Raw genomic sequence first — 277604 nt, 5'->3', positions numbered from 1 at the left:
GTTGCTTCTCCATTTAAATAGGGGTATTAATTCTGATTTATTTACATTATTAGGGTATTGTAATCAGTTTATATTTATCAGCTGTACTGCTGAGACAGTAAAGCAGTAAAAAGAATTGTTATTAAATGTTGCTTATGAAGCCCTGAAGATATTTCCCAGTTGTGTATGAAAGGGTTAAAGGCAAAACTCTATACTCAAACTGTTTTTCTTTCTGTTCTCCTATTTGTCCATAAAGATAGCTTTAATTAGTACTTGCCTGGAAACAATTTTTGTATATATTAACTAAAAAGTGTAATCAGTATGAAGAGAAGCTGATGAATAGTTATAAAAATAGCATCCAAACATCAAAGTCCCTTTCATAAGAAAAATATTTTTAATCTTTATATGAGATAGTACAGAAGTGTTGCCATGTTGCTGGGAAGTGGTTTTTCTGCGTGTCACATTAACATGGCAACAGGAGCTCTGGTCACTTCAGATTCAAGACGTATTTTTAAGATGCACACAGGGCAATCAGAGCTAAGCTTTATGTCTTGGTAAGAAGTTTCCCTTCATCTTAAATTTGTGAACTATTTCAATTGTACGCGCCCCGTTTCCCTAGCAAAGGAAAAAAAAAAATAAAAGAGCAATAATGTTTATTTGTTCAATACGTTAGCTATGTTGGTAGATTTCAAAATCTTATCACGATTTTTATGATAGTGGGCATCGTCTTAAAGTCCTGCTCCTACAATTAAATGATCAAACAAGAATCTACTGTTTTGGATTTTTTTTTATTAACAAGTTTCTTGCCTTTGGTTGGGAAAATATCTGAGTACATGAAACTGTATTCCAGAAAGAAAAAGAAAAGGTAAAAAGTAAGAGTGTGTCTATGTAAAAAGAATCTTAAATATATAGGAATATATACATATACACATGTGTGCTTAGTAATCTTATCTCCTGTCTTTAAGCAGAATGAGGTGCTAATTTGGAAAACTGAATATATCAACTAACACTAGTCTCAAAGTATTAAAGCAACACCTAAGGCACCACCTAAACCTACAGCCCTTTCGTCTTCCCCACAAAAATGTTTTTTTTAGCAAGTTGGAAGGTGTAGCAGACAGCACACAGTGACAGGGAACAGGGAAGAGAACTAAGATGACCATGGGAGGTGAGCAGAGGTGCTGAGCAGGAGGGAAATGGAAAGAAATGACAGCACAGAAAGTAGGGGCAGTGTGATGGGCTGGAAGGAGACAAGGAAAACTGTGTGGTGAAACAAAGGAGAAAGGCGAAGTGGGAGCAATAGATGGGGTATGGACCATTACAAGACTCTTTGATAAGCACCAGTGCTTGAAAAGGTCTGTGCCAAAAGGTTTGGACTAAAAATCTGACCCTTGATGCAGATAATCATAAGCAGCTGACAAGTGCTAGAATGCCAAAGCAAGTCCCTGGACCCTCTCCACAAGATAAAGAGCTAAAATCCGAAGAGCTAATACCTTTCATCTCAAGTCATCAAATATTAAATATACAATACCCATCAGAAATAGTATATGAATTATTAGCACCTTCTTTGGGAGATATGGAGAGGAAGTTGCAGGAAAATGAAACGGGGCCTAGAAAATCAAACCACCATTGAATTATATCCTGCCTGTCTTCTGCTCAATGGGAATTCAATACAAACATGCATGGCCTTGAAGATTAAGTGAAGAAAGGCACTGATAAAGAGCTATAAAACAATCAGTTTAGGTTTCTTACTAGAAGCCTGGCACTGATGAAGGGAAGAAGTGTACAGAACTCTTATGGGGCAGAGACATCTGTCTCTTTCCACAGAAGGTCTGGATTCATTAGTGGTTCAAACTGTGCCCTGAGAAAATGGGAGGGGACCAAAATGAGCTACATCCAACGACCTACTGCTTTTCCCAAAGGTAAGTCTTTAAAGGAGGTGGAGTGTCATGTGGTACCGATTCTGGTCCAATAGTTGCATTGCTGTGTTAATGCAGTTCTGCACTTGAGCTAGCAGCCTGCAGAGAGGGCATATGGTTAAATCTTAACTCAGGTCCAAAGTTAAGCAGTGTATTTATATTCACAAGATGCTCAAACCAAGCCTGGTAAGTAAAAGTTGTTTCTGCGTAGAGTCAACTTGGGTTCTTACGCATCATGTTCCGCACTTCCTGCTGGAGTGCCTGTATTATCCAACAGTTACATAGCTCTAAGGAGAGTTATCTTAGAATAGATGCCTCAAATGATATCCTGAAGAATGTCCATTCCTTTACCCAGCATGCAAATGTGAGATGAAGCCCACTTTTCTCTACGTTTAAAAATAAACAAGCTGCTAATCTGCTCTGAAGGAAATATAGTCCCAACAAAGCCCCCGTATGTTAGATGTTACTTGTAATGCTTCAGACTTTGCTAAAATTCAGTGTAAATATAATGAAAAATCACAGTATTCTCAGCGTTTGCCTGAACCATCTCTATCATGTAGCTCTTGCCTTAACAAATCTTAGAGGTGACATTTTGAACACCCATATGAGAAGTCCCATATGAAGGCAGACTTTTTCTGATGAGTCTCTTAAAATAATCACACTGAAATATTTTGTGTTCGTAGGAGAATGAGTAAACTTTTCTTTCCTGGAGATCAGACGCAGCTCAGGCCCAGGCACCAGTCACTCTCTCATTTACTCTTAACTGTTTCTCCCTTTTTAAATTGTTGCTGATTACTAAGGAAGATTAAGGACAGAAAGACTGTTGTAACATCAATACCAAAACCAGTTTTTATCTCCTTATAGATCACCTTATGCTGGCAGTATTTGACCCCTGTGACTGACGCTGTCTATGGGTGGACAGTGTCCACCATTTGGCACAGATGGTGTGATCTTTCTGAGTTCAAACAAATGCTAACATATCTTTCGCTATATCTGCAAAACTTTCTACAGTTCCATTTTGTCTAAGGAACTGAGTTCCTCATAAAAATAAGTGTTTTCAATGGGATTTCCTCTTGATGACCAGTAGGCATATCTGGCAGGGAGAAGCCATGCTCAGCCGTGTTAGACTTAAAACCTACTGACATGCACAATTTGTGCTGTAACCGGACTGTGAAATTATTTTTAGTTATTTGGTTTGGTTTGTTTTTAGTGTGCACTCCCAACGTTAACCCTTTCAGTCATCTCAAAATGCCTTTCTACTCTTGCAGCACTGAACAGCTGTCCAGCCTTTCACCTCAAACATACAAGATTCACGTTGTTTAATATCCCACACTTTTAATTTTGGGGGGTGAATTTCTTTCTACCAGGTGCATTATGGACTTTGAAATCCTAGGGAACTTCAGGAAGCCTACAGAGATTGATTCCTTCTCTTCTTCCTCAGCCTTGGCCCTTCCCTGACAAGGTCTGTGACTATGGCTTCATTAGTGAGCAGTGCAGTGCAGCAGGAGAGGACCTGTAGAGAGACAGTTGGTACCAAGTACTTGACAGTACCGCTATATGCATTTCAGAAGGGGCTCCTTCAGACTAGCTTAAACTGGTCCTCTGAGCTGAAGGCACATTAACACTTAGCAGTTGAGCATCTTTTACTTTAGTTTCACTTGCAAGGATTCCACTTTGCACACTTGCGTTGTTCCAGGATATGAACTCAATCCAGGTAAATGAGGACAATCTAGAGATTTTCTTGAAAAGCACATTCTGATCCAAACAAAATAATTAAGGTAAAACCTTCTGTCAGCTTCTGCCCAGTACATAAATACAATAGGCAAACCCTATTGAGTCTTGTGCCCTTCTGAGCAAGTTAGGAGTAAAGATAACATTATCCCATTTTCGTCCCCAGTCCTTTCTCTTTGCAGGTATTCACTGTGTAGGTATAACAGCACTACTGAAATTTTAAACTGAGCATCTAGCTCTTAGTAGAGCATATTTCAATAGCTTTCCCATCACAAGCTCTTAACATTAAAATAATAAAGTCATGATACATGTCCTTCTCATTTCATATCGTCTCCTTTGGACAAATCATTTTGGTTTGAATATGAATACTGGAGAGAAGCAGAATCACAGACACAATTTCCTCTGAACACAGTGCTGTATACTCAAACACAGGAAAAGTATAGTTTGCTTTTGAAACAGCTGATAAAAGGTACTGCAATGCGGGGTACATTAAGCATGATGAACAAACTGGATGACACAACATGCTGATGATTTGTGTGCCATCTGCTCTTCTGGAATAGCAATTTTGAATTGATCTTATACTTTTATTTTAGCATAGCCATTGAGAAATAGTAAAAATTGGAAAAGAATTATAAGAAAGTATGTGAATGTGGTGATTCTTCTAAGTCCCACACTAATCAAATTATACAGTTCCTTAAGCTGCTCCATAGATTCTCACGAGTGTAATTGGAACTCATTTTACAGCCATGTTTCAGGGGTGACAGAAAATTATTAAAATGAAACTGTTGCTTGTTTCAAAAATTTAAACAAGCTGGAACCTTAATCTAAAATGCAGAGCACCTCTGGGTTTGGAAGTAACTTGGTTTTCCTTGCACAGGTCCATTTCTACTTAGCTCTTGAGATCACACAAAAGTATAAAACCATTTTAAGTTTTCTTAGCAGGTGGACAGTGAGCAGCTAAAAACACTTCCTAATTACAGTTCATTTGATTTGGTGGGGAAGCAAGAAATACAAATCAATGCATGCTACAGACTGTAATTTGTGACGTCCTAAGCAGACTCTGTCAAAACCAGCACATTGCTTGCATCAACAGCTTTTAACACTGTCAGCACTGAACAGATCCTATGGCTTTTGGGAATGTTTCCCACCCTTGCCTTAATGTGAACTATTCACAAACTGCTTGTGCTTTTATCCCAGATGAAGAATATATTGTGCTTCATTAAGGTGCTCATTATCCGTTTCATAAACATGAGAACAGTCTTTGCTACCTTCTGAGCTGAGGAACTGCCTCAACCACCTCGCACAGGGCCATCTTAGATGGCCTCTTCATTGGCATTCAAATAAAAGTGAGGCTGAAATTTGAATTCTTCTATTTTTTTTGTTTGTGGGCACCGGAGCATGCCTGCAGATACATTTTAGAGGGGCGAGATTTCCAGTAATTTTGTAGAACATCTTCTGTTGTCTTGTGATTCACCATTGTCCTGAGGTTGAGTGACACTTCACTGGGATCCCAAGAGATGCATTGCCATAATCAGATCCTAGTAAGCAACTGCAGCATTTTCAGCCACACTACTTAGCTTTTCCCCAAAACACTGTCATATTTTCCAGTCTTTCTAAGATCTGTGTCACTGGTTCCCAGTTCTTTCCCCACAAACCAAACTTTTAGATACACCAAAGGCTCTTGTTGTTTTGAAGTCTCAAATAGTTACTCTTAGTAGCCAAAATCCTTCTTTGGTTTGCTGAACACTCTGCTGCCCTGAGGAGTTATCTGTACACAAGGTAATCTTTTTGGAATGTTACTAGGGGAGCACCCAGATTTTTTCATTTAAGGGGAACTTCCTCCGCAGAGTTTTTCCTCTTCTTTTGAAGTAAGAAAGCTGTTAAAACATACTTTCCTGGCAGCTTCTTCATCCCAGCTCTGTGAGATGCAGCTTATCATATAAGAAACCATTCAAATTAGATGCAATTTAATTACCCAGGCTTTTCAACTCTTGAGCATAATCATTACGTTCATTCCAGAGGCAAAAGAAAGCTGTTTGCTTTTCTAAAGAGAAATGCTGCAAAATGCTACAAAACATACATGTAAATCAATCTGCTTACTATCTGCTTACTGTTAGTCTGCTTATGAGTCTGATCTATTCCAGACATTTCTGCTTACTCTCCATGAACTGATGGATTTTGCTAATACAGAAAACTTAGGGAGTTCTGCGTTCTTGTTTTCCCTTTTCATTAGTGGATATTGCAAGAGAACACCAAAGCTTGCAATAGGATGCAAACAGGCCACCCACTTAACAGGCAGAATGGAAAGTAACTGTTTAATAAAATAATAATATTTAAAAAACTGGCATCAGCTAACTTTGAAGATCAATAAAAGATAAAAGTGCTCTTAGGGGGGCCAGTTTATAGATCAGAGTCAGGAGCCTAAAATACAGATTTTGCATTCTTTCCCTGAATTTACCATTTGGTCGGAGTATAGTCGCGGTTATTTGTTATTTCCCAAAATTTTCTTTGCATCACAACAGTAGGGTGCTGGTCTTTTTCAAAGACAGAACATTTGACATAATTAACATGTTATAACAATAATTACTTTTTTTTTTTTATTTTAGCAAACTTCCTTTCTGTATTTAGCCAGAGCCATCTTAATAAAACCTATCCCCATTTCCACCAACATATATTCTCATGAAGTACCATTTTTTCAAGATATAGGGGGAAAATTCCAACATTTTTTTGAGCTGTGAAGACTTTGAGGTCAATGTCATTGAACTTGCTTTTTCCAAGATTCAGTCCAACCTGGGAAGTTGAACGGTATGGTGAAATTTTGTGCAGATAACAGGTTATCATTAATAAAATATCAAAAGTAGGGTCTGTGTCTTCTTCCTATTGCTTCTTTGTTCTTCATTATCTAGCTCTGATATATTCTCAAAAAGGGTGTTAGATTGAACAGAAACATAGCTGTCAACAGGAAACTATGCTAAAAGAACACGAGTAGATCTTCTAAAACAGGCACTTAGGTGTTAGGAAATGCCCATCGCTACCTCCAATCTTTTCAAATCCTCCTCTGTTTTGTTTTTCAGGCATAAAAGCATATGATCTGTTGGGAACACAAGAATTCTGAGTTATAATCCTGTTCCCCCAGCCAACGTCCTCTGCTGCTGTCCTGGGTTACTGAATCCACAGAAGCGCCTGAGAATGGTCACGTAGGAATTAGGACTTCTCCCCCAAAAAAGATGGAGGGATCAATAGCCCAACTGAAGTGCATCCACAGCAACGCATGCAGCATGGGCAACAAACAGGAGGAGCTGGAAGCCATCAGGCAGCAGAAAAATTATGATATATTTGCCATCACGGAAACATGGTGGGATGACTCACATAACTGGACTGCTGCAATGGATGGCTATAAACTCTTCAGAAGAAAGAAGCAAGGAAGGAGAAGCAGAGTCCTGTATGTTCAGGGGTGTTTTGATTGTCTAGAGTTTAATCATGGTGATGATAGGGTTGAGTGTTTATGGGTAAGAATCAGGGGGAAGGCTGACAATGCAGATATCATGGTGGGACTCTGCAATAGACAACCCAACGAGGATGGGAGGAGACAGAATATTCTATAAGCAGCTGGGATAAGTCTCTCAATCACTAGCCCTTGTTCTCGTGGGGGACTTCAACTTACCAGATGTCTGCTGGAAATACAGTACTGCAGAAAGGAAACAGTCTAGGAGGTTCCTGGGGTGTGTGGGACATAACTTCTGGACACAGCTGGTGAGGAAGCCAAGTAGGGAAGTTGCCCTGTTAGACCTGTTGTTCATGAGCAGATAAGGACTTGTGGGTGATGTGCCGGTTGGAGGCTGTCTTGGGCATAGTGACCACAAAACAACAGAGTTTTTGATTCTTGGAGAAGTAAGTAGGGGGGTCAACAGAACTACTAGTTTGGAGTTCCAGAGGACAGACTTTAGCCGACTAGTTGACAGAGTCCCTTGGGAAGCAGTCCTGAAGGGCAAAGGAGTCCAGGAAGGCTGGACATTCTTCAAGAAGGAAATCCTAAAGGTGCAAGAGCAGGCAGTCCCCATGTTCTGAAAGATGAGCTGGCAGGGAAGAAGACTGGCCTGGATGAACAGAGAGCTTTGGCTGGAACTGGGGAAAAAAAAGGATAGTTTATGACATTTGGAAGAAGGAGCAGGCAACTCAGGAGGACTACAAGGATGTCATGAGGTTATGCACAGAGGAAATTAGAAGGGCCAAAACCCAATTAGAACGTAATCTGGCTACTGCCATAAAAAACAATAAAAAATGTTTCTATAAAATCATTAGCGACAAAAGGATGGCTAAGGAGAATCTCCACCTTTATTGGATGTGGGGAGAAACATAGTCACAAAGGGTGAGGAAAAGGCTGAAGTACTTAATGCCTTCTTTGCCTCAGTCTTTAATAGTAAGACCAGTTTTTCTCTGGGTACCCAACCCCCCGAGCTGGAAAACAGGGATGGGGAGCAGAATGAAGCCCCCATAATCCTATGGGAAATGGTTAGCAACTTGGTACCTCGCTTAGACACACACAGGTCTATGGGGCTGGATGGGATCCACCCAAGGATACAGAGAGAGCTTGCAGAAGTGCTCACCAAGCCACTTTCCATCATTTATCAGCAGTCCTGGCTAAACAAAGAGGTCCCAGTTAACCAGAGGTTAGCAAATGTGACACCCATCCACAAAAAGGGCCAGAACAAGGATCTGGGGAACTATATGCCTGTCAGTCTAATCTCAGTGCCAGGGAAGGTTTTGGAGCAGATCATCTTGAGCACCATCACGCGGCACATAAGGACAACCATGTGATCGGGCCTGGTCAGCATGGGTTTATGAAAGGCAGGTCCTGCTTGACTAATCTGATCTCCTTCTATGACAAGGTGACCCGCTTAGTGGATGAGGGAAAGGCTGTACATGTTGTCTACCTGGACTTTGGTAAAATCTTTGACAGCATTTCCCACAGCATTCTCCTGGAGAAACTGACTGCCCATGGCTTGGACAGGTATACACTTCGCAAGGTAAAATCTGTCTGGATTGCCGGGCCCAAAGAGTTGTGGTGAATGGAGTTAAATCCCATGGGTGGCCAGTCACAAGTGGTGCTCCCCGGGGTTCAGTGTTGGGGCCAGTTCTCTTTAATATCTTTATCAATGATCTGGATGAGGGGATCGAGTGCACCCTCAGTAAGTTTGCAGACGACACCGAGTTGGGTGGGAGTGTTGATCTGCTTGAGGGTAGGAAGGCTCTACAGAGGGATCTGGACAGGCTGGATCAATTGGCTGAGGATAGTGGTATGAGATTTAACAAGGCAAAGTGCCTAGTCCTGCACTTGGGTCACAACAACCCCATGCAACACTACGGGCTTGGGGAAGAGTGGCTGGAACCCTGCTTGGTGAAAAAGGACCTGGGGGTGTTGGTCAACAGCTGGCTGAAATGAGCCAGCAGTGTGCCCAGGTGGCCAAGAAGGCCCATGGCATCCTGGCTTGTAATAGAAATAGCGTGGGCAGCAGGACTAGGGATGTGATCGTCCCCCCTGCACTTGACATTGCTGATGCCACACCTGGAATACTGTGTCCATGTTTGGGCTCACTACAAGAAAGACATCGAGGTTCCAGAGCATGTCCAAGGAAGAGCAACGAAGCTGGTGAGGGGTCTAGAGCACAAGTGTTATGAGAAGCGGCTGAGGGAACTGAGATTGTTTAGCCTGAAGAAAAGGAGGCTGAGGGGAGACCTTACCTCTCTCTACAACTACCTGAAAGGAGGTTGTAACAAGGTGGGTGTTGGTGTTTTGTCCCAAGTAACAAGTGATAGGACGAGAGCAAATGGTCTCAAGTTGTGCCAGGAGAGGTTTAGCTTGGATATCAGGAAAAATTTCTTCACCAAAAGGGTTAGCAAGCATTGGAACAGGCTGCCCATGGAATTGGTTGCGTCACCATCCCTGGAGGTATGTAAAAGATGTGTAGATATGGTGCTGAGGGACACAGTTTAGTGGTGGACTTGGCAGTGTTAGGTTTATGGATGGACTCAATGTTCTTAAAGGTCTTCTCCCATCTAAATGATTCTATGATCCCTGTGCTCCTTTTCTGTGTGAATTATGGATAATGATAGTTACCTTTTGGATGTCAGGGGTTTGATAAGAATAGCATTCTTACAATAGCATGAAGGGGAACGGTATCTGAGATCATCCCTGTTTTTATTGGTACTTTAGTTATGCATTATTTCTCGAAGTTTAATTGCTTTCTTTCCAACATTAGTTCTGTGTCTTATGATTTTTACTACTGCCTCGTGCTGAATGACAGGTTTCTGCATGTTCCTTCATGCTTGTTGCTCTCCAGTGTTTCATTCACATTTATTTCCCCACCACCTGGCAGACATTCCTGAATGTTAAACTGCAAAAGCTATGCTACATCTCACATCTGTCTTCCAGCAAGTTCACACGGACAGCAACAGTATATCGATCAGAAGGAAGCCATGGAAATTCCTTTTCCCTCATCACTCCAACAGTTCCTCTTGCCTTTCTAGGTATTCAGCAGCAACTGCCCTGTAAAATTTGGGATTTGCAGTATTGTCTATTAAAAATACTAGAACATAGTGTTTATCCTGATCAGCAGCTTTGTTTTCTCCATCTGTAGTGTTTCACTCTAGGAAGTTAGAATCACATTTGCAGTCCAAGGAATGGCATTAATGCACCCAGAGAAAATGTATCTCTTTCTTACAGCTGGCAGAAGTGACTGTCCTGTTTACACCTACTCCTGAATAGCCCAGGCTGGAGAAGATAAATCTTGCTCTGGCGCTGTCAGAGAGATACAAGAAAAAATAAGGAAAAGTAGATTTAGGAACAGAAGAAAACTGCAATTTTCTTCTTAATGAAAATAAACAAAAACTTAACTGCCAAAAAGATCTCTGTATTTAAAATTAAGATTTATGAAAGCCAAGTGAAAAAAACCTACAGTACTTGGGAGAAGTAATTGGAGAAGACAGGTGAACTTTAAATGTATGTTTCTGTAAGATTAATCAACAGGAATTATGGTGAAGAAGGGGATTGTCTAGCTAGGTACACTCTATTGTCTGACAGTCAGCACAACAGTGTATCCACTGTTCATAGGTTATAACTGTCCATAAGCTGTAACTGGAAAGAAACAGTTGCTTTTCATTCTTCTAATGTTCAGTCAAGCCAATGATAATACACAGGGTCTCTGGAGATGTTTATTAAACTGGCATTTGCAAATGTCATACATTTTATTATCTCTACGGGCACCCAAGTGTTTCATTAAAGCCATGAAGATGAGATAGGACAATGAGAAAAAACAGGAATATATAAATAAATTATAAGGGAACCGTCCTCCCCAGGATGTTTCTAAGGAAGATACAGTGGCATTAATTAAGATTCGGGTCCCATTCCAACTCAAAGAATGTGGTGCATTTTATAAATCAAACTGAGAAGATATTTTAAGTAAGTTGTAAAAGAATCAATCCTATGCATCAGTCTTCTTTTCATGGCAAAAAAAAAAAATTCAAGAGATTTTTCTGTTGTTACTGGATGGAAACTTTCTTGGAAATATTAATTTCACTGTCTCCTATATTAGCTGCATTGTTATGGTACCTTGGTACATTAACACTCTTTTCCCACCATTTTTCCCTTTTAGGACCCTGTTTCCAATTGGGATGTATCTGGAGTTTCCCTCTCACTTATCTGTATGGGAAACGAAATGTGGTAATGATCTGCAGTTTATAACCAGAGAAGGTCATGAGAGTCCCCCGTACGCTTTAACTGTTTCTGGCAGGGTAGAAAAGTTCTGCTTAGCTTCACACATGAAAAGGGGTTAACCTCAGATTATTTTCTATAGGGTTCTGAAGAAAACTGACAGAACTGAAAAATTATTGTGGAAAGACACCTCTGCTCATATAGTTATGGCTCTTTTGTCTGTATCTAAGGAAAAATTAGGGTATTTGGTCCCTGGAACAGGCTCCCCAGGGCAGTCATCATGGCACCAAGTCTGTCAGAGCTCAAGGAGTGTCTGGACGATGATCTTAGCCATATGGTTTAGTTTCAGATAGTCGTGCAAGGAGGAGAGAGGTGGATTCAATGATCTTTATGGGATCCTTCCCACTTGAGTTATTCTATGATTCTCTGACATTCAGGCAATATAATCCTTTCACACCTGAAACTCCCGCCATCTACTGTGGAAAAACACACTGCTTTACAGTTATTCACACCTCATGCCTTACTAATGAGGCTTACTTAAACATCATCACAGAAACAAACTTTAGATGAATGGGATCAGGAATAATTTTCACCTTTACCAACAGTGCAGGCAACACAGTGGATCAGAGAGCATGACATAACATCAGCATAAGAAATGTCATTCTATCTTAGACTATTAAGTTTCATTAGCTCCCTGCTTTGGAGGTTATTGACCTCTCCAGTTCATATGTGGCACAACTGCAATATTTATATAGTCATGAAAAAAGTAGGTGACTCTTATGTTATCACCTCTTCAGACATCTTTATTCCTCTTTACCAAAGTAAATAGACCTAGAGCTGCATTCAAAAATATCCTGTGCAGGTTCTTAGTCTATGCTTTGCGTGAACCAAAACCTTCATGTGGAAATAGTTTGAACAAGCTAAAGGTACTGAGATTGTTAAAAGAATAAACTCTGTATGTTTATTTTTCTTAAGCAGTATTTCCTCAGAAAACAAGATGCAGATGCAACCTCAGTTTCTAGTGGCATCCTTGCCACTATACCATATAAGCCAGCCTTGGAGGATGAGATGGATAACTCACTAGAGTACATGTCCTGTACTGGCTCCATCCTGGGAGCTGAGGCGTCTGTCTCACATATGGACACCTACCATACCTGCAATTCAGTGTCTCAATCCAGAGCTGAATCCAATCCCCTACTTTTGGGGGTCTCTTTCTAGTTTCACGCCTCTAGAAATGAATAAGAAATCAACTTTCTACCTCTTAACTTTACTGTTAGTTCTCCCAAATCCCTCTCAAGTTTCTTGTACAACCCGTGTTCCTCTAAAGCCAAGAAAATGTCTCTCCAAGATCTAGTGGAGTAAATGTGTCATGTAGCCTTTTCTGGGAGATCTGCAAACCAGTACCTCTCACCCACAGAAAGGCACTACGGAAAGGCAGCAGAAGAATTTAGTGTAGTCTTCCTTTCTGGGAATCCCTAAGAGATATTCTGTTGCACCTCCCAGCTCCACATCTGAGCTTTCACCCTGCAGAGGTCTACATTTTCCTTCCTCAAGCAGCAGTGGGAAAGTCTTCTCCTTACACTCCTATTTTCCAGGGTATTAAGTGACTTCTCCCTAGTTTATGAATTGACAGTCCTCATCCAGGAACTTCATTAGTTGATTTATTTGGGTAAAACTGTGGAGGAGCACATCCTCTGGACTGCAGCTGGTGTCTTATGATGCTGATAAGAGGTGATCAGCTGTTCTTCTCTTTGCTTTGTTAGCCACCTTTTATCATCACTTTGAATCTCCATCCAGCATGACGTATATGATTGATAGAAAGATAACTGTGCTAGCACAGAACAATTTGTCGACTGCAAAATAACAGAATTTGTAATTTGGTATTGACAAATCTATACAGAAATACTGGTGTGCCACATCTGATATGCACACCTGCTCACACATTACAGTGATGGCCACAATAAGTTAATCTTTGTGCTACGGAACAGGAATGCTCTTATATTATTTAATTACACAGAGAATAAGTAACTCTGCAAAGTTCCAGCTCCTTTGTTCACTTAAAGGGCTTGTGCGTCCCCTCCATTTCAACTCCATTGCTCTGCAAAATTAAAGAGGAGTCATTTTAATTTTAAGAATGCAAGGTAGTGTTGCTTGGCAACACCACGGGTAGTAGCTGGTCCCTGACTGGCCCGGAGCATGCTTCTTCAGAAACACTTTACGTAGAGACATCCCTTTATTACCAAGGACGGTTATTGAGAATTTTTTCTCCCTGGCCATTTAATTGCATAAGTGTTCTTTCAAAAGCAACACAATTAGAGGAATCTTTTTGCTTAATTTTAGGAAGTAAAGTGTTCGTACTTCACGTAGAACTGATCAGGGGAAAAATTCATAATAACTCCCCATTGCACAGTTATTAGCACAACCACCGCAGCATTCAAAACTTCCCCAGTTAGGAACCTTTGCACTGTTGTGTGTTCTGACTTCTAAAACCAATATGTATTTTTTCATGCATTACCACTAATTATTAATGCTATAATTTCTGTACAAAGCAGAGAACCCACCGCGTCTTTTGTCTTCACAGGACCACTCTTCCATTCTTCAACAAATTGTTAAAAAAAGAAAGTGATCTGGGTGATTTCTGTGAAAAAGCCAGCACATTTATTTCAGTTTTTAATGAAACACTACTAAGAGTACACGATTTCCAGACAGATATTTTGTGGGATCATTTTTAAAATTATTAACCTTGCAGAATGGCTGAAGATGAAAATGACAATAGAGAGCTCTAGAGAAAAGGCTCTTGAGAAAAGTGTTAAGAAGAAGATGCTGTCTTCCACGAATGCCAAAGACATTTTAGATTTACCCTCAGTTAGGGAAGGTGAGCCCTCAGAGAGTGGACTCTGGCTAATGTGGCATGTGCGCACATGTTAAGAAGCTGATCTGGGAATCTGAGCCTCCTCTGTTAAGGCAGGAGTAGGCTAAACTAAACAAGTAGGTCTGCAGAGACTACAGCAAATACCTTGAGAGGGAGAGACTGGTATGTCTAAAAACTGCTATCAAAAAACTCACGAACAGTAACAATCAATCAGTCTATACCACTGTATTCAAGAAGCAGTTACTTTGCAGCCCGAGTCCTTAACTCATGAAGCATCTCCTCAATGTTAATCAGATAACAATTTTTCCTTACTGAGTCTCTCCTTAGTCTATTGAGAAGCCCTCACAGCAAGTCCTGTCTGAGTGAGGAAGTTAGACGAGCAGAGCACTTAGCCAAAGGGTGGAGATATACTACCATAGGGTTTATAGTCTGAAACCTCTTTCTCCTTCTTGAGTATCACCTCACTAATTCCATGTTTCAGTTCATCATTTCCACTACAGGATCAGGTCTGGGTTTCCATCCTTCTTGCAGAAGATAAACTGGGCCTAGAAAAACTTTGCAGTGTGCACTTTATTCTCATTAAAATTTTACTAGACTTCTCAATTCACAGAATCAAAAAGAAACAGCTCCACTCCTACTGCAAAGTTCTATGTGCATATTGTTTCACTGTTCAAAAGGAATTATTTTTAGTGGACTACAGTCATTTTTTTAAAGTCTGTCATGGAATACCTTTTGCTGAATGTAGTTGCAATAATGCATTTTCCAGCTTACAAACTACACACAGCTGGAAACTGTGGACTTTGAGTAAATTAGAATATCATTCCAAAGATGAGGTTAGATTTAAATATCAGATTTGCACCAGTGTCTGTTGAAACATCCTTAATGTTCTATAGGGCATAATAAACAGTTATTCTACACAGTTTTGACTATCAAAGCAAAATAATCTCATTGAAAGACAGCTATACTTTTTTCACCATCTGTCTTTTTCACTCAGAACATCAGATAATCTTCACATGGAAATCAAACATTACTTACAAGTGTAAGTCATGATATAACCAGTTAAGGTATCATTATTTTCCTTGTGCTACACACAATTAACAATTAACCAGGCAAGAAAAAAAAATATGTAAAACTCCTCTGACAGAAAGATATTTTGCTGGTTATCAAAGAATTCAAACATTACCCAGTAAAGCCTACTAAAAATAGCAATATAAGAAAATGCTGGTCTTCTCAGCTATTATGACATACAATGCATGGTGATTAACACAGAGGAATATGCACAGGGTCAATTAGCCTGTGGGATGAGTAACCAAAATTAGCAAGTGATCATTATACCATTTTTACTGCATCCTCTTTTCCCCATTTTCCCCTGCAATTATTATTCAAGTTTCTTTAAAGTGTTTGTGAGATTTAGGAAGCTATTAGGATGCATTTTTTTCAATAGAATTTTTACTACTTTTATCACCGCAACTTTATAAGTATGCTTGCCAGGAAAATTATAAGCTACAGTTCTCCTTAATCATTTATTCCTTTCTATTTGACAAGACAAACACTGCAAGACATAGGACAGTTTCACCTCTCCACCTCTCACAAAAAGATGGACTCTGTAGTAGGAAGGGAGCCAGGGACAAAGCTCTGAAAAGTCTAGTCACTGACACCATAATTATGTGCAATCAATGCAAGGCTACATATAATAAAGAGAAACGGTATCTTAAGATGATTGAGGAGATGGAGAAATATAAGTGCTATTGCAGTACAGTTTACAAAATGCATAAAATACATATGTTTATTGACAGCTATTATTAGAAAAGACATACTAAATTTGGAAAAGGTGCAGAAGGAGATGCTAAGATAGTAGGAGGGTGAAGATTATATTATCTGGGTGGGAAGGGCATCCTTAGGACTTGCTTCCCCTTTTCACGGTGCGCCACTCACAGCCGGCACCAGGGCATCTAGCTAGCTCTGCAGGGGGAGCGCAGTATGGGGCGGCACTTCTGAGGTTCACAGGAAGGAGTGAAATAAAATGTGAGGGATTTATGGGGTGGGGGTATCCCCCTGCAGCAGCAAATTGCGAGGGATAGTGTTTCGTGGTCAAATTTACAATTACTTTCAGTCCAACATTATATTAATTCATAATTCTCTGCAAATAAAAAATGTGATCCAGTAATATATTTTCATTGGCATTACTGGGATGGGCGAAGTGAGTTTACACAAACCAGTGAGTATGTTATTGTCACCTTAAAAAGGAAAAAGACTACTCCTCTTCAGCTGACCTCACTCAAGTGGCAAGTTCAGCCATCCAGAATCAGTTATTGAAATACAAAAAAGCTTTTTAACGACTGTAAATATGAAAATAATAGATGTATACCAAAAATGAACCAGAGATGATAATGTAGACTGCTATCAGTGCAGCTGTTTTCAGTGTCTTGGCCACATTCAAACCTGCTCAAAATGCTGACGTCATTAGAAAAACTCACAGTGTGAGTGGCAAACTCCCATTTGCCTTAAAAACCATGAATACAGCTGCACACTGCACTCTAAACTGTACGTTACATATTTCATCTAAATCCATTTTGGAGTATAGTGTTCCTCTGGATACAATGCTTGGATAATAATTGCCCTAATGTACTTGTACAGTCCAAACAAATTTGAGCTGTTAATTCATAGTTCACAGCATTAGATCTGATGTGGATGGATGCGTTTTGGCTGTCTCCCTTTGATTAACCTCTTCGGTCAAAATTCAAGCTGAACATCTATGAATATGGAGGACTTTTTTAATGAGAGGGTGCTAGGAGGGAGGAAGAGTCCATCGCAGAAGAACACCCACAGGGAAGAAGATTAGAACCTTGAATAAGGTGTCATATATGTTTTACTGGATAGTTAAATGAAAATATCCATTTATCCTAGCTGCTAATACTATTCTTCCCCTAAGACACAATTACCTATTTAGTTTTATAATCAGAGAAATCTAATTTAGTTGGAATCAAGTTGCTGAATTTTATTGTTCAAAATTTATTTTTCAGATGTTTTGTACAAAACTATAGCTGTCCTCAGAGAAAATCCTCCTTTTGGGGGCCAAAGGCCAGAACAAGGCCTGCACACTAGTTCAGGTCTCCAAAGAAGGCTCACATTTCAGTTTAAAAGTGTTACATCACCGTTTTGGGAGCTTTGGCACAGTAATAAAGCATGTCATCTCCTTGAGAAATTAAAATAAAGAATGTAGCTATTTCCATATTTGTAATTAATTCATCACAGCCTTTTATCGATTATTAACCTCCACACAAAACTGCCTAAGAGCACTTAAGAGCTTCTTCTTGAAATTGTCTGAAGTATGCGATCATTTTTCTGCATGACTTCTCCTCACGCGCCTTGCAGATGCGCTATGTGGTCTGTCAGAATCTGCCTGAATCTTTCCGTAAAGAAAAATGTATCAAGTTGAAATCAGTTTGCCATCACTATAAGGATTTTGAGAGGAATACATTTTTACGCACTTCTTTATGATCAAAAATGTGGGGTTTGGTTCTTTTTGTTTATCCTTCTAGTTTAGCTCTTCTTTAGCCGTGATGTCCTAATGTTACCACTTCGCAAGTCACCAAAGAGTGATTCAGTGTCGACTTCTCAAATAACCTCCACACTGAAGTCCTGACTTTTTCAGGCATTTTCTGAAAGGCTTGATTTATGATTTTAGAAAATCCTGTATTCCTAGTATAACTAATTGATAAATCTGTGTTAGAACTAATTTTATGGTTCTTATTACCACCTCCCACCATTACAAATCAGACACAACCAGGTTGTCCAAGCATGGAGCGGGATGCACAGAAGTGTCAACATTCACGATGTACACCACATATTCTCAAACCTATGCAAGCACGTCCAGGATAAAATTGAGCATAAGCTCCTTACCTTTAACACACCTATCAACAGTTTCTGTAACAGGTTTTGCACAATGTATGCTAAGAAAATATGTTTTTCTCATACAGTTTCTGAACTATGAGTCCATAAGTAGTATGTGTTTCCACAGACCTATTTGAAAATCCTGATATATCACAGAATTTGTCAATGCAATAATAACCCAAAGAGAAGGTATCAGCATGACTCATAATAGCTTCCAGAAATACATTAATAAAAATAGATCATCAGTCCAGTTACATCACTCTGTCCTCTATGTAACTGTCCATAACGACCTAAGAGTAAATAAAGAAATAAATCATTGCTTTATTGGTCCAGCATACTGGTTCACTGGAAGTTTATAATTCCTTAGGTGAGTTCTTCAGAGACTTCACCTCTTTCCACTTTCTGTAAACAAGATTGAATGATTTGTTCATCTCTAACTGAGAAAATATCAGGAGTCAGGTTCTCTGCTGCCTTGTATCTCCCGTTGCAAAAAAATACAAACAACCTCATTTTTATTTAATAGCATTTTTTCCTTCTTCAAAGGGCATAAGCATCTTAAAAAGGCCTCAGGGAATCTAGTGCTATATATTATTTATCTAGTGAGAGTTTTCAATTCTCTGAGTTCTTATGTCACAAACCAGAAATCAAGAGGCAAAGGTGTTAATTACACTCCTGTTTCAAGACCAGACTTTCTCTCCAAAGCTGAGCCAGAACTCATTTAAGCAGTCCATGGGAACATCTGACCTTCTAGAAATGTCATTGTGTCACTGCCCATGCTATAGATTTCCCTTGATGGGCCATAAAGCCTGAATTATTGACAATCTTCCAAACTTCCACTGAGCGTAACTTTGCCAGAAATAACTTTCCACAGTTATTCCTATTTTTAAATGTTTGTAAGGTCATCACTATTATAGTCATGGGGACAATATATTTAGATGACATTATAGTATATACTATGCTATAAAGCTGAAATATACAGGGAAATTTAATTAACACGTAATTCACTGTTGCTTTGTAGGTTATAGTTTCACAGATTTCTTTTATTCAGCTGTGACCTGTTTTCCCTCTCTCTCTTCTATATTTTTTTTTCTTTTTTCCCCCTGGCCCAGATGTCCACCAAAACACAGCACAAACAATGACAACAAGCAGAGGGAACAAGCAGCGCTCACTCGAGCGTGCAGAGAAAGGGTTCGAAGCAGAAGCAGTGAGCGCTGGCAACATTTCTCTGAGCTTGCTGCCCTGATTTCCAGCAATTTAATGAAGTAAAGCAAGTAAATCTTAGTCATTAAACAATTCTGGAAATAGCTGAAGCAAGCATAATGGATGCAAGGATATGCCTTTGACAAGCTGTGGAGAGCCTTGCACTATGCCTTTGAAAAAAATGGAAAATGACCCTTTTCTGTGAGATGCCAAATCCATTGTCCTTACGTGGATACTTCACTGTCAATGTTGTAGCAAGCTACATTGGTCTTGCAAGATGGAAGGAGACTTAAAAATCTGTCTTGTACATTGTGATTTATATCTCTTTTTAATGTCAAAACTCCAATATTTGAAGAAAAAGAAGTAGGAAATTTTCTCTGTAGGGAAGCTGACAAATCTAAGAAATCTGACATGGTCCCTGAGCATCCTCAAGCCACTGCAAACAGACCCATTAGGAAAGAAGTAACCAGATCTACAATGTCATATTTTTTAATATCTATGCAGTCTTCCAAGGGCAGTATTTGATTTTGGCAACTTTCTCAAAGCTTATTTTGAGCACTTAAAACTTGTAGGATAACCAATGTCCTTTTCCAGGTTTGCACTCTACAGACTTTCAAACCAAAGAGAAAAAAAAATGGGTTTAGTCCTTAAGGATTTGGTGTGGGTTGGGGCTTTTTTGTTTGTTTTTACTCATACAAAACTCATATAAGACAGACTTACAAAGGACCTCAAGAGGTGATTCAGTCTAACTGTTTCTCCCCACAGTTGGGCTTGCTAAACCTATGACATTCCTAGCAGAGGTTCTTAAAGATTTCCAATAAAGGAGATTTTGATATCCCCTTAAGCAATCTCCTCCAGTGCTTACCTGCAAAAAGTACTCAACAGTGGATTTAGTCTGTTAGAAGTGGTAGACTGATATCCTGAAAAAATAAGCTTTCTAGTTTTATCACAAGAAAGTTTTAAAAATCTAGGTAATAAAGAATGTATTAAAACAACACAAGCAGCTGGAATACAAAGGTTTCCTAACCTGCTGTTATCCTGTATCTATGCTCCTACTTTTTGTCCTTCAACACAGCACAAGAAACACAGGAAAAACAGGCCCCATGTCCAAATTGCGTCCTCTGTAAGGATAAAACACAAACACGGTGAGCACAGGGGGCAAAGGACCTTGTTACACACATAAGACCTCACAGCCTGGATGAAACTCTTGGGTTTCCTCGTTGGCACTAGAGCTGGCCAAGGTCTGTCAACTCCAGCTCAACTCAAATAACCTGAATACCACAGAAGGTGTCATCTTCGGCACCGCAGCAGGCACTCTGAATGCAGCTGTAGGTGCTACAGACACCCAGGAATTAAAATGTCACTTGCAATAGATAGATTGACAAATGTAATTTATTGGAGTGCAATGAGTATGCCCCAAAGGAATGCAATCTGAATGAAAAATGTGAAGGGACTAAAGTGCAGTCAGTTGGACCCTGGTTGCGCAGATAACTAAAAGGAGCTCCCAGCATACCCCAGGGATGCAACTCATTCCATTATCAAGATATGGCTTTCATAAACCTGCCCCCCGTAGTTTTTTTAAAAAACTTGGTATCAAATCCTTTGAAACGTGTAGCAAAAAAAACCAATTATGCTCCGAAGTGCTGGAAGACAATGATAAATGAACGATGTAACTGCAGAATTACTTGTGCCTTTTAAAAGCCAGCAGGGACATACTCGGAGAATCTCAGAAATGTGATTCTCGACACGCTGTAGGCTTGCAAAAAAAGGAAAGGCCTGTGTGAGTTTTTCATGGGTTTTAGGGGATTGTACTTCATTCCACTGTCTAATGAGTCTGGCTCAAAGTTTACCAAAAGAAATATGGCAGCCATTAAAATAAATATGGTAACTGCTACCACCTCTCTTAGCTTTTAAATTGGGGCTTTAAAATTACATGTATATGATCTCCACTTTTTGCAAAATTCAAGGGTTTATCAGGAAGGGAGAAGGAGAAAGACTGGAACCTTTGGCTGATGTTCAGCTTAAGACATGTGGAGATGAATTTCGTGCAAAAATACAACAAAACTTTCTATTATTAAATAATTTTTGCCTATTAAAAAATTTATGCTTGCTGTGCAACAGACTACTTATTTAAATGAAGTAGAATTGTCTGTAGCCAGGGTAATCATATTTAAAATGCTTCTGGATGGTATGAATCATTCAGCTGACAGGACTCTTCCTTTTGACTCAAGCTCAAGCTTACTGTACCGTGGAAAACTGTTGCTAAGCTGGGGCTCTACACAGCAAGAACCTGCCCCGAAGAAGGATGGGTCCAGGCGTGGTCCTCTGGGGCTGAGGTGCAGCACCGCTCCCCTGGCTGCCAGCTGCCTGTGAAAGGCGCTGAGCAGCATTTGCAGAAGAGTTTGCTGGGCGTTTTGTGACCTCAACTCTGCTGACTTTCAGGAAGTTTAAGGCGGCTGAACACCCAAATGATTTCTCAAATGGAAATTGAATTCTAAGGAACATATGGTCTGTCTACACCATAAAATGAATGTGGCGGATTTAATCGAGATAGCAGGGGCAGCAACGAGGATGGGATAGTTTCAGCGTTAACATGCGCTGCTAGAAGGCCACATGCAGAGTCAGCGCCTGGAGTCAAAAGTTTGCAACTTTGCAGCTACCTCAGATAAAGCCTGAGATGACCTATCTTCACTACTTTTCTTATGCCAGCTATCTAAAATAGCGAATGTGGATGTGCTAACAGTACGGATACATTTGTATTAGTGAATTAAGCAGTGCAACCCTCTATGTGGTTAAATGGGTGGGCTCTGGGACTGTTCTGACCCAGATCAGTCAGCGTGATACAAATGATTCCCAGGCACGGTTCAGGAGTGGGCACATGGCAGGGACCATCCCCGACACGCACGCAGTTTGTGTGCCTCACTAGGGAGAGGGAGGCAGTGCCTTTGCAGAGATGCACACCACTCAGTACTGATTGACATCAATGCCCAGGATTGTTCCTGGGCACATTTTATTTACTACTATAAACACGGCCTTTGAATACAGCAATTTCATTTTTGCTCTATGGACATGACAGACATTTCGGTCATTTCTTAAAGCATTTGCTCCTTAATGTTTGCAGAGCTTTCTCACTTCATCTCTTCCTACAACTTTTCTCCACCCTGAAGAGACAGTTGTGATCAGCTTTCATCTGCCCAAATAACTCCCTATTTCATTGCTATTATGTACCTCCAGCTGCAAAGACAAGTCAGTGACACACCTTATACACACAGAGAGCAATGCTCGTCCACAGAAGGACTACTTGTACACTATGATGTGGAGGAATTCCTGAAAAGAAAAGGCCACGATTTAATCGATGTGAGCAATCCCGGGTTTGCTCTGGGCAAAGAGGCCTATGGGACGGCCTCAGAGCACAACTATGAACATTGTCTTTAACCGGACTTGACTCGTAGAAGGAGAAAGACGAAAGTCCTGAATCAACAAGAAGACGGAATTCAGTCCTGAGTCAAAGCCAAGAAACAGTGTATGCTATGCGCGTGGACAAGAGACTTTAACAAATCATATTGCAGAGCGCTGCGCGTGAACACAAGGCTTGAACCAATTGTGTGTTGTTTATTATGCATGCTTGCTCTGTAGTCTATATATACTCTGCTAAAATAGCTAATAAACGAGAACGACCATACTCACATTGAGAGCGTGTCGTTACTCCGGATCCGATCCCACTCCAACACTATGAAATTTGGGAGTGCAGCCCAGGGGTTAAAATACCTTTGCGTTCCCAACAATACATTAAAACGGGACCTGTGTGCATCGCCTGTGCAGGAAACTACAATGCAAAATGTCAGTCCATATAAGCTGCATACTGAGATTTCAGGTCTTGAAGAAACAGGCATAGAAGCAATTCACAATAAAATGAAAGAAATGTAAGGGGCTGTACTTTATTCCTTTTTTTTTTTTGGGGGGGGGGGCAGAAGGACTGTTTCTTGGTGTGACCAAATTTAGAGGAAAATTGAAACTACAACATATTAATCATCTTAAAGCTCCTAGAGACTCATGAAAGACAAGTTATACTGCCTGGAAATATTAAAATCATTTCCTTCTATTTTACATGAAAGCATGGGCATAAAAATGGAAATAATCCCCTCAGGACACAATCCAGGGAGAAACAACAACATGACCCTGACTTATAAACAGGAAGAGATTTTCAATGTACTGAAGGGGATTTAGTGAAGGGATCCCCATTAATATTAATAGGAGGCAGAGGGATGAATCCCACGCACTGAAGTGGAAATTTAGCCCTTCACGTCAAAGGTTCTGAAAACCAGGCAGCTTGGTCCTGCCTGTGCGTCCGGCCAGAAGCAGGGATGAAAACAGTTAATTGCTTTCTGACGTTTGAGTTGAGCTGAGGACACAATGTAAGCATAAGGCATCTGGAAATAATGCTCCTTTTAAGAAATCTGGGAGATAAGTGCCTACTTCACCACACAGACATGGGTTCCCTTGCTCTGCAGCTCTCCGGAAAAATATAACATGAGCGTCATTTAGGTTGGATGAGATTAACCCTGAATTTCATTGCCCATGCAAACAAGACAATCTAAGTGCACTAACATATATGCTAACCATTTTTATCAAAACATAAATGTTTCTCTCTGCAGGGCTTTTAAGCAAATTAGAAGCCAAAATGAACATAAAGTGCAAAATGAGCTACTCTATTGTAAAGGTCTTGCGTTTTGTATATCATTTCTGAAGCTTTTTATGCTTTGTTATGTTTAGTAATGTAAACTATAAAACATTCTGGTGTATTCTTCATCCACTGCATTTTTTCAGTTGAAGTTTGTCTTTTTATAACAGAAGAGATGAAATAATGAAGGGAATGATGGTCTACTGAAGTAAACGATGGATTTCTCACTGTTTTGGAACAAGTTTGGATTTCATTCACTTCCTTCTTGTGCCTCCAAAAGTGAGAGGAGACAAACAATGGAAAAGAAAAACTAAAGCCAGTGGAGGGAATAGTGGCAGTGCATAACAACTGGGGATCTGACCCTATACATATCTGTGTGAATGCACAGTTGTAAAATTTGCCACAAGCTCCAAGATTGCTTTTTCTCTCTCGTCATTAGGGAGTACCACCTACTCCCTGAGGAAAGAGGACAGATTAAGTGCAATGTATATGCAAAGTATTATGATTTGCAAACCGGCTGGGTGGGGGAATGGCTGATAAACTGGAGGGCAGGGCTGCCATCCAGAGCAGCCTTGACCGGCTGGAGAAATGGGCTGACAGGAACCTCCTGAAGTTTGGCAAAGACAAGTGCAAAGTCCTGCACCTGGTCTTGCATAATACCATGCAGCAAGACAAGCTGGGGGTCTAGTAGCTAGAAAGTAGCTTTTCAGAGAAGGCCCAGTGGTCCTTGTGGACACCAAGCTGAACATGGGTCAGCGATGTGCCCAGAGATGTAGACCAACTGCATCCTGGGCTGTATTAGCAATATCACAGTCAGCAGGTCAAGGCAAATTATTCTGCTTGTTAATCATCTAAGGGGCCACTTCTGTAGCAGTGTGTCTGGTTTGGGCTCCCCAGTACAAGAGAGATGTTGACAAACTTGAGAGTCCGGAGGAGGGTAAGTGACAGGAGCTCAGTTTGAGAAAGAGCGGTGAAAAAGTCGGTAGAGCAGAGATAAGGAAGATAAAATTGAAGACAGGTAAGATTTCTGAGACAGAATAATTAGTAGCTCAAAGACCGAAGAAGGAAAACACTGTCGTGGAAGGGTATAAAATCATAAAGATAAAAACCGAGGAGATGCTGGAGTATAACAACTCAGCAACAGCATCTATGCCATGCAGCAAAGCCGTTCAAGCCTCTCTTCCTCTCTGATGCCTGCCTGGTCTACACTCATTCTTTTAGTGTCTTATTGGGGCGGGGAGCAAAACAAGCCATGTGTCTGGTTAAATGCAGGCAGCCTTTTGTGTGTGTTGGCTATGATATTATTGCCTTATCCTTTAAAGATGTGTATACACTGCTTGCACAGTCTCTGCACAGGGCTAAACGTGCTGGAACGAGTCACCCAAGGAGGCACCATCACAGAAGTACAGTTTTGAGATTTGCAGCAATATTTGAGTTTGAATTTGGGGGCTGGAAAAAAAAAAAAACTTCTAATTTTTCATCTTATTAGTCATCTTGAATTGATGCAAAAGCATGCAGGTTATGTGGACAAAGCCCTTAGGAGTATTCATGGTATTGTCACTGACAGCCTTCTGTGTGGTTATTATGCCTGAGTATTTTGTAATTAATGTCATTCCCAAATAAGCAATTGAAGACTAGCATTTCTCAAGGGTTTTCAATGCAAAGCCACTCTTCTTTCTACAAACTTTGTGCAGTGAGCCATGAAACCAAGAGTAGCAGCACAGTTTCATGCAATTTATGCATAGTTGATTGCAATTTTAAAATTATTACTTTAAGCAGAACTGCCCGCATTCAGTATATAGTAGTGGAGTTCTTAGACCTTGAAAATATGTACAAGAAAGAAGTAGTAGCAGTGTCATTTCAATTACCAGAGACTGCAAAACCCACCAGTATCTGCTGCGTGCTACCAGAGACCACCACAGTCTGTGCCAAGGGCAGCACATCATCCTCCAGAGAAAGGACTCTCCATACCTTCTGCCAAATTTCTTTTATGCTAGACATCTCTGCCAGGGGCTTGTTCTTTGTCAAGTAACCAGCATCGCAAACAGACTCGACTGTTAGCTCTTTTACTCTACCTTATTTAACTTTCATATTTTTGGCTTCCATACCCATTAGAGCTGTTGCTCTCAAGCAACTAGACAAGGAGTTCTCTTGAGAAATTTGTTTCACAAAACTTGGACAGGTTGCTCTGACTTGTTAAGAAATTCCCCTGGCAATATTTCCCTTCAGTGTGTCCCTCAGATGGTCAAAATGATGGAGGCTTCAAAAGAGCTGGCCTGACGTTAATTACATTTAAAGTCTTGGCTGACCAAGCAGCTGGGACCCTCACTTAGTGGAGGGAGACACGTTTGCATGACAGCAGATGGTGGTCATGAAAGCGTCACAGGTTCAGCAAGCCCTAAAAAGCACAGAATTATTGTGGTCCTAAGTCTCCTCAGGAAGAATACACTTTCACATCCATCAACCACAGCTGTTGGCATATTTGCCATACACCTAATATTTCCACCCTTCTCTGCATCAGTGTGTTGCCCATGGAGGGGATCTAAGCTCAAACCTCAATTCCTCAGTTGAAGTTGTCAAGCTGGCTTCTTACCACTGACTTATAGAGCCAGGTATCATTATTGCTCTATCAGTTTCTGAGCAATTAAGGGAGTTGGTAAAACCCTGTCCAGCTGCCAAGTGATCTATTTATTTCCCTATTGATCTTGCTTTTCTTTCTTTGAGGAATAATGACAGTCTCATCAAATTCCTCAAGTTTTCTACGTTGCACTGTGCCTTAATCTTTGTAATGCTAAGGATCTCAGATTTGCAGTTCTGAAGTCTGTCTTTCACTCTGTAATCTTTCACCTAAACTGCTGTGGCAGTATTTTCCCTGCATCGTTCTCCTGCTGTTATCCTTGTGCTGTTATTCTCATGCCCTTGCACCTCTAAACTCAGATATTAGATTTCTCATAGATGATTGCTCTGGCATGGCAATTGCCCTTTCTTCCCTGCTTTTCCCTACACCCTGTTGTTTAAAATTTGGTTTACACTACAGGAAAAACAAGACTTAGGGAATAACATAGTATGTAATAGTAATTTATTAGAGCCCCTGGCAGGGGGGTTGGAACTAGATGATCTTTAAGGTCCCTTCCAACCCAAACCATTCTATGGTTCTATGATTCTGTGTATTTTATAAGTATTACCCACTAAAGTACATGGATAGTGCTTAGCCAATGACTTCCCCTTCTGTGAAGACATCCCAAAAACTAGCCTGAAGTCAGAGTTCACAATACAGGCTGCTAAATGAAAGCCTGCTTTAAATTTATTTGACATATGTTGCTGGCACTTTTAATTTTTAAGGAAGCTACAGGATATTGTGAAGCACTTGAGACGGGAATAGTGTTTTCCCATGACCTAGTTCATCACCAAATGTCATGGGCACTGAATGTGACCATAATCATCTAACTGCCACCATAGAGCTAGGCTACTAATCTGAGTGTTATTGACTATCTATTTATCTGGTCATCTTAAGTTAAAAGTATTATTTTACTTTTATATCTTTGAGTTTACAAATGCTGAAAAAGTCAGAGCATTTGAAATCTGAAATCCTTTCTGCAGACTTAATTTTTAGCATAAATAATACCTTACTGTTACCACATGGGCTGGCTGTGAGGACTTAGGCAGCTGAGATGTTGCAACTCACTCAGACATCTTTCTGTCTCTGCTGTGAGAAACCACGGTGCACATGAACCTCTGTTCTCCCAGGACAGTCCCAATCACTCAGCTACGTGGGGGACTTACTCCTACTATATACTTGGTATATAGATATCATTGGGATAAAAAATGAAGCCTACTGAGGACATTTTCTTCACAGCAGATAAACCAAAAGCAGGTCGAATGAGAGAGCTAACCTAGTTACTTATAGTCCTTAAAAAGGGAGGCGATTCTTCCCCTCTACTCTCCTCTGGTGAGATCCCACCTGGAGTACTCTATCCAGCTCTGGAGCCCCCAACATAGGAAAGGCATGGACCCATTGGAGCGGGTCCAGAGGAGGGCCACGAAGATGATCAGAGGGCTGGAGTGCCTGCCCTATAAGGACAGGCTGAGAGAGTTGGGGTTGTTCAGCCTGGAGAAGAGAAGGCTCCGGGAAGACCTTATGGTGGCCTTCCAGTACCTAAAGGGGGCCTACAGGACAGCTGGGGAAGGACTTTTTACAAGGGCATGAAGTGATAGGACGATGGGGAATGGCTTCAAACTGGAAGAGGGTAGATTTAGATGAGATATTAGGAAGAAATTTTTCACTCTGAGGGTGGTGAGGCACTGGAACAGGTTGCCCAGAGAAGTTGTGGAAGCTCCATCCCTGGAGTTGTTTAAAGCCAGGCTGGATGGGGCTTTGAGCAACCTGGTCTACTGGGAGGTGTCCCTGCCTATGGCAAAGGCGTTAGAACTTGATGATCTTTAAGGTCCCTTCCAGTCTAAACCATTCTATGATTCTATGAAATGTTCCAAGCCAGGTGTCGACAAGAACAATATCAGAGTGACCAACTCAGCACTGCAGCATACAAAGCTACTGAGGCTTGAGCCAAATGGATTTGCAGGAAGACTGTGGCTTGCAGACTTGAAGTTGCAGAGAAGAGCTTCACAGAAACAGAAATGAGTCTCACTGAGAGTCAGAGCGTCACGGAGGAAAATGGATGGAGATCAGGATGCCCGTCTGGCCTTTCCCTGGGTCAGATCAGCCAAGATGGTGTCATTCCTGTCAAATATGTATCTAACATCACAGATCACATTTTGATACATTATTATTTTCTAGATATTTTTTATATATATCATTTGGAAAAGAATTACTTAATTTCACCTCAGTAGATCCAATGCAACAAGGAGAAAGGAAAATCTGAGTATCTGTAGATTATTTGGGTTTGCATTTGAAAAGTGAGGTCTCGTAGTTGGGTTAAATATGCTTGGCTGGCAGCATTTTAGATGATGTCAAACCATGGTCTGATGCCAGACAAGAGGACATTTAAAAAACTAAATAAAAAAGGATTTAAATCTAGATATAAAGGCAGCAAATAATTCTCCCCCTGCAAATACAATAATAATAATAATGATAAAAAAAATTCAAATGCAAATCCTTTGTTTTATATTGAAGTGAATGGTTCTGATTGACCTGCAAATATTTTTTCTGTGTAACTTGAGGGGGGAAGGCATATATCTAAATATAGTTTAAAAAACTAACTAACTAAATAAATATTTTTTGGTCTTCTTTCAGTCTTAGACTTTTCTTAATTTGTTACTCAGTCACCAGAATGAAACCTCTATTATTTGTCCAGTTAAATTCCTGAGTAGAAAACTTATATTCTGGGAAAAGAAATTTAGCCTAGAGTGGTTAACTATTCCTCTAAAATTATACCTATGAAGAAGAGAGTTTGTACCAGAAATCTTGTTTGCCTTCCTGAATTTTTTTCATGAATTGAAGCCTTATTTTTCTTACAGCCATCCCTGGGTCAAGACAGCTACACTAGCATAGCCAAGCTTTTTTTGCAATTCTACATAATGAGCCAGAATAAATCCAAAAAACATTCTTTCTTTTCTGTATGCACACATATATTAAATGACAGATGCCTTGTTGCTGTATGCAGATTTATCTCTCACCACACAAAATGGGCCAGATCTGGTATCATCGGTTTGCACTATATTGCAAACATAATCCAGACCTAAATCCTTGTTAGCTGAGATGGTAAGGATAATCCCATTGCAAAGATAATCCTTTTGGACACAGGCAAAGCCTTAGAGTTCTCCTGGGACTTCTTAGTTTGTCATGAGTATAGCAAGAAAATAAGGGTTTTGCTAAATGACAGGAAAAAAATAATTAGTGCCTTACCACATCATAGCAGGCAAACCCTTACAACGGCTTGTATCCTGCCTGTAGTAGGATTGACAGAAGGACTTCCCCCAAATCTAGCAATGTACATGCAAGGAGGTGGAGAGGATTGAGCTAGACAGAATAAGCCTTCTCAACTGACTAATTATTTTCACTGTCCGGAGGTACCATGTTTAACCTGAATCTGAGTATCTCCTGGGTCCCCAAAGCCAGACTACAAGGTAACAGTATGGTAGTAGTTACACTAAAAATGCAGTCTACAGTAAGGACTTCAGATTTCAGATGTTCTGAACTTTTTCAGTACTTGTAAACTCAGAGCAATAAGTATGTATCATGGGATACTCATAGATGAAATGAATAGAGATCTATCGAAAAGTCTGTATTCAATAATCTCTAAAAGATTTTGCCAGCACGTGTTCAGGACACTGTAACAGAGACCAAGAAATGGCAACCAAAAAATATTAGGTACAATCTATTGAATTAAGGAGGAAAAGAAAGGGTAATGAGATAATCCCCAAAACCCAAGGCAGTGTTCTCATACCCAGTCAGAAGACAGACAAGCCTGGAATGAAAGAAGGGGCAGTCCAGGCTGGGCTGGCACCACCTCAGGTCCTGCTCCCTGTCAGTGGGGCTGGGCTGAGCTTATCACAAAAGTCCCCCGAAAACAGCTCCCTCTCTTCCCAAAATGCAGGGAGTGTGCCACCCCTGAGCTGCTAGCTGACATTAGTAGCAGGAAAATTAGAGGTCAATCCTGTCTTTAGCTCTCTTACTATGCAAGATGACGCCAGGGACTTGGAGAGCAGAGGATCATTAGCAGAGAAATAACAAGTCTGGGTTGCAAATTCCTCTGAATTTTCTCTTTTGGAGATGGATGAACTTGTGGGTAGGAGACCAGACTGGTGTTGGAAGAGTCCAGTTCTCGCTGGACTCCGTGTGAGCTCAAGCAAGTCACCCAGTCTGTCTGTGTGCCAGTTCTTTTATCTGTAACACAACAAGAGTAATCATTTGTTTCCCACATCCTGTGAGCATGTATTGTTCCATTTTCAGAAACAAAGACCATCCCAACTGTGAGCCTCACTACACAAACACATTTTGTTTTCATTTATTGAGATCCAAATAAGTGCTATAACAACAAATGACTGGCCAGTCTGGGATGAGTTTTAAAGCAGATAAGGAGAGACCACTTAAGCCGTTTTTCAGTTTAGGTTGGAATATGATCCCATTCTAAACTCACACATCAGTTCTCCCTAGCATGGGAGAAGAAATATATAATCCAAAAGATATTCAGGATTAAGTGTAGTATAGACAAAATGATTAGTAGAGTTGAAACCTTAAACTTCAGGAGGGCTAACTTTGATCGTTTCAAGGAGTTGCTTGGAGAAATCCCATGGGAGAGGGCTCTAGAGGGTAAGGGGGCTCAAGAGAGCTGGCTGCTATTTAAGCGTCACTTCCTCCAAGCTCAGGATCAGTGCATCCCAAAGAGAAAGAAATCAGGCAAGGGAAGAAGGAGACCTGCATGGCTGAGCAGGGACCTTCTGAAAAAGCTCAGGTGGAAGAAGGGAGTTTACAACAGGTGGAAGAAGGGGCTGACTGCTTGGGAGGAATACAAGAATGCTGTCAGGGTATGCAGGGAGGAAACAAGGAAAGCCAAGGCAGCCTTGGAATTGAACCTGGTAAGGGATGTCAAGGCCAACAGGAAGGGTTTCTTTAAGTATATAGGAGACAAAAGGAAAACTAGGGAAAATGTGGGCCCGCTATTGAACAAGACAGGTGCCGTGGTGACAGATGATGCAGAGAAGGCGGAGTTGCTAAATGCATTCTTCGCTTCTGTCTTCACTGTTTGGGCCAGTCCTCGGGAAACCCAGACTTTGCAGGTAACAGAGAAAGTCTGGAGGGAGCAAGACTTTCCTTTGGTTGACGAGGAGCAAGTTAGAGATCAGTTAGTTAAACTGGATATCCACAAATCCATGGGGCCTGATGGGATGCACCCTCGAGTGCTGAGGGAGCTGGGGGAAGTCATTGCTGGGCCACTCTCCATCATCTTTGAAAGGTCCTGGAGGACAGGTGAGGTGCCTGAGGACTGGAGGATAGCTAATGTCACTCCAGTCTTCAAAAAGGGCAAGAAGGATGACCCAGGAAACTACAGGCTGGTCAGCCTCACCTCCATCCCTGGAAAGATGATGGAACAGCTTGTGCTGGGTATCATCTCAAAGCACCTGGATGAAAAGAAGGTTATCAGAAGTAGTCAACATGGATTCACTAAGGGGAAGTCGTGTCTGACTAATCTGACAGCATTCTATGATGAAGTGACTAGATGGGTGGATGAGGGGAGGGCAGTGGATGTTGTCTACCTTGACTTTGGCAAGGCTTTCGACACTGTCTCCCACATCATCCTCACATGCAAGCTTAGGAAGTGCAGGCTAGATGAATGGACAGTGGGGTGGATTGAGAACTGGCTGACAGATAGAGCTCAGAGGGTTGTGGTTAGTGGTGCAGAGTCTAATTGGAGGTCAGTAACAAGTGGTGTCCCTCAAGGGTCAGTACTGGGTCCAGTCCTGTTCAATATATTCATCGATGACCTGGATGAAGGGATAGAGTGTACCATCAGCAAGTTTGCTGATGACACTAAACTGGGAGGAGTGGCTGACACCCCACAAGGCTGTGTTGCTTTACAACGTGACCTGGACAGGCTGGAGAGTTGGGCAGAGAGAAACCTTATGAAATTCAACAAGGGTAAATGTAGGGTACTGCACCTGGGGAGGAATAACCCCACGCATCAGTACAGGTTGGGGGCTGACCTCCTGGAGAGCAGCTCTGTGGTAAGGGACCTGGGAGTCCTGGTGGACAACAGGATGACCATGAGCCAGCAATGTGCCCTGGCAGCCAAGAGGGCCAATGGCATCTCGGGGTGCATCAAAAAGAGTGTGGCCAGCAGGTCAAGGGAGGTCATCCTCCCCCTCTACTCTGCCCTGGTGAGGCCGCATCTGGACTACTGCGTCCAGTTCTGGGTTCCCCAGTTCAAGAAAGACAGGGATCTGGCTGGAGAGGGTCCAGCAAAGGGCTACAAAGATGATTAGGGGATTAGAACATCTTTCATATGAGGAAAGGCTGAGGAACTTGGGTCTCTTTAGTCTAGAGAAAAGAAGACTGAGGGGGGATCTTATTAATGCTTTCAAATACTTAAAGGGAGGATGCCAGCGGGATGGGAGGAGTCTTTTTTCAGCGGTGCCCATTGATAGGACGAGGGGTAATGGGCACAAGCTTGAACATAGGAAGTTCCATCTTAACATGAGGAGGAACTTCTTCACTTTGAGGGTAGTGGAGCACTGGAACAGGCTGCCCAGAGAGGTTGTGGAGTCTCCCACTCTGGAGACATTCCAAACCCGCCTGGACGCCGTCCTGTGCAACCTGCTGTAGGTGACCCTGCTCTGGCAGGGGGGTTGGACTAGATGATCTCCAGAGGTCCCTTCCAACCCTGACTATTCTGTGATTCTGTGATATGCATCATCCAGGAGATCCTCCTAGGCCAAGGACTTCATTAGTATGGAGAATTCTTTAGGTGTTCATAGTAACTTCAGTTTACCGAGAGCCGCTGACAGGTATGCCTGTGGGCTCCTTGACTATATGGAAAATCTTATCAACCTGTCTAACGCATGAGATTTCTTCACACCTGTATAAAACATGTGAGGTTGTTCTCTTAAAATACAACTGAATAACGCTCATGGCTTTCACTAACGTTAAGCAAAGCTTTGCATTCAGTGACCCACATACCCACTGTCTGAACATACACAGACAGCAGCATATGCTCTGGGCATATACCATTTCTAAGCTCATTCTCCTGTTTGGGTAGATATGAAGGGCAGTGCGCGTGGGTGTTGCTGCTCAGACAGCCCATGTAAAGACAGCAGCAGCGCTCCTGGGCGTGCGGCATCTGAGCACTGCTGTCAGTGGGCACTTCACCGGTGGGACCTGTGCAGGGTACTGCAAAAAAACCCTGTAAACAACCTGCCTGTTGTGTGGGAACCAGAATGCTCCCTGTTGTAAGGGTAATTTAATTAATTAACTGAATTTTTAAGCATTAAAACTACGGACTGTCCCCCATTTTCTCATGTAACTACAGTTGAAAGTAGTTGAACTAAAAACTAGTTTTAACTAAAGTTGAAAGTATCTCAGCCAATATTTTCAGGAAGGTGTGGCAATATGTCTGACCTGCCCTATGCATTACAGCAAATGGCTGAGCTGAAAAAATACCTGAGGAATTGTTATATGACACCCATATACTACATGATCCACGCTGACAGGCAAAATCCAGCTACATTTTGTGCCAACTTTAGGAAGTGACCAGCGTAGTACACACTGCAAAACCTTTACTGGTGCTGGATCTCTCTGGTTACCACAGAGATGGTTTTTTTTCCACTTATATGAGGAATTTGCTGCCCTGTGCTACCACCTCGTTTTCTTTAGACACTTATAGAGCTTCATAAGGTCAGCACGCCTGTGACATTTGAAGAATTTCTGCTCATGTGTTTATTTCCTAGAGAGATATCTGCAACTGAAACAGTGGACTGAACTACCTCTTTTGCTCTTTACCTCTACAGCAATGCGTAGGAGTGATCTCGGTAATTTGTTCTTCATTTTCACATGAGTGAGTACGTGTTATCAGCTCAAACAGGGAGATTACTGGGGAATGTAGTTTGTTTGATAAACATTCAGCTTTGGCCAAATAAGAAAAGAAATAAAAATCAATATCTTGGGTTCGCATTTCTGAAACTAAGACTGAGGTTCTGTTGCCTTAGTGTAGGTACCTAGAGTCACCTGTGTAAATAGCTCAGCTACCCTAAGACAGAATGAATGGCATGAGACACTTATGTTTACACATCTGCATCCCATCCTCAATGATTTGCTTTTAAGGACCAGGACTTTGATGCCATGCACAAAAATGAGGGAAATGAGGCATCGTTATCTCTTGTCCCTCCATGACAGCCCCCCGAATTCAGCTCAGTGAGTCAAGGCACTGGTCAGAGACATGAGAGAACCGGATTCAAAACCCCATTCTGCCTGATTTGGAGCAGGGATTGCAACCCTTCCCAATGATGCCTAAACTGTCAGGTAAGTGCAGAGTATCTCCTGTTACACTTTATGTAAAATTAATATTCGCACCAACAGGGATTCAAACTTACATTTTACAGCAAGGTCCTTAATTAAATTACCACCGAGATTTTCTTCCTCTGTCTAGCTTAAAAAATATTTAGCAATGTGAAGTGTAATAGCTATAAGTGAAGAGCCTGATCCTGGAAGAATTTATTAATGTTTGCAAATGTTTCATTTTAGTGGCCAAATCAGAAATTCAAATAGTTGCATGGCTCAGATGTTAGTTTTCTCTCAGCCTTATTGTGGTTAGCTAAGGAAAGGCAATAGCAATGGCTGATTATGGAAAAGCCCAGCACATATGCAGAACATTCAGTGTGGAGCTCTTCTGTGAGGAAGTGCACTCAGCACCCCATAAAATTATGAGGAGTGTATTAGGAAGGAAAACAATTTTCTGTGTCTAAATATTTATTCAGTTTTCAGTATTCTGTAGCAAAAGAAAAGTCAACAAACCCTTCTGTTCTTTTCTATGTCCTTTCCGGAATGAGACTTTTTGATTACAACTTTTTGGCACAGTTGGTCTTACTATCCACAGCCAATGGAAGATGTCACCCTGAGGAAATATCTTACTATATTCAACGGGATTAGCATAGTCTGCATTCATCTTTCAAAAAAACTAAACAGATGGTCTGGGCTAGCTAGAGAACGGATGTTCAAGGGCTTGTGGACTACATTCAACACCCAGGTCACAGGTATCGACTTCTCGAGTCTATGGTCTTCCAGGTTTCTCTGAGCGATTCTGTGTTGGTGTTTCACCAGAAATGCACTGTTGTGCTTCAGTTCACATTGCTGAAGTGTCATCAGAGTGCACAAACTATATTACTCTTGGATTAAAGTAAACTAGAAGATACATGCCAGGAGCACACCTAAAGCACTCCAGCAGCTCCTAACTGGTATGTAGTCCACCAGAGCAAGCAAGACCTAGTACAAAATAAACTCCCCTGACAGGCATCGCTCAGGTCTTCACAAACATCTGCTTTGGTCTGCAGACCTGCTCTTATTCATTTGTTGTATGTACAGTGCAAACAGCCTCTGCATCTTACCTGTGAAACAGCACATCCTTACTCTGGAGGGAGCAGTCGTAGTGGCGAGGACAGGGAAGATGAATGTTTGGGCAAAGCACACTTGGTGTCACAGGGTGGGAAGAGGTAATAACTCCCCAGTGCCCCTAGAAGGAATGGTGGTACCCCTTGTCCACTGGGTGAGTGCTTCCTTACCTGCCAAAATTTGCTGTGCATTCAAGAGACCTCCAGACACAGCTGGGTCAGGAGCTAGCTGCTCCTCGCAGGATTCAAGAAAGCCCAAGAGACTGGGGAGGCGCTGCCTGTCTCACTGGGAGGGATGCAGACAGTTTTGAGGGCAGTAGGAAATGCTGCTAGATGTGTGGTCTGGGTCAGGGTGCAGCTCCCTGTGCCATCTCTGCACGTTACAAGAGCTGGGTATGCCAGACGGGGCATCCTGAGGTGACGTGGGTTGGGGGTGGATGGGATGAATGATCGCAGTATTTGGTCAAAGGGTCTGCAACGGCCCCTCAGAGCAGCATCAGCCCTGAAAGTTCTGGAACACATAACCTGATGGCTTGGAAGGGCCCTGCTGATGTCTTGCCTGCATGACATGTGTTTCTTTCCCAGCCTTCCCACCGGCCTTCAGACCACCCAGGCCAGCAGGTCAGTGGCAGCCCTGTGCCTGTCAGCAGGCACCGCTCTTCTGAGCTCTCGCCCAGCCACTCATCCCCGTGTCTCAGCACAACACTACTCGTGAAATCTGCAGCTCAGGCCTGTTGCTTACAGACAATGTAAGAGATGCGGGTATCCTATTTTGGGGCAAGTCTCAATATGCTTTTCTGTTTCAAACCACATTTCAGCTTTGCAAAATATCGTTTTCTCTCTCAAGTTCCCACTACTGCCGCCAAAGGCAAGCCAAAGACCTTCATGCTCTTACAAACCTAGTTTACCATCTTCTGCAGTCCTACTTTCTAAATAACTGCAAATTCCTTAATTTGGGCCCTGATTGAAAGACTAGTTCTGCTTGCTTTTTCGTACACAAACGTATGGCAGCAGGTACGGGTGGACTGCCAGCCACATCAGCCGAGAACAGCCCCCCCCCTCCGTCTGTCCTGCACCGTCCCTTCCGTCACCACTGCCCATCACGGTGCTGTCACCCCTGCAGGGTGCACCTCCGAGTGTGGTCAGGTGCAGGCGCAACCAGCTGACACTGACTTCAAGTCTGACTTTTGGAGACATAGATGTACACAGCAGTAAAACTAGGTTTTGAAATCAATCTGTTCTGCATCCAGTCTCTTGCATGGATTTCACGCTGAAGTAGAAGACAAACTCCCTTTAGAACATGTCCCCTATTTGCTGCCTTCATTTGAGGGCAAAGGAACAAAGCAGGAGAGCGCTAATGTATGGCAGAATTAAACTACTTTTCTGGTTTTCGTCTTTATTCCTCCATAAGTGGGTATGGTGCCTGCACTTTCTCAGATAAGGGAAATCGTGTATTTATTTTATTGTGTAGTGTACATTAACTTTGAGGAAATGTATTCATCTTTACTGGCAATAGAGAAAATCAGATATCTTTATTGCTTCTGTTTATAAAGACTCTTTTTGTCAGCAGAAAGAAACGTATCCATCTACTATGCATTTTTCTCTCCCGATGTTAGTCGTCTGCCAGATAGCAACTGTTCATTGATGGGCAGATTTAGGTGTAGGAGAAATCTTTATTTAGACATAGGGAAGCCTCAAAGTAGGAGGACTGTAGATAACTATCCAAATACTTTAGTTAAATAGAAGACTTCTGAAATAGCAGACATCCAATATTTTTAGCTGTCAGTGGGAATTCAGTAGGTTGAAAAATGTGTCCGGTAATAAATTTCTTCTATAAACTAAAGAGCTATCTTGCAGGGACCTATTCTGGAATGGAAAAATGTTATGTCTAATCATATTTTTCTACTCTTCTGGGAAATTACAGCAGACACCTACAGAAAAACCTGCAAGAAGATATGTATCCTAATTACAGATTATTTCAACCCAAACCTGGAAAGTTCCATGCAGTTTTTAATTTAATGTATACATTAATTAATTAACAAACAAAAGGAAAGGACTAAGCATGAAAATCACTTGGCTCTTCCTAATCAGTCTCGGGCTGCATGGTGCCAATTGCGTGGTGTTAGCTGCAATCTGCCACTGACAGATGTATTCAGGTTTGGAGGCTGTTACTTAACCTAGAGGCAGTGACAGTGTTTGGATAATTCTGATGTTATCCTGAGAGGATTAGGATACAAACACAAATTTAAACTCTCTTCTCCAATGCGTATTTGAAGATGATGTACATTTGCAGGGGACCGGCTGTCACAAAACTAATTTGGCCTATGTTTTTATTTGAACATATGTGGTTTCTCAAAGGAAGTGGATTGTAGGCAGAGATGAAAGCAATTCAGTGCCTCTGATCTCTGGGATGTCACTTCCAAATGGGATCACCTTCATGCACATTTTCCTTTTCTGGCACCAATCTGAAGAAATTTAGAGAACTACAAACACACTCTTTTATTTTCAGAGTTTTAAAAAATTAGACTAGATACTCATTCATTTCTTTTTCTTCAACATATAATGCATGTCACAGAAACAATTTGGAGCTTTGTTGTTTCCAGGGTAATGTAATTTCCCGAGAACTGAAGTAAATGGTGCTTTCTGAAGGCAGACGCAATGATACCACCAAAAAGCTTCTGTTTCCTCCTCAAATCCACCACAACACAAAATGTATCTAGAAGCCTTTTGAACTCCTTTTATTGTCCCTGAAGAAAAATAGCAATGCGAGGAAGCTATACTTTAAGTAGTAAGAGCATCACCACTTTTCAAATGTCAAATGTAAAAGCTAGACTTGTATTTTTATACACAGTTCATCATGAAATCCTTATACACTGAAAAGAGTGAATCTGAGATCAAGTTTTTCCACTGCTGCTCTTATTAGAGATATGGCAAAATTGTCAGTTTCTATTTCATCTTCTGTTTGTTGGTACATTTTAATAAGAAACATCACAGTAAGATCCACCTTTCAAATGACAAATTGTGATGGAAAATATCACCTCTGTTGCTATGTTGGCATTTCCGTCGATATACTAATTGTTAAGTGATTTCTTATACCTAGTAAATGTATCGTGATAGCTTCATGCATCTAATCTTCCCAGATCATTAAAGGGGAGGGGGAAATGTTCTTTTAAAAAGAAGAGAAGGAAAAAATATATCGTATTAAACCTCTCTGATGGAGGTGCTTACCCCTTCATGATTTGGCTTGTAAAAATTATTATCTGTTATTATAGACATAAAGCATAATAAAAATGTTAAATAACACCAAGAATTTCCACACTTCCCAATTGTGGATGAAAGTTTTAGAAAACAGGGAGCTTACTAGAATGGTACTTTTACCCTGGTGTGGTGTTTACAGACCTATGTGGTTTTCAGTTTTATTTTAATAAGGTATTCATTTTCTGAATAAAACGAAGAGACAGCATTTGTCAGAAGCATTTGCTATAAAGCACAGATTTGCTAAAAAGAAAGGTATTAGCAAACAGCATCTAAACTACATGCTATGCCTCCAAGTCAAGTCATCATTAGGCACCATTTGCCATTAGGAAAAAAAAAAATGTTCTTAAGGGTTTGTGGAAAGACGAACAACAGCTTGAGTGTAAAGAGCTATTTAGTATTTACTGAGCTTTGAAAATGCTCTGATTTTACTACTCCATGTTCTGCCTTGAAATGTTATTTCTGTATGTTAGGCATAAATATTGATTATATAGTTCCACAGAGGACCGTAACTACAGAATGCCAAGCTGGAAGTGAGAGAGGATTTGGGGCTTAGGCTTATGTGTGTTTAAATGAATTATGAAAACAGCTACTTTTTTTCCTTCCTCAGCACTCTCTACTTCCAGCTGAAATAAACTGTTATTTTTGCATCTTAGTAAGGTTGTTTTCATAGCTTTTGAATTGCTTGTCCTTGGAGTCTGCTGCATTTTTTTAATAACAATTCACATTAAAAACTTGTTATATTGTCTCTTTACAACACTTTTGCGGCTATCGAGACTTCATGCATTATACCACAGAAAAACAATGGAAGATATGAGTGTGAAAATAACAACATTTTTAAAAATAATCTCTTTTTTTTGTTGTTCCTTTTGTTCTTATTCAAGTTGCCACATTTCTAGGTTCAACAGTTCCAAGTTTCTCTCTGCAATGATGAAAATTAAAAAACGAGAACCAAGATTCTGGGGCTTTGAGACAAAGCCCAAATGCCAGGAAAGTAAGCAACATTGCTTACAAGGGCACAAGAAAAGATCCACATGGAGGATCTTTTTCTTTGTGAAGATGGCCTATGAGATTCTAGGGAATTTTTTAAGCCTGTATAGAGCCCACTGAAGTTGATAGGCTCCTGCTCAGACAGAAACCTTCAGCTTTATATGTCGTTTCCAGACTCAGATTTTTGCTGTCAGTTTGAGTCTGTAGAAAACTGCAGGAAGATTATTTCCCCCGGTATATTGAGATTAAATCATGAACCAGAAAACACTTAATTAAACTTTATTTTTGTAAAGCTGACTTTTAGAAGGCTTACCTTTAAACTATTTAGCTAGTCTGTTGTTTGGCTCATTTCGGCTTATGAAAAATCTACACTTTCAAAGAAGTCCGGTTGGCAGAGGAAGGGTTACAAAGTTAAAGGTGGTGTCATAGTAGGAATATATTTATTTTTAGGTTCTGTGATAAAAGGTTGTCTCTAAACACACAAAAGAGCACAGTGGGGAAGCCCAAATAACAGCATGCTCCAGCTGCCCCCAGACCCATCACAGGAGCCCCCAGACCCATCAAAGGCCCATCTCCACAAGCCCAGAGGAGCACAGTGGTGCAAAAACAGGTGGAAACACAAATTAAGGACTCAGAGGAAGGAACACTCTGTCCAGACCCTTCTCGGGGCTGTCTTGAGAGCACCTCAGCCCCACAGCCAGGAGTGAAACCCATCAGGGGCATCAACTCCAAAGAATCATTCAGACTGAGGGAGGTTGCTGTCTAGGGGTGTGGGACACATGATGGGATGCAAAGGAAGAGCATTTTGGGATTGCACAGGACTAAAGGGGTGTTTAGAGAAGGAACCAAAAGTGGAGCAAGAGATGGATTCAGGTGATTTGGGAAGGAACAAATGTGGAAAAATAGAGGGGTAAAAGAGATAAAAGAGGATGGTCTCCTGTAAGTAGTTGGCTGGCTGGTACCCTTGTCTGGACATGCCCTCTGTGTGTATGGGGGTCTGAGCTGAACACTGGAGTGAGTGTAGGTGTGTATGTGATGGCCAGTGAGGATCAAGCCCAGCTAGCCAGTGAGTAGATTGCCTGGGAGCCAGGGCAAGATCAAAGGTTTGTTGAACCGTGGGGATCCAGGGAGCCTCAGTGAGGTGGCAGAGGGATGGCAGGGTCTGGGGTATCTAGGGTTGAGTCTCATGTCTCTGTGGGTTTGTGCTGTGTTGGTCTGTACCAGCAACCAGAGGGTGGCTGTGGCCTTGGGGACTTATATGTCCAGGAGCCAGGAACTGGGGAGACTGGGATTCAGAGGCAGCTACTGGCCAGACTGAGTGTCTGAACCCAGTTGTTGGAGGGATGTACTTTGTACATGTGTGTGTAGATATATACATATATTCCTACTAGTGGATCTCCATCCTGCTCAGCCAGAGGGGGGACAGGATGAGGCTGTTGGTGCTGTCTGTGCTCATGTGAGTGTTCTGTGTGTCTGTGATCTATGTGGCCGGCCACGTATATACATGTATGCATGGTGGTGTGTACATGTGCTCTGTGTGCACGTGCCTATCGGGAATGCACCTTCAGCCTCACTACTGGTTGGACCTGGGGCACAGAGCTGCTGCAGTCTTACCTCTCTCAGGCTGTCAGATCCAGAGCATTATGTTTTTCTCCTAAATTTATGTACCACTGCATACAGGCACAAAAATCAAGCCCATGCTCCCCTCATTATTAAACAGCCAAAAATTAGACTACTTCAAAAACCAACACTAAAACTTAGTTTTCAATCATGCTTTAAGTTGCCTAATGAAACTGATGCCTGACTAGCTCTCGATGAAGTGTTTAAAGTTCATATGTGAAAATTAAATGCAATACCATTAAAAGGAAATTAATTGCAAGGTTTCAGAAGGACACAATCAGTCTTTATGCAAAACATACCCAGAACTTCAGTGGCACATGCCAAGGCTACCTTCAGCCTCAACGCAGCTCTCCCCGGCTCATGTGTGTCTGTTGCAAGGTGACTGGGTGGTATCGCAAAGGTCCCCTGCTCACCAGCTGGGGCTCAGGAGTGCAAAATTCCCTGTGTAGCCAGCATGACTTCTCAAGTCTTTTTCAGTTCAAACCCTGCAAGTCTGCTGTGTCTTCTGTTAGCTCAGATCACAGCAGCAATGAATCTTAAAGAATACTCCTCTACTGCCATACAGTGTCTTGCCAACAAGTAGCCAAAGGAAAGATTTTCCTAGGTTTGCCTCAGCATCACGGAATCACAGAATCACGGAGTTTCAGAGTTGGAAGGGACCTCTAGAGATCATCTAGTCCAACTCCCCTGCTAAAGCAGGATTGCCTAGAGCACATTACTCAGGACTGCATCCAAGCAGGTCTTGAAAATCTCCAGAGAAGGGGATTCCACAACCTCCCTGGGCAGCCTGTGCCAGTGCTCTGTCACCCTCACCATAAAGAAGTTCCTCCATGTATTTGAACGGAACTTCCTATATTCTAACTTGTGCCCATTGCCCCTCATCCTGTCACTGGGAACCATTGAAAAGAGCCTGGCTCCATCCTCCTTCAACCCACCCTTTAGATACTTGTAAGCATTAATAAAGTCTCCCCTCAGCCTTCTCTTCTCCAGGCTAAAGAGTCCCAGCTCTTTCAGCCTTTCCTCATAAGGGAGATGCTCCAAGCCCTTCATCATCTTAGTTGCCCTTTGCTGGACTCGCTCCAGCAGTTCCCTGTCCCTCTTGAACTGGGGAGCCCAAAACTGGACACAGTATTCCAGTTGTGGCCTCACCAGTGCAGAGTAGAGGGGGAGAATGACCTCCTTCGACCTTCTGGCCACACTCTTCCCTTCATCATCTGCTGGTTGCACTCTGGGTGCCCAGGGAGTCTTTGTTTGCCAAAAAGAAAAGAGAATAAAAGGAGAGACAGCAACTTGTTCAGCTGCTGGTAGGTGAGGGAGTTCTGTGTTAAAGCAGAAGTTTCTGCCAGTATTAAATCCTCTCTTAAGAAACCAAGAATCATAGAATATTTTGGGTTGGAATTGACCTTTAAAGGTCATCTAGTCCAACCCCCTGCAATGAACAGGGACACCTTCAACTAGATCAGGTTGCTCAGCGTCCCGTCCAACCTGATCTTCAATGTTTCCAGGGATGGGGCATCTACCACCTCTCTGGGCAACCTGTGCCAGTGTCTCACCACTCTCACTGTAAAAAAATTCTTCCTGCTATCTATTCTGTATCTGCCTTCTTTTAGTTTAAAGCTGTTATCCCTTGTCCTGTCACAACAGGCCCTGCTAAAATGTCTGTCCCCATCTTTCTTATAAGCCTTCTTCAGATACTGGAAGGCCTCTATAAGGTGTCCCCAGAGTCTTCTTCTCCAGGCTGAACAACCTCAACTGTCTCAGGCTGTCCTCACAGGAGAGGTGCTCCATCCCTCTGATCATTTTTGTGGCCCTCCTCCGGACCATCTCCAACAGGTCCATGTCTTTCCTGTGCTCCAGAGCTGGACACAAGTACTTCAGGTGGGGTCTCAACAGAGTGGAGTAGAGCATAGTAACATACACCCTATTTTACAGATGCAGAAAGTGAGGCAGTGCTTATGTAGTTCCCCCATAACTGCAAATTGCTGTGATCCAAACAAAGAAAAGAGAAATAAAAGGAAAATCTACATGTAGAATTAATCACAGATAATTGCCCAAAGGCCTAAAACTCATTACAGTGCAAAACATTTTTTTACTAATTTGATTCTGGCCAAATGCAGACCCTACCTGGTTACATGTAATGTTTCACTGTTTCACATTCTTAACCACTGTTAGTTATTTTATGTTTTGGATGGAAACGAAGACAATTAATACTAATGGGATTTCACAACAATGCCTTCAAAACATTTTAATTAACATAGGATCCTTTTGTTTTGAAATACCATACAACGTGATGTAATATGGTAGGCAATGGGCCGAGATATAGAAAAGACTGGTGGCAAAGCAACAGTCCCAATATATAATAACATTAATCATGTTAATAAAGGCAATAAATCGCATTTCTGTACATTTGAGAGAAACTACAAATGTCTGTGTGCAGCTTATAAAAAACTGAATCAGGAGAAGTATGCAAAAGGCAAGTCCATCACACATTTCTTCCTGTTGTAAACATTCAGTCCAAACTTTATATAAACTCAAGTGAAGTTCTCACTTAGATTCTGTCTGCTCTTCTTTTTCTGTTGAGTCACCGAGCCAGCAAGCTGAAAAACCTCTCTGCATTTGCAGAATGCCCATCCTTGAAATGTGGGATACGAGGAGTCCTGTTTGTCCGTGGAGCTGAACAGCAGCTGGAAAAATATCACTTTCAAACAATTTTAGACTCACAGTGATAACATGCTAGTGGCCCGGGGGGATGATAGCCCAGTGGAGTATGAGAATGTGTGTACTTCGGATCTTAATGTACGCGTTACCATTTGAATAATTCTTCAACTGATTCAGTGATTTTTTTAACACTTTCAAAATTTTCACTGAGTTTGGCTCTGCTTTTAACCACCTGCTAGTGTGACAGAATCTGTTGTTTCATCTGCAATACTTGCATGCAATCTCCCAGAAGTCTGAGAAATACCACTTGTCATTTCAAAAGCTATGATTTCCAGCATGAGTTTGTCTCCACTCTTTTTCAGCAAGTTTGAAATATCAAGATCATAATCGGCTCAGAAATAAAAGCAGCTGAATAAATTTGCAACTAATCTTTCTAGTTATTTTGGGGTTTTCTTGTACTGGTCTTGCATGGAAACCCTTTTCAGTAAGATATCATAGGTTAGCTTTTACAATAGGATCAAGCTTCTTTCTTCAGGAGGTTATTGGAAATTTAGGATGGTATTTGTATTCTTTCGATGAAGTGCAACTTCTTCAGATTTTGAGAGTGTTAGTTCCCATCTCAAGCGTTTTTTTTCAGCTAGGGAATCCAGACTCTATGAAAACTTCCATGTATCCCCAGTCAGATGCAGCTTGCCACTAAATGCTATGCAACACTAAAACAGCTGTTATCAGCTGACATCACTGGTATCATCGTGATGAGCACATCACCTTTCCAAAGTGATTTACATGGAAAGGCATGACACACTTGGTGAAACAGAAAAGTTAACTTACTTGCTGGGAACAAAGCTTTTTAAATATTTTTTTTTTGTCTTCTTTCCAGTCAGGCATGATTTAAACTATTTTGTTTTAACACCTTGGAATCCTTCATCTTCTTTGCACCCCACTCAATCACTACTCTGTCAGCAGAACTTGTGCAGGCTTGAAAGACAGAAACACAGCCAACGCTGTCTGAAAAATGGAAATTTTTACCTGGCCTCTGGGTTTTGCAGCATCCTTTTTTTTTCCCCCTTTTTCTTCTTATTTTCCCTGAAGAACACAAAATTAAGGAACAGTCTAGACTGCATCACTGAGAGGACTTGGGGCAGCATAAACATAATGCAGTGATAATTTGGGATAACTGCTGTTTTCATGATTCTGCTAAGTAAAAATACTCTGTCAAAAGATGCACTAACAAAGAAATGATTGAAGTTTGACTAACAGGCATGACAGACAAGTTAGAGACATCTCAAGCTTCAGGTCTTCAACAGTGTCTGGCTTTTCAAGGTGAAAGAACAGCCTGGAGTCAGACGGGGATGGGAGGAAGGAAGAGGGGATAAAAGTCAGTGGGGAGACTTGGAGACAGTCTCAGACAAATGGCAAGGCAATCTCATATGTTCTCTGATATGAGAGCACTGCCACACAGAGTGATGAAAACAAGTAGCAAAATTTATGACAGAAGGAAAGAAAGAGTTTGCTATCCTTCAGAAAGTCGGGGGCGGGGGGGAGGGGGCAAGGAGAAGCGAACAGGCAGAGATAGAGAAAGAAAATCCAAAACACAGATAAATGGGCCTCTTGGGAGTGATTTTGCAGCCAGGGAAAGAAGGAAACAGGTTCCCCAGCAGACCGGTCTTTAGCCCTGGCAGCAGCAGCCGGCTGGGCATCTGTTCCTCCAGGCGCCCCGTAGGATGTCATTTCTTCCCCCAGAGTCAGAAAGTTTAAAAAACTATTCCTTTTCACACCTGTCCTCCTGTTGCCCTAAATTAATGAAAATAAAGAAAGGGAGGCTATGTTTCTTCTGGTACAGAGAGTCCTTCCCTTGCAGCTATTTCTTCTATGCTAAAGAAACCTCTATTGTGCTCACGACTTCTGTTTTTAACTGCCTCTTGTTCCCTGCTTTCCTCTAAGTTTCCTCTAAGTTTTTTGGTAAAGCTTCTGAAAGGCCCAAATATTGATGCTCCCCATGTGAATAAGAGATTTTTCCAGTTAATGGGAGTGGAGTAAGGGGAGCTGTCTGCTAACTATGCCTTTGGATAGCATTACTGTTTCAGGTACCTGAATATCTAATCTTTCAGCACTGAGCAGTAATGATCTAAAGTGTAAAATGTTAAAGAAAAAAAAAAAGGAAAAAGAAGAAATCCACTGGTCTTTGAAAGATCTTGCACACCATAGAAAGGAAAAGGCAAAAAGCCAGTTTTCTGCTTTCCAGTCCACCTTTAAAGTATTTCAGCTACAGATTGTGCTTGATCTCCAGCTGCTCTCTTGACGTGTCATGGAACAATTACTTGTAATCCAACTGTCCTTAGAGGCAATCATGATTTTTTCCTGAAAATCGCAGGCCTCCCTTGCGCACTGAATGCCTCTATAGCACTCCCCATTGTATGACAGGTCTGCAATTATCATTCTTGTAAACTATTATTTAAAAAGTTCCAGCTTGCTCCTGAAGCTGTTAAAGGGTATGAATTATAGGACCTGCAGCAAGAGTGCGCCAGAGAACATTTCTGTCAGTGTGCGGACAATTGTGAATCATGTTTCAGCTCAATGGAAGTGCTCATACATTGCACTGCAGTCAAATGATGTTCTTGCTTCTAGATTTATAATTTACTAGTTAAGATTTTTATTTTCCAATCAGTTTTGCCATTTACAGTTATGACCTGGCAGTTCAAGAATTCATATCAGCAGAATAGGGAGAAATACATTTGACTTTCTTTTTCTCTCATGAGGGATACAGGAAGATACAAAGGAGAATGGCTCCCACTTGTGAAAACTTAGTTCAAGGGAGATGTTGCAAAAAAAGAAGAGATTGTTCTTTGAGATGAAAAAGGCAAAAGTAATTTTCAGGTATGGAATAAATCTATATGATCCACTCTAGGACACAACTCTGCTGCTAACATAAAGAATTCTCTCAGGACAACTCATGTTCTGCAGAAAAGAAAAACAGACGAGGCAAAGGTACAAAAGCAATTACTTGGCATGAAGGAATATAGAAAGCAAGGAGAATACTGAAGAAGGGTAATGTCAACAATAACTTGGTGCAATAAAAAGTGAGTGAAGTCTTGAAGACTTGAAGAGGAGGGAGAAGTTATCAGAAAGCAAGCAACACTTGAAGATACCATTCAGTTTCAAAAGTCTGGGTTCCTCACCACCTCTGGTTTTATTTTGTTCCCTCTACTAGACTTATGAGCCACATTGTTGACCCAAAGGCCAAAGAATCTCCCCTTAGGAAATACTCATGCTCCCTGTTGCCAATAAGTAGCTGCACCCACGAAGCTCAAGGACTGAGATGCTTAAAGCTCTTGCTTGATCCTTTACGACACATCCGGGATAGCTCCAGAAAGGCAGCGGAAAGTTCTATAAGTAGGTTTGCAGATGACCCCATAAAATTTCCTGCTCTTATGCCAAAATTATTCCCTAAAACTTAGCTGGAAATAAGGTTGGAACAGTGTATGACTAAACATGCAGAAGGAAAATGACTTTTCCTCTTGTAATGCCCAGTTACACAAAGCGTATGAATAACTAAAGAGCACTCGGGCAGATACGTGGCTGTAAAGTAGGAGCTGAAAAGATCTGTTGACCCCATCTGACATGCTTTGCAAAGCACAGCTCCAGCTGAGCCTAGTGGTGCCATTCAAAGGCGGCTGATAAGAGGTAGCACAGTGTCCTGAGGGGACCACACTTTGTGAACGTAGACAGTGATTATGCTGAAATAATTAACACCTCTAATCAAGCAGAGAAGATGCAAGGTTCAAAACACTGATTTCGTTCCTTTTATTTAAGAGAAAGAAGCTGTTCTTTTATCCTAAACACTGTATCAGCCCTGTGTTCACACAGCTACAAGTCGCAAAGCTCTTTTTTTTCACAATCCACTCTGAACCACCAAACTGTGCACAGCGTGAAATGATAAAGCTTGACTTGAACACTTTTTTTTCTGAATGTAAATTGCTGTAGGCTTTAAAGGATTCCAGATCTCCCTGGGGTAGGTACAAACTATTTTTAAAAGGGATTTGATATGACGTCTGTTTTAAAAGTCAATTTGAAGCAGAGTATGTTTGTGTGCTAATGGGAGTAAATGGGATTGTGAAACATACGCTGCAGGCCTTTCTTTTTTTAAAGAATGCAAGAATGTGAGCACACAAATAATAAAAATAATAACAATACTAATTTACTGTGTATTCCAGTCACTCTCCATACAGATCCAAGTATATTGACATCCTGACAGAGACATACCAGGCAGCTGTCTTTAAGTCATGCAAACTGCAGCTGAATTCCATGCTAACAGCAGCCAGTGCAGATCCCCGGAAAACATGGGGGCAGGGAGGGTTCCCTCATGGAAAAGGTTATAAATTTTATTTTATATGCAGATATACATATGCATATATATATATATATATATGTACATAGCTTTATGTATCTGTATGCACATACACATATATATACACACATATATCTATGTGCACATACTTTTTTGGACAAGATTTCTGCAGAAAATTTCAATTTACCAACAAAATGTCAAAATACCAGCTGTTGCCCAACCACTGATATATTCCCATCTTGAAACATCTCTTTCTCATCTGAGCTCCTAGAGGGCATTAAGCAGCCCCTGAGGCACACAGATGCCTGGAACAGTAAGGTGAGGCAGTGCACTAGGGAAGGGAGGCAGCAACTGTCTGAGGGAACCCACTACATACAGAGGACAGGAGTGCAAGACTCCAAGACTGTCAGTCCTATAAGATTCTGTAGCAATATCTATTTGCAAGAGAAATCTTTGGAAAAAAAAAAGAAAAAAAAAAAAAAAAAAACATGAAAATGAGAATGGCAAATCTTCCATTATTTTTAATGGAGCCAAGGATTTACCACTTTTAAAAAAGAAGCGTGTCTAAAGTATTCCCCCACTGACTGTGTCAGCACAGCGGTGGATGAAAGAGCAAGCAGCAATCTCCCACCTGTATGACTTCTTTGCCCTTGTACAGGAACTGGGATGTGTGGAAATTGTAATTTTGGTTGGTGACTGCTTCTGGCTCCAGTACCATCCATGCATCCTTTCTCTGCCAGCATCTGCAATCACAGTCTGCCAAATTCAATTCTCTCAAAAAAAAAGAATAGCATTACCTTTTCCAAAGAAAAAAAATAAATCCCAAAGTAAAGAACAAGAAAAAAGAGAAAGGAAAAGGGCACTTTGGAATATCTTAGAGAATTAAATTGTCACATTTACTCTGAATCATTTATCTCATAGAAAATATCTACCTGTACTCATCGGTTTGTTCTTTATCCTTTATGCCACTTCTACAAAACTATGCTTCGAAACAATGCACTTAAAATGACTGTTTCAATCATGTTTTATGAAACTGAGTCAAGGAGATCACCTGGGTAAAAACCTGTGACAAAAAAAAAAAAAAAAAAAAAAGACCCCATGCTACTTTCTTAAGCCTTAAAGAAAAACAAAGCTATGTTTTGGATTTTTTTTTTTCCCACTTAAATGCAATAAATGTCATCAGTAGGGATAGGATTAACATGTTGAAAATGTTATTTCTGTCCTTAGTGCTGGGTTCTTGGTAGGTCTGTATGTCCTTAGGCACTTCCCAGCTTGGCTAGACTTGTTTATAATTTCTCAGAAGTGCCCATTGTGCATAGATGGACATTTGTCCCCTAGTCTAAACCTTTATTATAGTGTAGGCTGAGATGAATAGGGACCTGAATGCCATCTAGGTTCCTCACCAAAGCATTAAGTGATCAGCTCTTGTAGTAGCAATCTCAGTATTCAAATGGTAACAGGAGCATTTAAGCGAGCAGCCAAAGTCTTCCTTTCTTCCCCGATAGCGAATTTAAACCAAAACTGTGGTGCTAAAACTTCAGTGTCACAGTGCCTAAACAAGTCTGGGCTCCACCTCAGAGCATCAATGGCATAACAGTAAAAATTCCTCCACTTCTGAAGCGTAAGGGACTTAAGACTAACGGCACCCCAAAATGCAGGCTAGTACAAAGAGTTACCTCTTACTGTCAATATAGGAGAATTATTAAATAACCTGATCTCAACAGAACAGACGGGTGGTTATGAAAGCGCATGGTAAAACAGGAAAACATCCCTGTAGGCAAAGCTGTCAAGGCTACAAAAATCTGAAAGTAAAATTAGTATAAATAATTATCTGGAACCAATGAGGCAAGAAAGAAAGACAAATACTGTCAAGAGAGAATTAGATAGAAATTTAAAACCCAAGCTGCAGCAAGTGAGACACACAAAAGCCAACCATGGATATAAAGTACAAGAGGAACAGTGCTGAGGTGATCCCTTTCCAGCAGAAAAAATGTTACCCTAACAGTTAATCAAACCCAGAATATTCATACATTGTTAGTTAATCTAACTTTACTTCTCAAGTGTTCTTGTTTTCCACAACTGAAGAAGATGAATATGTAGATTAATCTAATCCTGGAATTAATTTTCATCATAACTACTGAATATTTGTACACAAATACCATATTGCTGAAACACACCCTACACTGTTAATTTCACACCATGAATCCGTGAGTTTGGACTGAATCAGTGGAAACTTTTAAAAGATTTATACTCCAACATCAAGAGCTACACATAAACGTTTCCAAAGGGAATGCAGGAACCACCAAAGTGAGGTTATCTGTGTTTCACATTCTTATTTTTGCTGGCTTACAAAACCCGTGCCACAGCACAAGCTTTTGAGACTGTGGTTAACCTTTAACTTACAGGGCCCAACTTTTCCAACCTTTGTCATTCCTGCCCTGGCAGGCTGAAGAACCATCCTGTCCCTTCCCCACAGACACGCTAGTCACTTGGAACAAATTCCCACACTCACCTTTTTCCTCCCCTCTCCTTCCTTCCTTCTCCTCCATCTGAGATGAAGCCTTTTTGCTTAACCCTGAATCCTTGAACAGGTCCCAGCTGGTTACTTCTGATGAGCCTCTTGGCCATCACGAGGCTCCTTCCTACCCCAGTCCCAGGCTGCCTTTCCCTGGGTCCGAACCACAGACCGAGTACAGTGACCACCACCTCCTCACAGCTGCTGACATCACCAGGGGCCACCTCTCCCCTGTCTCCTCTAAACATTTGCTGTTCCTGGGCTGGAAAGATTGTAAGTCCTGTGATCAGCTGGATGGCAAATGGTAACAAGCCCTCGGATTCATTGTTATATTCAAAATTGACCATACCAGCAACTACCGAAAGGAAATACTCATGGGGCTGAGGGCCAGGGCCTTTAGCATCTGTTGACATAAAATTCAGGAGTTACAGCTAATGGAACAGAAAAAATCTCTTCTTCCTTGCCAAGACCTCCCAGGCAGGGAAGGCAAGCAATTAATACTTTCTCCTCCCTGTATCTCAGCAAGATGTTGCTGGAAACTTTTGGCTTCTGAGAACAACCAAGAAGAGCGAGAAGACGTTGGAGGTCACAGGTATTTCTCATATCCCTGAGGAGAGCAGCTCTGCCGAGGGACAACAAGTCTCAGCTCTCTCAGCTGGCAGAGCCAATGCAACTTCGACACTGTACCTCCACGGTGCTTGTTTTGGCTTCAGCTTGGAGGCAGAGAAGCCATTGAGATCCCTCTCTACATTGCATTGCAACTAAATATGCATCCCTACACAATTAATTAGATTGCTGTGCTCAGAATGTTTAGGAGATTGATAAACAGGGCCACAGTTAAACTGTAAAGCAAGCCACTACCAAGGTTATCCATTAACAACTTCTGCTACTGCTATTTTGCTTACAATTTGGTTACAAGGATTTCTGCTTACACGTTTTCCCATGCCTCCTGTCTGTAACTATGTTTTTCTTTGTCCCTTAGCGGTCAGGTTGCTCACACACCTTAGTAAAATGCTTAAACATTGTGTCTTGCCATCCCGTTGTCATGCAATACTTATATGCTGTTGTAGATCACGCTGTTCTAGAGTGCTTTTATTTGGGTTGAAAGCAAGCTAATATTAATTACATCCTAATTAGTGTATTTATAATTTATAAACGTCACAGACCTCTGCTGGGACTGCAGTTGCATTGTTTGTGTATTCTCAAGATTGTGTTTTTGCTGGCACTTCTTTGATTTTGAACTATTGTGAGGCTCAAAGACTTTTTTTATTTTAAGTACTGTTGGGATCATTTCCAGCTTATAGGGTACTGCTGCATGTGTTATTTACACCTTATATGTCCTGCCAAAAAGAAATTTTCTCTATTTTAAGCCTGTCTTCGGGGGAAGGTGGCAGTCATATGAAAATAATGGTGTGAGAAACCCACTTTTATAGACCACAAGAGGATTGCGATTAATGGTGTTACAAACATACCCACCACCACTCAACAGTCAAAATGCAGCGCACTGGTTTATGAGATGTAGCATCCTCATTTTTCTGTCTGGGATTTCTTGGACAGAAATATGTGCCATGCCTGTACCTTGTGTACAACATAGAGTTGAACAGACCATACCAGACAAGTGGTAAAAATCTTCTTTTGCCTCAAAGTTAGGAAAGAAATAGAAAAAACGTCAGAGTGACAGATGACTTGTAAAAGTAGTAGCCTCCTTTCCCTTCCCTCCCCCAAAAGAAAGCAGAAGCATCAAATATGCGTATCTTTTTATATAATTAACCATGAGTAGACACCTGAAACTTAAAAAAATAAGACAAGGAATAAGCAAATAACAAAATGGGCCGATTTCCACTCTCTAGAAGCCTGTAAATACATGGGAGAAGAGAAGAAGGGAAATAACTGCCAGAAAAAGAGTAGAAAGAAGTCAAGGAAAAGACGGAAAAAGAATGGCAAGGACCTAGATGAAGCTAAGCAAAAACAGAAGACTAGGAGATTAATCAAGAGGGAAAAAAATGGAAGGCAGAAATGGGAAATGCACACGTCTTTGAAGGGAAAACTAAAAAAAAAATTAAAAAGGAGGAAAAGTAGGAGAATTCTAGTGAGGCTGAATGATCGTGTATCTGAGGCAAAACAGCCACAGGGAAAGAATAAGGACACAAAAGTCGTATTGCTTTAATCATGCTATGTAGTTACACTAGTAAAACCTCCTGAGCGTAGACTGAGCAGTGTAGTTCTAAGTGTGTTTCTATCAGTAGAGAATATTCGTAAAAGAAATGGAAAATATGCAGGGTAGGAATACAGCTAATAGAAGCAAAGGCAAAGCTATGGTCAGGTTGGAAAAAAGAGATAAGCAATTGCACATTCTACTCATCAGTAACAACAGAGCAGCATTTTAATGGTGCCCCTTAAGTTTTATTGCAGAAAGGTTTCACTTCTGCAGTCAAACAGTAAATTCAGCTTTCAAATGAAAGGTTCCAAACCTTGCATGGTTCCACCTCATGCCAAGATACTTCAGCCACAGACGTGGACTGCACACTTTCTGGTGTACTTACTTTGCAGAGAATATTCGTATCAGATTAGGCAATTGCATTTGCCCCTCACACACACGGTTGAGGTTCTGGGGGAAGATTTAAAGTTTTGGGCTTCTAACTTCAGTCAGTCAAGTAAACTCAAGGTGGAAGGTAGATGGCAGGAGTACCTGTACACCACACAGGGATCCACTGTGGTCAATACTGGACTCTGGGGAGCTAACCTGATAATATATATAGTTTGAACACATTTTCAAATGCAGTTATGAATCCCATCAAAGAGAACAAGATTGCTGTACAAACTAATCCTCTTTTCTCTTGAGTTTCAGAGCAATTATATTGCATTTGAGGCACCGTGGAATTCAGCTGACTGAACCAGCGCCGGGGCGCCAAGGGCATCTCGGTAGATCTGATAAGGCAGGTAATTCACGCGCAGATGAACAGCAGTTACTGCTATGCTCGTCCCTTTCTACCATTAATATTTTTGCAGTCGGTTTGCTTTCTTAGACAGAGGATAACAAAAATTCACATGATACAGACCAGAATCTCTATGATTAGTATGCAAAAGCAACCTCCGTTAATGTCTACTGACAGCATGACTACTTAAGTGATTCAGTCTGGTGTCCTTTAGTCACAGCCTCTTGAGGGTTAAGGCTTTCTATATAGCAGCAGGGACCGCTTCTGCACTAAACACTGATGTTCAGTTAATCCACATTCTAATTAATTGGTTTTCTTTTACTGTGTATTCATGTCTAAAAGGGATTTTTATATCAATTTATCACATTTAACAAACCAGTACAAAGCAGAGTTAAAGCTGTTGTAATTACTGTATTCTTTTTCACACTAAGTGAATACAGAACATCCATTTTAATTCTGATGTGAGCGGGCGCATCTTCACAGAAGCCTGTCTTGATGCAGGGAACTGGAGCAAGATCCTGGATAGGTCAGTCTTAAAGGTGACAGGGCTTCACTTCATGACATTATGTATTAATAAACCCAGTCCAGCAGAGCTAGAGGCATTCCAGTATTACAGAAATTTCCATAATAAAGTATAATCAATGGAGTTAAACTCATTAATAACAGAGCTAAGTGTATGCTAACACAGTAACGGGTAAACTAATCACTATTAGAGAAAAGATACTGTTGGAGAGGCAGATTTGTGCCTCCATCAGGCTACTTACCAGCCATTGTCCCAGAGATACGGATAGAGGGAGGGTTATGTCTCATTCCCCTTCACTCAAAAAGACAGGTTCTTCATAACGCAGGTTTTGCCATCCAGGGTTTCTCTGGGCGGAAAATATAGGCTGATCTTCTATATTTTGAGTCACAAAAGTGTTGCCATCAAGTGTGACAAAAGTAACCTCTAAGCAGACCTTTATGCGTCAGCTTTCTCTGACCCCTCTTGTGAGTTGCCTATAGGTGTATGTGCGGTCACTTTATGTTTGTATATTGGCTTGATAGCTCATCAGAAGAGCTCCTAAGTTTCCAGAAAAGAAGCTAAATTTCAGTTCCAGTTGATGGCTTAGGTTTCTAAGTATAATTTCATTTAATACTAGCACAAATCTACAATATTTCCAAAGCCACTAGCTTACAGGATGGGATCATTTGTTTAGGAGACATTAAAGGGGTACCCATTTATACTGTGCAGGTGAGAAATCTGTTGGAAGACTTGGGAGAGTTCCTCCTCCTCGGAAATAAGCAAGAGGAATCAAAAAGCTCTTGCTACATGCGAGGAAATGAGCATTTAGCAAAAATTTTCAACAGGACCACTTCGGGGCTTCAGATACTTAGCTGAGCCGGGTTCGAAAGGTCAGGACAAGTTTTTTTGAAAAAAAAAAAAACAAAACCAACCAAACCACCTCTAGTTTCATCAAAAGAGTTAGAATTAGAATTAATAAGGACCAAAACATCTCCTAAACAGAGAGTGCCACTGCAGTATGGATTGCACTAAGCTCTGTGCACGTTAAAGTACAGCCTCAAAGCTATTCGCCCAACTCATAGCCATTTGTGCATATCATACTTGCTAGATTTATTTCCAGACTTGAGATGTGCCTAGGCTATGAGCCATCTTTGTGCCACAGGAACCTCTTTTTCCTTCAGAGTTCCTGGGTTTTATTTACCATTTACACTGGCCCGTCCCTAGAGGCCTGCACAGAAAGAGGGCAAATTCTGCATAAAATTTTATGGGTAACAAGGGAATTAATTGGCTTCTCTCTCCTTTGTACAACCATATACTCCTGCACAAAATCAGCATTTAAACCCACTTAACAGCATTTGCAATGACATACAACTATATAACTGCTAGGCTACCCTGCAGGCTTTTTGATCGTGGCTTGGTTACCCTTTTCCTTCCATATCGGTTGCTGCATGAGAGAAACTGCCTCTAGAGACGCTGTTGCTGGCAGTTGCTTACAGCCATGAAGCCTCGTCCCACCCCACCCCGGCCTCTGCAACAGAGAGCAGATCCTTTCAGCAGGCCAAATGATTCAAATTTCTTTCTAGGAAGCAGAGTTGTGTAGGGAGAACTTTATTGGTGCTTCTCTTGCGTCTGTCTTCTCCGGCAATCTTTTTTTTGTGTTTGCTGCTTTTTGCTTTTGGTCCTACGATGGCCCTCTTGGCTGACCTGAGCAGATATTTTGAGCTGTAATTGGAGACAATGACTAATTATAAAGTTCCAGCAAAACAGAAAATGAAACGAAGCTGCTATCAGGAGCCACTGGGGTCTGTTACCCTCAGGATGGTTTGGGGGATGGGGGGTTTCATGCTACCAGTCAGAACTGGCTCCTGAGCAGCCCACTGATGGCAAAGTCCTACTTCTTGCTCCATTGCAGCCCGGGAGAAGCCATTGCAGAGTCCTAAATCAGGTCTCCTGTGAGTGGAAGCCACAAAGCCGACCAAAATGCAGGTGCAAACTTGTCTCATGTCAGAATCGATGGCTCCATCCTGAGGGGTTACTTTGGCTCATGAGAGGGGCTGAAGAAATCCTCTCTCCTTTCATTGCTTCCCTCGAGCTTTGTCATCCTTCAGTTACCAAAGCAAATGTCACTGCTGTGCTGTTTGAAGCAGCTCTGATTAATTCGTCTCCCTGATATATAATGATGATAAAGCCAATAGAGGCAAAAAGCTCACAAGCAGCTGCTGCGTACTGACTAACCAGGAATGTAGAAAAAAGAGCAGGTCTGACTCCAACTGCCCTGTTAAATGGCATGGGCTTTGCCAGCTGAGCACACATTTCTCGTCTGCTGCATAAAATCTTTTGCCATACCTTTCCTCTATCATCCTCTATTGTAATGAGACGCACTGTCTTCACTGTTGCTTACCTCCTGTGATTATGAGACATTTTCCTTTTAAGCACACCGAAGAGCTAAATGTGTATTTATGGTATGCAAGATACTTTGCTTAGCGTTATAGAGGAGAAAACCGTGCGAATCCCCCTATGTTCCATCATTGGGATGTGTTTATCATTCCACAATCAAATGTAATGCAAGTTGGCATCAATTTTGCTAAGAATAATAAGCCAAAACGTAATGTGAATACATAAAAAGTGTTGTTGACAGCTTGTTTACAAAATCCTAGACTTTAATGCAGATTTTGTTTTAGCACAAAACCTATCAACATAATAAGAATACTGTCTGCTTCAGACAACCTGTTATCCTCAGCTGCACTTTTTTTTGCAGAAGTCGTACTTTCTCAGGCGCCTTGAAACTTTGCTTACACGCAGTCCTCACTGCCGCTAGTCCCATGCATTTCTGAAGATTTTGTGAAGGCTTCTAAACCAATAGATATGGCTGTTCTTCCCACTGCTCAGGACAGATAGGTTTATTTTAGTAAATTCTTGCCCTTTGAGGACGCATTATTTTGTAATCCTCAAACTCAGATTTGCATGTACTAATAGGGTAATTAGATACATATTTCAGTAGTTCAGCACCTTTTCAGGGACAAACTCATTGCCTTTCTCCAGCTGCTGAGGGTCAAATTAATAGTACCAAGATAAATAATCTGAAATATTCAATCTAAGCCCCCGTTCAGGAAAGCAGTTGAGCAGGTGTTTCACTCTTCAAGAAGAGCACAGGTGCCTTTTTAGAGACAAAATATAAATTAAATATTTCATAAATAAAAATGTTTTCCTGAATTAAGGACTTTCTGTGAAGAACATCTGCTTAACAAATCAGGTTGGGAGAAGCCACTTCGCAAGGATCTACTTAAGCTTTGTGTGAGGTCCAATTTTATCTGGTATCTTTATTAATCATTATATCAGAAAACATGAACCACACATTTGAAATCCAAGGAGGACTGCTGCAGGCAACACTACACAGAGAGAATAAATGCAGCCATCTATCAATCACACAGCTGGTGCACAGGGCTCTGTTCTAACTAAAACAGAAAGGAACAAACCTAAACTTGAGTGTATAACTTTTACTTTGGTGTTTTCCAGCTCCTGAGTGCTTGCCTTGCAAACTCCTTTAATGTTTGTGCATACAACAAGTATACACATTGTATGCATAGATCTGTCCCATGAATAAAAGAATGCATTGACGGGTTGGTTCTTAAATTTGTTCCAGCGCAGAGATGCCAAGTTTGAGAAATGTTTTACAAAGGCAACCAAAAAAATCATTCTTAACGTGGCCTGTAGAAAAGTCATGTAACATTTATTTATGTTAAGGGAAACTTATAGTAAAGGTTTAAAAATCTCTTACAACAAACACTAAATCTAAAATATAAATATTTACAAATTTAAATGCTTAAATATTTCCTGTCTGTTCATATGCAGAATGTATAACATATGTTCTCTGGATTTTGTTGTTATCTAAAGTTGTTTACGCTAGTTGATACATAAAAAATATTTCCAGTTTCTGTTGGTACTGTAGAATATTCATATTGATTTTGAGTCCTTATTTTGAAACAAATTGCCAAAACTAACCTGCGTTTGAGAAACTCTGACCAGTTATTTTTCCAGTCTGAGAGCATAAATAAGATTACAACAAGTATTTTATTGCACACGGGAACGAGAAAGAATTTGCAAAGACTGTAGAGTCAAGAAATACCAAATTAAAAGTTTTACATTTGAGTTGAAGGCAACTTATTTATTAATCTACTTCATCAATAAATTTTCACTTTCATGATTACATAATTTTTCATGAAAAACACGCAGGCATCTTTAGTCAACAAATGTTATGAATACCTCTTTGGTATGTTGCTTTACATTAATTCATGATGCAGCCACACATTATTCATTAAATGTCGTTGAAGCTTTTTCTCAAATCAGAATTGCAGATTACCTCACGGACATCCTTGGAGTGTTTCACAAACCTCACTTAACTTATTTTCACGAGAACCCTTCAGCAGTGAGGCATAAAGTGAGGCAAAGAAAGTTTGAGAGTAAAACTGCTAATTTGGAGTCTGGCACTGTGACTGTGACAATCGGCATGTCAGAACAATCAGGTAGCAAGTTGACACCCTTGCTCATACTCCAGAGGTTGCCAGATGCAACATATGCACTGCAGATACCATCTTAAAGGTTATAACTGCCAGTCATAGCAGCAGGTAAGATTGTTCAAAGGTTCATGACAAGGTCAGCTTGGAGGATTTTTCTTACAGGACACCTAAAACCATGTCTATAACAGGACCTCAGTCTCTGACAAATTTCAAACTCTGAAGTCTGTCTCTGAGACAGGAGAGCATTAGAACTCCTCAACAGAAAGGACTGTGTGATAATGTGTTTAATAGTCATCTTCCCTTAATCTTGTTCTTGACAAACATCTTGAACTGTCAAGTGGCCTTATTTACTGGCAAGGCTGAAAACTGTGCCTGTAATGACAATATTTATTATCTGGAATGTACCTTGTCAAGATTTTGCTGGCACTCACTGTGCATGTTGTCCATGCGCACACCTTACATCTCATGTAGTAGTTTAACAGAGGTGTTTGAGCTCAAGCAAATTACATTTGGACTTTTCACTGACTTCAGCTGGTATCGTACAAAACCTCAGCATGTTATTCATACTATCCTTCAGTCTCACATTAATATGTCTTCCCATTTACAGACAGTCAAGACAGAAAAATATCTTTTTCACGTACATTTTGACCAGTCAAGTCATACTGCTTGGGCCTAGAGCTGGTGGATCTACAAGCAAACATTTTGCTCAGAGGTCAGAGTATATGTCCACATGAACACTCAAATTGTTTTTTCAACCAGCTCATAAAAATAAATATTCAGTCATGTGTTTCCTGAGATCCTGGACTGATCTTTGCCTATGGAAATGCATGTACCTTTAAGACAGAGAATGTATGAAATAGATTACATTACCCATAGCTTTAACCACCACTAAAAATCTGGATCAAAATGAAATAACCTACATGCTATAATCAAACTGGTAGCACAAAGTTTGATATATTTGCATATAGCAGGTAAGTTACTCCTTATCCATAAAACTGTGAAAAAAAAAAAAGTCCCAAAGAATTATACTTCACAGGTTTCCTTTTCTCGGACATTCTGGGAGCTTAACAAATGAATTCACAGGCTATAATCTGTGGCCATCTGAGCTCAAAAGCGAATGCAGCAAAGACAACGAGAAACAAAATATCCTGAAGCATTAACACACCTGAGTCAATTTGAGGACAACCTTCAGTTTTCAATTTATGCTCATGAGCCCCAGCGCTGTCAGACTTGCTGTGATTTTTTACTTCAAATCAGTGTCTGTAACTCTTCTCATGACCGATGCATAGAATGCACACAAGGTTGAAAAGAATAGATGAATACATTAAATAGAAGGATCAAATAAGAAAAGGAGGCTGCACTGCTAACTCTGCACATCACTGACATTAGGAAATTTAGAAAAAAAAAAACCTTTTTCGCTACTCTCCTTAACACAGTGTTTTAAGTAAGAGGGGGTTTTCCCCCCTCTTCAGCTTTATTAAGGAAAAGTAGGCACAGACCATCTGGAGAAAGGGGCTGGAGACAAAACAACCAAGTTGGTTTCATTTTGCAACTGGTGGACTAGAGGAACAAAATGTGAATGACCAAGGAATGAAGAGAAGACCACAGGTTCAAAATAGCAGATAACTACAAAGGGAAAATATCTGGTAGACAATAAATTTGAGAGGAAAGGGGGAGACATGCGAGGATGCAGGAAAAAGAGAAAAATCTGTAACACCCCACTGATTGTGCCTCTTGTTTATAGCACTATGCAGTCTCCCTTCCTCCTATTATCTTGCACATTTAGGGCAGCTCATACATCATGAACAAAGCAATGTGTGTTGATTTTCTTCAAAATAACAGCAGGTCTTTTACTGCAGCTAGGATAATAGTAATGATGGCCAAGACCACATCGTGAGAGGGCTTTCTTTCTATTACTGATTCATTAGGCAAAGCACTAATTGAAACTATCGCTAATAAATCACTGCTGTCTATCAAAGTTGCAACAGCAACCTGAAAACAGAAAAACAGTGTGATCAACTTTAAACATAGTGGAAAAAACCCTTCGGCTTCTTATTAGTTTGAGCAGCACTAGGATATTGCTAATCCTATAATATTCTCCCTAATAAGAAATGTGGGAGAAAAGGTTTCTTCTCTCATCCTCTCCCTCTAGAGCATCTGTGGAGGAAGATTTTAATCCTTTTCTCAATAAATCTCCGACACTTGTTGATTTCCTGTTGTCCCTAATAAATCACTCAGATTTTCATATGCTGACTTCATCTGAGGTGGTTAGCACTTATTCTGAATTGCTAGGATTTCCTATTGCAAATTCACTTCAGAAATATTAATTTAATGCTTCAGCTATTTCATTATTTTTTCTGGCTTGGTTCCCAATCATTTTCTTAGCATCCAATTACAACAAACACAGAGGCTCATGCTTAGCATATTTATTTTCTGTCTATTTCAGGTGACACTGATTTTCTGCCATTTGGAACCTATGAATTCTTTAATCGTGGCTAATGTAGGCAGTAATGATCTGATAGCTGTTATGCTGATGATTCCACATTTTTTATTAGTATCTATAAAATCATAGAAGGTGCTTGCATATAACTTTAACTCCTTGGTATTTGATAAACAGTATTTATTTCTTTTACAAAGCCCAAAGCATCCATATAGAAAATGTACCTTTTTAAAGCACTAGCACTTTAGAAAGTTGGGTAAAATCAGGAAACAAATGAGTAACCAAACCCATTGACCATAAAAGTTAAACAGAAAGCTAGCAACACAGCAGGAAATAGTCGCCTTTTCTTTCTGAACACATTCCCATATATTAAATATAAAATCATTCTGAGTCACTAGAGGAAGTCTTCAGGGCAAGTTGTCCGAAGACAGTTTTTGCAAATACTTTGCAAATAACATTTGACTTCTTAGATAAGACCTTCCTCTTTCTGAGTGGTCAAACAATTTTCATTTCTAATTGTACCTTTAAAATTTGTTTTCTTCAAAACAATACCCTTTATTTTTTGTTAAGAAAACCAGAATTACTTTCTAGGAATAGACTTGGTGTTTACCAAGACATGGTAGAAGAAACTTTAGTATGGCCTAAAATAAGCTTTTGTGAATAGCTGTGGAAAAATCCATTCAATTAGACAAGTTTCCTTTTATAAATATTAACTGGATTGGCTCATTCACCAAAGAATAAATCATTATATCTTTTTCAAGACAGTTGGGTGTTTCTAAATCCTACAGTCTAATTCAAATATTCTCATAGAAATTAGAAAGATTTTTTTCAGTCATATCTCAGTAATGTCTGCTAGCAAGGTGTTCATAAAGCTCACTGTGTAGTACAGGAAAACATTTCTAGTTTTTAGATTCATTTTGGTTTGATTTGTGATTAGGATAGAGAGTAAACATATCCAGTCCAACAGCTCTCAAAGAAATTTAAATCTCTCATGCAAGAAGTCTCTGGGTCACGGAAAACTCTGAAAATTGGGACAATATTCTGGGAAAACATCATTCTATGTTTGGTCTACTCTTGTGTTCTTCACAGGCACCCACTATGCTCCATTGTCAGAGACAGATGCTGGACTGGGCAGACCCTTGGCCACTCTCAGTGTTATTCTTTGCTATATAGCTCAGTATTTGGTGAAGTTCTAGTATGTCCCGGTTTCTTTCCTTGCTTTCAGTAATTGCCCTGCTTATCTACTGGAGATGGCTTCTTTTAATGGGCTTTGCTTATATTGCTCTGTAGTGCTATAATTCATATATCACTGTCTTACCGCATTTTACACCATTCAGAAAGGGTAAATGGATCTCGGAGTAGTCATATATTTGTATTTACTCTACGGCTTAAACCAATCACCAAATAGCCTAAAGGGGTGTCAATGAAAATGAGAATCCAGCCCTCTGACATCAGCCATGAGCGTACTAAAGATGATAGACTTTTACATAATTTATTACTTAACTAATGTTTTGTTCAGCCTTTCAGAGAGAATTTCACTGCAAAAATAAATTCCACCCACTCTTCAAATTCATTCCATTTTTATGGGATCCTATACATTAGTTTTGTCAAGGATGTAGTCACTCTAACTTGTGCCCTTCTGATGTGCAGATTACATTGATAACTATAATGGAAGTCAATGAAAAATATACTTCATTACCTTGAAATGATCTGAAGTACCTGGGTAATTTTCATTTTAGCAATTGCCTGCTAATGTGCGAAACAACAGCAAGAGGCCAAAAAAACATGTTTATCACTGTTATTTCTCTGCTTATTGAACATTAGATTATACTCACGTAAAGCCCTGTGCAAACAAACAGCTTTATCTTTTTTTACAATTTGCATTGTCATATGAGCTCTCACTGAGCTCTTCTTCGTTGTGCAAAAGAAGCAACAAGGCTGTTTAAGGAAGAAAAGCCAGTTTATTTGAAGGAAATCCTCAGGAAAACAGCATATCATAAAAAAATTTCCTAGAAACAGAATGAATTCAGCCTTAAATTTGGTTGCCTAAAAGCATGATCAGTATGATTTTGTACTCCCTGTGCACTGCTTGCCTTCTTTTGACAGGACAAGTAACATAAGAGAAAAAAAATCTCATCTGAGTCCTGTTGATGTATCATTTCTGAAGCCAGCGAGATCTCTCTTGCACCAAAGTGTTCCAGAGTATTTGCTAAAACGTGTGAGTGGAAGTGAATTGCTGCACTTCTATCTTCCTCCTTCCAGCAAACTGTAAATGCAGACATGTATTTTCATGTCAGCTAATGCGATCAGGTTATTGGAATGAGTTTGCTTAGGGATGGCAGGAGGCTTCCAAGGTCCCAGGAGCAGGACTAGGCTTTGTTTAGGTTTTTTACCCCTTAAAAAGAACAATAAAAAGGAATCAGTAAGTTGTGTTGTGGGACCACAGTCTCATTTTTGTACTCCTATGTGCCAACAGTGTTTTAATGGAATAGAAAAGAAAATAGAACCTTAAATCGTGTGAGTGGAAAAGAAAAAGAAAAAGAAAAAAAAAAAACAATTCCCCAAAAACCGATTTAAAAAAATGTGTTTTAGCAGAGCCTGATTTTGCGTTCTCTAGGGCTTAATACAAGTTATTGCACAACCAGTGACTGCACCAAGATTGTTTCAGTGTGAGAAATGTTGAGGGCTATAAAATATTTTGTGAATATTTTTAACCAGGGATCGATGTTAAGCTGATTAGCATAAAAGTTTCTTTAATTGAAACAGAATTCCAGTCATTACAGAGTAAACAGCTCTTACAAAGAAAAAGTCTCCACATTGCGAGTGAGACATGCCAAATGCAATTTCGGGCAAATGTCTGAACCTGACAACCTTTCAGGCTCATCTGTTTATTATTTGTTTTGTTTTGATCCAGACTTTTTGCAGGCTTGGTGGTGTGTTTGTTTTTTTTTTTTTTAATATGAAAAGAAGTGGAGGTTATGCTGGTTCTACAAGATGATTTTGTGATCTACAGCTGGTCACTGTTAGGGCAGCTTGAGATTTCTCAAAAGTACTGCAAAACTCAGCCCCACCAGAGGAGAATTCACCGATCTGGGGGCCCTAGGCATGGATGGGGCTGGAAGTCTTGGTGGGAGGTTTTGGGGCAATGGAGAGAGCTCTTCCTCTCCTGCTCTACACAATTCCTCTGCTACGACTGAATCTACTAGGAGGGGTGGCAGCCAGCCTTGCGTTGAGTCAGTGCTGTGACTCATTTCCATTAGCCTCTTAATATCATATTTCAGACTTAAAAAGCATTTAGGTGAGGCATGCGACCTGCATATGAGTAAAATGGGATGTATGATTAACCTCACATCCTCTGTGGGAGAGATACTGCTTCTCTCTCACTCACCAGGTTATCTCAAGGATTAAGCACAAGGAAAAGCCATGTTTGATCATCTCTACTGGCTCCCTGTAATTCAGCCTTGTTCACTTGGGTTGTATTCCCCAGGTTGCCAATTTCTCTGGCTCAAGGTGAAACAGACCCACTAGTAATTCAGACCAATCCTACAAAGGTATTGGAAGATGGGGACTGAGACCTTGAATGCCTCACAGGACTTAATATTCATAATGAGAAGTTTGACCTGTTCTGGCAGCCAATTATACAAAACAATATATGTGGTTTAATACATTATTATGAGAGAGAAAGAAATCAAAGCCAAAGTATGATCTCATTCTTCCATATAGTGTATTAACCTATTAAAAGATTTAGAGTACTCCATCACAGAAGTGAATTAATAATTAAATGGAAGATGTCCGGTGCTTTATCACATTTTACATCCATACTTTGGTAAGAAAAGGGGCATTAGTTTATTTTAAGAAAAAAAGGTCTTAATGCTGATTAGGAGCTTTAAAACAAAACAAAAAAAAATGATGCCATAGAATGCAATCCCAGTTCCAAAATAATAATTCCTTCCATAGCGCACTTTCAGGAGATGTGTTTATTTTTAAACATAGGTAATGATACATCCTTCATAGTGTACAGACTTTCTGCTTAACTGTCTATTATTAAAACTTGAATATTAGTTGCTTTAATACAAATAGCTGAATACATTGACAAAGACAAATGAAGCCCTAAAAAGAAATTACTCAGCATCTGCTATTGTGAATGAGTTTTTCATCTGTGACTATTCTCAGATTGTGTCAATACAAACTTTCAGGCACAACATATTCCCTTCTGGTGGTGACTTTTCATCTGTAGAATAATTGTATTCATAATTACATATATGGATTTTTTAAATTTTGATTGTCTAGTTCTGCAAATTGTTCACAAAACAGAAGGTTAAGAATGACCAAACCTGATGCTGATGGTGAAAATCATTTTGATTGATACCGTACATTAGGGCTTTACACATCTTTTTCCTTTTATACGTGTTCTTAGTGTTCTGATATATAAATTAAATGAAAGAGAAAGCTTCTTTGAGTCTTGAAAGTATAAATTACTATGAGTTCCAACCTAGTACAACATGAGCAACAAGAAGATAGCACATCCCAATGGTACAGGATACAATCATCATGGGGAAACCTAACCTGAAACAATAAAATAAAGGAAAGATCAATAAAGGTACAATACTTTGTTCTCCAAGCAATTTATGAAAAGACCTTGAATATGTTTATAGCAGGGCCAAAAGTATGGACGTACTGAGAGTATGACAATGTCTAGGAGTCTAATATTCAAGCTTACATTTCTACTTCCAGCCTATTTAAGACATAAATGGTCAAAATTAGCATAATTTCATTGGTTTCAGGGTGCCTCTTCCAATTTGCTCTGTCTCAGAATCTGGCAAATCTTATTGTTTTGTTGGTTTTTTCCCTCTAGACCATGTACAATTAAACGGGTAAAATAACCATTCTTACAAACTGTGCTGCATTAGAATGTATCATCTAGTGTGTATCACTTCCGATGAGGTGTGTAACCCTGGTACGGCACTTTATAACTTAGTCTATGCCTGAAACTCATTGAGTCATTTCCTTGTTGGTCTGTAGTCACATACAGCTAGAATTCCTTTCCTGTACCTCTCACCAGGTTTAATCATGGAATCATAGAATGGTTTAGGGTGGAAGGGACCTGGAAGATAATCAAGTTCCAACCCCCCTGCCATAGGCAGGGACACCTCCCACTAGACCAGATTGCCCAAGGCCACATCCAGCCTGACCTTAAACAACTCCAGGGATGGAGCTTCCACAACTTCTCTGGGCAACCTGTTCCAGTGCCTCAACACCCTCAGAGTGAAAAATTTCTTCCTAATATCTCATCTAAATCTACCCTCTTCCAGTTTGAAGCCATTCCCCCTCGTCCTATCACTACATGCCCTAGTAAAAGTTCTTCCCCAGTTCTTCTGTAGGTCCTCGTTAGGAACTGGAAGGCTGCAATAAGATCTCCCCAGAGCCTTCTCTTCTCCAGGCTGAACAACCCCAACTCTCTCAGCCTCTTCTTATAGGAGAGGTGCTCCAGCCCTTGGAAATAAATTAATACACTTGAATATCAATGGACCTTTGAAAATAAACACCAAATGACTGTAAAAGTGCTAAAACTTTGCTGTTCTGTCAAAACAGCTATTTGCTTTTCACCACAGATTAAGCTTTTCAGACAACACCCAGATTTTATATCTTTAGACTGACAAACACAGGCAGAAGAGAGAGACAACTGGAAAAGATGTTGTGGAGTTGGCCGAGTCCTACTCTGCTAGATTTGTAGGTCTTCCATATGTGTGAAAAGAAAGGAGTTTTCTGAAACTTAAAAGCATTATTGTATGATACTGAAGGACTGTGAAGAACCACTGCTGTGATCACACTCATTTCTTTTACGTTGCTAAAATCACAAGAACTGTGAAGAGAAATGATCATGTCACAAACGACCCTCCTTACATATTTTCTTTTGTCAACTTCAGCCAAGAATTTCCGCAAACCTCATCAAAGCATGGCAATGTTCTCTAAGTACAGCATTCATTTATTCTTTTCCTTGAAGTTAGACCTGCTTATTGCATGTGGGTATATTAGTTGTGCCTTTTTGCCTCGCCTGTTAGGAGCCCTCAGGAAGGTTGCTCAAGCCTGTTCCCCTCTGCTACTGCTGATCAGAGCACTAATGAAGAGTCCATTTAGTAGATGACAGGAGGACACCATTCTCTGAGCTTGGGTGGATGAAGAGCTCCTTTCTTTAAGAAGCTACAGCTAGAAGGGACCTCTTGGGTCTGCCTCTCACCTCCTCAGGATATGAAACCACTTGCATAAAATTAAAATTAAGCTTCTTAATGGCTCACTGCTGTCTGCTCTTTCAACCTGCAGCTGCGACATTGCTCTAAACCTTGAAATCCTCATGAGTCATGTTTCTTTCATTGCTGTTTTGCTGAAAAGCTGGCTGAAGGAGGCATAGATGTGACCAGCAGATCAGAGGTGCTTTCACCTTTAACAGCCACTGGTTCAAGTTACAGACAAGAGAATTTTACCATGAATGAGGGTCACTGCCAACACAAAAATAATCAGCCCTGACCTATAAAATTTGCAGAGTAATTAGGAAAAAAGATAAAACCCAAACACTCAAAAGAAAATGTTGGAATTATTTAGTGAACAAGCTTGTCCATAACGCCTGTTTCGTAGCTGCTTTTGACCCATTATTGAAGTGAGCCCATCTCACATACTGGTAGAAATAGAGGCAAACCAAGAACAAAAGGAAACCCTTGCAAGGCTGGAAATGTACAAAGGGCAAGACTGTCAGGATGATAGATCATCTTCTTTCTATCTCCTTGATATCCCCCTGAAAAAGCTGGCGTGTCCCTGTGCCCATGACCAAATGTTGCCTGCGAGATCTGCCCCAGCAGGACAGTTCCCATTCCTGGCTCCAGAGGCTTTCTCCACCATCTCCCTGGGATTTAGGACCTAGTGCGCTGGTCTCTTCTGCTGTTCTGGTAAAAAAGCATTATTATTGCTATTCTGGCTTCAAAGGCTTTAATGTCAGGCTGATATTTGGAATTGAGAAAAGAGAAAGGGAGAGGAGGAGAGAGAGAGAAGGGCTGAGTGTGTCCAAGTGGTGAAAAGTATAATAAAGAATTGTTAGGAAGGGTCATAAGATTTTCACAGCTTTCAAATATTTCCTGACAAGTCTGAAATGCATTTGGAAGATTTATTTTTCTTTTTTTGTTCATATGAACATGCATAAATATACTGCATATAAGTGTTATTTCTTTTCCAGACTTACTGGTCACATCCTTGTTTTTGAATTACTCATTATTTATTCACTAAACTATGATCAAGCTGATAATACTGTAAAACAGCAGAACTAAGGCATCTCTTGGAATTATTTTAGCAAAGAGCAAAAAAAATTAAATCATTTGATGGCTAGTCAATTGTTTCTCAGACCCTTTCTTTCCTCCTCTTAGCAAATCTGATCTCTGACCCTCCCTAATCTCACTTAGATAAAAGTGTCCAGATAGGACAAAAAAGCAAAACCAGCAATGGCTGTAGGAATAAAATAGCAGGATTACTAGAACTCTCATAAGAAAATCAGGTGTTGTTTGACAGAAAACAGAATTTTATTGACCTCGCAGTTAGCAAACAATGACCTGGTACTGGGAGGAGCGGGGGCAGCACAGGTCTTAATCTGTATTAATGCAACCTAACAAACTGGCCCAGAGAACACGCAGCAGCTCAGCGGTGAATGGCAGTACAACGCCTTTGTGAAGACTGGCAAGGGGAGGGAAGGATCCCCAAAGATTCAGTGGCTGCTCGACGATTCAAAAGAGAAGAGAAAAGATAGTTCCAGCTTAGAGGAGGTCCGTGCAAGAAAATGGATGAATTATACACGGCCGCATACAAACATGCAGGAACTGTAATCATATCCCCCACTCCCACAGTGCCAGTCTAATGTGTAGCTGGAGCCAGACACAGCCTATCTGGGGAGGAACCTCATTTCGTTTAGCGTGGATGCCTGCATAGGGCACTACTGCAAAGCCGTTATTCTTATTGCATGGACAATTACCCCTCAACTTGAGGCCTGAATTTCAGGCCCACTGGCCTGAGCACTAATGTAATTGGATCAAATTCAATGTCGAGTTTGTGTACCAGAGAGAGAGAAGAGATAAAGCTCAGTCAGTAAGTATTAGTTACTGCAGTGTTAATCGATTACCTGAGTTGGTTCAGTGCCCTATTGTTGCTATTACACCACACACGCACTCCTCCAAAGGAAAATACAGCTTCTGTCCCAGGACACATACAGCATAATATGTTTAGGTATCTACATTTTCTTCAGCTGTATTAAATCTAAGAATGCATTTTAAATAACATAAAAATTACTTTCAGCAACTCTCATTTTTAGCATACTCCTTGGGGTGAAAAAGCAGCTTGCCATTCAGTTCATAGAATCATAGAATCATAGGGTTGGAAGGGACCTCTGGAGATCACCTAGTCCAACCCCCCTGCCAGAGCAGGGCCACCTTAGAGCGGGTTGCACAGGAACGCATCCAGGCAGGTTTTGAATGTCTCCAGGGATGGAGACTCCACCACCTCCCTGGGCAGCCTGTTCCAGTGCTCTGCCACCCTCACCGTAAAGAAGTTCCTCCTCATGTTTAGGTGGAACTTCCTATACTCAAGTTTGTGCCCGTTACCTCTTGTCCTATCATTGGACACCACTGAAAAGAGCCTGGCCCCATCCTCCTGGCACCCACCCTTTAAGTATTTATAAGCATGGATGAGGTCCCCCCCCCCCGTCTTTTTTCCAAACTAAAGAGACCCAATTGCCTCAGTCTTTCTTCACAAGAGAGGTGTTCCAGTCCCCTAATCATCTTGGTAGCCCAAGTTGTTCCTGCCCGGGAAAAAGGATCAGCAGAGTTTGGAAGTTATAAAAACCTGTCTTGCACTAAAACTTCAGATTAGTAAGAAACACTAATTAGCATCTTAGGCATAAAAATACATTTTTAGCCAATCTTGTAACAGCATCTGATGTGACACTTTTGTACACAAGCTAAAGGAACAGGGCAGATGTATCCTGTGGCGGGCAGCCTTTTCTTCCCCCTCACACTCTGCAGATGGGCAGATACACACGCCCTGCATGGCACAAGAGGTTCATCCCAACTGTCCACAGCCGGCTCAGGGAGTTTTCACCACTGCAGAGAGGGGGTCAGATGCAAGGAACGGATGGATGACAGGATCTAGCATTCACCCCACTCTTCCTTCCTTCTCTTCTTGCTAGAAGCTTACATCTAAATGAAATTGCCCAGTTTAAATATACACAACAAGCAGATGTTAGCTCAGTGTGAGATAGTGAGAGCACTTCAAGTGAGAGCCCCGGGGATTTGTCTTGGACAAAGTTTTACTTATTAATAACTTCAGCGATCCAGTAGTGAAAAGCTTGCAAATCACTCTGGCACCAGAGAGATGACACACTCTATGGAGAACAGATTTCAGCATGTTCTTAACAAATTAAAATGAGAATTTGAAATGAACAAGATGAAACTCTGTGAAGGTAAGTGTGAAGTGTGTATTAGAAGTCAAACAGGGGCACAAAACCGGCAAGGAAAATGAAGCTTTTCACTGGTAATGACCTAGTTATTTCTGTCCCTACCTTGCTGCAAGATTTCTGGCTCTGTATTTACTTAGAAGAAAAGGAAACTGGTGTATGATTATGTTGGGAATAAATCCTGGTTTTAATGAGTATCTATGGATGTGAATATTATAGTTTTTTTAGGTTATACACTTAACCAATATCATTTGCTAAACAATAATAGCAAAGCCTTTGGCATCTGAATTACATTTTCCTGGGCAAACTGATCTCCTACAGTACCTTGCAGCTCGATTTTGTGATGCTTCAAGAGCCAGCAGGACACAGCATGTACACAACCTAGGTCCAGTGCCCTGTTCTGACTGATTTGGGACAGGACATACAAATCGTTCTCACCCATAAAAGTCACACCTACAGCCACTGTCTTCATTGACAGCTCATAACTTACACAGCCTGTGCATCCTTGAGGGGATCTGTGGAAGAACCATGCTTCCAAGGAAATGGGGAACCTTCAGTGGTTTCTCAGTGGAAAAGGAACAGCAGAAATATTCCAAGACCAAACCACTGGCAGCGAAAGAAGCCTGGTGGTAGCCAGGAGTAACAGTTAAAAAAAGACTTAAAGCTAACTTCTACTCCCACTCGTATTTGCATTTTAATGTACAATTTAAACTTGACCAGTGGGGCTTGCATCAGACTTAAGATTTTGCTTTTGTCTCTTTGTATCTGTTTCATGCTGCAAGTTCTTCAGAAGATAGAACCTCAGCTTTCCAGAAAAGGGCCTGAGGGTCCTAGTGGATACCAAGTTGAACATAAGCCCCCAATGTGCTCTTGCAGCAAAGGCGGCTAATGGTATCCGGAGCTGCATTAGGTAAAGTATTGCCAGCTGGTCAAGGGAGGTGATCCTTCCCCTCTACTCAGCTCTGGTGAGGAGTACTGGATTCCAGTGTTGGGCTCCCCAGTACAAGATAGATATGGACATACCGGAGAGAGTCCAATGAAGGGCCACAAAGAAGATCTCTCACTTGAGGAACAGCAGAGAGAGCCAGAACTGTTCAGCCTTGAGAAAAGAAGGCTCAAGGGAAACTCATCAATGTGTATAAATGCCTGAAAGTACGGTGTAAAGACAGAGCCAGGCCCTTCTCAGTGGAGTCCAGTAACAAGACCAGAGGCCACAGGCACAAACTGAAACACAGGAGGTTCCCTCTGAGCATCTGGAAAAACTTTTTCACTGTGGGGGTGACCAAATACTGCAACAGGTTGCCCAGGGAGATTGTGGAGACTCCATCCTTGAAAATATTCAAAAGCCATTCAGATGCAGTTCTGGGCAACAGGCTCTAGGTGGTCCCTTCCAGCCTCAACAATTCTGTGATTCTCACCCACATACTTGTTCCTCTGTTATTCAACACTTGTTCCTCTGTTATTCAATAAGAAAGCATTATCTGTACACCTGAAGTTTGGCGAGTCATTGGAAAATATTTAACAACTGACAGATAACAGGTAATCCTTCTCATTCTTGGACAGTCTATCATCGTATGCAATGCTTTGCTCTGAAAGTTTGATAATCACAAGCTTAATTTTAAAAGAACACCTCAATGCCTATGAAAGCAGCCTCAAAAAAAGACTCAGGTGTAGGTATAATTAGAAGATACATAAGGTTGTTTATGAATGAAAGGAAAGCTGCATCTTTTAATGAAGTTTCATAATTTGATTTGCAAAGTAACTGATTTATATTTCTTTTCAACGAAAGGGTATAACCACAATATTCATGGATCTTAATGAAAAGAATATATCATAACCCTCATGAACTGAACTCTAGAAGGATGTCTTTTTTAATGGAAAATAGGACAATTTCACGTTGGTGAAGAACAGAACTCAACTAGTTAACAAAAGCTATATAGGTCTACATAAGTTATAGTCTCATGCAGCACAGCTTTGTGAGCAAGTTCTTTTTCCTTAGCTCAGCCAGGATTACATAGCAGAGTGAAATCCTTTTTGTGAGGAAAAAGTGCAGAGGAAAAAATTACCTTTACAAATGTAAAACTTGCTTGTGAATGTTGTCATTTCTGAAGTTCTCCATATTTTTTTAGATTTATCCAAAACAATAGATAAATTATTTGTACTAACATGCTCACATATATATAGCGCAATTTCATTATGATTATTTGCTGCCAAATTGTCCTATGGAGAGAATTTCTCAAAAGTTTATTTTGAATTTTCATCCTAATTGTTATAAAAAGAAAACCTCAGAATTCCTTGGAGAAAAAAAATCTCCATTTTTATTAGCTCTATTGATTAATTCTCTACCTTTTTTCTTTGGCTTTGGGAAGGAATGGAAACCAAAAGGAAAAGGAAAGTTTTTTAATTTGTTGCTTGCCTTATTCTCAAAGCCACTAGGATTTTCCTTTTGGTCACTTTCCTGTCATCGTATTTCTTCTCTCCCTTTCTTTCTATGCAGATTGCCCTACAAGTCTCCTGTCATTTTGGCTCTGTCAACCTTTACATCATACCAAGTCTTTGACATACTGATCCAGTTTACCTGAAAGGAAAGTATGGACTTTACTAACAGCTTAAAGAAAACAGATTCAAAATGTTTATCACATGTCCATGATCCCTTCAAATCCAGACACCTGTTGTAGCTTGGAAAGCAGGTGGCTAAAACTGCAAGTGATCATTAATTCAACATTAAATTGCTGTGAATTTTATATCGTCTGGAATTACATAAAAATTACAGTGTGGTTACCTACTAGTTACCATACACAGGAGTTACTGTGTAATTTAAATCACAGAACAAAACCTATAATCCTATTTCCTTCTGATTGCTAAAATTATAATAATTTCCCATTATATTCTATCTGTTTTGAGTCTATGCCAAGATTTCCCATAGAGTCGCTGCCAGGAGGGAACCTGAGGTAGGGAAAATCGGATTCTGAGTGAGAAAATGTAAAGGTGTTAGTTTTGCCTCCCACAGTCTAGAACATCATTCTAAAGGCGTTTGCTGTAACCTCGACATTTTTATGTGTGGAATGAGGAATGGGCCTTTCCTTTGCCTTCCAAAATTCTGATTATCTAAAGAAAATTGTGCAAACTTTCATTGCCAGAGAATAGTTGTTCTGCCAGCTCTGCCTGGCAGACTCAAATGCCTATTGATGGAATATATGTTGCAGTATCTGTCTAGGTCTCTGTGGTACAACTAAGATGAAGTACAGGACTATCAGAACAAGTGGCTCTGATAACTATGTAAAACCTATTCATACATGGTAAGCTAGTAACTTGTATGAAACACCATGAAAAAAAAAATTGAAAACCAGATTGATTTTAGTAAAAAAATACTGTAACTCATTATTTAAAAGATCAGCAAGACGCTAGTTATTAGATAACAGCACCTAACCATTTTTTTTAGAACTAAACATACACCTCCAACAGGAAATGGTGAAATCCTGCAGACAGCCAGGAAAGAACAGAGCTCAAGTGCAGAAACAAACCTGAAAACATAGAACTAACGGTGACGCTTTACTGGGGAAGAACAATAAACCACTGATAAATTTGTGGAAGTTATTTTTCCAACTATCCTTTTAATTCTAATATCTCTTTGAATGAACAAATTGGTATTAATAATTAGGCAATGTGCACAAGGTGTTCAAAACCTTGTATCTAGGTGAAAAGGGGGGAAAATAACAGTAACTTTCCACATTTAGCCTTAAGGGCCCTATGGCCAACATAAATACCCCACATTTAAACGAGAAAGGGAATTACTTTATTCAAGCTCGTTGCTGTCACTGGATGTAAAAGAAGCTAGATTCAGACCTTTGCGCATGTTGGGATGCGTTTTACTAAGTTTATTCAGCACACTCAAATCCACATTACCTTGCTCTATATCCCTCAGTGGGATATCACTATAGAGAGAGACATGCACAAGCCAATGGCCTGAAAAATATCTTGAACTTAAATCACTATTTTAAGCATGGGAATAACTGTATCCTAACTTAGAAAACACATTTAAGTGTTTTACTGGATCACGACTCAAACACACAAATCAAGTGACCCCAGATATCTCATCTGTAATCTCTTCTGGAAGATATCCAAAGGCAGGAAAGCCAATACGATGATAAGACAGTGTAATTCCCCTGTGTACCCACCTTTGCTTTAACCATAGAAGTTTTGGGTTTTCTCCATCTATCTGCCCTACGGCCATGAAACACCTATCAGAGTCTCCAACAGGTAAGTTGCAGCTTCCAGTAAAAATGTAGTTGCTCTTGACATGAATGATACAATTACCCAAAGCAACTCACAAGATTGCCCCAAGTTAACATCACTTGCTTTCTACCTGACCACCAGTGTCTAGAGCAAACCAACCATGTTTGAACGTGTGGGGGAACATCCTTTTCCCGAGGACGCTTGCACCAGCCAACCTTCAGCCAAGGTGAGAGCCAGGAAAATGGAGAGCAGAGGAAGCTCTGCTCTGTATAGCCCATTTACAAGAATATATTATGTCTCTTCTCCATCAACAGATACTCCCAAGAAGTATACAGTATACAATGTTAAAGCTTCAAAGTGAGCTGTCAAAACTATAGAAGTTTATCATCAAAGCAATAACTCCATTCTTTTCCATGCAGTGTTGTTATGACTATTTGAAAACAAGTCATCTTATATGCTCTATGTTGCCAAAAAAGAATATGTGACAGGCTGAATTTTAGCTCTGTCTTTAGTCAGGTGACTTTTCTTGGTTTTGCAATGTAAATCATTTGATTTTGTTTCTAACATTTGTGCTCCAGAGAGACCAAAGCATTGCAAACAGGGTGTTTATTGTTAGTACCAATGTGCAGATAGACAAATTGTTTACCACTACATTTACCAGAGCTCAGATAAACTTGCAGACCTTCTAGCAAATTCTACTGGTAAATTTAGTTTAAATAGTTTCAACTCACATGAGTTTCTGGACCATTAATGACAAAATTAATTTTTCTTTATTGCCAAGACTATTTGAGTCCCCAAATAGTCCCTAATAATCCATTATTTGTTGCTCTAATATGAAAATCCTAGAAGCAGGGTAGACTTTCCATTCATTATTAGGGGAATATGTTCTATATAGACAGGCAAGTTCCCTTCCTGCCTACTGAAGTAGGACATGCCATGATAAAGTGTGGCATAAAGATTCGAGATGATTTGCTAGTGATTTTTGAGTTTATCACTACCTCATGGCACTCTTGGATCTATTGTTGTATATTATCAATATATTTGCGCTCCACATCCTCCAGGCAGAACCCAAAACAAGTTTAGTCCTCAATGTTTTGCTTCTGGTTTTGTTATGAAAGCTTCACGACATTCTAAAATCTACGAAATGAAAATATATGAAATTGATTCAGGTCCTCAGGAAAGCCATACTTATGCCTCTCCCACATGTCTGTGTAATGAGGTGTAGTTGTGAGTCTGAGCTTAAGAAGATTAAAATCATCATGGATTAGAAGAGAAAATCAATGAAGTATGTCTTTGACACTACTTAAAGATACTCACATACTGATTGTGAGTACAAACCTCAGTATTCCTGGTAGTGAATTGTTCTCATGAATTGTTTGAACAGTTCTGATAAAAATATTCTGCTAACGAGATAGAATTATACAAAACTAGTGAGATTTACTGTGAAAAAATGAATGTTTTAGGACTGCTGAAGTAGGTTTTGCAATGTTTATAGTTTCTGTATTTTACAAAATATTTAACATTGTAAGCTCATTTTTGATAATTATATACTTTTTGCTTTGCTAAAAGCAAAGTTGAGGTTGAGCCACATTTTTGTTAAAATACCTTTTTATAGCTCAAACCTCTCTGCTATAGAAATTTCTCATAAAATGAAGTGTTTTGTCTATTTTTGAAACAAACTGTATCTACAAAAAAATTTTAGACTACATTATTTTTCTACATTATCTAAACAAACCGAAGATAATGGATATGGCAGAAATTAACTGTGACTCATTTTAGTTCCAAAACGTTTCAAATTAAATAACTTTTACTTCCTCTGTATTATCTTGCTTTTACTCGGTGAGGATTCAGGATTGGAAGTTGCCTGAATGTTATTTCCGTGAATGTCCTTAATCCCAACCCTCACAAATGGGGCACTTCTCTTACTTTCTTTTTTTTTTCCCCCAGTGTGCTCTTTTATTTCGATTAAAGCACAAGATAAAAGGAAAATGACATTTTATGGTAGAGATTAATCAGTCAATTCTTTAATAGTTTCAACAGAGCACTCTCAACTATTCTAAAAGCCCTGGACCTTGCTAAAAAGCCAGATGCTACATTAGAAAGAATATGTCCCAGCCTGTTCCCCTCTCCTCATTCTCCCTGCTTTAAGACTCCCATTCATGTGCTGTATAACGTTTCTTATTATATGAAACAGGAGATCTAACAAATGGAAAAGATAGAAAAAGTTTAGTATAGAGAGGCAGTTAGGTACCACTAGCAGGATGTTTGAACAAGGGCTAGCTACACGACCAGTTCACAGGTGTTGCAAGTCAACCAGAAGCATCAATTGGAGTTCACTGTCTAATTGTTACAGATGGCAGATAACCCTTAAGGTGCTTCAAATTGAAAGGTCAGAGCTCGAGAAAGACCAGATCTCAACTCCTAAAAACGCACTAAATTTTCAGGAGTTTTTTTGAGAAAGACCGTATTAGTCCCAATGTTGTCATTTTACCCCCACCATCATGATTGTCACTCAGGCCTGCATTGGGAATAAAGATTACAGAGTAAATGAAATGAGGCAAAAATAGGAATAAAATTATTAGGGTTTTTTTAAATTATAAAGGCATTTTACTATCTTCATCTTTTCAACAAGTGGGTGAAAACTAAGCTGGTTGCTTCACTAACTTCTTCCTCCCGTCTCCATCTCTGTAGTGTTAAGAGCCGGATTGCTGCTCCAGGAATGCAATTGTGCAGCAGCGACCCACCTGGGCATTGCTTCACGGGCCTACACTTGGCTCATAACATGACACAGGATTGCCATGGAATTTCCCCAGCAAGTGAGTTAGGTAGGAGACCAGATGTTCTGGGCTAACCATTTACACCAAGGCTACCTGCACCTCGGTCTTCCTCCTTTATTGTTTTGGTTGTTTTATTTTCTTTTGGACAGCTTGGACAATCAAATAGTTGGTTTAAGTGTCATCAAGTGATTCTGAACCATCCCTAAGTCCCACTACAAAAGGACAGTATTATCTTTCTAAAATATCAGGATCGTTGTTTCAAGTATGTTTAAGACATTTTCCATTTTAGTTTATTTCTCTGAATTTGGCCCTTTCAGCTAAGGTAAACAGAATTTATATTTCCTGCCTCAGAAACAGAAGGTACAGCCGTGCATTCTGATGCATTTCAACTGTAGCATTATGAAACAAATTCTTAAGCAATAGCTTGGCATTAAAATCCTTACAGAGGTAGAGATGGACTACGTGTATTTATTGACTGTTTGGAATAATTTAGGGGCGTTTTAGAAATGTTTGCATTTAGAAAGTCTGTTCTTTAGATGATTTCCATAGTACTAGGAAAACAAATTACATGTATGGATGCCACTTAATTTTAAGCCTCTAGCAATTTTTGTTCAGCCTTCATTATCAGCAAGTAGTGAAAAAAAAGGCTTAATAACAAATGAACTCAGGAGAAAAAAAAAACCACAAATATTTATAAAATTATTTAACAATATTTAGTAATATGTGTTACACAGTACTACAAAGGCAAAAATGGAAAACGCAAAACAAAACAGAATTCTTTTCAAACTTTCCTAGGATAAATTCTTTCCTTTTTCTTATTAGATTTTTTCAAGGCAAGAAGAATAAAATTGATCCCAAACCCAAAAAAAAAAAAAACCACCCAAACCAAAAATCTGCAAATCCTTATCTGTTTTTCAGGACTAGGTATCACACCTTTCCCCAAGAAAGCAGCTCTTAGTCACTATCAGTTTAAAACTAATATCATTACCTAACCATTACCATTTTAGCCTATTGACTTGCTAAATATAAACGTAAGAATTTAGAGTACCCCAATTTAAGTAACCCTCACTGAAGCTGAACAACTGCAAGTGTTGACCAGGAAGTTATTATTCAAGTGGTTTCTTAGTGCTGTTTAAATTAATGCAATGTTGCGTTAATTATAATGTGTAAATAAAACCAGGAAGATAATTTCTAAAAGTTATCCAAACTCATTGCTAAGTTCAAGCAATAAAAAAGCAAAGAATACAGTAAATACTACCCCATCTTTTGTGCGAGAAATATCTAGTTTACACAAGACAATAAAAACTTATTTACTATTCCATGAAAACTAAACTATCAAACTTCCTTTGAGCAGTTCTAATTTCAAATGCATTATAGTGAAAATAACATAAACATGAAATCCTTCTTTCTTCTTATCATGTTGGGAGACACTAGGATAGTCTGTTTGACACGTTATTTAATAACAGAGGGAAAATCACCTTGATACTTTTATTAAAAATATCAAATTATTTGACAAAATGAAACGCCATGTAAAACTATGACTCTGGTATAATTCCAAATGTCTGTATGATGCTTTGGCAAGCAAACATGAAGCATGGGAGAAAGCAAGCTCAAGCTGAGGAAAATTGATGTACTTTCTTAAGAAGACTTATTAGTCAGGGTTCATATGGCAAATGTGTATAAGCTTCATAGTGACGCCATTCTTTGAGTTTCCCAGACTTCATGCCTCCTCCTGCCATTTAAGTTACCTTTGTGTTTGGATCTCTTGCACATTGTTTTTCAAAACAATGTTTAGAGATACAGAATTTCTCCAAGCAAATATTCTCAATCCAGCACTTTCTGACTAATTCTGGTAATTGCTAAAGTAGTGTATTCAATTAGAAAACCACTTTCTAATTTCAATAGTCTTTGAATAAGACTCTTGTTCAGCAACTATAGTGACTGTCTAATCAAGTTGAGCATGTTATAATTAACTGGAAACTTGGCACTTGATGTATGAACTATACGAAGTTGCAAAAAGTAGGATTTTTTTGGATAACAAACACTATTTATACCAGCATACATGACATTACACATGTGAGAGTTCAAATAAGTCTTGCTCAGAACAAACGACTGTATGTGAATTTTATATCAACTCCCAGGTGGAAAAAAACCCAAAAACTGAGTTACAGGAGTTTGGGTTTTTATGTCTCCAAGTCAAATTACAAAAAGCATGGAAACGAGCAAGCACTTCACTGATTCTTCTCTACTTAAAATCCTCTCTACTTGGTTGAACTTGTTCCCTTCTCAAACTCCCCTTCCTCCCTTCTGCCACCACCTCACTTATCCCCAGTGCAAGACACACAGTCTGTCAGAACAGGTCTATCTTCCACCCAAACTCAAACCCTGTTGTTCCTGGGCATACACCTCATACTCTCTGCCCCTTACTGTGAGGCATTGGTGGCCTCACACCTTCCCTTAAAATACTTGATCTTCCAGTAGTCAGAAAGGCCCGTGGTGGCACTAACCAGCCAGGACCCTCAAGAGGATTTACAGATTTGGTTCTTCAGCTAGGGAGTGTCATCCAGACTGAAGTAAGAAAGGAGATTTTCAGTCCAGTCTCAAAATCATGAGTCACACCTGGACTCATAGCACTGTGCTCTCATTTCAGGGAGCAGTAAGGGTGACTGACCAGCTACTTGTTTCTTCAAAATCCAAAGGCACAAATGATCAATGTATGTTTAACTCTAAATAACAATAAGCAGATGGATAAAAAAACTCTAGCCAAATCATCATTGCTATGGCATCAGTTTCTTTATATAGAAGCTCTTGGCCATAGTCCTTCCATGTTAATCATCCCTCCCTGCATCTCCCTAAAGCTGAGTGCCACCTCTGCTTTGCTGCCTGCCATTCCTCAATTATTTTTGTTTTGCCTTTTGGTGCTATCTCTAGTAAAGACCACTCCACACCCTCTCCTGTCTGTTTCACAGCAGCGATCCTTACAAAGTCAATTCGTGTATATGTGAGAAAAGAATATATGCTGTGGGACACACCTGTACAAGTCTACATCTGAGCTACTGGCCTTTCTAAGACAGAATTTGTTCGACTTCTATCAGTTGTTTGCGTTAGAATGAAATGAATTACCTTCTAAAAGTTACTTTTATCCATTGACTACAAGAGCTGAGGTGTGGAACTAAAGATGCCAAAACTGTAGAACAGAAAAGCGAGGTGAGGTGAATCTTTCCTTTACTGACAAAAAGCTCTACGAACACTGGAAAATAATGAAGCCTTATTTCCTGCCAACTTGTGTCTTAAGTTTGATTGGCTTTCTGTCTAAGTAGAAAGCTCCAGCTGAAGCTTTATTCCGTAACTTATAATGACACTTGCCTGCATGGATTTTTTTCAATGTGTAAAGAAGTGTGGGCTCAGATTGCACTTTCCCTCAGTGGGAATACTAATAGAGTTTCTTTTCTTCTTCCCAACCACCAACGTTGATGAAATTTCAGGGATTTTAATTATATTTGAGAAATCAAGCCCCCTTTCCCCACCATCCTCTCCCCTGTCAAAAGTATTTGAAGTCAACAAGCACATTCAGAAGTTATTAGGAGGGAAACACAGAGACACATTCACAGTAGTATGATTGCACAGGAAACCAGATGAAAAGTTAGGCTTTGATGGAAAGAGAGGAACAAAAAGCTTTTCAAAAGCATTCTTTTTTCTGAAATGTACTTGTTACAAGCAAATAACTGATCTTGAGATGTGCCAAAATCTTACTTTGATGTAACTCAGGAATGATTAGAGAAAGGGATCTAGCTTTGCATGGGCTTATATTATATAGTTATAGTCTCCATCTTATTATCAGAATGCTTGTAGGCATGGGAAGGTAACAGGGAACAGAAAGAAATATGAAGTTAAAAGTCAGCATGAATTAGCATAAATTTTTATTTGAATTTCCATGTAATCCCTAAGGAATTTTTAAGTTAAACATAAAAACTAAAATTCAGTTATTAAGTTAAAAAAGAAAAGTTATTATCACAATTCAGTTGTAAATTTCAAGGCAATCTTAACTGGTATGCTGCTGTGGACACTCCCACAGTATGTATCTGGAACTTAATAAGAAATAGAAAAGTGAAGTTCCATTCACCCATATATTTTAAAACAGCTATATGACCTAATAAATTACCTCTGAAAAAGTCCAAATAAAAGGAGCATTTTAACCAGTTTACTACTCAGACTTATACCTACCGAACACAAAAACATTGCTGAAGGAGGGAATAATTTATCATTATTGCTCAAAGTGATAATACTGCTGCATGTGGTCTGTATTCTGAACAGTTACATAGTCTGAATACTGTTCAGAAATCTCACAAAGCCAAAAATTAATATTCTAGCAGTGTACCACGTAACTGAAAAGTCAAATTATTCTTCTGATGAAGAATAATATCTGCCAAAATACAAAGAACAAGAGAACTGCTTGTATGCCTTGGCTGAAATTACTAAACATGAAAAATGTATTTGAGGTTTTTTTCCAAATGTAACTACATCATTAGTTTGCACCAAATATACCATGCTCTGGTAGCTACAATGGAAATAAACAACTTGCACAAGTGTCACTGAAGTAATTTATTTAATAATACGCTACAGCACATATTTAGTATTTCAAATTCTTCTATGCATTGACAACCTAATTGCTAGCACTTCAGAATATACACTGACTAAATATACGTTCTGTCAGAAGAATATACTCACTAGATTTTCTGTACAATATTCAAAACATGGGATAATCTTAGTAACCATTTAAGTGAGGAGATACTTATTCTGCAGTCTGACTGGTACAATGACAGAACATCAAAGTCCATGTAAACGTATGAAACGATGGCAGATTTAACCAATGGCTTTTTGAATGTCAGTGTAGCAGACATAAAGCTTCTTTTCCTTGGCATGCAGGTACATGCATTTATGGCACAGAAATGAAATTAGTTTACCCTGTAAGACAAAAAGCCCTTCAGTGGCAACAAAAAAGTTATACACTACCTGCTGCCTATTTCTCCTTGTAAAGAGCAAAAATCTTGTGCAATATACACAGCATCTGGTGGGGTCAGCTCTACACCGTAGCACAGGTCATGTAGTTCTCCTCCATGTTAGTGTATAAATATGTATCAAAAAATAGGATTTTCCTTGACTAAGCTGTAACGTAAACTGCTAGAGTCAAGTGCAGATTTCATTTCAGGCCTCAGCTTGGCCCTCAACCTATTTCTTTTTTTTTTCTTCAGGCAGGGACAGAAACTTTAAAAATACTTTATCATACCAGAGCATCTAATTTTATTGCCAACAAAGTCATTCTCACTAAAGTGCACTCCATGACTTCTTAAGTAAAACTAGAAGCAATGTTTCTTCCTCATCCTCCCAGCAAAGTCACTGGTTTTGACACAGCTGCCTGTACTATTCTTGACTTTGGAGGCTGCTTCATCTTCCAGCTCTTCGCTGACCTCTCTTCATATGTGTGTCACTGTGCTCTCTTGCTGAAGAGATGCTGTCCTTAATCCTCTTCTCCCTCTTCCCCTGCCTCCCACCTACGGGTAGTTTCACCATAGATTCCATGCAATCCAGCAATGTTCCCTGTGCTGACAATTCACCAATTTCCTCCCCTCCAATTAAGCTAACCTCACTCTCTTCAAATCAAAGCTCAGTGCACTACTGTGCCAGGTCTTTACGGATGTCCAGCTATCAGTTTAGTCTCCATGCCAGCCAGCACAGTTCTCTTTTTTACCCCTGCAAATCATTCCCTTTATTTCCTTTCTTCATCACATTTTACTCCTTACCCTCACACATCGTTTTAGACAGTTTGGATTCACATCCCTGTTAAGATCTTCATATCCAACCTACATGTAAACCTCTTGCAGATTAGCTCTGCGTAATTGTTCGTTCCTGCCTATTCACGTAAGTAAAATGCTAACCTAGGGCTCTCTCACCTCAGTTTCTCAATGTCCTTTTCTCTGGCCTCGAGAAATATCAAGGTTTATTCTCCAGCTCCAAAAGTTGGATCATTGCAGGACTCTCTTTGCATCCCTCTAGTATCTCTTTTGAAGAAAGCAAAAGCTTTGTCAACTTTCATAGAGTAGCACCTCATTAATTATCCACTTATTCACAGTGCAATGTTTCCACCTGCATCCTGGTGTCAGCCCTCATCACCATTTGTCACATTTCATATTAGTACCTTAGTCCCATAATGCTTCCCAGGTAGGGGTCCCCTACAACTGCCTGTAAGGTCACCTTCTCAGCATTCCTCCATTCCATTTTGCCCTGGCACAACTGGCACTGCGCCGTCATCTTCACTGCAGTCTCAGTACTACATTTCTTTGTGTTTCACTGTCAGTTGGACTAACGTCACCTACCACGGGACGTCGGAAACTGAGGCACTCAGATTTAGGCATCGATGTGTGCAGCTATCAGAAAGAGACAGGCACTTACTTATATGAGCACTGAGGTGCCTATATCTTCAGACTTGCAGATTTTTTCCAGTCATACCTAGTATGTCTAAGAGATTACTTCTTTCTACAAATCTTGTCCTTGTCATCCCCCCAAAACACATAGCAAGGTGCCCCAAGATTGCAAGTGCAGGATAACAACGAAGGTCCCACACACGTAAATACAAATCACAAAAGGTCAATTATTCCTGTCTGAAGGGAAGCCACCTTCAGGGCCAGGCAGAACTGGTTTTAGGGCGTAATAAAGAGAGCAAAGAAAATGTATTCAGTGTATGTAAAGCACCGTATGTATGGTTAAAGTGCAAAGGAGGTAAGAAGCAAGCATAAGAAGAGCTACAGCTCCAATATGAATGACAGTAAATGAAACGCAGAAAGAAAATTACTCCAAATGGGATCCCCCACATCTGATCAATGCCACTACTTATTTGCAGCAGGTCCTTCCTCACCTTTGGTAGAGAAAGACATCTGTTTTTCTGTTTGCAGTTCATGAAGTTTTGCTGCCACATCTCTATAATCATTTGTAGTGTATTATCTTTTACTATATAACTGGGCTAAATAAATTACAATTCTAAGGAGCTGTGTTTTCTTCTCCAACCTTCCCAGCTGATACCATTACTGATATTTTAGTGCTAAGCTAACATACATGCAGATACAATATGACATCTATGACAATCCTCTGTTCATATTGACGGCGCAGGAAGTAGAGGGCGGGTTGAACACCTCACTTCAGTAGCCTAAATTAGGTGAGGTGAACCCTACTCTTTGTATTCATTACTATTAAACAATCTTATACTCAGATTACAGGTTGGCTGGACAGGTACCATGTTGTCGAACAGCCCTTTCTGCAGCTCTTCACCTTTTCACTGTGCTGGGCCTTGGCAAGAATGCGGCTCTGTGGTAAGAGCAGCTGCAGGAACCGGCACAACAAGCCCGGGTGGAGTAGGCAGCTCTGGGCTGAGGACACGCACATGAAACTGCCTGCACAATAACCCTACTTTGTACTGGCACAGCATAAATCAGAAGCACAATGTGTTTCTAAAGGAAGCCAAAAGAAACACTTCCCAGGAGAAATGCAGCGGTCTCCACTGGGTCGATATCAAAAGAACAATGAAATATTCTGCTCTGCAGAAAGATTTTGCTTTGACTGTCTCAGTTCATAATCCTGGCAATCAAGAGCAATTTAGTTCCCATACATTACGCTAGCCTCAGGAGCTCATAGATAACTCCTACAGTCTGGGGAACTGAACTTCTGTTACAAGAATTTATGTACCTGCATCTTATTTGGTAATGTATGTTTCGGTGAATTACATTTAAATTAAACAAGCACTGAAAGAAAAAAAGGTGGTATCAGCAACCAACAGATGCAGATACTGCTAGATTAAGCAGGTCATTTTGGTCCCAAAGCTATACAAATGGCCCGAGAGCCATTTGCTGTTTTATAAGCAGCCTTGTAATCACCTATCAGCAAGGTACAGCTCCATCTGCCAGAAGACAATTTCTTGCATTAGATTTCTTGTGTCACCTCCTGGCTTACACCACATTACTGAACCATCTCATAAACTCTGTCTATAATCCGACAGTACCTACAGTGACAGCACACAGTCTAAATGTTTGCATTAAGAAAAAATGTATTCTTTCACAGCAAGAGATAAAACAAATTTACAAGAGATTCTGGAAATATTAAACCACAAGGAAAATATTTTTTTCTTGTTCCACACTATTATTAGCAGGACTCCATAAATACCTGACCCTTAAAGAGGCGTGAGCAACAGCTAAGTTTTTTGAAAGGGCATGGTCTGTCCTAGTTCTGCCCTCCTCCAGACTCACTGAAGAATGTCCATTAGCTTCAACTGAGACATATTAGACCACCAACGTATACTTTCAGCAATCACAGCCCTCACTGTTTTTTTTTAAAAATGAGACAGGATCAGCCTTGTCAATAACAACACCAAAACAAAACCAGTTCAGCCTCTGATATTTCCAACTATCTAAGAAACACATTTAAGACCAACGGTACATAACATGGACCTCAGCACAATGAATGAAATGGAAATCCCTCATCCAGAGCCCATGTTCCATCTCCTCTGCGCCTCAGCCAATGCAGCTCATGGGCCCTGCTGCCCGTCATTCATCAGCACACTTAGAGCCTGAGGCTTACTGGACAGTGATAACAGGCATTGCCTTAAAATACTAAACTCAGCCATCTCCGGCACTGAAGGCTCCTGAAAAAACAGGTAGCCTGCCAGTCTGAGGATTTGTTCCACTGCCTCTGAAGGTGCTTGCAGCGTGTGGACATGCTGCCAGTTTGGGTTTCCCAGTGTTTGGCTCCAGGATGCTCATCCCTGGATATACACAAATTCACACACATGCCCTAATCTAAAATGAGTCAAATCATTCCTTTGGCAAGAAAACACAAGCTTGCTGGTTTTCCACATTCTGCCATGGCTGCCATTAAAGGAAGGATTATTTTTTTTTACAGCAAAATAGTTTTCTTGGGGTGTATGTCACCACAGTTACACCAAAGATCATAGAGCAATGTAGACAGTGTGGACAGGGCTGAGCAAGTAGAGATACCAGCTCTACTACATCAGCAAGTAGAGGTACCAGCAGCAGCCTAGTCCAAGCATCATGGAGCTCAGTGCATTCTGCTTAATTAGCCATGTAATTGTGATTACACTACTACAGCTGATCAAGGTCAGGAACATCTTCATTACACTGAAGTCACCTCACATATTCCTGGACTGTGGGATTCAGCTCCAGATTCAGCCACCTAAACTCAGGTGCCTACTATGCAGACATCTACATGGGAGGTGGCTAAGTTCTCACTGCAGTCAGGGAAGGCCCAGCCAATACAACAAACAGAAACTGCAGAGGTGTCCATCTTATCCTGCTCTGCTATCTGTATTTGGTAAGGTTAGGAGCTTTTTAGACATAGCCAAAAGACTCCCGAGGAGAAAGAGATTTTGTGTTCTTTTTGCATTCTTTAAATAGACTGATAAACTTAAACTCGGAGGTATTTATGTCAACTTTTGCTATTTTTTTGTAGTTAAATCATACCCCCCTTCCACTATGAGTTTGCATAAAGATGCATAAAGCACAGGCTGTCTCTTTGTAAAAACCCACATTTTATGGCAGTGAAATTAAAAGATAAGCCAGACCGAGACCGGTGTATTCTCTCCCACTGTCACCACATCCGAGTGCCCCCCACTATTACTTAAGACTTACTTGCAAAGCAATCCCATTCATCACTCTAGAGTAATAAACAACCCTTTTAGTCCTTCTAAACTTGGATATTTGGGGTCCTTTAAAATCAAGGATGTCTTCATTTTATAACTCTACATATCAGGGATTTTCTTGTGTTTACTGTGAACTACATACTTCCTGATCTTCTGCGATATACATATGTGGCACTTGAATTGCATGAAGACCAAAGATTTTCTGGCAAATTTTCCCTGGGCTGCTAAATTTATTGTATGTTCACATAAAGTAGCATGTTCTAGGCCAATTCAAGTAAGCATACATATGTTAACAAAGTTAGAATTTAGCTATTAAATGGAAAGCTAGTTCCAATCTTAACCACTTTGACTTTACACTTCCTGCATCAAATCTTCATGGAAAATAACAAATAAATATTTTTCTGGATAAATCCTGATCCATACTGTTAAAAATATTTTATAAATATGTATTAATTGCTTGTTAGAAAAAATAGTCCTGTTTTATTTTTAGCTAATGAACTCCAAATATGTCCAACAGACTTTGCTTTTAATTAGATAAAATGTTTTAAGAAACAAGATGCCAAATTGAAATATTAAAAAAAGTTGATATATTAATGTCTCCATTACATTCTCCTTCAAAGCTGGTCAAGTAAATAGAGGTTGTTGTCAGAGATTCTAGAAAGAACAGGTGTTTTCATTTCATATTACCATTTTTATAACCCAAAATAGCACAGCACCTAGAGAGCAAAACATACTTTGTAGACACTAGTATGTGGAAACCTTCCCATCTGAAGCAAATTTAAAAACCAAACTGGCTGAACAGGCAAACATCATAAATTATACATGCTAAATTGAAATTCAAGATTTACTATATTAAGGGTCAGCACAAGAAGCTGCAACAATTATATGGAAGGAGACTAATACATGAGAACAAAAAATTCTCATCTAATTGACTAACGATTTCCCTGTTCTTTTAGGAGGCTATTTGAGGAGGCCACAAAGCTAAAATATTACTTAAGGAATCATTAGACAATTTTTATGCAAAACCAACCAAACAAAATATTTCATCGATGTGGCTAGCACACCATGTAGGGAAAACCATTTTTAAAATCCCATGTATTTCCCAACTTATATTTTTGGCCCCAGTCTAGCAAAGTACTTAAACCACCTGTATCTTTTTCATTTTAATGGACTATTCCCGTGCTTAAAATTAGGAACATTAGGGGGCAAGCATGGGATCTGGAACTTTTCTTATTTTTGTGCATCAGTATGAATGCAAGTTATGAAGACAAATGATGTCATACAATCTATATGACTAAGCTCATGAGAACAGAATAAAAGATTAATTTCAGATTTATCTTTGACTTTCAGCAGAGCTTGTGCTGAGTGGACTTGTTCTTAATTTCATATTCTTCCAATTTGTGCTTCAGTCATTGTTTTCATCAATTTTGAAAATCTTATAGAAATATTTCTAGTTATCCTGGGTTTAAGAAAAGTAATCTTAATTGTAGTCACAGCCTAGAATGACTCTTGTGATCTTGAAATATCTGTAAAAAGTCTTGGCAATGGTAAAAGTAAAGAAAGATCAAAGTTTACATCCTGAAGAGCCTGGGAAATAACCATACAGTATTTGATTTACTGTTCTTGCACTAGAAGTTTTGATAATTCCAATGTTAAATGTCAATTAAATCCCTAATAGCTTTGCCATTGGAATACTTATCTGTATTGACAAAATATGTTCCCTTCTAACAACCATCATACTTCTATGAATTCTGTGATTTACGACAAGCATCAGCACATATGTAGCAATGTGAATACGTTCATTTCAAAATACTGTATAATTTTCAATAGGAATTTATTTCTGGTAACAGAAAAATTTGATAAAATTTGAAATAATATACCACTTCTTTAGAGATTTAACAAGGGACTTGGAAAGCCCAGCAAAGAGCCATTAAAAAGGAAAGTAACAGTAAAAGGTGTAAGATTATTACAAGTTTCATGCAGAAGAATTCTTCTGGGACCACAGGTGTCTCCATGTGCTACAAACATAAACAGCTAATCTTGCATTTCTTGTGCAGCAAAAATTACTCCTAGCCAATAAAAATTTATGGTTCTTATTTTATGCATAATCAGACTTGAGGATTATACAGATTGTGTCTATCAACAATGAATAATTCTTACAGAAGTTATCCTTGAGTTTGAAACTTGCAGTAGGTATGCATCATGAGCTCTTTATTTTAATATCTTCTGGTCTAAATTTGATAAATGCAGAATTAAAATAAAAACATGTTGCATGACAACAGAAAAATTAAAATATATACAAAATTTTCCCAGGGATGAGAATATTAAGGTGAAGCAAACATAGCAAAAGGGTAATTTCCTACATGCAAAACAGCTGACTGATAAAGAACTCTAGGTTGTTAACTAAATATACTTTACATTTGGGAATGCAAAATCAAGTTAGTGTCCTTCCATTTTTACTTCCTAAATATACTGGACAAATGATGCCTGCTTGCTGCACATATATTTTTAATGTAAAGTGAAATACAACAACTGTGACTCGCCACCTAAGCATCCATGCACAATCTTCACCAAAACTGCACCAATAAGGCACAGTAGGAGAATTCCTTTCAAGTCCCTGTATTCCCAAGGAATCAGATGTTGGTCAGCATACAGAATCATAGAATCATTTTGGTTGGAAGGGACCTTTAAGATCACCAAGTCCAACCATTAACCTTACACTGCCAAGTTACGACTAAACCATGCCCCTCAGTACTACATCTACACGTCTTTTAAATACTTCCAAGGATGGCAACTCAACCCCTTCCCTGGGCAGCCTGTTCCAATGCTTGACAACCCTTTCAGTGAAGAAATTTTTCCTAATATACAATTTAAACCACCCCTGGCGCAACCTCACGCCATTTCCTCTCATCTTGTCACCTGTTACTTGGGAAAAGAGACCAACCCCCACCTCACTACAACCTCCTTTCAGGTAGCTGTAGAAAGTGATAAGGTCTCCCCTTAGCCTCCTTTTCTCCAGGCTAAACAACCTCAATTCCCTCAGCCGCTCCTCATAAGACTTGTGCTTTAGACCCCTCACCAGCTTTGCTGCCCTTGTCTGAACATGCTCCAGCACCTCAATGTCTTTCTTGTAGTGAACACAGTACTCGAGGTGCAACCTCACCAAAGCCGAGTACAGGGGGACGATCACTTCCCTAGTCCTGCTGGCCACACTACTTCTAATACAAGTCAGGATGCTATATGGCTGCACTGGTTTATGAAATGCCCTTTTACGGTCATTCCAGTTTTTGGAGGGAAAGTGTACATAGAGAGAAAGTAATACAGGGGAATGGGAGCTGCCCAGTCCTGATGAAGCCGAGGTCCCAGCCCGGACTCACCCTGCAGCACCAAGGACAGCGCCGTCAGCAGTGTCCTCTGCTCACCACCAACCCGGGCACAGCGACCCTGCGCCTTCCGTGCAAAAACCATCACAAGACCATCATCAGCCCCAAAACAGCAGGTAGTTGCAGTTGCAGCTGCTTTAGTTTTGGCTAAAGAACGAGGTTACCATTTAAAGTGCCTTTCATTTATTTAGACAGATGAAATACAGATTTGAACCCAGCTCAGAGAGATCCTGCTTGAATAGTCAGTTGACTAATAAAAATGTGTTGACTCAGTAGCCACTCAGGAGCTTAGGAAGCACTAGGTCTTTATCTCTGCCTTCTCATTATTCTTACACATCTCTATGGAAGAGGAAAACACTACCTGCCACTGGGCAGGAAATAACAAGGGAAGAGATATGAGTAGAAAAATGGTAAGGGACAAGAAGAAAGAGTAGAGAGTAAAATGAACATAGATGAATGTGCTGCGGTATCTCAAATTGAGTTTCAGTGCATATATTTTTTTCAGTGTATGTAGTTTCTACATTAATATGTTTCTGTCTTGGTTATTGTCTATCTTTCTCTTTTGCATTTTCATTTGAAGAATTTTTGCACAATGTCAGTATATGCATGATGAAAAATTTATGCTGGCATTGAGCTCCAGATTCAGGCACATGCAGATGGGAACTATATGTGAAAGAGGTTTTTTTGTCTAAGTTCCTACAGTAGACAGTGGAAAATCTAGTCAACACAGTAATCACTGTGTAGAATAGATATGTATTCTGCAGGATGAGACAAATCATATGTCAGATACCATCGAGTCTACCGTGACAGGATCAAATTAGTTGCCTAACTGAAGGCACGCAGTGCCATTGGAGATGTGAAGACTGTCCCACTCAGCTTCCAGCTGTCACTTTAAGATGGCATGGGTCCGTGTATCTTAGGTCATAGCTATCAGACCCATGAGGAATGTCCTGGATACAGGACTAGATAAATATGTGTGTTTCGGCAAATGAATAAAGCCTTACATCCCCACTGGAAGCTCCAATAGTAGCTTAGACAACTATCTCATATCACACCACGTATTTTGATTGAAGTTGAATCCCATCTTCAGGTAAACTGTTGTACTGAGAATCAAGATACTTTCAATACATCAAGGTTAGCCAGAATAAAAAAAAAAAAATTAAAATAATGCATTCATTCACTTTTTTTGTTCTACACTTTTCTGGAAAAAAATAACCCAGAAAATGTAGTGCTTGGTTGGTCAATAATATTTAAACATCGTATTAGAATGGTTTGAAGACTAAATTATTTCAAAATTGGTGTGGGTTTGATCTACTTGTTTTTCAATTGAAGTGTTAACTAAAAATCTGAAATATTAACTCTTAATTAAGTACACTACATTAATGTAGAATTACTCTCAGATACTGTGCCTTTCATAGACATCCCCACATTCATGCATAAACTCCACTAAAAATTGTCAAGATAAATTAATAGTTTTACCCTTTAGTTCTCATGAATCGGGAAGTAGTAAACGTGTCATGTATCGGTATGTATTTGTATACGTGCTATGGTTCGGCCTTTACCTGAGAGGTCCTAAAAATAAGTGAATAAAATAAATAAAGTAAGAAAAGAAAATAAATAAAACTATACACATGGTTTTCTGTACTACATTAGTTCAGAAACTAGCTGTTTTTCTGAAAAGTATTTTTGAAATTTCTGCACAATCAGAAAATTTAAACATTTCAAAACCTGTAATTCTACTCCATCTCCAACAGTAATTACAACAAGCACTGCCTTATTGCGCCTTTCTTAATTATTTCAGTAATGATTGTTGATTGTATTTATTAATGGAGTCATCTTCGCTGTCTCAAAACTTATGAAAAAGTTGACCACTCATTTTGCATTTGGTTCTATCTCTTCCCATCTGAATAGTCATAGAAATTAATAATTTTATGACAGTTTATTCTGTGCATACAAAAGTGTCAATTATTTTTAACCTCTAAATTAAGAGAAGGCACATTGCCTGTCAGTGAACTTTTGAGTTTGACATGAATTAAAGTTCTCCCATTAAAAAGGAGTTATTAGAGCAACATGAAGACTTACACAATCAATCTGTCAAAAAGATAATCCTGTAAAACCTTCAAAAAGAAAACCTTTCTTGTCAAACAGGCACAATTTTTAGGTGGCAGGCTTTAACTTAAAAAATAAAGCCCAGAGATCCCAAAGACCCTGCTCTGCTCCCATGTCCGTGACAGATAAGAGCAATTATTATTTTTTTTTTATATTATATCTAAATAATAAAATGTGACAGACTATGTACTATACAGGAATACTGTCATGATTCTCATTGTATTAGCCACTAGGCCAAATAATCCTTACAGTAACAGGTCTAAAAATGAGACATAATCTAACATGCCTTTATTCTTATATGGTTTGTTTAATTGTAAAATATAGAAATTATTATATTATATTGATATACTAATGACCACCTGTTGGTTGCAACAGTCAATGGAAACAGTGCATAGAATTACCACTATCAACAACAATCCAAAGTCTTCTGAATTTAAATAAAATGGATCACTGATTACAATGAGTTCTCACTGTAGCAGCAAAAGCAGAGGAATCCATAAGCAATAAACCTTTATTTGGCTGTTGTCCCAGTCACTGCAAACAGCCTTCACTATAAACAGCCTTCATCGATGTGTTATTTTTAGGAAATACAACAGAATTTTTGTTATTATTATTAATTTTGCTGGGGTTTGGCTCTGATGCTTTGGAATGGCCTCCATTTTGTTCTCTCTCTGTCCCTGGTTTGATTAAGCACAGCTATATCGCTCACCTTTCTTTTAACATTTCATTTGTCACTATCACTATAGTCAGACCTCCTGCTCTTGCTGAGAAGAGCAGACTTTTCAGACTTGAAAAGGTCCCCATTACATTGGGAGACGTAAAAATATAATTCAGTCTATTTCAAAGTGAATTCCCTTCAAGACACATGAAGTCTTAGTCACAATGAAGCAAATCAGTAGACAAGGATCCCGTGAATAGTGGGGACAGCATCTGAGCAGCAATCAAATTATTTTTTTCAAACAGTCCAGCCAGCACCTGGGCAAAACAATCACTCTCAGTTATTTAACAAACTTAATAACAGTGTTTCAATACAGCTTCTGAATTTGCTTTTCAAAAGGCAATAATTTGGGCAAAAGGCAGCAATTTAGAATCTCCCCAGAAGATATCCTGTAGGAATAAAACAAAAAAAAGTAAGATCAAGAGAAGCATAAGCAGTAGCAGTAGCCACTGTCTTTCTAACAGAGAAACAGAGAAATAGATGAAAAAAAACCTTAAACATATAAAAGTCATGAAATACAAGTGGCTGTGAAACCAGTGTAAAAGAAGACAAAAAAGCTTCCAGCAAGTCCTGATCCATATGTAAGTCTATACACAGAGAATATTTAGCAGGATTATTATTAGCTCTTTTTTTCTTCTTTACGGGTGGGCTACACACTGGCCTGAATGGCCATGAGACACAACTGCCCAAAGGCAGGATCTGATCTGAGCACTTGAATGACAAAACACAGATCTGGCACCTTGCATAAGAGAAAGAGCCTTGGGTTTGGCCATGCCAACCCCAAAGCCAACCTCAACATGATTACTTTTGGACCAGGTGTTGCTCTAGAGCAAGTAACAAGCCACAAACAGGCAAATTGTTTAGATGTCTGTGAACACGCATTTCGAGGTACAGGCTAGTGTCAACTATAAGATCCTGACAAAGAAGGATTCCCTTCCAGAAAGCCAAAGGGAGAGGAAAGGGCTTTGTACCTCACTGAAGCACTTATTTAGTGTTGCATCAAGCACAGGAGATGGATGACTCCTAAAATAAAAAGCACCATGGAAGGAAAAAAACTTTCACCCTAATTAAGGGCATAACAAGGGTATCTCCTGCCTAAAGAGAGAATAGGAGTTTCCAGTGAAAAATAAAGCCAGTCTGGACTAGTTGAACCCTGATGGTCAGAGGGAGAGGGGGCACAATAGCTGATGTGATTTCAGAACTAATCTGCACATTTCAGAAAACTATTCTTGTAACAGCATGGATTTGCTCTTTTTTTAAGGTTTCTGCTCCATTTCTTCCCATACTTTACCACTGTAGTTTAAAATACACCAAAGGCTTCCCACACTTGTGGCAAACATCTCCTTCCTAGAAATATTTTCTAAACCAAATTAACTAAGATTAAGATTTTGCCTTATTAGTTTGTTGGGTTTTTTTCCCCCTTATGACATTCAGCTCTTTTACCACCACACAGGACACAAGCCAATTGGGAACCACACCTATCAAAAGCAGACCCTTTCCTTTCCCATGCATGACATGAACTGAGATTAGTAACAAGAAGAAATTCAATCCAGTTGCTAGCTCCAAGACATGGTGGGGGAAAGCAGCAAAGACTATTTCAGTCCTGCTTCTCTTCTTGCCAGAATATTCCTCTAATCTTAGCTAGCAAAACAAGCTGGCAATATGAGGTGGGCGTGATCATCAGCGAGTGGAGTCGCTCGAAAGAGACTGTAGACGTTCTCTTCTCTCTTCTCCCATGGACCTACTCACAGCTTGTAAGGGACCAGCAAACCTTTCATTTAATGATCTGCAATGAAACACCAGTGCTAGACCACAATGGCAGCAGAGACATGGACACACTAATTCTTGACACATGGCCTGAATTCTTATTAGCCCTGCTGACATTGATGAATTATCTAGGAAAATAATGCACTGACCTCTTTTAACTACAGAAAATCTCTGTGTTTTTATAGGTTCCAGTTGTTGGGTTTTTTTAACTTTTAAATTGCAATCATGACAAGCCTATCAGCATATGACCTTCATTTTGTGCCTTTTAGCATTTAACAAAAGCATATTTATCTCAGTGCAAAACCAGAAAGGCTCTAAATTAATTCCTGCCTTGATGCTGTAGAAGTTTATTCAACTAAAGAGCCTTCCCGGGTTCACACACGGTGCCCCTAGAACTGGATACACCTATTTTAATTATATCTTACAACTAACCATGAAATTCTGCACATTCAGATACAGTACTGCTCAAACTAGTTTTAGTGGATCAGCTGGAAATCAAACTCGATGAAATCAAAAATGAGGTAATTTACTTGCCTGTTAAAAGCTTGCTAGAAAGGTGAATATTCTCAGCTTGTTTCAGCCCATATTAAGAGTGTTAAATATGAGTCCTCATGGCCAGACATGTCAGCAAAGAAAGAGTTTTTATTTAAACTCCATCACTTACCAGTGAAAAACTGTTCCCTACAGATTTTTCTAGTAATTAATTTTTTAAGTTTTTACATGACTACTATTTAAAGTCATTCAAGAAGCACTACACCATTTTTTGGAGCAGACATTCTGACTTTCAAATCTACTTTTCAGCACAAATCATAATCTGCTACTAAAATCCTGGGCTTTGGAGATACTTCAATAATCTTTTTATAATAATACAATTCTGTTCATCTAGAAAAAAGTATGGTGTGAAATTTTCACAAAGTACTTCCCAAAATCTATCTCACCCACCTAAATGTAGAAAGACTTTTTCTTCTTTTCAGCTTCCTTTACAGATTATTAGAAAAATAAGTGCAAAACCATTTGAGTAGTCTAAAGAAAAAAGTCTATAAACAAATAATATCTTTCTTACTGCAATATTCATTTGTGTAACAACCATCATAGCTCTGTAACTTGAAAGAAGAATTCAGAAAATTTGTACAGCCTTGTCACATGCAAAAAGTCAGCTATGGAAAAAACAGCATTAAACCAGAGCCTAAAGAAAGACAAGATCCTTCATGAATACCAAGCCAAGGCAAGAATGAACTTCTTCACAGGTATTGTTTAAATCCCCATTTTACAAGAAAACATTTTTTATTCAGGACTGCTCTAAAAAAAAAAAAGACAACAAATGTGATTTCTTAGGTATAAATTAAATACAAACCCATAGAGCAAGATAACTGTGGGTTAGCTACAGGAATCATACCATGCTGATGCACAGCTGATTTAGTTCATGTGTTTCAACATCCATCTGTATGTGAAAACTCATTTAACAATTCAACACAATGGCAATAGAGAAGATGGCCAAGACACATACAGGTGAAGACTGAAAAGCTAGGTATCAACAGCAGTACAAGAAGCCTTTCTCCATAACACAAGCAGTAGAAGTGTCTAAACGGGCTATGTTCTAGCCATGCGCTAGCTCCAACCTGAAATTAGACCTGGGTGCACAACGACCTCTCTCATTCTTCCTTCTCTCTCTTTGCCTTTTCTTCCCCTACTCCCCTCTCCCTGGTTTCTATAGTAAGGAAATATAAATAGGAATGCTAGATTGGAAATGCGGCACATTCCAACCCATTTCTCAAACTGGAAGACTGAAGAACAAGGACCCAGAGGTGAAGGACCATGATACCACACATCTGCACCAAGCACCTTTAAGCCACTTCAAGTACAGTCAAGTTTTTCTCTGGAACTCAAAAAAGGACAATTTTGTTCCTTCTCCTAGTTATGCAGCTTCCCTATCATTTCAAAATACGAATGACAGGTATGAAGTTTTCTATGAACCCAATTTAATACTTTTGTTTTCTATAAGCAGACCCAAACCAAAGGTCACGATAGAAATACATCTTTTTTTCTATTTGCACGGATCCTGGTGATGGGATATGGTAACAGGAGTACCACAAAGCAGTGAAGAAGAATAGTTATTAACTGTGTTGGAAGTTAAAGAAAGCCTATATGTGTTTAAAAGTTGGTGCTATCAGCCAGATGCTAGCTAAGCAGATGAATATATTGCTCTTTTATTAAAAATGTGTTATCTTTTCTTAAAATACTTTAACAAAATATCTGTTACGAGAAGCAAAAATATATTGCTGTTATGTTCTAACCTTTTCCACTCTAAAGAAAAAAGGACTGGAATTTTCATGCTGGAATGAATGAAAGCTGTCCCTTCATGTTTGCAGAACGCCTCAGCATAGCTCCCAGTTTCTTTAATCTAACATTTCCCTTCCTAGTCTCTATCTTCCCCTTGCCATCTCTTGTGAACATGAAGTAAAATTAGGAAATGATGGTTAGAGTAGACAAGAAAAGGGTTCATCCTGCCAGACTTTCCCTGTGTAGGAGTGCCAGACTCCCTCTGTACTCAATATAGCTATAAGTACGTACACAGAGAAAAATCCATTCCATGTATTTTAAATACAAAGCTTGGAATGTAATGCTCTCCAGGTGTACATAGGCATTTTTTTTAATGTAGATCAACACTGTAGAATACTATAGGTTAATACAAGTATTGAAAGATGACTGTATCCCAACAGGCTGTATCAGCCTAATGATATAACTAGTACAGATGCACTGGGGAAGAATTTTATGTCTTTTCTCCAATGAAGGAAGACACAATCCAAGATATCTTCTAAACCTTTGCATAAAAAAGTTTTCATAGGAGTAGAACTGTACAAACCCAGCAGGATATCTGTTTTCTGACACTGCCAAAAATATCTAGAAAACATTACTGTTAAAATTGTTTTCATTCCAAGTGCTGTTGGGGTGTTATTAGGTATTGATTCAGCTGGTAGCCTGTATTTAGAAAAGGTGACCAAGAATGGGTTATGGTCAATGTTACAAAAATATAGATATATATTACATTTACCACTCTCCTCACTGTTGTATTGATTTGTTTTAAAGTGTTAAATTACTTTATACTGCTTGTGACTTACAACATCCATTGCATGCAATTTCTAACAGAATACTCTATAAACATGATCACTTCTATAACCTGTACATCTAGTAGGAACACAAGTGTCATCATAAATTCTCTAGTAACAAACATAATTCTTCCCCTGACAATTTAAAATCTTGCAATGATTGTTCTTGGATAGCTGAAAGAAAACTGGCATTCTTATTAACAAACCCAGCCTAGAACCTAATGTTGAAAGATGAATACGTGCTGAAGTACCTTTCTACTTTGTTGAGTGTTCAGTTGAAAATTAAGAGTCTATAGCTTTACTGTTTCTAGCATAACAGTGAATAGCATGTTAAAATCTAAATTACATTTTTTAAACTCAGTTCCCTAAGTCTGATAATAAATAGAGATTTTCATATGTAATTGGATTTGAAATATATGATTTAAAAAAAAAACAACCACACAAAACCCCTTCTAATATTTTCCTTACACACGGAAAGAAATCAAGATAAAGATGAAAACAAGCCGATGTAGTAAACCTACAAGATCCGGATTTTTAAAGATAGAAATTTTATGAAGCAAAATTTGTGAAAAGTTAAAACTTGTCCAAATTGGAATAGTACACGAACATGTTTGTTGCGACGGCTTTGCGCAAGTGTTGCATTTGCACTTATTTGAACAGAAGAAATGTGTTATCATGTCAAATATCAACATTTAACCCATGAACAACCACCTTTCCTTACCCATCAGAAGAGTAGTGGGAAATGACTTTGAGCTAACTTGTATATCACAATCATTAAACCTTTACTCAACAGTTCACTGAATCTTTGTTAGATACTTTGAACATCCCAAGAGTCTATTTTCTGGAGCTGCAGAGTTGATGAGAAAGCCCACAGGCTTGTGTTCAGGTGTTTGGATACCACATTGCTCAACTGAAGCCTCCATCACCAAAATTCACACCCAAAATAGCAGGGCTGGTTTTATTCTGATCAGAATCAGCCTTAAAACAGCAACAGTGTTTGGCATAGAGAGTTGTTAATAGGAAGAAACAGGGAAAGATTGCACTAAATTAGCAGGAATGAATGGGACTACAGTTGTCTTAACACATAATCAAGTAGAGAGATTTATATGGCTTTACAGAACCCAATGTTTTGTTTTGTTTTGTTTTTTTAAAAACAGTTGTTTTCAATAAGTTGTGTAAATAGGATATACAGGGGGTAGCAAAGAATATCACATTTGTCCTCCCACATGCATGAATGACAGTTCTCACGGGAAGCACTGTTTCACAGTCTTTATGGGTGAGTGCTCTCAAGCAGGGATAAATGGGATATCCTACTGTAAATATTTTTGCTGTGAATATCCCCCAAGACAAATCCTATGAAGAAAAAAAATTCTTTCCTAAGCTATTATCAGAAAGTAATTTTTTTGACACTTCCAAATTATTGTTACTCCCAGAGAAGACAGAGAATATTAATTCAGATCTTGAGATGACATATAAAGAGAGAGCAATGATAGAAAAATGCAAAACCTGAAAAAATGCACAATGTTTTCAGGATCATGCCCAGCTAACCTTACTACGGTAATCTGAATTATGTCCTTAGGCTATGGTCCTTAGGTCCATACCTCCTCTGGGCAGACTAATTTCCTCATGTATCAAATAATCTCTCCAATATTCTTATCCCATTACATAGAGTTATCCAATCCATTCTTCTCTTACCTACATATTGTGCACCATGATATATTCACAGTCAGCCAAAATCTGCTTGAAATAAAATTAGAGTATTTCCCATAATAACCACTTTCTTTTTGTGTCAAATAGGTTCAGCATTTATCTGTGATTTTTTTTTCTTCACATCATGCATCACAGACCCACCGGAGTGAGAGGTACTGAATTACAACAGGTTGAAGGAACATGACTTATGTTATGTTTGAAATACTATGTATCTTTGTGAAGTTATAAATGCCTCTCAAAGAGAATATTAAAATCAAGCTGGTAATTTTATTAGCAAGTGGAAACACATAATTAAAGACAGCAATGAGAACTTCTTATGCTATAAAGCCAGAACCAAATATTTCGTTGGTAACAAAAAGATTTCTGTGGGTCATTTTCATATTCCATTGGGTGGACTGGCCTAGTGGAACACCATATTGCAACAAATAAACTCAGATATATATTAGTAAAAATCAAAAAACTAACATGAAATGAAGTATCTAGATTAGCAGAGATATCCGCAATGCTATTTCTTTTTATTCCTTGAGAAAAAACAAAGCTGTCTTGATTATTCTACAGTCTTAATTGATATAAAATCACCGTGTTAACCTCTGGAAATCATTCAGGCAACAAGACTACACTGTCCATATCTGGCATTTGCCAAGAGAAATAGTACTGTCCTACATTTGGGGTTTTCCTCTATGTTAAGCTCTTATTTATGATTTAATGTTTCTCTGATAACTAGACTAAAAATCATAATACGCATGTTATCTTTCCCCGCCTTCTGCTTACTTATATATGCTGTCCCTGAGCAATTACCTTCATATTATTAACACATCTAATGTTTTCTACAGGGTCAAGACCACCAAAAAAACTGCTTTTCTCTCCAGAGGCATAATGCTCATTTGTTTGCTCTGATGTTTACCCTCGACCACTTACAGCAAATATCCTACTGCTTTCTATCTCCTTTTCCAAACCCCACTGACTCACAATTATTTCTATTTTTACTACTTAAATACTTGTCTTTGTGTCCATCCTCCAATTCACTCACTAAATCACATAGCATACCAGTTCCCTTTTACCTCTGTCCATTGATGATATGTTAATTAGAAACACAATGTAAAAAAAGTATAAGAATTGTGGGTTGGAGAGGGGAACAGATATACTCACACTCAAGTAAAGAAATAAACTTGGATGTAATGGTGAGTAGTAAATTAAACAGGAATTTGAAATGGCCTAGATAAACAACACAAAGACAAATAGCTCTGTGTTTTGTATTTAATCTTGTCTCTGTAAAATGGGAAAAAAATAAGAGGACTGTGCCTGGAATATTGTGTTCAGCTTTGCCTTCCGAGTTACTAGATGGATAATGAAAAATTAGGGTACCTATAAGACTTTTTTCAGGAGAAAAGATTAAAACACATGATGAGGAAGTTTCCAATGTGGAAAAGAAGTGTACTTTGGCTGGACTGACTCCAAAACCCTAAGAATTGCATTTGCATTTAAGCAAATTGCTACTTCTGAGGTTGAGCTTCCTAGGACTTTAAGTTTTCTTTTTGTCTTAATATTGTTTCCTTTCCTTTAAATTTGACATAGTCCAAATGAGTCATCCAGTGGCAGTTATTCATTATTTGCCTTCACATTTCTGGGGCTGGTTAAAAGCTGAATCCCAGAATAGCTGAGCTGGGAAGGCACCACTGGGAATCACAAATACCCTGGGGAGCACCACTACTGACTGGTCTCCAGCTGGACTTTGTGCTGCTGCTCACAGCACTGAGAACCTCTGCCTTCTCCTTGCCAGGTCTTTTTTCCACTCAGTGGCAGGCTCTCATGTCCCCTAATCCTCCTTTTGCTGCTGATGTGCAGCAGACGCCCTTTTTTGTTGCCCTACCACCATGTAAAACAGATTCAAAGGTAAAAATATTTTCACGTTTTCAAGTTTATTACAGTATTTGTATATTTTCAGGACATGGGATTTTTTTTTGTTTCAGTGGAACATAATGAAATACCAAGAAAAGCTCACAAGGGCCAGAAACTGCAAGTTGAATTCGTAGCAACCAAGGGATCTTTTCTCACAGGCAATCTTGCTCTTCCCCTTGCAAGCACTGTTCAGACAGAACTGGTTTCTGCATGAGTTGATGGGTAATGTGGGAGAAGGAAACAAGACCTGAATGGATTCTGGGTAAGGTACTTGGTGACATTGGCCAGCAAACTTGCAGCCAGGCAAGTGTGGTTGGGACCTGATATCTTCTCAACCAGCAATGTACTCTGGACACCAGGCTGCTCTAAGGTGCTTCAACACAGGGAGAAAGGATCTATGCCTTTCTCCTTCCTTTCTCAGTATAATCTTTCCCACCTGGATGCCATCCTCCTAGGACCTTCTCACAGGCACAGCACTTACAGCACATGGGCCTGAGTTGCTCGGACGGTGAGGATGGGACACCAGAGCTGGCTGTCTTCCCCTCACATCCAGCCACGTCCAGCGGTCTGGAAGGTGATGAGTGCCCCCAGACCCACGAGGAGGTAGGACTCTTGAACCAGGGAAGGGAGTAATTAGATGCGGCTCCAAAGGGGGACCTTCCCCAGGATGCTAGATTTCTGGCAGACTATAGCATTCATGGTCATTCAGGCATGCACCCCCTGGCACAGGATTTCTTCTGCTGAAGTCACTCCAGACAGAAGCACATCAAGCTGGTCAGACCACAGCATTCGAGGCAAGTTATCACACCTGGCCGCCTCTGGCTCTGGCTGGGCAGCTGAATGCTATTGTACAACACACCAGCTGGGCTGCCATTGCTCCCCGCTTAAAAAAGAACAGAGGAACCTCAAACCGCATGAAGTGCCACTGCACAAAGACACACACGGGAAAGGTCATGAGCCCATCAGCCCCCTTACAGGACACAGAACCTGGTTCTTGCCTTTTCTTTTCTCTCCCTACACAGAGATGCCTCTCACCACTAGGCATCCACAGCCTCCAGAGCCTCTCCACCCCTGTTGTGTCAAGGTGCACTCACCAGACATCCTTCACAACACTGCCCAGAGTTCCTTCTCAGACCACCATGTCAAAACACAGTTTGCAAAAATCATAGAATCATAGAATTAGTGAGGTTGGAAGGGACCTTGAAGATCATCAAGTCCAACCATTAACCTACCCTGATAAAAACACCACCACTTCTAAACCATGTCCCTAAGCACCTCATCTACCCTTTTCTTAAACACCTCCAGGGATGGTGAATCCACCACCTCTCTGGGCAGCCTATTCCAATGTTTAATAACCCTTTCAGTGAAAAAATGCTTCCTAATATCCAATCTAAACCTACCCTGACATAACTTGAACCCGTTTCCTCTTGTCCTATCACTTGTCGCCAGGGAGAAGAGGTCAGCTCCCATCTCTCTAAAACCTCCTTTCAGGTAGTTGTAGAGGGTGATAAGGTCTCCCCTCAGCCTCCTCTTCTCCAGGCTAAACAACCCCAGATCCCTCATAAGGTTTGTCCTCCAGACCCTTCACCAGCTTTGTAGCCCTTCTGTGGACACGCTCCAACACCTCAATGTCCTTCTTGTAGTGAGGGGCCCAAAACTGAACACAGTACTTGAGGTGAGGCCTCACCAGTGCCGAGTACAGGGGGATGATTACTTCCCTAGTCCGGCTCACCACAGTATTCCTGATGCAGGCCAGGATGGTGTTGGCCTTCTTGGCTGCCTGGGCACACTGCTGGCTCATGCTCAGCCGGCTGTCCACCAGCAGCCCCAGGTCCTTTTCTGCCAGGCAGCTTTCGAGCCACTCCGCCCCCAGTCTGTAGCGCTGCATGGGGTTGTTGTGACCCAAGTGCAGGACCCGACACTTGGCCTTGTTGAACCTCATACCATTGGCCTCAGCCCATCTGTCCAGCCTGTCCAAAAAGCTGCTTCTAGCAAAGTTCCCCCTTAAACATAGTTGCATAATTTTGGCTTAGCATGCAGGTAAGGGAGGAAGGGTATGGGAAGTAGCAGACTGCTGTATGACCCCAGAAGCCACCCAGAACAGACATGTCATGGGTTTCCCACACAGAGACACTTGAGAAGGACAAAACAATACCAGCCCAGGTTGCACTGAAGACACCTTAGCAAAAGTCAGGCAGCTGAGGGCCATCATGTTCCCACACATGGTATTCATGATTTTTCCTTGGTGACTCACAGGGGTTTGCAAGATAAGAGTGTAACAATCTGTGTCTGTACTGGTAGAAGCACCACAGAGGACCCTGAATAAGGATGTGAAATCTAATGAGGGATCTTGGGCAAACAGGGAAGAAATGCAGAAAAATCACTTCATGCTTTGAGACAACATTCATAGACAAAAGTAAGCAAAATCAAAATCCTCAAGGGATATATATAATACCTCTTAATGCCAGGGGAAGCCTCCGAAAATACTGAATTGTGGCACATTCAACTGAAATAAATATTTTCTGAAGACAAAGTATAAAGGAGCTCATGATCTGCCTGCTTGGTGATTGAGAAGCCAGCAAAAGTGGGCTTTTATGTTCTTTCTGCTAATATCTATTGCTGTCTTCCAGTGACCACTCTGAATTCAGTTCTCACATCTTTGTTCACAATGGCAACAGCCTTCCCCAGTAATCGTTACCACTGAAAGCATACACACAGAAGGTAATTTTAGAACATCTGTGCATCGTCTTCAATCTTCGAAAAAAATACATTCCAGTCAACACTGCTGAAGAGATTAGCCAGGCTTTATATGCTTGTTTCTGCTTAGGTACTCAGTCAGTGTCATGGTAGTTTTAAGAACTTCTCATAAAATCTACATAGAAGATATATTTTTAATGCTAAATACAAGTTAAATCCCCAAACGACAAGCTGAATATCTGCGAAACATGAACAGAACAATCCATAAGCCCATTCTTGCTGTATCGCCCTCTTTTTTGTATAAGGGCTTGACTTTCAAATCCATTATCTATCACTGTATACTTTGTAAAGCTGTAGTGTGTCTCAAAGGTCCTGACAACCATGACTTTGATTTGATAGGCATTCTGTCTCTCTAAAACATACAATCAGAAGATCCTGGGTGAAGAAATCGTGCTTTGAGCAGCACGTGTTCCTAGCAAGAATTTTAGCAAGAACAGTTCAGACCATCTCTATTTTTAGGGTTATCATTGGCTCTGCTCCAGACACTCCCATATGATTAATCATATGAACTATGCAGGTTTGAAGGCATTAAGGTAAACAATATAAAGGAAAGCTGATAGAGCTGAGAAACTAAAATAAACAATGTAAAGAAAAAAGAGAAAAAAATACTGGTGTGGATTTAACAGTCTCCTTTGCCCTAAATATGCAGAAAAACAAGCAAGTAATTATGTTTTAGTTAAATCAACTACACTTTATACTTTAACTTCATGTCTAGTCGTCTATTTGCCAGTTTCCATTTTTCAACCATAGTCTCAAAAACTGGAGGTGTTTGGAAAAATATTAAACTGTTGTATGCATTAAGTCCACCTTGTCCCTTAAAAACCTGCTGATGAATGATGTGGAGAGGAGCTTCCATTATTAAACAACAATTATTAATTATTAATTAAACAATTATTAAACAACAACTTGAGCTGTTGCTAGCTGCTTATCACACTTTCACTCATAGCTGCTAAGCAGGTGGTCAAAAGAAGTAATTCCTTTTACATTTATAAGTTTACTCATGGGATCATGGAGTAAAGTTCTACTTAGTCTAAACTGGGACATCCCACCTTCTCCTGGCAATGGAACATCTGTGGCAATGAGCAGATGAGAAACCATGTTTAAACTGCATTTAATAACAAAGCAAAAATTTAGTATCACTACAGAGCTGAAGATAAGACTGCGGGTGATCAAAGCAGGAATTTCTGAGGCTTTGTTTCTCCTGGTGTTGCACAGTGCTCTCACCACCTTTATGCATTCTGTCCACAATATGAAAAAATAAAATTATCTGCTCTCCATTAGGATTTCAATTGCCAAAAAAAAATTAGGAACACAGGTCTATTTTATAGACCCTTCGCCCAGATTTTCTCCTTGGATGATCCATTGTTTGCCTAGAGAAAAAAAATTACATATTTAAGGTGAGAAGTTTAAATTGTACCTGAAGAATTCCATGAAAGAGAAGCCATAACCATGCTGTTCAGCAATTCCTGCACAAACAACGTTCGCAGATGCTCCAATCAATGTTCCGTTACCTGCAGTTCAGAAAACAAATACCAGTTTGTAGTTGTGCTCTGTTTCTTACCCTTCTTCCTCTGTTTATTCTGTGCTATAGTCCTAAGATGTACTAGTTAGAAAAGAAAAATCAGTCTCTGTTGCATGGGCTTGAAAAGAAACATACAGACAGTATCTCCGCATCCCATAAATAGCTTCATGCTTTGAAAGATAAGCATGGTATCATTCTCTGATTCTACATAAGCCAGAAAAATAGAGAAGGAACATAACACCAATCTAGCAGTTTTGAAAATGACACCAGAGACTTGCATTCAGATAAACCTGCTGATTTTTGGTTTTACATACAAGAAGGTGCCATCAGATGATCTGAAAACGAAGGATGAAATAGATTGAGGATGCTAAGAAAGATAGGTGTCTTTTTTCCTTACACAAACTTAACATTGACAAATTAGTGTCTTTTTTACAGAGAGGTGAGTAATTGCTAATTATATTTTTTTTTAACAGAAATTTAAAACACAATAAGTGGGACAATGGAGGGGAATGGATCTGTTTCACATCTCTCTGTTGAGGCAAAAGGATCACCACAGATAGAAAGTTTGCTTACCAAACCACAATGGTTCTTCAATACATAAAAAAACATAACTTTATTCAGTGAACTTCACCAAATTACATTACACAGGTCCTCTTAAGAGAGGGGGACACCAAAGGAAAATAATACGCCATGCTTATAATGCGCACCTATCCTCTTGGAAGAACTACGTACTTCTCTTTTCTCCTAAGCCTTTTCCAGCAAGAAATTTATTCCTGTATATTCTCTAAACTTTCAACAATCTGGCAATGTAGAGAAGTCATGTATTCAGAGCTCAGAAAGACCAACCCATTTTCTATAGCTTTCCCATGACTCATACCTCAGACTTAAGAAATGCTGTATACTTGACTTCCACAAAGCAGATGTCTTCAGCAAATGTTTCTGATCTATGGCACAACTCAGGAAGTGACAGTGACTCCTACGTTCTATTCCTTAACTGAAATTTTGAACAAAAGAAGCAACAATCTAGGAAAATTATTTTTTTTTAATACTATGGCAACTCATCTCTTTTGCCATACATCATTATATTAACAATCCATTATTCTAAGCACATGTCTTCCTTTGCTCCCATTGGCATATAATTACTCTTCTCATTTCGGCCCTGTTAAACAGTACTGCTCAGTGGAGGTTTTTCTGGTCTGACTTTAAGAGAAACAGATCAGAAGGCAATTAATGCCCCAGTTAATTTTTTTATCTTAGTGAATATTTCAGGTCACCCAGAGATCAGTTTACTAAGGAACAGGTCAGAATAAAGGCAGAAGGATTATTCCCCTAAGTATTCACACATGGTACGCATATGGCCTCCTGCACCTGAAAGTGCACACAAAACGAGCAGACTTCTAAAAATACTCATAAAAATAATAGAACACTTAAAATGAAGTGATACAGTTCGGAAGTAAGGAAAAGGAGAGAAAAGATGTGATGCGGAAGGAACATTGGAGGAAGGAAGATCTTATTGACACAAAATAGGCAACAAACTGAGATTTTCATCCTGGAATAGAGATTTGATATGATCATGGTTATCTGTTGTCTCAAGCGAGTGGCCTAAACAACACCTAATAAGAATAGGAGTCTGTTGTTTTTTTTTTTCTCATCAGCAGCCTCAAACAGCTCTTAAGCTGATCCCACCATGGAACAAGAAAGAAGCTGAAATCTCGCAGACAATGTGAGATGAGAAAAGCATTCCCCCCTACTCCCCGCAATCCCAAATAGACATTTTATTTCATATATTTAATCATGCCTTTGTTTTTTTTAATTCCTTTTTTTTTTTTTTTTTTTTTTTCTGCTCTCCCAGGAGCTATGCTGGGTGAGCTGCTTCCTATTTGCTCTGGTTTTAAGGCTTTGATGTTGCAAAGGAGCTGGATGCAGAGGTCCTCTATGTCTATGAGGAGCTCTGCCGATGTTAGTAGAACTGCATATCAACAGAAGAGTATATCCCTACAGATCATAAAAGCATCGTGGAGTGTTCTCGTGAGACACCAAGGGCTTTTTCTGACCTTGGCTTCTTATCAGACATAGACAATCACACGCTTCTCTACACGTACTTCAGGTGTGGGGAGAAAAGATGACTAACCTTACCAAAGGACCAGAAGCATTTAATAAAATAGTGTCTAGGGTCGCACTGGTCATTAGGCACTACACGGCTCATTTCCCTTGCCCTCTCTTTGCCTCAAAGCATATTATAGTTACTTTAATGCACGTTTAAAGATATAAGATTGAACTTGGAACATCAGTGTTCCTGGTAGGCTCTGGCATGAGAAAACCAAGACACAAAGCATGTGGCTTAATGCAAAAACAGAACAAATGAATACAGCTGATGTTATTAGAGGAATCAGGCAGGAACACTTAAGGAATTTTCAATTCCAAAACTAATAAGTAGTCTACAGCCCCCAAACATTTCATAAGAGGTTTCTGCTCGACACGTAGCACAATCAGACATCACCATCAGAATAATATTACTGTAGACAAGGAATATAGCTCTGGCTTCAAATTAAAGAAGCAGGACTGAAACTGCACTTGTCCCATGGCTGTGACTAGACACAGTCGAGATCTCCAAAACAGCACGTGCTCCCCTATACTGAACACGGGCTACAGCAATGCCTTCACATAATGAAGCATTATAGAAAGAGTTTCTGTTTCAGCAGTGAATTGATTTCCCCAAGTAGATTTCACTCGAGGAGAAATTGTCACCTTAAATGTTATCTGAAAGGAGCAGCATTTCTTTTCCGTTTGTTTGGAGCCTGTGTGCCGTTTAATTAGGTATTGGCTCAGCGGGCTTCAAAGAACTACACTGAAATTAACAACAAAGGCAAACTTTTGTTTCTCCTCCCAGGAACATCTGTCTCCACGGCAGACATTCAACTCCATAGTGAAACAGCAACACTGTGACTTCTGAATCACAGAAAATCCAAAACTAGGTTAATGTACATGGAAACCTACACACGTTAAATTCATTCCAATTGATGCAAATGAAAGATAAGTGTTTTCTAGGACTTCAACCACTTGACATCGGCTTCAATCTTAAGAATATAAGGCTTAAAAAGTATAGCAAAGACTTACTTGCTTGTTTGTATGCTCAAAATTTAATAACACATGGGTGAACTGTATCAAAGAATAACACTGTAATAACCAATCTGTTTTGATGACTCCTACTGTAACTCATCCTTTATCACAAGGCAGATGGTTATTAAGAAACTGGATTCATTACAACGAATTAAGTATTATATTTCTAATATCAATAGTATGATATGTATGAGGTAAGCCATACATTTTATCCTGCATATCTATTCTGCCTTTTATTCTTTGTAGACTACATGCATTATTGTCAATTCTAATAATAGTAACTCAAAGCATGAAATCAAGAAAGAAATTTTCTTAATGCGAAAAAAAATACTCACTTTGAAACGTGATCATAGAAAGATAGAGAGATCTTTCTTAAAGAGCTGTTGCTGCCTAGGCTACAGAGAAGAAAATGACAGAGGAATCCTCATGGATAATACTCATTTTTCCAGGGACCGGCCCTAGCTTTGCACAACCATTACAGAAGCACAATAGAAGGTCTTCTACTGTTTCTGTCCAGAAAAGGTGACATAGAAGTATCTTTCTGATATTTCTCAAGGCAAATTACTTTGACTATCTTTAGGGAATTTGAAATCAACTCCAAGTAAGAGAAAGTATTCAACAGTTTTAGTGTAGAATAAATCTATCAAGAAAGATCCTTAACCAAACCCCACATATTAAAACATGCCTTTGCATGTCCAGGTAACTTAAAGGTACAAGCAGGAAGTTGTTGACAAGGTTTGATAAGCCTGATTTGATACCTGCAGTAGCCACCAGCCCTGCACCTGCCAGCCTTCTGCTTCCATTCATGGCTATTTCTTCTCAACCCAGTGTTCAATTATCACCCTCTGCTACCTCACGCCTTCAGACACTGCCAAATTCAAACCCAGAACCTGCACACCACACGAAACGCATCTCCCTTAGACCCAGGCAGCCTCTCCCTCAGTAAACAGAGTTTGCCCAGGTGACTAGAATCTGCAAAGCACTGAAAATCAATGCTGGGAGAACTGATTAAGCTTACCGCAGGAAGGGGCTGGGAAATCGGGATAGAATCATAACAAGAAAAGGGAGTGAGTTTGCATCAATGCCATCTTTCCTCTCACTTTAATCTTCATTCTCAGCTGTTGATTTTGACTTGTCAGCAGCACATCTATTTTAGCTAAATACCGTTAGTTCTCAGGAGTCCCTTTGGTATTGCCCCCTCAAGAGCAAGCCTAACCCTTGGGTTTGCTGCATTAATATGTCTGCCTGGAGAATCACCTCAAAGTGCTCGGCAGGATTAGTGTTTATTACTCAAAGCACTGTGAAATCAAAGGGAAGGGATTATCACTAATAAAGCTCTTTGGCCTCTCGTGAGCAGCCTTCATAAACAGTAACTTTCTCACATATAAAGGAGAGAGTACCTTGTGCAACAGCAAGCCTGAAAGTGGGGTGCTTACAGAAAAGTCTTGCTTTGTTGTGAGCATTACAGACCACTTCCCCTCCACATGGTCTGACAGTAGATAACAAGCTACAACTGAGTTTAACCAATAGCCCTTCTGCATTTTCTTCTCCCTGTATCTCTGGCTAGCTAATGCAGAGGCAAATAGAGTACCCTGTTTTCCTGTCTACACAAGCCCTGAAAACAGCTTTTCCCTGGCCTTGGACAAACATCTGTGCAAGGCCCAGATTGACATTGGCACAGCTGTTTGCACTGCTTTGTCCCAGACAAAGGGTTCTCACTCTGAAACCAAGAGTTTGCTACAGAATCATGAATAATTTTAGGGCGAGGGTTTTCAGCCCTGCTTTTTGCTGTAATCAAACCATCGCAATGATAGTGTCGAAGCAAAACTTATTGAAGGAAACAAGCTCCTTGCTTCCCATCCATTTTCAAAAGAAAACTCTGTGCAGTCTCCCATATGGTTTACATCATTAAATATAGGTAAACCGGTGTGTGTGTCTTCTTTTCCATAGCATATTCCATTTCTCTACTTAAAGCACAAACTAAGCAAATGTAATATATCTGGCTGCAGAAGTGAACACTGAATGGTTATGGTTTTGATCAGCCTTACGGGAGACGGCCTTCCTTTGGGAGGTGTCCCTGCCCATGTCAGGGGGGTTGGAACTAGATGATCTCTAAGGTCCCTTCCAATCTAAACTGTTCTATGATTCTATGATTCATAGCTTTCAGGAATTTTATGTTTCACACAAAATTAATCCATATTTGCCTCATTAAACAAAGTCATTTATATTCATCTGTTAAATGTCTACAAGTCTTGAATATCTTTTAATAATTTACAAGTCTTGAATATCTTTTAATATTTTTATGTGTAAAAATTAACAAGCTGTTGATAATCAAACTTTGCAGTCAATAAAGAGCTACAGAATCAAGGCCAATTAAACTAGTAACAGTCCCTAAAATAACAAGAAACTTCAAATCATAGGCAGTAAGAAGGAAAAGGCATGCATAAACTCATTGAACATAGTTATAAGTTATAGATTGAAGTCATATGATAGCATCATTTTTCAATTTTACTTATTTGGAAAAATTTTGAATGGGATGTTTGTGCACAAATGCATACACATGGAGTTTATTGGAAAGAGAAAAGGAAAAAAAAAAAAAGATTTTGAATCAAAATTTTGAGTTAACTTATCCAAAAAGTTGATTGAACTGCATTCAGTACAACACTTTTAATCAGGTGAACTTTACCGTTTTTTATCACCACTGCTATACCACCAGCAGGACAGTTACTGTAAGTATTGCAATATTAAATGCTCATTGCTTTCTTTTTGTTATGAGAGGAAAAGGTGAAATATAAACTTGTCACTTTTCTACCAGAAGCATGAAATAAATAAGGCAGGTTGCTGAACATCCTCCACTTGTTACTGTAACAACGTAAAGAAATCTATAAGCTTCTTTCAAATCCACACATCTGTAAAAGAGACATAAAACCTGTGGTGATCACTAATGTCACCTCTCTCCTTGAAGTCTACTTAGCCAGTACAAGAGTGAAATAAAATATTATAACAAGGGATAGTGTCAGCAGTGTACTCTGACATGCCATTCCCTCATGCCCTGAAGCACGTATTGAAGTAGGTATTTTAGAATGTCCAGCTGCTTTAAATTCAGATTCTGACTTTAATCAAACTGACTTTCGATTGGAGCCTACCTGTTATGTTTTGCTATGGTTCAAGTGCCTTTTTTAAAACAGTTTCACAACTGCTCTTTGGTTTAAGTGTGCTAACTGCAACTGTGCTAGAGATATTTATTAATATATGTATAAATAATAGCTATAAATTTCTTTAGTGTCATACAGAGTGTCTGATTCATCAGTATAAATCAGTATAAATATTGTAGACCGTGACATTTTTTCCTCCTCTCTGCTGCACTGCTCAAGGTGCAGAAAAAGGCAGTATTGTCTGGAAAGTGTCGGCAGAGGAAGGAAAATAAATAGTCCAGTATTATCTTCTGCGCTTAAGCACTTTGAAGCTTGCTATAGCTTCCCTTTCTTGTTCTGTCTGATCGTCCAAGTGCCACCTTCTAACTGAATATACCTCTTCTGCTGACAGCTATGCAGAGTCCATATTCTCGTATTGTAGTGACTCCTCAGTACAACATAATGAGTTCTGAAAACAGAAGTGGCCAAGGCTTCTAGAAAGTACCTTCTGTAATTTATGATAAACAAATGCACAAAGCAAGTAAATAAAATTAACCAAAACTCCACATATGCTTTGTCGCAGTCCCCAATGTCATCTCTGATCATTACCCTGTCTCAAATGTGCAGAACTTTATAGCATGCAGTTATTTTACACAGATTGAAAACCATTAATACAAGCATTTCAAATTCGTCAGTAATGCAAGCATTATAATTAAGTGATCTTGATGTTTGGTATAAATTCTTTTTCTAAATCAACATAAAATGGAATAGAATTCTACATATTACACATAGCTCTCTTCCTTTCCATTTTAAGATCTAAGATTTACCATCCGGACTATAAATCCTCATCAGTACAGCTGAAACAGCATCCTTTACCCAAATATACTTCATATTTCACCCTTAATAACATTCATACATCTATATATGCATGTCTGCCAAAGTAGCTCTTTTCAAGCTTAGAAAAATGTCCTTCTGAGAAAAATCGAGTACGTTCAGTATGGGGCTTTTTTCCCACATTAACTCAGCGTCTTAAAGACAAGCAGGCCTCTGATATTGCCTTAATACAGGCAAAGGTGTGTCTGTCAAATGAACACACTCGGCCTTAGCTGTTTTTACATTTTACAATTACAACTTTCTTCTGTCTCTCTTCCATGCCACAGAGGACTATCTTTGGTAGTCTTAGATTAGAGAATCTCCTTTAGCTGCAGGGACTCTGGTAATGGCTCTCAAACCAAGGACTTCGCAGCGCTGCTGCGCTTTAAGAACTTCATACTGAAAAAAGTATGACGATGGCCCAGAGTTTGAATGCCATGAAAGAGCTAGGGAAAACAGCGGCTGGATTTCTATAGAAGGTTACGGATTCTGGCTGTTCCAGAACACAGCAAGAGGACAGTTTGGGCACTCAAATATCAATAGAGAGAAAAGATTCCTTGTGCCTTTATTCAGTGATGCTGTTCTTCATGCTACAACAAAACCTGAAACTTCCAGTTAACACCTGAATGAGTTCTTCATTAAGAACAAGCAAGTAGTACTGCCATTTAATGGACAGCAATCACAGTTTAAGTCCATGTTACTCATTTCCATCACTGCAAACATCATAGAAACAATGCAAAGTATACTCAGGAAGAAAAGCAGATATTAGCGTAAGAAATACGAAATACCTGCTGTATTTTGCTTCTAGATCTGTACAATTTAGAGGCATAATATTGCTAAATACTGCACCGAAGTCTTTAAAGAACTGAGATATTTCCTAAATTTCCTTATTTGTTTTGCCTGCTTTTCAAAGTCAAGAGCAGCAACATCCTTTTTCTTTTGAAAGATTTCAAGTCATTCACATTCCCTACGTCACCCTTTGATTTGGATGATGATTTTTGTATCCATAGACAAAATACTTATCTAAATCAGATCTGTCTCACAAGACATAAAACTGAGCCCCAGGATTTCATCATTAGAAGACTCCTTTAGAAACAACAGGAACTTTCAATATCAGTGTCCTGGTTAAAATCAAGCTCAGGTATGTATATTCCCTTCACTAAAAAAAAAAAATTCCTGCAGCTTCAATTAAACATTATATATAACAATTGAATTCAAAACCAAAGCTGAATAGTGCTCTTCCTCTTAACTAACTTATATTTTTACACCATACATTTGGGTTTTGGTAGACTTTTTTTAACCTTTCAAGTTGAAAAGTTTTATACAAATTCAAAATATTGTAACTATAAAAGAACTTCAAAGGATCTGCAGTTGTACTTTTTTCATAATATTAATTATTATATGTTTTAATACATTTTATGTTTTATTGAAAGCTATCACTTTTCCTTCATACGGCAAAAAAAGGAGGGTTGGTTTAGGAATATAAAGAGTATTTCTAGGTTTATACCTTCGGTGTGTCTGAAGCTTTAAAACTAGTTTGGGAATTTATTGAGCAGAATCAGCAGGAATAATAAATCAGTGGCACTCCACTGTGCAAGGCCCCATCTGCATCAGGGACCTAAGGAGGGGTGCCAAGAGACAGAATAGCTACAGCATTGGACCACTGAGAGACAGCCCACTGTTTAGCTACTCTGTGGGTGGCACTCCTTTAATAGCTGTAATTAGCACAATGTCCTGTGGATAATGGATTTTATTCACACCTGGGTTTTGACCCTGGAAGGTTGTAGAAAAGTGCCAGCAGCCCCCTCCTCCTACTTCCTTTCTTGAAATAGAGGCTACAACCGAGATTGTGTGGCCAGAATAGCACAGCTGTATGCATCCTAGGGATTGCTTCTTTCTGCAGGATTGTGACAGTTATGACTTTCAGGTGTTGTCCTCCAGGAAAATATACAGAGAAGAAAAATAGTGCAAAACTATACACTGTATAAAATATCCCCTTTGGACCACAGCAATAGTCACTCCTAGCAACTGGGAACTCAGAAGGTTGGGCCTTTCAAATATGAATTCACTCTCTTTTTTTCTCTTCTTTTTTTTTTTTTATTCTTTTTTTAAAAGCATATTTTTTATAAATAATGAAAAAAAAAAAAACCACAAAGAGATAAAAAGACAAATAAATGCCAGCTCTGTAAATGTCAAACGTACAAAACCCCTTCAAATAATATCTTACCTATAACCTCTTCAGCTCAGTAAAGAATCTAGTTCTACACAATCGAACAGTCTTAACAGGTGGATTTCTGACCATGCACTTATTCAAATTGAGTTGAATCCATATTTCATGTTATTTTAAAACTTATGAGCCAACAGAAGCAGTGCAATTAACGCTCCTTTTGTTCTGAAATTGCTGGAGCTAGCAATCTTCACTTTCCCTCCAAAATTTCAGGGCAGCATTCTCTAGACACTATTGGAAGGTCCACGTACAAGTCAGTTTCAAGAGGTACCGTAATTCTATCGTGTACTAGAATAGGAAGCATTAATGAATAAAGCTTTATCCAATGTCCTCTTGTGCAAAAGAAATGCGGATGAAGATTTGTCAGAACACCACAGAAAACAAGTGAACTTACTTCCTTGTTTGTTTCCTTTCGTTCCTTTTAAATTTCACTGTTTTCTTTCCCTTCATGGTCAAAACATAATTGGAATACTGGCAGACAGTACATAAAAAAGCCCATGAGCAATATAATTTTTCCTACTACTTATTCAGCTTGATCATTAATGCCCAGACAGGCATGAACTAATATGGTCGTTCAGCACTCAGAAGAATTGACAAACCAAAAGGCCCCGAGGTCTGAATTCATTTGACCAGCCGTTGGGCACCCCTCTCAGCTACTGAAGTTCTGCACGAGGGGTTCTGATGTGCTCTGCAGAGAGCGTCTGGCATTTTCAGTGGATGAATAAACAACTGCCTCCTGGATGTGCCAGTATCCCCATCACCAAACAGGGAGCCTGAGGCAGCCAGACTTCTAGGTTACAACTTAGTTTAAGTTCTTAAAGGTATCTAGGACAAGCATAAACCTAAATTTCCGGAACCAGAGATCCTGAAAAACTACTATGTTTCTTTCTTAATCGTGTAAGCTTGACCTGAACTGAGCAAGAAAACTGCCAGAAAAGAACCGGCGAACTCCAAGACCCGAAGATTTCAAAATTGTGACCATCTTACCAGGAACTGCCCATGGCCATCTCTGTCCTTGGCTTCCTTGGGTGAGAAACAGGATTTTTCACCCCTTCTCACCTTCAGAGACACATTTTACAGAGCAAGGAGCATTCATGCGATATTCAGTTATCCTTATGTCTGAGCCCAATGCCATGAAAGACAGAAATTTAATAGCAGCAGCTCTCTTTAGGGAGACACTGCTGAAGATGACAACAATGTGGCAGTTATGCTGGCAAAGGTCTCTTCATCTTGCTTGAGACTGACTCAATCCTTCTTTCATTTCCAGGACAACAGCTAACGCAATGAAGGAAAATTACTGTCTTTTTTTATTCTATCATCTTCCAAACCCAGAGCTGCCTGTGCACTTTGTGACAGTAGAAAAAAGTAATTGTACCCAGTGGAAATTTTTCAGGACAAAATATTGCACAGCATTTTCCAAGACAGGAACAAATGCTGATGCTCCCTTCACAGACACATAAGCACACAGCAATGTTTAACCTGAACCCCAGAAATGCTATCAAATTACCAGAATTGAAGCTCTGCATTATGTAGTAAACAGCTGACCCTGAAACATGCAGTTATAATGTATTATTTCTTCGGACTCTTCTACAAAATGTCTTGTTTGCCAAGTTCCTTTGTTGCACGAGCAGTGATAAGATCCAATTTTTTGCCTTAAGCAGCATACAGTGATGATATAATTGTCATCTACCCCTTCTACAATGGGACTAGCCTACCTTCAGGATTCCTTCACAGCACTTCAGAGTTGATAAGACTTTTCTTTTGGAAATAATTTTTAAAGGCCATCAACACTTTCTTTTTTTTTACAAGAAAAAAGAAAATCCCTTTTCCCTCACTTTTCAGGACTATGAAATCTTTTAAAGCAAAAGCTTTTTCACACTTTTCATTCCCTAACAATAAGCTGCTGTCCATTAGCTTTTAGTTTTGACATGGGAAAGTTAGAAGCATATTTATTTTCAGGCTGAGCTTTATCCTAACAGAGCAGAGTCTGGAGAGTTTAGGTTTTTGCTAATAATTATAATAGTCTAACTTTCTATCCAAATATTTGTATAGAGCCTATCTGAATACCTGGGCACTTCCTATGGCTCTCTAGTTCCTTTTAATTCAAATAATCCCCATGGTACTGTTTATATTTTTACTTTTGTGTCATACTACATACACACAGAACTCTCTATTAAAATCCCAGCACCCCTTCAGCAAATCAAATTAAAAGAATTTCATTTAAGATAGTAACTGATACTTTAGGAAAATCAGCTGAGATTTCTAAAGCCTCTAAGGCTGATGAAGTGCCTCCCACTCAGAATATGTCAGCGTAATCTGGTCAGTTTTATATTCCTTATGCTTTTTTTTTTATTATTCTGAAAGTTTAATGAAATCACTGTCTGTTCCATGATTATCAAATTTGGAAGAAAGATGATATTTTTATGGCAAAAATCTATATAAAGATATGCTGATTATTCAAATCACTGGTTTTAGAGAGGAACCAGTTAAAGTCACAATATAGTGATGAGTACAAAAAGATACTCCTCAAACGAATAACTGTTGTTTGGTATAAATTGTCATGCCTTTGCAACATGCTCTTAAAATTTAATCAGTAAATTATATCATTATAATCTTTGTTAGGTATTAAGGTCACTTGTACTACCAATCACTTAGCTAAACAAACAAACCAGAACTTGTGTTACACATAAAACTGGTTTTAGTTTTAATCTCTGTAAAGTCAAGGAAACCATTGGAGGGGCATGGAGGGACCGAAGTGGTGGATTCCTTGCAGAACACGATTTTATTCATTTTAACGTTATTTAAATTAACTACTTAAATATTTAGGGATCAAAACACAGCCCAATACAGTGTAATTAGCATTAAAATTCTCAGTAGTAAAAAAATAATACTAACTTTATTTCTCATTAAAAACTTACACATTTTAATTGCACTTAGTACACTTGCTATTTGGAAATGTTGTAACACCTTATGTAACACCTCATAAGCCATTTGCAGAATGTAAAATAAGAAAGTGAGCAAGTATAAACATTAATTTAAAAACTAGTGAATGGCTATTCTCCTTTATTGTTATAACAAACAGGGAGGAAATCCTGGGCCTGCAATACATACATGGTACATTTTCAGTTAAAAAAAAAAAAAAAAAAGTAATGAAATCATTTGCTTATTTTGCGCTAATACACCGACAATGCAAGAAATCCCGGTTAACACCAAGATGGGTACTAGGAGAATGGCTATTAGCTTTCATTATTAGAGGTACATTTCCCAAAGACTTCAAATATACTTTCCTTAGAGTAAGGAATGCTAAACAGGTCAGCAAATGGATACTTAAACTATTTCTGTGAACCAGCCAGAAAACCTCCCTGTGACTTTGAATCAAGCCTTCAGATCTCAGCTACTATCCATTTCCTGCATCTTTTCAACAAGCAATGATGGGTCTCTGTTCTGAAAGCTAAATGTATCTTTGTATTTTCTCTCACAAGAGATCGGGATCCTATAAGCACCATCTGGACTGCTTCTTTGTGTGTCTGTACTTTATGCAGATATGGTCTTCAAACACAGACTGCAAAAGACCTATTGTAGCAGCAGACAGTGGTTGGGATCCGTATCCAGGAGTCCTTTGAAGTCAGCAGAGGCTGGATCCGGCCCTCTCTATGCTTTGCATAATAAAGTCATTGAACCTATTGTGCCAGTTTATACATGCCATAATTGCATAGCTATTACCTTATGTAAGCTTTCTCACATAAACACTTACCTCCAAGGCACGCACCCATGGCCAATGAAAAGATTAATGGTTTCATAGGCAAGTTAACATCAGGATCTTTACTCAGGTTGAGAAGCACAGGAATCTGTGGTTTAAGAAGAAAAGGGAGAGATAGTCAGGAGACATCCAACCATCAGCATAATATAAATGAAACTCATTCAAGTAAACAACTTAAAACACCAGTAAGTCCATATACCGAGGATCTCGTAAGGTTATGAGTGCCTTCTGTTGAATCCTTCTGGTTCAACGGGGACCTGACAGTGACTACAAATCAATTCCCCCTCTATTTCTTGAAACCTAAAGGACAGAGCTATATCCCCTTCTTGCTGGAGACAGCTGTAAGAGATGCCCAGACCTTCACAATCAAGATGGCTGTAGATCACGTGTCAGGAACTAAAAAATTCCTGAATCTTTGTTATAATCAACAATGTCTGATCTGCTAGGGAAAAACTGAGAAATATCAATGTATCAGGCTTCTGAATTCAAAAGCAGAGCTGAGTTATTTTACTTTCTATTCTAACATTGCATTTACCAGAGAATGTAGCTTTAGTTCACTGGGAAATGTTTGCAAGTTTTATGAATTTCATTTAATCCTTTTAGCAAATAAAATAAAATAAAATAAAATAAAATAAAATAAAATAAAACCCCATAAAAGTCAAACAAGGCTTGTAGGGAGACATAATAGACTTCTTTAGGCAATAGATATAGACCCCAAAAATACAGCAGGCAGGCTTCTGAACAGCACCAGATCTCAATCAGTAACACCCTTCAAAGCCGAACTTTTAGCTTAGTTGGGAAAAACTAGTTTGAGTTCAACTTAATTGTGCAACCACTTGGTTTGAAAGGAAGGTATAATCAGTACCAGTCATTAGAAAGGAAATAGGTGATAGTGTTATCAACCTGTTTTTAACACGTACAGAGGTTTATGGGACCAAAAGAGAGAGAGAAAGAATAAGCAAACATGGAACAGCGAGATATCAAGCAGGAAGGGATTTGTGGAAATAACTGTGATATGCCTTAAAATGAGTGCTTTCTCAGAGTCCAGGATTTTCTGTAGTGAACAGTTATGACTTTTAATCCTCCAATTTGTCATTTGAATGTATTTCACAGGTGCCCCTCAAGGCGTATGATCTTGGAGATGGAGCAGCTGCTTCCTGAAAAATGTTTTCACTTTGATGGCTGAGTGATGCTCACCTTTACTGACTGTGTGTGTTCTTTCAGCATGGAGCAATCTGTAGGCTTTATGAAGAATTACAACCCTTTCCCCCTCCCTTCTGCCAATGGTGCTAATCATCCCTCTTAAATCCTCTCATTGATTAATCTAGATAAGTTAATGTCTAAACGATCATTCTTGAATTGTACATTGCCTGAAGATGTCTATTTCTATTTCAAAACCTAAAGAAGAGTCAGTGTGCCCAACATCTTGTCTGTTCTTTTCCATGAAACAGTCGTGAAAGACTTAATTTCTCCCCACAAACTTTGTTTCTCTGAAACCATCACAGAAGATGACATGCAATTCAAATTGGAGAAAAGGAGGCTGAGGAGTGTTGGTCTCTTCTTTGAAGTAACTAGTGATAGGATGAGAGGAAATGGCCTCAAGTTGTGCCAGGGGAAGTTTAGATTGGACATTAGGAAAAATTTCTTCACCAAAAAGGTTGTCAAGCATTGGAACAGATTGCCTGGGGAAGTGGCTGAGTCACCATCCCTGGAGGTATTTAAAAGATGTGTAGATGTGGCACTTAGGGACACAGTTTAGTGGTGGGATCAATAATCTTAAAGGTCTTTTCCAAGCTAAATGATCCTATGAGTCTGTGATTTTATCATTCTATGATCTGCAATTAGCCCATTCCCGATGTCAAAAATACAGCAAGTGCTAACACACGCAGGAAAAGAAACAACTCGTGCATTTAAAAGTATGTTTGGGAAGTAGAATCTCTCAAAATGAAGTAGCAAAGATCCACTGATCATGGTGATTGCAATAGTTATTTTTATGGGCTTCGATCTTCCCAGGCACTTTAAGTGTAATGTAGTGCCTTGGAACATGGTTTAGCAGTGGACTTGGCAGTGTTAGGTTTGTGATTGGACTCCATGATCTTAAAGGTCTTTTTTAACTTAAATGATTCTATGATTCTATTTCATATTTATTTCAAAACAATACTGTGTTTCAACATAAAATAAAATCTAAACACAAATACTGAAATCACAGGATAAACCATCATGCTTAACCTAAATAAAGCATTTTTCCTACTATATAATTTTGACCAGAGAACCAAAAATTATTGTTTAGTTTCTCAGAATTATTTGCAAGTATCCTGATGTATTACAGTAACTCATTTGTTGCAGGACACAATCCTGAACTATGCAGACTAGAAACACTTTTTTAAATTAGACTCCTCCTTGTGTGTCCCCTGCCCAGCACAGAGAAGGTGGGTATGTAGAGCAGATTTAAAATTATTATCTTATTTTCTTGCTGTTGAGGTCAGTCCTAAAGCTGTTGCCAGCCAGATCCCAAGTGCAGAACAAATAATGCTGTTTTCGCACCCCACTAGTGGGAACCATGCAGACAGCAGAGCCCTATGGCCCTCCAGGAGGACCCTCCATAATTACGGCACTGTGAAGGACAGGGGAAGTGAGAAGCAAAACAGAGATCCCAGACAGAAAGCCCACAAGATAACTCTCTGCTAGGTATTTGCTGCCACATAGACACAATACCTCCATGAGAAAATTTGGTTTTCTATTTAGTGAAGGAGGGCAGTGTCAGGAGCTCTCCGTGTCCTGTAAATCTCTATTGATTAAAGACACAGAAACCCCCTAGAAGAAAGTCACTCAACAAAGTTTGCAACTCACTCTGGCTTCTTTTAGACACAAATATAGATTGCAATGCATCAAGAGAAGGTCTGCATGAATGTCCATTGCTTAATTTTTTAAACCTTACAAAGTATTGTAGGAGCCCAAACACGCACTTGACTGGTGTTATTGTTTTCGTCTTGACATAACATTGCTTTCCTTCCACTCAGAAATAGTGTGAATTCTTTTTGAAAGGATTCATAATAATTAATTCTCTACATTAAAATTATCATCAGTGATGTCATGCTCCTAAGTGCATTAACAGGCAATAGGGCTGGATCAGGAATCTCTGCTCCCATAAACGCTTGGTTTTGCAACAAGGGACCAACGTTGAAATATGCCTCAGCAATACATATTTGTGTACACTTTAATTTGGTTGTTTTCCCTATTTAAAGGCATTCATTTCTGCCAAAGAAGATAAGTCAGAATGGGAATGGAAGTCCTACGGACCTCTGAGACATGCTTGAAGTTAAATTTTACATGCTTATATCCCCTGTAAAGAAGATGTATTTCTAACAAGGAATGCTCCACTGTAAGTTTCAGTTTTGAATAACCACATGAAAGATGAATGCAAAACATTCAGTTAAATTTCCAGTGTTTCAGACAGAAATATTTATTTGATCTATAAAGTAAACCAATTTTTTGCAAACATAATGGGCTATCCTGTGTGCCAACTGTGTGCCACAGAGTCTCCAAAAGTCCCTAGCATCTAATTCTTTTGATCTAAAAGTATGCATAAGACAAACAGATTGTTCTAATTTCCATCCTTAAGAACTTTCCTGCTCCAAAAGCAAGGAAGAATTAAGAAACTTGATCATCAGCAAGAACTCTTGAAGAGATGTTGCAAATCAGTTAAAGCCAATGGACATTTCTCATTGTTTAAACGTTTGCATTTTAAATACATAGCAATAATGCACAGGGTCAGTTACAAAGGAACCTGCTTCTGTTTTCCCCCAAAATCACCTTTAACACTTTTTGACACATTGATTCCTGCAATTATGCATGAGGCAACATTTTTTTCACCATCAATACCTCAAACCTCAGCTTTATCTACTGTTTTAGTTAACCTGAGCACTAAAAACAGAAATGCAAAATATTTAGGTTAGAAGGAAACTTTTCACTGTAGTTTTCAATGTTTTTGAAAAACTGAATTAGTTCTACAACTCTTTCTGATTCAACCCGTAGGCTTTTACAATAGCATCGAAAGCACTCCAAGTTAGGATACTTTGCAAACTGAGATATAGTTGCCTGCAATGCATATTGTACAAATACCTTTGTCATATTGATTTAACATATTTGGAATGAAGATTCTTTCATAGTTTTATGAAATGCTGCCCCTCAACAGAGAAAAACACAAAAGTTAAAGATTATGAAGCCCCATGTTTCCTTCATTATTCCCTCTTCAGATTATGTAAACAGCACCTTTATCGATATTAGAAGGAGCATAGTAATGTCTTATCAGGAAGATAGCTTTCATTTCTTATACTTTTTATCTCAATAATCTTACCAGGATAAATCTCTCTTCGACTAGCTTCTAGAAAACTTGCTAATTTTGTTGGAAAGTTCAATATTGAACCACCCCACATTGCTGCTTGATTGGCAGAATTCAGATAGAATGAGCGGTGTAGCTCAACAGAGCAAAGCCAAACCTATCTCACCTACCACCACTGTAAGACTATTTGCCTCCAGTAAAACAGAAAAACACAAGTGTAGGAAATAATGACTGTACCTGGAAAAAGGAGAATGTCCTCAAAAGCTCGATACAGAAAGGAGCTAGTCATTAATCTTGATTCTATATAGGGCGCTTTATGGATTTTATATATATATAGGATGTAAACTGATGCACAAAGAACAACAAAAGTATCTACAGATGTTGGCACATTTGTCTATATAACTAACTTAATCAAAATCAATCCTTGTGAAGAAAATGTTTGTTTATACCATACACTGTGGAAGTACATAGGATGTGTTACAAATATAAAAAGAACAAAAATGGAAATATATGTATTTTCATCTTTTACACTGTTTTTAATCTTGAATCAGTGTTTCAGGATTTTAAAATGGAATAGGATTTTATTGCTGTTATAAATTATCCACCTTCCCAACAAGATACCATCTATTAACAATTAATATTGTACGAAGCTAATTCAGACTCAAAAAATATGATTCTGCAGGACAGAATCATCTGGATTCTGGACAGGACTCTCATCTCACTAACATCCTCAAAGTTTAAGCCAGATGAAACAATCAGAAAGAAAGGAAGGTCAATTTCTACTTTAAATGAAGCCTTTGAAAAAGAGAAAATAGAACAATTTCAGAACTACACACACCAATTACTACAAAGCAAAATTTCATAAAATATTGTTAGTTTTCTCATAAAAATCCTTGCATTTATACTGCGGTATATAGTCCCTTTTTGTTAAAAGACACTGGTGGTGATGTTTGCACATCTCAATTCCGTTGTCTACTTGACAGAGGGGGTCTACTTGACACCTCCCGAGCCTTATTCCTACCAGTCCTGTTTGTACAAAAGTGGAATGGAGAGCCTTGAAGATTTTGCTTTCACATTTATTTTATTTTATATACGTAGACTGCATTCTTTGTAAGCAAAGCTATGACCAAGGAATTAATATTTTCAAACCTTGCTGTTACAGCCTCTTTTCAAAGACTCCAATTTACCCAAGAACAGGTTGAACCAAGACCTTTTTGCTATTCACCTATTTTTACAACAAAACATTCTCATAAGCATGGCATTCCACTGGTCAAGGAGATGAAGAAAGAAGACCTCTTTTGCAACTATGAAGACCTGCTTCTGAAATACAAGCAGAAATAATGATTCAGCTTTACTAGCTGGACCCTAGATATGTAGCGAGGAGACCAAAAAGAAGAGGCACTGGTCCTGCTCTATCAGCGAGCATCTCCTCCTGGGATGGTGTTCATAAGAAACAGCAGGGTGAAGCACTCTCAGCTACTTCTGCGTCCCAAAGCTAACACTTGTACAAGTAATCACACAGCCCCATTGTGCAAGAAGGGTGACTTAGACAAGTTTATCCTATACCTATGCAGCACAGTAGAAGACATCAGGTCGCATTGCCCATTTCGTCTATTTGTGCAAAGTGACAGTGAAAGAGCAATTCACATCTTTATTTTAGGGATTCGTTGCTGCTCTACACCATGCGATTTCACGGCACACACTTTGCTAAGAACTGCATGTGGTAAAGATGTCTTTTGTGAAAAGTGCAGAGAATGTGCATTAATAGAAGGAAAACCTGTTTGCAGTTTCCCAAATTGTTGGTGATCGCTCTGTCTCTGCAGGCAGCTACAGGCCAGTCTTACACATTCACTAAGCACTGAAATGCAGGGCACGGAAAACTCTGGTAGCGCAGAAGGCAAAGAAGACCCAAAAATAAAACTGACGCTAAGAACATGAGATCCGTACAAAAATATTCAGTACTGCAAATGAAAAGCCTCTGATAGTTTTAAAGGCAATAAATAGTGGGCCAAAAATTATCCGGTTTCTAACAAAGACCTGTCAGAGACTAAGTCACCTTGCCAGCCAGGTGGTTAATGGAAGTTGTTTGTTACTCTGTATTGAGGAAATAGTGTTTAAACTCAGCTAAAACGAGGATTTACTATGGCTATATTTTTAGCTCTTGTAATAAAAGAAAAATATAAACAGATGGCTCTAGCATATGTGGCTGATAAAACACGTCAGTTAAACTAAAGAGCATACTGGTAATAAAATCATGCCACCTAACATTCTTAGGGCAGAAATCCGTGGCTATTTAAATAAAAATATTAGGAAAACGCAGGCCTTAAAAACTAGTAAGTCTGCCTGTCAAGGAGTGTCATTGTGAGTTCAGCCTCTTGAAAAAGGAGGGAAAATATCAGAGGACTAACAGAATGACACATGGAGTATCACTACGTGATTCACCACATTTATTTGTCAAAGAAAGCTGGATATCCAACATAAAAAAAAACCTCTTGCCATTCAGGAATTGAAATGTGTGAGACTTAATAACTAAGCTCCTGGTGTGTTAACTGTTTATGCACAGGACATTTTGTGGGGTTTTTTTAAGCAACTCCCAGATATATCTATATATATTAATTTTGCTGCTGGCGACATAGTCTTTTGCATACAGTCAGAATTCATGGAGTTTCCTACAAAGTATATCTCAAACTCAGAATATTTTGCTATAGTTCATTTTTTACATATTGGCAAAAATTTATTGATTTTCCTGTCACAGTTGCCAGGCATGCTTATGCGATGAAGTGTAATAAACTGTCACTCATATGAACATCTACTTAATTAGGGAGCTGGATCTTCACTCTCCAATGCTTAAAGAGAAGGGAAAAAGGATTAGTGTTCAGCAAGCAAGTTTCAATCTCATCTTGTTTTGGGGCAGTTCATGATCTTTGCATTCAGGACCAATTACCTGAGACAAACAATTGGAAGATACTCTGAAGACTGTTTTGTCTTTGTGTGGCTCCAATGCTTTATTTTAGTTTAACACAAACAGAATTTGACCAAGACAGAAACAGTAAAAGTAATCAACCTATGATGAACTAAGTGCCCTCAGAAACTCTTTCCACTGTTTCATGTACACAATTATCTTTCTGCAACATCCACTGTAGCATAAAATACTTGCTGTGTTCTGAGCTCTCTGCAGAGATTTCAGTTTAGTGACCTCTGTAAATGAATTCCATATGGTACTGACATTTTTGATGGTGGGGTTACAGCAGATTTACTCTTGTCTAGGACAAAGAAGAATTTGACTAACAACAGTGTTGCACTGAAAAGGTATTTCCAGGGTAAGATGCTTCAAATACTAAACTAATCTGAATTTTTTAATCTCAGAATTTTTTAGTAAGGGAAAATTCTTCACGATGCTGGTGCTCAAGACTGCTGAAAAGCACTAATGCATTCAAAATATCTGAACACATGAATATTTTGCACCATAAAACATTTTAATCTTAAAATAACTGAAAATATTTACATTTTGTTCTTAAGACTGCAGATAATGTGTTGTGTTTATGTTTTAGGACAAGCAAGAATCCTAACTTGTCTATGTAGATACTTAGCAATTCTTGAAAATGCTTAGATTTTCCTCTAGGAAACCGTTTTCCTTATCTGTTTTCATTACTTCAATTCATTTAAAAGTGTATTTCCTAGAATTCATTGTAATGCTGGCTCAGATATATTCATATTCTAATTACCTTTTTAAAATATTGATCTACAGCTTCCACTTTCACATCCTGTTAAGGTAAGAATCCGCCAGCTATAAATTTTAATGCTGTCAAATCTGAAACTGAAAATGGACCAGCCAACTTTATCCAAGTACAGATAAAGTGAAATTTTTAGTCTCAAGATTCATTAATTAGACATTTACATTTTTTATTTTTATTTTTTCTATACACAAAGGAAGTCATTATGAATCTGATTATCCCACTAGTACAAACAAAGAAGCTGAAATGAAAATTTGGACAACCATCCTACAGCTTGATTTTTTTTAAAGCAAACACAGTGTCACAATTACAGAGCTATCTGCAGGTTTTTCTCTTTTTCTTCCTTTCAGCTATAGAATCATAGAATGGTTTGGGTTGCAAGGGACCTTAAAGATCATCTAGTTCCAACCCCCTTGCCATGGGCGGAACATCTTCCACTAGACCAGGTTGCTCAAAGCCCCATCCAGGCTGACCTCGAACACCTTCAGGGACAGAGCATCCACAACTTCTCTGGGCAACCTGTTCCAGTGCCTCACCACCCTCACAGTAAAGAATTTCTTCCTAATACCTATGCAATCTCGTAAGTCAAGCCTCAGGTCTTCTTACATGCTATAGTGGAATTCCATATTTCTTCCATTTGTCAGGCAGGTCCTGGGTCAAAATAATCTACATATCAATTGTATGGGCTAGTTCTACATTACATGGTGTAACAGGAGACCGAAAGAGTTGGAGATGAGTCTCTTCTTATCTACGGTGTCTTCAGTCCAGGGGAGTCAGTCACCTCACATTGGAAACCCTTACTTCTGTTCACTCCCACACCATTTCTGAGCTAACTACACAGAGTGCGTGTAGCTCCTATCTACCTACCTCCTTGCTCCAAGTCTGGACAACACGCACTGCACAGTGTTGTAGGGAATTAATGGAAGACCTTATCCAGCAACACAGAGGCAGCACTGGGGACATTCCACGAATGAACTGATCCCTGTCTTCTTGCACCTTCCCACCCCTGAAGGAATGGAACAATGTGACTTTCTAGGCACCCTTGCCATCACAGTAGTTTTGCCTGCAGTCAGCTCGAGACTTAAAACCAGAAAAGTTGAGACTGGCAGCACTGCCTTACCCCTAGAATACGGGACAAAAAGCACTGGATACTCACCTTTCTAATGCAGAAGAGACTCCTTTTGTGACCTTGACTGTGAGTTGCCACCAAGCTTTTCACCATCTTTGCATGCTATTTCAGGAATTCCTATCCATGTACAAGTCAAATAGACTGTCACCCTGTGAGCCTGGTTTCCCCTAACTCCTACTGGTCAGTGGTTCACTGCCTTGGGGTGAGCAAATCCGCTATTGGCAGATGTCTCTGACGCCATCCTCCAAACACTCTTTGCTCAGTCGAAGCATACAGCTGATATCTACAAAACCACCTACTGTATCAGTAGGTTCAAAAAATGGGAGGGACTTGATGGGTATCATATCCCTACCCAGTACTTGGTCCATCAAGACTATGACTGCAAAAATCACAAGAGCTTTTGCCCCATTGTCATACAGATATTTGTTCACTACTGAAGAAGAATTATGAACTTCTTGGAGGGTTTCACTGGAGGGAGTCAGCACACCTGCATATTCCATAATTATAAGCACAGGCTCAGCTGTGAAGCTGTCACCTTTTGCCAAGAACGGACAGGATCATTCATGGCTACACCATAGCTGGTGTCCTATACTCCAGCATCACTGAAGCATATGAAAACAAATTCATCTATAGAAGCATGTCAGCTGTGTGAATGTATGACTGAACTATATGGCTGAATAAGTGACTTTGCTGCATGGATGGGTTTCTGATATTAGTAATTACAGCTTGATTCTGTGAATAGCAAGCCGATAAATAAACAGAGATCTAAGAAATACCTGTTGCATTCTGTGTTTATTAGACAAACACACACTCAATTAACGAGTCCCCAATTAGCAAAAAGGTATTCTACAAAAGAGCTGGGTTTTATATATGTAATACTCCTCATCAGGAGTTCATAGCTTTGACATACATAGCGATAAATGGCCTTCCAGAACCAAACGTTGCTTGTTTTGACTGCAGGAACCCAGTGCCAAAGAAACAAAAAGATTTTTCAATTCAAGTTTATGCAATCTTACAGAAGAACTTGGGACTTAGTTACTTAGGAATTTTCTGAAAGTATTTTCTAATGTAGAATGACAATGTCCCAGCCCGTTCATTGAGTTAGATGGTGCTGGGTCTCGACTTCAGTCTGCTGCATAACACATTAGTGTCTTAACATCTCAGCTAAAGACTACTCTTGCACAGGTGAGAGTATGCCTGCATTTTTCTTTCTTTCTCCCTCCTCTCTCCACCTATTTTTAAAGAAAAAAAAAAAAAAAAGTAGATGGTTCAGCCCAGAACAGGATGAAAAAGATATGCATTTGAAATGTAAAACCTTGGCAGGAATTTTTTCCTGTCCATCTGTATTTCACTCCCTCGAAGACACAAAAGAAGCGGTCTTCAGGCATCCCAAAAGATTCATGTTTCAGTCCTATTTCCCAAAACATACTCCTTTGAAAGAGGGTTCCTTTCAAAATCTGCGCAAGACCCTTTGGTCAGTGTGCGTGCAGGTGTCATTTGGTATTGCTCCAAACCACTTTCCACAGACTAGCTGGATGTGAGGCAAAAGCTTTGAAGCTAAGATTTCTGCATTATTGCTTAATAGTCCTCAAGTGTTTGCTGAGGGGTGACTCATCCTGAACCAATCTTTCCCTTCATGCCTATTGCTTGCAGTCTCTTGTTGTTAAATCAATATAATTCCACAGGAAACACCACGGTAATCAAACCAAAATACCATATTAACATATAATTACAAAGCAGCTGCAAATCTGTCCAACCTATCATATGCCCTATAAGAACTGTCTTAAACCTTGACACAGGTTAAAGGCGGACATAACCACCCAATAACAATGGGAGAAAGAATTATACTTGGCTGACAACAAGCTATAACAATGAATCATTCCTACGGCATAATGAAGGGATTATTGTACTTTGTTTAAACGGAGAACTTGATTGAATAAACCTATTTTATCATGCCTTGATTTGTTATAATTTGACACTTTTCTGATATTAAACTTAACAGCTGATAAGCATTTGTTATGGTTAAAGTTATTTGCTGTTTTTAAACTAATTACATAAGCAAGGCAGCAATAAAAGGCTCAGGTGTTAAAGCATTAGCGTAACTATGCAGTGCAGAGAGGGAAAATATTGATAGCAGCAGGTGGCTAGTGACAATTTCAATCAAAAAGACAACTTTACTTATCAGCTACAGATGCGAATATAACAGCGAATATATGCAAGAATACAGCTAAAACAGTGGGTCTCGTTCCACAGCGAACTGCGAGTGCTGGCAGCAATGGCCAGCAAGATGCCTAAATGCTACGACTAAGCTTGCAATAATGATTCAACCTGAGGGGATAAAGTAAACTGCAACACAGCAGAGGGGGGAAAAAAAAAAAAGGCAAATTGTAATCAGCGAGCTCAGCTCCCTTGCCAGCACCAGGAGGAGGGTGTGTGAGTGTTGCCCAGACCCCTACCATCGTAGCTGTGAAGGGGATGTTGTCGATGACGGAGGAGGCCAAAGCAGACACCCAGAGCACTAAAATGATGGCCACCGCTAAGCGCTGGTCCTCAGGAACCACCTGGAATTGAGAGAAGTCGAATTACAACTTTGATGAGATCAGTGCTGCTCCGTCCCCCCGATGGCATAATTGCACGTTTTCCACAGTTTTAATTTACCAACATTTATTACTCCTTCAGGCTCTGAGATAAGAAAAGCATCTTAAAGAAAATAGCCAGACATTTAGTAACACAATATTGTTCTTTTCCCAAGAAAATTTGAACAAATAGAAATACAAAGACTGATATTTCTAATAGTCATACTTACATTTCACACAGGAAATAAACCATGCAACCCTAAATTTTCCCTTTTTACTCGTTATATTTTCTTGGGATTTTTAGACGACAGAAAAGTCTTCCCTTTTGCATTTATGGCTATGCTTATTTAGGCTGTGGACAGATATATACATATTAAATACCACCCATGCCAAAGTATAACATGCTTTTTTGACATTGCTGTGCAGGAATGCAGTCATTAACATTAAATTCAAAATGAAAGTATTATTCATTTTTCTATTGGACTAAAACTATTTTCCTTACATGTTAAAAAAATGTAAATATTTCAAACATACCTTTATTAACAAAGCTGTCTGCTCTCCTATATAGTCTATTAAGTGCAGATGAGCCAAAGCCTAAAAAAGAAAAAAAAAGACATTGATACTAATTAGTTAAGTACCTGATGTAGTTACATTTTTTTCAATGGATGTAAGCAGATACAACAATTCTTTCCTCTTCACAAGATATTGATATTAATCTCATGTAGCTTCTGCAGCAGCTTTGCAATTGGTAGAAAGAAAAGACACGGCAGGAATTGGTAGCTGTATTTGCAGAAGTGGGTTGGTTGTGCTGGAATGACCGGTGGGATTATTTAAAAGTGTGGGGCACAGGCATCAAAGAAAAATTGAAATTTAAAGATGACATTCTTCAGTGGATACGTGTTTTCTGAATACCTGAAGACAATTGATTTTAAACTGACTTCCCCAAAACCACAATATAGATAGAAGTATATCATGTGTTTAAAAGGTCAGATGAAATCAGGCATCTTGTGCTCAGATGAAGAAAAGAGAAAGCAAAACACATGTTTCTGTTCAACAACTTTCTCAGACCCATAAAAAAACAACAGTACCCATCTGCTAAAACCAGGCCAGAGATCTTGGGTGAAGAGAAATTGGCACAGGGGCAGCAGCACTTGAAAGGCAGGACAACCAGCTCTCCGATTCCCTTGTCAGGCACCCGAACTGAGGAGGTGAGCCATGTAAGCATCAGGCCCGGGGCCGCCTGGACCAGAGTGCTCTGTCCTCCCTGTGAGAGCCATTACCGTTTGTACAGGATACTCAGATAGCATCCCATACAACCATGGTTACTACCATGGATGAAAAGACATAGCAGGGCTCCAGCCTAATGGTGATGGCTCTGATATCTCCTTGGGCAGACAGGAGAATATAAACTGAATATTAACACCCCAAGAGAATGATCTATTGCCTCAAACTATGATGTAAAAGGGGAATTTTTAGCTCATGCGAGCTACCTTTTAATTCACTTTGGTTTTATTTTCTTTTCTTACAAGCGTCCAGAATGGAGTACTATTTTCAGGTTCAGTGGGGTATATCTATTTTATGACTTTTCAGTTTCTCGGGGGAGAGCATCACCATTTTTGGTTCAGCCTGGACCAAGCTGGTTGGCTGGTTTTCATTTTTTTTTTCTGCCGTGACTAAGAATCAGCCAGCTGCAATGCCTCACTTACTGACTCTGCTCCCACAGAGCCGCAGAAGTCAGCATCCGCACGCCGCAGCTCCGTGTAACCCGCACACAGTCAGACAGAGCCCTTCAGAGACACCAGTGGAAAAAAAAAATTCAACTCAACTTGCACACTGTCAAATTCCATGACAGAGATGGGCAAAGATCCTAACAGGCACTGAGTGGAGTGGTAAAAGACACAGTAATGTCAGAGTGACAAAGGGGCCGTCATTCAGACCGGCAGCCCCTGTACCTGCAGCTCGTTCAGGCGGCAGCTGAACTCCAGTGGTTTGGGTATAGCCACATATTAAATTTGGCCCAGAAATTCTATTTGTTTTCAACAATGCATTGCACAAGAAAAGGTATATTTACATTTAAAGACGCAGCATGCAGAAAACAAGTGATAAGACTTTTAAATACATGCACATACCCCTTACATTAAAAAAAAAAAAAAAGGTCATTTTTTCATTACTTTAACTTCCCAGGATAAAGTTTGCTAAGAAGAGAATTCGGGTTGGTAATTTTAAGTTACTGTTTTCATTCTAAGCTACCTGCATTGCTTTACCAACGCAAAGGTTATGAAAGTGACTTTTACAATGTATGTAAAAGTAATATTTTTAATGAACTGTAATATTTTTTCTGCAATTGCTTTGTGTTCACACTTTAAAATAAACTTTTTAACACATTGCTGTCAGCAACCAGAGTTCAGAGTTAATTTCAGTTAGCACTGCTGCCTTATTACTTAATTATCTACTAACACAACACGTTTCAGTAACACTCAAAATTTGTTCTGGAATCCAGACATGGTACTACAAAAGAGATTCAGGAAAGAGGGAAGGGAGTGGAGGACACGCACGTTGCTCCTGCCAGACAGTCAGTCCGCCGGTAGCCCACCACGTTAGAGATGATGACAATACTAATCACATAACCAGCTTTAGGATGTCTTTACAATATCCACGCCAATTGCCTGCAAGCGCCTAAGTGAAACCCAGCAATTAGTACCCCGTCACTGGCCTCTCCTGGGTGTAAACTGCTCAGAGAGTCTCCCGGATCTTCCTGTGTCTTCGAAGAGGAATAAATATTACTGCACTAATTGGTGCCTTCAAGCGTACCAGCTCCTGTCTGGCAGCTCGAAATAGAGCTTTACGGCAGAAAAAAATTATGTACCGTTTTAGATCGAACTTTAATTTATGCACAACAATTTGTGTGAAACCCTCTTATGGACAGCATGTCATGATGACTGTTGGAAATAAACTCTGCCTGAAGGGATTAAGGTAAAATGTCATTTTTGACAATAAAATTGAACAAAATACTGTATCCCTGAGAGGCACAGGAGCTTATGTCATAAAGAGACAGAAGCAGCAGAAAGATTTTATAGCCTGTAACAGACAGTTGTGAACAAGGACTAAAAAAACAGTCGTAAAGATGAATTACCTGAGAGACACAATAAGAAACAAGAGAGCTCCAAAGGCTTTCCAACTTTTTCACTGCAAAAGATCTACCAGATTGGACCAATGAGTACCCAAAGCCAGAACCTCCAAGAGTTCCCCCATGGCTCTGGCACTCAATTCACTTTTTCCAAAATGACTTGCAGCATAAGTCCCACACAGGTTTTCGAATGTGCCTTGTAATAGGAAAGGGAACCTTTATAGCAGTAGGAAATAGCTTCATACTGGGAACCTTTTAAGATGAAGGATCACCAAGATCCATAAGAATATGAGCTGACAACCTCTGAGTGCCTAGCTCATGGAAAGATTTCTTATACTTCAATGCATATCTTTGTTTTGAATTGTTTCTTCTTGACATTGTTAAGCTACAGGAAAGAAAAATGCCTTGGCAAGGACTGTCATCTCCTGTTAATTCAAAGGGTAATATAGATTCAGATCAAAATTAGCAGTGATGTTACTTAGAACTTTTTTTTTTATTCATTTATGGGTAAGAATTTAGTGTCTCTCACTTCTTTTCTTGATTATATGTTCTTTCATGACCTTAAACTGCTGTCATTCTACAGAGCCAGGAAAAATATTCTTTTGTTAGCAAACCATTCACCGGTGACCTGAGAAACCATAAAAATGAAGTTCAGTGAATTACAACAGTTGTATCCAAAGTCTGTTAGCAAATGAAAAATAACTTCCCGGGTGTTTTACTGTGCTATTGTGTAGCCAAACAACACTCAAATCAAAACTATTCAATCCAAGCTAAAACAATAAATACATCAGGGAATGTGACTAATAAACTGTTACAGCATCAGCAGACAAAATAAACATGGCTTCAATATGGATTCCCTACAAGAGCTAGAAAATGCAAGGATATATAGAACCTGATAACGTAGAGAGCTAAAAATTGTCTGTACTAATGGGTGTACAATAAATCAACATTTCCTCATGAATTTTAGACCTACTAGCTAGCAAATAAGCCTCCTAATGATAATCAGAGTTTCCATTTATCTTCTCAGAGGTTATCAGATTTTGACTTCCAGTTTGGCATCAATTAGAGTCAGTTGAATTATTCGCTGTTTGTATTTGCTTCATATTTTTTCTGTGTTAGTGTTGGTGATTTTTTTTAATAGATCCCAATTTACAAATTCTTGGACTCTTTGCAGTTACTGGGGGGGAAGGAGGAAGGAGGCTGTGTGAGTAAATTTGTTATTACAGGCTTTTCCCACGCTGCTCAGTCAGACAATTCACTAGCCATGGCAGTGCCAGTGGTCACTTGGGTTTTGTCAGTCGTGTTTCTACAACATAATTACATAATTTAAACCCAGTAAATAACAACTGAAAAATAATGAGTATTCTAGCGAATGCACAGAAACCTAATTGACAAGTAAATGTGAGTATTCATACAAAGAATTATCCAAACATTTCGAGTAAAAATAAATCCTCTCAGGCTATACAAAAGCATCAAACAAGTAAATAAAATGGGGTACAAACATGACTGGACTGTTTCTAATAGTCAAGCAAACACAAAGAAACTACACAGCAAGATATCCAGGCATTTCAAGTACTGAATACCTTTTTAAATGACAATTGCAAACTGAAATTCAGTGATATTATCTTGTCAAATCATACTCCCATTAAATCTCTTAGGTCATTTGGCAGCCAGCGTGTAACAGACAGCATTAGGAGCGTTTTTCAACTCTGGTTTATTCGTCTTCTTCTATTTTTCCTATCGATTTTCTAAATAATTGCAAAACAAACACATAACAACATATAAACTATCTGCACACACAGACCGCTGACAAACGTGGAAACTAAAATTCCACTTATATGAAAATGATTGTTTCAGATCCATTCAGCAAATGCAGCAGAAGAAGAATGAAACCAAGCTTACAGTAAAATTTAAATCTCAAAGAGGTCCTGCCAACTTCCACCACTCTGCAATTTCTCTCTGTTACTACCATGACTACACTTGATCTTCAATATTCCAGTGGGATTGAATTTGCAGGAGGCCTCTGCCCAGAAACGTGATTCACATTTATACGTCATTTCTACCTCTTCAGGCATTAGAAATCGGAGAATCTTACCTCCATGAGAACAAACAAGGCTGCAAAGAAAAGGAGGGTTGCCCACTCAACTCTGTTCAATATCATCTCGAAATCATGGATGTCTGCTAGCACTAGCAGCCAAATGGCTCCCAATATGGCAATCCAGCCTGCATTAGAAAAAGAGAGAGCAACACTTTACACTTCACAGACTCGTTATGTGCCACCAACATAAAAGTTACAGTGCTGCGTTTTTCAGGGCCTTGAAGACTCGCTGGCTATGTGCTCTAGAAGATAAACAGAGGAAAGGAAAAGCTCTTTAAAACAGAAAAGAGACTGACTTTAAATAGCAAAACAGGCTTTTTCCAGACAGGATTGCCCTATACATCCTGAAGTGGTTTAGGACACATATTTTGGGAAGTGATTAGGAGAAAATGCAAATCAAATGTACAATCAGCCAGAGAATGTAATCAGTGAATCTCTGTCTGAGCAGGGCTCACTTTCTCTCTGCATGGTTAAAATGCTTTCTGGAGCCGTTTGATTCCTCTGACACATTTGTCTTAAACAATTGAATGGGATTTCAGACATGAAACAAAAGGGATTTGGGTGTTTTCCTCAGAATGATGCTGCTTTTTCTGCCTTTCCTCTCTATTGTTTTCCTAAATAGCAGATGACTATTTAAAAAAAAAAAAAAAATATATAATTTAAGGTTTTTTTAATGGCATGGAAATAAAGCCTTCCACCTCTTCAAGTTATTTCTCTCTTTTTTGTGACTGTTTCATATGCTTCATCCTATTTCATATATTCACAGTCAGAAAGTGATGGATTCACAGAATTGCAGAAAAAACAAAGGGGGAAAAAAGAACAATAACAATCTTTGCTGGCAAACAATTTTAAGTCACAAACTTATAACCAAATACCAAATTTAATTTAAGGACAATAGGCCCCTGCTACAAAGTGGATAGATGAATAAAGTAAGCCTTCTCCAAAAGTCTTCGACAACCAAAGTTGTAATTAAATTCAGAGACAGAAGGCTGATTCATAATATTTTAGGCCATTCAACTTACAGTTTATACATAAGTGTTCTACCATTAAGTTAAAAGAAGAAAGAGATCCAAAATCATCCAGCAGTTTAAAATTAAGCTATTTTCCATTTCAATCCTATTTAAATATAAAGGAAATAAAGACACCAAAGGTTCTCACTGTTCATGAAGCTCTAAACAATAACTATTTTCTCCAAAAATTCCTATGCAGCATCACAGAAGTATTCCCTAATCGAAGAATGCATTTTGCTTTCTCAAATACATCTTAGGAGCTTTCAGTGACATACTGCACTCTTTAAATGAAGAAGTTCAGGTTAACTGTGATCAGTAAGGAACATCTGCTGAAAATATTGCAGCTCAGTGCGGGCAACCAGACCTGCCCAAAAGCAGCAGCTCAGGAGTTTGGCTGGTCTGTTTGGTAAGGAGAGCTAAACCAGGTAGCTTGTCACCAGCTCCGGCTTTCATGCTTTGAGGTGGTTTTATTTTCTGCTTCAGTATTTGCACAGCAGTGAAATCATATTTCTTGCGTTGATTGGCTCCAAAACCAAAACCCTCTCAGTGACACCAACTCTTCAGTCAATGACCTACTTCTTTCCTCTCCAAGTTCCACCTCCTCCCCAGTTCAGGTCTACTCTTGATGCCCTCAACCTGGTTTCTGTCCCCTCTGCTTGGCTGAAACCACATTTTCCAGCACTACGAACAACTTCTTACTTTCCCAGCTCTCTCCCCATGATCCTTCTTGAAAAGCTTCCACATGGCTGATCGCTCTGGTCTTGCCATTTCCTTAATAAACAGCTCTTGCAGTAAGTTTTCTTTTAGCCTGGTGCAAACCTAATCTACAGAGAGATGCAGGGAAATCCTTCTTAGGGAGCAGGTATGAAGGACTAAGATGTGTAATGGCCTGTCAGCAGAAGTACCACCATACAGGTGGAAACAAAGTCAAAGCTAAGCAGAGAACTGAAAAACAAGGGAATTTTCTATCCCAAATTTTGTAGCTTCAGCTCCTATGTTGTTCCTGATTCAGATTTTGAGTAAAATCTGATCTGAGTGTCTCAGTGGATCCAAAAACCATGTCTCATAGCTAGCTCTGCTCATCTCTAAAGACAGAAACCCCGCCATGCTGCAAGCTGAGCAAGCCCGTTCCCTGCTTTGGTCACAGTGATCTAATCAGAGTGTGTGGTCAAAAATAGTTCATGCATGAGCATCATACTGCAAGGGAGGAGGAGAGCAAAAGCAACCACAAAAGAGAGCAGGGTGGGAATAGCTGGTCCCATATTTTCTTGTGAAGAATGGCATTTTACCACCCACTGGAAGGAGACTCCAGGATCGATCTAAGAGTGGTGATACTCTGTACTGCTCAGGATGAATGCTGGATTCTGGCCTAAATGGAAAGCGTATGCTTTTTGGGTTTTTTTTTTTTGTGTGCTGGACTCTGGGTATGTGTACCGACTGCGAAAACAGTTACGAACCCACAGGGACAGGAGTGCTGCCGGAGTTCCCAAAGTAACAAAAGAAAGTGAGGCGAGAACTGTCAGTTCCAGTCTACCATGCCTTTTTGCTAGCATAGTTCATTTACTGTCTTTCCAAAAACAAAGTGAATCTGTCCATGCAAATTAAATAGTTATTTTCTCTGACCACAAAGAAAGGGGTTATGGAAACGCACTTCCTAATTTTCTTCTGACTGTCAAGTCTTGGCTGTTCTCTGAATTCCTGTAAAGAATGGTGGGCCCATCTCCACCTTAAATAAATAAAGGTGATGGCAATTCCTGTCAGAGGACTACTGCAAGGGGAAGTAGATTTATGCAGATCAGGCGCTTAGAAGCAGAATTTTACTGCTATTTTGTACAAATGCAAGTGACGACATTACATTTTGTCACATGCATTTTGTATGTAAGTACAACGAAGTGAAGAATTAAAGAACAGCAATTTCTCAATAGTCCTGGAACAATCTGTGATAATATCTTGGCATTATTTCTACCCTCCTGCTTCCGATGAAAACAAATCAACTTGAACATGCTATACGGAGATAACACTCGCTAAAGCTAATGAGATATAATCAAAAGGCACAAGAGGTGGATAGAGCCAGGCATTTTCTAGCACCACGAGTGTTATCAGCACGTATTAGCGCCACGCGCATGGCTTTGCGTGAGAGAAAGAAGAAGAGCGCCCTGCCTTACAGTGCTGTTCCCTGGGAATACGGACGGGCAAGGGACGTGTCCTCCTGCCGTGCTCCGGCAAGTACAGCTCTCCGGAGGTTCGAACCCGTCAGCTGCCAGTTCTGGCTGCACAGAGCTAATTTCAGTCTGCACACAAGGTCTGTTCAGAGTGTATTTGCTTTCCTTGCTGTGCCTGCAAAGTGGAGGTGCGGTTACCCATCTCCCTGAGGAAGGGCACAGGGTGGGAGAGCAGAGGAGGGGAAAGGAAGGAGGAAGCCTCTCAAGGAATTTGGGGGAGTTTATGCAAGATCTACATTAACGACGCCTTTTAGTACATACTCTGTTGGTGTTTTATCTTTTTGGGTAGCTTTGCATTTGCCCTGGGTTCAATTTGAAGCTATTCCTTCTTTTCTGAAGAATTAAAAGTGCTAGGATACGTTAAAGACCGTCTTCTCTGTTCATTTATGTTCTAGCTTACTGGGCCACAAAAAATAACCAGGAGGAAGGGAAATAGAAATAATTTCAAAAACTAACTTCTCATTACTATAGTGAAAGCAAAGCCCATTTATAGTTCCACAGACCACTTCCTTTACTGCCTTTTAGTGCCTCTGTTTCACAACAATTTATGTTCTGGAAATATAACATGGAGAGAAACTGAATCTAAATTCCATTTCTGCACTGATATATATAACCTGTTGAAGACAGTGACAGTTTCTATTTATTTTAGGAAAAATAAAATGAAATTTTATTATAAAATGCACCTTGCAAATTTCTAATACATTCTTCACGGAAAAGATTCCCATGTCTTCTGCCTGAGGCCAGAAAAAAAGGTACAGCAGAAATACCTTGAGTGCTTTTCTTTTCATATACACTTTACCCAGTAGGGAAAACCACCTTTGGAACAATAAATAGCTTATGATGAGAATACAATTGCAATCCTACTCAAAACAACAAAAAAATATTTTGAAATAATCAAACAGAAGAACTTGAAAATAGAAAACAATCTGATAGAATCAAATAGAAGCCTAGAATACGCGGGATGATGGTAGGTGAAAGAGAAAGAAATGAAAGAAAAAAAAATGTTGTGTAATCTGTAGGCCTTCCAAATGCTCATTAAGAAAAAATCATATTCTTTAGTAAAAGTAATTTTGCGTGACCTACTACCAGCTGAAAAGCATAAGCTTCCTTCTAACAATGTGAACATGTAGACACTGTATGTTCAGTTTACATGCACAGAATTTGAAATAATGTCTTTACGAATACTGAGGGGACACTTAAAAAGTCACTTTTGTGAAAACTGAAATGGCACTTGAGATATTTGCAATGAAAAGCATTGCACAATCTCAATGCTGGCTTAAGCAAAACAGCGTTCTGCTCAAGAAAGACAGGCACAGGGTACTACATTTAGGTAGGAAGAGTTAATACTGCATGAATCCAGGGTGGGAAGCTACCGGATGCCTAAGAGTCCTGCAGAAAAGACTCATGAAACAGAGTGGATCACAACTGAACCTAATAGCCTACTGATATACAGAACCAGGATGATAAATGGCCAGTCCTGTGAAGCAATCTCTGCTCTCTTCAACCCTGGTAAACCCTGAGAAGATATACTTTAAGAAAGATGCGTGCTCATTAGGAAATACAAGACAGAGAAGTAAGTACAACCAACAGTCTGAAAAGTTGACTGTTGAGGAAAAATTTCAAGAATCCAGGATATTTAGCTCAGACTGAATGGGTCCTGGCAAGTCTTTGGGTTTGTACCGGGCTGCTCCAGAGGGCAGAGTAACCTGTTTGTGGTGGCAGTAGTGGGCAGGACAAGAGGGAGTGAGGAGGAGGTGTAATAGCAGCAGGGAAGATTCAGGCTACGCAGTAATCAGGTCACATATGTATAGCAGCTGATAAATAAGTCAAGTTTTCTAAAAATCAGCTAGACCAGCCTCTGCCAGATGAAAATACAATACTCCTATCTGCAAACAATGGGATGGACACACTGATTTTTCAGACATTTGTCACTGAGCAAAGTACAACATTCAACAATTTGCTATTTGTCAAAATGGCCACACGAATTTTTGTGAGGTGCAGAAACCCTTTTAGCCCACAATGTCCCTAACAGGCTTACCAGCTAAAACACATTTGGCACTTACCTTTGAATAATTGTTTACACAGCATGTTACTGAATATATGAGGAAGTAAAGTCCATCACTGTGTTCCAACAGCTTAATTCATCAGAAGAAGTCTGATTAACTCCACAACCCCTCAAAATTTACCCTAAGAATGTATGCCAGTCTTTCATACACTATGCTGTAGTTGTAATGTTGTGTAAATCATACATTCAACTATATTCTTATACATGCATATAGAAATATTTGGGTGGAAAAGTTAAATATTTCTAGTAGCACTTGCTCTACTCACAGAATATGTTTCATTAGTAGTTCTGAATATGAATGAAAATGTCCTGTATTTTGGTTTCTGTAATTTTTTGTTTTATTTTATCAGGCGTCCCAGAAAATATACGTTCTGAAATCATGCAGAATGTTTATAAGTAATACTTGCTGTCAACTGATCAGCACTGGTTTACCTTTAATATTCATTTTTTATAAAGTTGCCCTTTGACAAAGCAACTTGCTGGTCTTTTGAACATCAAGAGACAGTCTCTTTTCATAAGCTTAGCTTCATCAAAATAATTTTCTGTTGTTCTGCTCTATTTGTAGCACCACAGTTTAAGGCTACTCCTTGGTGATGGTGGCAGTCCAGGACAGCTCACACCACAAGAAGAAATGCTTGGTACAATACAAGAGGACTGAAAGAACATGAAAAAAGTTGGTGGAAACTATAACCCCACACAAGACAAAAGAAACCAAAACCTAAGCAGATAGAAAGTATTTGTGACATTAAAAACCAGAAGTGTCGCATAAAACAGGGAGACAGAGGACTAACTGCTCTGTCATCACAGATTAGCACGTGTTCATTAGGAAAGGATGGGACAGACTTTTCTTGCATGGCTGTAATACCATGAGGTCAGAATGCAGAAATCACATTTACCGTTGTATTGTAACGTCAACACCTAGCTTTGTTAATTCTCCAAACACAATTTCATAGGTGAGATAGGATGGCCTTCAAGATAGAACACTGTAAGAAAGAAACCCTGGTTAGAGATTGCTCTAGCTAGGCACTGCATCTGCAGGGAAGATGAGTTGACAGATATATAGCTGTGTATATTGCACCAATCCAAAAGTCTAAAAAATTTACAGTTATCTCAGCAAAGGTCACAGCAAACAAACGCACTCTGTTGCCATAGCCTCATTGACTCTTGTGAACCAAAAATAATTTCAGAAGATGCAAATATTGAGGCGGAGGAAAGGTCAACTTTTCTAGAAGTAAGCAATAAAGCGCAAAAGCTGCATTAGCAGATAAAACTTACTGGTTCTCGTTTTTTTTCTGGTGAAGTGTATGGGCAGCTGCAAGGAGAGAGGATATTTTCCATGTTTAATTACATGTTTGTAAAGATGACTGTGAAATTTCAAGGGCAAAACTTTTTGAAAACTATCCTAAAAGAAATTAAGACTGCAAGGATCATGGAAAGCAGATTTCTCTTACTTTCAGGATTGAAGTGTTATGCTCAGAAGGAGGAATAACTAAGATCTGGACCAGAGTTTCTGAGTCTGAGCCAATGCTGACTGAATCAGTTTAACTCCATTCCAACATTCGCATTATTACAAAATAATTGTCAAATTTATTTTTGACTTACATTCATATGCACTGTGTCAGGATTTTTTTCAATATTGCTATGAATGAAAGATGTACTAAGTCTCTTAAATACAGTTATGTCCATTCTCATTTTAAAACAACAATTTGCACCTTCACGGTGCAATCAAATTCTCCATACCACATACTCAGACACCAGCAGGTCAGTCACATGCAGTGCTCTTCTTCACCTCAATGTAAAAGTACTAGACAACTTAAACCAACATCATTGCATACCAAAACAGATAAAATAGTAGGTGAATGAAGCAAGGGCAGGGAGACAGAGAGGACAAAATGAGGACAAATATGCCCAACTCCACTGACAGTTGTAGCTGATACCACGATGGGAAAGGAGCTGCAGATCAGCCCCTACAAGCACAACTGCAAGAACCTGGAAGGGTCTCCAGAAAGGGTTGAAGACTTTCAAAGAGGAGTGCCTGAAAGCATGGCTTTAATCTTACTCTCTCTTATACATTAAGCTGGACACTTTTATCAGATGCTACAATTTGTTGCTCTGCTTACTATTATCAGGAACTAAGGAAACCAGAAAGCAGTGTCACAGCTACATGGTGGTGGAGCATTAATGGAAAACAGTAAGAGAAGAAAGAAGTTTCCACAGACAAGAGTGCTCAGGATGGGTAATTGCAGCTAAAAAGAGATGCATAGGACAATACCAAAGGCCTCAGTTTTATCAGCAACTCAGCAGTGATTAGATGATCAAAATTAGGAGATGGTCAAAACCCATTTTAGTGGTAACAAAAAGCACAAGAAACGGGTATGTAACATACATACAACACTACGAAAAAACAACATGATAAAATTTGGTATACTGCAGAGCTGAAGACCAAAGTTGAAAAAGTGAAGTGTAAAGCTTTAGAAAATGTGTTAAAATGGGCTCAAGTGGACCCAAGCACAGAGAGGAAGAAACCATCAATATCAACACTGTTCACCTCCTGGTAAATAGGAGGGAGATACCATTATCCCACTCATCCCAGAAAAGACCTGAAGATATCACTTTGTAGCGACTCTTCCCAGCCTAAACCAGTGAACCTTAGCACCCTGCAGAGCATCAAAAGATGACCCTAGCATCAGAATGTAAGCGGGAGGTACTGAGAGTATTTTGGGTTTTTTGGGTTTTGTCTTTTTTTTTTTTTTACAACAGTTTTAACTGTATATTTTTAATGAGTTTTGGTTTGTATTAATTAGATAATTTGGACTATAAGTGTTAGTATTATTGGAAGAGGACTTAAATAACTGCTTGTTGCGTTTGCTTACACTGATAAAATTTTTAATTAGACTAACAATAAATTCTTAGCTCCATGTATAAGGAAAGTCCCTCTTTTTGTCCACAATATCACCAGCGTAACATCACCACTGATACTTTGAAAGCAGAAGCCTTCTGCCGTATACAGGGAAGGCATCCCTAATCCAAATGTTTTGCAGACCAAAACCATCTACTTTAGTGAAATGTGTGAAGGAGTTTCCAGGCAACCACAGATTATTCGAGCTGAAATTTTTAGCTGTATAGAAAAGGTCCACAAATGTTGGTTCCCAGGCTTTGCAGCTGGTTCCTTAATTTATCAAACCATTTTGGAAAGCTTTACAAAGTAAACAAAAAATACAAGGGGAAAAAAGAACCAAGGAAAAGAAAATATTTGTTGTGACAGCTTTAAATACAGTTGATCATTCAGTATCATCTGAGCTGATACTTAGCAGTCAATACCTACAAGTTCCCCTCAGCCAAAACTGATTAATATCACAGACCCTAGATAGTATGGAGATAAATGTTAGATCCAGTGACAAATTAAAGAGCAAATGTGCACTTTTTACACTGATGATATAGTGATATAAGATGTGCTAAACTTAACAATGTGGCTTTTGACATTAAGCCTATGCTTTCTTAAATCTATGTTACTCTCCAGTTTTTATAGTTTAATAGCTGTCTGTCTCACCAGGATTTTCTTTTTTCTTAAGCACTAACCAATTATACACCAGTTTATTCAATTGATCTGGTTTTTTTCAAACATTTTATAAAATAACTCCTCAGTAACAATTAGATCTATAATGAACCTTTCATTTTAACTAATGCAAAAAATCACCTGAATCCAAACATTTTCAAAATATCAACACTTTTTCTTCTCCTCTCTCTCTATGGGTACAAACACTTAAATGTTGAGCACCAAGTTTGTTTGTTTCTGCACATATTATTTTATTTTTTGTAAACAATGTCAGATTAATACAACTCCACCATCATACAGGACAGTAGTATAACATGGTGTAATCTGTTCATTGCTGATAGCAGATGAGAAAAAAGTTTCAGAATAGCAATTCAAAGTGTGAAAATAAGGGCCTTATGGATGCTTCAATGCTGACACCCTTCAGACTAATGGGATCTGTCCACACCTTCCTCAGCCCTGCGCTCCTTCTCTATGACCACTTATAAATCTTTTGGTCTTGAGAAGTTCTGGTTCAGATTGTGAGGCAGAATCTTTCTTACAGAGCTGTGGGGGAGTCGGTCAAGTTTAAAAACATTTTCACCATTCTAAAGAAATTTCTTAGCACAAGTTCAAATGCACATACGTACTCTGTCCCAGGGCTCAGATAAAAGTTGGTGGAAAAAGCTTATTAGAGTGTCGTCTTAAGCAGCTTCCCAGGCTGCATATCCAGAACAAAACCAGACAAACTACATTTATTTCACTTGTGTAATATTAGATCTTTTTCAGCTTATAGCATTAAATAATTTAGTCAAAGATCTTTAAGTTTACGGTTTCTGTCGCTGGTTACAGCACTGCTAACTCCTGTGCAAGCCATTACAAGTCCTGACCCTCCTCATCAGTCTCAAAGTTGTTAGGGAAGAATCACTGCTGCAGTGAGCTCCTTACTGAAAATGTTGCAGAAAAGAAAAGGGATGAAGTTAGTTGCTAAAATCTTAGTAGGCTGCAGTAATGGAGAACTAGCTTCAGTGTTTCCAAGCCAAGCAAATATCAATATGGAACTTCTGACATTCTGTGATTCAACTGCAATTTTAAGCAAGTTTGTGAAGCAGCCCTTTTTTAACTACTAAGCAAGCTACCAGACAAGTGCCATTCAGTCCCAGCTCTATTATAATTAATGGTTCACCTAGCTAAAATACAGTGTAAGCTGAAAATTGTTCGTGTCCACTTAAACAAAAGCAGGCTGTAAATCAAGAGAAATTATATGGGAGAAACTTCAGATCCAGCCCACTCCCTTGAATTTGAAGTGCAGATTAGGACAAAATTTTTGCTATAATTTACATAACATTCTCTGTAGACATAATTTGCGGGGTTTTTTTTGTTCTGCTGAAGCCCTTTCCAATTAAGGTATTTAATTTCTCATGTGAATTTCAACAATTTTTCTGCAAATTATGGAAATGAGTCAGAAAATATGACAACTGGTATCCAAAGGAATGACAATACAACAGGAATCTTTTGTATCTACAGCAACGGAACACATTTCTCCTTTAATGCTCTGGCAATAAAATAAAAAAGAACTCTGCACAACATGGCCTACAAAACAAACAAAAGTCAGTTTAAATTAAATGAAAGCAATTATTTCCCTACTTTTTCACTATTTCAGTAACAGTTTAAAGATGTTTCAATGATGCAAAATACCACTAGTTAAGATAAATTGTAAAAAGAGAGTTTCAGATCCTCAAAAGTATCTGCAGTAGAATTTGCAGACCACAGTGAGAAGTTAAACCTCAGTAAATATAGAAGACAAGGCAAATTTTTCCAAGAGAAATTAGATTTAACTAAAAAAATGAGGTCTTATCAAACAAGATAACCTTTGTCTGTAAACATTGAGGGACTTTAGCTTTAAAGAAAGGACAATGGGGAAAATTTAGACCTAGGATGTTTGCTTGACAGAAGTGATATGGAGTGCTGATTCATAGAACTTGTTCTACTACAGACAAGTCATAGTGATCATGGTAGTTAGTCAAAAGAATAAAACAATAAATTTTTTAACAAAATTTTTAATTTTTTTTAATTTGGGGCTTTCTTGCTAACACTGCTTTGGTTAATAATACCAAAGTTGATTTTAGTTGGAAGTGAAATCCCCAAATAATCAATTATGAAGCCAAATGTCCATCTAGCTGTTGTGCTTTTTGTTTTAAAGTGTTTATGACTAAAACTTGGTATGGCTTGAGAAGACTCCCTCTAGCATAAAAAGAGTGAAGTGACATAGGTGACATTCATGAATTAGACCTTTAAAGCTGGTCAGATGAATCACAGCTGTTGATCACCTTCACTGATTATTGACCTCCTTCAGAGATTATTTTAAAGGCGGCTGAAGGTAATTAGCTTAAACATTGATGTCTGAAGGATCACAGACATCCATGGTACCAAAGATACCAGAAGGGGCTCAGGTAATAGTGTGAAGACACAACCCCTCTGCAGAAGCAAAAAAAGCCAAGATAGCTCCCTCAAGTTTTACGATTTGAAACTCAGTCTTCTGCTGGGACTGGAGCAAATAGCAATCCTAAATTATGGAAGAATTCAGCAAGTCCAAAAATATCTCCCTATCGCCTTACATAAAAAATTAATTAATCTAAGGAACATGAGAACAGCCATAGGTAGTAATACCAAAGGTTCACCTATACAAGAGTCCTATCTCCAACAGGGAAAGCAGTGGCAATAATGTGGGAATGAATATACAAATTAGGCAAACGTACAATTGTATTTCTCCTGGCATACTTTCCCAGCTTCCAGCAGTCTGCAGCCAAAATAGAGACAGCATCTCTTCTCTGAAACAGGCAATATCTCTTTTTCTTGCTCTTTGGATTGCACTTTGTTTCTTGAAGATGGGAGCAACAGAGTCTGGTGCAACCCTCTAAAAGCAGGAGAGGACCTTCCCCTGCCTCAGAAACTACTCAGTCTGGCCCTTGGAAAGGGGTGTCCAGAGGTGGAAGGGAATGACAGTGAGGGGGTCTACAAAGAGTGGGGCACCTTCATTGCATGCAGAGACCACTAAGAGGGACAGGACCACAGAGGCGATGGGTCCCTCTTCACAGATACTAGAAGGAACTGCACAGAGTTCACAGCAGCTCAGCAACTCATCGAACTGACTAAAACCAAACCAAAGAGGAAGGACCTGCCCCACAGAAGCAGAAGGAAGTAGGTTATAAATTAATTTTGTGTATTCTTTCTGACCCAGTCACTTTGAGCATCCTCTATTTAAAAACAAACAAACAAACCACAAAAAAACCAACCCCAAACAGTTTAAATTTCAACAAAATCTTGCTTTATTTTACTTTTAAAATCTTTTGGCTCTTTGGGAGGAATCTAATTATAGTTCAAATCTCTAGACACACCTGCGTAAAAGTTAAAGTTAAAATAGGAGCCAGGTACAATCCTCAAAATGGCTTTACTTTCATCTTTTGTTATCTTTCCTCAGATGCTTTATCAATGCTTTATCAATAAAGTACAATCCCATGGGGCAGAATGAAAGCACTGTAGAAGTCTTAAAGTTTGCCATATCTGTTTATTTAAAGACTCAGTACTAATCTTTCATTAACATAGATATATCATAGAATTAGACTAAATAAATTGATGAACAGGTACAAGAAAACTGAATAGGACAGTGTTCTGCATTTTAAAAGGCAGCTAAGTATGCAAATTTTATTATTTAAATTAAAATGTCAGTTGCCTCAAATTATATTAATGATTCCAAGTTCATAATGGAAAAATTATATCAAGGCTGGGGACTGATAAAGAATTCTATAATCTTTCTAATTCACTCTACCAAATGCAATTAAAACTTATTAGATTTCTAACACTTCAGCCTCTGTATGAAACATTATTCTGGTAGAAAATTAAACACTGAACTACAATCTACTTTCATTTTTATGAGAAAAACATATTGAACAAATTTACCCAAACCACCAGAGTACAAGATGTACTGTATTTTAGGAAATTCATTTCCATACACTGGAGGACTAAAATCCATAGAGACTCACAGCGGCACTACTTCAGTAATGATAAATAAGTGACAGCTATCGTCAAGATAGTTGAATTCAAGAATCGCCAATGAGATCTCAGTATAAGTTTGCACATTCCATTAATTGTTAATAGAAATTATGTGCATGCTTTAATAACATTTATTTATTAATCTGACAGTTTTGCCATGAATACCGAACAGGGAGAAATTATACAGAACACATACAGCCCCTGTTTACTTTCAAGGTTGCAGTTGAAGATCAGCCAGTGAATAATAGAAACCTGCACTGCCAGCCGTGCCATTTGTTTTCATTTATTTTACTGACATAAAGTAGGACAAAAACTAATCATTAGTTATTAAATTTCTTCGAGTATTGACACCAACTGCTTTGCAGTTTTGAAAGAATATCTTACCAGGAGCGTATGCAACCAGCGCTATGTGGTCTTTACTGACTGTCTGTGGCTTTTCAAAAACACTTACAGGTGTTGGGTTTAATTCAAGAAATCCTACACGGCGCAGTGCCCACTTATCTGAGACAGAAAATTAAGGGTGAAAATGGATTTCTTAAATTGCATTCTTATGTAAGGGTATCCAACACCTTCCTTATGTTCTTAGCCGCCATGACTACAAATGCCTTCAAACGTTTTCAATTTCTGCATCTTCCTACACCTTAGTAATACAGCACTTTCGCTGTTGTAATACGTCAGTATACCTTTTAACTTCTTAACAGCCAATAACCTTTATGGGCTGAAATTGCCCATTTCTATAGCAAATAGCCTGGAATGAGGAAGCTGCCAGAGCAGCTGTGGCACTGGCGGAAATGGGGAAGAAAGCCTGACTGACATGGCCCCTTCCCTAACCTCACACTGCTCCAGGGCACCAGGACTTCCACTGCATGCCAGCAAGGTTGTGTTGGGTGTATGGACACTGTTAGATAACTGCTTAGCCCAAGTTCACAGCAAGGTCCTGGTCCCCAACAGTCCCCCCTGTGTATGTGTTGCTTCGCTCCGAGACTTTTTTGCAGTGACCCAGCTTGTTTCATCTGAGATAACAATAAGCCAAGGTGCAGGTCAGGAGACAATTCGTTTCAGGAATCACACCCAAACAGCAGCACGGGTGAGTCTGGAACAGGTTTGAGTCTCTCTGATCTGTACAGTTACTCCAACTGTACAGAGTTGTTACCTGGTGGCATCACATGTACCAGATAACACGACACAGGCCCTCAGCCTCATAATCTCAAAATGCAGCTCTGCTCAGGTACAAAACTGCCCTCTCTGGGAACCTAAAAATTTATTAACCCATACGTACAATGTCAGGAGGAAACACAGGGCCAATTGCCGTGCTGTGGAGATACAGCCAGCCTGCTCTGAAGGGACAAGGTCTGAGCAGTATGGACACAAGCCATCCTGCATTTCTAAGGCCTGAGGGCTGGGGATCAGTCCCTGGAACAAATACGTTTAGCAGCAAAGCTATACCTATTAAAACACAATGCTCCAGACACAGTAGCCCATATCCTCCCGCTGGTGCCAGCAATACACAACACTAGTGTTTCCCTAGGTCCTGGCACAGAGAACAGCCTTCTGCTGCCGGTACCTTTCTAAGCCAGTCAATACACCAGAAAAGTCAACAGCAGATACAGAAGGTCTTGTTTACAACTTAATCACCGTCGTATAGCTATAACTAGTCCTACATTGTGCATAACAAAAATGGATTTCAATGTAGTATCTGTGTATATGATGATTCAATCAATGTTTTAATCTTTCTGAGTTATTCCTCTTCAAGACTGCTCACCTTTCGGCCACTGGGATGGATATACACAGTGGGGGAATTCAGATTGCATGGAAAAACATACATCTGAAATTCCATAACTTTCAAGTGCTCAGCAGACAAAAAAAATATTTTTAATTCTTTATAGGGCAGTACACGGGTAGGTTTTATGACTGTCCTTCAGTTAAATGTGAGCTTTAATTTGGTTCTGTTTTCAGGATATGCAGAGCCTGTCCTCGTACAGGTACACAACTAGCTGGATAAAAACTTGCACATTGAGATTTGCACATTTCTATACATAGAAAGTATGTATACAGCTACTTTTTTTCACACATATGCAGTGTCTTCCTGACTTTATTTTGGGAAATGATTTATTCTGGTGGTAAAGTAATGCAGACTGGAAGTTATACAGAGAGTCATCAAGAAACAATGCCAGACTACTTTTTTGTTCTTCTGTGGAGTGATTATTTTCTGATCTCTATAATGCATCTTGGTCATTCACTCAAACCCACAGTGCAATGATGCCAAGGTCAAATTTGCTCATTCTGTAATGTTTAGCCGACTCGTTATTGGGAAGTCAGAAAAATGAAGTCATGAGCACTCTCTGTTATTCCTCCTGCGGTGACTGAGACGTGATTACATTTTGAAAACCTGTTCTGAGAAACTGCTGTTCCGATTAACCTGGTGGAATTGCAAGGCCAGAGACATATGGAAAAGGGTTTTCTGAAAAGATCCAGAGTCAGAAAAATATTACTGTTTTTTTTCCAGGAGGTTGCTTCTCTTAGGTAGAACAAAACTGTGAAACTTACCGAGATCTAGCGAGATGCCTGGAACAAATGAGTTGAGAAAAAACATAAGAATAACACATCCCAGCACAGTCAGGCATTTGACGAGAAGAATTTTGTCTGTTATTTTGTGCTGTTGACAGGGAGAAAAAAATTAATAACCGTATTACATAAGGAGCTATCTATTATGCATAGAGTTCACAAAAGCATGTGTGAAGCGCAAACTTCTGTTCTTGTATTGTATATTCCTCTTCAGCATAAAAGACAGAAATATTTAAAATGAAGTATTTCGTGCATACCTATAAAAAAACATGAATATGTGGCCCAGTGTGATCTAAGACATACGAGTAGCACTTGCTGAATGGATTCAGCTGTGTTCAGCTTCTCCCATCACAAATTCATGTCAGCAGAAGTAGGGTTGGAAATGCAATTCCTACTACAGATGGCACTCCGGGCGCTCTGGTTTCATGACCCTGGACAAAATCACCCTTTGTTGCACATATGCTTCGAAAAACTGTAACCTAGTCTAGAGGTCAGGTCTTTCATGCCTCCTGTACAACTTTCATGGACATGCCAAACCCATAATCCCTATGCAGGTTCTACACCCCTGTACCCAGCTCCTGCGTCCCTGTGCCGATCTCCTCATGCTCTCTCCCTCAGACCCAGAGCTTTCCATAGTCACTCTGCTTCTCTGCTCTGATCTCACTTTTGCAACCAAGCCAGGGAATGACCCGAGTCCCTCTCTCATTTCGCATAGTAGAGGTAAGTCTCTGTTCTTTAAAAAGGTTGTCTTTAATGCAATGCCTTGAAAAAGGTGTAAAACCTAAGAAGAAATCCTGATGGTTTCATTCTGTTTTGGTGTGACACATACATGTCCCAGTCAAGGACTTAAGCTCCCAAACACAGGCCTAGATTCATTAATGATGCCAGTGAGGTGAAGGGGATGTGACATTTAAACAATTAAATTTAGGTCAAATTAATCCCACTACAGAGTTTACATATCATCAGACCCAGCTTCAGCAGAAAGACTTAGGTGGTGTTAATGTGTGCACAGCGGAGAGAACAGGATTTATCCAAGTGGTTTATCCCTACTTGAATAATAAAACCGGCATGTCACAGACAGCGTAGTAAATTAGATTTGGTATTCAGTACATCAGCAGGAGTGTTCTCTGTCGTCATGCATCACGGTTATAAACAACCTATTGACACCTTCTAGCCATGGATCAAAAATTTAAGAAAACACTGCTAAATCATTTATTGATCCTTTAAATTGTATTTTTCTCAGGAAAAAAAAAAATGTAAAACCCAACAAAAACTCCCAATATAGTTCACTAACCCCATCCCATCAAGAAGCCAGCCAGCCTGCCTGCCAGCTTTTCTGCTATCATGAGTTATTAAATTTGCATTAGATTCAAAGCACTCTCTCTGTGTAAAGGCACAGGCCTGCTTACACGGTTGCTGAGGAAAATTGTCATCTACTTACTTTTTTCTGGAGTTCTTGAATATTTGTCTCCCAGTTTTTATCTTCTTGTGAAATTTGCCTGAAAGAAAATGACACCTGCTTTTTCCAAAGTGAAGTTAGAGTTCTGCCAAGAGCGTTGGAATAAATCCCTCTCATCACAAATAGATCACCCTTTCGCCCGTACGGAGTAACTCATACTGCAAAGGAGTTGTGGCCTTCTTACAGCCAGCAACAAAATTCCCATGAGTGTTCACTTAAGACACTGCATTTGTAACATGCTCCACTTATACACAAACTCTTTGGAAGAGTGCCACAGGCTCAGAAGGAGCTGAGCTCCAGGGTATGGACCTCGATATAGGATCTGGCTATATGCAATAAGCAGTCCCCTTAATAGTTTCAGGAGTTGATGTGAGCCCTGCTGCAACGAAACAAGGATTGTGTGATAACATCAACAAGTCAGAATACACATATTTTACATTTGCATTTTATAATGAAATTTTTAAGATCTGAATAACTTCATCGTGTTATCAGCATAGTCAGTCCTCCAGCAAAAAGCCTTGGGGGTTGCAATTCAGGAGTGCTGTTGTTAATGATAATGATTTTTTACATTGCTGTAAATATACAGTGCTGGAGGAATCCTGATTTTCAAGATTAAATATGCAATTTTTATTTATGCTTCAGAAGTGTCTTCTTTAGAATGTCGTAAAGTCTAATAATTTGTTATAATCTTTCAAAAAGGAGGTGATTTTAACAGCCTTTCTTGACTTGAAGTAGTAACACTGTCACTCCATTCAAAGTGCACAGTATCAGCAACGAACTATGTAAACAAAAGTCATCTTATTGCTGGAATAGTTTAAGAAATCATATTTACATGTCTTTGGTCATACTGCCTATTTAACATGTTTATTAATGAAAATTAATTATTTCAGTTTCATTTTAGTCAATTCATTTTCAGAATATTTATCACTGCTATTCTCAGTCATCAAATTCCACAGCATAACAGCTGTTTTTGTTGGAACATAAACAAAATAAGGTTAGTATTTTTGTTAGTCCTAGTTTATAAAGACTTCTTTTCTATACATAAAAGGTTAATTATGCCTGCACTCAGGTTCACACTGAAGATTTGATCATAGAATCATAGAGTCATAGAATGGTTTAGGTTGGAAAGGACCTTGAAGATCATCGAGTTCCAACCCCCCTGCCATAGGCAGGGACACCTCCCACTAGACCAGGTTGCCCAAGGCCACGTCCAGCCTGGCCTTGAACACCTCCAGGGATGGGGCCTCAACAACCTCTCTGGGCAACCTGTTCCAGGGCCTTACCACCCTTAAAGTGAAAAAATTCTTCCTAATGTTCAATCTGAACCTGCCCTCTTCTAGTTTAAAGCCATTCCCCCTCGTGATTATGAAATAATTTTAAAACGCAGCAGTTCACTGGTGACATATTTTTTCAAACTCAACAGTTCACTGAAGAACACTTGAATTTTTCAGTAAAAAAAGACATTTTAGCATTTTATTATGCTGAAGCCTCTAGTGCAAGGAAAAGCCTAACGACATATTTCTCATCTTTTTAAATCAAAAACTACCTGAAATTTCTAGGCCTTTAAATTTTGGGTCATATTGACATCTATTTTCCAGGCCTTACACATTGGTTTTGTCCTAAAATACTTTGTGTTTTACTGAGGCTGAGGTGAGCTATTCACGTCTGCTCTAACATGCATTTGACCAAGAGACAGTTAAGAATATGGCTCTTGTCCCAGAGAAGATCCCTCAAAGCCGTCACTTTCAGGGCTGCCTAAAATTACAAGAGGTGAGCCCTTGGCTCGTTGACCGAACCGAAATATTACCCCTGACATTAACAAAGCCACACTATCATTCCTGGGTGTAGACTGAGAAGAGCAGGAGCTCCCTGCCAGTCTAACAAACTGCCTGTGCCTGCAGCTTGTCCCAGAGCAGGGGAGGTGGGACACACTGGTCCCAGCTCACCTGTGAAATGTTCTCAGCTTCTTCCTCAGGAGCATCTCCAGAGTCAGCACCTTCTGCATCAAGAGGCATTTCACGGCAGTCTCCTCTCTGCTGGCTGGGTTAATGCGCTGTGCAGTCAGTCTCCAAACATAGATCTCATGTTTTAGCTCTAAAAAGAAGCCAAATAACTTGTCTTAAAGCAGGCATAATGCATATGAAACCAGAGACGCATAAAATATGTGTAATGTGCCCTGGACTCAAAGCTATTAAAATTATTGTAATGGTTTCCCAACAATTTTCCACGCAGGAAGTTGCTTTTACCATTCATTTTGCAGAGCTGAAGGGAATGAAAAATTTATAGAAATGTTTCAAAATTTTAAAAAAATTAATCTCAAAGTCATTTTTCAAAGAAAAAGAAGTACTGACTTCAAATGCCTTCCACAAGCTTTAGTACTAAAATCATATCATGTTCATTTTTCATCAGAAAAATTGACTGCCAATATACATTATTATACTGCTGACAAGATACTAGTCACTTTGTTGTTAGGAATTACAGCAAACTCTCCTTCACTATATTCAGAATGGATAACGTTTCCATTCACTCTATGTTCATACAAGCAATTTTATCAATGTAAAGTAAAACTGAAATTTAGCACTGTCTTATGAAATAGCGTTTAATAACATTTTAAAGGTTTCCTAAGGGGACGTAATTCTTAGGCTCTGAAAATATCCATATATCCAGCTACCATCACCTGTGTGCAGACCTGAATGATATCTGATCCTGTGTAAGTTCAGACAGACTGATTAACACTTGAAATCTGTCTCCAAAATCTTGTCAGGATTTTCAATACTTTTTTATTTGCTTTTTTCCAGTATTGTCAAGGCCTTGGATGGTGACCAAAAAGCATGTATTACTATTCAGGAAGGACCTTAGACTGGGCATGTCAAAAAAAAAAAAAAAAAAGCTTTGGATTTTCTAGGAAATCACTAAAGAAATAAAAGCAGACTATTCATTCAGAAGCTGTCTGCACAAATACTTCCTGATGAAGTAACAGGATGTTTCCTCACCCTTCATTTCTGTTCGCCTCGCATTTTATGTCATCGAAGATAATGTGTCAAGAATTAACGGCTTTGTAGCTTAAGATCCCAATTAAATCAGCAAATTTGCCTTATCCTTAGAAATCGATGTGGAAGTCTTCGCACCATGTATACAAACTATATGCATTATTTATAAAAAAATTAATTATGTAATAACATAAGAAAAATTTAAACACATTTTGATGTAGGCAGTGATATTAACATTTACTGCTGCAAAACCCTCGTAGTTTGCATTATCTACTGTCAGAAAGAGCACTAAATATGTTCAGTTCCCGCCCTCCCTTCCTTTGTCACCAAGTATTTGTAATGATAATACAGAGTGAATCACGTAAAGATTGACCATAAGTGGGAATTAGACTTGACAGAACTCAAACACTTAAGAGCAAAAGTAAGCATGTCCAGAGCATGAAGAGTTGACACAAAAAAGGGATCTGAACTGCAACTGACTCATATTTCATCTCCATTTTAAAAGCACACAGGAACTAAGTCAGAAGTGTGAAACCCAAGTGCAGAAAAAATTCACCTGGAACATTATTCCACCTCAGCAATTCGTGCCTCTCTCCTAGAGGCACCACCCCCCTACAGGACACAAGCATAAGGCTTTACTTCTGGAAAAAAAAAAAAAAAAAAAGAAAAAAGAAAAAAAAAATTTGCCTGAGATGTCCTTGTCTTTATTCCTTTGAGCAGGACTGCAAACAATACACACTTTGCCTTATTCAGCTAAATACCTGCAAAGGAATGCAGGAAATCTGCACAATGCTGCATAAAGTAATACGGAGCGTTTATGTAAGCTTTTCGATTCAAAGTCCAACAGCTGGGGCCCCATTTGGTCACCCAGGAGGCACCTGATGCCAGTTCGGTTGCCCAGCATGGGATTGCATCCATGGCACAGGACTCACAGGACATCCTCATCCCTGCGGCAAAGCAGCTGGAGCCCGGGCAGAAAACTGCAAAGCCACACACCTAAGTCACCTCCCAGGAGTTTTCTTCTGGGCAAACTGGGGCAGGCTGCAGCAGCCCCGGGAGTCAGGCTGTTTAGAAAGCTGCAAAACTGCAAATATCCCTCTCCTTAAAAATGTAACTGGAATTTTTCCTCACTGTGCTTTGGGTTTCCCCCTGTAATTTCAGCTACTGAAAGAACCTGCAAGGCTACAAGCCTACCCCTGCATTTTATGAGGGAACGGTTAATTTGATACCTCTATGATGGTCACATAACACCAAGATGGAGTAATCTGCAGACATTAAAGAGAGTTAGACCTCTCATAACACTTCAGGATGTTTGATAAAGACATACATTACTCTTGAGTTGGTTCATTCCTGAACGAGGGATGGGATCTCTCAGGGGATATGGGCTCTGTTCTCATCTCTGGGTAAGTCAGACTTAGAGCCACAAAGTTACTCCAGTCCTTGTGGTTTTACCCCTTAGTTTTCTCAACTGCAGTCCCCCATCTTTTAAAAGCAGGAATCAGCATATATTTAGGTTTCGTATGTGCTCATTAGGACGTGCTTAATGTGATAACAGTACCCTGTTCTGTTACACTGAGAATGGCACAGGGTCACGGGCAGTAGAGTCAAGTGTTTTGAGCATTAATGTGCCAAAAATTCTAGTGTAGCTTGCTTCAGAAAATTTTCATAAGGTTCGAATTTTAGAAAAATAATTCCGGTTTACTCACTCTCAAAAAATTTTAACTCAGACTGCCAGACTTACCAATCAAAACCACTTTAGCCAATGTTTTCCATTAAAGTACAAGTCTCACATTAAAAAAAAAAAATATATCTTTGTTCAATTCACTATCCTCTGCTTAAAAATGAATAGATACATTCCAATCATAAAACATTTTGCACCAAACATAACTACTGCTGAAGTCCTTTCAATACCAGGAAAAAAAGAGAAGGAAAAAAAGTAAAAGAAGTGCTGCAAGAAACCACTTAAAGATAGTTTCCAAAGACTTCCCAAAGTCTTATTAAAGAAAAAAGATACAGCCTCAAGAGGACAACTCCCGTAATCCAAAAGATAATGCCTCATCTAATGCTTTTAATAGGGCAAAATGAAAAGCAAAATAATGAAGACTTCAGACTTACCATATCTTTTAGCAACATGTTCAAATGTAAAAATAGTGACTAATAAGTTCAGCTCATTCTGATAAAAAAAAACGGCAGGAGTAATTTAAAAATCTGTCAGGGTTACACTTTTATTTGAAACATCATCACAGTGAAAGCTCTCTGCAGAAGATACAGAGCACATGTTAGATTAACCTATATTGTTCTCTTAAGCTCTGTATATCAGAAAGATCTTATGAGCTGCAGAGCTATCGAAGTAAAGCAAAAATTTTTGTCATAGCTTCCCCAAAACACTGTTAATGAAAAGGCCAGGTCTTGCCAACTGGTGTATAGCTGTACAATCACTCCACAGCTGTGGTATGCATACAAAAATCCAGGAGGACAAGTGCTGCAAAAGAAACAGGAGGCATCACTTCCTAGGTTTTTACCTCCCATTAGTGATTTTTCTGTACTGATTCCTTCCATGAAAAATGTGCATAATAAAATTGTGACGTGCTGCTTGAACGATTCAAAATGCCACTGCATTATACTTCCTTTCTGCATAAGGCAGGTAAAGTAATATTACAGCTGCCTTTTTGTGATGGCTACATTATTAATGCACTAAGCAAATAATATGAGATTGCCATATTTCCCTTATTCTGCAATGTCAGAATGCTATTTTTATCATCTGAAAACAAGAAAAGACAGATCAATATTTTCTTCTTTCCAGGGGGAGTATTCCATCAACTCTAAAGCAGTACAAAGGACTTGTACAAGGATTTTAAACATAAAATGGTCTAAAATGTTTAAAACTATAAATCTCTTGAATCTGTGTACAGTAAATAATTATATTTCTTTTCATTCTTGATCATTAGAAGACCTATTGAAGGTGCATGTAATAAAAAACAGATTTTTGCTTTTTACATTTTCCAACATAGAACCATGACCCTGTCGGATCCTGATATATTATCCAAAAAGGAGTATACAAGAAGTCTGCAAGAACCATTAGACTACCTAGTTCCTTTGAGACTGAAAGTCTCACAGTTCTTTAAAATAAAAGACAAAGTTTGTACCAGAAAGGTACAATCTTAGATCCCAAGAAAACTCATAAAAAAGCTGCATCTTTTGGTTTTGCATGCTATGGTCCACAGTAAGACAGTTAACCTGTTAACTATTCATTTTTAATATAAAGCAAAACAAAAAAAAAAAAAAAAAAAGATTTTCCTGTTCCACACAGTTCTTCAAGATTTAAAAATACTTCCCATACATTTCCATGAATTTAGAATCTTGGGTGAGGACAGTAGAGTGCAATGCATATTGCAAAACTGCCACCCATATTGAGCTTGGACTTGAACGTTTGAAAATATCTTGAAATATTCCTTTCTTTGGACATTATTCTCTGCATAATCTGCCTTCTGGTTTCCTCACCTGAAACAACTTTCAAGTGAGGACAAACCATTACTTTCAACAGTTACATTAAATTACTGATAGTGCCTTAATGGCAGATAGTGAAGGTACATAGGTGCAGAAGCACCTCAGGACTGACATTCATCAACGTACCTAATCCAGCGAGGTACTTGATGGGCCTCTCACTGATTCTAGCAAGAAATGGTTCCTACAGTTACAAATGTTACTAACTAAAATAGGGCTAAAGACTGTTGTCTGGCCCCGAGCAGCACGCATGGCTGTGCTGATGCTACATAACACCTTACCCTGGGTCCTCTCTGTGCCTCTGTGGTGTCTTTGTGGCCCTGGGCACTATTATTATTTTATGTGGGCTTCTTTCAATTCAGAATGTCTGAAGCAGCATTGGGGTTGTCTTGCAAGTCACCACGGTAGTTCCTCCCCAGCACTAAACTGAAAGGTTGTACGTCACACTGCAGGGCATGGCACGAGGGCACACACCACTGTTAGAAGATGCAGAAGCGACCTGGACATCCCATGCCCTGAGAAGACAATAAGGCTGTTAACCCTTTAACCACAGCCACCTGCCCTGGGGACCATTCCCCCAGGCAGGTGTCTCAGAGCTGCAACAAGCAATGGGATTCACATGGACAAAATAATAATGACAGCACTGAGCTATACCTTGTGGTCAGCTACAATTACAGTTGATGATAATAGAATCATAGAATGATTTAGGTTGGAAGGGACCTTAAAGATAATCTAGTTCCAACCCCCCTGTCATGGGCAGGGACACCTTCCACTAGACCAGGTTGCTCAAAGCCCCATCCAACCTGGCCTTGAATACTTTGAGGGATGGGGCCTCCACAACTTCCCTGGGAAATTTGTTCCAGTGCCTCACCACCCTCATAGTGAAATATTTTTTCCTAATATCTATACTAAATCTTCCCTCTTCCAGTTTGAAGCCATTACCCCCCATCCTATCACTACATGCCCTTGTAAAAAGTTCCTCTCCCACTTTCTTGCAGGTGCCCTTCAGACACTGGAAAGCTGCTATAAGGTCTCCTCAGAGTCTTCTCTTTTCCAGGCTGAATAACCCCTACTCTCTCAGCCTGTCTTCATAGGAGAGGTGATCCAACCATCTGATCATGCCTATACTTGGTCAATTGTGTGCAGCACAAAGTACAATAGCAAACATTTGTAGTCAATATGGGACACAGAATGGGAAATTCATCAGACATTTAAGTGCTAAATGAGTTTCTCAGTTTTACCATATTTTCTCTCTTGAACTTCACCTTAGCTGTGCTATTCTTTGGAAATATGCAAAATGGGGCCCAATTTGAGCAGTAGGTACTCTAATTCCAGGAAAAAATGCCTGGACATCTTGGGTTTGCAGGCAGCACAGTCCTACCCATTGCATATGTCTGACAACCCTCAATTGTCGCTCCCCTACTTCTTTTCTCTTCTAGACTTTCTACCTTTTCACTGCTAGTTTTGTACGTCTTTTTTTCCCCTCCTCCTCTCCCATTTCTTCTCTTAGAGAAGCAGCTGTGAAGCTCCACATGGAAGAAAGAAACAGATTTGCTCACTCATCTGGTTACCACATTTCACGTCGTGGGAAACTGCACCGTGTTTTTCACACATTAAGTACTTTACACATGACTATGATTAATTAGAAAATTCCTTCTGTTGTCGGCTTTACATACTGACTATCACACTACCACAGCGGTATTTTCCCAGCTGCTGCAGTCAGTGAGCTACATCAGAGGGAACAACGTGCTCCCCCCTCTCCTGGCATCGCCACTCCTGCTTCGACAGTGGGTCTCTCTTTCAGCCAGCGAAACAATCAGGAGCTGGAGCAAGTGACACAGGAGAAATGGGGAGCTGGTGTCAAATAAGTTGTTGTGCTAAGAGAAAGCTCTTCCTCTATGGTAAAAAGGGTAATAATGCTTGTCACTAGACCACGTGCCACCCACTGTCCTGGGGATAGCGACCTTCCCAAACACTGAGGTGCACACCTCCACAGCTTGACAGCTGAGACATAACAGTTTATTGTCACGCTTCCCAGGGACTAAATTATATATTGTTAACCCTTTAGGGAAGTAAAAACTTTAGTTTCAAGTTTCAGGGTGGGGCAGGAACAGCAAGTTTAATTCCTCTTCCACTCACATATTATTATTATTTTCCCTTACATATTCTTTTGGAAGAGTATACATATAATTTTTAAACCTTTTCAGCTTACTACCCTAACCCTAGTATATTTTTTTGCATCACACAGAACAAGGTACAGGTTTATCAGCTGAAAGTCCCACTCAAAAGAGTCCTCAAAATATCCTATCATTCTTAAAAAAGAATTTGATTTTCTCTCTCACAGCTAAGTTCTTCAGATTCTTTTTTCTTCTGTAACATAGAATCATAGAATCATAGGGTTGGAAGGGACCTCTGGAGATCATCTAGTCCAACCCCCCTGCCAGAGCAGGGACACCTTAGAGCAAGTTGCACAGGAACACGTCCAGGCGGGTTTTGAATGTCTCCAGAGATGGAGACTCCACCACCTCCCTGGGCAGACTGTTCCAGTGCTCTACCACCCTCAAGGTAAAGAAGTTCCTCCTCATGTTTAGGTGGAACTTCCTATACTCAAGTTTGTGCCCATTACCTCTTGTCCTGTCACTGGGCACCACCGAAAAGAGCCTGGCCCCATCCTCCTGGCACCCACCCTTTAAGTATTTATAAGCATGGATGAGGTCCCCCCTCAACCGTCTTTTTTTCCAGACTAAAGAGACCCAATTCCCTCAGTCTTTCTTCATAAGAGAGGTGTTCCAGTCCCCTAATCATCTTGGTAGCCCTATGCTGCACCCTCTCCAGCAGTTCCCTGTCCTTCTTGAGCTGGGGAGCCCAGAACTGGACACAGCACTCCAGATGTGGCCTCACCAAGGCAGAGTAGAGGGGGAGGATGACCTCCCTTGACCTGCTGGCCACACTCTTCTTGATGCACCCCAGGATGCCATTGGCCTTCTTGGCCATGCCCTGCTTCAAGCTACAACATGCCCTGCTTCAAGCTACCACAGGTAGATAATGGCTCCTGGGGGAGGAACATGTTTTTTTTTTATGCTGCACAGGTGTTGCAGCTTAGTCTGAAACCCAACAATTTAAAGACACTGATAACATACAGCATTGAAATAAATCTGCCAATGTATCATCAGAACAATAGCATTGTCTGTTCTTAAAATTAGTGCTTATCCAGTCTCAAAAACCTGTGCAGTCCAAAGCAACAGAAAAAAGGCTTAAAGCACATAGCATACAGTCAAAGAATTCTGGGGAGAATAATATATCAATTAAGTCTCACATATCCTGCTTAATTGCTAATTGGGGGCAGGCTGAGGGAAGGCTGGTATTTAGTTGATTAAAACAGCTGCCTCAAACAAGCTGTTTGAAGTTGTCACAGAATCATTGCAACCTGAGATGGAAGGACCCCTGAAAGCACCTTGGAGCACATTCTGTAAACCCAAACCACAATGGCTTCTTCCTAATGGAGCCGTGTTTGTCTCTTTCTCTTCCCCTTTCACAGAAAATGTCAATAGAAAGAGTAGCTCTTTAGCATTTGCTCTAATTGAACAGCTACTGATTAACTTCACAGCAATGGAGGAGCAGCTGATTATGAGGAAGAACACATGGTATACAGGTTGGGAAACTGTTATACCTGAACATACTAAGCTGTGAGTAACGAAGAGTAGTTTGATGAATTGAGGGAAATGTGCTAGCCTCTTAGAAGCGTACAGTGTTTCACTGGCAAAAATATCATGCCAATGAATAAATTGTACTGTTCAAATTAATTAAAAAATTGTTATACATACTTGTTTTCTTAAAAATCAAAACCACATGCTTTAAAAGTTAACAGATGAAAGAAAAAATAACAACTCTATTTTCTAAAATGTATATTCACAAAGTAATGCTATTATGTCAGGATCAAAATTGCTCACAGTTGGCAGAATGTATTTTCTGACTGTTTAGATATTACTTATCCCAAGACTCCTTGCAAGCTGGCAGTTTTAAAGATAATTTAAGTATATAATAACTGTAGTTATTCATGGAAATGTCCATGAAGCTATGACTTTTATTAGAAAATAAGAAATTAATAAAAGCAAATTAATTCTTTTTAAATAAGAAAGTGGAGAAGCTACCAAAATATGCTGAATACCAAAGATTTAATAATATACTTCCAGGCAACAAAGAAAAGTAATCATTTTTCATAATGATGCATAATTCCAAAGGGTTTTATATGCGAGGCTGCAAGGGTTCCTTTCCTCCCCAACAAAAAGATAATTGTTTTCCCGGAGATGATCTCTTCCACAAAGGATTCTCACTCTTGAGCCCTGTGTAGAGCAGGTAGGAATTTGCTCCGTATATAACATTTTGATACAGAATCACAGAATGGGCTGGGTTGGAAGGGACCTCTAAAGGTCATCTAGTCCGATGAGCAATGAGCAGGGACATCTTCAACTAGATCAGGTTGCTCAGAGCCCCATCCAACCTGACCTTGAATGTGTCCAGGGATGGGGCACCTACCACCTCTCTGGGCAACTGGTTCCAGTGTTTCACCACCTGCATTGTAAAAAAATTCTTCCTAATATCTAGTCTGAATCTAACTTCTTTTAGTTTAAAATCATTGCCCCTTGTTCTATGGCAACAGATCCTGCTAAAACATTTGTCTGCACCTTTCCTCTAGGCCCCCCTTAAGTACTGGAAGGCCCCAGGACCTTCTCTTTTCTATGCTGAAAAACCCCAACTCTCGCAGCCTGTCCTCATAGGGGAGGTGCTCCAGCCCTCTGATCATCTGCATGGCCCTCCTCTGGACCCGCTCGAGCAGGTCCTGTCTTTCTTATGCTGGGGGCTCCAGAGCTGGACACAGTACTCCAGGTGGGATCTCACCAGAGCAGAGTAGAGACGGAGAATCACCTCCCTCGATCTGCTGGCCACACTGCTTTTCATTCAGTCTAGGATACAGCCAGCTCTCTGGGCTGCGATCACACATTGCCAGCCCACATCCAGCTTTTCATCCACCAGTAGGAAGAAGAAACGGAGCAATAGGAAAATAGGAACATAAGCCAACTCCCTACTTGTTCAGATTACGCATTTCTGTAGTCTATTGGGAACAAGGTAGGGGTGGATATTGTTTATCACGTAGCTTTTTCACCTCTCTTCAGAGTGCTAACTTTGACCAGACAAGTAGGAAGATCACTCACCCATGATACACAGCTCACAATGCCTACTATTAAGGTTTTTATGGATTTATTTTTTAGGTAATCATATCTTCCCATAAGACAAACTCAATATTAAGGCACATCTATGGCTAGGAGAGGAGATCGTCCCCTTCTACATGTTAGCGCTGCCAATTTTCAGTGACTTTCTCTAAAGGGACTCCTGAGACCCAAGCTCTAGCTCTTTGAATGGAACCTGGTGCAGTGTAAACTGAGTTGAGCAAGAAGTCTCCTACCTTTTTTTGTCTATTGGTAAATCAAGTCTTTTCTTTCTTGGACCTAGAGATATATAGTCAATAGATTTATTTACCAGGTAAGGAAGAATTCTTGCAGCACCTTCTCTGGTACGATAAGGTAGGAAAAGAAGATTCTTGATGGCTTTCTGAAAAAACTTACTTTGTATTGTCATAGGAAAATATCTACGCATTTTAGGGACTGAGTTTCTCTTGGTCTTAGGATCAAATCTCTAAGTGTGCAGAAAGCCTCAGCTGTTTTACAATGGCATAGTAGTGAAAATGCATATCTCATACCAAGCAAATACACAGAAAGAAAATTTTCCTTAATTCTCTTACAAAACTTTTATGTAGTATCACCTCTAGAACACCTCAGAACGCTTTGGTTCTTAATACTGGGAAAGATTTTGGCCCCTAGAGCTGTGAACAGGTAGGCTCGGGGTGCCTTGTGCTGAATGGGCACTGAAGTCTGTCAAAACCAAACGTCTGCACAAGACCTAAATTCCTAAGCAGTGAAGTCTCTTCTCTGACCTTTCTATCAGATGGGATTCAAGAGACATGGTACAATCCACTGAGGAGAGGACTGTCGCTTCTCTCTTTTTAATAGAATCCTACTCCTAAAGGTAATTTTCCCTGGAACAAGGCAAGTCACTACAAGCAGTACTCATTTTGCCTAAATTAGTTATCTCTCATGAAGATTTCTACCACTGAGTTAGTCACCTTGGACTCCCCTTATACTCAAAAGAGAGAAGTAAATTTCTGGGGGCTGCAATATATCTGTTCTGTTGTAGACAGCTACACTAGTCTTTAGAAGGGCTTATCTTTCTCCACAGATTACAAATAGAGCCAAGTTGTATCAACCATATCAAAAGTTGTCCTCCTCATGCTAAACAGACTCCACACACACAGGTTCTGAGATGTCATACAGCATAATAAGAAATCTGTCGCGTGATCAGTGGAAGCCTGGATCCTAAGTCTTCTGCAGCCAAAAGTGAAAAAAACATCAATCCCAGGGAAGAAACAGTTATACTCCACTATCTTTGTTCAAAGCTTGCTAAGGAATTATACTTAGTGAATTATTTCTTACCTTATAAAGAAATTGTGAACACTTGGGGGTTACTAATAAGTTTCACCACTCAAACAGAAGCCTGAGAACACTGATGAAAACTTCAAAACAGCTGAATAGAAAGGCATAAAACCATGAAGGCAAAAAGGGACCAGCATACTCAACAGCCATTGAAATAGCTTTATCAAGACTTTTAGAGACTACTGAGGTGAGCAATCTAAAAAAGACATCATTTTAGTCCTACAGATTTATAGAAATTATACTCCAGAGAAATTTAGGGTTGGAAGAGTCACAGAGGCAAGCTGGAAAGAACTTGGAAAGTTCTTCTACTCTTGATGAAACGTCCTTCACTGACCAAAGACCAGGAAAAGATTGCTGAAAAAATCCAGTGGAAGAAAAGCAGCAGTGAGGGAATGCATCAGTGCACTACGCCTGTCGTAAGGGAAACCTGGGATATTTCTAAAACTAGGTTGTGAACTCAGCACCTTGAGCAGATGTTATCTGTTGTGATACAGAACACCCTGGTATTCAAGACTATGGCTACAAATGATGCAAAATATCCCTATAAATTTTGAAATATTTTTAATAATTCATGTCAACACCTCAATCTTAACACCAGAAAAACTTCTATTTCTAAAAGTCAGAAAATATCATGACTAAAAATAAAATTTCAATTATTAGTTAAAAAATTAATGTTCAGAGACTGAAGGAGAATGGGCACTTCCATCTGAGGACAGCACTGCAGTAGGCACTATTCAGTTTCTATTTAGCACATATTCAGTGTAATGATAATAAAAATATTTTCACGCTCACACTTACCGACAATTTCACTCGGCTCCTTATTGTAAAGTTTTTTGTTCCAGTAAAGAAGTCTGAGAAAAGGAAAGGAGACCAGAACAACAAAGCAGATGCCAACAAACATGTGCCCTGTGAAGGCTGCAAAATCCAATCCCTGGAAATAAAAATGAAAGCCTGAATTAAAAATAAGTTATTTTCCTATATTATCTACAGGGAAAAGTATTCAACTACATGTATTTTAGCAATAAACAATAAGTACAAAGTAATAAATTAAGTTCCAAGTACAATATATGCTGTATTTCATCTGTTTCAAGGAGAGGAGCCACATCACAATTTAATTCACAGAGCTAAAAAAATAGCACTATGAGTTACTTGGAAATACATTTAGTGTTCCTGACATGGATAGAAAAAAGAAACCAAACCAAAAGCCTAAACTGAATCATTAACTTTCACTTTCATCACTTAAATCACTGTAAATTCATTTTAAATCACACTGACTCACAGAAATAGTTAAATTTTAATGACCAGCTTTTGTTTCAAACTGATGACAACATGGATTTTTACAATAATTCTATCTGAACCAGGAAATTTCACTAATATTCTTCTGCAACAAAAGTATTACATGTCAATACCCTGTTTATTTTTTGGCCTCCTTAATAAATGGACACATTTATTTACATTTTGTATGATGAAACCCTTTAATGAAGGGGTTCTCAAAAAAGTTGTACAGAATATATTAAAAAGCTACTGCAATAAGAATGAAAAGTGACAACCCGCCCTAAAACTTTGAAGTTAACCATGCTTTGAGTAGGACATTGGATTAGACAACCTTCAGGGCCCCTTTCAACTGAATTATTCCATTGACTCACAGAATCACAGAATGGTAGTGGTTGGAAGGGACCTCCGCAGATCACCTAGTCCAACTCCCCTGCCAAAGCAGGTTCACCTACAGCAGGTTGAACAGGAATGCATGCAGGCGAGTTTTGAATATCTCCAGAAAAGGAGACTCCACAGGCTCTCTGGGCAGCCTGTTCCAGTGCTCTGTCACCCTCATGGTAAAGAAGTTTTTCCGTGTATTTGAACGGAACTTCCTATGTTCTAACTTGTGCCCATTGCCCCTCGTCCTGTCACTGGGAACCATTGAAAAGAGACTGGCTCCATCCTCCTTCAACCCACCCTTTAGATACTTGTACACCATAATAAGGTCTCCCCTCAGCCTTCTCTTCTCCAGGCTAAAGAGTCCCAGCTCTCTCAGCCTTTCCTCATAAGAGAGGTGCTCCATTCCCTTGATCATCTTTATAGCCCTCCACTGGCCTCTCTCCAGTAGTTCCATGTCTTTCTTGAACTGGGGAGCCCAGAGCTGGACACAGTATTCCAGATGTAGCCTCACCAGTGCAGAGTAGAGGGGGAGGATGACCTCCCTCGATCAGCTGGCCACGCTCTTTTAATGCACCACAGGACACCATTGGTCTTCTTGGCCACAAGGGCACATTGCTGGCTCATGGTTAACTCATTGTCCACCAGATCTCCAAGGTCCCTCTCTGCAGAGCTGCTTTTCAACAGGTCAACCCCTAACCTGTACCAGTCTATGGAGCTATTCCTCCCTAGGGGCAGGACCCTACACTTGCCCTTATTGAATTTCATTAGGTTCCTCTCCACCCAACACTCTCCAGCCTGTCCAGGTCTCGCTGTATGGCAGCACAGCCTTCTGCTGCGTCAGCCACTCCTCCCAGCTTTGTGTTATCAGCAAACTTGCTGAGGGTACACTCTGTCCCCTCATCCAGGTCGTTGGTGAATATATTGAACAAGACTGGACCCAGTACTAACCCCTGAGGAACACTGCCAGTTACAGGCCTCCAAGTGGACTCTGCACCACTGATCATAACCCTCTGAGCTCTGCCATTCAGTCAGTTCTCAATCCACCTCACTGTCCACTCTAACCCACACTTCCTAGGCTTACCTATGAGGATGCTATGGGAGACAGAGTCAAAAGCCTTGCTGAAGTGAAGGTAGATGATGTCCACTGCTCTCCCCTCATCCACCCAGCCAGTCATGCCATCATAGAAGGCTATCACATTGGTCTAGCAGGATTTCCCCTTGGTGTATCCATGTTGACCACTCCCAGTAACTTTTTTTTTCCTCTACGTGCTCAGAAATGATATCCAGGATGAGCTGTTCCATCACCTTTCCAGGGATGGAGATAATGCTGACTGGCCTGTAGTTTCCTGGATCCTCCTTCTTGCCCTTTTGGAAGATCAATGTGACATTAGCTTTCCTCCAGTCCCAGGCACCTCTCCTGTTCTCCATGACCTTTTAAAGATGATGGAGAGTGGCTTCACAATAACATCTGCCATCTCCTTCGGCACTCGTGGATGCATCTCATCCGGGCCCATGGATTTGCGGGTGTCAAGTTTGCCTAAATGTTCTCTAACTCAATCCACCTTGATCAAGGGAGAGTCTTCCTTTCTCCAGGCTCGCTCTCTCTTACCTCCAGGGTCTAAGATTCCTGAGGACCAGCCTTAGCAGTAAAGACTGAAGCAAAGAAGACATTCAGTAACTCCACCTTCTCTGCATCCTTCGTCACAGGGGCACCCACCTCATTCAGCAGCAGGCCCACATTTTCCCTAGCCTTCCTTTTACTATTGATGTACTTGAAGAAGCCCTTCTTATTGCTCCTAGGGATGCACCAGCCTTGATCTAGGAGGAAGGGCTGGATTGCATATTACATACACTGTAGTGGATCAGGGTTAGCCTTTGGGCTGAGATTTTCTGAAGTACTCATGACTAGCCTGTCCAAGAGAAGTTGGCCATGAAGCTCCAAGAGGGAGCACATCCAAGTACTCTGGTAGCAAGGAACTGTCTTATATTCACAGAACGGAGGTTGTCTGAACTGGTCATCCCAGCATAGCAGCTCTGCGACATTTGGAAGAAAGCATGGTCCAAGCCCTGGGTAGCTCAGCTTGTCCAAACTGAATTTTCAGAGCATCCTGTGATTTCCCAGAGACTCCATAAAGTCATGAGATCTCTCTGTGCCACACCTCTATGTCTCTACAAGGATGATAGTGACTTGCCTTTTACCAAATACCTGTGTGCTACCTATAGACCTTTCCATAATGCCAAGACAAATTAAAGATAGCTATATAGCCTCCTACTGAAAGAATTTATGTGGTAATGTCCCAGCCAAAACGTCTCTGCTTCAAAAAAGGAAAAAAAGTTTCTCTAAGTTTCTCTATTGCACCACAGGGCATAATAAAAAATACACAACACAAGAAACTGATTAAAGTCATAAAGAACTTTTGTAGCCAGACAAAGATTAGTGCTCTTTTGCAAAAAAATCCATAGCTTGCAGATAGTTAAATAAATCTCAGACATAAATATGCAGTCCTAGGATTAGAATGTGATCCTATGAAAAATACAGGTTTCAGCTTCATGAGCTAAAGAAAATCATCCTTAGTTGCTATTTATAGTAGATTCCTTACCTCTTATACTCTCCAGCCACTAAAAGCTGAAATTGTGTACCTGTTCATTCACTGGCCTTTCATTATAACTCAGCTACTGCCATTTCTTTTATGAAAGTAGAAAGAAGATTCTTCAGGAATTGGAATAAGTTTATTTTAAGAACTGGACAGAAAAACATGATACCACAACCAAAAGTAATACACCGTCATTCAGTTTGCCTACATAATAGGTCAGCCAGTCAAATGTCAGAGATCCCTGCAAGACAGACTTTACAAGTAAATTTTTATAAATACTCTGAAAGATTGGCCTCTGGGCATAAAGGCAAGATTCAGAGCTACAGGAGACATTTCTATGAAGGATGAAGTAAACATTCATAATTCTAGGAAATTTACAAATAGAGGAAAAAAAAAAAAAAGAAATTCTGTAAAGGCTTCATGTTTGTAAGACTTGCCCCCAAAGTATATAAAGTCCATATCCCCCATGTGTATTTCCTTAATTACAGACATTCAAAATTGACAATAGATCTAATTTATATACGGGTTGCCTCTAAGATTATAGCCAAAAAGAGAAATCAGAAAATTTTGGCCAGAAAAATCAGAATCCTTAAAAGCACGGTTTGGAAATTGCTCAAGTATTGACAAGGTGCCATTAAATACTTCAGGAAGTATGGAAAATAGGTATTCAGTTTTGTATGGTCTCTGAAATGACCTAAGGAGAGGTAGGAAGCTGAAAGGAATTAAGCTATATAAACACTGAAGCTACATCAGCTAAAACAGCAATGCCTAAATCTAACTGGAGAAAATGTTGTCTTCTGAAAAATGAAATGACTGGGACACCGCTAGTTAAGTGGCAATAAAGTAATTAGAGATGGTCAGAATATGCTCAACCCGGAATTACCAGAACCAGGAAAATTACTTTTGCATTCAACCTAGTCTTAAAAAGAGCAGTGGACATGAAGCTTTTCCCAGGCTGGCAGCAGTGTGCCCACATCATGAAGAAGGATGCCAGCTCCCAGGCAGAGTATGCCAGCAGAAATTCTCTGCAGAGATACTCAGGCATAAAGCTAATTGCTAATGGACGAAATAAAAAAGAGAAATAGGAACCCAAAGAATTCTTGGAAACTCGAGTTTATGTGATGTCTCCATCGTATGTTAATGGAACTTGAATTTAAGCAGTTTATTGCAAACAAGCACAAAGATTTACAAAGTCACTTGCTTCTACGTTTTGATTATCACACCAATTTCAGACCAAAACAATTGTGCTTTTTTACTGAAATGCCACAATGCAGAAGCTTCTCAAGCAAAAAATACAACACAAGAAATGTTCTGCTTTAAACCCACAAAACTAATTTCTCTGTGGAAAGGAAAATCACATCAACCTAGAAGGCAAACTAAAATACTGAGGATAAGAAGGTCTGAGGTTTGACTGATAGTTGAAAGAAATTTAAATGAGATGGGGAACACAATACTCTTAAAAAAAAAAAAAAATCAGGATTAACAGAGCTTCATAATATAAGAGTTGACATAGATAAACCCTGAAAGTGATTTGGAGACACCGTTACAAGAGAAAAAAAATTGTCTACTAGATTTTTTTGTCATCCTATCCAGGAGCTTACCCAAACTTTTCAAAGAGAGTAGCTGAGCTGAGATTCAGGATTTCGTTAAACTTCATAGTACCACCCTACTGATCTTCCTTGTCTCTGAGATCCCTGGGGGAAAAGAAAACATGCTGCACTGCTGTGACTGCAGAACAGCTTTCCAATTCAGCTCAAACAAATCATTTTCACGAGCACGCTTACGCATGCTTATTTCAGGTAAGAGCTTGCATGACAGTACTGCCTGTGATAGCGCAAGGCTGGCTTCAATTCCCTTCCCATCCCTTACTCCTGGCTTTCCTCCCTGTTTCCTCCCTGCAATGATCCGCAAGAGCCGGTGTGTAAAAATGAACCCTGACGATGGCTAGCCTTGGACAACTTGCACCCTGTAGCCATGAGGAGGCTGAGGACTAGCAAGTGCACTCCTTTTGATGGCTGATACCAGAAGGGCTCATGGTGAAAAACAGATGACTGCCCACCCTCATGCTTAGGGCTGGGTGCTTAGCACCAGACTCTCTGCACCACACGGAATATGCTTTCAGGGAAGTAGAAGGCAGATTTCACACCAGACAGTATCAGGTAGCTAGTAGTCAACTGGCAAACTGGAGAACTATAAGAGGCTGGAGAACTTTAAGAGACTAAAGGGTTTACATTGCACCACAGACACAAGCGATGCAGCAGAGGATACCAAGATGGTGGCACAGTTACTTCATCAGTTGCTCCTGCTCCCTTTGCCACACCATAGAAAGGGCATGCGGCATCTCCACAGAGCCCACATTCGTACACTTTGCGGCTGTGGATAATGCATTTTATACCTCCTGAGTCCTCTGCACTGCTGGGGCCAGGATTCAGCATTGTAAAAACACATTGAAGGGCTCCCCACGTCTGCTGCATACAACAAAATGTCATTTTCATAAAGATTTTCTTTCTCCTGCACTGAAATAGAATTGACACGCACAATAGGCAAGAAATACTTTTCTTCCAGGAGATTTCGGTCCATCAGATAAATACAATACATGCTTCAAATGTCCCTTCCTTGAGGCTATGCTGATTGTGTTAAATTTCTCCCATTCCCCAGTCAACAGAAAATCTAAAGATTTTGTTTTAGCAAGACAACAGCCTAAAGGTTCCAACGCCTACAGATTCAGAGCTGAAAGAGAGTGGGTATCTTTCTTTGGTTTATAGTTTCAAATGCAAAGTCAAATATATACATTTCATATTAGGAGGAAGTATCATACGCTTTTCCTAAAATACTAATTTTCTGTCATCCTGATTATTATTTTTTTTCTTTACTGCTTTTGGGAGTGTGACTTTAACTTCTAGTAATTCAGAGGATTTCCAAGAGGAAATCTGCCATTTTAGAGCAAAAAGAAAGCAAAAATTATAGCTAGGTGCAGCAATTCAGGGAGCTGCAAATACTGTGCTTCTAGACAGAATGCCCTTTACCTGATACTTTGAAATTATCAAAATGAGGAAGAGCAAGAGTAATTTACTATTTCTACACTGGTTTAAACATCCCTTCTGGCTGAGTGACTGAGATCTACGTTGTGTCAGGAGGAACTGCTCGTGACATCGCTGAGCCAGAAATCACTGATGGTCTAACAGTTACATGAAAACAATCCTTATCTGAGACATTAACAAACCTACTTTTTTTTTTTTGGCTTGCACTATACTCTTTAATGATTACTACATGCAGAGATGGGAAAAAAAGTCTGAAATCAGCCATAAACCCATAAATTCTGTTTCATTTACCTTACCTAGGATTTCACTTTTTTCCTGAGAAAAGGAATCAATGAAACATTGACAGAAAGGGCAGGAGTTTTACAAATTGATTAAAAGTTTTAACAATCTTGCATCCTGCAAACTCAACAGAAATAGCCTAGTAAACTATGGGAATCCATTTCACAATCTGCTAGGGCTTGAAATACCTTTATAGATTCATATATAGGATTTTCTCTCTTCCATTTTTAGAACTATCTACTTCTATTCATAAATTTTTGGTACCACAATTTTTCATGAAATATAACCTGCTAATATTGCATCATACTAAGTTTCAGCATGAAGGCTGCAAGTGTCCAAAAGGCAGAACAGGATAACCTGATGGCTGCCTATTTTCCAGGGAATTCCTGTAAAATGGCAGGAAAAACTGAGTGGGATGCTGAAAACCCAAAATCCTCAGCAAACATCGGGTTAACAGTACAAGCTTTATCACATACTAACAACGACAGTAAATAAGAGGACATAATCCGGTGGCTAGCACATGCTAAAACTGCCTTTACTCTTATCATTACCTCTTTTAGACAGATTAAAGCCAGATACACTATTACACAATATGTTCACACCATATTTTTTGCTCTGGAGACCTATTCACTATCCGTTCTCTAAAGATCTTGTAATCACAGCCTAAGCTTAGAGCACAAGCAACTTCTGGTTCCAAAGGCATGACTGTAGATACTTGTGAAGTTCCCAAATGCGGAGAACTTAACGTCCAAACTTTCTGAAAGCAACGACCATTTTGAACCGGTTCATGCCCTACTGTGTATATAAAAACAGAGTTCCCAAAGTCCAAAGCACATATCTCTTCAAGATAAAAATATAATTTTGCTAACAATGGCCACTCAGTAGCAGTGCTCTGAAGGTAATAAAAGATTTAAAAAGTTCTGTATTTTGTATTCACTGAATGAGTTTTCCATTTGCTCTTAAAGAAAACTCTTATTTTCCTTCCCTAATATCACAACATAAATGCTATTGTGTGAGACTTCTTCCCACTCCAACTAAGAACAAGCAAGAGTACAACAAATCTTCTTCTCCTATTATGCAAATGTTCCACTGATTCCAGGCATGATGGTAAGGAAAACGTCAGTATTATAAATTAACCACTGCTACAAAGAAAAAATCCTTTTGGCATCCATTTGCATCTCAAGACAAATAAACAGACTTATCCCTACGTTTTAATGAGTAAACTGCAACAAAAACCTTATTTATTCAAACATACTTTAAATAAAATATTCTTAATATGACATGAGTTTTCCCCAGAACCTAGGGAGAAAAATGTCTCCAGCACTACAGTAAACAGAGAGTAAAGCATTTCTAACGCTATAACCCAATAACAGCACCCAAAGTAACAAGGCTGCACTTCATTTTGTATTGATTTAAAATCCAAGGTTTCCTAAGAAAGTGTAAGCTTGCACTATATCTTACTAGACTGCTTTTAGAAGCTGACATACAACAATAAAAGTTCAGGAAGATTGGTAAAAGTCTCCTCCTGATGGCCCACAATAAAATAGAAAAAAACATCATCTACATAGTGCAATACACTATTCAGCCTCCTACAGGGGCAGTTGTCCAAGTACTTCTGTACTTCCTACGCAGAAATAACACTGAAAAAAAAGTGTAACAGGATGAAAAGATGAATTTTAATGACATTGTCAAGGAGAAAAAAATCCAAAAATGGCAAATATATCACCATAATTCTAATAAGAGGTAAAACCAGATATTTTTTGTAGAAAACATCATAATAGACATTATTAAATATACTGCATGAAGTCTTGCTTCCAAAATTACATTATTGCATTCAAGAACTTTTACCTGAAACGCTTTTAAAAAGGAAAAGAATAAATTTTACTTGGTACAAAATAGCAGATATCCCATGCATTTTAGAGGCAGATTTGGGGTTGATCATATAACCCTTCCTCACAGCAGCCTTTGCTATAAGTAGTTTCAGAAACAAGATAACAATGTCTATGTTTCTTCTTCTGATTAAAAGAGAGCGTGCTAGAGCAGGTGGACAAAATTAGGAATTGAGCTATTAGTTCAACAGTGCAAACTGTAAGAGGCCAGATGGTCCAGTTCCCTCCCTGCCCTGTCTTGGCTTTGTCCAGTTACTCCTCCCAGTGCTCTCCCAGGCAAATCTCCTTTCCAGGGGGTGAGCCCCAAGCACTGAGGACATAAGCCAGTCCATGCCACCCAGCCTCAGAGCCAAGAATAGCTCTTTGACCCTTTCTTATTTATACGTATATACATAGAACAAATGAGGATATAGGAAAGAAGAAGCAAAAGTCCCATGGTCCTGTGTTAAATCTGATCTACTTTATTTCGTCTTTATTTCTGTGATGCAACAAAAGATCTGAAAACAATCCAGATATTGAAAATATTTGGAAAGTTTTTGCGCTTGTTTCAAGTACAGAATGTGCTATAATGTCACATTTGCTAGGATATTTATACATCCCAGTCCTGCTAAATTTATCAATATCTCATTCAAGAGAAATGTAGAATTGTTTCCTTTCGATGTGATTGCTTAATTGCTTCCCATGTTTATAGCCACTTCTAAAGCTTCTACAGACATGATGTGTTTCTGAGTATTTATGAAACTGACCTGCATGGCAGGTGTTAATGATTCTCTTTTAGAAAAGAAGGTTTAAACAGTTGCACAGATTTCATATTTAAAAATGTAAAATTTAACTATCAAATTCTCAGCCATGAATATTACAGAGTCTCCAAAGTCATCATGCAAGCAAATTAATTGCAGCACATTTCAAATATTTTGAAGGTAAACATTCAATTTATTAAATACTATGAACTTTCAAAGACATCTTCCAACCTGGACAGCACTTAATTAATTTGAGTATATTCAGTTAATTAGATGACATCCTATTTAGGTACAGCAATAGAAACGTAGTTGTCTCCAAAAAAAAATCCAGAATTTTATACTACAATTCCCTCATCCCACTTGCACAGGTATATTCACACTAGCCCATACACTCCATTGAATTCCTTTAAATTTATTTACTTTGGGGGCTTATGACACCTGACCAAAACAGAACAGTTATGCCTGATGTCCCTACAGACTTGGCCATTACGTTACTGCCCCTTGTGCTGCTTGGTGGAGGTGGTGGTGCAGGGACAGAAGAGCAGAACTGCCCGTTCCAGGAGGGGCTGTCCCTTGAATCCTGAGATTTCCTCCCTGCTGCCCTCAGCGCACCAGAGACGGGTGACGCACCAAGGGATACCGGGGACCACAGTGCCAGGGGCAGAAGTAGGATTTGGGTATCCTCCTGTTCAGGGGTGGCAGGGATAGCTGAAAGCAGGGGAAAAACAAGCAAACACCAGCTCCAGGCAGAAGTTGAAGGCTGAAAATGTGAACACCCGCCAGCAGTGGCTCTGCCCATCCAGAGAGCAGAGAGGGTCATGTTGGTGGGAGGAGGGAGGTGCCTGGAGTCCTGCAGTCCCACCCAGCATGGGCCACCACAGCCTTCCCTTTGGCACCGGTCACCCAGCAAAATGAAAATATTTTATCCATAAATAGAAGAGCCAAGTGTTGGAAGTTAAAATCTGTCATTGCAGCCTGGGGATACCACAGTGTTGGCAGGCGGTGGGAGCAGCTGGGGCCCGTGCTGCAGGGGAGGAGCCCCCGCTCTCCTCTCACCCCCCACATCCCCCTGGGCTGCGGCTGAAGGACCAAGTCTCTGCCTGCAGCGGAGTCATGTATGCCATGGGTCCACAGGGACAATGCAGCCCCTCACGTTGTGGGGTTTTGCATACAGACAATTATTTCTGCTTTGAAATTTCTGAAAAGGAATCTAATTGTCACAATATATTTTGCTTTTGAGAGAAAGCCTGCTCTGAAAAAAAAAAGTTTGGTTTGGTTTTTCATCTTCAATTTCACATTTTTATTTTTTTCCAACTTGCTGCCCTCTCTTTGCAGCCCTCCATTGTTTTGCTTCCTTCTTCACTTTGCCATTGACAAGGAAATCCTCCCAAGTTACACCAAAAAAAAAAAAAACCCAAAACCGAAACTGGCATTCTCAGTGCATATCACAAAGTCTGTTCTTCATCACAGTTTTGTCCCCAAGAGATCATTCTGTTCTGTCTGATCATCCTACTAAGAAAGAAATAATGTGGCAGAAAAAGTGGATTATGTTCTGTTTATATGGCTGTCTGGGGGAAGAGAAGGTTCAACACTGCCTAAGTCAACATCAGTACTTAATTTTAGTAGCCAAAGAGCTTGCAGTACCTACCTCCTTTCTCAGCTCCTGCTTTGAAACAATAATCACATTCGGAGGATCCCCAACAGCTGTGGCAGCCCCCCCAATATTTGTGAAGATTACTTCTGCAATCAGGACATGCCTAGGATCAAGATTAAGTACTTCGCAGAGCCTGTGGCACAAAGAGAATGAAATTAACTTCTTACCCTATGACTAAATTACCTTAAATCATAAAATTTATAAAATTTACAAAGTACAGTCATTTCACTGAAAATCTGCAGGATAGTATTTATGTGTGTGCATGTATGTGTGTGCATTGCTAAAGTTTTATTATATGTGCTACACTAATTATAGCGATATAAATGCAAAAGAGATAATTTTTTTTTACATTTAAAATGCAATAGTTAATTGTAACAAAATTGATGCATTTTAAAAAACATTTCATTAAAAGTAATCGACTCTTATGAGAGTCAAACTACACAGAAAGTAGCGTTTCAGATTTTCAGGATCTTACAACTTTTTAAACCATGGTTCCCAGGCTACACTGACCTATGGAAAACTACTATGGGCAACGACTCAGCACCAGTTATTAACTTTCATGTGGAGAGCAGTGGCAGAGGATTGCGCAGGCAACCTATTAGCCATGAATCATCTATTAGAGACCTCAGCTTTCAGCCTACGTTTATCCAGTTTATTCTGTTCCTACTTTTCCCCTGCTCCAAAGCTTGACCATGAGCATTTCTATTTGCAAGGCAATAAGAGTAGAAAATACACACTCCTCATTATTAAACAAATCTCAAAATGTTTTTAGCAATTCAAAAATATTTAATGCTTCTTTAGTAAGAAGCTTCTTTAATAAGAAAAACTAAAATGCTTCTTTAATAGGAAGCATCTTAAAGTGCTCTGGCAAATACTGGGATTGACTCAGTAACCTCATGATCCATTTCAACTCAGAGCCCAATTACACAGAGTAATCTTCACACAGATTACTTCAATTTGCACAAATTACATTTACGCACAGATCTGCACAATCCACTCATTTCTGAAGTACACATTTGACTTTACACTTGTGCCATGGTATTAAAAGCTGAAAGTTAAAGTCACACCTAAGCTCAAGGAACAAGGAACGACTGTTTTTCTGCTCATGGCTTATTGCGCCAGTGTGTAAAGATGGAGTCCGCACTTAAATTATTGCCCCCTCTACCGAATATGGGAATGGGGGGAAGAGTGGGCAGCCAGCTTTCTCAGGATTGCTTTTGCTGTAGTGCTGTCACCTGTTTCCCTGAAGGAAGAGTTGAGCTTTACTGTTCAGTCTAAGTCTATATTATTAAAACCTACATTTCAAAAAGAGTGCATTGCACAAAAGTTTAACTTGATATACTTACACTGTCACCACCAGTGTCAATTTAAAACTCAAAAAAAACCAGTCAGATGACACATATGTCAGCACATTAAAACTCCAGAACAAAATAACTGTACAAAAATACATTATTTATTTCCCCAACAGCATAAAATTACGTAGTTAAAGGGTACTTTTTCGTACAAGTGGCCCAATCGTACCAATTGTGGTACAAGACCGCCATTGTACTTGTAATTTTAACTTCACCACTCCTTGATTTCTGAATGATTCAAAATATAACCTTTTCTGTAGCGATTCTTTCTTGTTGATTGGCCTAGTGATAGCTTGAAGAACGAACCTCTGACGTATGCCAAGAAAAGCTAAGCCCGAAGTATAAAACTATCAAAATGTGTTAGCTATGTGGTGGGATCAAACTTCTTCAGTTTACTTACCCTAGGTATATAATTTCCCACGTGAACAACCATTAGTCTTTTCCAGTTCCCAATAACAAAGCATCTTGAAAATAAGCTATAGCTAAAAAGGGGTAGTTATTAATTTTTTAATAGCTTACTACAAAATGCAGAGAGAAACAAGTACCATGTTTCACGCCTAATTAATCAAAATATTAATCCTTATATTCAGAGAGTCAGTAGGATTTTCTGCAAGCTTTATCTCCATGGCAATGGCAGCACAGTGCAACATAGTGAAGCTGTAGACAAGGGCTGAAGACAATGGCAGTAAGATAAAAATAAAAACTGACCCCCAGCATGAAGCTTTTAGAAATAGGCGATTATTCGGTTTTACTAGGTGAGATAAAATTTTATTTTAGCTTTGATAGTGATTCAGATACAAATGTTTCCGGCAGACTGAGTTTCCCCTTCTTCAGTGTTATAAACTCATTTATTATAAAACTAAAGTACTAAGTATACATTTAGTATAAAACTCCAGTACTTAAAAGGTGGCTACAAAGGCAGAGGCTCTCTCTTTACAAGGAACTACATGGAGAAGACAAAGGGCAACAAGTACAAGTTGCACTGGAAGAGATTTTATCTCAACATAAGAAAAAGATTTTCTACGGTGAGAACAATTAACCACTGGAACAACCTCCCCAGCGATGTGGTAGCATCCCCATCACTGGAGGTTTTCAAGATGCGATTGAAGAGGGCGCTAGATTATCTAATCTAGGCTCCCTTTCCCATGAAAGGTTGGGCCAGATGGTCTTTCGAGGTCCCTTCCAACCTATGATGCTTTGAAAACAGAATAAATGCTACAGTAGCTTTGCCTGTGAACAGTAATTCATGACACATTGGTGTCTGGATTTCAATCTATTCCCAGTTAGAGTTAATTCAAAATACTCTACAACACAGCTACAGAAAACTGGTGTTTAATAGTTCTGGTGTTGCTTACTGCTAGAAGTGAAATTATTGATTGGAGTAAGGCAGAGTGATCTCTTCAAAACATAATTGGACAGAAGACAAATGGAGCTTTCATTCACCAGCTGTTTCCCAATCTAGAATAAATTCCACTTGCAAAATTGGGTTTTACTGCTTTTACGCTACATTTTAAAGTGGGAACATGTCTTAATAGGACTTTGTGTACTTTAATGTGCTAATGACTGCAAACATTACATCACTCAGGATGGTTTTAAAAACAAACTAGATCTTTCTGGAGCTGTACTGGATTAACCAGATTTGCCTGGCCAGACACAGGTTAAATTCAGGTTAAACAGTGATTTATAATCACACATTGATTAAATGTAGTTGCAAATCACGTGTCATTAATTCACAGAAATCTGAAGTAATTAAATTCACTGTTCTCTATTGAGAGTTCCAAATAGATAATATCAAAATGTAGAATTAACCAGTGGCTGTACAAATGTCATGATCACCAGCAGGAAGAAAATTCAGAGTCTCATATTCCGAAAAAAAGCTTTCAGTTGAAATCTGAAGATTTTTAAATTTTTTTTGACACTGGTATTAGAAAGGATAAGAACTTCACTGAAACATAAATTGCTATGTAAAATTATATACAGATATTAGCCAGTAAAGGACAAGGCAGCTTTAATTAAAAATTTCTCCCTGCGTACATGAAAAAAACTTCCTTTACTAGGGAGCATTTAGTGCAATACGCTATTGCAGTTCAGACATGGAGACAAACCAGAATAGTTAGCTGGCAAGGCAGTATAACAGGCTTCAGATATGTGCTCACTATTAACACAAAGGGAAAAGGCAACTAATCCCTTTGAAAACGTTAGCTCTTTACTCTACTACAATAGGAGTATTTGAAGTTTTGATTTCCATTTAGATGATCAAAAAAAGTCCAAACAAGCATTTTGCACAAATGTCTACAGCTGATTGCTGGCTATAAAAGACCAAGTCCAAAACCGTAACAATAAAGTACCTTATGGTTACTGGAGTAAAGAGCAGCATAGTGGTAACGTTGTCCAAAAATGCAGAAAGAATTGCAGCAATGAGGCACAGAAGTGTAATCATGGCCCACACCTTGCCTCTAGAGAATCGATAAGCCTAAGAAAACCAAACAAATAGAAACAAAATTAAGGGACTAGATCCCTCCAGCTTAATTTCAAAAAATGATAGATAAAACAACTTCACCAAAGATGAGGCAACAGTGAGCTCAGAGCATTTAATACTCCATGCACTTCCAACAGCACTCTCTCCAATATGAATTAATTTAGCATTGAAATACTTCCTGGAAGTGGGTAAACATTTCCATCACACGGAGGAAGAAACGAGTCTGAAGACACACCATGCTCCACCTTCAGGCATGGAGGGGGCCTGTGGCAGGAGCGGGGCTGAGCCTCCACCTTCTGGCTGCGTGGCCAGGTGGGCTAACGTGGTTCAGACCTCACACCCCCTCCACACACTGAGACACATTCCCCATCCTCAGAGCAGCACTGCTGGGGCTACACAGTCTGGGCATCTATGTAGGCAGGGGTTGTGTCCACCCGTGTTTTGTTTAGGGGTTCTGTGCTCAAAGCGGGCCTCCTTGTCACTTTTTTTTTCTTTCTTTCTATCCTTCTCAAGAAAATTGAGCTTTGCAGCAGGTGAAGGAGTCCCTCACCATGGGTAATATTTGTTTTACAGCCAACCCAACAGAATCACTCTTTACATGTAATCTTTGGTTCTGCTACAATGCAAAGGTCTGTGCCATTTTTCATGTGTGATCATAAAGCTGGTGATAATTCCCATGCTTCCTCTCTCCCACCACCAGGCATAAATACAGATTCCAGTTACAGTGGATCTGCAGTCCTAGGGAAGTCAGTGGAATAGCTCTGCTTTATATTGTACGTATGCTTGTGTACCCTACTGGGGGCCTTTGCCTTTCTCCTGTAGAAACAGAATTGCCTTAAGGGCTTCCTTTCATCCCTAAGAGATTTTTCATAATTACAAGTTGACTGCTGTCATTTCTGATGTGATAGGTATACAATGCCCTAAGAAAGGATTCTTCAAAGATAGTTCTTGGTGTAACAGATCTGATTAAATACTAACTTGATTAATCCAATAATAATTAAGAGTACCAAAACAAGCCTACCTTTACTGCACAGTAGTCAAAGAATCCAGTTTCTGAAAATATGGCCACCAAAACCATCTGCCAAACGATGAAGAAAAAGAGAATAGCTTGCAACCGAATTATTCCACAAAAACAAAGTGATGGAATTTGTGATACTGACAAAAGTCCTTCTTATCTGACACAGCTCTGAGAATATGATCACCTTCATATTAGGATACCACTACAGCCTTTATGTCATTAATCAAGAAAGGCAATAAGTGTGTTTGCTTTCTGCAGTAGTGCTCCACAGAGTGCAGAAGATAGCGGCGCCAAGAATTACTTGCATTTTCCCTCATTTCTGGGAGGTTTCCTGTCCTTCCATCTTTGCCCTCAACAAATTTTTTTTTTTTTTTGCTTTCTTTTTCTGTTGGGAGGGCGGGGAGCAGGGAGCAGTGTCAAGAAACAGTAAAAGCTCAGAATGGCAACAGATAATTGTAATTTGGTCTCCGTATATTGTATATTTTTTGTTGGAGTTTAATAACACTTGGACAACTCTTTTTATCATAAATAGCTCTGGGCAAAGTGACTGAAATAATATATTATTAAAACCTAATCGGATATTTCTCCATTTCTGGTTTGCTTTTTTTTTGGCTCCAACCATAGCACTGACTAAGACAAAGAAAACCACTTTTCCAGCAGAGTGTGTTTGAGGAAGGTTTTGAGTAAACAAAATTAACTAGATAAATGAGAGTGATAATACTTGGCACTTAAACAGGTCTTTCCATTTATAGACCTCAGGATGTTTTTAGTATGTTATCAACATGATTTTACAGATTAAAAAAAAAATAGAAAAGGATCAACATTTTCAAAAGGTCCTTCAGCGGTCTGATCATCCTTCATTTTGATAAATCCCTTAAGGCCCAAATTTTCATCATAACACGTCTTGGTAAAGTACAAATAACAAAATGTTTAGAAGGGAAACATCTCTATACTGAATGAGATTATTTCTGCACATTTAGAGCAAAAGATAGGTTTTAGTTACCATTCCAAACAGCAGCGCCAGTGTCTCATAATCAATCCACTCCACCACTTTGACCATACTTGGCCTCTGCGATCAAAAAATACAATTACCAGTGAATGACACACTTAACTTGTGATTAGCTATGAAATACAAACTCCACTTAATTGATGAACCGTTTAAATAAGCTATGATGCAAATTAATAACTGTTCCTACAAGGTATACAAAAAGGACTCTTTATTATTACCATTATTACTATTATTATTATTACTAATTCAAAGTACTGCTGCCATCCTAGGTGGGTCATTATCAAAAGCCTACTTTAGGCTACTGGTTTATCTAGTTGTTCCTTAGGTAGCATTATAGAAATAAAAGATAACCGAATTATATGGTGCACCCTAGTTTCCTTTTTGATAAGAGAACAAAAGCATACCGCTCCACCTGTAAACAAACTGGAGGGAATTTAAAGGAGCATAGCAACAATGTGGTGACCAGTTATGAGAAAAACAGAGAAAATCAATCAGAGGTTTCACTAAACAGCAACTAAGAGTAAGCAGGGGGGAAACAAAAGGATTGGAAGGTGTAGGCATGAGGTGTAATTATTTAGGGTAGTACAAGGCAATGTATTTCCATTTAGGTTTGCTTGGTAACCTAACATTACTGAAAATAACACTCTTAAAGTAACTCCAAATTAAGCTGAAAATGGTTGTACTCAGCTTCCTGCAAATCAGAACAAAATAGCATCAACTGACTTTATTCTACTTTTCTTGTCTACAGCCTAGGCTGACTTTTTTTCCCCAAAATGTTTCCACATCACAAAATCTGCCCTACCATCTCTCTCTCTTAGGGAACACTGCTGTGTCATGTACACAATGACAACAGGGCAAACACTGAAATCTATGATCTCATTCCCAGAAGCAAAGTGAGCACTAACAATGTGGTAACTTACCTCCCCAACAGTAGCTAAGGCGGCCAAAGCTGCCAAAGAGCCCAGCATCGCTGCAAGGGTCCTGTGGACAATCTGCAACAAAGGGTGAGAATTGACCAGAGACTCCTTTAAATGTCTCCTTACTATTAAAAAGGAGGAGGGAAAAGGATAAAAATTTGGGTTTGGAGTTGGTTTCTTTAACTAAGTCCAGCCCACCCACCTTCAGGAAGACCTGACCAGGGAATTGCTGATTACTTTGCCTCACTATAGAATTTTATTAAAAAAAAAAAAAAAAATTCCATGCCTCTGGGAGACCCTGCTAGGAAGTCCCAACTCTGATGTCAAGGCACAGAAGGGACTTGGGCACCAGTTTCTTTCTTATATCTGCCAACGGGAGACACAAGAGGAAAGCAACTCATCTTCCCTAACTTCAGGATCAAAAAGCCTAGTCCTGTCGGCTTCCCTTCACAGCCCATGGGAAGAAGGTGTGTGCCCAGGAGGTGATCCACCTCCTTCTCTATAGGTGCTTGTTCATCTCCACTGCATACAAAGCAATTCCCAAGCAAATAGCTCAGACCTGGGCAGATGAATCCTACACATACCCAGACATACTAAGCTTTGAGTTTCCACGTCCAGTTTGTGGTCTGGGGCACAGATAAATCTGGCAAGCCTGTGTGCCTGCTTTCTGTCTCACACACACAGAGTTTTCTTCCTTCATAAAGTGGTTTTTTTTTTACATCAGCTTTTTCTCTACAAACTGTTTTGGCTTCAAGAAAGCCATATACTTCAGCTAGAATTTGCTGGACACCTTTGCTGCAGTCTCCTCAGTTCCTCAAGAGCTGTTTTTACCAGTGTATAGACTAACCCAGCCTTGAACAGTGCTCTCTCCCGTCTCTGATGTTTCTCTAGAATGCAAGGAATGCATCCGAAAATAGGATTCAAGCCTCTGACCACAAAGCAGACATTCGTTTCATACAGCAACCGTTACTACAGTATACGGACATTGGTCCAAGTCTATGTATCTAATGAATAAATGGCACTTAAAAAGCTCAAGGAGAACATATAAAAAGCATGCCCTGAAAATGTACTTTTTCCTCCGAGTGCTCATTTGTAGGTATTTAATCCACCATGTCTGGAAGAGCATAGATTGTGTAAAATAAGTCAGTTAAAGTAAGAATGTAATTAATGAAAATTGCACTACAAAAGATCAAATCTCATTAACAGCATTTACTATTAATGTGTTTAAATATTATTCAGACACAAGTCAATTATTTCTGAGATAGAAATAAGGCAGTCTAGAAATATTTCATTTGCTGCTAACTTCATAAGAAATATTTTGCTGATAAGAAACAATAGGATGTGGACATCTCAAGGCCCTCCAGCCTGCTTGTAAAGGAAAAGAAAAAAGGAAAGATTTGGCTTTGGTTTTTCCCCTTGAACATAAATTTTTAACAGTAATTATAAATAACTAAACAATTTACCAAATTAATAGAGAAATAAATACATAAATTACTAGTCTAGGAGTCAAAAGAAAAATCTGCCTCACTCTCCTATGTTTTTCTTCAAAATGCACCGGAGAATAACCGATTCATACTGAAAAAGCAGGAGATCAGACCAAGGTTTTTATGTCCTAACAACCTAAAAGTACGTAGCACAGATTACAGCTCCCACCAGCTCCCACAGAAATGTGTTTGATAAGTCACTGTTTCGTCTTTGATTTCCAGTTTCAGAGCATCGATATGAACGCACACATATGGTCCTTCTGATTCTGCAAAGGTGGGGGGCATTCGATAACATTTGACAGTTATGTGGCTGACGACAGGGTGCAGTAATTAGACTTTACGGTTCTCTCGAATAAAAGACGCAAAGCAGAGATGCCAGGGAAGGAGATCAGCTTCTTTCCAGGGCAAAGTAAGTTCAAAGGTAAGCTACCAGGGAATCCTCAGCTGTTCTCAGCCTGGAGGCTTTCTACTCATCCAATGATTACACGTGTTAGATAGCTCTTTTGCAGCTCTCAGAAAGATGTCACAGCTTTTCTGAGATTTGATTGGGTTTAGATTTTTTATGTTATTACATTTGCGTATTTCCACATAAGCATTTTTGCTGTCACCACTGTATACTTAATTGCATACATTGGGTTGACTGCATTTTCAGTTTCCAAGAGTTTGCTGTCATCGGTGGGTGAAATTTCCTTTAATTTCTGCAGAGAGACGGAAAAAAATGCTGTACAAATGCAGCCATCTGTCAGTTCCTTCATCCTAGTGATTTTTCAAGAAGGATATACAAAAGCATATCCTGAAGAATGAACAAAGACTATTCGGGTACAAAGCTCTGTTACAAAAAACTTGTCAAATGTACAACTCTTCATTCCAGCAAACTATCAAATGGAAGTTATACAGTAACATAATGCTCAGAAAACACGCTTATGTGAACTCCAAGACATGTAAATATTCAAAAGTTGAAATCTGGGGAGGTTTAGGAAAGAATGGATTACTCTTTAATCTTCTTTTCGCATAAAGCAAACCTCAAACAAATAATACATTTGTAAAGGCGTTTTTCAAAGCTTCCAAATGGCGAAGTTAAGAGATACAGGTTATAAACTGTGACACGCTTTGAATCACAGTTTCATCTAATGCACAGTCAGAGGGCATTATATTCAGTGAAATTCCATTATTATTCTTTTGGAAAATAGTACAGACGTGATCCAAACCTTTTTGAAGACTTGGAAGGAGGATGAAAATAATTTCAGGATTGATCTCAGAGTGTATCCATAAACAAAAGCTCAGGAACACAATTGAAAGAGGTCAGAAATAAATTAACATAGACATTAAGCACCAGGAAAGCTGAGAGATTTGGTGGACTTTTGACTCTAAAGACATTTTGAAAGATGAAGTAAGAAATCATCTGTACTCGTACAATCATTTTTGTGCTTGAGAAAATGCATACCTTTGTGTGTTCTCTAGTACGTGAAAACTATTACAATGAAAAAACCCCAATTCATACCAAGTTTATCTTTCAAATAGGAATTGCCTGTAAGATCAGAAATTTGGGTTGGCTGCATCAGCCTTACTGGCTAGAGTTTTCATTTTACAAGCTAGGAACAGAAGCAGAAGGAAATGATGGGCCAAAATTTATTTCTGTAGCAAGGGTGACCGAACTCAGGCAGTAAGTCTGGGGCTACAGCTCCAAGTGCTGGTCAATCTAGCCACTGTAAGAAGACTTCTGGTGTCAGAGATAACTAGTTATGACCTCCTGAAACAACTCAGACGTTTATTTCCATTTTCACCCTCTTGCATATAAATACCTCCTCACATGCTCCCATCCTCTCTGGTTCTTCTTGTTATGTCAAAGCCACACGCCAAAGTGACCTCTTATTTTCTTCTCACTCATATTCTTTCATCCCATAATCGGATCCCTACATTTCAATGACTGCCGGTTTCAGCATGTTCTGTAAAAGGCACTTCTTATAAAAGTTCCTTGCCTTATTTCCTGGAAAGGTTTCTTAAAAAAACAAGCAATGGCCATTGAGACAAAAAAGACAGAACAGACACGGAAGATACAGAGGTTTTAGTCTATCAGTTTGCATGCTAGAGCTCCCCACCTCCCAAATTAACTACAAACGTTATAATCCTCTTCGCAGAAGGGGCATCTTCAACGTCATCTTTATTTTTGTCTGAAGAATGCCTAGCAGCGCTGACTTAATGAAACAGCAAAGGATGGTGCTTGCCTTTTACAAAGGGACTGTTTATCAATACAAACTGCTACTGAAAAAAATGCAGCCCAGATTTCACTCTTTACAATGCATGACTCAGTCGTAGAGCTCACTGGTACAGGATATCGCTAGGCTGAGAGCTGAAAAGATTTTAAAAAAAGGAATGGATATCTGCAGAATTTTATATAAGTGATGAAAACACCCAAAGCTGCAACAGTGGAGGCTATTAAAAATAACATCACCAATGTAGGTGTGGTGATAACAACACCATAGGGTCATGCTATAGGATCAATTCAGAATTGGAAAGGATTAGAAAAAACTTCTATAGAGATTTTGTTTCATAATTATCTGTAGAAAGCTTGTCTCATGATTGCCTGCTGTGTGGTAAACATGATGCGCTGAAAGCTGGTTCTGTATGAGAGTTTCCATACTCTTAATTCAGGAGTTAATTTTAAGGTAAGAAATTAAAGCAATCCAAATCATTTATACCACAAGTCTTTGCACTTGATATTAATTAAAAACATACATTTCCAGATCTATAATGCAAACTGGATTTAGACAACCTATACCTTCTCCAGATTTAAATTTCTTTATCTATCTGAAAGTGCTTTGGAATGTTTGCACAGAGTTCATCAAATCTTTTAGTAAACTGCAACAGCATCATTATAAAAATGATTCAAAATTCCGAACACTTTATCTTGTACAGCAATCCAGGGGGTAAAAGGAAATTATTTAGAAGCCAACTGAATGGTGACCTGTATGCTATTTCCGAGCATACATCTCCCAGCTGAAATCCAGGGCATGCATATTTCCAAAATGTGCTTCTGAAGATACTTGATAAATGGTACATCATACCAAATATTTTATTGCCACAAGTCCTTCTTTATACGTGATAAATGGCAGTTGAAAGATGACTGTCAGTGACTTTAATGTAAAGCTTCAAATGCAGCCTCAATTTCTTTCTTATCCATTTTTTCTCCAGTGAAACCTGTTGCATTAAACTACTTCTTTTACTGAGAAATTAATTTTCATTCGATAGAGTGACAACATTGCTGCATTTCAACAGGAGGCAGTTATTCCCAAGCCTATATCCACAGATGGGTTTTATGTATTTTCCACCTGCCTCCAGAGTAGCTGAGACCTTCCCTATAAAATCAACAGCCAAACCCCTCTTAGACTTTATAAAAAGTCTCTAGTTTGATTCTTTATTCTTAGGGGACGGGGAGGGAGAGAAGGGGAGTAAAATTTGCTCTAGGATAGCTTTCTTTCTGATGTTATGCTTTATATCTATTCCTTTTTATGTTTTAATAGGGTTTATTGGGTTAAAAGAAGATATCCTCAGCAGTGGAAGAGGGGTTTTTTTGAAGACAGAGAGTTTGTTTTTGCTAAAGATGATCAAGACTGTATTAGCCTGACTGCCTCTGGAAATGTGTTCCTTAGTCGGATCCCTCGATGGAGATTATCTTAGCATTTGCTGTCACATTCTTTATAAATTTTGGTGGTCTGCATTGCCCTGAACTATTCCAGCTGGATACAGACAAAACTTCAGTCATTCACATTGCACACATTTGATCCACTTATGGTTTGGAAAATTGACACCAAATCCTGAAACTGGCATGAGAAGCTGAAATCAAACAAAAATTTGTAGAAAAACAATGGTAATTTAGCTATCTAATTTAGGTAACTAAATTAGATTTAACTAACTCTGTCAAGCAACATAATGAAAATTTGGGCTTATGTTAGAAAACAACAAGAGTCAAAAAAGCCTTGCAATATTTCGAACTCTCCCCTGCAATAGATCTACTTCAAAGCTGAATGGCATCAAATTCTCAATTCATGAGAATCTGCTTTACTTCTGGCAAATAGCACCATTTGGACAGAATATAAACCAGTAGACCAGAAATACAGGATATAGTCAGGTACAGATGAGATCGGAGCAGCAGAAAAGGAAGCTCGTCGGAGCCAGCCATATTTACTCAATCTTCTTTATGCTCCCCTATATTAAAGAGACTGTTTAACCAGTACCGGTTAGTGAAGGCATAGCCTCATACGTCCCCTTCAGCTGGTGATGGCAGCTAATGCTTTACCTCCTTGCCCTCCTCCCCTTGGTTTGCTCCTTACAGGAGCTCTTCAGAAGCCTTTCTGCAGCTCCCTCGGCTGTGGGGCGCTGTTCCCAGCATATGGGAACCCCTTACAGGCGACGTGCCTCAACAGCAAGTGCAAAATGAATAATAACGGAAAATTAATTGCCTTAGAATTACTTAGTTAAGCAATTGCAAGTACATGCTGTAGGGATTTTAACGAAACTAAGGGGAGTTGCTTGACATAGTTTAGAAAGTATGACTTATACTGATGCAGTGGTCAGGGATGGGCTAAAGCAGTTCTTGAGGCAAGCACGTAGGGTACAGCTGCTGGAAGAGGGTGTGCATCAAGGATCCCAAAGTGTCTACAAGCATCACAAAAATGAGTGACAGCTAGAACAACTACTTATATCTTTGTCTGCAGATTAGAACACTGTCTATATGTATTCTATACAAACAGCCACTCAAATTGTAAAAAACGACTTTAGGTCAAATTTTTATAAAACCTTTTTATGAAGCTCATTTTTGTAAATCAAAATATGTCAAAACCGCATCACTGTATGTAAGTATGTCTTGCTTGAAAAAAATAAACAAAACCCCTGGACCAACAGCTTACTCATTTTTACAAGAATTCAGTGATGATTCAGTATAATAGTACTACCATATGCATTAAATATGTGCCCAAGTTCAGTTAGGAACTGTGGACTTGGAAACATTAACTGCATATTTTAGTATTAACATGCATTCTTATTAATCATACAATAAATGGCCGATCCCTGTAACTCTGTGAAAATAACATTCAATGAGCTCTTTTTACTGACAAATTCCCAATCCTAAAAGACTTGAAACATTAGATTCTATAGCAAACTGTGTAACTCCTGAAGAACATCTACACAACCCCAAGGTATGAAAGCACCCATCTATGACATGCTGTTAGAATATCCATTTTCGCTCAGATAGTGTGCCAAATCACTTGTTCGCATTCAAAGTCAGTGGAGAAAGTCACGGTATAAACAACCCTGCCTTAGGGAAAGGCATAGAAGGCAGCAGTTTGCCACTTCTTAATGCAACGTTTCAAAATATAAGACGGCACTACACAAGATAATTATCTTAAATAGAAGGTGTTTAAAAGTAATACCATATGGTATCCAAGACAAGTTAGCGTCTCTGTGAGTTCACTTTTACTCCTACAGTATGTTGACTGAACAGGCTACGAAATACAAGGTAGGGATAACTTGGGAGTTTTGTCTAGGAAAGATAGCCCTGAAATTCTATGATTAAGTAACTATATGTTTTCGCCAGCTGACATCAAGTCTTTCTATATGTAAAACACAATCCATAGAAGGAGCAAGAGAAAAATAAGATCAAATTATTTTCTGTGAACAAATTATCTGATTAATTCATTCCCCTCTTCTATATAGAAAGTCTGTAAGCCAACTCTAGATTCTGCAAATGTATTTGATACTCCATAGCGCTATCAAAGGCTTTTAATGAACAACGTGCACAATTTGCAATCTTTTCACTGTCTATGAGCTTTCTTCCTCAGAGACATCACTGCTTGTAGAGAAAACTGGATGGGCTAAAGCTTCGTGCTGATATGGGACATTGAATTAACTAGTTCAAAGTGTCCCTTGAATGAGGCAAGGACAAATATATCCTTACCGCATGAGATGAACAAGACTATTGAAACTCTTATATTTTCATGCCTTGGAAACTTGGGGGAAAAGCATATTTGGAGAAAAGAGAGTGGAGCCAGGAAGGAAGGAGGGAAACAACACTTGTATAGATGTTGGCGAGAGAATCCAGAAGAGCGTTTATTCCTATATGATGAGGGTTGAAATAACTGCTTAACTTTTAAGTTAAGTCTGGTTTTAAATAACCTCCCACCTCAGAATATTGCTAATAAGAACTAGGGTTAAAAAGGTATAGCATCACACCTAGTAAATATTTCTACCAGATACATACAAAGAAGAGGAGTCTGTCCTATCTATATTATTACAGCCACAGGTGGATGTTTTCCAGCCTCTACCTGTTGGGATGGCTCTGATGTAAGAAAATTATTTTATAAACCCCCAGGGAACACCAGAAGGCAAATATCCAGTAAGATCTGACAGTCTGAGAGCCCCTCAGAGCCAAATTTTAAGAGTCCTTTTATTTGCTATGAATTTGGGGGGGTTATCTTAATGTGAAATAGGACAGAGGCACACAGAGATGAATGAGCTGACGTTCTGTAAATCAGGGCCTTGAGTCAGGTCAGATTAATAGAAAGCAGAGCCCTGTGGAAAGACAGGATAGTGATCATTTTTATGTGCCAGGACACCTCACTCCTGTAATACCTGAGCTACAAAAAACATTTGCTATATGACTAACAGAGAGAGATCTGGTCATGAGCCAGTAAAGGATTGATGTTGCTACCTACACGGTGAAAACCAGACCACTACTGTGGGCTGACATGAGCAAAGCCTTTGTATATCAACAGGCTGGCCTGGCAACAAGCTTTCAGTCTTGCAAGACCCTTTTGTAAGGGTCAGTTCAGTCCTCCAACGCCTATCTCAGCAGGCTTTGCTGCCTCCAACCACTCCACGTGCCTTCATGTCATTCCTGATGCACACCCTCAGTTTTGTGTCCTAAAAGTATGATTCGTGGGGGCTGCAAGACATTCATTACATGGGGAGTTTCAGAACATTTTCTGAAACTGAAGAAGATGCCACCATCTGTATTTCCCCGGTTATCTCAGCATCCTCAAGACTAGTGAGATTGTGAATTTCTAGTAAAGAAATTACATGGAACAAATCACAAAAGTAAGGAGCAAACCTATTTTACTTTCCCTGTGTGAATCTTTGTCAGCCTTCTTTTAATATTAGGATAATACAACCAAATAGAATTACAGCCATGCGCTATGAACAAATAAAACTGCAGTACTCGCGTTACCTTTACAGGGAGCTTTCTGCTTTAGCCAGTAGTTCCTCTGGAGAGTTTTTCATCCCTGATACCTCCTCTCTCACTCTAGTTTTCTTCTCTGGATTTTTTTCCTCTGTGGATTATGCGATCGCACCTCCCTCCAAGCCTGTCCCCTACACTCTCTCATGTTTGTTCATTCACTTTCGCCCCTGCTTTTGCTGAGCGAGGACATCATTTGAGCCCTCAAAAGAAGCTGAGTTGTTCTCACCCCTGTTTGTGTGCATTAGAAGCATATGTGTGTTCTAACACCTTGTTAAAGTTTTAAGACTTCATGGCTCTCTACCCCTCTGGTTGCCGTAGGCAGGGTAGAAGCTGAACAGCAGCATTCAATTAAGCTAATTTAATGTTCTATTCCCTGTCTCAAGCAGAAAGGAAAAAAAAACAGCCCACAACACACATAATAGACAAGGCAGGGCAACACATTTCTGCTCGACAGTCTTTCACAAATTGAACAAAATACAGTTCAAAATTAGTTTTAAAAGGCAATAGAAAATAGAAAATGGACATTTGGAAATTAGTTTTTACACTTAGCATTGAAAATATGACTCCTATTATTTCAAAAAATAGCATTCTGCAAAAAGTAGAACCTGTGTGACAGAATCTTTTAAAGCCAACAATCCTATCAAGTCCTTACAGTAGTAAGCAGCACCATCCAGTGGCAAATTTTTCCTATTAAGATCTTAATTAAGGCAAATTTACATACTGCAGAAGTACCTTAGCACCCAAAAGAGGATTTTTTTACCTTAAAGCACACATATTAAGAGCAAAGCCAGACTCGTACCAAGATAGATCTAACAATTAGACAGGCAATAGTCAGTGTAAAATCAATATTCATATTGGATTAATAATACAAAACCATTGTTATATCAAGCTGGGATCCAGCTGAGGGTTTTGCTTGCTATTATACTGTATTTTTGTTTGAATTTAAACTTATCCTCTCCTTGTCTTACAGCACTCTGCTTCCTTTACACTTCCTTTGTTGCAGTTACAGCAGGTAGACAGTAAATTATCCATGACCCAGCAATGTGCCCTTGTTGCCAAAAAGGCCAATGGAATCCTGGGCTGCATAGCGAAGAGTGTGGCCAGTAGGTTGAGGGAGGTCATTCTCTCCCTCTACTCTGCACTGGTGAGGCCACAACTGGAATACTGTGTCCCGTTCTGGGCTCCCCAGTTCAAGAGGGACAGGGAACTGCTGGAGCGAGTCCAGCGAAGGGCAACTAAGATGATTAAGGGCTTGGAGCATCTCCCTTATGAGGAGAGGCTGAGAGAGCTGGGACTCTTTAGCCTGGAGAAGAGAAGGCTGAGGGGAGACCTTATTATGGCATACAAGTATCTAAAGGGTGGGTTGAAGGAGGATGGAGCCAGGCTCTTTTCAATGGTTCCCAGTGACAGGACGAGGGGCAATGGGCACAAGTTAGAATATAGGAAGTTCCGTTCAAATACATGGAGGAACTTCTTTACGGTGAGGGTGACAGAGCACTGGCACAGGCTGCCCAGGGAGGTTGTGGAATCCCCTTCTCTGGAGATTTTCAAGACCCACCTGGATGCAGTCCTGAGTAATGTGCTCTGGGCAATCCTGCTTTGGCAGGGGAGTTGGACTAGATGATGTCTAGAGGTCCCTTCCAACTCTGAAAATTCCGTGATTCTGTGACTGTAGTTTACCTAGCTGGTGCTGGCTCTGTCTGGTTGGAGCCTCCTCATCGGTGGCTGTGGCTCTGCTCTACCCAAGCAGTAGAAATCCCGGTATCTCAGGGGTACTGATCCAATGCTCCTCATAAGGACCAACTTGTAATGCTCCTGCACAGCTGCTTTAAGGTCATTTTGAGCCTCTCAAAACGCACAGAAGTCAAGATGCACAGAGGTCAAACCCTCCTCCTAAATCAGAAAAAGGCAGGGAATGACCATAAGCCTTGGTAGTCTGTACTGCTTTATTGCTAGCTCAAACACAGACCGCTCTCTCTGGGAGAACGTCTAGGGTACCATTTGGGGAATATTTCACTCTGGGGGACAGGACAGATGGATCCACTGCATGTCTGGATCCCCTTGTTCAATTCAGTCCTCCAGCACCTCTCTCCACAGGCTTTGCTGCCTCCATCTGCTCCACATGCCTCGATACCATTCCCAATGCACACCTGCAGTTTATGTCCTAAAAGTATTATTCATGGGGACTGCAGGACTGCCCTCATTATATTGCACATTTTCAAGAAGGGGGGGAGGAAGAGAGAGGACAAAAAGAGTAGACTGTTAAATGGTAATGGTGTTTTAGGGTTATGGGGACTCCAAACCAGACCCACAACCACAGGAAGGATGCAGCTAACCTGCTCCAGAGAGTGCTACTTTTTTTTTTTTCAGGCTAAATTTTTCTACTGGATTTTATGGTTTAGGTTTCATTACACTGGATTCAGGTTCCGCGTAACTCCCAGAATCACAACATCTATGATTTCTGCCTCGGCCTTGGAAGTTCACTCTCTGGGTCCTACTTCTTGTCTCCATTTCTACCTCACCGTAAAGCACAGCAGATAAGCAAGACACTATCAAGGCAGCCTTCTCTCTCCCCCAGTCAGGACCAGTAGTCTCTCAAGAAAAGGAAAGCGTGCAGGAGAGCAGCCTTGCCCAGCGCACTCAGGGGCACCGGCTTTCCCGCTCTGCCCTGATCTCGGGCTCTTTTGCTCCCTCTCAGCCCCAGACAGGTGAGCAGATGAGGGCAAACTTTTATTCTTGCCCGGTAAGGTATGGCTCGGACTCTTCATCAAAGAGGATAGATGGTTTGTTCTGATAATCTGCCCCTAACTTTCTGCCGATCCCTAAACCGGTGTTTTAATTCCTCTTCACAACCTTTCCATCCTGGCAAGACTGGAAATAATATCAGGAGGAATATCCTTTCCCACAAAGGCCGGGTAGAGCAGCAGCTGCAAGTTGCTTCTGTACACCGTATTTTCCAATAAAGGCTATGGATTTTCTTCTGTCCCTTTGCTACCAATCTTTTGGTAGGATATATGTGAAGGTGGGAACACTCTAATCCACACTCTTCTCTGTCTCTATTTAAAGGCAGATCAATATGAGAATGGATGGGAAGTGAGAAACCATGCTGAGTAAGCTGATCACTGGTTTCTGTGTCTTTCCTCATCGGAAAAATTCTCCCTTAAGATTAGCCTATTGCCATCACTTAGTATTATGTTTCGCATACTAGTGAATATTTCTTCTGTTTCCTATTACCTCTCTGAAGCATAATTTTCCCTGGCAAATAAATAGCCTCGTTGCTGGAAATAAGCAAAATCTGGACTGCGTGAGCATTGGCAGTAGTAATAACAAACATCTTTTTTCATTTGTAAAAATGCTTCCTGGGAGGAAACACCGGTGTAACCAGCCCACAATGCTACAAAAAATGGTCAGACTGAACCACATATAAGTTTCGCTGTCTGCAGCTATTTTCTGCTGGTTAGATGCTGTTAAAAATCACTCTGCTTTGAGTTAAAGAAATTAAGCTGTTTATTCATAATTTAAGATAGTTAATAATAGAAAAGTAATATGGAGAGAAACTGACACTCTCCATTTCCATTAAAGTAATAAAAATTGTGATTATAAGCCCATGCTTCGTGCTAGTAAGAAGCTAGAGCTTTTAAGGCCAGATCTTGCACTTTCAAGTATTTGTGTTTTAAAAAGAAATACAGACATGTAAATGTTATTCAATATGTCAGATCATTAAAATGCCATTTGAAAGATCCTGGCAAGGTTTTTCTTAGGGCTACCTACAAGACAGGATATGAAACTAAATGATAGCTCCTGTGATAAAACAAGCCCTATGGAGGTTCTCACAGAATTTCTGATACTGACTGGTGTCACTTTTCTGCCATTTGATGTACTACTGATATCTCTTCCTTTCTTCCTTTTTTTTTTTTTAATTTAATAAAATTAATGTTATTCTGTCTTTTCTCCTGACTGAATAAAATGTTTTCTAAAATAGCTTTAAAAAGGCCATCACCTTCATATTTGTTTCTGCTTGCTCATTTAAGTATGATAAACAGCTAGCACTCCATTTTAACCCACAATGCAAAACAAATATATTATTAAAGGAAAATACTGGACAAGTGCACACAATAATGCATTCAAATTAATGAGCTCTATCCTTTAATAATAAATGTTTAACATTCCTCCTCACATGTTTCTAATTAATGCGGCTCCAACATAGCTGCCAATATGCAGTTAATAATTATTAAGAGCTTTATTAACTCAATAAACTTTTCTAAATACCAATAAAACTTTATAATATTAATGGATATTTTAAGATATAGATAGGCAGATTGATTTTATCTCTTTTGCCTGTATTTGTGTACACAGAGAATGGGATCATACACCAGTTACCCTGGTAAGAAATCTAAGATATCTTACTGTATTGCAAAGAGGGAACAATGAGATTTTATCCACACTACTTTTCCTTGACGACTATGCTATACCACTACAAATAATCATATGCCACCGCTTATTGAGTCTGAGTGAATGGGGTGTAAACAGTCACTGCAGTTATATACCAAGAAGGCGGCTTTGATGGAAAAAGAATTGAAACCAAAGAAGGCAAAAGACAAAAAGCATTTTTATCTGAAAGAACAAAAGATGTTTGGAGCAGAAAAGCGTAAAAATTAAATTTTCTTAGATTTTTTTGGTTGGGTTTTTTTTTCAAGATCTCAACCAAAAGAGGCTACACATTTTGAGGATCAAAACTAGAAAGAGCCAATCTTGAAATGAATTGTGAACTAATTTAGTAGAGCAACATCGCTGTAGAACTCTGTACCTCAGCACCTTAAATCAGGTGCCCCTGTAGACCAACATGAAAACATACCTATAGCCCATCTTACCTATGTCCCTCAGTAATCCTGAAGGGTCAGACAGTAGAGCTGAGATCAACAAAGTTACACCTGGCACAGGTGGTTTTTTGTTTTTTATCATACACTTATTTTAATTTCCTGTGCAGTGTAGGCTTCTAAGAACGAAATGAAATACTTCATTGTTTTCAACAAGTCTATAAAACAGTACAAATTAGATTAATTCAAAAATACCACAAGAAACTTTTTTTTTCTCCTTTCTCCTCTGGGAGAAGGGGAGGGAACAGAAGACTGAAATGCGAAGAGGGAACTGATCGATATTTGAAGAAAAATCAATTTCAAGAGAATGAATATCTAGTTACTGAAGGAAAGAATGATGACATGGGGAAAAAAAAATAAAAAGAAAAAAATTCCCATAGATTTCAAATGGAAAATGTAACTAAGAGATGTCCCTCTGAAGAGATTAAAAGCAATATACCCAAATTTCAAGGGCCAGAATAGGATTGCGAAGCAAGAAGATATTCATGTTCGTGGTAAGGATAAAAAAGAAATCATTAAAAACGAAAGAGGAAAAAGAGGCATCTTCTTTTACCAGAAACATATTTTCATTCTTTGAATATGTAACACATAATTGGTTTCAAAAGAACCAACACTTAAAATAAATGCCTGAAGAAATTAGGTTCAACAGCTCAATGTATTTTTTGAAGAACTTGAGACAGTAAGACTTCTCCACCACTGAGGGCTGGTTCTTGACATACATTGACCTCCTAAAATTTTGATGCCAACATAGAGGCAAACAGCTGCCCTAAAGCAGAATTCACCCTCTGTGTTTACAGTGGTACAAGTCTGGAGAAGATGACAGTTTACAGTAAATGGACTTCATTTTCCAACTGGAACCTCCTACTTCATAGGCTTTTTCCATCATCTATCTGTATTGGCAGGAGGCAGAAGGTCTTGTAGCCTGTTCTTCTGCATGCTCTCTGGTGACTAAGGTAGCAATGGGCAAGCGGAGAAAGGGAAGGAAGGATTAAAAGATGAGGACAGTGGGGTTGAGGAGGTTGTGGGCACTGGATCTACTGTTCATGTTTGGGGAAAAAGGCTGTGCAGAAGGAGCAAGAGGCACACCTTCAGGTTGCTCTTGTGAGCTGTAACAGATAAAATATTTCCTCTTTCTTCACCGTTATAAGAAAATATGAAAAAATACAGCTCTAAAACTTGTTCAGGTGTCCACACTGAAGTTGAACCTGTATTGCCAATGATAATGAATAAAACACAGGAAACTATAATAAAGACTGGTAAAAGAAGGGAACAGCAACACTGAAAATGAAAATCCATGAGAGATCGCTCCTGCAGCAACACCAATTGATTTCTCTAACAGTGATAACTGCTAATGGAATAGAGAGTGCAATGTGTTGAGAAAGCAGGACTTCAGGCACTAAAGTTACAGATACTGAGTATAAGGGAAGCCGTTATTATATATTCTAACAATATTATGGATCTCTTGCAAGAGATCCATGAGGGAACCAAACAACAGTTAAGTTTTGTTTCTATGATAGTTATTGCCAGCTTATATATTTATAGTTTAAAATTTACTTTGTCTGTAGCATTTGTCATTCTTATGGATGTTACGGAGAAAACAGCTAATATCATGGTGCAATAGGTGTCTTTCCACATTTTGAAATTCTAAGAAGTTTATTTATAAGTATCTATTTCTACCATTGAATTTGCAGATATAATTTTTCTGCCAACATTTTCCTTGCTCTTTTCACAGAAACAGTAAGCTAATGAGTGGTGTTAAATCTTTCTCTTAGAAAAAAATAGGAAAATTCCTTGGCTTTGTTTTTCAGTTTCAAGCCTTGATTTCATTTGACACATGAATTGTTCCAAAGTAGCCTTCTAGGATGCAAACACAAAACCTCAGCCATTACATACATTAAAAACCTATTGCTTTCGCAATTGCTAAAGGTTTGCAATTATTTTTTTTTAAATAAAACTGCATTTAAAAGATTATTTTGGTTCTGTGCTGCATGCCTGCATATATTTATAGTAAAATCTAGTTCAAAGCTCCTCCACACTTAATATTATAACTCTTTGCTCATTCATAAAGTACATAGAGGCTGTTTTAGTTTCATAAATAAATCACCAATGCTGAAAAACATCATCTGAATATCTAAAGCATCTGTCATGTTGTATGTCTCCAGTACTGATATTTGGTTAGAAGGTGTTCAACTAACCTACCATTTCAACAGGTAACAGGATGAAAAGCTTAAAATATGCAAGGGACATGGAAGAAAAATAAGAATGCTGGACATATTTACCATGGAACACCTTGTAGACTTGATTTGATTCACTTCTCTGTTCCATACTAGTGTAAATCGCGTGTGATTTAACTCGGAGAATTCATTGACAGTCTGGATGCTCACATGAATTTAAAAAAAAAAAAATTCCCCCTGTATCTGTTCTTTATTTCAAGATAATCAGACAGGAAGTGGTTTTGGTTCAAAGAAGTCAGTCGGAGGCCTGTGCTATTTCTGAGATGTTTTCCATCTGTAGTGCTGATGCAAAGCATTTTTGTTGGGTTTGATACCTCAAGGCTTTGAAACAAAGTTGCAATATATGTTTAAAGTTCCTTGTCCTTTTACTTCTTCATGTTAAGTCAGACTCCATTTCCTCTTTAAATGATACATTAAAAGAAATTCTAAATGTCACTCATGAAAAAGTGTGCTCAGTTTAACCTTTTAAGAGTACACTGAATTCATAGCTTGAGGTGCCTTAGAGAAGGGAATAACCAAAGATATTTTTTTTCTTTTACCTGTTTTTAAATTAATTGTTTTAAAAATAAGATATTCAACACCTTTTATAGCCCAGACTTATTTTCACTCTCACAGCCAAACTATAATCCTGTTAAAATATTAAAACGCTAACATGTCCTAATAGAATAATACACAAGATTACTGTAACATAAATATTACTTGTCAAAATCAGTTACAATTCGGAACAACTTCCTCACACATATCTTATTCCATGCCATTAGTAACACTGATGGTACAGCAAGGATTGGTATACGCATTTTAGAAGTATATTAAAGCCCAAGAATGATCCCTTCCTTGTGCTCCATTTACAAGGGGGGGGGGGGGAAATCAAAGTACAAAACATGACTTACTTCCAATACGATCAGCACATAGACACCTACTAAAATGATGGACGCAATTGTTACTTGTGCCTCTATGTTTGTGTGAAGGTACTGATGCTTCATGGAGAGAGGAACACTTCCAGGCTCCTGTAGGAAAGCTTGAATGTTTATGAAGACGGTGCCTCTGGTTAAAGAAAGAAGTTTTGCTTACTTATGGAATGAAATGTCAAACGTTTTATTTATGCATTTCTATATGCACCTCATATCGAGTGTCTATAAATGTATGTATGTGTTATATTTTTACAATTGCAAGCAAATTTTCAAATATTTTCACTATACCCCTCTAAATAGTATAGTTTTTAAGTAACTCAAGTACAAACCAGCCTTGTAAATCCATTTAAAAAGCAACAATAAATCAGCCTTTCCTACCCCTCTGAAACAGGTAGTGATAGATTATTTACAAAACATTATCTACTCCTACATAGGCAAGCTTACGTAAACTAATACTTCAATGGACCATTGCCCAGTCTCTTAGCCAACCTGTTTGGCATCTGAAAGGTTCTAGTTGTGATGATTTGCTGATTTCTTCTTGAACTTAAGGGTAGAGACCAGTTGTATATCACCTGCAAGAGAGTCGCGTTTGGCAATATTAATAAAAGTCGGTGAAAGTGATGTGTCTCTGATCTGGCAGTTTACACTTACTTATTCAGTCTCCTGTGCATTTTGGAGAAATTTTTTTTGTGGAGAGAACATAACACACACCAACCTAAATTAATTCCACTTGATTGGGTGTATTACAGGAGCTCAGGTTGGAGCAAACTCATCCTCATCCCCTCACTCAGTCAGTGAAGTGAGAGACATGTCCAGGAGGTGCTCCCGAGCAGGAATGCCAATTCCCACTTTCCGCATTGACTACAAGGAGCAGCTAGGCTGAGATACAACAATACAGCTCACTCCCAAAGACTGCCTGGGAAGAAAACTAACGTACATGAGGTACAGACAATGAGAGGCCCAGGAGCAACGTCATAACCCCAGATATTATGAAGAGGACATGGTAGAATTTCAGTGAACAGAATTCCTGTTTGCTGATCTTCTAGCAGAAAGAAACAAAAGTTCTTCGGAAAATAAACACTTTCTGAAGCTTTGCCCATTACTGAGCACTGATATTCATGCAAGTTTAGCCAAATATACTCTTTAAACATAGATACAGATATTCTCTCTTTTTTAAAGAAAAGGCAGCTAAAAAAAAAAAAAAAAAAAATCACATTTGGTTAACTTTACCCTAAGTCCTGAGCCTGTCCTGACCCTGTACGCTACAAAGTACAAAACAACAACAACAACAAAAAAGCTTAATAAGTCAGCTTGGAACACCTGACACAGAAATGTCTGAGGACCATGTGGGCAGGGAAGGTTATTTTGGCTACCTACTCCTTGGGTCATGTCAGGACCGCTGCTGGCACACCAGCAGGAGGTAGGCTGCTGCAGCCAGCTGTGCTCCGGGTGTACCCCCACAGCAACGTGAAGGTTCCTTGGGCACCAGTGCCAGCAGCACAGGTTACAGCAGCCTCCTCATCACTGGGGCGGGTGGTTAGAGACAGTATTTGCCACTATGGTATTGTTCGCCGTGCTGAGGTAGTGGGACTAATCTTTTGCTGTAGACTGTGAGATTGGGTGAAAGCAGGAATACTGCTGGCATTGTTCAGCTGTGCTGTCACTGGTAGAGACAGGCCACCCTGTCACCTATACAGAATGAGAGGCAGTTGTTTGTATGTCAATGCTATTTATTAAATGATTAAGCTTATTTTTATTTTTCAATGATACACATGACGGGCTGTAAAAGACCCTCCTTCACCAAGTTCTCTGGGAGAGAGCAGCAGGAACGTGTTACAAACAACATCAACAATGAGAAAGCCTTAAGAGAAATAAAGCCAATAAATGTGACATGCGTTTGAGAAAATAATTTACAACAAAATGTGATAATGTATTTCAGTGAGTGCAAAAAAGCACTTCACACTTGTTTCTTCCTTCTAAGACAACTTCTGAAACGTTGCCAATTTTAAACACAAGAACTTCCATGCTAAGTGTCAGTTAAGGGACATAAGTTTTACAAAATTTTAATATAGGAAGCTAAAGTAAGTCTTATAAAGACAAAAGAAAATGTAACATTGCTCTCACTAGAGTACGTTTTCTAATGCTGATGATGACACACTTCACAGCAGGGAAAACACAACCACTTAATCCACAAAATGGTGATGGAAATATAAGTGATAAAACACATTTCAGAAAAAGTGAAAGAAAATTTAAAGACCGTGACCTGCTGCTGGCGTCTCCTCCTTGATCCAGCATCTTCAGGCTGGCTGATTTGTACTACAATGTATTCCTCTGTTTGCTGATCAACTTCTGCTACAAATGGGCCTCCTATGTCTAACTTCAACAGAGCAGAATCATGAAAATCAGTCAGATTCATAGCTGTTCATCAGGTTGTTAAGGTGTAAATTTCCAGTAAAAATTAGTATGGGCTGTACAAATTCCAGGAAAAAAAAGGTATAGATTAGTCAACTTGTATTGAAAAACACATTCTTCAGTTAAAATGCTTAAGAAACTCAGAAAAAAACAAAATAGATGTCTACTTCCACAAGAAGTCACATTGTTTTGGACAGGTTTCCTAAGGAAACAGGAGTTACGAGTTCAGAACAAATACATCTGTCCTTTCCTAGTGACTTCTGACATCACCAGTGCTTTCAGCTGACACTGTAGATGTACCAAAGCTCAAAAAAATAGCATATGGAAATAGACAGAGAAATAAGGCTCTTTAAGTGCTTGTACTAGAGGAAAGATTGCATTATTAGCTCAGCCACTTAAACAAAACAGAATTCATACTGGGGAAAACACTACGGAAGTTCCAACCACAGGGAAAACTAAATCAGAATCAACGTTCTATTCATTCCAGAGGATTTGTGTTTTGGTCAAAATTTTACTCACAAGTTTTCAAACGTCTGAAAGATGTATTTTCAAGCCATTCTCTGTTGGAATACTCACAGACTCATTCTCTTCCAGCTCCCCTGTCTACTTTTTCTTTCTCTCTTGGATATCCAGCATGAGTTGTGGTCAAACTACATTCCCAGTCTAACATAATCAAGAAACCAGCCAACCGTGATCCACAAATCCATCGGAAGCCTGGCTCTATTAGTCCTAATGCACGTAGGACTACTTCTGTTGCCCACAGAACTCAAGAGTTTTTAACAGGAGAAGAAAAAACACCGTATAGTTAGAAGGGACACAGGGCAATGCTGTGCCCTGCTTCCCAGCAAGCCCCAGTAAGGCCACCCAGCCTCTAATGGGGAAAGCTTTGTGACGTTATGCAGGGGTCCTTCATCTTTAAAAGAGTTGTTGCATCTGTCCACATTCACAGCAGGAGAACTGGATCTACAAAAGAGATGTCTCTCACACAAACCCAAAAAGGACCCTAGCAGATCTAGTGGCAGATGAGCAGCCAATGCATTGCAAAGCAATATAAATGTGACCTTGCTTATCACAGCAAGCAGAGCAATCACCACCCATGTCACTCACATGCCATTCATTAAGAATGAACCTCCCAAGCACCTATTTGCTTAAAGAAATCACACAGGAAAGGATTAAAAAAAAAAAAAAAAAAAAACCACACCAAAAACTCAGATGCAACAAGTCAGGAGACCAGTTCCAGTCAGGAAAGTTTACACACACAGCCCTTAGGAAGCATAAATATAAATTAAAACAGTTCTCTTATGATTCTGAAGGACTTAAGTGTGATTTAGCATCACAGTTTTTCTGTGTCCTAATTAATACATAATAATAATCTCAACTGGAACTATAGCTATACCTTTATCTAGAGACATTAATTATACCTTCTAAAAGGCCTGCTGACCTGAAGTCATTAACCCAATGATTTGGGACACCTCTTGACAGTCTGCCTTTTATTAGGAGTGTAGCCAGTAATTTATGTCTCGAAAAGCTTCAGGTGCATATAATTATGGCAGCTTCTTTTTAAGCAATACTTTTAAAATAAATCTTGTAATTACCTAGATGACACATTCAGGAGCTATTATAGAGGATGCTTAAAATTAAAGGGGTAGGAAAATGAAACCTTGTTTTCAAGAACAGTGGTTTCTTCCTTCTTTTCCTATAAAATGAGGATACTTCAGATATTTTTCCATTCCTTTCTGTGCATTTATAAAGCCATCAGAAAGAGCCCTAGAAAAACAGGTTCTCCTTTGATTGGAAGTGGAACTGATCATCATTCACTGGTCTGCATTGAGGCTCTGAAATCCCATCAGAGTTACCTTTCTCCAAACAATATTTAGAGACTCTGTCATAATTCCATTGTTATACTGCAGCAGATCATAGCCTTTATGAAAAGTGGAATCAAAATAAACCAGGAGAAAACTTCAGCCATGCTTATATGAACGCAAATGTGATTACTTTTTTTTTATCAAGCTGGTCTTCAGAATATTTTTGTTCTGCCTTAGCTTGGTTTTCTATTTCCCTTAAATTGCCAGAATGGAATTTCCTCTATATTTTTATCATTCAGTTGTGACTAACTTTTGGAAAAACTTTTTACTTCTAATATTCCCTTTTATTCTGCAACTTAACCATGCTGTGACTTTTTGTCTTTTCTGAAATTTTTTGTAATGTCGTCTCCAATACGTGCCTTTAAATCAAAAAATCTCCCTGACAAGATTTACAGCCGGAGCTGTTATTTTTTATTTCACTTCAGCTAAGCTGCCTCATTTTTATGTAGTTCCATTCTTGAAATTATATTACTGCTGTGAATTATGCTGTCAAGGGATTTGGGTTTGCGTATGCTTTGTGCACCATTACACAGTGGCTGCCTGTATTTACATCTGGCACCAGATCGGGTCCACTGCTCACAGCTAAACCGAGAGGTGTTTTTTCTGATCTCGGTTGTCTGACTAGCTGCTCCTAGGAGGTATCGAAGGGTGTGCGACAGTCACCTCACGTCACTTTACTTTTTTTAGCTTAGGTAGACAACATGATGGAGTGGCATGCAGTGGCTAAACGTTTAAGTTGGTATTCATCCACCACAGCTTATACCGCTGTGCTGTGGACATCTGCGTCTGAATTGGCTACTCCCTTAAAATCAGTGAAAAGAGGGTGCTTTTAAAATGGAATTCATTGCTTCATTTTAGATCACCGCACAAAGATAAGAGGAATCACTTATGAGAAGCATCAGTTCTCTCCATTAACTATAAAGAGAGCCTTGGATGACTAACTCAGGTGTAGCTGAGATGAGTCACTCCCTAAATACTGAGTCCCTGCTTGACCCTCCATCGTGCCATTAATTCAGCATGTACAGAGCCAGCTGAAAAGCCATGATTGGCAGAGATTCTCTGTTATATATGCATGCAGATGGCTGACTTTATGCTTTCTTTAACATCTACATGCATCACCTACTCTGCCTACTGTAAAATGTACCTTGAGAATACTACGTCTATTGATTATTTTTCACCAAGTTGCTGAGGTGTATATATACTATTGATCCTGATTTATGACCAGGTCACCTGTGCTAGTTTCTGTAGGATATTACCACTTTAAAGAAGGTATTTTCCCTTGGTCTTTGCATCTATTTTTACATGTCATCCTTAACTGGGGTTATTTCTGCTTCACTCTCTGCAGTTTTCTTTTTTGACGTTCTATCCCTGTTTGTAGCTTATAAGATTATTTTTGCATCATCCCTTCACAATATACCAAAGTTGAACCACATGCTTTTCTATACCTATTGGTTTCCCTATCTGAAGAATGCTCCATAATTATTTTTTTTCCTTTTTCCTTTTTGGAGTGTCAGCAATCTGGTTCCATTTTTGTCTACATTGGATGCATCTTTTCTCTCTGTGCTCCATCAGTTCTGGAAGTTTTGTGAGTCCTTAATAAATTCTGTTTTCTACAGGATTTTCTCAATGATGCCTTGAGATTCTGCTTCTTTGCTTGCCTCTACACGTGGTCCTGGTCTTCATCCATCTACTTAGCAGCCTGAACATTGCCTGCAGGCCAAAATGTTTAGTGCATTTCCAACAGGATCAACAAACATAAATGATTTTTAAATGTGTTCTGCAAGGAAAAATGAGAGAGGAGTGTCTGACAGTAGAGAACTAGAGTAACAAAATAAAACAAAAATTCAAAGGGAAAAAGAACTAAAGGGAGTAGAGACATTATTTAATTCATTAAGTTAATTTATGCTCCCTGGGAGAAAAACCCAATTTTAGGACCTCCGTGGAAGCTGAAAAGTCTGCTAAAAATCTGACTATATTCTTTGCCTCACAGTCTTTCTTTCTATATATACTTCTGGTTCAGGAAGTGGGGAAGGTGATTTTCAGTGTCACTAATGGTCATGGCATGATTACAAGTTTGCCTAGCGTCCTTTTCTTGCTCCATGATTAACATAGTTGCACCAATCATTCAAACTCTTGCAACTTCAGCAAGGAGCTTGATAATAAGGTCAGCACCTTTACCCATCTTGTTCCTGTTTGGTCTAGAGCCTCCCTATACACTTCCATATGTGGAATTCTTCTAAATAGTCCCACTGAATCCAAATGAAATGAGAAATCTAGCATATGATGTAAATTTCAACGTATTATTGGTATTGAGATACATCTTCTATTTTCTGAATTTGAGATCTTAATCCTGGACTGGATGTGATGAAATCTCTCAGAGCTACTGAGGAGGGAGGTAAGTCAGTGAAAAAGGCCATTGACTAGTCAATTTGATATCTCTGGTTTTGTCTGATTTGGATTGACCGGAGACCCGTTCAGCCATGACTTGAGATGATGTATTTTCATTGAGTTTTGTTTTGCACATAAAGAGCAAGTGAGTAAGGAACCTTTCACACCGGGTACTGTGCAAATATATACCTTGCAAAATGTCAGCCCATGCTCCAAAAATTTTACTGAGGAGATATCAAACTTTTAAAGCAAACAATCAGATCAGGACTGAAAGCCTTTAAAATATATTTTTAAAAAAGCAAGATCTTTGGCCAGATTCAGAAAGAATTCACAGTCCACTCCCCAGTTATTATCAGGTTTCAGGTCCAAGACAAGGAAGTTCTGACAATCAGTCTGGAAAAGGAAAATGAAATTGCTTCACTTAGACTGATCTAACTTTCCCTCACCTATAACAGGAACTGGCACAAGTACAGAAGTTGAGAGAGAAGCAAACAAGATTGTTACTGAAACACTTGTTAGGGACAAAGTAAAGATAGAAATTCACAGCTGAAAGAGGTAGGTGTGACACCCATTGCACAGAAATCTGCTGGAAGAAGATTTACCTTTTCTTGTGAAAAGAAAATATTTCTACTGTCGACAAGTGTAGAAGTAGCAACAATTGTATCAAGTACCGCAAAAAAAGAAAAGGCACTGTATCAGGGAGACAGACTCTTCTATAAATGACAGTGAGGTAGCATACAGTTTGATTGCATAATTCCTTAACAGCATTCAGGAATCCCCATTACTTTTTAACGTCATAAAGCCTCATTCAATTCAAAAAACTAGTGCACAGTTCTGCTCCAGCTGTCTGTTCCCCAATGCTGGTGAAAAATTTAAAATTTTGCTTAGATCAGGGCAGAAGTTATTAGAAATTAAGGAACAAACATGAAGTATATTTAATATTTCAGAAGAGTCTTCAAGAGGGAAAACCTATGTAAGTTGTGGAGAACAAGAATATTTCTTATTCATTCATTGGTCAACCAGTTAACGGAGAGACGTTATCCAAAGGTTTGAACGACCAAAGAGTTACATAAAATAAAATGTTCATGTCTTAGAATAAGTACCTGTAACTAAGCTAAGAAATGCTGGAATGTATTCAGACTCTATATCTTTTCTTCTATTTTTATAACCTGCTTTCCAAAGACACATCATCTTATTAATTATTGAAGCTTCCCACTTAATATACAGCCTTTGAGCAAAAGATCTGAAAGTGCTTCACACATTTGCATCAATAGGGGTATTGAATCTTGCTTCCTGCAGAAAAAGGTCCTCTAGCCAAGCTTCAGTATAAACTTACTACTTTCTGGTATTAGAGAGCTGACTGTTAGAATTTATAAGCAAATAAATCCCAAGTGTTATCAAAAAGGAATATTACCACTATTTTGAAAAACTATACTAAATCCATTGAATTTGTATCTGGTGCTGATAGGGAAATCAGTATTAAAAAAAAAAAAAAAAAAAAAGAAAAAACGAACCACCTTACAGACTCAAAAAGCTTCTATTAATTCACAGGAGGCAAGATGTTGTTTTCAGAAACTGCAGCCAACACACGTCAGTGCCGCACGCCAGGTTTGTATCCATGGGCATGGGCAAAGCAAAGGGAGATAAAAGTGGGCTAATAAAAAAGAAGATAATGGCAAGAAAACCAGCTAGAATAAATCCAAACAGGAGATAAAGGTATACAAACATAAACAAACAGGTACTAGAGCAAGTGGAAAAGTGGTAAAGAGGTGCCATATGAAAAGCAGGTCACCCCCTTGCCAGCAGATGTAGGTCCCTCCCAGCAGCCAGACAGAAAGTCCTGTCGCTGAGCAAGCCTGAGTTCTAATGTGCATAACAGAAAAAAACACAAATATCTAAGTGACACCAGGATAATGAAGGATATGACGTCCAAAGGAGACCGCTCAATTTGCTTTTTAAAAATATTTCAAACTTTGTTTTGATTTTTCTACTGTGTGCAGACACATTATATGCATGAGCACACATCCATAACACACACATCAATGTGCAAGGGCATTTCTGGGAAGAAATAGAAAGGAGAAGAAGGAATTAAAAAAAAAAAAAAAGTATATAGTGGTTAGTACCCATTCAACACTTCTTAACAGCTTTTGAGACATGAGCAAGAGGTACAGTGTTCATCTGCATAATTTGGCATCATACGAGCTAAGAGACTTTATTTTCCACCCAAAGCAGTGTCATGTAATAACCTCTAAGGGTTTTGTGACAAGGACTATCGCAGCACACCTGCCAGCCTACCATGAAATTCTCGTAGACATTCAGAGAGTAGCACCTAACGTCCACTGGGAATACCACAGTCCGTCAGCCAGCAGAAGTCACATCTTCAACACTGCTGTGTCAACGCTTAACATTATTCAAGCCTAGCCAGAAAGGTGAATACTTTCTTCACTATGCAACAAGGTGGAGGACAACCATGTGAGCTTACTTCTGTGCAAATGAAGACTGGCAGCAACAGTGAGATGACATTCAGAATTGCTTATGCCTTTTCCAAACCTCATTTAGAAATGCAATCTTTCCCCTTGACTCTTCTGCTTGAATTACCAGGTCACCTTGAAAATGAAGCGTGCCTTTGCTGGATTGCTTGCCTCTCATATTTTGGCCCAGCTCAGTGACCTCAGGTAGGAATACAGGGAGAGAACGTCCAGTTTTCAACACACACGACACAAACTAAGAAGCTTCAGCTCCAGGTTTGTCAAGTAAGAAAGGGGAATATTATATTCTGATGATCTGACAGCTATTTGGCTCAAAACATCCTGATGTGATTGCTAAAATGTGAAATATGGGAACACTTTTTTGTACCCAAATCCCAGTCCCACCAGCACTTCCCTCAAACAAGCAAAAGGAATAACTGGTTGCAGAGTCAACATGTACAGTGCAGCAGCTATGGTTCCAACCCGAGATCTGTGGAAGGAGAGCAAATTCTCAAGTTATACTACAGCAGTTGACTAAAACTGGATCTCAAAGACTTGCTTGGGCAGGAGGATGGCAATACACCCTCCTCTGGCAGACTGGGCTATGACAGTCCTGGTGCTGTTTAACACCACGCGTATATAGGAGCTTTCAACAACAGTTTCAAGGAGCACAAAAATATTGATGTCAACTGGATATTGATGGAAGTTTACAGTTGAAATTGTCACTGGTCTTACTAAATGTTCACTTCCTTTCCTCCAAAAGGCAATCTCAGCTTTTAATTATGGATGGCCCTCAAGCACTAACCTTTTCTTCCTCATTTACCCTACTAGTATTTGCATTATATTGTGTCATTATTAGTGACATTGAGAATGCTAATAGTCAAATCTGTTTCAAATGGACTCTCCCTGCTCAAAGCCATGAAACTACCCAGTTAGATAGAAGAAGTCAGCATTTCAAAAATTAAATCCCACCACACCTTTCCCAAACAAGACACTTCCCAGGAGCTTGTGAAATATATCTATAGGTGAGTCATCTTTTAACACTACTGAAACAAGAGCCAAGCAGATTGCAGACCAGACTGATTAAACTAGAAATATAGTGGGAACAAGAAACATAGTTTATTTGCAAAAGTTTTTGTTTGTTTACTAACTGAATGCCCACCCCTCAAAGACTTTCTGCATTCAGGTCTGCATTCACCTGCAATGAATCATTTTTATTTTGTGTTAGTCTATTTCTGGTTCTTCTGAACATTTCTTGTCAATCTGTGGACTAAAATTCACTATTGAGCAATTTTCCATGGAAAATTTGTAAAGCAATCTGCATCTCCACTGAAAAATATCTACAGACCCACAAATCCATACATATGGCTGACCTACTTGGACTATGGACTATGGATAGTGGATAGTCCTATGAACTGTGGATAGTCCATACACAACAGATCTGTTACAGATGACATTATACAACTGTCCTGGAGTGCAGCTGCTGCAGCTAGGTGCATATCCTAGCTATGGTCCCAGCCTTTTGCTGGGCCTTGATCCCACTGGCTCTGCAACCCACTTCCACACTCTTGGCTTCATGTCGAGTCTGGACACAAGGACTGGATGGACACCTCAAGGTGCCCCAGACAGGTGCCGTTCAGTATGACTGGGCTAGGGACCACAACCATGGTCTGCATGAAAGGACATGTCTACATGCAGCCCAGGCTCTGAGGACACCCAGTCCTCTCGGGGTATAAGACAGAAAACACCCACCCATTCAACCAGTTTATCAATGAAACTTTAGTTACGGTTTTGTTTTTGTTTGGTTTTGGTTTTTTGTTTTTTGTTTTTTCAATGAAAGAAGGATACAGAAGCTTTCCAAAGGTGACACAGCCAACATCTGCCAGGACACACCTTGATCTGGATAAATGCCAAATAAAATCTAGGGCAAGGACAAAAATCAAACGTTCATTAATAACACAAAAACTGAAAAATACCTGATGAGCCTACCTCAAATACTTAAATAATACTCTTTCAAACTGTACATTAAATTATAAGATTGCTTTCAGTATTTCAAGTATGTTTCCAACACAGCTGAAAAGCAGCCCTGAGATACTTAACAAGGGTGACTAATATTCCTTCCATAAACTTACTGCCAAAGTCACACATTTGATGTATTTTATCCAAGTGTCTCTTAGGACAAAGTTGTAATCTTAAGGATCTATCTGGAAAGCAACACCCTCTGATACAGAAGTTCTGCTAGCCAAAAAAGGATTCCTCACAGCAGCTAAAAGGATAAAATCCAACTTTTTGAAGTGTTTCTCAAGTCTTGCAGCCTAAGATTTTGCTGATTTTGAAGATTTTTGTAGCAGAGGGCAGCACCCTTGCAGCCCCAGTAGGGAGCTGCCTACCACCTTGTGGCCTTCTGCCTTTCACATTATGGAGCACTGTGTTTGCTGGTGCACTGGCACAGTTTTTCCTATGAACATTACCCAGGTGTTAGCCAGTATCTAAAGACTCATTCTAAATTCAACAAGCAACCATTAAAGACATACAAATTTGAGTTTAAGCTGCCTCCTCAAACTCAATGGCCTACCCTACTATGTTGTCCAGGGTGGTGGCTAGAGCACCAAACAGTGATCTGATTAGGCATAAGGCCCTGCACAGTATTTTCACTTTTTTGCCATCTTGCCCCCACCCTCAAGACATGTTTTTATTAGCTAAGACAAAATATCACATCTCATTTTGAACTAATTCTAAGGAATTGGGGGTGGCGGGGGGGGGGGTGGGTGGGGGGTGCTAATTCAATACTTACAGAGCAGACAACTACAAAGATAAAAAGGCATGAAACTTTTAGGAATTTTAGACAGCATCTGAAATGTAAGAAACATGTATTTACTATATGGCTAGTTTAAAACAAATCTTTTCTCTTAATAGCTCTGACATTTCAGAAGCATCATGGTGAGCACTTATGGGTGATAATATACCGCATCAGATTATGGACACCACTATGCAGGGTCAGGAGGCGCTTGGGAAGCCGCGGTGACTATAAGGGCCTCCTGCCCCAAGTCTGCTGCCAATCAGGTCTCGTTGCATGGGAAGGAGGTTTTACCCCTCGGGCTGCAGCATGAGCTGGTGCTGGGACCTGGAGCCACTTCTCTGCTGCTATGGCTGGTCCCCAACAGACCCAGAGCCCCATCAGCTTGCCCTGGTCTCTCCCAGGGAGGCAAAGGAGCATTACCAGAGCAGGGACGTGGCATGGCTGAGCAGAAAGCACAGCTCGTTGCATAGCAGGGTGGTGTCATGAATGACTTCCTCAAAACTGGATTTCTGATATGCATCCTGAAAGGCATTGGGAAAACACAGTTTGAAGATGAGGGCAAGCTTTAATAATCCCCCGGTTTTAATAGTGTCTCTTTAAACCAAATATGCTTCATGAGCTTCTCTAGATAAACCAACTAGCAAAATTAATTATTTTTTTTTTCCATAGCACATCTGTGCCCTTTGAAGGAATGCCTGGTTCTAGAGATTTGATGCCATCAAATTTTCTGAAGTGTCAGAGCTTACTACTGAGTGAGTTAAGCAAGAATAACTCTAAATTAAAATGTCGATGTTGAAAATGCATGCTCTGGAGTAGGAAATCTTGAGATTTAGCACTTTTAAATTACCATTTTTTTAATCTTACCATAAAAGGCAACTCTTAACTAATTATTTTCTTGTTGCCCATCAGTATGTTACACAGATGTCTTAATTTACAGTACTTTTTTTGGTGATTTGCCATTATTAAATCTTTTCATTAATTAAAAGCATTGATGTTCTTATTCCATTTTTTCAAAAGTAAACATTCAAACATTGCTTTTCTGACAGAATGACAAATGTAAGGTTTGATTTAAGCCTGATGACAAACAAGAAGGAAAACATTTCAAGTTGCTAGGATAATTAGTTGAGGAGGGAACAGTGCAATAAATAGCTGCATTGTCAAGTGCTATAGAATAAAATATTAAAGCAGAGTAGTCTGAAAAGAGTCAGAAATAATTTTTAATTACAGTTGAAATAAGTCCCTAAATCAAGTTCACTGACTGAAAACAGCATGAGTGACTGGAGACCCACTTTTTAGAAACATTGTTTTCTAAAGTTCCCTTCCTTTTTAGAATTTTCCAAACAGGCAGCGAAAAAGCCCTAGAGGCTAATAAAAATATGTTGCTGCAGACGAGCTGGTACAAAGGGGCTACAATATACTATGAACTACAAGTGGCGGCAGCTTTACGCAAACTTTGCACAGTATAAAATTCTAGAAAAGAGAAAAAGAGAGGGGAAGCCAGCTAGGTGGCTTCTTCCAGAAATGCCAGGTAGCCCTTCTCTAATGAAAACCAAGGCGGCATATCAGGGGGAAAGAAAGTAATAAAGGCTTGAAAAGAGAGGGATGACAACAAAAGCCATTATCAGCATCTCACAACTGATAACTTCTTTTGGTATTGTGTGATTTACGGAAAATACCTAGTGCCATCTTAGCCATGTATCCTCTACCCTACTTGTCTATCCTCACCATCTCTACGCTATAGTTCTATTTCGGTATTTTTGAGAATTTGTTATGTTATGAACTATTAAAGGCCAATCCAGACTGGTTTAGTTTTAATGTACTTGATATTTTCTGTTTCCATTTCCAAATTATCATTTCTAATAATAATGATTCAAATTATTATCGAAACAAGAAACAGCAATAACTTGATTTTAAGACATAAGAGAAATCAACAAGCATTAATTACGCCTTTATAAATTCATAACCACTTGTCTGCAAATAACAGAAACTCATCTAAAGGAGCTGGCAAGATATAATAAAGAAACTTTTGGAAACGGCTATTTTGCTAAATGTAGAATTTAGAAGACTCTCTTCCTCCCGTCTGTTTGTTTTCATGGCATTTTGTATTAGGGAAGCAGCGCTGTTAACAGCTTACAGTTGAGAAGTGATCAGCCTTTGACTCGCCCGTGGTTTGCAATCTGTCGCTTCCTACAGCGCTAATCTGGCACAGTGATGCAAGTACAAACCCTGTGCCAAATCCTGCTCTGATATATGCCTCCGGCGCAATCCTATTTGACTTCAGTTGGAAATGTATGAAGTATAAATCTACGAAGGATTTCACCCCCTGTTATAAGCCAAATGATTTTTAGTCTGACCTGCATGTGGTGTCGGGCAGTTTAGTGCCATTTATTATCTCAGCAGAGTTATGCTGATTTACGGCAGCCGAGGAGCTGGCCCCGTATGTACAACTGGCACCATAGCAATGAAAATATTTCACAGGAAGTTCTGCCAGAGAAATGCACTACTCCCCGGATTATAAACGTACGCCGTACTGGAAACAATGGATTCTACGCTCTCGCTCGATGCCTTTGTCCCATCAAATACCAGGGAAAGCTATCAGGAGCGTGAAGAAAGACGCCCGCCAAACTTCTTCGCGTCTGTTCATACTGCACTAATTGCAGCCATTGAAATTCTGCTTCTCCATTCGCTCAGCAGCAGTGCGAGAGAGTGGTGCTCCACACAATACCATATGCACAATGAGAGGAGGAAAACAATTGTGATGAGCTAAGACAACGTACAGATTGGGAAAGGAAAAGATGCATAGAAATCTCATTGGAAAGGCTCCATGAATTAACACGGGGGTGCGGACGTGCAGTGCTGGGCTCCATTTAAACCTGCAGAGCAGAGGCCAAACCAAGCTAGTAAAAAGTAGTGAAATTTTGGAAGGGCCAGAGGGAATTCGTATCCAAGATCAAAGGATAGCTAGTTAAATCCCGGGCAAAAATATCTTAACAAACTTTGAACTTAAACTCTTATCACATTGGTATTTTTTGATATACAAACAGATTCAATTTCCTCCATGCCTAAATGAGGAAAAGACTACTTTGAGGTAAAGAGTAGAATACATTAATGTACTTAAATACAGAAAAATGCTTAGCTTGATTTTGCATTGCGTATGTGTGAAAAGCTATTATAATGACTACAGAAAGACTGTTAGATACATATTTTAATTAAAGTGAAGTACTTCATAGAAGCAACAGAACACTGAAGAATAAAGCTGTGGAATCAACGAAGGGGCTTTTAAGAAATGGTTTCAAAGAAATGTTAAAAGCAACATAGAAGGTATTTATTAACAAATTTAGAATAGGTGCTATGACTGATGCTTGTAAGAATAAGAAGCTATTGATCATTAGGTAGAGGCTGTAATCAATTTCACCAGGGTTTATTTATAAACTATCAATAGTGAAATATGGCCTAAATATGAAGTGTTATTTTATTCATTTGCAAAAAATAAATCATTTTCTAGACATCTATACTTAAAAACTAATCCCTGCAGAAATTAAAAAAAAAATGGAAAAAGAAATAAATGAATGTTTGAATTCAGACCTCATCTTTGATAAATTGAACTTGACATGAAGGTTGTCCAAGATTTCATATTTCTCAGAAGAAGATCTGGACAAACTTGCCATTTCACTTCCCAGTTGAAACCTTTGCTCAAAATCTGCAGAGCTGTTGTCCCATGAATCATCATCTGTGGTAAAATCTGGATTATGAAGAGCCATGCACTGCAACCTGTCACACATTTTCAGTAAACATAATAAAACAAAAGAGTCGTTATTTCAACAGATAGTAGATGCAACTGACCTTGCATATCCTTAGGTTCACTGTGAGAGATTTTAATGGAAAAATTCATAGAAAGAGATTTATTCTGCACAGACAGAGCTCCCCTTAGTGACATAGCTAGGTAGACTGGGGAGCAAAAACAAAGACCCCATGATATTCAGGTGCACCTGGGAGAACCAGGTCTCTGATGCCCCAGGCACGTGTATCTCAGGATTTGGTGTGTAAATCCCCTATAAGGACCCTTCCTGTAGTTCTGCTGTGTCTTCCAGTCCACCTAATGTAACACCACATGGAGCAAATGAAAGCACAGGACCTGCAGTTACCTATCCTTAGGCCTCTCTAATCACCCTGACCTCAGACCTTATGTCTTCCCTTCCCTTCCCCATTTACAGCCCCTTCTTTCCACTCAAGCTCCTCCAGAGTAATTCTCTGCTCACAACCCCTGCCATTCACTTTATTTCCCAGTAGGTTTGGTGTCAGGATATAAGAAAGAACCATGCACAATTAAATAGAAGAAAGCTTAGAAAAAAAATATTTCGAGTTAAATGAAAGTAACTCACCCATTTTCCTCTGAGGAAACCTTCAGTAGTGGCGTCTTCTCTGTAAAGTCAGTAGATTTTGACCTTGAGCTGAATAATTTGGAAAAATTGAAGTGATATCTTTGCAGAGGAAAAAACAAAAAAAAAAAGAACCGTAAGTCTGCAGTACAATGATTCGCTACAGTTCTACAGAATATTTTGCTACAAGTGCATCTAACTAGTTACATATTCTTTAAGAAAGGTGTTCACCTAAATTAAAGTTTTTATTAAGTTTGAACCTGTCATGGTAGTTACTTCCTTATAGTCATGGGGGACTCTACTGCATAAAGTAAGAGAAATTTATCTTATCCCAAAAGCGGCATCTAAAATAGTCAATTAAATTCCCTCTGAATGCCAGAAGAGCAATAGACACCTAACTCACATGCCTATGTTTTAGATGTCTAAATTTACAGTGGAACAACTGCACTGTAGTAGTAGTGAGGCAAAATTCTTATATTCTTATATTCTTACTCATATAAGCTCACATTAACATATTCATAAAACAATAGGACAATTTCTGTCCCGTAAATATCATTTGAGACATGGATCACCGGAAATCTACTAACCTCTACAACAACCTCAGCACCCTTTGTACTAGGGAAGAAAGCTTTATCTGATGTACAAGTACTTCATTCCCGCAGCACAATCCCTTCCAAACAGTTTCTGTCAAGTCTGGTGCTGCAGATAATTAACAGAGAGTAAGCTACCTCTTGCCATATTGCAGCTTAGCATTGTTAAGAAGCCTTTTGCTAAAATATAAATCCCAAAGCTTAAGAAACAGCTGAAGAGAATCAAACGCAATCACAGGGGTCTAGTTTTGGGGCAGGCTTCTAGGAGAGATTCAGTAATTGAGCCATTTTAGAGCGCGCTCCAAGACCCGGCTCTTCCAGAGGCATTTCCCATCAAAACCACCATTATTCAGACACACTCAGATTTATTCCATTCAAAACTGCAACCACCCACTGCAGTGGGGTCCTGCAGTGGTCCTGAACAAACCTGTAGACATACAGTCAATATGCAGGTCTCATTAGTCCCAGAGATACTCAGAGAAAACCTAAAATGTCTTCTGCTATTGCTGGACTGTGGGTGGAAAGAAATTATAAAATCATAGACAAATAAATAAATATACAAAGATGACTGGTAATTCAATCTTCTAAATATAAAGCTAGTCCAAAGAGAAGGGTCTGTGTATTTAACTTTATAACACAATAGAAGACAGTGGAATTTCTTGCAATTTGTAAAGGTATACATGAACTCATACTTTGCAAAATTAAAACCTCCAGTTAATGCTTCATCTTGCTTGTTTAGTAGTGTTATCATTCAGAAGCCATGCTAGGTGTGGAGCAACTGGATATGGTTATTTCAGCCCTGAGTGGCCACAACACTCATTCAAACTCTGATGTAAGCGCCGTATTTGCAGTCTCAACAGAAGAGAATGAATGAGTTACAAAGACTGAATTTTCCAGTACCTCGGGTCAGATGTTGGGCAGATTACAATTCAGGTGCTACACCGCACTGACAGTTCATCTGTGAAGAGATGATTGCATACTCTGAAGCTATCGAGGTGCTTCCTTTTTTAAACAGGAGAATATCATTCACACAACGAGTTTCAGTGGAGAAATTCTGGCATTTTGAAGCGAGTGCTATTCTAATCTTATCATAGCCTTAGGCGGAAAAGATTACCTAGAGCTCTTACAAAATGGATTCCATAAGGATAGCAAAAACACTATCAGGACTTTAATGTATGCTCACTGAGCACTACTGACATGCTCCTGGCTAGTCCCGGCATCCCACTACATTCAAATTTTGCATCCAAAGGTGACAATTTTAATAAAAATTCTGATGGTGGACCTTGAACTTGTACATTCAGAAATTCAATTCAGGCAAAGACTGATTAGCTGTTTCTGCTGTTAAACAAAATGACTCCACTTGTTCCACAAAAAACACTCCAAACAGTATATACTATATGCTGTTCGGATCTAATCTTACATTGCACACACCATTAAGCTTTCCACACTTACTTTTCTTCTTTTCCTCCTAGGACATGTGCAAAATCGGAGATTAGTAACCAGAAAACATTCTACAAAAACTTCCACTTTTTTCTAATGATTAGAGGTTGATACCACCACTACTTTGTGTTACGTAGGCATACATGTATATCTACTGACAACGTCCCAGCTCAGCAGGTCTTCACCTCTACTGTAAGTGAGTGACCAGTATGCAAAGAGTGCTGAAGGGCAAAGCAACTGCAGCAATGGCAACCAGAAAGAGAGGATAAAAGTTCGGTGGAAAGTGGTTTAAATGACAGAACCTGAAGTGAAGGATCCTGAAGGCTAGTTAGAGACATCACCTTCACTTTCTTTTTGCACATTTGCTATCTTCACTTGCTGGTATAGGTCTTGCCACTTTTAACTAGAGCTTTAGGGCTTCACAGATTGCCAAGAATGGCCAATAAAATAAAAATGGAGAAGGTGTTCAGATAAAGTGAAAACAATTAGTACATGACAACATCAATTTGCAGAGAGTAAAAACACACGGACGAGAATAAGCAGCAGGAAACAGCCAGGCTTGACAAAACAAAAATAATTAGAGAAAATTCAGAAGAGCCACAACTCCCCCGTGATGTGATTACTCTAATTAGAGAATGAGAGTAATATAAACAATAAAGCTAATTAGGGCATAAAAGAATCTTGAAGGCTGAAAGCTCTAGAAAGGAAAGTTGAGAAAACACCAAAAATAGCATGGATGATAAAAATTAAAGCCATCCCTGCACGAAGAGCCTAACACAAGCTCTTCTGTGCCTCTCATACTTCTGCGGAGACACTATTGGTGTGATTTGGTATTCCACTTCATCTGCAAGCAAAACCTACGAAGGCCCAAAGACCCCCTGCTATTAGAGGAGCAAGTCTGCAGTGCTCAAAACCCCTCTCTTCATCATTCTTGGTGCTCTTCAGCCCCGCAAGTGGCTGGCAAGTATGATACCATGTAAATAAGGGAAAGATATCAGTGTGACACGTTTCAAAACCTAGGATCAGTTTGCACTTTGTGTCTTCACAGTCAAAAGAGCTAGAAACTTTGGTTATACCTACATACTAGAATGGAGTGCAATCTCTCTCTGCTGAGCAATTCAGCAACATTACCAAGGAGCTAATCACCAGGTCAGCTCATTAGCCCATTGTGAACAGACCTGTTCATAGGAACCGAAAAATTGGTCTGAATTTATACTATGTGAGAAGCTGGTAAGCTGGACACCAGTTGTGTCCAGTGCTCTTCTCTCATGATTCAGACTCAAAATTCATTAGTATTTTATATTTGAAATATGAGAAGAGACATGAAATAATTGCCCTTACATACGTATACATTTAAAAGTAAATATGCACATAGATCTTCACACAACAAATTAACATTCTCATTTCCCTTTCATTCAAAAGTGATGGGAAAAAATTAAAACCAGAAGCTCGAGAAAGAAGTATTTGACAAGGACTTCTTCAAACAAAGCACCACTCATACAGAAAGATCCATGTAGAACTGATATCTGAAAAAGAAGAGCATGTCTTGCCTCCTGTACAACCACAGCTGTGGCCACATTCATCCTCACATTTGCTGCAGCTGGGCATGTTTTTATAATTAAGAGAAACCTTTCAAATAGAAGATTGTGTTCTTAACTACTTGGTTACTGCTGTGAAAGTCGTAGATACGGATTTTGGCGCTTTCTGCAGGAGTATAGGTTTGTTCTGAGGAAGTGTGTTTCCTGAGCTGGTTACTTGCAGTCAAAGTCATACCTTCCCATCGCTAATCTTTCAAGCAATTACCATTTCTGACTATCTCCATAGTAACCCAGAAGAGAAATCAGCATTGTAGGAGGGCTGTCCACACCCCAGATGATACAGCAGGTTCTGCCAAGTCATGGAGGTGTCCACAGATGAAGCCTCAGCTGCCTTACAGCAGCTGGAGAAGCATGTCACCTACAGCATTAAAAATCCAAGGGTCCGAATGCAAGCCCTGGGCATCTATTGTAGAAACCCCCACAGTCACAAAGAAACCCCCCACACATGAGCAAGGTTCACAGTCTTTTGGTGGCAATTTGTACTTCTCTACAGCTGTACAGCAGAGATATGACCTTCAGTCTCCTACACTTGTTTGGGCAGTTTAAGGAGAAGCAGGCTTCTCCTGCCCTCCTGGCCACATGGAGAGGTACAGGGAGAGCAAGAGAGGAAAGGAAGAGATGTGGGAGACTCCAGTTGTTCCCACTAATAGGCTGATGACTTCTCTGATGTTATTCAGAATCAGTGGCTGAAGGCTGCTGCAGGTTCCACCTACAACATGCCACTATCTTCTGTTATCTGTAGGTGATAACTTCCAAAGTCTTCAGGAGATTTTGGATGAAGACCAAAGAGAGAACTCAGTTCCTCCCATTGAGCACCAGATCTGCCCCCGACCACGTTTTCAGGCATTTCCTCATGTGTTTACAGATGCCACTTTAAACACAAGGAAAAGGAAGATTTTGCGGTAGGAACCGTTGTTCAGCAATAAGCAACCTCTCAATCCAAAATACAGTACAGCAGAGGACACCAAAAGAAGCAAGCATCCCACAGAAACCTGGGGAAGAAAAAGCCCATACTCATCCTCGCTAGCTGGCAAACACTTAAAATAATCACTAAGTTTGGCTGGAACCTGTTATTTAGCCTTATATTAAAAAGATTAATCATGCCACACAATGCATTAAGTTTTCGCTCCCTATAATAAGGAGCATACATTTTAAACACCAGCTGATATAATGTTTCATCTGCCATATGCTAAGTCGTGCACACAACTATCAGTAAAAGAGCTATTTCTATGACAACAGAAAGCAATAACTCTCACTTCTATGGAAAGGATACAGTCAGAACTGAAGAGGTGAATATGGAAGCAAACTTATCGTGCAAGAACATCAACAGTTTTGAACACAACTTATTGGAAATTTCACTATATAAAACAAAAGGAAATGTCTCTCCAGGAAAAAAAAAGGTTAGCATGCTTCCCTGAATTAGTAGTCACTAAAAGCATCATAAGTGTGAGGCTGCCTCTTAAACCAAAGTCCAGGAATACTGCTGAGCCAAGAGATAATAACAAATACAATAAAAATTTAAGCAAATTTTGCTAGTGGAGAAAATTTGAGTACAAATATGAGAGATAATTAATCATGCAGGTGACTGGTAACAACTGTAAGACTTTAATTTATCATTTCAATATTCTTATAGGCTAAAGCCTAGTTTCAGAAGCACCATGTTCCCTGAATAGAGGAAACATCTATACAAATCATATGTACTGAAGTAATTACTCTTATCGTAACTGTAAACAAGCACTATGCAGAAACAAAATGAAAAACAGAGAGGTTTTCACAAAAAAAAAAAAAAAAAAAAAAACAAAGAAAACCCCACACCAGTTTTTCACCACACTCGAAACACATTCTTACACCAGATTTTGTATCTGTTAGTTTCTGATAAAGTCCACTTTTGGACAACAGTTACATGGTACAAACTGTGCTGAGCAACATCATAGTATTTGGCTTTTAAACATTTACTGTGTACTAAGCAGCTGTATACATACATCCGTCAACATCATGATATATATGTGCCCACACAGAGACACAACCTGCCATCGTGTTTTCTCCTCAGTGGTAGCACGTCATGGGGGAACTGTTATGACTACCCATCGCAAATGAAGTATGGTCAACCGATATGCTAAGAGTCAAGGAAGGATCAAAGACTCCAGAACTCACATCTCTAAACAGGCTCCAGACGTTTTCTGACGACTGCTTTATGTAGCTTCAACTAAATCAGCAAATAACCTCTAGACCCTTTAAAAGCATGCACCATTAAGATGTCAGAAAAATTTAGCAATGAAAGCATTACTTAATACAGACTCATTTTCTTTTTGACTTTCCTAATTTCCTATTAGACAGGACTGTACAGGATTCCCCAGAGGACTGCGGCACTGGCACTATCTGACAGCAAGACACTGCAAGAGGCACAGCCAACTGGCAGGTCTCATATTGAGAAGCGTCTAGCATGCCAAGACCTCAGGCAACTAAAGAACATGCTTAAGAAAGAGGCAGTGAAATGTGTTCTGAGTTTTTCCAAGATGGAAATTGTTCTTTAGAAGGACATACACAATGTGCTTGCTTCACTCGCTTCTGGTGGATTTGGAGAGTGAACAAGTCCTGCAAGAGCATGGTGTCTCCTCCTTCGCTTGTGCAATATACTGCTATTTTAAGAAGTAGGGCAATTTTAAGTTCAGAAATAGCTTGGAAAATAGAGTGCTTCCTGTATTTCCTTTTTTTAAATCAAATCAGGCTTTGTAGGGTTACTGTACTTCCCTGAAAAATTAAATTTTCAGATGCCTCCAGGACTTGGTAGCTCCTTTTCCTCAAGTGTCTTTGCCTGTCTCTGTCAGGGGAGGTCTCAACCAAGAAGACATCGGGACATGGTTAATAACATACACACCAGGACTCCGCTGCAGTGGGAGAAGCTAAAAGAAAGTACTTAATGCTTAAGATGCCCTGATGCTCCCCTGACTCTCTCTAAGAGGACTAAGGAGTTCACACATTTTCTGCTCCCATGTCAGAGCGCCACAAGGGCCAACTGCCCTGTGGGAGGGAGCCAGGAGCAAAGAGTGGCTGTGGGTCTGCAAGGGCTGTGCCCTCCCCGACCAGGGCCCATCCCACAGCACCCAGCAAGGGAGCAGGGACGGGATGGGGATGGGGATGGGGATGGGGATGGGGATGGGGATGGGGATGGGGATGGCCCAGAGCTTCATAACCAATCAGCAGGACCACAGTGTTGGGGCAGGTCCAAAAAGCCTACTTGTTGAAGGACTGAGAAGTTGGACTAAGGAAGCATAACTGCTGATTCCTCCTCTTCGTTTTCTGCTTCAGCAAAGAAGATTGGAAAGCTACAGGAGAGAGCATGCAAAAACTGCAGACAGTCTGAAGGAGAAAATACATTTCAGGAGCAGGTGCTGCCAAAACAGCTTAGCTGTTGGCGACGGCTAGCAAGCTGCAAATTTGAAATAGGCAGCAGTAGACAGTATTGGTGGCGGTCCAAATTCCAAAACCCCAGTTTCTCCATGGATTACACAGATAACCTGTTAAGAGGTATTATTCTCAAATACTGCAGGGCAAACTGAAAAATGAATGTGCTATAGGGAGGCAATTTATCAGCAACACTTTAAGCATGGCTGTACTTGTAATAATTTAGCATATTCTGCAAGCTTGGCTTTTAAATGCCAGCATTTCTCTTTGGCATTCACAACGAGCTTTTAGCTTAACCAACTCTGATGCTAACTGAATTTATGACAAATAAAGAGGGCTTCACATGTTTTTTGTAGTCTGTGAGGCAATTCCAACAATCTCAAAAGTTAAGGAAGAGGTGACAACTTAATGTTTTAACTTTATACCTGACCAGGCTCTCTTAAAAGTGCAATATGGGGCACTGGGATGATGGAAACATGAACAGAAAGATATGGAATTAAGCTTTGTTTTAAAAGAACACATGATGGATTCCAACTACTCTAAGATTGTTGGGACTTGTATTTTGTTCGTTGGTCACAATAAAATGAAACAAGGCAAGTTCAAAACTCTCGTATCTGGTAAATAGTCAGGTTCTCACGAGGTATTACAATATAACTAGGACAAGTTATATGGCCTTTATGTAGACCCTGATCTCATGGACTGGCCCCATGAAAAATGCTAAAATTTGCTCCAAAGCTAGGGCATGAGACATATAGTACTCAGCATAGGCAGAGAAGAGACAGCAGTAAAATTTCAAGATTAAAATTAATTTGTAGGAGGAAATATAGCTATCATACATTGAAATAACATTATTAAGTTGATAAAATAATGGGCATTTTTTCACTATAATGGAAATCCTTCCATTATATTTAATTTTTTCATTATTTTAATTATAATGGAGGTACTAAGATTTCCTTTTCGGCTTCTGGCTGAGCATAAGACGCTGAGTTTATTCCCATCACTTCTGCCATCTAAAAGTCTGGTCTAGGATAGTTACAGTCACTGGCAGGGAAGACACCTCTTCAAATCATTTTCATCCTCCTCATCTCCCATATTGACTATACAAGAAACCCGAAGAACTAACCTTGAGCTGACAGAAAGACTTCTTCACTAAATAATGTATAAACCTCACACAAACAATGTCTGTATTACAGTGTACCAAAAGGTACTTTTTCACTTACTTTTTATTTGCTCTTAGATGAAATCTCATTTTGTTTAAGAAGATTTTTACCCCAAAGAAAGTATTCATTGTTCATTAGGAATACAAATAACTATGAACTAGTCCTTCCAAACACGATTTCCTCGTAACTTCCTAACATGTGACTTCCAATAGAGAGTAAATCCACATCACTGGTCATTGCATTCCACCTCGAGTTATATCAGAGACAAAAATTTTTAAAGCACTGAAAATCCCAGAAGACCAAACTAAAAAAACCAAACAAAACAAAAAAGTAGCTGATAATAATACAATATTTACTCTTACATTTGGAGAATATTCAGTGAAACCATTCAAGAATATATGCAGTTTTATCTCACAAAGATGGTGCTTTTCTCTGCAATAGCCCTCGACTAAGATCACTGTAACATGTTAACGTATGCAGTTCACAAGCCTCGGGAAGCTCATTCCACAGCATGGGGTTCTGTTTTGCTACCAACCATCTTTTTCTGCCTTGAAAGGCCTCAGATATCTATGGGTACCTCAAGGCTACAATGTCAGAGAAGGAGCTATCTAATTTATGTTAACAAGCAGCTTTACAACACAGATTTTTGATTCAGTGCCGATGGGACATGAATTTGAAACACAAGATCTGAGTCCATAAACACATTCAACTGAGATTCTCAAAGAAAAAAAAAAAAAGGAAGAAAAAAAAAAAAAGAGGAAGAAAAAAAAAAAAACTCAAGGATTATAAATAATGCATTCCAAAGAAACTCTGAGAATTTGCTTGTCTCATGCAGAGCAGCATGCAAATTATGTTCGGCAAGTCTCCCCCAAACTGGGGAAACTGATCACAAAACCAAAGAATAATGATGCCATTACAGCTTCCCTTCCTCCTGATTTAAGCTGTAATCCTTCTGCAGGTAAGAACATACTCCTGTGCATCGAAAAGTCAACAAAACAAAATTATACCTCTCAGGGTTCAGAAGGAAATTCCTTTTCCTACTTGGCAGATGGCTTTGTTCCGGCAACACAGTTTAACTATACATCATATTTCTTGATAGCAATGATGCACATCTTCCCTCCCAGTCACACAGATGCCAGACTCTCCTCTCAGACACGGCATTATCTTTTGTGCTATGTAGAGTGACACTTTGGTTACTCCATAGTCTCACAGAGGTGATTTCCTTCCATCTTGCTCCTGACATAACATATTCTTGATGACAAATGCCATAATATTTGCTATGTATGTTCTAAAAATCAGCACTGTCCCAAAGCTAAATAAATTCTGGACATTGATCACCAAAATAAAAGGTAGCGTTCCGCTCAGTAGCCATATGGATAATAAGTCTTAGCATACACATGAAAATTTCTGGCCATCTAGACACGAGGTTACATAAATAAAATCTCATTCTGTGCTCCCAAAGAAAAAGAAGAGAGTAAAGGAAAAGTGTCAGTGATGCTGACTTAAAAAAAAAAAATGTTCAGCAAAACAGTATATCAATAGAAACAGTATATCAATAGAAAAAGGAAGACTAGGGAAAATGTAGGCCCACTGGTGAATGAGACAGGTGCCCTAGTGGTGGAAGACACAGAGAAGGCAGAGTTACTGAATGCCGCCTTTTCTTCGGTCTTCACTGCTAAAGCTGTCCCTCATTAATCCCATACTCTGAAGGCAAAGGGGAAGGTCTGGAGAGAGGAAGATTTTCCCTCAGTTGAGGAGGACCGTGTCAGAGACCACTTGGCCAAGCTGGACATTCACAAGTCCATGGGCCCCGATGGCATGCATCCGCGAGTGCTGAGAGAGCAGGCGGATGTTATTGCTAGACCACTCTCCATCATCTTTGAATGGTCATGGAGAACAGGAGAGGTGCCTGAGGAAGGCTGACATCACTCCAATCTTCAAAAAAGGCAAGAAGGAGGACCCAGGGAACTACAGACCAGTTAGTCTCACCTCTGTCCCTGGGAAGGTAATGGAGCGACTCACTCTGGATGTCATCTCCAAACACGTTGAGGAACAGGAAGTTATTGGAAGTGGTCAACATGGATTCACCAAGGGTAAATCATGCTTGACCAATCTGATAGCTTTCTATGATGTTATAACTGGTTGGCTGTATGAGGGGAGAGTCGTGGATGTCATCTACCTTGACTTCAGCTAGGCTTTTGACACTGTCTCCCATGACATCCTCATTAGGAAGCTGAGGAAGTATAGGCTAGATGAGGTGACAGTGAGGTGGATTGAGAGTTGGCTGCGGGACAGAACTCAGAGGGTTGTGATCAGCAGCACAGAGTCTAGTTGGAGGCCTGTAACCAGTGGTGTCCCCCAGGGGTCAATACTTGGTCCAATCTTGTTTAATATATTCATTAATGACCTGAACAAGGGGACAGAGTGTATCCTCAGCAAGTTTGCTGATGATACCAAACTGGGTGGGGTGGCTGACACCCCAGAGGGCCGTGCTGCCATCCAGCGTGACCTGGACAGGCTGGAGAGCTGGGCAGAGAAGAACCTAATGAGGTTCAACAAAAGCAAGTGCAAGGTCCTGCACCTGGGGAGGAAGAATGCTAGGCACCAGTATAGGTTAGGGGTGGACCTGCTGGGAAATAGCTCGGAGGAGAAGGATCTGGGGGTTGTGGTAGACAGTAAATTATCCATGACCCAGCAATGTGCCCTTGTTGCCAAAAAGGCCAAGGGAATCCTGGGCTGCATAGGGAAGAGTGTGGCCAGTAGGTCAAGGGAGGTCATTCTCCCCCTCTACTCTGCACTGGTGAGGCCACAACTGGAATACTGTGTCCAGTTTTGGGCTCCCCAGTTCAAGAGGGACAGGGAACTGCTGGAGCGAGTCCAGCGAAGGGCAACTAAGATGATTAAGGGCTTGGAGCATCTGCCTTATGAGGAAAGGCTGAGAGAGCTGGGACTCTTTAGCCTGGAGAAGAGAAGGCTGAGGGGAGACCTTATTAATACTTACAAGTATCTCAAGGGTGGGTTGAAGGAGGATGGAGCCAGGCTCTTTTCAATGGTTTCAAGTGACAGGACGAGGGGCAATGGGCACAAGTTAGAACACAGGAAGTTCCATTCAAATACACGGAAAAACTTCTTTACGGTGAGGGTGACAGAGCAGTGGAACAGGCTGCCCAGGGAGGTTGTGGAATCCCCTTCCCTGGAGATTTTCAAGACCCGCCTGGATGCAGTCCTGAGTCATGTGCTCTAGGCGATCCTGCTTTAGCAGGGGAGTTGGACTAGATGATCTCTAGAGGTCCCTTCCAACTCTGAAAATTCTGTGATTCTGTGATTCTGTGAAAAGATTATCTGCAGAAAAGGGAAAACCCCATGCTGACATAGCTGCCCATTGTCATCAGCTTCTCTCTTCTTCCCCTCCTTAATGCAGAAGACTCCAAGCTGCTATACAAACACACAGATTAAAAAAAAAAAAAAAAAAAAAAAAACCAAAAAACCAGCAGGTCTTTACAAATGAACCCCATTACAGAAGCAAGACAGATATGACTGTCTCTAAAAGCAGAAGAATTGAAATGAAGGATCTCTGTTACTGGACCTACCCTGGCAGAGATGCTGTGGAGCACAGCTGATTTAGACAGTTAAAGACAAAAGAAAATTTACAAGTGTTTTGTTTCTTCGGGCAGATATACCACCTGAATAATCCATTAACTTTCAATCAGAAACACGTGTAAGCATTTTTAAAAGCATGAAAAAAACAGGCTTTTCATCAAAAAAAAAAAAGTGAATCTTGTCCTTCGCTATGTGTTGGACCAGGCAGTTGTGCAGCTATTTGATTATAAGCTCAAATAGATGTTTAGTGCTCTTGAATCAACAAATAAGAAAAGCCTGAAACACACATCAGATGCCTGAATGAAGGATAAAGTATAGTACTAACAAAACACAGCTTCTCACACGTATCTTTTGAATAAAACAACTCCAGAAACTGTTGCCAAGATAAACAGCCACTGCACTAACAAATGTCTTTTTAATACAGTCTGCACAGGCAGTTTGCAAAAAGAAATAATCAGTAGAGTGTGACATAGCAGAAAAACTGAAGGATACTCTGACAATAGGGAAAGGCAAAGGAAAAAGAAAGGTAAGTGGATACCCTATGCAGCGGAGCAATAAACAAAATAACAAAAAAGAAAGACGAGACACACACACTAAAATGACCATAATCAGACATCATTCTTAAAAGCAAATATATAGGTAGCTCTTCTGCACCTCAAGAATCAGCACAGAATAATGGTTGTTCCTCTACACAAAAATAACATCTTTAAAGCCAAAAAAAAAAGGATCACATTTGAGTCATGGCACTTAAAAGTAGGTTACAATTGCAAATAAATGCTTTTTAAAAACAAACAAACAAACAAGCAAATGAAATGTCTATGAGAAGAAGTCCATAGCACATTGTCGCAGAGAAAAAATCATTTTGCACTGTTTTAAGGTTATGCAATGTGAAAGTTAATCAGAATAGTGGAGGAACTAAATCTACAGGAATTATCTCCTCCAGAAGCATTAGGAAAAAGCGTGGGCTGGAGAGAAAAAAATATCATGACACATGGCAGAGCTAAAAGAACAGATTTTAACTTAAGACAAAAGCATATAGACATATTAAATTTTAAAAAGTCCATTGATTTAGAAAGGAAGGATGGACTCCATCATCATTTGCTCTTCGTTGCAAGAAGTATGTTTAGAGTCTCAGTTCTGCAGTGTTATTCCAGTTTATATATTAATTTATTTCGCTCATTAATGAAACACAGTAACCTCAATAGGACAAAGTATGCTACTACTTGCAACTTTCTTGTTAATGAAGACTAAATGCGATGTCAACCACAGTACCATGACGACTTCTTCCCTGAAGAGGTACATATGCAACTGATGAATAATTCTGCATACAAGTAAATAAATTCCTTTACATATAAGGAAGCTGATGTCAACACTTAATTTTTATGATGTCAAAGCATTATATGCATGACCTAAATCTCCCTAGTTTCATACAGTGTTTAACAAGTATGAAGAGCCAGAATTCTCTTTTCTCCATCTTATCTGCTTGAGCCTAAAACACTTGTTGGATTGACACATCAAGAAAATTAAATGATTAGTCCTATTCTAAATTGTAAATAAATTGGTACGTTTGTTGCCTGCTTGTGACGTGGAGCTCTTGTGTGTTCTGCCTCACAAACATCAGATTTTCAGCTGAAGGAAAGCATGACATGTCTAATGACATCAATGGAGCTCTTTCAGCTTTTGTTTACAGACCTATAGGTTCAAAACTGTGATTAGAATGATACCCATACATACAAACCTTTATGACAATCTATCATTCTTTTCTGCCAAGCATAGTCTCTCTTCTGTCAAAATAGGCTAGTTGAAATATTTCTGGCCCTCTAATCCTCATCAGTACTGTTACAAAACTATGAACAGATTTGTAACAGGTGCACATTGCCATTTTATTTGTGGTTAAAAATAATGGTTTTCCACATGTTGATGTTCAAAATTTTTGCTCTGAAACATTCCTCACAGTGCTGGTTTAGCTTAGTTTTGAGCACAGACTACAATACACCAAGTAGATGTGAGCTGAAAACATTGTCTAAAATGCACAAATTCCACCGTGCTAATTCTGTGCAGAGCATTTGCTCTCATTGGCCTGCGCTGGAAAGCACTGGGATGCACAATATACAGTGCACAGACTGTCTTGGCAAAGAAGGCACGTGCTGCCAATGGATGCAACAAAACCATATTTATATAATATTACGACATAGCCCTGCTGTTTTAGCTTACACAATTAAAGACACATCAGAAAAAGCAGAATTGCATTGCTTGTTACCCTCCATTCTGGGTTTATTATTCCTTTTATCAGGCAGATTCACTAAATTCAGGTTCATGCTTTTCACTCTAAGAGGTTTACATGATGAACCAGCTGTCCATAGACTCCTAAAGAGGATTGCAGCTCACATGTCATTGACGTGGCTGAGGAGGTAGAGTTGCTCCTACCACCCCTAGAAAGATTAGACACAAAAGAATATTTGAAGCTGCTTTTACTTTTGTATTTTCTAAGCAGCAGAGAAAATAAATTACATAAGTTCACAAGAGCGGGTAGAGGAATCACTGTGAAATATTTTACCTACCCTATTCAGGGAAGTACTGTATTAATTCAGGATTAGACTTGTTACAATAAATTCATCAATAGCACAGTGCTTTCTCCTCCAACAGCAAGTGCAATGCCCTGCCAGCCATACCAGCTCAATATACCTGCCGGCATGGCTGGCTGAGAGAAATGCTTTCATACTCCTTCATTGCCAGAGCTTCGCTTCAGGCAAGGGAACCCTCACAAAGACTCTGCTCGAGGATACCAGGGAGCGAATGGCATATGGGCTGTGTTTACTGCCCTTACCGACCAGCGTGGAAAAGGGAGTGCTTCAGAAAGCGTGAGCAAAACCTTCAGCCTTTCACAGCGGCTTCTGAATGATGCTAATTCACAGACACTACTGAGTCAGTATCCCGCTGCATGTCTGATAACTGTGAGTTGCTGTAACTGCCAATCTGTTTTCTACCTCACCCTGCCCAAAAGAAATCATAAAAAAATGTGCAAAGGAAAAAAAAAAAAAAAAAAAAAAAAAAAAAAGAACCCAAACAAACAAACAAACAAAACAAAACAAAAAAAAAGAAATCAAACCTAAGTGCATTAATTCCGAACCTACCGAGTTCTGACAGACCCGGCTCCAGCTCACTGTGCTGTCCTTGACTTAGCTCCGACCTGCTGTGGACACAGCTCTGCGTGGTCTCTGACTTCTGCTGGTCCATTAGCACAATTATTGCAGGTTGCCCCTGCAGTCCCATTAGTACCTATCAAGCAGAGAATTGCTTGCTTGGTCACTGACTGTAAGCATTTTGGTGACTCATTTATCAGCTTTTGCTGTATTTCAGAGAGTAAATCACTTGAGCTCCTTATAGATAGCAGGTTTTAAAAAAAGCCATATGATTTGCCAGACTACAGACTGTGACCCTATTTTTTTTAATTCACTGGCTAATTTCTTCCATCTGCATTAATCTATTTTTCCATCAACTACATTCAATTTAACATGAACTTCAGTTCTTAAATGTACGACCACCACTATACTGGAAAGTTTTGCTGTGGCTGAGGAATGATTTCCAGTGCTCCTAACACAAAAGGACAAACCCCTCTGATGCTAATTAATTCTAATGGAGAGGTATTTAAAGTGTTGGGCAGACTGAAACACATCTCTATCACCAAGCAGAACTATGCTTTAAAACATCTGCTCCTAGCAGTAAGCTGCGGGAAAAAATAGCGAGGAGGGAAAGGTTTTTTTTCTGTACCCCTTGCAGGGTGGGATTGTTTGATTTTGCGGGGGGGGATCATAGTCTTCCATGTTTTCATCTTGTTAACATGCCTTATTTTTGTTTGGAAGATCAAGCTGTAAGTACTCACCAGCAAGGCATTCAGCGTAAGCAAGGAGTGCTGTAAACTTGGCTGGTTCGCTTCAAAGTTTGGGACTGACAGTTTCATACTCTTGTGTTAACTGCAGCTTTGGGTGGAGCTAGGATTTTTCATCCTAACTAAGCATTGACCACATAAGAGTCTGGCTTACAACCACAACATTAACTTGCTTTTATCTAATTCACCCCACAGCTCACTTCACCCTGGTCTCGCTCTCTATTTCACGCTGCGTTTCAGCTTCAACCAGTGTCCCTCTGTAGCCACGTGGAAGAGTTTCCATTCATCCTTCTCACTATTTCTACTGCCTCTGCGTATTATTGATATCTCTCCTTCCAGACACTTCTCCTTCCACCAGTGTCTCAGAGTCCTCTCTACCCCCTCCATACTCAGCAGCAGCTCCCCAGTAACCTGGGAAGAGGCTGAGGATATTTTGGGGCAAATACTCGGTATTAGCTAAGCTACCCAAGCTCTCATCTGACTACCCTGGCTACTAGGAAAGACAGTAGCCTGCAAATCCTTGTTCTTCTCTTCCTTCAGGCCCTTATATTTTCAGGAAAATAATAGTCACCGGAAGAAGAAGGAGGAGGAGGAGATAAACAAAACAATGCTGATAATCAGTAAATTTACTTAGGAAATAAAATACCTGAGTTACAGTTGCCCTTTCGATGGATGTTTCATTATTTAGTGAGAAAGGAAGTGATAAATTGAAAGAGAGAAAACAAAAATAAGAGTGCTTTGGAGCCTAACAGCCCATACACTTACTCCAGAGCTCGGAAGTGTGTGTTTACTATCCCTCAGACCAGGGCGGGAATTGTACGTCCACCTCCTACATCCTGTGCAAAGTAATTAAACAGGGCATTTGCAGTAAAAGAGCCACACCGACAATGCTTCTTCATTGATCGGACTGTCAAACCAAACTGCCCTTGTCCTGGGCTCTCTCCTTTTTTCCTCTGTGCTCTAAGTTCATGGGTTCCTCTCCCACCTCAGGCTCACTGAGGTCCAAGCCTTTAAGCTGAATAGGCAAACTTACTGTCAAACATCAGCTTCCTCTCCACAATGCCCTTTCTCAACTATTTGCAGCTGCATTTTCAGGTTTTGTCTTGCTCAGTCCTTCAACTGCACAGGCTGGGCCCGTGGAAAAGTCATCATGCAAACGATTTACAGCCAACAGCAGTGCTGCAGCGGCTGCCTATTCACATGTCGAGCTGATGTAGCAATACACGTACGGGCTCTGGATTTCCAATGCTTTGTTTCTCTTCCCCCCAGTCACTGTCAACAAAGACTCAACTATTCTCCCCCACGTAAAGATTTTGCACACCTAACTTGCAGAAAACTGGGGACAAAACTGAATTCTTATTAATTAGTATCAGTTGACCACCTGCTAGTGTAAAGTTCTGCTTCCCACAAATCGTTCGGTATGTCAGAGCTGCCACCCGCACATAGGCACATTGGCCAGGAACGAAGCACATGGAACAGTCTTTCAAAGAAAGACCTTCATTGAGGGATACTGAGCGATTGAGTTGTTTACTTCATCTTACGTTGATAGCTACTCCTCTGGTGAGCTGTATAAGCCCCATGCGTGCCCTGCTGCTCAACTGTGACTGTCTCTGTGCAACACAGTTCTTTTCGAAGTCTGGCTGTCTGGTTGGCTTAACCCTTCAACCTTATAATGTAAAAAAATCATTGCTGACATTAAAAGCCTTCGTCCATTTAAATAGAGGTTTACAAGAGGAAACAGCTGTCCAACCCCAAAGAGGATTGAATCTTGTACGTTACTGGCATCTTTCCACAATTGGCCTAAGAGGTCTAATGAAGACGAACCCCACATAACCATATTATTAACCATTAGGAAGAGAGCAGCTGCTTGCAAAATTCGACAGTTTTGTGCAATGTCACAGGGCCTCAATTGAAACATTTGATCTTTGGAGGTTGGTACACTGCAAATTTTTCACTGAGTGCTGAGTTCAATTTTTAGCCTGATAGTGAGAAAAGTGTGAAGCAGTTAATTAGTACCCCCTAATTCTTTCAACAGAGCACTTTTAGAAACAAAAATTAATAGTGGGGGATTTTTGTTTACCAAAATGTCCTGTCAGAATCAAAAAGCATTTGAGTGGCGACACGGCAGTGCTCTGGTTTTAGTGTGCCGATGACAGAACAGAAATTGCGGTACATGACCAACGTGAGATATTGCGAATAATTATGAGAAATAAGCACTGAGATGATGAATAGTACACAGCAATAGAGAAATGAAATAATTCTGAAGACAGGGAAATTTATCATGAGTGAGATCTGTGTCTATAAGTTTCATTAACAGCAAAAATTAAGTTCAAATCAGTCTTTTGCTGAACACACACCTTTCGCTCAAATGAAGCCACACACTCACTTAAGTTACACCATACAAACACATTTCTGTCTTCCTTCCATTATCAATCCAAGAAGCTTTTCCCAGGAAATTGGTAATCACGAGTTAGAAGGGGGCAGCAGAACTTTCCGATAACTTATTTATTTGCCTATTTTGCATAATGTCTTTATGTTATGCTTCCTACTATTCAAGCAAAAGTTTCCTAGACCTGCCTATTGCTTCTTTTGAGTTTTTCAGGTTTTGAATGGGATTTTGTGATGTGGTAGGGGCAGCAGCAGGGAGCTATAATCTGAGCTAAGAGAGACTCAGCAGTCCCATGCCAATACACAGTTGCTCATGACAAGCTGCATTGTGGCCACATGCCTCCACGTTAGCAACAAATGCTTGAGAGAGTATATTCAAAACCAAATGAACCATATTAAATCAATTAGTAAAGTTGTGACTTTAAAACTTCCTTAATATTGTTTGTTCATTGCAGTGTCATAGCATTTAAAGACCCTCACGGGTAATCAAAACTCAGAAACATTTCCTACAGATAAGAAATGGAAAGACAGCCAGAAGTGTCACCATTCAGGCAGCAAGCGAGATCACCAGAAGCCACACAAGAATGATGAATGTGGCAGTTTGTTGTGAAGTCATCTATCTGTCCTGGACTCTTCTCTAATGGTTGTGTGATTGACATGAAAAATCAGAATGGTTCCTACGCAAACATGCAATTATGATGTGAAAATGACCACTTTCCCTGTTTGACTGTTGAACAGAAGATGATCCCATTTTATTCTAATAGCCAAAGATCAAAATTAGTCTTAGGACACACAAAAAATATTTTGAATGTTTTTCAGTTCTTTTTTTCCTCAATCTTTTCTCCTGTCTGAAGAAGCTTTTAAATTGTCACATAAATTTTACTTATTTAGACAGTAACCGTGTCTTCTTGACATCTAATTCTAAGTCTCATAAATGTCCTTTAAAAATAGCAATACATCAATGTAATTAAAAATCAAAATTGAGATTTATAATCTCTCACTGCTAAAGGCGTAACTTCACTTTCGTATTGACTTTTCACTGTACAGTAGCTTATCCTCTCCCAGCTTCTCCAACAGGAAATACAATTGCAATCTTTCTGTTGTATTGCTGCAAACTGAGAATTCAATAGACATTTTTAACTCACCGACCTTCTCACTGCAGGTGCCTACTGATCCTGGGACCACAGATTCCAAGCAAAGGAAGAGTTGCATTTGGTTGATTGTTTTTACTTTTTCTTACATAAGTGAGCATTACATAAGTGAAACGGAGAGACGGGAGAAATGCTGAGAGAAATAGTTTTGTCTGATGAAACACAAATTCAAGCAGATTCCAAAAAAGAGATTATTTTTTGTTATCCCAGAGGTTAATCTTCTTAATGAGGCACAAAGATTAAAGAAAAAAACTTCCAAGGACTATCATATTAAATGACTGGCCAAATTCATGACCAGGGCCAAATTCATCCAAATATAACTTCAGTGGAGTAACGCTAAGGCTTGGTTTCATCACCTTCCTTTCACAGTCTAATTTTACATGAAAGTTCACGACATAATGAATGCACAACTGCTAATCTTTTTTTTTCCTAAGAAGATAATGTTATTACCTGACCAACAAAAGGGGGTACAGCCAGCAATCACATCAAGGAAAGAAAGGGACCAAAAGGGCAATGTGAAATGAATGCCACAGGGTCTAGCAACTCTCTTACCCTCTTCTTTCACCACCTTCCACCGCTTTTATATTCCAATGAATGCCCTTCTTTTTTCAGTAACGTAGTTTTAAATAGCAACACAAAGTAATTGGTTACATGAGATTAAGAATTACTATTCATCTCATTTCTATAGATGGCCTTTGAGGCTCACTAACTCCAAAGCCGAAAACAGCTGACTTCACTCCCTTCCTTTGGATCACAAAGGAGGATTTCAGATTTGGTTGATATAAAGCCATGTCGTTAGGCTTTTCCCATGGAAGTAGCACTGATGCTGATGAGGCCAAGGCAACCAAGGGGCCTTTTTTTGTGGCCACACCCTGTACATGCAGAGACATGATGGAAGGAAACAGCCTGTGCTTCTGGAGATGTCAGGGCTGACCTGAGGAGCATTGCCCATGCAGCCACAGGGCAGCCTGACATCTTCCTGCAAGGGGCTCAGGAAGGTGGCTTGGGCCAATGTCTGTCAATTGCAAAAGCCACTTGCATGGAACTGTAATGAAAAAGAGCCTGGTCAACCCATTTTTTAAAGGCTGAGGAGAACGAAACAAGTGCAAAATCAAAATCCAGACTTCACTGTCATTTTGCACAAGTTTAAAACCTGTATTTCTGATAGACCAAACTACTCTGCATAATGCAGTTCAGTGTAGATGGACACCTCGGCCAGGCACATTCCCACTGAATGTCACCGAAGCTCGTTCGTAGTCCAGTCCTGCAATTCCTGCAGTGAGCAGGGCTGAAGGAAGTATGTTGCTCATGAGAAGGCTGGCAGGCTTATTTCAGGGGGAAGGATGCTCTGGAAAGACAAAGTCATTGGAGTGACCGCTGTGGATGGTCCAGACCTCCTCACACAGAGCCTATAGATCCTAAGGCAATGCAATAAAAGCTGGAGTCAGAAGGTACTGTTCTTCAATACGCAAGGCAGATGAGAAGGCATTTTGATAGGCAGGCAGGCCGAGACGATACGCATATCAACCACAAAATACCTGCAGGACTGCACTGCAGTCAAATGGAAATATTCGGTCCAGAATAGGGTGGACATCCTTCTCCCTGGGAAAAGGGCCCCAGTTAACTCAAGATCATTTTCTTAAAGATAATTTTAGGGACCAAGATAAATCCCTTGTTCTGTTAAATAGATTCTTTGGAAAGTCTTGTCTCAGCGTACATTTGAACAATTTAGAGAACCTGGGAATCTTATCCCTGAAAGATAATTCAGCAATTTGAGTTAAGTAGATGCATTAAAAAAAACATACAGACATGCCAATTTAGTGAACCTCTTTACAGGAAAAAAACGATTCGGTCTCCTCTTTTTTTAATCATTAGTAGTTTTCTTTGCAAGCAAAAGAACAATTTACATTAAAAGCTAATTCTCATTCTAATGAAACTAATCAAACAACTCATGAGTCTGCAAAGGTTTATCCATGTTTTTATCTGCGTTCTGTTGAGTAGTCTCAATGATTTAAGGGTAATTACTCATACTAGAGGGGTCACACAGATCACATCAGTATTTTAACTGCACCTGATGTACATTGGCTAAAATACATGCTAAGAAAAGACAGATAAGATTCATCTCCACAAGAAAAAAAAATCAATATTGGAGGAGCAATAGGGGTAAAGATCAACAAGGAGAAATTTCAGGAGATCCTTTCCTCAGCCCATAATATATTACCACAGAAGATTAGATATACATTTGTCTGTAATGGAGCATGGGGATGGCTCTTTAATTGTACATCTATTCCTAAATCACGCACAATGACTACAGTTTCGTCTTCAGGAAAATGGTGTTATCAAAAGACCTGGAGCTACTGCCTGCACTTACAGGAAGGTGGACTCACCCACAATTTAGTATTTTTCGTCGCTGCACCTGTGACCATGATTTCCAAACTGTGGTTCATAGGTTCACAGTAACATGCGTATCACTGGTACACAAATTCCTATCATCCATTGGAAAACAACAGGAAGACATTTAGCCAGAAGGGTGGTCCATAAGAACACAATCATGGGGTTTGTTCCTGCACCAGGATTACTAACAGGACACTAAACAGCACCGGTAAACACACTTGCTGCAAGACATACATGTGAACTGGCAAAAGAAAAGCCTTATCTCCAGATGCACTCAGTCCTTCCCTTCCCCTGCCTGCCTCTCATCCTCACATATACACTGTACTTACCGTGCTCTTTCAAAACAAGACGACATTCTCACCCCCACCACATGCTGAACTGAAGAACTTTTGCAAGATTTGATTCTGTCAGTAAAACTCTCAGTCAACACAACAAATCCTCAAATACTCCAAATATCATTTCAAAAGGATTTATATGGCTTTTGTGGTCAAGCTGTCAATTGCATTAATATTTTTAATATTTGGAAAGCATAGCTATAATGATTTCCAGTTCTCACTGTGACAGAAATTCTTTCAGATGCACACAAAACCTTGACTTGGTTTGCTGTAGACTTATAGGACACGCACTGTAGGTAAGTAAGGGGTGCAGCAAAGCTCATCCAGCTAGCCTGGTTCCTCCTTCTCCAGATCAGGGAACTTACCGAAATGCCCCAGACCTCCTCTGCTCCCAGTATAAGCAGATTTCCTTCGAAATGACATGCAAGGGCACAAGACAGACTCAGCCCTGCCCAGCAATTCAGGGATGTGACCAGCATGCCCAGAACCGTGGGGACCCCCCAGGACTGCATCTCCCACCCTACACGAACAGCCATGGAGAACCACACGAAGAAGAGGGAGAGAGAAAAATAAGAAGAAAATTCTGTTCTTTGGATGAAAAGTCTAGCTGACCACAGGTAAGACTTACCCAGGATTCTGATCTGCATTACACTTCTCATCCACTTAAATTAAGTAACTAAATAAATTTTGGGTTTGTGTTTATTTAATTTTAATTAATTTTAAAATATAATGTGGTTTAAACATTGAATCCCCATTGATTCATTTACACATTGAATCACCATCCCTGGAGGTATTTAAAAGACAGGCAGACATGGTGCTTAGGGACATGGTTTAGTGGTGGTTTTGGCAGCGTTAGGTCAATGGTTGGACTCATTGATCTTAAAGGTCCCTTCGAGCCTAGAGGATTCTATGATTCTATGATTAAACTGTTTTGAAATCTGCCATGATTTTTTCCTGACTTGTTGCAGCGCAACAAGAGTCTTCAGCATCAGGTTCTGGAAATTGTGCTAGCACTCTATTTCACTACTGCAGTGTAAGCCATCTTGCCCAACAGAGACTTTCCCAGGCAGTGTTTCAAGGCATGTGCTCTGCAGGAGCTCAGATTAGGTATAGCATTGCTCTCACTTTAGGCTCTGTCAAGTCACTTCTACAAATTCTCAAAATTGCCCAAAAAGGTTGACAGTCCACCCTGGCTGCGGTTGCTGCTGGTAGAAAGCTTGCTCCAACCTGACATCAAAAAGCCACCTGCAATATTTTGGGGTCTATAAAATACTTCTTAACACTTACAAATAGAATTGGTGAAGTAGTATCTGTCGCGACAGGAAAGATTAGCACCCTCGCCCCCAAACCTGCACCTTTCCTGATGCAGGAGAGGATACACAAAGAGCACACACTCCTCGTACACTTGATATGTGAAGTATCAGCTGTCACAGTTATGTTATTAATGCCATTTTAGTGTTCCCAGTCTTAGCTGTAATGATTCAGTTTATGGCCTTACGATGCATTTTTCTGAAAGAGGTGAGGGGTGGAACATGAAAACTGCTTTATCTCTGTGTGTTTTATGACACTTGGTGACACCAAGTAAGGAAGAAAAGCCATGTGTCTGATCTTGAAAACACAGCAAAATTGGCCCATGGCTGCTATTAAAGCTGAGATTAGTTCAGAAATCTAGTGATCCACGACCCCCCATGGCAATTAAGACTGCTCTGATGTCCCATTAAGCTTCCTGTTCTCTATGTGGGAGAAACAACATTCACTTAATGAACATACGTATCTGCTCTGCAAGGAAATAAAAATTAATTTGGATTAAGAGAAAAAATATTCTGTTTCTCCTCATTCATTACCTTCCCTGCATGGGGACAGAAATGAAATCCTTCCCCAGAGCAACGCAGCCATCCTCCCCTATTGCTGGTTTTTCACAGGGGGTCTGTGGCTCTCCAAGACTGGCTACCATGCCATGGTACTCTTTTAATAGCCGCAGCTCATTGCAACTCCTGCTTATTGGTTTGGCTGCCGCCATTGCAGATGATAGACTGGTTTGATGTAAAGGTGTTTGATCCAGCTCCATCTCTTCTTGTCTAGAAATTGTGCTGTCATCTTTGTTATCCAAGTACATCTGTCCCTGGGGGGTGTTCTCCTAAAGAAAGTGAAAACAAATATATTAGGACTAAATTGAATTGACTCAATGTTTACTTCAGTACAAGCGTGTTAAAAATGCCAAGCAGAAGATTTTTCGTGCACCTTTGGATGTTTCTCTTGTCGGTTTATTTCCACTAGGAATAATTCCAATGTTTTAAACCTCTCTGCAACTCAAAATTAGCCATTATAAAAACCACTGAAATACATAAAGAGATGGCTCTTCTACTTTTTCCATGTCTACCATGATTTTCTCCTATAAATGTCCCAGAAACGTGCACTGGCCTATCCCACAGAAAAAGCCAAAATCATCTCTGCATTGGAGGCGCAAGAGCCGCTGGTGCAGCACATCTTCCCAGCTTATAACAGCACTGTTTCACCACCACGACACAGCTTTTGTCCAGCAACTGTGGTGGCAGCAGCCCCGCCAAAGCCACCGCTCTCCTCCCAGCCCGCGTGTTCCCTCAGAAAGTCGCCGTCGCTCTGCCGCAGCTGATGGCCCTTCATTAAGCAGAGCAGGTACTCGAGCTTTATGAAGACAGTTGCCAGTGGCATTTATGAAGCGTGAATCAAACCTTGATGAAAATTAGGTTCTATTATATGATTATTAATGGTGGTTATAATAAAGCTTAGTGCATAACAGTCAAAAAGCTTTTATGCTCTCATCGTTAAAATTCAGCATGAAAATTTATAAAAAACACTTCAGAATCCCACAAAGTGCACACATCAGACACAAAGACTGAGTTAAAGATCAGCCTGTCTTAATCGGACGCTGTGGAGTCTAATCACAGGAATATTTTAGTGTAAAGTGCCAAAGCCACCACAGAGGACAGCAAGAGCTCAGGAAATTGACCTGTCAGCCTCTGACCTCCCTGCGGCGAGGGACAGGAGCCTTGTTGGAGCACATACCTGCTCCTCCCCGCGGAGATCTCAGCGCAGGACACGCAGGTAGACCTGCAGGGCTCTGGGGCAAAAATAGCACAGTAATAGGGAACAGGCTCTGCTTCCGTCCCACCAGGAGAAATCACTAGAAACAGAAATAAAAAAAAAGCTAATGATGATTTTGTGCAGCTTTGAGCTCTCATGGCCTTGCAGGCTAGAAGGGAATGGAGGCTCCTGAAAGAAAAGGCTGAATATACAAGTCACCACAAATGCAGTTCTTGGCTCCAAGTAATCTAAAATCAGAATTTCCCTAGGTGACTCTTCCTTCTCCAGTCCTGCATTTATTTTTCTTCTATTTGCAATGCCCTTAGTTCTCATATCCTAATCTTCTTCACCTGTCCTTACAAGGAGATTGATTAACTTTACTCTTCCCATCATTACATAGTAGCTGGAGTACTGTGTCTTGTCCTGGTCCCCACAATTCAAAAAACATGCGGACAGACTGAGGCGAGTCCAAAGAGGGCCACAAAGATGATCAAAGGGCTGGAGAACCTGCCCTGTGAGGAAAGACTGAAGGGGTTAGGTCTTTTCTCCATGGAGAAGAGAAGGCTCAGGGATGACCTAATCACAGTACCCCATTACTTAAAGGGGGCCTACAAAGAGGACAGAGGCTATCTGTTCTCAAGGACCCACATGGAGAAGACAACAGGCAAAAGGTACAAGTTGCACTGGGAGAGGTTTCGTCTCGATATAAGAAAGAAATTTTGTATGGTGAGAACAACCACTCACTGGAGCAACCTCCCTAGGACCATGGAAGACTTCCCATCACCAGAGGTTTTCAAGATGTGACCGAACAGGGTGATAGATATTTTCATCCAAGCTTCTTTTCCCACGAAAGGATAGACTAGAAGGTCTTTTGAGGTCCCTTCCAACCTGAGCTGCTCTGAGTCTATGAGTAGCAGTCTGGAAAACATCAGCATAAATAAGCCTTTGCTTATTTGGGCTTTCTTGGTTTTCTTGAAAGGGAGAAAAAAGAAAAAAGGAAGGTAGGCAGAGTGTGGTGAATTACTGAAAGAAAGGAAGTGGCAGCTAGTGGCTTCACAGGCTCTCATTTTTTAACATGGCTGGCATACATCAAGAAACACTGAAGATATTTCAATTTTCAGTGGATAATACCTCTCCCCCATTTATTTTCCTAAAGGGACAAGCACCTTCGTCACCTGGTGTAAGGAGCACGAGCGTGACTGATGTAATACCAAACACACTGTCACTGAGCTGGTCCGGGTCTTCTCCATAGCCTGGAAAGCACTGAACTTCGGTGATTCAAGACAAAATCATGATTGAAAGTCCTGGAAAGCCAGGCTTGCTCCTTGCACTGTGGGATCTGAGGCTGGAGGCGTTGGGAGGGCTGACACACACCGTGAGGGGGCAACCACTGCCCCACCAATACCTTCTTGTCACCTCTGGTGGCCTGCTGCCCTACCAGGCAGCCAGTTTTGCCTGTTCTAAAATCCCAAACTGCCTTCCTTCCAAATAAATAACTTTTAAATACAAATACTTCTGACTCCAAATGGAAAAGATAATTGCTCTTGTCCTCAGTCTCACTTTATATGTTTACATACTGGCTTTATTAAGACACTCTATAAATCATAATTGAGATATCTGCCTCCTTGTTCCATTTTTCATAACATTTGGTTTGTCTGAGTGCCTGCTGTGAAAGTACACAGATTTTTAAATTATGTCAGGCTGTGGAAACATGAGCAGTAAACCTACAGTAACTGAGGCTGTACTAGTTTTTAAAAGATGAGAACCTGAACACAACCTCTAAAATTGATCCTGTCTCACCCCAAAAGTGGGTATTTTTTATCTTGAGGTGAGTAAGGACTAAATTAGCCAGCCTTTCATATGTACAAAGCCTTAGCCTGAAAGACATTTATTTACAGAATTAACATCAGTGAAAAAATAAATGAATGCCAAGGACAAGAACTTGTGAGAAAATCTGATGCCTAGATACAAAACCATAAACCCCATTATTGCATGTTCACAAAAGCTTTGCAAAAAAATAAAATAATACAGCATCATTTTGGCACAAGAGACAGGTTTGATTGTGATTACCTACGTAGCTAAAACATTGCTAAGGCAACTGTCACCATGGTATCTAAGCTTCTAAGACATCGGTGCATTTACCATTCAAGAAATTCTCAAATGATCGCCTTTCTCTGTAGTTACAGAACTTTTCTCCACTTTTATTTCTTCTTCCTTTTTCTTATCTTGCAATGCATCCATCAGCAGTGAGACATAGTTGACATGTTATCATGTGAAGGTGAGGAGAGATTTTAGCCAAGGAAAGTTCATTTTGGGTTCAACTCTCAGGAGCCATGCACCAGCAAGTGTTTTTTAGCTACAGCTAGAAATTGATCCAGCAACCACCCATTCTGACTTTTGGCTATAAAAGGGCTAAGACAGTATTTAAGCCATGTTTGTTATCTCTTTTAGTCCCTTTCATCCCAGTCCAAGCAGCTGAACATCCACTTTTAAAGTACTGGTACAGAATTCATTATTTCTGCATCTTTTCAGGTGCTCATAAGATCACCAGGGTACACTGTTTTATTTACCAGGCTTTGTGTAGCCTGTTTTTTGGTTGCAAAACAAAATGCTGGAGGCAAGTGAAGTAATTGGTAACACAAGGCAACAACATCATCATCTAAAACATTCTTTTCCTGGGTATCAATAAGCACAGCATAGCATTTTTGTGATCAAAAATGAAGAAAAATTATGCCCAGAAATAGCACATTCCCTTTCTTGCACGTCTTAGGATCCATCAAAGCCTTTCTCCCACCAAGACGGGAAAAAACATTACCTCCGCACTAAGTCACCTTCCCATTATCAGCCAGAAACCCAAACGCTAGAAAAATAACCATCTGAAGAGGGAGGGTGCAGTGCTGCTGAGCGGAGTGTGCCTTACCCGGGGGAAGGAGAACATGGCTCCGGAAGCAACACTCACGCTCAGCCCCCAGAGCTTGAATCTGCCAGAGAGCCTCTCTCCCAAGGAAGTTTCAAGCCAAATCTCCCCTGCCTGGGAAGTCTCTCTATAGCATCTGAGGTTCAATAAACTTGTCTCCTGCCCCGGCTCCTCTCTCAGTGTGCCCCTGTTCCAGGAGCACCGCAGAGGCCACGGGTACGAGCTGTTGTGAGGAACCTCCCACAGCCTCACACCGACAGCATACATCAAGGCAGACGTGGCCACCGAGGCACCTATCTATATGTGCATCTCCCTCTAGATACTCATCTCCTGAAAGCTTCCACACAAGTCAGACTGGTGATGTTGTACTGGCCTCCTGTGGCAAAGACACTTTAAAATGGTCTCAGCAGCAGGTGGGAGAGTCGTTATTCTTGGCCTGTGGCTTGGAGAAACAGAGCAGGGTTTCAGCAGTACGTCTCAGAAACCCTCCCATCGCAGGCTTGTCCTTGCACAGCCTTCGCCACATGTATCCCTGACCCTGCCATCCTGGGGGCAGTGGAGAACCATTCCCGGGACTGGTAGAGGAAAAAACTCAGCTGAATACCTACCCATAGAGCCGCCATCTAAAACCAAGACTACACGCATACACGCATGCTCCCACACTACCACTGCCAAAACACACTTATTTATATTCATTTATTTTGAGTAAAGGAAGGGCACCGTGGTGTCTAATGCTGTGATGTGCAAGCAAGAATTCTCAGTATTTCTTAATTGGTGTGTTTTCTCTTATAAATGGAAATTGCTTCTAGCTGCAGGAAGGAGGTAAGACTGGGTGGGGTATATAGGGTCTAACAATACACTTTGACATCCAGGATTTCACAGTATGTTCCAGTGCGGCTGTTTTCCACAAAAACCCTGCCTATCCTACATATAGGATCCCCATTATCCCATAGGGCAGCATTAGGGATTGCACAGAATAATGCTGTGCAGAGCAGTCCTCCTTCTCACAACTGAGTGAGAAGACAACAGAGGATGGTGTGCAGAGTGGGGCGGCAGGGCAAGCCACAGTAGATTGTTGCTACTGACTCTTTCCTGTTTCTGGGGTCGTCTTGCCACCCATCAGTGGCAAGAGGAATGATGTGGATAAACCTTTATCATTATGCACCAGCTGTACAAATAAGAATGCCTGAGGCTCCTGTCTAAGATAAGTAAGACTCCGTACTTATGTTCCCCGTGAATTCTTGGCCCAGGGCTGCAGGGAGGGCTATTTGGCAGGTGGAAGCAGGGTGATGGGCTATAAGAAGCTTTGTCTCCTTTGACCTGCTCAAGAAGAAATCGCTTCAAATTGTTCCCATGAGAGCTGTTACCAGGTGGTGGCTCCCAGACACAACAAACCATTAAAGCCCAGATACCTTATATTCCCTCTGGTCAGGTTGTGAAACGTTTAAAACACCACAGTTATGAACTGGCAGAACTTCACAGCTTCCTGCAAGTTGCTGCATTTCCTTAATCAAGAGGAGGGAGAGCATTGTCTGAGAGCAACGTCCTAATGCATATACTACATGGCCAGATCTGCTGGAGGTGCAGCAGCTTGGAGCTGCTTGCCACGGCCTCACGTTTTATATTGTCGACCTGGGGTGGGCATTCACATTCAGGAAAGTGAGGCAGGGCTCCAGTCACAGCACCTTTGTTGTGGTTTAGGCTGAATCTTCTACTGGGGACATGGGGCACCCCAGATGGGACCAACAAATGCTTCCACCTACCCCTCTTCTAAGACAGAGGCAGAGGAGGGAAAAAGAGACTTATAAGTTTAGAAGGAACTAAACTACTTTAATGAAATATTAATAATAAAATAAAAAGAAAATAATGAAATATATACAAAACTGTATCAAGCTCCCAGGATGACAATCATGTCACCAGCTGGCACTGGGGCAGTCCCAGGCTGGACTCAGTGACAGACAGGATCTGGATTCTGGATCTGGATTCAGGATGGGGTTCAAATGAAGACGAACAGACAGAGTCTTCCTCAGACGTCAGCCATGGAAGAAAAGAGCACTGACCCTTTGATCCCTCAGCTTTTATACTGAGCCTGAGGCAGATGGGATGGAATACCCTGTGGGTCAGTTTTGAGTTACCTGTCCTGTCCACTCCTCCCCGCAGGTGCGACCCTTCTACGCTTTTCCACTTCTGACCCTCCAATGGGGCAAATACCAAATTTAGCTGCCTTGGGTGTTATAGCAATAAGTATAAGCAGGAGCCTCTCTGCATCCCATGCCTGGGCATCAGCTATAAACATAGGTCTTATCACTCTGAGAGGGAGAACAATGTCTGCACAATATGCTGCCAATTTCGGTAGTTAGAAGAGGTCCAGCTAAGAAGCAAAGTTACTGAACAAAATTGGTCCTGTTTTACCTCAAACCAGGACAACCTTGCAGGAATTTAGCGGAAGCTCTTAAACCTCGAGGCAAGACGGTCTCTGCTGCCCCTTTGGTGGCTTTCCTGCACCTGGGAGGCCACCCAGGCTGGAGCACTGCTATTCCTGACTTCCCAGATCAGGAAGAGCTCTGACACCTTGCTCTTGACACCTTCTGCTCAGTCCCAGCTGCTCGGACCTTACAGTTGTGTCAAGGCAGCAGCCCCTGCTGTGTGCCCAAGACCTTGACTTTCCTAGAGCTTGGGCTGCTTGTGTGCCCACACTGGTCACAGACCCCAACAGGGCTGATGGGGATACAGCACCACAGCTTCACCTGAGGACTCCAAGTTTAAAAGGACAGAGGAAAAACCCTGCTGTGCCGGGTCAAAACCTGGCCTCTGCAAAAGGCGGAGTCCCTGGTCTCCTCTGCGCTCAGCTGGTGCTGCTGCAGTCCAGCAGCTGCTGAGCCTGGAGACATGGCCTTGCCTCCTGGGGACTGGTGTTCACTGGGCACCCACAGAGCTCAGGGCAGATATGGAAGTGAAGGCCTTGCAGGGTGGCGGTCCCTCACTGCAGTGAGGTGGTGGCTGGGATAGAAAGTCCTCAGCGGGGAAAGGAAGGGGAAAATTGGACTGGAGAGTCAGAATGAGTAAGTGGGAGGTCTGTGCCGGGGGGGAGTGGTGAGGGAAGCTGTGGCAGGTTGAGGCATAGGATCACAGAACCATAGAATGATTTGGGTTGGAAGGGACCTTAAAGATCGAGTTCCAACCCCCCTGCTATGGGCAGGGACACCCTCCACTACATCAGGTTGTCAAAACCTGAATGAACCAGGCTTTGAACACTTCCAAGGATGGGGCATCCACAACTTCTCTGGGCAACCTGTTCCAGTGCTTAACCACCCTCAGAGTAAAGAATTTCTTCTGAATATCTAATCTAGATCTCCCCTCTTTCCGTTTAAAACCCTTACCCCTTGTTCTATCACTACACTCTCTGATAAAGAGTCCCTCCCCATCTTTCCTGTAGGCCCTCTTTAGGTACTGGAAGGCCACTATATAGTTTCCCCAGAGCCTTCTCTTCTCCAGGCTGAACAACACCAACTCTCTCAGTCTGTCCTCACAGTGGAGGTGCTCCAGCACCCTGATCATCTTCATAGCCCTCCTCTGGCCTCGCTCGAGCAGGTCCCTGTCTTTCCTATGCTAGGGACCCGAGAGCTGGACACAGTACTCCAGGTGGGGTCTCACCAGAGTGGAGCAGAGGGGCAGAATCACCTCCCGCAACCTGCTGGCCACACTGCTTTTCATGCAACCCAAGGTACAGTTGGCTTTCTGGGCTGCAAGCGCACCTTGCCAGCTCATATTCAGTTTCATCCACCAGTAGCCCCAAGTCCTTCTCCACAGGGCTGCTCTCAATCCACTCATCACCCAGCCTGTGTCCACGGTTGGGATTGCTCCAACCAAGGTACAGGACCTTGCCTTTGGCATGGCTGGTGACAGGGTGCATGGAGGAAGTTCAGGGGCTGGTCACGATGACCATAGTCATGATGGGGAGGGCTGCTCAGGGGACAAGCTTATTTTTCAGACCTGATTCAAACAGGTTAATAGGGGAGACCATTGATAGGCCACGAGACAAAAGAAAAGTAATGTTCTGGAGAAACCACCTGCAAGCCACTGGAAAAGAAAACAATCTTTTAGTTATTTTCCTTTTTATAGTGCAGCCCCACAGACCGTTGCATCAATGCAGCTCTCTGGGCAAAGGACCACAGCAAAAGCAAGCAGCCCAAGTGGGACCTTCTTGCTGGAAGAAAAAGTATAGTCCAACTGCATCCCAAGAAAGCACAAACCCATCAGGCTGCACTAAGTAAGGGAGCTGAGAAGTGAGTACGGCAAGTAAGCGTGCCGGAGCAGATGCAACAGGAAGAGAAAACAGTGTTGACACAATTTGGCAACGCTTTTAAAAACCATCCTGCCAGCAAAACATCGAAGGAAGAGGGACGCCCGTGTCACGCAGGAGAGGCTCCATGCGCGACGTCCATGAGTTGTGCCAGCAGCATGAAGCCTTTCCTGGCACGCCTTCGGGGCAGGTCTGCGGGGCAGCCCTAAAACATCAGCAAAAGGGTTTCGGTGCCGCCGACAGCCGCGGCTATTCACTCGAAGCAGCCGCAGCCTGTGCTCACCGGCCCCGGTACCGGCCCCGGCCCGGCGCATTCGCGGGCACAGGCTGACCCCTGCTGGCGGCCTGACCGCCGGACAGAAAAAAAAAAAACAATAAAGACTTAGAGGAGAGCCCATTTTTAAAACCGGGTGTCACAGGCGAGTGCGCGGTCCCGCCGCCCCCGGAGCCATCGCGGTAACGGCGCGCTGGGAGGCTGCCGGGACGGTGCCCGGGCCACCGCCGGGACCGTGACCTGGCCACCGCCGGGAGATGCCCTGGCCATCACCGGGACTGTGACCTGGCCACCACTGGGAGGATGCCCTGGCCACGGCCGGAGCTCCCCCGGCAGCGCCCACTGCAGCCTGCGACTAATTGTACGGGGATAAAACACCTGTAATCAGGTGGCAGAAGCTGTTTCTGCACAGGCGAGATTGGTCTGACAGGGCAGTCCCACACAGCTGTAGATAGGAAGGGGTCTGTATGTATCTTGAGGTAATCAATAGCAGTGGGTCATGCACAAGCTATAGCGGTCAGGCCAGTAGGTTTTTAAGAATTTGCCAAAAAAAAAAAAAAAAAACAAAACAAAACAACCATCAGTTTAGGGAGTCTCATCCAGTTCAACTGAAGATGGCATTGGCACAGAGACTCCCATCATCAACCAGGCAGTAAGTGATCATCCTGTTCAAAAGATTCAGTTCCCCCTGTAACCATACCCCATATAAAAGATCCCCATACATTAGGATTTTCTTAAAGAAAACACTCTGTCTCTGAATGCCTGTGTGCCAATGCCCTGCTCTTGCTCAGTGTTTAGTCTAAAAAGTTGGATTGGGGAGCCTTTGCTGAAGGAAGAATGTAAATGAAGAGCTATGAGTTTGGTCATTAGGAGCAGGGGACACTGCAAGCATAATGATAATCAAACAGGCCAGCTACCAGAAAAAATAAAAATCCAGACAAACCAGTAATTTCCTTTTTCTTTTCTTATTGCATCTGTCAAAGATGTCAATCCAAAGCCCATTCAAATGAATAGACAGACTTTTTAAGTGTCTAATTAGATACAGATAACTAAGTTGCAATATACTGTAAGGTGGCCCTCAGCACCACCACCACCTTTACGACCTAGGTCCTGGTAGAGCCCATGGAGAGAGGCAGGCACTGATTGCCAGGTCCCCATCCAGCTCACGCGACAGTGGACACCTGAGACAGCGTTGGTGCACCATGCTCTGGAAGTGCCTGTACCTCCCCCTGACTGCCCAGGGACCTGGGGCTGAGGGACATGTGTACTGAAAAGACACTGAGGGCCATGAAGATAATCAGAGGGCTTGAGCACCTCTCCTATGAGAACACACTGAGAGAGCTGGGGCTGTTCATCCTGGAGAAGAGAAGGCTCCAGGAAGAGAAGACCTTTTTGCGGCCTTCTAGTACCTAAAGGGGGCCTACAGGAGAACTGGGGAAAGGACTTTTTACTAGGGCATGTAGTGACAGGATGAGAGGGAATGGCTTTAAAGTGGAAGAGGGAAGATTTAGAATAGATATTAGGAAGAATTTTTTCACTCTGAGTGGTGAGGCACTGGAACAGGTTGCCCAGAGAAGTTCCCTGGAGGTGTTTAAGGCCAGGCTGGATGGGGCTTTAAGCAACCTGGTCTAGTGGGAGGTCCCCCTGCCATGAGCAGGGGGTTGGAACTCGATGATCTTCAAGGTCCCTTCCAACACAAGCTATTCTATGATTCTATGACGTCTCAGCTTCGGTGAGCTAATTTCCATCAAATGTCTCTAGGGACTGGAGTCACTGGGAACATGAAACCTGTGGCACAAGTAATGCTGTACAGTTACTGGGATCAACTCTGGGGTCTGGCCATTTCAGGACTTACTTAAGACTGTCACACCACTGAACCAGTGCATACAGTGAAGTAGATTTCTCACTGGTAAGCCGCGAAAGTAAAGGGGCAGGGAGGGTGAAGGTCAATATTAACTCAAGCCACTGAACAACTTATTCGGCCAATGCTACTCAAACGTGATAGTTGCATTGTCTGTGCACAGGGCCAATGAGGCACCCTCACTGGAACCAAAATAGTGCCCACACCCTAGACAAACAGGAGAGAAAAGCAGCTAAGTACTAAGCAGCTAACTACTAGATAAGTTTATGAGCCCAGAGATTCAGGGGGCTGTGTTAGAAGTAGGCTGTATCAGAAGGAAAATGGTGTAACTTTGAAATCGACTTTTTGGGATTTAGGTCTTACCTTGAAAAAAAAAAAAAAAAAAGAAAGAGACCCTAAAAGAGACTTGCAAAATATAGCTAGAGACCATTCAGCACATGCAGCTTGCTATGATTAAGAGATGCTGAGAAACCTGGCAGTTTTGAAAGGAAAAACAATCTCTTTCCTGTCATGACCCAAACGTAAACCCAGAGACGTTTTTTTCTTCTCTCCTTAAGCTATGCCAGTTGCTGTTTATGCCATAAAGTTAACGTTTCTGCATTCTCTTAAAAATGAGATCAACAGCAAATACCACATCTCAAGCAAGCTAAACGGCCCACTGAGGTGCCCAAGGCTTTTCATGGCACCTGTGTGCAAGAACGTGAAATGATTCACACTGACGAGTCAAACGCCAGCACTCTCGCCTTGCTAGAGGACATTTGAGAGCTTGGTACTTCTCTATTGTACTTTCACAACCCATCGTTACATGGTCATGGGAAAGCAATGAGACTTCACGTTTTCAGATCATGTTGAAGAGCTCCTGCTGGTGGCTGCTGAGGTCTCAAGGCAGAGGGAGGCAAGAAACGCCCGGCCCTGCAGCCTGCGAGGGTCTTGGGTCTGCCCAGCTTCTGCAAGCAAAGGCAGCACCGGATGACAGCAACCCGGGCAGGAAAGGCTGTTAGGAAGGAGTATTCCAAAATCTTAAATGTCTTCCAGTGCATTTTTATTGATTATTACAGATTTCTGGTGGTGCTATTTTTACTTTGGGTTCTCCATCCTTCAGACACGTCGGGCTAAGACGTATCAGTGCTCTATTCCTTTATTCGGTGCATATAAAAGTCTTTATATCTTCCTTTTTTAGTAACAAGCAAGACAGTAGGAAGGGGTTGATTAATTGACAATATATTTTGAAATCATTAAAATAAGCCCGTCTAGTTTCAGCTCTGCTTCAGAAAAAAAAAGAAAATTCAGGTTGCCAAGTGCAGAAAGGAACACCAATATGAGAGGTTGGGGTTTTATTAGTTTTATGTCTATACTCTACTAATAAATGTTACAAGTTCTTAACAGATTATTTTACAGACTTTCAAGATGAACACCAAGCTCCCTAAAACAAAGTGCAGAAACAACGTTATTGCCCCCCGAATAACATATCCAGCAGATTGTTATTCCCGCAGTGTCCATCCTTCTTATCTCTAACTTGATAAACTGCAGGTGCCTGAAATTGCTGCAGCAGCTAGAATACTGATACGCAATAAGTGTTCATGTCACATTTCTCCTGTCCGCTGTTAGCCTAAATTTACTTCATAGAAAAGATGATGATAAGGAGTCTCTTTGCACAAAGGAATTAGAGCCTCCATATGCCTTGGCAGCTGTACCATGGAAAAAGATAATGCCAACAGGTGCAGAAAAGCCGAGTCCACGATATTGCTGGCTTCTCCTTTATTCCAAACAAGTAGCAAAGCAGAATAAAATAGATCTTTTTCCTACAGAACCCAAGTGCAAATGGAGGTAGCAGTGAGATGATAGACTTAACACTTTTTATCTGGTCTCTTTGTCCTAGTATTTCAGACTGGAGTTTGGTTTGTGAAATGCCCTTTAGTGCAGCAATTAATTCAAGCGGAAAAAAAAAGCAGTGTACTGTATATGATTATGCTTTTCAAAATTAATTTTTTCATAGCCTGCTTATATGGCTGGAGTTTTTGCTTCTCTGCAGGTAAAAATAACCACTACATGATTTGTTGACACTGGCCATAAAACATCCAAGATAATTAAACTGAAAGGGGGACATTAAGGGAGCTAGTTAAGTTTTTTGTATAGATCCATTTCCATATTCAATGCTCAAAAAAGTTGGAGTTTTTGTTTACTTTTAAAAATTTATTTTTATTTATTTAAAAAATTGTTTCCTTCCTGTACTAAATGGTTTCATGGCTATATTCAGAAATTAATCATCACCACAGGACAAAACTATTTCCTGTTTTACAAAGCAATGAATGCAAAAATAATACTCTTCTGAGACAGTGATGGCAAACAGCAAAGCATTCCAGGATCCAGACAGTGATCCTGTAAATGGATGTAGCTGTACTGATTTCAGACATCATTAGTACTTATTCTTCTTTCCAGACAGCCAAAGGGATTTGGTTCTGTTCCTATCGAACTTTTGCTTTGATTTTAGCTGGGACAGGGTCAGACCTGATTGAGCTAATAAGCCTGAGTTTGGATTAGAAATTTCAGTGCTGTTCTAATAACCTGCTCTGGTATGAATTAAAACCTGACTGAACATACACTGAGCAAGCAAGGGTGAAAATGGAAATAGACATGTTTAAAACTTTCTTTTCTGGATTTGGGCACTCCATTTAGCTGCCTCATCTTGCAAATGAACCTGCTTTTATGTACATTCATACTTCTTACACGAAAACGGTCATGCACTAGAAGGAAGCACAGCATCTTCAATGAAAACTGGTGTTGCTGTGCTGTTCATGCCACTGGTTCAAATTATAGTCCTGACAAATTAATTAACTTCTCTCTCAGCTTTAAAGCATTCTTACAAAACCAAGAGGCTGAAAGCACATGTTATGGGATGTAGATTTGTGAAGCTGGCAGCTTTCTCCAGTGTTAAAGCTTACGAAAATCCAAATCCAAGCTAAAATGTATGGAATGTGAGCCTCACCTCGGGGCTTTATCCAAAACGCACCAAGGCTAGCGAGACTCCTTCCACTGACTTCACTGGGCTTCAGACCAAGCCCTTCAAAGATGTAAAACAGGCTTGAAATGCTTAGCTTGTGAGAGAGATTTGGTTACAAATAGTAGTTGCCCAAATCCGTGACTCCTAGGGGAAGGCTGAACTATACAATCTCAGGGCCAGAAGGTCAAAATCACGCAACCATCACGCTGGCAAGTCGATCCTATGGGCATGGGCAGAGGAAAGGTGGGAAGGGAAGGACACCAGACCAACCCCAATCCACAGCAGAAGGGGAGGTCTATGAATAGCAATGCTGCGGCCGGTGCATTTCCACTTTCTGGCACTGCTCCCTGGAGACCACCGTGTTTCCTCCTCCCTCACCCACGGCAGACGCTCTTTTCATGTTGATGGTAATGTGACTGAATAATTTTATGTAGGTATCCCTGGGAAGAAGGTATTTCAAATACAGCACAGAAACAGAGCTTTTCTACCACAATAAAAAGGAAGAGCAAGAAAAATCTCCAAAATGGTTAAGCAATGTATACGTTCCAGCAACCGGGGATTGCTGTTAGCATTTAAGAGGAGGGGGTGAAGCCACAGCCTAGCAGCTGCCACAATGAAGCGAAAGACGGGATTTACTATCTGGTTTTTACTATCTGTTTAAGCTTCTCTCAGGACTAAAGTGTGCCTTGTCTGCTAAACAAGATTTGTCCAATAGGTTTCATTCAGCAAAGCCGTAAATTATTTTGAGATTTTGAGGAAGCACATTATAGCAGTAACAGTAACCACCTTTGCTCATCAAAATGATTTGACTATACCTGAGAGTACACCTGAGTATGTTTCTCTGAAAGGGGGACTGAGGGTGGCCTCTGTTTAGGTTATCTTAAACACACCGCTCCTGGTGAGCGATTACATTCGTTGGCAGTCGCGGAAGATGGTGCGCTCCTGGGCAGAAAGTTCACTGCACAGAAGAGTCATTAGTGAGCCTTTCTGTGAATCTCTCCAAGTCTCCAGAAGGTCTGCAGCAAAAATGCATTTCTGAAGCAGCTGCTTAAAGATCTGAGGGAAACTTGGCTGGAAGAATAGCCACATGATCCTCCAGTCCCTCGAGTATTTTTGGCTTTCAAATGCTAAGTCCAACGTGACATGACAGCCTTATACAATCAAAAACTCACCACAGACGGACAGAGCAATGCGACATCATGACGGTTAAACGAGGGGGGGAGATGTTCACCCACCTTTCCCTTTCTTTCTTTATCCTTATTCAAAGTATTTTAGCCTCTAGCAGCTCGGAAGGGAGTGAAACCTTCCCACGGTAACTCTGGCTGTCGTGCCGGGCAGCACACTGGCTGTGAGCGAGTTGCCCTGAGCATGCGTGAGCATCGTGCTCACCTTGTGTCAAGGCAGACCCATGGGCACAGCCAGCTCTGAGCTTTTGAAAAGTTTGGATTAGTTTGCTTCACCTCTAGCTCCAGCCCTCCATCATCATACCATCCCTTTAGAAATCCCTATTGAAAAATAGTCCCTGAAAAATATAATTTGCAGGTCACAGAGCTCAACAGAGAGCTGGAAGAAACTATCATCTTGTTGTCTGACAATTGGCTCCACTCTGCTTTTGGTCCCTATCCTTGTATTCTGGAGATGACACCCTATTCCCACTGTGGGACACAGGTACAAATAGGACAGGGAAAGGAGAGAAAACTGTTGGGCCTGACGCTCACACTAATGACTCTTCTCCCTACAATAAAGGTAGAGCAAGATACATTTGCACTTACCCTAAATCCTTTTTTCACAGTCAAAGCAGTGTAAATGAATGCTAGGGTTGGTGGGAATAAGGACTATTATCTTCACAGAGATAACTTCACTTATCTAAACTTCGCAGCAATTTTGCTGGAATACAGAATTTTCTTTACCCCGATGCAATTTGGAAATCTCACCCTAGCAGTCATAAGAAAGTGGAAGACAATGACTAGATAATTTCATGCATCCCAAAGTCTTTAATTTAATCATGGATTGTACTTCAGGAGGCATATTATTTAAAGATACATATGAATTGCACATCAAACTGCAGACATTTGTTTCTTTTGCTTCATACAAGATAATTGCTAGATTATGGATAATTGTTAGATAAAATAGTCTTCTTTTAATTTATCAAAGTTCACTAAAGTTACCTCACAGCAGAAACAGTTTGAGTTAACAGAGCAACAAGAAATTCTAAATTGTTAACTTTCTCTGACATTCAAGTAGTCTGTATTTTTAAGCTTAATAACAGTTATTTGAAAGTAAATCAAGTTTCTCTGATGCTCAGAGTTGTAGCGCAACTAGTTTATCACCTAGTAAAGTCCAAAAAGTTATGCTTATTCCATTCAACTTTTTTGAAAGTGTTCACGAAATGTGTTGTATTGAATATGTTAAATATTTTTTATGATTTATGGAACTTTATGGAACTGTGGGTAGAGGCAGAATAACCTGTTTACAAAAAATTAATTAGTTTCTCCTCTGTTTCATTAAAACCAAAAAGTTAGACCTCTGTGTTGATTTCTAGAGCAGAGAATAAGCCGACAAACAAAACCAATCCACATTAAGAGGCAAAAAGGTGTCTATAATCTGTGAATGACTGCTAAACATATGTAAAACATTTGTAAAAGAATGCACAACTTTGTTCCTTTTAAAATGTAAGGAAACCCAGTAACAGCTGCTTAGCCCCAGTATTGCATTAGCTGGAACTCATGTGAGAAGTTTCCCTGTGAAAATACACACACCTTTAGCTCAGAGTTATATGCCCCAAAATTATTGAGGTACCTTTTGTTTAATGGACAGCCTTGCCATTTGATTTTTTTATGTTTATAAATTGGTTTTAAGGCAGTCATCTAGGCCCATTCAGAGCAAGGCTCTCTGCAAACACACCTATGCAAATAAGAGGCCTAGGAACAAGGAACGCAGTCTATTTACAGAAAAAAAGAGCTATATCGCAGGGAGCTGTGGCCCTGCAAAGTCACCCAGCATTTAACAGACAAAGAAAGCCTACAATCTCCTGCATCATGTAGCAAAAAATGGGACAAATGTAATCCTCAAAGGTGTAAGTCCAAATAATGGGTAGGAATTGAGATTGTTGTTTTCCCTCTGTGTAAGAATTTGTTACCCACCAAGTGCTGGGTACAGTGCTGGGGCTCCCCTTTTTGAAAGGAATTTGGAAGAAAGGAGGTAGTGCAGAAAAAAAAAACATAATGAAAATAATTCAAGGGCTGGAGAAATGCCTTACTGCAAGTGAGACCAAAGGTATTCGATCTGTCCCATTTTTCAAAAAAAAAAAGTAGCAATGACTCAGTTACAAGGCCACCTTCACAGAGGGAAAATATCTGGTACTAAAAGGCTCTTGAACTTAGTGGACATGGCATGACACAAACTGATAGCTGGAAACTGAAGCCGGAAAGATTCAAACAGGAAATGCAGCACAATTTTTATGACAGTTTTTTTTTTTTTTTAAAGTCTTCATGTTGATTAACTACTGAAACAAACTACTGAGGACAGCAGCCTGGCAATGTCTTCTTGACTAGAGTTATCACTGGGATATCTGCTTAGACAAGGCATACCGCTCAGTCCGGCGCTTGGAAAACTGGTTGAAATGTGCAAATGTGCGATAAAAATGCGAGAGTTGGAGTTGAGAGTCCCCCTCAAGCCCCAAATGCTATGAAAGTCCAGCTGTACAAATTTCCTTTCAGTCCATGATCTCAAAATCATTTGGGGTTAATTTTCCAGCTCAGGAAATAAATCAGTGTGAGTATCAACTGCAATTTGATTTTTAGACCTTGCCTTTGCAGATCTTTGATAGCAATCCAGGAAAACAGAAATGGTTATCACAGTAGAAAAAGTTGTTTCAAAAATCCTTACAGTAATCTGTTCCTTTTGGACCTATAAAACCGTTAGGAGGCTAAGGAGTAAAAAAAAAGCATCTAGTTATTGAGATCTTTTTGTACATTTTCATGCTTAAAAAGCAATGCTTCTGCCAGCAATTTTCATTGAACACTGTTATTTATAGAGCCACTTCAGCAATGAAATAGGAAGCTGTAATCACACTCTGCATGCTTTGGCAGCCCTTGACATGGGCAGGATGTCTGAGAGGTACTGTATTCAGACCATCATTTTTTCCTTTCTTAATAAAAAAGATAGATAATAAAAATCTGTCTTCAGAGCTTCCGTATAAAAGGGGAGAACTCATTAGCTGAGAGACACACAAAATGCAAAGAGCTCATTATGCTTTTGCGATGAAGATACAAAATTTAGCCAGACATTGTATTTTAATTGGATTTTCCAGCAGTAAGAGCAGAAGAGTCTCAAAACCAACCCTCCCAGGGAAGAGAAGGAGCGACTCTGCTCTTTCCCGTTGAGCCCCTGTAGCCAGATCTCCAGATCTTTGCTCCTCGTGACTCAAGCCCCAGTGGAGCAGATCCTTCACCCACCCTGCGGAGGAGGAAGCTGCTGACGATGAGTGCCGGTGCTTGCAGCCTCCCCTCCCAACCCCAAGCTGCTGAACCTGCCAAAACACCTTCCAATAGGCCATACTTGACAGGGGCTTTGTTATGTGCTCCTCTCGTTAACCCAACTCTTGTTCCAAATCTGAAATACCTCGGCCCCTGCTTCTTCTCCTTGGGAAGCTGCTAACACGGACCCTTGTGCTCAAGGGGAGCTGAGTGGGGACAGTGGGACCCACAGGCACTAGCCTTGGGCAACTGCACTACCGAGAAGGCAGCCTCCCTTCTCCAAGTGGGCTTCTGTCCCTCAGCGTCCACATGTGCACTCATGCTCTCCTGCAGCATGAGCAGGGTCTGTCCAACAGCCTTGCGGAGCGTGTCACTGACTCGTGCCCTTGTTTTCATGCACTGCGTGGCATAATAAGGGATTCTGGAATACGAACGTTCAATGGCTTTGCTTCCTTTTAACACTCTGAATACTCCGAAAGCTCAGAGCAGGCTGCTTTCTCTTATTGCTATGTGATAAGCACCCTAGAATAATTCATGTTGTAAGAGACGTGTGGAGGTTCTGGCTCCTCTATAACCACCTTTCATTGTTGAAGACAGCAGTAAGATCCCCTCAAAGCCCTCTCTTTGCCGGGCTCTCTCAAGAGAAAGACACACCGTAAGCTCAAAAGCCCGCACATCACACATTCTGTACCCCTGATACCTGTGTGAGAAGCAAGCACCAACTGGCATGTGCAGCCTGAGGAAGCAAGGCCAGGGCGTTAAAATGGAGCCCCACCAGCCAGAACATGTCACCTCTGGCTAGTGTCACTAACATCTTGGGCAGCCCCAAGAAAACCTTTTAAAACCTCTGTCTCAGATCTCCTACATCTAAACATTGCATCTATAAACCTTATCTCATCAGGCACCTGAAATCTGTAGTGATTTGAGCTTAAAATTGCCTTAAGCTGCAACAGTATCGCAAGTCCACCAGAGCAACATTGTGGTCAGCCAGGCAAAGAATAAAATATTCTGGTTTGAACTGAAAATGCAACCCAAGTACGCTTACTCCTGTTTACACCAAGCACCTAAGGTGCCAGTCCAGCAGCAGCCCCGTTCCTGCCTGCTCTAAACCCAAGGGATTTTGTACACAGTAAATGGCTTTGTCCTGTCAGAGGGTTTTGTAGGACTCAGATATTTTTCTGCAGTTGATCAGAAAAAGAAGCTACAGGAAAATGGCTTACTGGGGACAATATCAGACTCCCTGTGCTGTTATCCATGAGAAATGAAGCATCTGCAGAAACATTTGCCTAAGAATTGGAGCACAAAATCACTGCCATCAGAAGAACTACCATGTAAGAGCTACCACCTGTCCAGCTAGCACCTGAAGCTAGCAAAGGAGAAATCGTGAGCTCTGTGGTGACGGTCTTCGAATGGGAACATACAAGCAAGTTATCACTGTGAAGCTGGGAGCGTGGTCACAGTGTGCTGGCTCTGTCCCCAGAGCTGCCCCTCTGACCATCTTCACCAGAATCCGAGTCAGGCTGGGAGATGGGTAACCACAGGTCACCTACTACAAAGCACCAGACACATTCAGTGTCACATATTAGCTCTTCCTTCCATAATTTCTTTGGGTATTCATATCCTAAAGCTGCTTTAGAACACTGCTTTGGAAGAAACCTTGGTTCCCTTGAAATGATAAGAAATTTGTCCTTATTGCAGTCAATGACAAGTATCTCCTTCTTTGAATCTCTGGCAAAACAGAAAAACATACACTGCGGCTTCACATAGTTTCAGCCAGGCTGCAACAACTTAGTTTCATTGCGGTTCCTCCATGCATGCAGCTGAACTAATTTACTGTTATTCATTATTCAATTTGGAGCATTTAAGCTAATGAAGTTGAAGCACATATGTTATGACAGAGTTGGGACTTAAGCCCACTGCTGAATTTTGCCACAGCAATGCCATAAACAATAACACAAGAAAGAGATGTAAAAAAGTGCTGCGAATGGAGTGAGATGGAACGTACAAAAGAGAGCCACTGCTGACAACCTCAGTCATAAATTCTTCAGCACATGCAGAATTTCATCAGGATCTTGCACATGTCGCCTAGGATGATTTCCTTACAGAGAGTTACCCCAATACCCTGTGTTCTAGCACTTAAACAGCCTTTATGTCCAAGGCAAGAAAAGGGTCATGTAATGAAATCTGATGCACAGAAAACATTAGCAGAAAGTGGTATTCTGGGGCATTATAACCACGCAGCTTTTATAAACTCTGAAGTTATAACCTTCGTATATTTGGCACACATGGGTCCTAGAGTGTGTGTAGACAACACCAAAGATGTGCCATGATGGCCAAAGATAAGGGATCAAGTGACACACTGCAAAAATTAAAGTTTACCTACTGAGAAATTCCTTCAAAACAGAAAAATGGTGTCTGAGGAGTGCCTCCTGATACATCAGGTCCCTGCTCAACCCCAGACCAAGCTAGGTATGATTATACGTGAAGTTCCTCTGGTTTTTTGATGTCCAGTTACCATTTAGATTATTGAGAAAGAGATTTTTCTGGCTAAAGCATCCAGTGCTCCTGCAAAGCATCGTTTGCCTGGCAAGGAGTTTCAGAGACTTTGCTTTTCTATTAGGAGTTGAAACATCAACTGCATTTGAGTGCATCACACACAGCCAGTCTAAAAGGGAAGCAAAAATAGCTGTCAACATGGCCAAAGAGACATATTAGAGAATAGACCTAATAAAGAGAGAAGCACAACGTTTTTCCTGGGCTGGAAAAATGCTAGGAGAAGGCAGGAACAGAAGCACATTATGATATTTCATATATCACCCTGCACTGACCCTGTTGCCCCAAGCAATAATAAAAGAAGACAAAAGTAGTCCCCAAGCTGCCTGTGGCTACATCTGTGTTAGTCAGTAGTGTGGCACAATAGGAATGAATCTGTAGGGTGAAGGATTGGTGCTGAGGACCTAAAGTCCACATTATACACATCTCAGAAAGTTTTAGCTTGGACTAGCCCTAGTCTGGTCCTGTGAACTGAAAGCCCATCAGTAGCAAGAGCACATCTCTTGGTTTAATTTCAGCCAAAAGTAAAGTCTGTGCACTCTGAGACTGCTTCACCGCATGAATCAAATCACAGCACAGGGAGGTGGTGGGGAGATTCAGTTCAGACACGCGCTTCTGACCCACATTAAAATACTCCCAGTAAGACTGGAATCAGCATCTCTGGGTAGTCACATAAAATGGAGGAAAGGAAAATGTGTGCAAAATCAGCACCTACATCCTGAAGAGAAAAACTACAAAGACAATCAGCTGTAACCACCGCTTGTTAAGAACACCGGAACAACTATCTTCAAGGACAGACTGAGGCAAAGCATCCTCTCCACCAGGGCAGATCCAGATAAAACTGTCATGGATGGCATGGAAAAGTTCACTGATCAGTGAGTCTTGGGAGCTAACAAGGCTGATGCACAGAAAATGTCAAGGAGAAAAAGAAGAAAATTCATTGCCACACAGTGCCTAAAAAAAACACATTAGATATTATTCATTGATATCAAAGACCATATTGTTCACTGAAATTACCCAGCTTCCGTCTTCAAGAGAAAAACGTTGCAGCATTGTACAATGCTCAGGAGGGAGTAGGGTGTTTCCTAACAGCCTGACAGTCCTTCTTTATGAAATGCTAACGCACCAGGGGTCACCAAGCATACAGACATGGAGGAACAGCCCTTAAATTTTTAAAGCAAATAAAAGTTCTAGTTGTAAGTGGTTATGTGTGTGTGCTTGTGATATCTATGTTTTCAAAGAAGATGCTTCTTTCAGTCTAAATTCACATTTACTTGCTTTAATCTCCTTTCATTTCCTGTTTTTCATTTTTACTCAGCTAGGATAATTGCTCAGAGGCAGGCACAAGCACGATGTGATAGCTGCTGCTCAAACTTAAGTAGGCAATGAAAAGTCTGCAGCCTAACAAAACAGTAAATACACAATGGTACAAGAGACTCTCTTTTCACTCCCGTCCTTGGTTGAATTCAGGGATATAGAAGTGTTTGCAAAAACATTTCTTCTGCGGAACACGTACATTAGGTTGTAAGACTGTCATTAGGATACATGATCATGTCAGGATGTGGTCGGTGGAGAAGAACCACAGCGCTGCTGCTGAAATGCAGCAAGATTAAGGTTAAGGCACAGCTCAGTGAATCTGTCCATAGACAGCCAAGGCCGTGCTTACAGGCGGACCATCCCTCGCCCTGAGTCCCATGTCCTGCCTTCCCCAGTCTCCAAGGATTTGCAGCTCCTGAGCAGGTGACGGCAGCTCTGTTCTCCACAGCCCTTGTTGGATTTCCATGGCATTAACTTGTCCAGTCACCTATTGAACCTGTGAAGACATCAAGTATTCACAAATTCCTGTTGCAAAGAACTCCAGGCCTGTGCCACTATGTTGCAAATTATATTTTATTAGAAGAAGGGTTTTCCTGGACAACTGCAGACATTATGGTTAAAACCAGACTGAAAGAGGGACCCTAAAGTATCAAAAAGACCAAGGGCTCATTGGAAATACAGGGGAGCTGGATTAAACCTCTGGTCCAAAACCAGATTTGCATCTTAATGTCCCACGAGCACAGCATTTTACCAGACTTTGGATACTCTGCTGCTGATATCTACTAATACAAGCTGTTTGAGCTATATCAGTTTCTCAAACTGGTCAACTGTACCAGTTTCTGCATATCTCTTGGGTCAGGGAAAAGGAGACTTGGCAGTCTGTGGGTCATTTCCTGTGGGTAAGACGCAGCTTGAAGCTTCTTTTTTCCCTGGAATATCTGAAGCGACCCGAAAACCCATAGCAAAGGAGGACACAGAATCAAGAATAATCTAGGGTGGGAGGGACCTCTGGAGATTGCCTAGTCCAGTTCCTGCTCAAACCAGGCCTGACTTCAAAGCTAGGTAAGGCAGATAATAGACCAAGGTACTATCAGTTGGGGTACCCAAAGCAGCCCTGCATTTGGGCCAGGCACTCCCTGAGCACGTGAACTCAATGTAAGAAGGGAATGAGGTCCCAGTGGCTGGTAGGTTATGGATCCTGGGAGACACAGGCATGGAGTTCGTGTCTCCCACGGCCAAGCCCGTCAGTGCGTCCACTAGGCTGTCCTCCAGAGAGTCTTCATCTGCCTCTCATTCCCAAATTCTTTATTTCATCTAAACACCAGTGGCAAATATTTTGAAGTGTCACAGTTTCTAAGGAACAGAAGCCTAAGGGCTTAGAAGAACTAATCCATAAGTTCAGTTTTCAAAGCTAATATAGGTCCTTATTTTACCAAGGCACTTCTGAAAAGTTTCTCCGCCACCCCATCCCCACATGCCACTACCTGAAACTCCACCATAGGCTGGGCCCCAGCCCACCCAGAAGGATGTTTGCTTAAAACAAGTGGGTGATGCCTGCAGCAAACCATACCAGGTGAGGGCCAGGCCCCGGCGCACATGACAGCAGCAAGAGGGTTTGGCTGACGCTCGCCTCTCAGCTGACCGGCCTGACCGTTATGTAAAATTCCTCAGACGGCGATGAGGCATTCCGGGTTAGACACAGACGGTCTGCGGAGCAGCTGGATGCAAAACCCTCTGCGGGAGGAGGCAGGGATTTATGAATAGACAACTCCCCCCCCATTTCCCCACCCGCCCCGATTCCTTGCTCTACCAGAGCCTCCCTCGAGCTGTCCTGTGAAGAGTCATCCATGGGCAGCAAGTTTGCCAAGCTCCAGCTCAAACAAAAGCTAATTGTCCGCTATTGGCTACACTTAAGCACTTTCTGTCCTGTGTTTCTGAGCTTCTTAGTGTAACACACCAGGAAAAATAATTGCAAAGGGAAATTGTATCTGCAGGGTGAAGCATCAGTTCATAAATGAAATTAGTCCTATTCACTGCGCTATGAAATTTTAAAGTAAATCAAGCAAGGGCATACAAGCACAAGACTGCCAATTTGGAAAAAAAAATTAAAAAAAAGTATTAATGGTTATAAAAGCAAGTATAAAACACCAGCACAAAAAAATTAAGGGGCTTTTGCTTTCAATGGATTGTAACATTGAGTTTATTGTTGAAAAAGTCAGGCCCTTGACTGAAGCTTTAGCCATGTTTGAGGGCATTTAAGGCTCTCCCAGTAAGTTTTCTTGTGCCTATTAGTGAGCGAGTGCATTCAGCTGCCTCATTTCCTACAGAAGCACTGCTGAAGTGTCTCTGCCTCTCCCTCCCTCGCCAATTTTCAGGAGCTTTAGCTTTGAGGCGCACAGCTGTCTCATCCACGTATATCTCAAGGCTTACTTTGGGCTTTTTCCAATTTTTCCAGTGATATTTGTATTCAAGGCCCTGTAATTAGCCCACTGCCCTTCACAACTGCCAGGTAAAATTCTCCCTGCTACTGATGAGACAGAGCAAGAAAGTTTAATTACCTAGTCAGGAAATTAGAAGATAATTAACAGAGATTTATGAAGGTGCATTGTGTCTTTGAAAAGGTAAAAGAAAACATACTGCCAGCACTACCAAAAAGGTAGAAACTACTCTTGCTTTAAACAGCCCCCTTAACCAGAAATCTTCCTGCATACATTCCTACATACAAATGGCAAATATTCAAAAGTGCTTTATGGTATGAATATTACTGATGATAAATGATACCATTTTGACAAATATTTCTGCCTACAGAACCCTGGTTAGCTTGATTAAAACAAATTTCTAAATTACCCATCTATCATGAGATCTCCACAGTGTTGTGCAATTTGCAGCAGCTTCTATAGCGTGAATTCTACTAGGAAGTAAAATTAAGTGCCCTTGCAAAGAGTCACAGTGACCAAAATTAACAGATCTCCTTTGTAAAGATCAGTCACTAGGGATAGATGTGCAAACATCGAAATGGCTCCTTCATAATCATACAATCATGGATGATGTCTCTACAGATGAAGAGATGTTGCCTCAATTATGCATATGCCTATAGGTTATGATTAATATCTGACATAGGAGAGGCAGTAGTTTAAGAGCAGTAGTAGTCTGAGAGTAGTTTGTAGTGCTAGATCCTGAACAGTTGCAGCATCTCCAATTTTTACTTAGTGTATCTTTTGGCGTTTTTCGCCTTGAACATGGCCCTGTTCCCAAGAAAATGGAAAAAATCTTAAAGATTTGTGGTGCTTGTGTTATGACTTAAATACAGTTTTCACAAAGCGTTTTAACCAATCCAGCTGTTCTGCTCAAAAAACAAATTACAAACCTACAACAAAACAAATTACAAACCTACAAACTCATAACAAAAAAAAATTTATATCTAGCACAAGCAATTACAAAATGCTGTGTTTCATTACTTCTCTGAAAAAGTACCTCTTTAGAGGGAAAATCACCCATAAACGCCCTTTGGGGGTGTTCAAGGAACAGGGATTGGCGCCAAATATCACCCTTAGGTTTCTGCTTTGATTTAGTTTCAAACAAACTCCCTTCCAGCAAACTTCTCGGCATCCCCGCTGAAGCAGCTCCCGCACCAGGCAGCTGGAAGAGGCACTTCGCTGTGCTTGTGCTGCTGCTGGTCCTCGCAGACTACAAAATATGCCCCAGCTGTGCCTCATGCCTCGTGGGACAGCCTGCGCGGTGATTAACAAATCCACCCTAATCACAAATCCACAAATCCAAAAGAAGTCATGTAACTGTATTGGCTTTCTGCCGCCAGAGTGGGGGAAAAATGTATCCTTCAAGTCCTTCTGGTCTGACGACAGGTAAAAAAATTCACATTTTAACAAATGATCCCATGAATTATGGCAAAGAAAATACTACAAAGCCCAATGCAAGGCCTGAGACCAGAGCAAGCCTCTGGCTTTGGGGCAGGCCCAGAGCACCCCAGCACGAGAAAATATCTCTCCATTATATTTGACTTAACACTTCTCAGGGGTCATTATTTATCCAGCGTGACCTGGACAGGCTGGAGAGCTGAGCAGAGAAGAACCTAATGAGGTTCAACAAAAGCAAGTGCAAGGTCCTGCACTTGGGGAGGAAGAATGCTAGGCACCAGTATAGGTTAGGGGTGGACCTGCTGGGAAGTAGTTCTGAGGAGAAGGATCTGGGGGTGCTAGTAGACAGTAAATTATTCATGAGCCAGCAATATGCCCTTGTTGCCAAAAAGGCCAATGGAATCCTGAGCTGCATAGGGAAGAGTGTGGCCAGTAGGTCGAGGGAGGTCATTCTCTCCCTCTACTCTGCACTGGTGAGGCCACAACTGGAATACTGTGTCCAGTTTTGGGCTCCCCAGTTCAAGAGGGACAGGGAACTGCTGGAGCGAGTCCAGCGAAGGGCAACTAAGACGATTAAGGGCTTGGAGCATCTGCCTTATGAGGAAAGGCTGAGAGAGCTGGGACTCTTTAGCCTGGAGAAGAGAAGGCTGAGGGGAGACCTTATTATGGCGTACAAGTATCTAAAGGGTGGGTTGAAGGAGGATGGAGCCAGGCTCTTTTCAATGGTTCCCAGTGACAGGACAAGGGGTAATGGGCACAAGTTAGAACACAGGAAGTTCCATTCAAATACACGGAAAAACTTCTTTACGGTGAGGGTGACAGAGCACTGGAACAGGCTGCCCAGGGAGGTTGTGGAGTCCCCTTCTCTGGAGACTTTCAAGACCCGCCTGGATGCAGTCCTGAGTAATGTGCTCTAGGCAATCCTGCTTTAGCAGGGGAGTTGGACTAGATGTTCTCTAGAGGTCCCTTCCAACTCTGAAAATTCCGTGATTCTGTGATTCTATGATTCTGTGATAATTTCAGTAACTGCCTCTAACCCTGCTGAAGAAGCACTCTGTGTAGACAATCACCATGAGGCTGCTGAGAACTGCAGCCCAGCTGTGGCAGGAGCTGAATGAGGCACTACCTCATTCAGCTCAACATGAGCCAGCAATGTGCGATTGCAGCCCAGAAGGCCAACCGTATCCTGGGCTGCATCAAAAGAAGTGTGGCCAGCAGGTCAAAGGAGGTGATTCTGCCCCTCTACTCCACTCTCATGAGACCCCACCTGGAGTACTGCATCCAGCTCTGGAGTCCCCAACATAAGAAGGACATGGACCTGTTGGAGCGTGTACAGAGGAGAGCCATGAGGATGATCCAAGGGCTAGACCACCTCTCCTATGAGGAGAGGCTGAAAGAGTTGGGGCTGTTAAGCCTGGAGAAGAGAAGGCTCCAGGGAGATCTTATTGTGGCCTTCCAGTACCTAAAGGGGGCCTACAGGAGAGCTGGGGAAGGACTTTTTACTAGGGCATGTAGCGATAGGATGAGGGGGAATGGCTTTAAACTAGAAGAGGGCAGGTTCAGATTGAACATTAGGAAGAAGTTTTTCACTTTGAGGGTGGTAAGGCACTGGAACAGGTTGCCCAGAGAAGTTGTTGAGGCCTCATCCCTGGAGATGTTCAAGGCCAGGCTAGACGTGGCCTTGGGCAACCTGATCTAGTGGGAGGTGTCCCTGCCTATGACAGAGGGGTTGGAACTCGATGATCTTCAAGGTCCTTTCCAATCTAAACCATTCTATGATTCTATGATTCCCCAAATCCAAAACTCTGGCAGCTGAGCTGCAAGCTGCAACACCACCACAGCAATATCAGCAGAACGCAGTTTTGTTGGGTCTGAGCAGAATTCAACAGCTGGAAACTAGCACAAAAAATATCCCCAGTGAAACAAACAAAAAAACCCTGCTCTCCCTTTGTGTGAAGCAACCAGAGAGGTCGTAGCCCGGTCTATTGGAGAAGAATAATCAATGCTGTAATCAATTTTGAAATTACAAGGTTATAAGGCTCATCATGTTTTATTTAATTACAACCAAAATGTAGCAGATGGATTTTCTATGTTAAGTTAAACTAATAATTGTAATGATACATGTAAAAGAGGTGAAGTTCTCCGCTATAAGCAGTTCATGTCAGAGAAGAGAAATGGTTAGAGGAGACCTCAAGCGTAGCACCCACAGGGTGTGCTGGTAGTTTCATATATCAAGCAAATGCAACATAATTAGCCCTCCCAGGAGAGTAAAAGAAGACATGTGTTTATGCAAACTAGTAAAATACAATGAGCATCAAATGAAACCTCTACAGTGTTGAGCCAGCTGACACTGCAAGTCTCTGAAGGGACCTACGACCATGGAAGAAGATGAGGGCACCTGCTGTCAAGGGGGAGGGAGGCTGGCAAATGGCAGGCAGACTAAATAAAAAACTGTGGAGGGCAGATTCCTCCATACCCTTGTCCTGTGCCCCGTAGCTACAGACAGTCCTTTATGAGACTTCAACAGCCCCGGGATCAGGTACCTTTTGCACTTTACTGAGGCTCCATTTTAAAAGCCACCTTCTCTGAGAGACAAGTCCAGGGCCCCAGAAATCCCCGCTTTGGCTGATGCTACCAATTATCAGTCCTCTCTTTGCTACTTTTTTTTACTCTTTTGTATAGGCTCCTGGAATACCACAGACCTGGTACCTCAACCCATCAAATGCAGCAGAAGGATTTCTGCCAGCCTAAATATGCTCTCAATTGGTCTCATGAAGATGGCTTCAAAACAAGGTAATGCATGCAAGAAGAAGTCACCAATCACCCATAAGATGCTGTGCCCTGCATAGAAGCAGGTTCATCCATTCATTTGCTGAACAGGAATGCAACTTCTATTTCATTCTAGGCTACCATTATTTCCTATAAAAAGATATCCCTTTTTTGCCCTTTTTGATCAGAAAATGCTGGGTGCAGAGGTCAAGAAATTAAATATTTTCAATAAGATCAGGGCAACAGCATGGCAATGTGAGGCACATGAAAGCCCAAATGTTGATTTATGGCCAAATACTGTGTTTGTGTTCCACACATCTCGGAGTGAATGGATGGTTTTGGCAGCACTATGCAACTCTTTTAATGAACGCAGAATGTTTTCTTTCTTCTCTCAGGCAAATTAAAACATCAGTGGGTTCATTCCTCTTTTTCTTGTTTGATCAGTTCCTAGCTGGACACACAGATTTTACAGCGGATGATGGTCCTACAGTGACCACATTAAAAAAGCAAACATCTGCCAACCATTACCACATGGCAGTTTCTGAGATAATGCTCCATTTGTTCCCGCTCAGAGCAGTGACACATACAGCGTGTGCCTGTTGGAAAATAGTAGGATTATTGCAGTATTCTAGCTCCTTTGCCCCAAATTTGTAGGAAAGGTCATCCAACCTTTGGTACACAGATTTCAGTAATTTTCTTCTGTAAGTAGGACAGGCTGACGGGGTTTTGTAAAGCTCTTGAAGAAGAAACTGAGTCATCACTGTGGTAATATTTGCTCTTGTTTCAATTTCAGATTTTTTCCCCTTTGTTTATAACAGAATGAAATAACCTGAACTGAATACCTGGCCCGAAAAAATATATTGTCTATGTGGCTATTCTGCAATAGTAATTTACCAAAACCCCAGCAGTTTAATCTATTCTGTGAGAGAGACAATGGCCAAATCTTAACAATAAGAACCTGAAGGCTTTCTGCCGTAACAGGATTTAGCAATAACTTTTAATTGGCAGTTCAAAGTTAATCCTCAGGGGAAAATGCGATCTGGCAAAAGCACCCAGTCACAGAAAGAAAAAAAAAAAAAATCATTAGATTGTGGGTTTTTTTCTCAGTATTTCTGCAGCTATTGTTATTGGGAAACATTATAGAAATAATTGCTGCATTGTCTTGGACTAACAAGGCTCTTCTTACATGATACATTTTATCCCTTTTGTACTTTATTTCTCTACTGATGAAAAAGAGGACAAAAGTTTAAATTTCTCGGTACTCCTAGTAGGCTTTAGCTTTATTTAACAGTCCTTCTGAAGGGAAAATCAGAAGCAAATCCTCTAGACTAATACTCTGCTCTTCCCTTTTTGTCCCTCGACATCGGTTTCACGTGTCCACAAGCCTAAATATTTCTTCTGTTTCTACTTTACTCAAACAGCATCCCCAAAGGCTCGCGGTGAGGAACCATTTCTCCTCCTGGCTTTAGCTGTAGGAAAAGCCCATAACCCAGACAAATCTTCTCATTAACTCACCAGGATCTGTTCAGCTCTAACTTTCAGCAATTCTGTCATCTGTGGTTTTCCCTTCTTTTTTCCAGTGATGCTTAAGACTAAATCACGGTGACCTGCTTAACTCAGAAGAAAGCATATGGACGCTTCAACAGAGAACCGCTGAGGTCCAAATTAGCCTCCTAACAATAGATCAAGGTCTGAATTGAAAGCTACACCTTCGGCAACGATTCAGGGTCTGCCCTCATGAAGCTACCAGGAATTCTGATGGCAGCACGTGAAAAGACCAACTTTTTTTGTGAGAGTTCAGGTAGCAAATAAGTGTCTGTTTTCCATCTATGGCTGTATTAAGAAATACGAAAAGATTCTTACACATCAGATGAACCAGAGTTACAGCTCTTCAATGTCTGTTTCATATGACTAACACATTTTATTCTAAAATATATATATATGAATATTCCCCATAAAAATTATGTAGCTACGTCTAAGTGACTAATCCCCTGACCTCTTGCCTTAAGTTTCATTGAAAACCAAACGCTCACAGCTAATTTGTAAAATCTCAAGCTCTTGGGAAGTGGGACAATTTCACCCTCTTCCTCCTGCAGCAAGAGCAGGGCTGAGCAGAACAGACCAGCCCATTGTTGGTCTGCAGACCGCTCTCCTGCTGGCAAACTTCTCCAGCAAGATAATTGGAAAAATCACAACAGCTTGTTACAAATATAGCCAACATGAGTAAAATCCATGAAAAAGAACACTTCAGAAAAGTGATGGGAATATATAGCTGCTTCATTCATTTTTTGTTGAATCATTTTACTTTGGAGATGTATTCACTTTGCATCAGCAATGTGTTATCTCAACATGCAGACCTAAACATACTTTTTAAACCTAAAGGTTCACATTTTGTAGACTATCTGTCTAGCCCAAAAAGTAAGCTTGAACTATTTCCCCTAGACATAAATAGAACAGGAGGGGAAAAAAAAAAATACAATAAGAGTCATAGTAAGTTTGAGTCCCTACATAATCTACAATCTAAAGTCAAAACAACCTTTTAAATATTGAATATTATGGGAAAGTTTAATATTTGAGACAAGGTAAAGGTGAAAGGAAATGTAACAAAAAGAACTACCGAATTTTAAAACATATACTCGATAAGCCTCACTCATGTTTTAAAATGCTGAATGCTCAGGTACATATAAATGTTGCCCAGAGACCCTGCACTATTTGCAAAGTTTGACTAACTTTTAATGCATATTATTTTATAGCACATACTAAAGCTCCTCCTCTCAATATAACGGAACTGCATTAAACTATTCTACAAAACATTTCTTGTAGAAAAATTACATTTTTACCTGCTTTTTTGAAGAATTCCTGGAGTGGTTCTTTTGTTTGAAAATAAAAACCTCTGAAAGAAAAGACTTGGTTCAGCTGAGGGAGCTGTAAGGTGCCCGGTGTTTTCTGAATAGAGAGTTTATTTAGGTAAATGACTTTGTCGCTGTGGAATTCAGCTCAGTTCTTTGTAGTAAGCATCTCTGGATGAGGAGAGAATGACATTGCATCCTGTGCACACTCATAAATGAAGCAGGAATTCCCAGATTTGCCATCATGTGATTTCAGTGAGGAACTAGCACTCGACTTACTCCCGGCACCCGTTACTCCCTGCCCAAACGCAGCTCTTCCGAAGCCTGAGGTGGTTGTAACAAGTGGCAAAGGGAGAAAGAGTACACAGACCCCGGTTAGCTTCCCTCAGCAGACACTCCACGCGCTGCCCTGAGTTTGGGCAGGAAGCAGGAGGAGAACAGAGCAAAAGTACCATTCTTAAACTGCCACAGAAGTTAGAAAAGAGCAGATTTAACAGTTCTCTCTATGAAAAACTGGTCGTATTTGAAGGGGGGGGGGGGGGGGGGGGGGGAGGGGGCAGTATTCACTTTTTCTGCCATTAGAAAGTACTAAAAAGATTATCCTGACAAACACTCATTCTCATTCTTTATACAGGAATTTCAAAGATTTACAAATGACATTACTCAATGCAATGTTAATTTTTCAGCAAACCAGCCACACTCTTTTTTTTCCTGTATCAGACAAAAACTGATAAAAGATAATATAATCTGTGCTCCATATAGAGTATATGCCAACTGGAGAAACAGATGCTACATTAATAGGATAGCTACAAGGAGAATAACACAAAGGAAAATAATACAAAATTCATTCTTCGCAAAGAGAATGATGCTATTATTGACATTTTGCCTTGAAGAACTGCATGTTATTAAGTAGTAAAGACGGTTTCTGCTAGCTGAGCCTTCCTAAAGAAGCACTTGTTCTTGAAAGATGAGTAACTGGTTTTGACCTTCTAAGACTCAAGGAAGAGCTGAACACTTCCAGCTCCCTCAGGACTATCCATAAGGTCATCAATAGTTATCTCCATTGTTTTCATTTGATGTGCATCGTGGATGTACATCCATGGCCCCTCTCTTCTCTCTTGCCGCTGGGGAGAGGCGCTTCCTGTACAAGTCTGGTAAGGAAATGCAATAAGGTGGACCATCACACAGTTTCTATTCCATTTACACAGTTTCTATTCCATTTGTGTTGTTGCCGGAGGTACTTAATTGTCCAAAAGTGTGTTTTTCAGTGTTGGCTGGGGGCAAAGGGGGAGGAGGGGGTTTAAGGTTGTAGAGCACATGTAATGGATGCTCTTTTATTGTAAAATAAATTCCGGTTTAATCTGATTGTCTACAAACACAAATGTGACAATAGCTTAGGCTCTTGGAAGTTATTTACACCCCTGTAACTCAAGAAGTGCTTGGTCATGTTTTGTGAATGCAAATCTATTTATACCTAACCCCAGTATCCCAGGACAGCTACTCCCTGACTGGTCTAGTGTGGCAACAGACCTGCCAGCCTGAGACAGGCCTTTTTAATCACAGAAAACATAATTTCCATGAAATTATTAATTTACAGGTAGATTATAAACATACAGATACCCTCCCATCTGATTTTATGGAGACAAGTGAATCCAATTCTCCTTTTGAAGATTATTCTGATACAAAAAAAAAGAATCCCTTTATAAAGATCAATTATTCGTTTCCAACTTTATAATAATTTATTTGTGTTGTTACTGCTTAGATGCTTTAGCCATGGCTGAGGAATCCAAAGCTGGAGATGCTGCAAAACCACAGAAAGAGACAAAATTTCCCTCTATACAGATGATGTACAACACAGAAGACAGCAAATGGGATAAGGAGCCAGTAAGACATTGCTGCTCTGCACAGTAATTGTAGTATTTCAAGAGGGCACACATCAAAGGGATGCAGGCTATGCTGTTTGCCATAAGATTTCATCGAACACCCATCACCTCTTTTAACCTCCATTGCCATTAAGATTTGTGCTACATCACTGGGATAGCCATATTAACAGTGGAAGGCCAGGCACAAATCTCAAGAAGGCAAAAGAAATGTTCCCTCTGAAGTTTATGTGTTAAATAAGTGACTTCATGCACTCTACTGAAATGGGAAATTAAACTCACACTTTTGCATCTGTTTCCTATAAACCTTCAGCTGGAGACCTAGCCATGGAAGTGAGGACATTTCCTGGTAAATGTAGAAATAACCTAAAATCTGCATATAAATGTGTGAAAATTCGGAGATCACTGTGCACACAGAAATTACAAGTTCCTGTTGATGCCATGGATTCACTGTGCTCTTCCAGGCTTTCTGAAGCTGCATACACCACCAGGTTGGAAAGACCTGCAGCATTTCCCGCCCAGGTTATAAAAAGCCTGGAGGAGTCAAGTCTACCCAGATGAGTGTGCTGAAGAGATTAACTGAAGTGATTCTCACCAGTCTGCAGCAGAAGAAAAAGGTTGCCCAGCAGCAAAAACAGGAGCTAAGGTATCTTTAGGGAAAACATAAAGGCAAACTGAAGACACCCAGGCAGGATGCGTGGGACAAAACAAAAAGGGGGAGCAAACGAGCACCTTATGGTAGAAAGGGGTTTGAGAAGCATGGTAGCTGCAGATGCTGTGCGAGCAGCAGCTGAACAGACCCGAAAGACTCCATGGTTCAGAAGGAGAAGACACCAGATGCACTTCACTACCCTGAATTATGTCCAGAGAAACTGGAACTGATGTCTGAGTAAGATGAGAAATGGGAGGAAAATGCATCTAGGGTTTATTATTCTTTTACTAGATCCGTGAAGCAAGGGCAAAGAGGAACTTCAGCAAGTGTACACGAGCAGGCGAGGCTTCCCTCCCAGAGCTGTAGGACCAGCAACCAGGTCTTGAGCAAAGCTGTGGCACAACAGAAACACGAAGTGTGGGAACGGCTGTATGGGTTCTAGAGATGCAGGTATCGAGGCAGAGGCTGGAGAATAAAGGCTGAGTCAATACAGTGAGTCCAGTCAGTTGTTAAAAGTCTGCTCCTAGCAAGACAATCAAAGTATAGCCGAGGGGAAGAGGCAGAGGGGTGAATACAACCAGTGGACAGCTAGGGCAGACAGGTATACAAATTTATATAGAAAGCAGAAAGAAAGGTGTCAGCAAAAAGATGCAGATGAACACTGAAAGGATGGAGGAGGCTCAGGCTCTCAGGAGTGAACAGGACACTGAAGACCACACTCCAGCACGCACGTGGATGACAGAGCTGGCAGAAACACTCCTAATTAATGGCAGATTATTGGTGCTTGAAATGCCTTGGCCTTTGCCGCACTCATATCTGGGCTTGTGACGTTCTCCTTCATTCCAGGAATACTCTGGGTGCAGGAAGTGTGAAAGCTGAGGATGCAACATTGTTGGATTTGCTTATATTGCTAGTAAAAATGATTTTGCTTCCCTAACTCTATTAGTAGATTTAAGAAAAAATAGGAAAGTAACATCATACAATTGCATTAGAGAAAGTGGTGCTTAGCGTATGCCTCAAGTCTCTGAAAATAATGCATTCAGCAGCTGTTTACGTACTACATGGGGCACCATATCTTGTGCTCTCAGAAGAATTTGCAATGGGAACAAAAAGATAC

General features: G+C 40.1%; 1 protein-coding gene across 1 annotated transcript; it reads right to left on the bottom strand.

Annotated features, from left to right (window-relative positions):
• Positions 1–66300: 66300 nt before the first annotated feature.
• Positions 66301–242811, bottom strand: OCA2 (OCA2 melanosomal transmembrane protein; the record flags this gene model as incomplete). The annotated part of the gene is made up of 23 exons (XM_082489224.1): positions 66301–66388; positions 106893–106986; positions 120106–120199; positions 131773–131877; positions 132427–132486; positions 137115–137242; positions 152547–152655; positions 154006–154063; positions 155970–156117; positions 167864–167996; positions 178913–179051; positions 182619–182743; positions 183771–183827; positions 184771–184836; positions 185697–185768; positions 202413–202566; positions 202923–203005; positions 204697–204851; positions 213415–213487; positions 214361–214418; positions 217952–218137; positions 218749–218847; positions 242540–242811. The coding sequence occupies 23 exons, from the start codon at positions 242809–242811 to the stop codon at positions 66301–66303; spliced, it is 2556 nt and encodes an 851-aa protein (XP_082345350.1).
• Positions 242812–277604: the final 34793 nt, after the last annotated feature.

The sequence above is a fragment of the Vanellus vanellus genome (genome assembly GCF_965231255.1).
Source record: "Vanellus vanellus genome assembly, chromosome: 1".
Classification (NCBI taxonomy): Eukaryota; Metazoa; Chordata; class Aves; order Charadriiformes; family Charadriidae; genus Vanellus; species Vanellus vanellus.
Note: the sequence above shows the minus strand (reverse complement) of the source record. Positions and strands in the feature narration are given on the sequence as shown.